Genomic DNA, 264,358 nt, shown 5'->3' with positions numbered 1-264,358 from the left:
ATCCCTATTTCCACTGCCACTTCTAACTTTAAAACCTTGTAAAATAGTCAAAAACAGGACTCCCTATTGGTTTCACTTTCTTCTCACATCACACAGCCAAATACTCCCCCAAAATTTTTTTAATTAACTAACTACAGTACAAAACAACCTGTATAGAATGACAAACATTCAATTGGAGTGGGTGAAAAGTTCACAGACAAAATGTGTGCTTGCGGTAAGATCAATAAAATAGTTTTACATCATTTGCTCTGACAATCAGTGACCCAATCAGTGGTCCACCCCCCCTGTGTATTTACTCTCACAACAGATTGGACGTGAGGTTCCAAAAGGGGTTCAAAACAAGCGCTTATAGGCCAGGGAGCATACATCTGTGCTGCTTGATGCCCACTGAGAAGTACAAGCTGTGACTACAGTGACTTAACATTGAAGGATGTATTTTGGAGATCAGAGCGCCACACGCTGTGTGTATAGTTGATGAGTGTGCTCAAGCTGATGTCCTACTAAATGGTGTGGAACCTCTCTGTGTCACAAAACTACACACAGACTGCAGGTACTGGCAACGAAAAATATATGCTAAATGAGTTGGGCCTAATGAAATTGGCATTTTCTAGTGTTTATAACGTTGGCCAACTGGCTATGCAATGAAACTGTGACACAATTCCAACAGGCTATATATCTTGAGCTAAATTTCGGCGCGGCAGACCTCACTGTGATGTCAGGGATTGTTTTTCTTCCCTGTGTTTTTCTTTCTGCTCTGCGGTTTGGGAGACCCCCTCTAACCATCAGTGCATCCCTCTCTCCCTCTCTCCATCCTACCCGTCGCAGAGCGGCAAAGACAACAGTTCATTTCGCCTGGGCCTCGCCGGCTCGAGCGTATGTCAGAATAATCTATCCCACATTGCTGCAATGCAATTTGTCAACTGGCTGATAAGACACAAATGTTTCTCACTCCATGTTTCACTGGAGTCTCGTGTTCAAAACAAAAAGGCGCCTCTGAGCGTTCTACAGCAGCATCTAAGCAGTCAACAGAGATTTCAAAGGCCGTCGGTTGATTTGTGTATCGCACACGCTCATTATAGTTCTGACACGGGAGGGGGAAAAGGCTGGAGGGAACATCCTAATCAAAACAGAAATCTTAAAAAGGTTTCACAGATCAACTGAGCCGATATAAGTGATTGGCTTCGATTGCAAAAGAAACAGTGCCAGATTCCTTAGCATCTTTGGTGTGAAGCAAATTGTACATTAAATTGGATTTACAGTAAGATTCGCGAAAGCACTAATTGATCCCATATACCAGCTGGGTGTTTATATGAAAGTCATAGAGCCTAACTCGAACAATGTGTAATTTATAATAGTGGTTTAATTACATGCCAAGTTCTTTCTCTGACCCTGCTCTATACTATAATTCACTCAACCGACACTGGCATTTATTACTGTCAAAAGCAGGCTTGAGTCAAGTGACCCGGGAAGATTAGTTTACATATCAGACGCAGCGCAAGTAATATGAAATGGGTCAAGGTTTCCTGTGTCGCGTCAGGGCCACGATGTATTCGCAAGCGCTGGACGTCATCTCAATGCCACCTTACCTCCACAAAGACAGCTCTGAGAGCAGCGAATGCAGCATCTCACTGAAAAGTCGAACAACTGCCTGCATTGTTGGAATTCCGGCTTAACTTCCTGAGTCTGTCTGCACCTGGCCAGCGGCCAGCGTGTGCTTTTCCGTCATCCCCCCACGCCCCCCCCCCCCTTCCTTTTATTAGAATCACATGTAGACTATCTTTTGCTGGTGAGACACTAAGAACATAATCCTGTACATAGGAGAATTATGTTTTTAATCATGTACTAATCCAATATTTATTCATCAGTGATAACTGTTGGAGTCCTTTTTTAATTTAGATTTAATGTGATGGTGTAAATCATTTCAAATAATTTCCATTGTCATTGAATATTCAGTGTAATCGCTGATCATATTGTAAGTGTGAGAATTTAAAGAGACAGGGATTCAGGCGAATGCTGTTGTATGTCAAAAATATTTTTCGCTCTTTTTTATTCCATTTAAAAAAAAATCACATTTCACAGAATCATTGCACAGTTGAAATCCCAAAAGGACAAACTGCTTGTTTGAAACGTGTGCAGGCATCTATTAGTATAAATATAATATAATATAGTTTTGTTTCTGTTCATGAATAGTTTCATGCACAAACAATGATGACTACCCATTTGGAACCCATAGGCATGTTTTAAATGTTTATAAAATAAATACCTGTGTTCAAAAACTTGCACTTTGAGGCCAATTTGCATTTTGGGCACAGGAACAACCTCTGACATATGACTTAGGCAGAGTTTGCAATAAAAAAAAAAAGAGAGAGGAAAATAAATCACTTTAAATTTCTTGTCAAAATTGTCAGTATGACCTGACAACAGTACATAAGAAAAATGATTTGCAAACACAAAAAAAAAAATCAGCCCTCAAAATGTTTAAAATAACAATAACCCTTTCAAAATCCGAATATTGGCAATATTCGGGTTTTGAAAGCCAATGTAAACCCAAATAAGACCCTTGGTTTACGCCTTTTGTAATTCGAATATTTGATCCCAGGGTATAAATGGGGTACCGCCTTTGAACAGAACTTTGGTTTGTGTTCTGTGCATGCTCGATTTGCAAGGAATCTTGGTGTTCAGGAAGTAAATGTAAGCGGTGGCCATCTTGTGTGGCCACTCGCTAAGCAAGCCTAACTTGAATACATCGAATTCTCCGTGGCATTTTTACGTTATTTTCTGTCTCTACGGTGAAAATGCCACAGTGTCTATAGACAGATAATAAGCAGAAATAAGAAGACATAACAAAAAATGGGAAAACTTTAGGAAGTTAAAGCAGAAATGATGTCTATATGTGTACTGACGTTAGATTGGGATATCTATATGGGAGTTATCCAGAATGTTTCAGAAACTGGAATTTTTACCTTAACCTGAATATTGACCGCATGTAAACGTAGTCATAGAGAAGGAGCTGCCTTTCAGATGTGGACGGGGTCACATGCAACTATGAGGATTCAGAAGTGACATGGAATTAGCTAAATTTGTGCTTGACAGGTAAATGTATCAAATCTCTTTGATTCTGATTTGATTGTACATTTCTAAAAATAAACACCAAACCGATAACCTTTACTGTTATAGTAAAAACTTTTGAAATGTTAAAAATGTCTTGGCTACAAAATTAACTGTTTGCGGCCATTAAAACTGTTTGCGAATGTCTGGTGAATGTCTGGCGAATGTCCACGCGACCGTTTGCAACCTGGAATGGTGAACCCTGACGAAAAATCTACATTTGCTACCTTCGCAAATACTCGCCGCTCAGTGAGATTTGAAATTTGAGCAAGAATATCAGAGGACAGAAAAGTAATTACTGCAATAATGCTGTGGCCCTAAAGTAGCACGAACATTTTTGCCTCGCTCAACAATTCACATGCATTTTCTATAGAAAGAATTAATTCAGGTTACAAAATATGAAGCAATATTCAGGTAATATAGAGCAGAGTGATTTTGTATGTTAAAATATTCCAGCCACCATGGTGTCCTCAAATCATTCCCAGATTCGCTGTCAGTGCCTGCCGTGGGCATAACAGACACGTTCACAACATCCAAGCGAGCCCCTGCGACGAAACTGGCAGCATCAAAGCGCGCAGTCGACCATCTGTTAGCTTCCATGGTCCATGGACCTTGTTTGGACGTGTTTCAGCGAGATTGTCATGACATCCATGTTCGTCACTGGGTGAACACACACACACACTCACGAAAAGAACACATTGCTGCTTTTTTTCTTTTGTAATGGAGAAAACATGCCTGGAGAGTATGATTCACTGCCTGTCGGCTCTGTGCCCTGAAAAAATAAGATTGAGAGACATGATAAGGCTTATTTTGCTGGATCTATCAACACAACTCGTGCAAGTGAGACTTTTCAGAATAACACGAATGTTTACCGTCCTAGGTGTTATTTGACTGTTTCTCACTCATGCCATGTGATACGTATTTACGACGGTGTATTAGGGCCACATATGAATATATATTTTCTAGAGGGTGGGGGCAATGTTCTGAGAAAAAAACTTTCTTTATAAAGTGGCAAATTTGCGAGAAAAAAACTTTCTTTATAAAGTGGCAAATTTGCGAGAAAAAACGTGAAAATTTGCGATTTTATAAAATGGCAAATTTGCGACTGTAGACTTTACGAAGGCGTAGTGCAGCTATAGTCTAATCTCTAATGTGAAGATTTGTTGGCGGTTAATAGGACACTGTTTATAAAATGAAAAGGCAGAATGGAGACTGATTTATTCTTAATTTAAACTTTATTCGTCATACATGGTAGCCAGAGCGACAACACTTCCTGATCTCCTATCAGCTGACTAAACACTAACCTATCAGAAGCTAGCATACTTTATGTAAATGTTAGTGAATGACTGAGAGCAGCAGATTCGACACATCAGCTTAGGTAATTGCACACAAAAAATACCAAACTGTATGAATGTGTAAATAATACTTCTGGAAACATAAATGTACAAGTTAAATATCTATTTTAACAAATTATATTAAATGTTTGATCCTCAGGATGTAGACCTTTGCAAAGCAAAGCGTCTTTGTCGCTGGCAGTACCCAAAGCTTCAAAGTGCGAATGCTTAACATGATACGGTTAAAGCCATTACTATCTCATAATCTAAAAAACCTGACTGAAAGTGAAAAATATCGGCACAAACATCCGAGTGGTATGCTACGTGTATTTCTCGGAAGTTTCAGACTTTTTTTCTTTCAAATCTGCCACTTTATAAAATCGCAAATTCATAAAGTGGTAAATTAGCAATTTTTTTTCTCTGATTATTGCCCCCACCCTCTAAAAAAATTACATTTATACGTGGCCCTAATACGCGTCGTACTTATTCACCTTGTTCAAGGCGAATGGAAAATTTCATTGAACAGAGACACTCTAAGTACAATTGACAGGCGTGACATTTGATCTCAAGTGATACAATCGTTGACTTAATCTTCCTTTCAAAGAGAGACAAATTCCGTTCTCTTTCCAGCAAGGACAAACAAGGTTTTGGCTGCAATTTCAGGCCCACAGCCTGCGCCAAGAGTCCAGAGGTGACTCGCCTCTGCTCACCCAGCACAAATACGGCTGTGCAAGAAACGCCGTCCTTGGTGGACCTGCAGTGCTCATAATAAGCCAGATGCCGAGGCAGCACTAAGTGTTTGGCCCCTTCGGAGATCATCATCAGTCCAGATGAGGTCTTTGTCCACTGGAGCGTAAGCGGCTCCCAGGTGTGGGACAGGCTAAACACTGGGAATCCCGGGAATGGGGAAGGATGTATAGGGCTTGTGATAACACTATCCATGGGAGGAAACAGAAGAATAGTGACATTTTAAGGGGGAGGTTGAAAGGGGAGGGGTTCAGAAGAGTGCAGAACCCCCATAAATAAAGCTAATGAAATGGCGTTTGAGTCTGGAGAGAGGTGGGATGGCTGGTTGAGTCTTACCCACTCTGATTTATCCTCTGTGTCCCTGGGAGCACAGCGGGTACATCCATTACCTCACTTCATCAATAACATCCCATGGACAGGGCCAAAGGCCTGCTTTCTACACCGACACCCACCCAAGGGACCAGCTCAGAAGACTCTCCTGGCAGGGGGAGGGGAAGCCGGCGTAATGTAGTCCTACACAGAAAGTGCAAAGAAAAAATGTCTCGGTTGGGGGATGGGTTACTTTAAAGGAGCTGTGGAAGACTCCACACCCGGACCAGAACACTCTTATATCTTACAAGCCATGAAAATGGACACACATGCTTTTTTTTTTTGTCCTCAATCACATCCTCTGCGAGTACAACGCATGATTATCATTCTTGGAATGAGATGTCAAGCGAGTTGTGCAATGGAGACATGAGACATGTGACACAGATAATGCACGCTTGAAGTCGCTTGCACCCGAAATGAGGTGAAACGTCACCAGAGCTTTATGGTCTGTGGTTATCAGTGCAGAGATAAGAATAGAGTGCAACAGCAGATACTGTAATTCAAGTCATCGCTGTCACACACCTCCCTCTGTGTACTGTTTGTGTGTGCGTTTAAGAGTGATCTTTCATCTACTTTCTAGCAGGGAGATCACACGGGAGTGTCCGTGTTTGTGTCAAGGCTGAGTAAGCCATCCATGTGGGACGAGATTTTCAGCTGCATAGCTAAAAGCAGGAAACTCACGGCTCAATTTCTCCCCCGAAAGACACACAATCAAATCCTTGTCAATAACACGCTTTCCACGCATTACTCAGCTGTCAACAAATTACACGCTAGACCAGAGGTGTCAAACATACGGCCCGCGGACCGGATCAGGCCCACAAATGGGGTTTAATCCGGCCCGCCAGATGATCTTGTAGAGTAAAAAAAAAAAAGAGTAACGTCAACCCAATTTAACAGACGGCCAAAATCAAAACATATAAATTTGTAATTTCACAAGCAAACCTCAGATGAGCAACTTGGAACTGCTACATGGAAGTGACCTGGATGTCATTATTTTAAAAGTTATGGTTTGTTGAAAAAACAACATAAAAACAACATAGACCTATATCAATCAAACATGCTGAATAAGGCACACATGCTAGTGGTAACACAAACACATATGACATAGATTAACGTCCTATAAATTAAACTGATGCATTCTGGGAACAATATTAGCTTATTTCCACTGGAACCCAGCACCGCACTGCACGCCAATTGTTATATACCATGATTTTACCGGTCTGGCCCACTTGGCAATATATTTTCCTTCGTGTGGCCCCTGAGCTAATATGAGTTTGACACCCCTGCGTTACACTTTGATCATGTTAAGGATATTACTGAGTGTGTCAAAATGAGAGTGTCGATTTGGCTGTGAAGATGTGCTGTAAAATCGCCTCTAAAACAAGAAAAGCAGTATGTTAGGTTTCTAAAAGAAAAAAAAAGGAAGAACTATGTGCAGTAGAATAACAGCACAGTGCAAGCAGTACTTCCCCAAAGTTGAACGTTAATAAATACAATAAAACATGAAGCACTGTACCTGAAATCACACCTTGATTAGAAGCCGCTCCATGCGCTACTCTGAAATAAGCACAGTTTGGAGTAATAAGTAATCTGCTGTATTAATTTTACCTCAGAAGTAATCAGAAAAAAAGATACTCTTCTAAATGACCTGAAAGATATTTTGTAAGCTACATATACTTCTACATTGCAAGCAACATTAGCATTTCAAACATTTGTACTCCACTACAAGCAGTTGCATTTCATCAACTTGAGTAAGAAGTGCGTTGAGACTCAAGTGTCCGTAAAAAGCAAAAAGAAGGATTCACACATTTTCAAGATGTAAGTACAGTCACTAGTTTTGAGTTTGTGTCGGCTAAATATAAAAATCTCAAGGTTTGTTGCAACACTCTGTTTATCTGACAGTGTTATCTGCAAAGCTTCAATAACACTGTAAAAAACAACAAATAAAAAATCAGTATGCATTCACAGTCACACCAGATTGTGTGACTGTAGGAGGGCCCTTAATTTTATATCTATATATATATAATTTTTTGTATATATTTAATTTTGTCCTGGTTCAATAAATTGCGACATGCCGAGATGTGGTATTTTGTTCTAATTAGGAAACACAAATTATAAATAAAACACAGAAAAGTCTTGCTTATTACTTCAGTTGTACGAGCAAACTATATGCACACAAAATACAAACACAACATTTTACATCGACTGTGAGAGCCGGTCAAAGACTGTGGACGGATCGGGTCTGGCCTCCTGGCCGTATTTTGCCCAGGTGAGATGAAGACCCTAATCTCACTTATAAATTGTCATGGGCATTTTTTTTTTTTTAAATCTTATAGCAAAAACAAAAACAAACTCAACCTAACTCATTGCATTTTCAGTTAAAGTAAATAATACTTCCACAACACAAACAAAAAAGCAATCAAGTATTTTGTGACAGTTAAGCAGTTTGTTCAACTCTTCCTATTCTGTTTATGTTTTTGAATGTGATCAAGAGTTGATGACTACACAACAAGATCTTGCAGGAACTGTTACACAAATATGCATTCATAGACCACCCCACCCCACCCCCATCACACACACACACACACACACGCACACACACACACACACACATACGCCACAGACTTGTCGACAGTCCAACCTTGAGGGAGGTCGGCGCTTTCTTTGGTGGTATTATATTTAACATGAATCAACTGTGGCAGGACTGTACTGTATGTCACTTGGACACAATATGGCCGTGACTCACTTGTGGGTCCTTTTGGGGCAAGTTGTCAACAGGATTATGAAAGACATATTCTATAGCAGTGGTGGGCAAACTCGCTCCTCAAGGGCCGGCGTCCTGCAGGTTCTGGAGGTTTCCCTGCTGCGACGCAGCTGATTCTAATCAACAGGATTGTTACCAAGTTTATGCAGGGCTTGCTGATGAGCTGATCATATATCAGCTGTGTTGGAGAAGGGAAACATCTCAAACTTGCAGGACTCTGCCCTCGAGGACAGAGTGTGCCCACCCCTGTTGTATAGGCAACACTTAACTGCTAACATCCGAAGAATGTATTTAACTGTCCATCCATCCATTTTCTATACCACTTATGTTGTTAAGTGTTGTGGGGAGCTGGCGCATGCCCCAGCTGACTTTGGCCTACAATTAGTCAATACCTTGGAGTTGTCAAGCTGTCAGGCGAGTGAAGCACTACACTGTCAGTGCCACTACTTGTCTAAATAATATTGTCTCATTTAGAATAAAGTCAATTGTTGTTTAACACTGTCTGCGTAAAAACTCAACAAACAAGGTAACTAGAAAGGGGGACGTGTGATATTCACATAACAATATACAGGACATTATATATAAACAGTATGAGCAGTAATATGTTTATATATTAGAGTTGATTTGATTTGGTTCGATGTTGTACGGCTCAGTTTGAGAGGGTATGATGCAATGACTTTTTTGTTTCCATTTTACATACATTTGAATGAGCTTGTCCATACTGTAAATTTGCCATTCCCTTTGAAGATATATCCCACCAATGAATGACGATTCGATACGTATCTTGATATAATTAAAAGTGGAATGAGTTGTTTTGATGCACTTGTATCTTTTTGGGGTGTTTTTCCTTATATATATATATATATACTGTATATATATATATATATATATATATATATATATATGACTACACAGTGCAGAACAAGATTCAAGAGCTATAAGTACAAGTTCAACACGTGACGAGAGATATATGTAGTTTCCTTTTCACTGTCATCTCTAAAAGACACACAAAGGAATGTGCTGCCTTTTACGAGGCAGATATCTCATTCGGTTGCTTCAGCCTGTCTTTGCTGGCACCAAGGTCAGAAGGCACACAGCCCTGGCCGGGAAGGAGGGAAAGTCCATCAAAAAAAAGCACTGAAGCAGCGTCTGTGTCCTGGAAAGTGTTGATGCAGAAATACTGACTCGCTCCGATGAGAATAAAAGCAACGCTGCAAGTATTGATACCGCTTCCAAGCATTCCCTTTCGCAGCGTTCCTATTTCTGCTTGATCTGGCTGTCTCTCCTCAGGCATAAAGGCGTGCTCAGAAAATGATCTATGTGACAGCTCATTATTCTGATAGGTGATTATTTTAAAACAGATTGATGTGTTGGATACTACAGCTAAGGTGAGCGCAATCAATATCTCGTTTTTAAAGTAACACGCAAGACAGTCTGTTCTTTTGGCAACACACTTCAGTAGGATTCTATTGTGACTGGACTCCATTGTGAGGCAGTAAAGGGAAGGAGCTCCATGGTAGGAGACTAACAGGAGAAGAATTTCACTTGAGACTGCCAAAGCAAGTGAGTCACATCCGATTTGAGAGATTCTGGTCAGATGTGGGAGAGTGGGAGTTGTGTGGGCTGTACAAATATGATCGAGAGGCACACATCCAGCCTGCTAGCGTTTTCTTGTGAACGCCAAGAAACCAATCCATCCACCTTGGAAGCGCCTCAAGGCTTTTCACATTGAGGATGCCATGAGTTAGTAACACGGGTCTTTGTGTGCATTTGCCAGTATGGACAGTATGGAGAATCTGGGCGTAGTGTACAGTATTTGTAGTACATTATGTTCAAATAAAAATAGCATAATGTCGATTTTGCAATGGGGGCACGGAGGACAGTGTGCCACCAGATTCAAAGATGGCATTGTGGTGGTGACAAAAGCTTTCGTCTAAGATGGCTGTTAACCCAATGATGATATGGCCCAAAAGCTTTTTCATATCCTGTAAATATTTATTTTAGAAATTATATTAGTGTTTGACTACGACTGCCAAGTCAATCTTGCAGGACCATAAAAGTCAGTCACGCTGGTTCATATAATATATATTATGTTAGCAATTAGACTGTTTCTGTAACCAATCAAATTTCAAATTGATCCCCACAGGACCAACAAGCTAATGCTAACGCCAGCATTTTTATTTATTTTTTTGGCTCTGTTGGGTGATCAGAACAAAACTTGTTACAGCAAACTTTGTTTGGAGACGGATAGGCAGCAAGCCCTTGATTAATATAATTTTTTGAATTGTTTTTTTAAATTCTTTCTTCTTTTGTAAAAATTAAAAAAAAATATATATATATATATATATATATTTTAAAAGCCCATATGTGAATATGCATGCGTGAACTATAGTTTTTTGTTGTAATATGACCATTCACCACTAGATGGCAGAAATAGCAGAGTTGCACCTACACTAGAATTTTGACATAGTACATCCATAATATTACAACTTTGAGTGAGTTGATTTTTGAGTTGGTTTGTTGTGTCATCCTTGAAGTGTTGTTTTTATGCATTTTTTGGGATCTCAGTATGTGGTTATTTTGTTGTTTGCTTTAAACCTGTTGTTGTTGGGTTAGGAGAGTGGAACTTTTGTACATGCATTATCTATTGTGAAAAATGAAATATTGTATGTTTAGAGTACATACATTTTGTCCATATTTAAAATGGCATTTTTGCAAACATCCGTTTAGGACCTGCCTGGTACTTGGTGGTCCCCCAGTAGCACACCATGAGAATTGTGGCCCCTCCAGCATTTAAGTTGCCATGCCTGAACTAGCATAACACATTTGCTGCAATCTGCACACATGAATACATTCAATAATACAATCTGCATTGAGTAGGATGTATTTTATTATATCATGTGCATGCTTAATCCGTTCTCTCTCTGCCGTCTATGATGCAGTCGCCATCTCTGTTTGGGTGTGCACACATCCTGGGAATGGTCTGTGCACAGCCAGGTGGCACTAATGCGCCCATTCTACTATGTTTCCTTCCAGGAGTCAGGGGGGAAGGGGGGCGGGGGATTAATACACAGGATGTGACCTTTAACCCACTCCCTGCTTCTCATTGCATTCATTTCACCCAGCCAACGTTCAGCTCTGATAATAACAGCATGCTTTGACGTGTTATCATATACGACACTAGAAATTTTGCAAGCTCATGACAGCTAAATTAGTTTTTCTGTTTGGCTAGGATCACATTTAGTATCTGTTAATAGACATCTTATTTAATGATTAAATACTTGTTTTGGTTTCGTTATGTGTGCAACAAGTCTCACCTTGACATAAGTTGGCATAAGAATAAGGCAGAAAGATTCAGTGCTGCACGGATCTGTGTTTTGGATGACGTCATCATATTTTATTCATAAATATGACAACAATGTGGGACAATCCCTCTGAATCATTGTAGAAATCAAATCATTGTTCCAGTTATTATTAGGGATGTTCGATACCATACCATACCTATACCAGTACAAGTATTTAACTCTTAAGTAGTCAGTGATAACAATACTAAGTACCGACACCACTAGTACGTTTGATACATAAAATTCACCCCCCCCCCCCCCCGAAAAAAAACAATAACAGTTAATTAAAAAAACAACAACTCTATATCCCAATGCAGCATTTTTCCTTAAAATTGCATGAAATTAATGGCCATTTTCTATTCTTCTAATTGCTAGCTCCTGATCATAAAGCAGCTCTCTTGACTCTTGATTTGTAGTTGGGGCCAGTTTATATCGCCCTGTCACAAACGGTCGTCGCCAATATCAACAGAACACATTCCAAAATCATGTTCAATTGATTAAAGGATGCTAAATAGGAAAAATAAATGAATAATTACGCTGACGTAATTAGTGAGCCGAATGTCCTGTGGCAGAAAGATGCTCTCATATGTAATTGGCTCTGGCAAAAAGGACCTCATGGGTCAAAAATGTTTAAATGTTGATATTCACGTATTCCAATTCTACACTTTATTTCCTTTCAAATTATATATATTACACTTCGACATACAGTACCTCAAACATTGACAAAGCTACAGCAGTTTTAATGTTGGCAAGTTGAAATCCCTTGTTTTGAGAAAAATGGGTTGAAAGTTTTGGTCCTTTCAAATGTCCAGAGCAACCAGTACCTTAGGATAATAACCTGAAATTTTTAGGAACTGTTAAAATATCAGTGGAAAGTTGATTCCAATCACAGGTAACAAGCTCATCCAAGATTTGAACCCTTTAAAAGTTTAGGAAATTTGACGTCTCAACAGATGAAATCAGTCTCAACTTTGAAGATCACATTAAACTTACAATTCATCTTCTGAGGCATCATCAGACAAGTTTTGGTTCTTTTATTGTTGCTCCTTGTGATATTTTCTTGTTTAAATTTTAAATTCATATTTGATTATTGCATAGATTATTTCCCATTTGATGTGGCCTGTGACAAGTGAGTCCAAATATACGCTACTTGCATTTTGGGGCACGGTGACTCACTTAGAAAGGACCATCCCAACCATTTTTCATCTTCAAATTTTATATTTTATAGCTCATATTTGATTTTAATACCATCCCATTTAACCCCTTCGGACCCATAGATGACATGTGTGTGTCTAAACCAATAAAACCGCATAATTTGGATGATGTCAACACTTCTGGTTCCTGATTGGATCTTAGCTAACCAATCACAATCGCAAGTTGATTTGCATGATGTTCATATTAAAAATGTTACTTATAAGCTTGGTAAGTTTACAACACGTTACAGCCATACTATCCTGGCGTCCATAACAAATAAAAACATGAGATAACCCTACCCCCACAAAAAATCCAAGTTGTTTTTATGTGGGAAAAGAGTCAAAATCACAAAAAAAAAAAAAAAAGGCCAGCAGAAAAGATGCGGGTCTGAAGGGGTTAAGAAAGCATAAAATTAAAATTTGTGGTGATATTCTGCGACTCAGACAGACTTGTACTGGGCATCAAAATAGGGCCCATTTTATTGTTTAACATTAACAACCCCTGGGAAATCCCTGAACTGTTTTTCTTGAAAATCATGATAAAATGTTATGTTTTTTGCAATAGTAAGTTAGCAATAGGATAGGACTCAGCATTGTTTAATGCTTGCTGCAAGCTTGTACAGGCGCATGACACTCATGTTGACTCTGACACAATATAATGCATCTTAAAATACTGTTTCCTCTAAGCCCGCAGGGGGCCTGTGTGAGTGTGAATGAAATAACCACAGTGTGCTGAATCAGCTTAAAAACGCAAATCAATAACTTGAATAATTAAGTAGCACATTATGCACCATTTGCTCTTTTTGACCATTTTACTTGCCAAGCTCTGTTTCTGCCCTTCACTTGCTGATTGGGTTTGACGTTGCTTGTCTATGCATGCAGTTAATTCCTGCAACAATCCAGTTGCCATAATTTGACATTATGTCCAGGCTGAATACGCAGCGTTTCTCTTGGACAAAGATGGCTCACTGGATGATTTACACAAGATGTAAAAAGGTTTTGCCTTGCAATGTGCTTAGTCCGTAAATCATGATATTTAATTCGCTCAGACAGTCTAAAGTCCAAGGTTAACATTGTTGAAAAAATATTATGGTCTGTGATCAAATGTATTCACCTTGACGGAATAGAATGGAGGGTCTAAAATCTAGCAGTCAACAGTACTGGATCCCTCCTGAATTAGAAGACGCACAACCGAAAAACTAAAATAAATATTTGATTTCCATACATCAGCTGGAAACAATCATGACTAAAAAATGCTCTGCATGCCAGATGTGTATGGGGGGGTGCACATTAGTCAAGATCAGATTCTACAGGACAGAACAAATGCAATGTGGCAGAGAAAACTGTCATAACAATATTTTGTGCTTTACACAACTCACTGGTTGTATTAGCTGATTCAAATAAATGACAACAAATCATTTTCGTTGCTTAAGGAATAAAGAAAATACTTTTTTTCCCCCGTTGCTTTTCGCTGGCCTCAACGGGTGCAGAATTCAGATAATAGACCATATCTAGCCCCATTTTCTGTCTATGCATTTATTTTTCCAATGGGTGAAGTACTGTGAGGCTACAGTAATGGATGTGATCATAATTGACTTAGGATGGCTACGACATGACGAGAAGGTAACGCAAGAATGTGAAACCTCAAACTGCCCTCCGCGATAATGGAAAGATAGAACTAGTCAAACACTGTGCATCGCAAAGGCGTTTCAATAAAGCAAGACAGCCCATATTGTGTATTTTTTTTTTTTTTGTCAGTGTGGTTTTAATTATGTGATGTGAATGAAAAATTGTAAAAGGGAAATAGTTATACTATGACAAATACAACACCAGTAAAGTTGAATGAGTTCTTCCTCCATCCTCTTGAGCACCCCACCTCTTCCTCCTCTAAAGCCCCCTCCAATGTAAGGCAAGAGGCCTCTGGTCCTAAGACCCCATTGCCTCATGACTGTGTGTGTGTGTGAGATTTATGTGTCTTTTCCAGACTCGGTGGGAGCTGGGAACATAGAGCCTCCCCCCACCCTCCCCCCGCTTACCCAACAAAGCTCTCTGAAAATGTGTGTGAGAGGTTTTGGGGGATGTTCCCCCGAGAGGCAAATAGAATTAAGGAGCCAACTGGAGTCACTGAAACTATGCTAGTACTCTTCGGTTTAGAGGAGAAGCACACAACCGAGCCTCTCAGGATTTCTTCCAGCAAGAGCCTATTTTTCCTCTTTTTCTGCTTTTACTGCTACATGCACTTGTAGTTGTAACCACAGCAATATGATTCATTTGCAGTGGTGTTTTTATATGAGTGGCCACTTTTTATGAGGCAGAGTTCATAGAGCTTTATTATGAGACTGCCCGGTACAATTGGCAAATACCAGTCAAGCTCTCGAACATAGGGCTGAAGGATCATTGCCCAAAACCAGCTCTTTAACTCATTCACTGCCATTGACGACTATAGACATAAAAAATTCATGTGAACTAATTCTATTAGTTTAACATTTCATTTCATTTTTTATGAAAACCTAGAAAAACATTTTTATTGTAAATTTAGAACAGATATAAAATGTGTGATTAATCGTGAGTCAACTATTGAAGTCATGTGATTAATTACGAATAAAAAAATGTATTCGCCCCTTTTTTTTAAATTAGGGGCGTCAGGAGATTAATTTTTTTTATTGCAACTAATCACATGACTTCACTAGTTAACAAATTACATCACAAATTTTATATCTGTTCTAAATTTACAATTAAAAAAGGCTAGGTTTTCATACACTTGTTAGCAAAAGTGAAAAAAAAAGTTAAACTAATAGAAATAGTTGAAAATGAATTTTTGACGTCTATAGCCGTAAATGGCAGTGAATTAGTTAATTACATGTTTACATATTAAGCCCTATTTTTGTAGATAGACACATTTGCGCTCGGCCTAAAAACTGGCACATTTTTTGTCAAGTCAAGTCTGTCAAGTGACAGAAAATGGAGACTACACTTTACACCCGATGTAACCAGGTCTAACTTGTGGTGCAGGTGATGTAACATGATTTTGGTAGTTCGGATCTTGCACTCCCACTATGTGATGGATGTTATCGTATTTCATTCATAAATATGACATCATCTGAATCGTTGAATGCATTATTATTATTCATCCATCCATTTTCTTAACCGCATTATTATTATTATCAACTTTAATATATTTTTAAAGCACCCCCTTCTGACCAAGGCTCAAGTAGTGCGTGTGTGTATAAATGTACTCCTGCAGGGATTCCGGCAAGGCTATTTCGTTTCCACCATGTAGACGGCATGCGTCTTCTACGCTGATTTAAAAGCGTAAGAAGGAAGCCGCTTCGAACGTTCCAACGCATTGATAAAGTCATTTGAACTTATTGGTAAAATGTAGGCTATAAATGCTAAAAACATTACATTATTTTACCACAATGCCACGGGATATTGACTTGCGCATGCGCAATTGTGGCATTATGGTAAAAAAAATGTAATGTATTTAGTATTTACGCTACATTAACAACCGGTTCGAACGACTTTATCAAGACGTTTAAACGATTTTATTAATACGTTTGAATTACTTTGTAGTACATTCGAACAACTTTATCAAAACGTTTGAATAACTTTGCAGCACTTTTGGGAACGTTACAATTTTTTTCCCTCATCTGTATAAAAATAGCTAATGCAACAAAAAAAGCTGTTGCTGTGTAAACACGCAAGTGCTATGGATAAGCAATGAATAAAGCAACCACACACCCATCATTAGTTCTTCAGGCACTTATCTCACACATTTATTCTGGTCAGACTACTTTCAGGCTGGAATCCACCAGGACATCTCATGTTGCGTATCAACACTTCCATGTGGGCAGCATGGGCCTTAAGTAGGTTAGAGGAAGGCATGCGCACTCCACTTCTGTCTCGGAGCCCTCCAGGCGGTAAACGATTGTGTCAGAGAGGCTGCTGCTCGTTATCGACGTGCTCACAGAGAGGCTGCAAGTCGCAGAGAAGCAGCAACTCCTGCAACCCAGCAAGCTGCCTCGCAACAGCCATGGCTGATAGAGAACGTTATGGATCAACTGAGGCAGCATACCGTGCACAGTAACGCAGTGTGGAGCACAATGCATCACTTTGTATTGATCCCACCACAGCACACAGTTGCATTTACATGCTGTTTTATGGAGGTGCCGTGATGAGCGCTGTAATGAATGCTTGTGGCACCAAGATTGAACAAGACTGCCACGATAAGCCAGATGCTGAGCGCTACTGCAATGATGGTGATTTGTACTGAATAATAAAATCATTGAATACATCATTTTATTTAAGCATGCATGATAATCAGATAAAAAGGTCCAAGTTGGGAACATATCACATGAATGATAAGTATATGCTGTAATAATGGTTATTTTACAACAGATTGCTCCTGTTTTTGTTCTGAAAGTACATGGTCTCGACCAGCCCAAAATCTTTTAGAATCTGAAACTATTTGCCTCACAGAAAGCTGTTCCGGTAGACAACTGGTGTAGACCTCACCCTGAGCTGTCTCTGCTGCTGTTACTTGAAGAACCTAACCCTAACTCTATATATAAGATGTTACAAGATGAACAGTCAAGACCCGTCCCCCCACCCGAAGGCGGAGCTACCCTTTCGTCTACCTTTGTGAACTCCAACGCACAGGCACCGATCCTGGGGGCAATAAGTATGCCCACATCTGCTCTGCGCCTCTCACCGTGGGCAACTGCAGAGTGGAAGAGTCTAACCTTTCTCGAGAGGACTGGTACCAGAGCCCAAACTCACACACCAGCTCGGGCTCCTTCCCCAACTAGAGAAGTGACATTCCATGTGCCAAGAGCTAGCTTCTGTAGCCGGGGATCGGTCCGCCAAGGTCCCCGCCCAGCCCACTCTGCACCCGACCCCTTTGGCCCCTCCTTCCGGTGGTGAGCCCATGGTAAGGGAGACCCACGTTGCCTCTTTGGGCTATGCCCAGCCGGGCCCCATGGGTGCTCGCCAGTGAGCCCCACCTCCGATTCATTGTATGTAGCATAATCAATTTACCAACAATAATTTCCAATTTCATGTAGGTACAGTAGTCTTGCCTGTGTGCATTATTCTCAAAACGGCTTGTAGCTGCAGAGGACCAGACATGACACTCCGAAGAGCCAGAAATCTAGCCTGGCGGCTAGACTCATAAAAAATAACTGATTCTTAATGGTGCAGCAGTAAAAAATACACCTCCTTCCTAAAGCGATGCAATTGCACTGTGACTGCATGCCTTTTATGTTATGTGACGCAGGGACAGTGGGATACTATGAGATCGTTTGTCAGCATGTCGGACCCCTCAGTTCGGAGGAGTGGGTGGGATTTGGCAATGAGGTCTAACCCGAATAACAACTCTTAAGAGTTAGGTCCCATAAACACACAGAATCAATGTTGCATTTCAGGAAGGCTTCTGCGTGCGCTGAGAGAAAGTGTGTTATACACATCGGGGAAGGTGTCGCAACCTCGCATACCTTGTGTTACTTACACTGAGGAGCATGCATTCACGTGGGGGAAGGGCGGCGTATATAAGCAAAGGCATATGATCGGTGTGCTGCATGCGCCTGAGTCGTCTGACATTGAATTCCGCTATCTCAGGAAGGCAAGCTCCTCATCCAAGACACATGTTTTCAATCACCATCGGCCCATTCCATGCGTTGCCTAGAATTCCGTGAGAAGTATCAGGCACACGGAGATAGAAGAAAAAAGTAAATACTGATGTATCCAAAAGGTTCACCAATCTTTTAGAAACTGAGTGCTAGGTCTTCGGTACGGATTAAATGAAGGGCTACCAATATGTTATTAGCTTGCCATTACTTGTTTACCTTTTGGCTTTGACATGATTATTTTTTCGGACAGTGCAGTCTGACCATTGCCTGAAAGTAGCAGCTCATCGCCGGGCCTAAATCATGATTCAAAACGTGACCTACAAGGCTATAAATAAGTGGTTTTGCATCGCAGACTGTGGGTCAAAACACATTCAATAGCAAACCTAAGAATCAAATGCAGACAACCGTCAAAGTAAGTAGATAGTAGAAAGTAGAAAAATAAGCAGAACCACTTAAAACGTGGGTAACAACATAGATATCTATGAAAATTAGATCTCTCGTCCGTGCTGCTGGCCAATGGAATCGAACGTCCACGGGGCGGCCATCTTGCCACAGTCACCTTGCTCCGCCTCTCTCATTCATTACTATGTGTTTTTATCGTACATGTTCTTTTAAATAACTCAAAATTGCAGTTTACCAAAAATCAACTGATTATCAGTTCAGTTTATAAGCGTAGTTATTGTACTACAGACTTGTTAATAATTAATGATCCATATAGTGAATACATTTACACATAGAATTATTTATTACTTTATTAAAGTTTGTGAGAAAGCAAACCGTGTGTAAATCCGTCCAGTTTGAAGCGAGATAACAGCGTTTACGTTTGTTCAGATCACTCACTTTCACAGACTGCATGCCTGAGACAAAATGGCCGCCCCGTGCGGACGTTGGATTCGGATTTGGAGTCGTAAGACATCTAGTTTTTATAGATATCTATGGGTAGCAAGAGGTCGAGAAGCTCTGTGCCTAGCACAGTGTGCGTAAGTAGCACAAGTGCTACGTACACAAAAGCGGCTAGTATAGCAACAGCTTCAGCTGGCTACTAGTGTGCTTAAACTCTTTGTACAGTTGCTCCCAAGTCAGTAATTATCACCTCCGTGGCGACAAATAAGACACATTTCTTACAAGTGTCATACTCACACTCCCTTACCAAAAAGAAGTATATTTAAGTGTACTTGAAGTATACTCAAAATTAGGAGAATATACTTTGTTTACTTTTCTTGTACTTATTGAAAGTATACTCCACCAAGTAAATGTGAAGTTTATAATATACTTAAGTATACTTTTAAGTGTTCTAAAATGGGCCAATTTAGTACCAAAGAGTTTACTTAAAGTTTAGTTTTAGTACAAGAATAAGTACACTCGAGAAATATACTTAGGTATATTTAAGTATACTCTATATTATGTACTTAATGTGTAGTACTTTTTGGTAAGGGAAGGGATGACGAGAAAAGACACAGAAGCCAAGCTAAACGCTAAGCTAAACTAAGATTAACACGGCTAGCGCGTTTAACACTGCAATTAAGTGCTTGGGTGATCGATGACACTTTTCACAGATGTCTGGCAGATTTACCCGAATGTTAACTTTTCTGACAAATTGTGTACAGCTGTGATAATTTTGTCAACAGAAAAATTGTATCATATTTTTATCACGAAAAAAAACCAAATTCAGAGAAAAAGGAAGCGAAAAGTAAAATAGAAGCCGTTCATTGAGATGATGATGACAACTAAATTGACTGACAATTTCGTCAATGACTAAAACGGAAACAAAAACAACCCAGTGACAAAAATTCACAAAATCCGATCAGAAAAAGGAATGAAATTGTTCTAGGGCTTTATTTATTAATGTTCAAACATGTTTCCATTGGGCAGCTGTAATATTATAGGCAATTATCGACTTCTTCTTTTTTATTTATTTAGGTGAACACTAAGTTTTAAGACTGCATATCATTGTCAGTTCAACATGTTCCATTGAAACAAAGTTTAATGAAGACACAGTGTTAAATGTGTCTTGCGTGTTAAACCACAGTTACAAATAGGTTATTATGTTATGTTGTAATTTTCTGCATAAGAGTTGAAATGCATGCTGAAGGAAAACATTAGTTGACTAAATTGTCAATTTAGTCAACTAAAATTGCTGTTTATTTGGACTAAAATTTGCTCTTTATTTTTGTTGACTAAAATTGGATTAAAACTCAAATACAATCAGATGACTACATTTTGACTACAAATTAAATTTTAGTCAAAAGACTATAGCTAAAAATGTCTACAGTACAGGCAATTTAAAAAACAAAAATGTCACAATATTCCCTTTTAGTTGACATGGATCTTAGTGAAAAGTGTGTAAAAGTCTTTGCATACATTTGTGCGTCCCTCACGATGAATGAAACTTTTGCATGTGACACGCCCAGCTGGCGGTGGGTTTTCCATGAATGGTCTGTTTATCTGCACTTAATGGATACTTTTACAATCTAAGGAAACTCACTCCAAACACTACAAATAACATTCATTTTTATTGACACTGTCAGAGGTGTATTATAATAATATTGTGGTTATTATTTGAAACTATGAAATCTCTGCAATGACAAAACCTAAGACTGAAATAAATGTGGTCGTCATTTATTTTATTTTATTGCGGAAGCACTTTGGATGAAATACTTGGTAATATGATGACCACCTCATCAACCACAGTGAGGTGAGTATAATAGTGACTAACACAGTTACAACCTTTCACTCAAAATCCACGACCGATCCTATGTTTAATGACCCTTCGTGTAAGTCTAATGGGCTCAAGTTTCCAACAAATTGGAGTGAACACGTTGGGAGGAAGAGGGGAGGAAGACGATGGCGAGACGTCAGTGGGGGCGGATCAGGACAAGATCAATGGGTGTGACGAGGAGTGCAGGAGGCAGCAGGGGCCTCCAAGTAGGCCAATAAATAACATCCCAGTGAAACAGCCCCCGCCCCGTCCCTCCTCTTGAGCCCAGCCGACTGGGCCGCTTTAGATTATCGGCCTCCGTGTGTGTGTGTGTGTGTGTTGGGGGGAGACCATAGTGCACATAACACGCCTCACTCACCTCCTGCTTCCATTTGTTGCACATTCGTCTTTCAACATGTGTGCGAGTTTGTTTAGGGGGTGGGGACTCAGTGGACGTGGGGGTGTCAGAGATTTGCAAGAGGGTTGAGGAAGACGTGAGTAAATGAATGATGGATCCTGTTTTAAAAAATATATATATATTTATTTCAACCCTTACCCCTTTAGCACAGACCCTCCCCTCAACCAACACTATTTTATATGATGTCATGTCAGTATGGATGGTGATTTTGCTCTGCCTGAAAGACTCTTGCAAGGATTTTTATGTCTCAAATGTCAGCCGTATTTATTAGCATAAAATGACACACTGCCTGTTCTTTTCTCTCTGCAGCGCATAGTGTAATGCAACTGCAAGGAAATCTACTGCTATTAAAGCGTTTGTTGACAATGCCATAAATTATGTAATATGCATACTTTTGAATGGTGCACTATACTTATATGTGCGTATGTTTTTGCATACAAATGTGATGGCCCATTTTCTTTTCCTCATATTTACTATGCCCCTAATAGTATTTATTAATAGTGGTTATTAAAATACGTTGAAATAAAAAAACATTATTTCACACACAGCACTACAGTGGCTGCCATTAGTAATCTCAATGATTTAATTGAAAAAGACAGAAACGGCGTTTGTGCTATCAAATTATGGAATTGAGTGTTTATATTTTGCTCATCATTTGTTTTGTTGTTTGAGCAATTGTAAGATGAATATAATATGACACAAATATCACTCAGTAGAGCACAGACCGCTGCCAAAGTTGAAACAAATGTGTGGTAATGTGTGTTGATTTGTCCATCTGTTCACTAGAGAGCAGGCTGACTGATTTATTATGTTTTTTTGGCATACACAGTAAATTTGACTCTATTTAGACTGGGACCAAATAGACTCCGTTTTAGAGTAGTATTTACTAAGAAGAGAGTCAAATTAAGATTTAAAAAAAATCACTCAAAGGTTGAGGAACAAACTTGTGTCAGCTGGAATCTTCGTAACTCCAAAACTCCTGGATTTAAGCCAACAGTAGGAGGGTCATATCTCAGGTTTTAGTGTGGCAGTCTCCCAAGCTGAAAATAGTGAGTTTGTTCCTCAACCCTTGAGTGACTTTTATTTATTCTCAATCCTTTATTTTATTCTCTTTCAAGTGTAAATATTAGCCTACTCTAAAACTGAGTATATTTGGTTCCACTCTAAATAGTCAAATTTACTGGACAGAATTTACTGTGTAGTATTTATACAGTATGCACCGTATAACCAGCATTCCACTCCTAGAACAAAAAATAAAATTCATTAAAATCGTCAGTTGTTATTCATCCCTCTTTGTTTTCATGCAGTGAACACAACCAGCGCAGGCAGAATGACGGTTGTTATTGTCTTACACCCCCGTAGCATTGCATACAAGTCACAACAGTTGAGTTTCAGGCAAACGTGTAGGTGGATGTAATAGCGATGATTAAAAAAAAATATATATATATATATATTGGAGCGATAACATTTTTTAATCAGATTAATCACATCTTAGAATTCTGATATATCACAATTAATCGCCTAATAAAAACGTTTTTTTCAGCCAACTTTTTTCCCCGCCAAATTTGAAGCGTACCGGTCATGTGTTAATTCCTTTGACATTTAATGTTATGAGGATGTCTTCAACATTTTTTGATCTACTACACAAGCTCATCCTCTTTCTAATCAGTTAATTACTTGCAGAGTTTAAAATGGAGAAAAAAATGACCCCGGTATTTTGACATAAACAAATATTCTAAATGTGATAAATGTGATGCAAACAAAAATGAAATGCTTTACTTTAATGCATGAAATTATGTTTATTGCTCAAACACAACCTGTGCTACCTTAAATGTAGCCATCCGCTGTCACGCTAAAGGATAATCTATGGTCAAAATTATGCGTTAATTCATGATTAATGCGATCATTTTTTGTGATTAATTAATCAATTAACGCTTTACCTTTGACAGCACTAATATATATATATATATATATATATATATGTACATTTGAACATTTAAATGCCAGCTGTCACTCCCAATAAAATACAGTGTGCACTTCAAGGCACACAAATGGGTTGTTGTTGGTGGAAGTTCAGACGTCTGGTAAAATTCCGAATCTGTATGTAGTGATGGACACAGCAGGTTGTTAGCAGAGATGATATGGTGGTGACGTTGGTGTCTGCCAAAATTCTCAAGTGAAGGCAGCAGATATAAATGACAACCAGATGTTCTTGGCTGATATTTACCCGTGTGCCAAAACAATCAGTCTGGACTTTGCAGGCGCAAGTTGTGACCTCCATGAAACAATGCCAGCTAAGTTTTCCAGGCAGAGATTTTCGGATGTCAGCAGTAAGGAAAGTCTTGAAGGGGACAAATTATGGAAAATTGCCTTTATAATGTCTGTGTAGAAAAATATACAAGACAGAACATCAAGTGTGAAATTACACTTAATTAAATATTTCATTTGCCAGTATCTAAAAATGTGTCATGTGTTTGGTGATGTGTCCATGTGCCACATACAAAGTGCCCCCAAAGTTCTACCCGCGGTCAATTTAGTAACAAAATCCAGACTCATCATTGGCCGGGCAAAAAAATTCTTGATCTTGATTCGAAAGGTTAGTATGACATTTGGGAACCGTTTTAAATAGTTAAAAAAAAAAATGCATGAAGTGTCTCCTTTAGGTGTGACTTTTGCATTTCTGGTTGGATTGTGAATATGGAGTCAAGGGGCAGCAGTTTGTGTCACGGAAGACCACAGCTGCAAATTATTGATGGAGGCTGTTGTTGTGGCTGGCAGGGATCACTGGTTGAGGTTCGCATCTGAGTTATGTGCCAAAATATGCATCTGGAGGTTTGACTTTTTCCATTTCTTTCAGCTTGTTACGCATATAAGGTCGCCGTAGTGCGTAATCCTTTTCCATCTAAGCTTATCTTATCTCTTATCACCACTTTTGTCATCACCTTTCTGACACTTTCCTCCACCGTTCCAACCAGCTTGGATCAGTTTCCTCCTTCCACAGACCATTGCTCTGGCCTGTTGACCCCAAGTATTTCATGTCCTCCACCCTCGTTCACCCTGTAGCCTCATTCTTCCCTCTCCACTACTCTCATTCACACACATACTACTCCTATACTTCAGCTTATCTTTATTCCTCCCCTTTCCAGTGCATGCCTCCACTTTTCTAATTTTTCTCCACCTGCTCCCTGTTTCCATTACAGATCACAATGTCATCTGCAAACATGGTGGTCCGTGGAGATTCTAGTCTAACCTCGTCATCTGTCAGCCTATCTATTACCACTGCAAACAGCAAGGGACTTAGAGTTGATCCCTGATGCAATCCTACCTCCACCCTAAACTCCTCTGTCACACGGTTAGCACACCTCACGATAGCCATAGCTCTCATGCATTTCCTGCGCTATTCTAGAATTGTATTCAACAACCCGTTAAAAAATTCCATAGTTAGATACTGCCCTATCGCTATAGTTATGACATCAGGACAAACTGCCTTTCCATTTTTCATCTCCATGAGTCACTGTCTGTCTTGCCCTTTACTAATCATAGCTACTTTCCTTCCACAGCTATTGCGTCTTGTATTCATCAGCATTCACCACCTCTTGAACGTATTCTTTCCATCAATACAACCAGGGCTGGCCCTAAGCAATTTGGTGCACTAGGTGCAGACTGCGCCCCCCCCCCCCCTCCCTCATTAATAAAATATTTAGATATATATTTAATAGCACACCACAAATAAACACCAAATTTCACAGACAACTACAAATAAAAAATACAATAAATAAAGTATGCCTTTACTTTATATTTGTTTACATTAAACCAGTGCGTAATTATTATCTTGCATAAATTAATGTGATTAATGCAAATGTATTTGCAGGTATCTGGACTGGACTGACCGCTTTATATTAAAGCCAGCAAGTTTGCCTCGCTTTGGTAGCATAGATGTAATAATGGAGTAACCAAGTTTCGAGCAAGCTACGGCGTTATTTTCATGTTTATTTTTATAGACATTAACTCTTTGACTGCCAGACGTTTTCAGAAACGGGATGTCGCCAGTGCCAGCCGATTTAAGCATTTTGACTGATCTTTCAAGGTCCACAGAAAATGTTGTGTTTGGACTATGGAAACACACATACTACCAAATGAAAGATTGAACTCTCATCTTTCATCAGAAAAAAAAGTTTGTTTCTACCTTATTCCGTTCTTCGGTAATCAACAATAGAAAATGGTTAGTTTCACCGAAATGCTCTGTTTTGAAACAAAAAGCGGAGAAAAAGAGCTTTTTGTGAAACAATGTTATTTCATGCACTCTAGTGAATTGTACACTTCTTTTTGTCCATGAATGATGCCACAAACACCTAAATAGTGCTTTACTTCTGCAAAACGCTATCACCAACAATGAGAAAGTGTTTTTTGGTTGCAAAATACGTTTATTTTCATTCAACAGTGTAACAATTTGACAAAACAATTTCGCAAACTATTTACAAATGTGTGCAACTGTGGTACTATTTACAATTATGTGGATGTTTCAAATACAGTTTTTCTTTTTGTAACGCTCCCACGCATGCAAGGAGACGCAGCAGGATTTGCATAACAGATTAGTTTCACTTACGATGGCTCCTTTCGCGTGCAGACGTTACACTTTCTTGACGGCCTTTTTTTTTCCGGGGAATAGCAAGTAGCAGACTGTACCCACTCCTCCGATGAATATGCATTGGACTCGGGGCACTCATCGTCATCCGATTGAACGTCCGCCTGAGCGTGCTCGGTTGTGCTCCGCGTTTTCCGGTGTTAGCATCGCTAACCCGTGAACCTTTATGACGTCGTCATAGCCGCCGCGTCAGCGCTTCCAACTTCGGCGTCAACCTCTGAGTCACCATTATCATCATCGCTGATGATCATCGTCGTCATCAATGTGCTCTTTAGCGTTGATCGATGCTTTTCGTCTTTGAAAAAAACTGCTCGAGCGTGAGCTGCTTGCAACCGGTCGCCATGTTCTCTTCCCTTCCCCAGCCATTGTCCCCTCTAGCTCCGCCTCACGTCTTCTACTGACGCCTACCCAATCTTGTCAAAAGAGAGTCATTGCTGCCATCTAGGGGCCAAAAATAGTCATTAGGCTAACTTAATCTGCTTGAAACTTTCACCACAGCTGGCCAAGGCTTTCCTCCACCCGTTTCCCCAAAAAAATTGGATGACGTCTTTTAACGTCATTGGCGGCCCTCCGTAGGTTTTTACTTGACGTCTTTTAACCTCCATGGCAGTGAAAGTGATAATGATTTACCCTTTTTTCCTCCTCCTCCTTTCGCCACTTTCTTAATGCAACACCTGAGGGCTTTTTGTAATCTCTTTTTTTTTTTGCCCTGCAATTTGGCGCCCCGTCCAATAGATGGCGCCCTAGGTGACCGCCTAGTTAACTTAGGCCCAAAGCCGGGCCTGAATACAACACATAAACTGAATAATCTATAAACAGGTCAAAAGTGACTTTGACAGTAAAGCTACCGAATCTAAACAAAAAGCTGGCCCGACAGCATCTGGGATGAAGGATGTCGATGAACATTCATAATTGGTCAACTTTTCGAACACAATCCGTTTGCATTAGCTTGTGCCCCAAAGTGCTACATTGGAGTTCTGCTTCACTCGAATTGAAAAAAGAAAAAGGTTCATGTCACCTTTCTGCCAGATTTTGCATTCAGAGGAAGCAAATTCACCACTTTGAAAGTGTGCCAGCCAAGCTGCCATGCCTACTTGACATGTTCGGCGTTTGAACAAGATGGCTTCATAAGACCCACTTGATTTCCATTGAGGTGCTGAAACGTTTTCAGAACGGCAATGAAACACCGCACAGGAGTGTAAGTTTCAGCACCTTCGTGCCTTCATGTCGAGAATTTCCTCTGTATTTACACTGCACATTTGCATTACTGCTGCTGAAATATCCAAATGTTCCCATTGCGTGGGAAAATAGGAGCAGCTGAGTGTTTGTTGGACAAATGCATTTCTTGATTTGTGTGCTCAATAGTACACAAGATACCTTACATAATAGCTGTTGGGTTTCAAATTCAATGATTATTAAATTTCATCTATGATGTAAAGTATGTGTGTTGATCTACCCAGACAGCATGATTTATTGCACAATGTATGAAAAAATAGATCCCATTTCACTTTCCACTAGCACTAACTGCATGGAAATGTGCTTGAAACCATCTCAATTGTGAAAAATACAGCCTGCGTCTCCTTCCAGTCAAATGCATCCCCGAGGTGCATTCACTCTCATTCAAGCAACCTTTAAGAAGCAGCTGCTGCTTTACATCCAGCAGTGGTCTCACTCATGATTTCTACAAGCATGTGCGAGCGCCATTTGCATGATGGAAAACGCAGATGAAGTTTGGATGTGTATATTTATCCATTCAAAATGGTTCTGTGCGGTGTGTATTTGTAAAAGGGGAAAAAAACAAAGGAAAAAACGTGTCACATAACGCAGTGCAGATGCTTGAAGCATTCACACCTCCTCCAACATGACAACCTGTGGATTATTTATTTAAATCCCCGTCTACAGTTATTACTTAGTAATTACATGTAATTACAAAATCATGTTTCATTTTTTTACCACCATTAATGTGGTAATGTGAGGTACCATTTTTTTCCCCCAGCATTGCTTTGTGTGTTTGACAGATAGAATTAAAATTAATCCTTTCAAACTTTACCTCGAACAGCTGTGTTTTGAGAGTGGGCAATATTTAAGAGAAGAAAATTGTGAATCTGTTGTCAGTGCATCCAAACAAACTCATGTTCCAGACACGGACAATTATTTTAATCACAATGTAGGCTCTCTTAATGTTGAATAAAATGAGCACAATTGAGAGAGAATGTAAATGCCAAACCCGCCATTCGTGTCATTTGTCCTGGTCATGGTGGCCCGGAAGCTGGAACCTATCCTAGCTGCTGGTGGGGGGGTTACACCACGGATGGCGTCACCTGGCAATGGCAGGCGGCAGGCCAGTACACCAAGTGAGGTGAACGTTATCCATGACTTGTCAGGTGGTGGCTCAACGGTTATAATACTTTGGGATTTTTCATTATATTATATTGTTTTTATTTTCGTTTTAACTTTTGCTTTTTAAGTTACGTTGATTTTTAAAAAATTAACACGCGATTAATAACTGCCCTTTACTTGGAAAGCCTGTACTGAGAGAATTCCAGGTGCAACACAGCAGACACATCCATGTCAAAATTTAGCAGTAATAAATTTAATAATAATGCATATATTTGTGGAGACTGGGGTCAAGTTGCATTTTACAATTTCAAAAATACAGTACATCTTTTTAATTTTAACTCAATTTTATGAATTATTATGACATTACTGTATCAATGACTAAAATATGAAGCCACATTTCTATTAGTTTAACATTTTATTGTATATTTAGAACAGATATAAAATTGGTGCTTAATCGTGAGTTAACTATTGAAGTCATTGTATTTTTTTTTAAAATAAGACATATTTGTCAAATGCATATGATTTTTTTTTTTTAAAAGTCACGAAACGACTGTTTGGCCTAAATGCATTTAAAATGATATGCATGTATGATATGAATTCAAAACGAAGGACATTTTCACGATAATTATAGTTAGTCTTATAAATGCAAGATGTATTTTTAGTTTGTATTTGTTTTTATTTCATTCATTAACAGTTTTAATCCATTTTAATTTTCCCTTATTTTGTTAGCTTTCGTACACCCCTTGTTTAGCATGTTCACAAAACTTTGATGAATAATAAAACTTTTTTTTTCTCCGTACATGGCAGGTTTTGTGTAAGAACATTTAACTTGTTTCAACATTTGTTTACATTTAATAATCAGTACCTCTGATAATTGTTCTGAATTTGTATTCACTGTTTCATGATTTTTGCCATGTTATTCAATTTTGAACTTCCCCAGGTGAGATCAGATCATTTTGCTTCAATTACAAAGTAAGTAATTTCATTTTTCATTTCATTACTGCAGGAAGTGCATACACATTCAAATTTGTCTTGAAGCATGCCACAGTATTTGTTTATGTTTTTAACTACAATGAGTTATGTGGGTTATGCAGGTTGTAGGTGGACAGAGGGTCGATGCACGCGCAAGAAAAGAGAGAAATCCCCTTTATGGTTCACAGCCAGTCGCTTATGAGCAGCACTGCATAAGACGCTTGCGTGGAAGATGAAAGGAAGCATAGTAGGCTGATACGTTTGGCATAGACAACAGAAAGAGGAGAGAAGCTTGCAGAGATGGAGAGTGATTCACAGTGAGTGGGGTCAGTGGGAGATTTACACTGTGCTGTTTGACATTTTCTATCACCGTATTGTTACACACATGCACACACACACACGCACATTCATTCATTCATTGTCATTCTGTGAAATCATCCAGCAGAGCTGTGACTCATCATTTCGAGGAATACTCTGTCCTATACAACGGCCTCAACAACCCACTCTTACATGCCTCAATGAATATGGCAACGTCAAGGGAGGACAGCGATTTATTTATTTTTTCCCTTAGGCATAGTGAACAGAAAATATACACAAATGACATGTTTATATTATATTGTACAGTGAAAAAGTATGATTGGAGGGAAAAAGAACAATAAATCACTATTTACAAATATATTCAAAGTTATTTAATATTTTGCCATTTTTTTCTTATTTTTTTGCCTTGTCCCACATTCCAAAAGCAAGCATGTTTGCTTTATTGAAGACTTTAATTAAATTGTCAATAGGTGTGAATGCGAGACTGACAAGCAACCAGTCCAAAGCAATGCTGTTATTATTAACTGTTACAACAATATATAACAACAAAGCAGCAGTGCAAATATCCGCATGTACCGGTACACAAAAGCTGAATCGCTGCCAACCTTTTGGATTTTGCACCTTAATTAACACCCAACACCACCCTGAAAATTGTCAGCTGTTTTTCTCACTTAGCATTTAAGTCAATACAGAAAAGAATCCTGGATTTGCACTTTCATAAATATCACATTCGACATGGTCACAATGGCCTGGGATCCAAGCCACAACCTCAGGGTTGCGAGATGACCACTCTAACACTGAGTCATGCCACCCTGCATATTCAAAATGCAGTAGTAGAGAAGAAGCCTTGAATCATTAATAATTCAAGCCATTTAACCTGTTTGCAGTTGCTCTGCCCTTTGTTGACTCAATGAGAGATGGCTTGGGCTTTTGCCGCCCAGAAGAACGTGAAGAATGTTTGTGTATGTGTCGGCTCAGGACAAATCTTAATATGTCGTTTTGAACAAAATAATAAACATGACAAAATGAGCGACTTATCAAATCAAAACACATTAACACAGTATGATTTTTTAAATACCCGCGCAAGTTCTGCCCAGTGGGCGTGCTCCAAGCGACTGAATCAGATATGACGTCAGCAAACCAGAGCGTCCCTGCTAGCTGGCTGTTTGTATGTTTTTGTTTCTCCACTTAAATTTGTATGATGCCGTCTCTTTGCATTACCGTTTTTTGTTCAAACTGACGGGAGGATGGCGTGAGCCTGTTTTGGCTCCCCACAGATGCGTTTTTATGAAAAAAGACGGAGACCTGGAATAGCCCCTGCTACCAATTTTAAAGCCATTCAGAAAAGAGAGTGATGCACGTGACAAGCTCAACTAAATAAACACACACACAAGCCGAACATTCATAGCTGGCAACCTCTAACAGTGCCAGTGACAGAAAGAAGGATGGATGGATGGATGGATGGATGGATGGATGGATGGATGGATGGATGGATGGATGGATGGATGGATGGATGGATGGATGGATGGAAAACCATGTGAAACAATTGCTGTTTTTGAACTGTCTCTTAAGGCAACACCTCACATGCTAGCTAGCTAGCTAGATAGATAGATGGATGGATGGATGGATGGATGAATGGATGGACGGACGGGCGGATGGATGGAAGACCATGTGAAACAATTGCTGTTTTTGAACTGTCTCTTAAGGCAACACCTTACATGCTAGCTAGCTAGATAGATAGATAGATAGATAGATAGATAGATAGATAGATAGATAGATAGATAGATAGATAGATAGATAGATAGATAGATAGATAGATAGATAGATAGATAGATAGATAGATAGATAGATAGATAGATAGATAGATAGAGTTGAAACCAGGTTGTCCAGATTGAAACAAACATGCTAACCATGAGGCTATGTCCATTCCTGCAAAGATCTCATCAGGACACGATTGATCTGATCTAAAAGCAACCGCGCTGGAGACCAAGCAACATTTAAACAGTCCATGCTTCCAGCTTTGGGAGCCACATCATCTGCAACACAAGCTCATTAAACACAGACCCTTCCAACCCTGTGATTTGCACCAAAGGGGGTCACAGGTGGTTGCCATGGCAACCTTTCAGCCTAAATGGCCTGCGTCTTTCTCTTGAGCAGCTGTGTGATCAGTGAATGGTGGACCATTACAGTCATTATGATCACAAGCAAGGTGCAGTCATGCCACTGGCTGAACAGCCGCACCCCCCCCCCCCCCCCCCCCCCCCGTTGCCTGCATCCTTCTCCATCTCACATCAAATCCCCTGATTTCCTGGTCCCTGCATCTGTTGCTTTCAGCTCGATGTGTATCTAAGGCAACATGGAGACAATCTCCTTGTGTCGGTGTCAACATGCATAAATGAAAACATCATCCCTGTTTTCAGGGGCCGTCAATCACTTCGCATAAGTAGCGATGGGAAGAGCGCGGTGGCGAAACCGCAGCCGTCATCTGACTTCCATTATGAAAACTTCAAATCACTTTTAATTCCTGGAATTTACGATTCATGTTTGCAGTGTCGATTGTAAAGTGTAATATCAGGTTAACCGCAGGAAAGAGATGGCACGTTTACACAAGCGTTCCTGTACCTTCCTGTAGGCCTTCCAACACACACGCACACACACGCATAACCCCACCGAGTGGGAGGTGTGACGCCAGCGACGCGTTTGAAATGTGCGCTGATTGGTTCACTCTCCATAATCACACAACAGCAGTTCGAATCCTTTGAGCTCTGCCAGCTGTTCCGCTCGACAGCTTTCATAAATGAGCTCTTCTCCAATCTGACCTCCATGTTTTACACCCACTTTATGCTGTGTCACTGTATGTGTGTTTGATGTCTTCACAACTAGTCACTGGGGATAACGGTATGCATTTTCCACTGCCTGGCCAAAAAGCACCTAACTGTTCCTTTGGATAATTAAAGTGGCAATTACTGTGTTGAAGATGGCAACTTTAATTAATTATTTCACCTACTTTCTTATTTTCATGCACAAAGGCATACGTTATGATGGTGGAAAATATCTTCATCAAAGATGAAAACTACCCAGATGGCTGAAACGACTAAAATTGGCTTGAGAGCTGTCCAAGGCATTACAACGTGAATAGTTCTGAGTCATCATGTTTTCCAGGAAGCGATGTAATTGGAAAACAACCAAAGTGAAAGTAACATTTTCCCACACATGATGTGAAAAAAGGAATTGTGATGGAACAGCTGCATGGACTTAAGGGATGGGGGGGGGGGGGGGGGGGTTGCAAGAAAGCATAAAGATGGGACGCTAGAGTATAAGGGAAATATGTAGACGGGGAAAAAAAAAGAGCACTTAATTGGCACTTCCAGTTGAAGTTTATGGCCAAACTAAATGCTAAATGCAAACTTAATGCTAGTGCATCGTGACGGGCTAACAAATAGCATCTCTCAACACTTGAAGCAATGACTATTTGACACGGTGAAGTAAAACATGCAGACAGACAATATAACAATTACTCAGTCATATACAGAGGTGGCAAATCCAGGTCAAGAAAATAATAACCCTACCACAGTTTGGCTTTAGCCCCTGATGCTAGCTTGCTAGCTCCCTTAAAGGTAAACAAACACTATGAAGCTAGTTAGCTAGCACCTGGGGCTAAAGCCATACTGTGGCAGGGTTTTTACTTTTCGGACCTGGATTTGCCACATCTGGTCATATATGCTTTATCCTTTGTAAAGAACCACTACAATTGCTGGCTTGCAGAGGATATTGAGACCGCCTCCATATATACAGTACTATACTACAGTATTTTTTATTGTACTGCCCCCAGCTGGCTAAAGCATGACCACCAGAAGGAGCCACAAAATGTCCATCGAGTTGAAGCAAAAAAAAGTGGCAAAAAAAGGTTACATTCTAATTAACTAGGGCATACATTTTTTTTATTATTTTTCTTTTTTATAAAGCACAAACTATTGAGTTCTATACAGTATTTTTTTTTTAACCCCCATTGCCATTAATGGAATTTCTGTTCATTCCAATGGGGTAAAACGACTTGAGATGCGAGTGTGTTATGAGCGTGCATGGTCATAGAACAAATTAAACTTTTATCTCAAGGTACAAATGGATCGATAATTGCTACTCTGAGGTTCTGGGTTCGAATCGCAACTTCTTGTGTGGGTTTTGCATGTTCTCCCACATGCCTTTGCAGATTTGATCTCTGGCTTCCTCCCACTTTCCCAAAACAAGAATGTTAAGATAGTATGATAAGACTCTAAATTGGCCATAGGTGCGAATGTGGGTGAGAATGGTTGTTTGTGTCCACTTGGTTGCTAAGCTACTAAATGAGACAAATGTTGTACCATGACAGGGTAAAGAAGACACAACGATGGACAGAGATGGAGTCGGAGATAAAGAAACAAAGTCATTTGGATAATTTCTCACTACACCTCTGATGTTCTTCCCCTGATTAGGAATCTCTTATGTTAGTCGCCCCACAATAATGTCTGTCCTCTGATTGGTCAGAGTAGCCAAGTTGAGTATAACATACATTATTAAAATTTTGGAAAAATGGGTTTGTCATGTCAAACTCACTGAGCTAAACATGCTGAATATTTACTGTTCCAATTCTACAGGGTTTGTTTAAAATTTTAAGTTGAAAGGGGAATAATAACTTTGACAAAGCACAAGGTTGTTAAACCAATGCTTCATGTAATGATAAATCCTTACCTCTTATAAGAGGTTCAATCAGCTTCAGCAGATATTTTCGCAAATTAGTCCAGCCCGAAGGAACCTGCTTTGACCATCTGTTTATATGTGGGCAATCCTCTTCCAGCTCACCTCACATCACGGTTCCATTTAGTGGGGAGTGTGACCCGGATATTGAGTGCTAGAGAACAGAAGTGGGGGTTGAGCGCTGAGAAGCAGATGGGAAATTTCAATGAGCTGGAAAATCCACATCACGAGATGGCCTTCCCTTCCGAGCAGAGCATGGATAAAGTTGATACGACAGCCCCCTAGTGTGGACGTTCCAGAAGGAAAACCGTTACCACCTCCAGGCACATTTTGCCGCTCAAAAAACGCGCGTGCGCTCACTCACGCAGTACAAAACCACCTAAAACGGGTGTGTCGTGCTACCGGTGCACAAGGGTTATGATTAGGATTGTGTTTTAAATTCACTTGGTTTTAATTAGTTTTTAGAGCAGGTTTGTTAGATTTTCTAAGTTTGTATTTGTTTGAAAATTATTCGTTTTAGGTCGAATTTTAATTGTTTAGTATTTGTTATTATTATTATTATTAGTTTTAATACATGGGGTATTGTCGAGTGCAATATAAAATTAAGGGCACTGAGTATTGTGTAATAAAATAAACTACAAGTCTCAAAATGACTATTTGACCCTTCTTTTCTGTACGGAAGTGCCGCAATACATAAATAAATACTTTTAAATGAATCCAACAGCTCATAAATGATCTTAGTAATAGACAATCTGGTTGTAACAGCCAGTCAAAAATAAGAAATAAATAAATAATAATAATTCATCTGTATCCCACTACCCACTTGAGGACTTTCTCTTCCACCTCTTCCAGCTTCTTTACTCAGTTTGCGCTATCAAACTATCCACATTATAACCAGCAGACATTCTATTAGATTATTCCCTCTTGCCATTCACTACATAAACATCTGACTCATTAACCTAAATTGATTATCATTATTATTATTTTACTCGTGCCAATTTTGCACATCCTGTGTGACAGTGTTACAGTATTCATCGTGGTTTCAGCTCGCAATATATTCATAACTGTTGCTGTTCACTATTCCACACCACTGGATATTTTAAGTACTCATCATTTGCACATTTGCATTCATGGCACTGTACTGGTCACTTCCATTTGTGTGATGATTCTCTGCACAACTGTCATTGTATCATAATTATTTCAGTTGGTCACTTCCTTTTTTAATGGATGTCAGCATCATTTGCACAGCTGTCAATGTTCGGTACTGTCAAAGTAATGGCATTCTTATATTTCTTAACAACTTATATGTTGCAACATGAATGTTATTGTTGCTTTTTACTATACTATAATGTGGCTCAAATTGCTGGAGACAAATTGTGTGTGTGTGTGTTTTTTTTAATACTTCAGATTCTGATCTCATGGCTACAGTGTAAAAACTCACAAGACTTCCTGGCACTTATAATGGATTTAATGGAAAACGAATAATTAAAATAAAAAAAAGATGTTTGTGTATAAAAACAATGAACTTTATTACAAGTAGGCTGAAAAAAACAATGAAAACACAACTACTTTACAAGTACAAATGTTTTTTTCCCCATGGATATTTACATTTTCTTTGACATTGATTAAAAAAAGAAGAAGATGGGATTCATGAGGAAACCCAAAATACTAACGTACATGTTTACAGTGTATTTGTTGGAATTAAAAAACAAACTATTGACTGATGGACCGTGCACTACTCAGTATCTAAACACAACAAAGGAATTTGACATGCAAGGAACTATTTAAGAACACACATATTGGACAGCTCCAAATGAATATGCCTCAGCTGTCTGGTAGGCTCTTTTCGTCAGGCTGAAGGCCAGATGATGAGTTATTATGAGTAGGGGTATTCTTCTTCTTTTCTTTTTTTTAATTAAACATTCAAAATTTCAACAAATGAACAAAGAAATTTGAATCCCACCAGGGTGGACTTCCTGACAAAACGATATTTAAACATTGGAACACATATGCTGACTGACAGGATTGTTATTGGAGGTGGGCTGCAAAACAACATTTGAGTGCAATCCATGTGCACTGCGTGAAAACACTTGGACTGAATTCACTCTCCCCCTAACTGCTCCCCCCGCTGGGCTTGGCGGGTGGTTTGGCCCTTATGCCACCCTGGCGAGCTTGACCTTTGGTGGGCTGCTGCGACTGAACGGGCTGCGCCGCAGAGGACTCTTGCTGGGCGGGGCTGTGGGGGGTCTGGATCTGCGGCGAGGCGGCCGCGGTGACCACCTGCTGCTGGATCAGCTTCTGCTGAACAACTTGAGCCGTGGTGGTGCCCGCCGGAATCATCTGCACCGGGGCGGGCGCCGACGTGGTCAGAGTCACCGTTTGAGGTTGCGTTTGGATCTGAGATGGACGAGGGGAGACACACGTTTACATGGTGCTGGCGACAAGAGCAAACAACCACTCGCTAGTGCTGTCACTATCAAATATGTTTATAATCGATGAATCTATCGATTATTCGACTAATCAGATTTTAATTTTGCATTAAAGTTACTACAAAAGCATTTTTTTTTCACTCACTTGAATGAAGATCCTACCTGCTGCGGAGAAGACACAATTTGCTGAATGTTAGCCACAGTGGGCTGCTGCTGCACTATTTGTGGGAGTTTTGCCACCTGCTCAAAAATGAAAACAACCGTCAAACATGAAAACCGCAAGTTGTTCACACATGTTACTGAAGTACCTGGATTTGTTGAGGACCTGTAGGTTTCTGGGTCTGGGCAATGGATGTGGTAAAGAACTGGGGCTTGATCCCGGGTTGAAGTTGAGTGGTGGTAGTGTACGTCACCTTCTGTTGCTGCTGGGTGGGCTGGGCAGCCTGCACCGTAACCTGCTGCGTGCCAATCTAAGGAAATTGCCAAATTGTGACATAAAAAATTTAAATTAAAAAAATCCAAAAGGGATGGATTCATGGCTTTTCCATTCATTTCTATTGCAGAAAACTGAGTGACAAGCTTGGTCACGGAAGAAATTAAAATCATTAATCAAGGTTTGCTCTTCAGGCAAATTCAACGTTGCTTAGTTGCTGCACACCTTGTTTACCTTCTGCTGCACTGTGGCCTGTCCTTGTTGTGTCTGTCCCGCCTTCTGCTGGGCCGCCTGGACGGCCGCCTGCTGCTTCTTCAGTTGAAGCAGCTGCTGGACCTGCATCTGCGGGAAGGACGGCGTCAGCACAGGACCACCTGGCCAAGGAGAGAAAGATGGATTTAGAAGCTGATTGCAAGCACGATTGGCGAGAGTGTCCTGAGGCTTGCAAAGCTTTTTGGCAACATACCCGTTTTCTGGGCCTGGCCAATAGCCACGCTGATGCCAGCTACAGTGACCGGCAGTGTGGTGACACCAGCAGACGACACCACGGCTGGTACGGAGACAACTGGAGGCTTGGTGAGGGTCATCTGGGCTGTCTGGCCCGTCTGGGCCTGAATCTGACCCTGGGTGGGTACTCGGGTCTGCAACAACATGTATGATGTCATGTCAGAATGTGCGAGTGTGTTATTTAGACTAGCATATGTATATAACCTTAGAATAAGAAACATTTACCAGTCTGGCCACCTGCAGGTTGGTCACTGTGGTGCCGGTCAAAACGGATCCGGGTCTTGGCGCCGCCACCGCTGCTAGCTGAGGATTGGCTTGAGCCGCCTGTGTCGGTTGCACTTGGGCTTGCTGGGCTCCCGCAGTTTGCTGGCCCTGAGCTGCAGCCGCCGCCACTGCTGCAGCAACCTGTTGCTGCTGCTGCTGCAGTTGCAATTTATGTTTGTGCATCTTTAATAATAGACACAAAGCATAAATTACACAACTTGTATTTCATATTCATACATGTCACCACAATCTAAACAAGAACAGCTCTGTTTTATTTTTTGTGAGAAAAAAAAATGTTATGGTTTACCTGAGGTTTGTTTACGGCTTTGATCTGAGGGGAAGCAGCCTGCTGAAGCTGTTGCTGTCGAAGCATCTGCAGGTGGGCCTGGGTGAGGCCCTTTCCTTGTGCAAGCTGCATACCTGCAGCTTGGTAGAGTACAGCACATTCAGGTCAGTCAAAGAGTATGGAATACTGGAAGGCAGGGATGGGCAAATGCTATTCAAATAATAAAAATATTTTTTTTCCAGATAATCAAAATAAATGGCTTCCTTTTTGTTGAAACATGTACTGTATGTAAACCAGAGTTTCCGCAGACATAAAAAAATAAATAAAGCAACTTAATGTCTACGCTGTACCGCACACGCGCACATATAGACATGCAGACATACATATATGCATATACTGTTAGGGCTGTCAGTCGATTACATTTTATATTGGAATTAATCGTATGAGTTTCATAGTCAATTCACGATTAATCGTTAACTCATTCACTCCCAGCCATTTTCACTCCTGGCTGTTTAACTGGATTTTGACTGGTTTTGCAAGGCCCACAGAATATTGTGTTTTATTGTTATAAAAACATGGAACCTACCAAAAGAAAGATTAGAGTATATTTATATATATATTATTATATATATCTGTTTCCGTTTTGCAGCAATTAGCATTAGAATATAGCTAAGTTTCATCATTACTCACAAATCTGTGTGGAATTGCGGGTAAATGAGCTTTGTTTCAACATGGCCCTGTTGATCTATTTTGCTCTGCTGCCACCTGGTGGCCGTTTTTGTAATTACTACTAGCCTATTTCTTCACCCGTTCTCTGCAGTTCATGATTCTTGTCTAGCATAAAAAACGTATAAATACGTCTTTGGGACACGTAAAACATTTACAATAGAAATTAAGAAAGTTTTTGGGAGCAAATGAGTTAATCACAGATTATATCTGTTCTAAATGAATAAATAAAATATTTTGTAAGTTTTTCATACTGTTGTTAACATAAAAATGAACAAATAGGGTTACCAAATACAAACGTGGTTGTATCTTTTAGTTTATTAGCAATATTTTTTTTTTTTACCAACTTAAAAAGTTACAGTTAACAGTTAAAGTTAAAAGGAGCGTAAAACAATAAATCATAGATTTGTGTTTAGCTAATTTCCAGCCTCTAGGTGACATTAGTGTTTCATGTTGGATGTTGATGACAGGAACCGTAAATTGTTCTTGGACTGCAGACCATTTTGTTCATTATAAATTACAAATATTCACCAGTCCCTACAAATACATATACCGTACTTTTATCACATTTATTATCCCTAATTGGTGTTATATTGACACCTTGGCACAATAATGTATTGTAAAATAAAGCATGGACGACAATTGTATTGTAATGCCTCTGGACATCATATTTAATGCCATTTAAGGCCGCAATTTGAGCGAAATCCATTTAAACATCATAAAATTAGCCATCAAACTGCAAGGAACGGCAGGGCAGGTCCATACGTCTGTTGTCAAAGACTAGGACCGCACCCCCTCCAGCTCTTTCATGTTATTTTCTCACAAGTCATCGTGCAAGCAACATCCACAAAATATTTGTAGCTTGGAAGCACAAACCCTGGGTCAAAAATGTTCAATATGTAGATATATACTTGCTTTTGCAATGTATAAATAGCCACGTCAAGTTGCTATGTTGGCAACACTGTGTTTTTGTAAAATAGCGCCCCTTGCTGCAATGTTAGTAGAAGTCAGCAAGGACAAGCTTTAAACTGCGAAAGATGCTAAAGTTGATTAAAAAAAACAACAACACTCTAAGCAATAAACTATTTAAATGTATTAATTTCCCAGCCCTACTGAAAGGGAAAAATCATTTTAAAAACGTGATATTAAATTCACTTCATTACCTTGTGTTACTTGAGTGACAAGTGGGCGCGTCTGAGCTTGGACTGGACTCAGAGTGGTTGACACTACAGTGGATGCGGTTACCGGGGTAACTGCTCGAACACCCTGCCCTGTAGCTATGGCAACCACTTCAGCAGGGGCAGCAGCAGCGGTAACTGCTCTCTGTTGCGCGTGGACCACCTGTGCTCCAGCAGCAGGACCAGCAGGCTGATAGAACAACAAACAGCTCATATTAGGACACGTTTTTCTACAGTGTGACATTTGTGTCCTCATCATGACTCACCGACAAGGTCCCTGGTATGACTGGAGATGCCAGGCGTTTGTTGGCTTGGAAAGGACTTGGAGGCACTCCTGCAACTGTGTTCACAATCACATTTCCCCCAACAGTGGCTGCAAGAACAGACCAAGACAATTAAATCAACTATGGCACAAACAAAAAAAAAAAAAGAAGAAAGTTCTCGAGGTGAACCAAGTATCTACACACCAGCCTGTATGGTTGTGCCGGCTGTGGCGTTTTTGATAGCTCCGGCCTAAAAAAGAGATGACAGACAGGTATGTACAAACAGCTGCATGTTTTAGATCCAATTTGGAACCAATTGTGAAGGAGGACTTGTGAATTGAGTCTCACCAAAACAGCTGCATTAGGAACTGCAGCAGCTCCAGCCACTGTGGCAGCCTGTGGCACCTGAGCCTGACCAGCAGCAGGGGTCTGGGTCTGGTTAGGTGCAGTCTGGGCTTGAGGAGCTCCAGCCTGCTGCTGTTGTGCCAGCTGCTGAGCCTTCTGTTGCTCCGCCATGGCCTACAAGCACACATATGCAGTGTTAAGACTACCTAATTGTACCCTAACATTACATTGGTAACATTATGTCTTATATAAGACTGATTATGCATACATTTCTTTATTTACTGCATGAAAGCAGGTTGCATCAGAGCTATGCCTTCAAACAAGGGCCTAAATTACAGCAATTTCTGGACTTTAAGGCGCACCTGACTATAAGCCGCGCTAGCTAAATTTGGGGAATATTCTAGTTTGTTACACATATAAGCCGCACCCGACTGTAAGCCGCAGGTGTTTTAATGTTACCACAGCGGGTTCCGGCTACTTTCTTTTCCATAATGAGGGTGCAAATTGTCTCGCTCTTGTTCTGTCTGTATTTGGGCTCACTTGCTTTGTTTTGCTCTGCCTGATGCTCTTGCGCTTCCTTTATAGTGTGCCACCTTTGTGATCTGATGGATAAGCCGCACCTTTGTATTAGCCGCAGAGTCGAATGCAAGTGAAAAAAGTAGTGGCTTATAGTCCAGAAATGACTGGAATCAATTAATTCAGACACAACTACATACTACGTTTGTTGTCTGAGGCTGTCAAAATAATTGACAGATAACAAAAAACACTAAATCATATAAAAAGCAAACCATGAATTCAGTGACAAAAAAATACTCCAGGGCTTCAACTAACAATTATTTTACTAATTGATTAATCAATGAAATGGATAAAAAAAAAATCCATACCTTAATTAAAAAACAACAACAACTGGATATTATTTCAAATTGACATGGCAGAAAGGTGCATGAACATACCACAGCTCTCAAAGTAAAAAATAATGATTTAAAAAGTTGAGCTCAAATTACAATAGCCCAAGGACAACACAAAAACATACAAATGTATGGTATAAAATAGCTCCAAAGGAATTGTTTTGTCATATTACTGTCTGTATCCTAAGTCTCAACTTCCATGTTAAAATTTTCGGGCTTTCTGTCCCTTTGTAGTGACAAAATAATCACATTCTCCCTCTTGGTCTGTTACGAATTCCATTTAAATCTTATATAAAAACAACACACTAAGAAAAAAACAGTTGGTTTCAAAACCTCTTATCTCTTCATGATTCTTGTCGAGTTCAGGTAACTTTCCATTTACCAAACAAGATCCTGTATAAATCTGTATAAAATGTCAACATCATAATTTACCTACAAAAAAATGGACTTATTTGATTTATTTATGTACTGACAATAAACAATGAATGCTGCGTTACACTGCGTTTCCCCTTTATGTCCACTGGATGGCACAGGTCATTTGAAAATAAAGTACCTCTAACTTAGTTACATGCTATATTACCAAAATAACTTTGAATATTGTCATTTGCAGCACTTAAAAATACCGTATATTATTATCAGATTAATCACATCTTAGAATTTTGATTAATCATGATTAATTGCTTAATTAAAAAGGCTTTTATGCACCTGTTGTGTTCATTCTTTCGACATTTAATTAATGTTATGAAAACGTCTTCAACAATTTTTGAACCACTGCACACGCTCATCCTCCTCTTTTTCTAATAAGTTAATTACTTGCATAATTTCAAATGGGAAAAAAAATACATTTATTAAATGCTTTACTTTAATGCATGTAGTTATGTTTATTGCTCAAACACAACCCTGTGCTACCTTTAACGTAACCATCCGTTGTCAGCTAGCGGATCATCTGCATTTAAAATTAATAGTGCGATTAATCTGCGTTAATATATGATTAATGCGATATTTTTTTGTGATGAATTACTTAGATAATGCTTTAACTTTGACAGCACTATAATTAACACATTATTGCAGCCATACCTCTTCAGCTGTACGTGGTTCCGTAGACACTACGCGCATTGAAAGCGTCAGGACTTCATTGGAATTGTTTAATCAAGGCCCAGTCATAAACTATGTCATGAGAGCAGGCTCTCGGTCCCATCGTGTCTGCTGCTTTGTACTACACAGCAACCGCACAGGTGAGTGGTGTAATAATCAGGCGACGCAGGAGGTAATTGATGTAATAAATGCACGACCCAACAAATCAGTAATGAAATTTGTTGCCAACAAATTCAATAATTGATTTTTATCGATTTGTTGTTGCGGTCCTACAATATTCCCAATCTTCAATCACTGAAAATTCTTACATTTTCCATCAGCAATCCTGACAATTACCTTTTTCTCTTTGGCGATCCTCTCGGCACGTTGCGATGCCACCTGAATGGGGGGGAGGGGCTTGTCGTAGCTTATCCCACTGTATAAAACAAACGGATCTCAGATTTTGCTTTGCATTGATGGAGACGGAGTAATGCGTTACAAGACAACAGAATGGGTACCTTTCTGCCAAAACAGAGGCATGTTTGGGATTCTTCTGGAATGGATTCATGCCTAAACTGTAAGAAAAGTGGATTTCAATAAAGTCAAACAATATCTCATCTGAAATCAAATGTTTCCCTCCAATATTTAATCACACATAGCTTAAGTTCCATTTGTCTCGATGCTGTACTCACTGAGGTTTGCTGGGTGGGATCCTCTTGCTCGTTTTTATGAGCTCAAAGCGGCTGTTGTAGAGTTGAATTTGAGTGGCGTTGTCATCTTGTGTGTAGATCTGACAGGTCCTTAGAGGACGGCTATTCTTAGACTAAGTGTGAAAAGACATGCACGACACAGAAACAAGTTTTGTGAACCCGATGATTCAAGAGTACAAACATTACAGATATATTTTTGAAAGAAAAGCAAGAATAAAGCACCTTGTAGATGCTCTTTGTTTTCTTCTTAGGGTTTGCCTCATACATCAACTGAAAATGGTAACATATTTGTTAGAAAAAGACCAAATGTAGTTTCAAAAACAAGTTTGGCAGAACAGGACTGAGAAGCTGGACTACCTTGCCCTCTTCCCTGGGAATGATGACATTCTCGTAGCGGTTACGGCATTGCTTGGGAGAGCGGTAGATGCGGCTGCAGGAGTTCACCACATCACTCACCAGATCCCAGTTGGGTGTGTGAGCAGGAGACACAATCGTCAGATTCAGAGGCAGCTCCAGCAGTTGTTTCACAGCCTGTAACAAACAATCAGTCTTAGCGTCTGAATAAGCATGAAATTTCAGTGTTTTTCACCAAAAACGTCATCAAGTAATACATATCCTCAAGAAAGCGGATCGTGAAGTCAGTACCTGAAGCAGAGCCCAGTCTTCACTGATGAGCCACTCTGGGTTGTCCTGGCCAGCCTCCATGGCCGGTTTAACCAGTGAGGGCAGAGGCTTGGCGAAGGGAGCCTGCTGCTTGAGAGAAAAGTTCTTTTTCTGGTCTTTCCCTTCTCTGCGAACTTTCAACATGCTGGCCTTTTCGAAAAGCGAGCGTGGTGGAATTACTGTTTCCCCGTGGCCCTTCTTCTTTTTCCTAGCTGCTGCTGAAAAAATGTTTAAAAAGGGAACATTATTGGTGAAAGGAGGCATAAAAAAATGGTGCAGGAGGTGCTTGGGCAAAATGTTTCTTTTTTCTACAGTGGATATAAAGTCAACACACCCTAGCTCAAAGGCTAGGTATTTGGGAAACATCAAAAAAATGAGAGAAATTAGACTAAGATTAATTTAAAAACGTTTCCCACTATCAATGTTGATAGTTAACAATGTTGACTGTTAAATCCAAGTCCACACAACTGCCACCCTTTAAAGGGCCTCTGATTAACCCCAAATAACGTGGTGTGGTAAGCTTTTCCTGACTTTTTTTTGTTGCTTTCTAATGAACAAAGATGCAGAGTAGCCTGATTACAGCGACCCGACCAGTACCTGAGGGGTCCAGTTTCAGTCTCTTGTGCTCCTTGCGGACGTAGATAGGAGGTAGCTTGGCCTCAGGTATGGGGGTGGTGTCATACATCAGACACATTACTGAGTCTATGTAAATATCATTGTCATCTTGTGGTGGAGTGGGAGGAGTCCAAACCTATGTTACAATTACAAGAAAAAAATCATTGTAGAATTGACAAAGAGAAAACCAGGGTGAAGATTATACCATTTTAAAAAGAGATATCCATAACAATATAAAATCTCCTACATAAATTATGTCATCATCTCTTACCGGCATGATTTCTGTATGCCCATCCTCGGCATTGAAGACATACTCCTAATAAAAACAAATATTTGACAATAGTATTGAACATAGCAGATAACAGGTTGTGACAAGTACGATTCAATGAGCACCCACCATGTTGTAAGCATCCTCTCTTGTGTAGGTGAAAAGCTCTTCAGCTCCCTCCATCAGCTGCTGGTCCTGCTCCTCCTCTTTCAGTTTCTGCAGCTGCTGCAGCTCCCAGCCTCTCTTAGAACACTCCAATCGCTCCTAGGCAAAATATCATGAATGACTCACTCCATATATTTACAAGCACAGGGCATAATTTGATCTTTGTCCCAACTATGTCCACCTCCGCAACCCCAGGTGGCAATGGTGCGCTTTTAGCTGTGGGGATTTTACAACAGGGAGGTTGTCAATTGTTATTTGCTAAGGCCCAGTACAATCAAAGAGAATCAGGCTGTTTAGTTTTGCCCCTTCCTTACCAAGGACGACAAACTGACCTATGGAGTGAATTTGTCCCGATAACAGGGCACGAAACGGCCTAGAGGAGAAACTAACCAGGTTAGTCTCGATCACTTAATACCAGGAAATGGATTATAAGCCGTCAGCCCACTTTGAAGTGGGCAGAGTGGGTGATAAGCGGTGCTTTCGTCCTGTCACTGATGAGTCTCATCTCCCCACTAGTACTGGCTTCTTCGGGAGTTTAATTTCTTTGTGTTTTTTTAGGCAACGCTGAAGTGCAAATTAGAAATGGTGTAGGCACTGGCGGAAGAAGGGGAGTGAATGGGTGGGGCGGGACTATTGTCAATATTCTGGATATTTGTTTTTGTGATTTTTAATTAGCTGTTCTGTTCAGTTATTTTTGTTGTTGTGTTTTGCACTTAAGAGCCACTAGTTTGTTGACACCACGCAGCACGTTATTAAATACAGGATTCATAAAGGCCTTTACACTTGTACAAATGTTTTCTTCCCTTATGTAATTTAAAATGTTTAATATGATGGAGTGCAAATTTGGCTTCCTTTTCTTTTCTTGTGAATATAAAGGCGGTGGCGCGAATGAATGGTGCATGCACTAAAAATTGGCTCCAGTACATATGATAGGAATTTGGTTTCCAATCAAACAGTCGGCAAGTGTTAATCCCACTTTTGCTACGTTCACACTGGAGGAAAAATGTGACTCAAATTGTGTGTGTTTTTTGCCCAAATGCGACATGTATCTCACTTTCATATATAATCTTCGATCGTATACGTATCCGAATGTTTGCAATGCGACCAGTCTGAACGTCCAGGTCGCATATATCCGACCTATACGTCACCAAAAGCCCAATATGTGCTCCGCGCGGGCAGGCGGAGTACTCGGGAGATATATGTGAATCTCCAAAGCTGTTTTGAGTAACAGCTGTGAGTTTATATTTAACTTTAATTTAATCCCATTTGAAATATGAAGCATAAAGTGAGTAATGTTGTCTCTTCTTCTGCGCATGCGGATCACTTTGCAGACGCATACGGTTCATACAGTAGACAGGCTGGTCACAATTATGTAATGTGAACGATTACAAAAAATAAAAATAAAAAAACTCGGATTTGAGTTTACCAAAAAAAATCCGAATTGAGCATTAAGACCTGCAGTGTGAACGTAGCCAAAGAGTCAAACACGGTCTGATTAAGGCGTTTACAGGCATTTGAAGTCTGGTCCATTTTTTTTTACAATTTGAATTGTCAGCACAGTTACAGCAATTAGACCATTATTTGCACACCAAGTGACTGTAAGGCCATATGATTTTGCATTACTTGGAAGTGTTGTTACCTTCAGTGCAATTTCATCGTCACTGATATGAAGGTACTCCAGATAGTTCAGAGCGTATCTTTCAATTGGTGTGAGCTGTGTGAAATAATACAACAACAAAAAACTCACAATAGAGGCACAATATCAAAAATGCTTTTTTCCTTGTTTGTTCAATGACAAAATACAATCAATGAAGGTACCTGTTCCATAACTGCATTCAACTCCTCAATTTCAGCAGGCTCTTCTTTAGTCTGGCTCTCTGACTCATCAGCCAGTTTAGACTGCTTGCTTGTCATCTCTACATCCTCTATTTTCACACCGTCTGCTTCTGGTGAATCCTCCAAGTTAATGCTATGGAGAGCTTGGATGTAGGGTCGAGCTACTTTTGGAGAGATGGTCTCAGAGGCAGATGGCTCCTGATGAAGGACAACAAACTCCTCTACCTTTTCCCCTGAGCCTGCCTCCACCTCAAACAAATCCTGGATTGTCCGCTAGAATTAGACCAGAAAAGTATTTTAATGAATATGGATTTTATACAAAACTGATGAGAACTCCTGAGGCTCAAGAACAAAATAAGGATGAACTGATCTTACTTGTGTGAGAAAAGCCAGAGTATAGTCAGTGCCTTGTGCAGCCACTTCTCTGATTAGGTCCTTGGTTCCATTCTTCAATAGTTTCTCCTCAATTGAGTTCCCACTCTCCAACCTGGACAATAGAAACATGGGGAAACCTTGGTAAACTCCCAACAGCTACTGAAACATAAACAAATGTGTAAAACAGGAATTGGTGAGTTTGCACTAAAAATATCACCTGTAAATGTGTATATCCTTAGTGCGGCCAATTTTGTCACACCATTCCTGGGTGCGGGCATCCATACTAGGATTAAGGTCTGTGTCATAGAAAATGATGGCATCTGCATCTAACAAAGTTCCAACTGTCGAGCAGCAGTGGTTTGTCAGGATGCTGCAGAAAATCTGCCTGTTCCTGTTGAAGGTCCTTATAGTCTCCTGCAAGGAGACCAGCATGTGAGTGGGAAAAATATAATTCTAAACACACAGACAGCAGCAGCAGTAATGGCAGAGATTTTTATCTGTTTTAATGTATGCAACAATTTCGGGCCCTGTAAGGAACATAATCCAACAGGGAGGGAATAGTGCACAATAATATATCCCCTTGAGCCAGAACTCTGCACTGTCACAGGGAGGTCCTGGTGTTAGACGGGGAGGCAACAACCTTGAACAAACCACTATACAGTAGTCTATGGACGCTTGTGATTTGCTTTTACACCATTGTACTGTGTCGTGAGGTCTCAATTTCTAAAGGAACAGTAATCTCTCAGAGATGACAAAATATGTTACAAGAGATGTATCGGCCATCACAACAAACTCAATCTTTTTTTCTTTTCTTTTTTACCTGACGTTCATCTGGAGTGTAGCTTTCATCCACACGCACATAAGTGAGCTGCCTATAATCAAGGAATGCCTCCAGGATATCAAGCATCTTCACCATTTGAGTGAAGATGAGGACACGACGATTGTCTGACTTAAGCTTCTGCAGCAGAATAGCCAGCGCTTCTAGTTTACCTTTTGATGAAAAACAAATCAACAGTTAATATTATCTTAGGTTTGCTTATCATCTTCCTCCATGATCATCACTTGGGAAAAAATGCACAGCATCCGATAGAACTGAACCTCATCAGTTTGTATACGTAACAGGCAGGAAGAAAACCCAACTCACCTGAATCCATCTGCATTAGCTGAAGATCTGGCAAGTATAAGTGATGCCTTGCCACCAAGTGGTGCATGTCGCAAGTATGGGGAGCAAAAATTTCCTTCAACTGTCTGTGGAGTAACTTCTGTTTAATGGTGTAAGGGATGGGAGGATTGGCTGCATACAACTGAGGAGGCGGTGCAACAGCTGGAGGCACCACACAAATCAGCCTACAAGATGACAAGGGGAGAGTTTCTCAGACTAAAATCAATATGACAGGTACCGTAAAAGCATGACTGTAAATTATAAACTATATAGATAAGTGGTTCAGATAATGGATAGAAATTTCAATTGTGATCACATGTAACAGCTTTTAGAGGTAGGACTACATGACATGGGATAAATTTTTTATTTCAAAAAAGCTTTCTAACTTTGTAGTACACAATCCAGAGTTTTAACAGTGGGATAAAACACGAATCACCTTTTGGCAAGGCTGTTGGTAGCCTCCATTTGGTTCTCAACAGAGAGCAGGGTAGACTGCAGTGCGGTGGTGGTTGCCACACAGGTGTTCTGGGCTCTGACGCAACTCTCCCGACCCACCCACATCCAGCCTCCAGCTGTCAGTGCAGAGTGACCAGGCTCTGGGCTCACAGTACATGTCTGCAACAGGTCTGACCCATATAAAACTCTGCGGCTGCAGCGCCGCTCGTTTGCTTCAAAGAGAAGGCTCAACCGTTGCTTTGCCTGACGGCTTTTTTCTTCTGAAGACTCCTAAAGTGATTTGTAAACAAAGCCACAAAATGTTTAGACTCATTACAAAACTTTTGTCATAAATTGAAGATTCTGTAGCTGTCACTAAATTAATGTACATACCTGTGAGGAAGCAGTAGTGAGCTTGTTAGAGGTTGCTGTGGCATTTGTCGTCACACCTAGTCCAAATATATTGTATGAGCTAAAGGATACGTCCTTGCAAATCGCATGCTATTGCTAAGCGTTGTGGAAAATCGGCTTTACCAGACAAGATGTATGATATGGAATGGTAATGGTTAAGTCACCTTGTTGGACTGTTGGCAGAGCTGGGTGAGGTGCACTGGGTGAAGCTGAGGCATTGGAGTTAGGGACAGCTTGTGCCATTGTTTGCATAACCATAGAACCCTGGGGCCTGATGATTTGCTGCCCAGGAGCTGACACAATTTGTAGAATGTTTCCTAAAATCATGATGTATGAACAATTACAATGGGCGCTGATTTTAACATTTTTCTTAATTTAATAAATAAAAGACTGTGTTTGGTATTATGGAGAGGAAACAGTTAAGGCTGAAGCAGGTGCAAGTAAAATGATCATTTCAGGACAATGGTTGAGAAGTACTAGGAACATCAGTTTGTGATGATTTTGCTTGAGTGTTACACTGTTAATACAATACATAAATGCTTTTTAGCATAGAACCTTTGAAATAAAAACAATAATAGGCCAGCACAAATTACAATGTGAATGGTGATACCTGGGTATATACTATATTAACAAATGTACCTTGGAGCTGCAACGGCTGTCCAGTGGTGAGTTGGCGGAGTTGACTAGGAGACAACGTAAACTTGTTGCCCTGAAATTGCAAAGTGACGGGAGTCTCTTGCTGGGAGATACGATTCTGACTGCCAGCTATGTTGGCCAGCTGGGCAATTTTTACTGCATCGCCTCCTTTAATGAGAAGGAATAATATAAAAAGAAAAAATATATGAACCAAAGGTGGGTTGATTAGTGAAAAGAGAGCAGTTGCACGAGAACATTTTTTAAAAAGCTGGGAAGCATTAGTCCAGTTTTTGATCAGGGAAGCGCTTTTGAAAGTGGAAGAAATCAAAATTAAAGCATAGCTGCTGTACTTTGCCTTCAATGGAAAAATAGTCACAGTATTTTGTCAAAAATGAAGTGATTAAGTTTTATTAATAATAATGCATCGGGTTTTTATAGCTGTTTTCTATCTAATTAGACACTCAAAGATGCTTTACAATGGAACGGATACAATTATTCATGCACTCTCACATCCACATTGTGGTGGCGGTAAGCTATTTAAGTAGCCACAGCTGCCCTGGGGCAGGCTGACGGAAGCGAGGCTGCCAGTGTGCGCCTACGGCCCCTTCGACCACCACCAAACATTCGCACCTTCCATACACCAGTGTGAGTAGCACTGGAGGCGATGTGTGTGAAGTGCCTTGCCCAAGGACACAACGACACATGACTTGGGCAGAGCGGGGATCGAAATGACCGTCTCTACACCCTGAGCCACGGCCGCCACATCATTTATCCAAAGTATGACCATACTGCAAATAAAAGTGGACTCTGTTCTTTATACAAAAAAATATGTGATGGACACAGCAGCAGAAAACCTAACCGAATGTGACACATAATAATGAGAAAGAAAGAAAGAAAGAAAGAAAGAAAGAAGATTCAAAATATTCTTAATAAACATAAACCATGGGTAAAACGATTGTACAAGAGGACAAAAAGCAATGTGAATTGTCAGACTAAAGGAAAGGTTGCAGATGTGGGATACACTATAGATTTGGCTAAAACTGATAGACCGTGATTTTTTTTACCTTGAGTTGCTGTAGTAGCTGCAGTGGTGATGGGGGACTTTCCCCTCGACTGGGCTGAGTTTGACGTTGAAACAGAGTTGTTCGTAGCAGAAGAGCTTGTTTGAGGATTTTGTCCTACAGAACTTGTAATTGCAACTAGACGCCCTTCTGGCTTTGTCCCATACTGCACAGGCTGGAACAATCTAATTGGGAAAGACATCACACCATCATTATGTGAGACATCTTGTAATACATTAGATTAAAAGAAAAAAGAAATGCCCTTTCAAACCTCATTGGTTTTATTGGGCATGGCTTGGGATGTGGCGGTGGTTCAGGACCACTGTAGATCTCCTCTATAAGCTTCTGTGTGACCTTTAGTTTGGGTATTACTTCTTCAGTCTGATAGCGAGTCAGCCGATTTTCATTACTGATCAAATCAAACCGAGATAGGCTTGCATCCTAAAACGATAAAGTCAGGGAAAAGGGTATAAGTAAATAAGTTTGCGTGTCAAATAGTGTCATATTGTATGTAATATAATGATTTAAGTAATTCTAAGAGTTCTGCACTGTAAAAAAAAAAAAACGAACAATAAAAAAAACTACACTGTTAATACTATAATAGTGCATCGGTTTTGGTGATGAACATAAACAGGAGTGGAAAAACCGATATGAGCAGTATTTCAAAAGATGATAGTTGAGCTGAGATACAGATGAATAAATCCATGACATAAATGGATCTTTAGCCTGCCTTACTAACTAGAAAAGCCTGGAGAAAGTGTTTTATGAGAATACGAGTACAAATAAAAGTGCATACTTTGCTTGAGTCATTCTGCATTGCTTCCAGTACGAGTGATGGGCTGTTATAGAGCAGAGGAGTGCAGAAGTAGGAGCTGCTTGTCTCTCGAGGTACAACCAAATCAGGGTGGTTACACACACGCTGTAATTGCATCAAGACCTGAAGTACGCTGACAAAATGACCAGTCTTTAGGGCTTCCTGGGATCTAAAAACATAACCACACAACATTGGACATGTGTTTTTACCAACATAAATTCCTAATTTCCAGCTGCCTAAAATCTATATTCCAATTAACAAGTGGTGCACACTGTAGGGAATAAAAATCAACTTTCAAGTTCAACTCAAGTTTCCTATATTCAATGTCTTCTGCGATTACAGCACTTAAAATCTTCTTAAAAAAACACATGAAAAAAATTGTGAATTATAGGTGGCATTAAATCTCACCCAGCTTGAGTAAGGATATCCTCATACAGGCTCTTTTGTCTGCTGGAAAGGCGGCACTTCAGGATGTGCTCATACTTTTTAGGCAACTGCTTTTCCACTTCCCTTTTGGAACGCCTCAAAATGAAGGGCTGAATCATCTAGTGGTGAGACGAAGTGGATTTTATATTATGCACAGGTGTTTCAGTGTGTAGTTATTGTTATTGTTAGTATATACCTTACCCTGTGCAGGCGAATGACTAGCTTGTGACAGTAGTCCTGATTCTGGTCAGTGCCTGCCTTAACAGGGAAGTCAGAGTAGGGCCTGGTGATTCCTGGCATGAGGAAGTGGATCATAGTCCAAAGCTCCTTTAGAGTATTCTGTAGTGGAGTATTGATGAGAAGGAGTCGCTGCTCACTGTAAAAATCATGAAAAAAAAAATTAAGGAGGAAAAAAAAACACTGACAAAGCTGTGCCTTACTAAATCGGTTAATAGGTTCAAGTGACTGTGAAAGAATGTCAAAACCTCAAAATGGCATTATCGGCAAAATGTGGATCACTAAGTTCACCTTCGAAGAGCAAATATGGTTTCCCAGTGTTTTTCAGTCATGCTTCTAATGAGCTGCACCTCATCCAGAACCAGGTGCCTCCATTTTTGCCTCAGAAAATGGCTGCGGTCCTTCATCATAAGTTTGTACGATGTTATACATACATGGAAGCTGTTTGCTTCCCGCCACCTCTGGAGATCAGATCAGACCAGATGATACCGAGTTAGTTTATAAAGTTATTATAAAGTATTCATTACCCCCAAAACACCTACCGTTCTCTGGAATTTACGCTCCCTTTCCGTTCCCAAATACAAGAGGATTTTAAGGCCAGGACACCAGCGCTTGAACTCCACCTCCCAGTTGAGCAATTTACATGTCCTAACCACAATGAGGTGGGGTCCCCAAACACCTGTTGGAAAAAAAGACATTGACTACACCATACCTACAGTATTTCCTGCAACCCTGCAAATAACACCAATAGAAACGTACCCTCTTGTCCAGCTAAGTGAGCCATGTAAGCAACTGTTTGGACAGTTTTGCCAAGGCCTGTCTCATCAGCGAGTATACCATTGAGGTGCTTCTTGTATAGGTTTACCAGCCAGTCAACACCAATTTGCTGATATTCTCGCAGCGAGCCATGTAGCAGAAATGGTGCAGCACTGTGAGTCTAGTAAAATAAAACGATTAGAACAACTACCAGATCTAAAATGATTTCTTCATGTATTTTAAGGGTCTTACCGAGGAAGTGGTCTTGAAGGTACCCTTCGGCAGAAGGAGCTCTGTTGCAGCAGCCACTTCAGATATGTCTCTGGCAGGTTTCCCATCAGAATTGCAAGAAGAGGTCTTGTCGGGACTACGAAACTGGTCCACATTAAGCAGAGAGTCTATGAGCACTGCCTCAGATGGACTGCTTGCAGGATATATTATTGCTGAAAATCACAGAGCAATCTAATTTAGGACGGAAAGACAAATACATTTGCACAAAGTAGTTGGTACCCTCTGTGAGGGAAATAACACAACAGTCAATGAAATACTTTAAACTGTAAATAGAACAGAATTATCCTCAACCCCCACAAATAATAAGAAACATGCATTGATATAAATATGTCTCATTTGTCCAAAAGGCACTCTCCCATAAGTTTTGTGACTGGCTTGGCTTGTCATTATAGATTTGGGCAAATCTCAGTCACGTCAGTTTCTAGTTATTTCAGGGACCTTTGCGTTTTTTCCTTAAACAATTTCATCTGCATGTGTAAATCACACAGAGAAAAAAAAACTAACAAAAGAAACACAGTATATCACTCTAGCACCTTCAGTCTCTTCATCATCCTGATTACTTTGAGGACTCGGCTGCGGCCATTCAAAGCCATCAGCGTAGGCACCGGCATATTGCTTCCTTAAAGCATCCAGCGGCAACTCAGCTAAGAGCAAATGACAAAAAAGCATAAGATTAAGAAATATGGAAAGTGGCACATTGACTTACAAGTTTAACTTATTTCGTGACCATGCTATTCCCTCAAATCAACTCTATTGAAGTGAATGAAAATGTCAATGATGTGTTTCTAGCACCCCAAAAAATATGTTTTATTTAAAAAGAAAAATAGTACTCTACCATAAAAAATACATAATTATACTAATAAAATAGAAAGCAAATAAATTAACTGGTTTTAAGTAAGTGTAATTATGCTGAAAGTCACACATAAACGTGCACGTTCACACACTCAAGAACTGCTGTGCGTTAATGTGCTCTTAAGTGGCGTGGCCGAGAGTGATGTGTCTCCTCCTGTAGCTCTCTCGCATACACTGCAGGTCCAGCGGCAGAAAGGGATGTTTTTCTTTGTCGGATGTTACAGTTATTAAAAAACAAAACGAAACCTGGCTTCACACTATTGCAACAGTGTGTTACGTGCATTAACAGTCACTGAACGGCATGCTGCATTCCCGCGGTTGTAGGAACAGAACGCTGTCCACTTATATGCAAAACTGAGCGTTTACAGCTTTTTGGAAGAAACAAAAACAAAAGAGCTTGCAGTTGAAAACAACACTTTCCAGGGCTTCCTAATAGCACAATCACTTGCATTTTCTTTCACCTTCTTGGAATACAGACTGAGGACTCACTTATACATGAAATACATGACACACAGATCGAAATTACATTTAAGCTGTTCCTGGTTAAATGAAATGAAAGATAAAATGATGGGGGGAAACACACAATGATATCTATCTTGCACAGTTAATGTAAAGCAGAAATGCTTGGGTGATTCTAGACAGAGGCAAAAAGAGTAATACCATCTTTGGCAAGCTCTACCAACTCTGCTTTGTAATCGGCTTCTCTCTCCATAACCTCTTGTTCCTCTATTGTGGTATCTTCATCTAAAACACACCAAAAAAAACAGACACTCATTAGTTTTACATCAGGAATTTTACTAATCACAGCACAATCTAATTTTAAAAAAAAACATACAAAACATATGTATATTAAAAAAGAAAATTTGATTGTTTCAAACCTACCAGCTTCAACACTCAATGGTGAATTTGATTTTCTTTTTCTATGCACACTGTGAAGCTCCTAAAGGAGAAAATAAAGACAATATGTAAAATATGATTTCATACTGTATATATTTGTAATATTTGTGTTCAAAGCAGAGAACATACCTCTTTTTCACCTCTCTCTCCAACAGAATGACCTGGTACAATAATAGATTTAATTTGTATGATGTTTATTCTGCTTTTTTTTTTTTTGGGAAAAATAAAATATGAACAAGTCATACCTTTGACTGATGCCTTCTGTAAGCCAATCGCTCTAATCCGCTTTTCATTAATTTCAAAATGAAGTTTAATTTCCACAACCTGATAAAAAGTAACACATTTCATTATTTTTAATTGGATCTCATCGTAAATTGGTTGCAATTGTCATATACAGATTATTCCAAATTAAGGAAACATACCTGCTCAATGTTAGACCAAAAGAACTCCACCTCTCTGGCAATTGTGCTGGCAATATGGCGAAGATGAAGTTCCCTTTCTTTCTTTGACCTCTCTTCACTTTTCCTCTGCTCTTGATGGTAACGTGCACATGTGCGTGCCAGCTGAAACAAAGTCCGAAGACATTCTGACTTAATGCATCAAATTTTGGAGGCTAGACGTTTAAACATTTCACTCTTTCCATTCATTGTACCTTCTTTGCCGCAGCCTCTTTCCATCTCCTCTCCTGGACAAAGTCGGCTGCCATCCACTGCATCTCCTCCAGGAGGTAGTCCCAGTGGGACTTTGGACGAGAGGCCTCCACAACTTTGGGAAGCCTACTGGCTGACCACTGTCCATCCTTTCTAAGCTCAGAGATGCGTTGATGAACTTGGTTCTCCTAATGATATGAAGCATTTAAAAAACAAAACAAAAAAACTCAAATTTGCAATTTTTTGATTAACCAACTTGAAGAATTAGCTGTTAGATGGTCAAGTCAGACTTGAAATCAATTATCTAATTAAGATGCACATAAAAAAAGACTATACAGAGGTGCTTTCAGATACAAATTGTTTTTTAACCACCCTTGTAACTCAGTACTTGTATATCAAATATTTTCCCATTAAAATATATAGAAATGCCATAATTCAATTCCAGCCTCCCCAAAAATAAACAAACAAAGCATTTTCATGTGTTTCTTAATGAGAAAAATATAAAAACAGTAAGTCAGTATTTCCTCTATTTTCGGGCCACCACTCAGCCCAAATTTTTCCCCCCTTATTTATTCATTTATTTTAATTTTTGAGCACTAAACGCATGCATATAACTATCTTGTTCAGTTTGGAAATATACTTGCGCATGCTCATTTGCATAACGCTAATGTTTCACACATCGAGTAAATTTGTTTGGGGTTACGGTCATCAAGGGCATCAAGCACCGATGAGATGGACAGCTGACACCTGGCAGGGTAGAGCCAGATGAGCAAATGACCAAATTACAAATAAACAATAAAGCAGCGAATGACCGACCGGAGAAGAGGTAAACTTTAAGTTATTAGCTTGAGATTTTACAAGTTAAACAGACGGTATTTGTTTACACCGCGACAGTTCCCCAGAACGCATACCCATGCTGCTGAAATTTTGGGGGGGTGGGAGAAAACACTGGTTGTTAGTACGGTATCCCAGCATGTAAACCTGCCGCCATTTACGGAGTCGTGGCTGGCAGCACTGCCATTTCTGAGGCAGTGCATGAACCTCTCCCCTCTGCACTGTGTGCAGGTTCATGCATGTTGTTTTGATGTGCTTGAACACACAATAGGTAACCTACATTTCTGTCTCCTCCTTGCTTGCCATTTCTTTTTTACTTTTTTGTAACCACTACTCCTGTCACCCCTGTTGTCGCTGAAAAGATGCTAATTCTTGTGGGACCAATAAAGGTTAAATAATCTACCGGTAATCTAAAATAATCTTTGCAAATGAAAGGACTAAATCACTTGTAGGTAGCCAATAAATTAAAAAATGTGTTTACAGATGAGGTATTCTGAAACTTACCAGTTTAGCTTGCTCAACTTGTTTATCTTGAGAAGAACTCTCCTGTGATGATGACTGCATGGTCGCACTTTGACCAAAGCCACTCATTTTGATTCCAGAGACACCATTGGTTCCTGTCAGTTTGGACTGGGTGCTTGGGTTTGTATTGGCAGCAAGAGGACGCAGAGGACTTGTTGGTTGAGTGGTTGAAACACAGTTAGAAGTAGGGATAGGAGTAGACGACATGGAGGTGAGTGATACTGAGTTGGTCATAATCCTTTGAAGGGGTTGAGTTGACTCTGCACCAGGACGACCAAGAGTCACCGTCTACGAGAAAGGAAACAAATCTAAGATTGTACCACAATATCTAAGCACATGTAAATGCACACATATGTCTTCGGGCAGACTGACCGCTTGGCCTGACTGCAGCATTGCCTGGTTTTGTTGCTGCTGGGGAGGCAACTGGATATGAAGACCTGATTGCATCTGCTGTTGGAGCTGGGCCTGGAGTTGTGTGTGGGCATTTACTGATGCCATGACTGGGCCACCTGCCTGCACTTTCACCTGTGCTTGGAGCTGACCACCAGGTTGGACTGTACTCTCCACAATCTGAGCCTGCTGGGACAGAGTCACTGCCACTGGCAGGCCAGTCATTGGGAGGGCTCCTTGTGGCAACCTGCCTGGCAGCTGAGGGGGTGGCGTATGTAGGCTAGCTGCATTCTGCACTGGAGGTCCTTTGGATGGGTCGTACTGTTGTTGGTTCTGCTTCTGTCCTGCAATCTGGACCGCTTGAGGTGTAGGCGGCATCCCGCCTAGGCACATAAAAAAGTAATTATAGGACAAACAAGGGGGTGATGTAAAAATCATCAGAGACACTTGTATTTACTTAGTGCCCTGTAAATGTCTTGTGGTCTTGTTAGAATATAAAGGCTTTTAATTGAATACAGGTTTTTGGTAGCTTTCCCTGAATAACAGAAGCTAATTGGTAAATTTAATAATACTTGAATGTTTAATTGGAGCTCCTGAGAACAGTGCCAAATGAAGTAGATGAACTTGACTGAACAGAAGTATACTACTTCCTGATGATCATAGCATAAACTAATACGGCAAAATGATTACAGAAGAAATGAAATTAATGTGGTCATCTACATGTCTCTCAAACAAAACATTATATAGGTTAATGCAAAATCAAAACATTGCATTTCATGTTCAATGTGGTTAAAATGTCAAAAACTATAGATGCATTGAGCGGTTTTGAGAGTAAAAATGTTTAAAAGGAAAGGAAAATGGGGAAAACACCAACAAAAAGACAGCGAAAGTAAAAAGTAAAATAAAATATAAAGCACACACACAAAAACAGCATGTTTCGCATGCATGAAAGCAATGTCATTCTAGCAAAACTGAAGGCATCTGAATGCCTCATAGAGCAGCAAAGCACAGAGTTGAGCGAAAGGACAAACATGGGGTCTTGCAGACAGCAGGCCTGAGCGGAGCTGTGCAATCTAAAGCAGCGCCTGCCTTACCTCCCTGCACGTCACACCACCAACACCTGGCCCTCACACACCCACACCATCACAATCGCAAAAACCTGTGCGGTGAACACAACTCCTCCATTTGATTCCCCTCCTACTTAGACTGAGGGAAAGAAGCCAAGTCAGAACAAAATGCCATGAGATAACATGAAAAGAAATCAACTCAATGTGACCATGGGATACATGAAAACACTTAAAGAGGTATCAGGATGATGACTCAGAAACCTTGTTGATAATGCATGGACAACCGTAGAGTGAACGACTTGCACAAGAAATGGCAATGGGGAACCAAAAGACAACAAATGGAGTCATTTAATGGGAAAACCCACAAGAAAGTGTGATCATTCCCACTGAGTTCCTACTTTCTTTGATCCAACTGTAGTTTCACAAAAAAAGATATAATTAAAATAAAAGCCATCATTACATGATGGTCAGTTGAAAAGATAACTAATAAAAAGAAACAAAGAAATGATAAGAAAGGATGGCCAAAAACACGACAAAAGGAAAATGATAAGACAAGGCATCTTCCCAGTGTGTCACAACTATTCTTCACAGTTGGAAAATCTTCTTCCCATTTCATCCTGACAGAGAATCGGTGTTGGCAGAACTAAGCCTGAATTTCCTGAGGAAGAACTGCTGAGAAACCCAGCATCTGAAGATCAGTTGATTGCTGCTGCCTGGAGTTTTATTTGTCAAAGGTGAAATGTTTTGGCTCAGATACCTAAATCTTCTTCACGTGAAGAAAGGGAAGCATCCAGCAGCATAAGAAGAAAGGAGGGCCTCGTTGTAGCACCCCTACCTTGCACAGTTGGCATAAGCTGTTGGAGTGGCACGCCAGGCGATCCTAAAGGAGCTACACCAGGATGCTGGAAAATGATCCCATGGCGACCAACGTCAATCCGGGATCTTTTAGCCTGATCTGGGATTTAAAACACACAATACCCTCATAACGGAAAAAAAGTACTCTGCACAGGGCAATGACCTTCGGAAAACCTCACAGGCCACCTCTCCTTCCTCGAAGAAAATACTTCAACATAGAGCGCTAGTAGAGGATGCCAAATATCTAAAAGCAGAAGCAATTAAAGGGAGAAAAGAAAAAGAACAAAACACAAAGCAAACAGGGAGGGAAAAAAGCAACAGACACAAGTTTTCGATCCTCGCCCTACCTGCTTGCACCATAGCCTGTTGCCTCTTGAAGGCATCCATGTCTGCAGGGTTAGCAAGCGTGCCAGCTGGCCCTTGGAGTCCCTGTCATGCAAAAAATTCAAGGGAGATGTCCTCGTCAGCTATAGATAATCCACTGCAGATAGTGTTTCACGCAAAGATTGCGTCTTACCTGAAATTGCTGCTGGGCAGAGAAAGCTGCAGATACATTGGGAGGAAGCTGTGTTGCTATGGCAACAGGTGTCACTGCTTGACCATCTTTTCCTGTCCCAACTTTTACCTGAGAGAAGCAAAAGTTTTAAAGGAGAACTACTCAAAGAGGTTAAAGGTTAGTGTTTAGTTGAAATGCACTAAATACTAGCTAATGCAATACCTCATCGTTGATAACCTTAGATTGTTCCTCCTCTTCCTCATCCTCTTCCAAATCCAAGTCGTTCTGTCTTAAGTAAGTATATAAGGGAACACAAGGCTTCTTTTTGAAAGCCAAGTAGTCCATCATATTTCCTTGAAGATGCTGAAGGAAAAAAAGTTCTATTAAGTATTCTTTGAACACCTCTTTTAAATTGTCCATCTTCTTGGCATGGTGATCTAAGCACTGCTTGCGTAGCTGTGCAATCTCCGGCGTAGAAGGAGCAATCTCCTCTAACCTCTTGGGAACCTGTTTTTTAACAGTGCCTACTGCAGTGTTGGTGGCTCCAAGAGGATTGTTGGTATTTGATTGAGATGGGCTGGTAAGGGAGGGGCTGGAAGGTGGGATGGTGGAAGGTATACTAAAAGATGCTGTGGATGTGGATCCAACTGCTGCAACTAGACCATGTGTAGTCTTATCAAATATCACAGGGCGTGCAAGCTGTCCTTGTATGATGCTGCTGATTTGTGGAGGTAGGTTAGAAGTGGTTATGTGTCCAGGGCTGCCCAATGTAGAAAGAGCAGTACTGGTAGCCACGGGACTTTGAGGTCCAAGATGGTGAATGGTTCCTCCAGTCTGTGAGTGAGGCTGAGAAAGACGGCGTTCCCTAACAGAGCCGGGGGCTCCTGGAGAAGACAATTGAATTTGACCAGGTGTGCCGGGTGTAATCTGGGTCAGCCCTGTTCCATCCTGGTAGACAAAATGACCACTTCCCGGTGGACTGCCTAAACTGATTTGCCGCACTAACATACCCGCCTCAACAAACCGTGTCGGACTCTGTCCACGCACACCAAGAGCAGCTGCGGGGGCTCCAGGCCTTGTGACGCCTTGCAGTGAGACTGGGCTATGCTGGGTGGGACTTTGCGGCTGCATGGGTTGGGGTAGAGGAGATGTGACCTGGATGTAGGAAGATGGAGCATGCTCAAACCTCCATTGTGGTGTTGTATGCTGGAAGCCGGGGGATGCTGGGTTTTGCAAAGGAAGCTGGGTTAGGGTGATCTGCTGGTTGCCGGTCACCATTTGTCCCACATTTTGTAAAGTGATGTTCATGTTCTGACCAGTGACTGGGCCGCGACTCATGATTATCTGATAATTGGGAGATTGGGGAGCTGATGGGCTGGCAGCAGTAGAAAACGTAGTCACGGGAGACTGAGGGTGAGTAACTGTAGTTTGTTGCTGTGAAGCTGCCATGGTCGCTTGCTGCTGCTGATCCTCAACTTCTGAGCTACTAACAGACTTGGATCTCTGGAGTTGTCGTTGAATGTTCTGCGACCCACTTCCATGGTGCATTGCGTGACACCCTTACACTAGCTATCTCAATAATCTGTGGAAAGGGGAATACAAGACAAAATTTACTCCTAAATGTACATTGTGAGGCTTTTAAATATTCTTGTAATTCTCGTAGTTTAAATATCAGATCATGTTGAATCAATTTACTTTAAAAAAAAAAATGATTTGCTCAATATTAGAAATGCTTAAAAAAAATAAAAATAAAAGCTTTGTTGTAACCAGAACTGCACTTCACTTCATCTACAGCATGAATCCAACGTATTATACCCAGTAGTAGTAGTACCCATAGTTCATTGGGTGTCAGTGAAAGTAGATGTAACGTGTAATGTAGTAATGTGAAATGCAGCTTTACGAAAGAGAAACATTTATGGGTCGCGTCATTTTTATTAACACCAATAAACTTACAAGGTGATGTAGGTAACGTTTTTTCTTTCCAAATTGCAATAGCCCACAATACATTACATTTTTTGTTATCGGTGTTAACTGGCTGGACACAATAATGACTTCAGGATACAAAGAATTTCGCTGTTAGTCTGTTTCGGTAGCTCTCCTGTCAAAATAACGATACCGCTCAGGGGCGTAACGCTAGCTGTAGCAACCCGGTGTGCCGTACATGCAACGGTCCTCTGTTAATAGACCCGCATGTTTGCCAGCTCAGGTCTTAAGGCTTTAACAATAGTACATATACCATGTATATAATATGTAGCCATTCCTGCTGCAAGGCTATTCGTGCTATTTCAGCCCAAACAATAACCCTCGCTACGATACGCGTGCTAGCAAAGGCTAAGAGTGTTAGCTTGTTATTGCTAGAAGGCCAACAGTTACGAATAATATATTAATCCATATGCACAGTATTACTTACATGGTACGGGTCTTCTTTCGTCGTTTAATGTTACCTACGTCATTTTGTAACAACACTAATGTAGTAACAACTGTTATACGGCGAACATGAACGTTACTAAATTGCTAACGGATATTCAATGTTTGAAGCTAATTTCATTGAGCAACATGGCGGCCACAGTGACCTACACCTTAACCCGGTTGTAGTCCTGTTTTACAGGAAGTCGAGAACGAGCATAAACTGTATAATTGTTGCTGTTCTGTTTGTGTACATGCGTTTTAGTAAAAATACATTGATTAATAACGATGGTGGGTACAATTTTGTGTTTGCTAACACGTTTCGCGTGGGATTTTGGTGTATTTGATTAATCATAGAGAAAAATTCACAAAACTAAAAAATTACGTGTCCAATATGTTGATACGATGACAAAGTCGTGGGTGAATCAAAATTGTTGCGTCCCCCGCCCCCTCACAATAAAACATAGCTTTAACAGCTTGCTATAGCAAAAATGACAGTAGAAAATACAAACTCAAATACATCGTATTTTATTCCTCACACGTTTTACACAAAAATCATACATACGTTCATTTGCATATTAGCAAAGTGCTTCCCCGCACATATTTGAGGTCAAACTCACATTAAAAAAAGTACATACAAAAACATGTGCCATGCACTAAACATAATAAATATTACTTGAGCCATAATAAAAGTAACATATGTCACTCACATTTGCAATTAAAATTGTTCTAAATATTATCCGACATATCAGGTGTGAATCCAACTTGAAGAAGGCGCTATTGTAGCTACACAATCACAACAGTTGGTCATATCATTCAGCATCTTTTGACTTTTAATTTAAGTAAACTCAAAATTATAACCTTTGTTTCAAGTACGACCTACGATTGGAGAATTCTATGTGCAAAACACAAAAACAAAAAGGTACGTAACAAATACTGAGAGAAATATGGGTCTCATCAAACAAACAAAACATTACAAAGTCTCACTTCAAGATCAGACCCAAGGAAGTCCAGTTTTCTGTATATACAGTATGTCAGGATTTCAGAAGCTGGACCGTGTGCTTGGAGCAGTCGCTCCAGTGGTCGTTCCCTTGAGAAAGATAAAAGTGCTAGTGTATGTCAACAGGAGGAGCTATCCTCTACATTGCAATGAGGTGGATGAGGAATGACAACACAGTTGGACACCCTTGGACACTTCTAAGTTTGCAGAGCAGAGAGGCGTCGTTCAATACACTGCTTGCCTGGGAAAATAGAGATAGATAATTCGACTCAGTTATAATAATTCATAAAGGCACAGCATTAATGACTTGCTGGAAAACTAACATTGCAATTAAGATAACATTAAAAAAAATATTGTTCGTTCATACATCTTTCAATACTGTCAATGTCCTTTTCCTCGCTGATGAATCGGGACAGTCCCTCCAGAAGCAGAAGAGCTTTATGGTAGCGCTGGACTATTTCTGTACCATAGTGGAACATTTCATCTAAAGCTGCAGACTGTACCTGAAAACCATTTGAAAGCAACAAGGCTGAGACAGTGATGCAACACGAGTTGGACATCATTTGGGAGTGACCGGGAACTCACCATTTGCACAGTGTGGCAATAGATGAGCTTCTCTGCTGTGAGTCCATTGAAGCAATCCATAAGCTTCTGCTTGTCCGTCAAAAAATTCTGCAGCCGGTCGCTCAGAGAGCGACAGCATGTAACACAGCTCTTGTACAACTCATTCAGCTTCTTGATCACTGCATACAGGAGACACAAGTTATTGCAACATATTATTCTAAGCAAACTTAATGACTTATATTCTTACATCGCTACAGTATTCATAACCAATTGACACAAATTAATGAAGGTCACAACACCAAAAGTATTCTCACCATGTTTGACTGCAGATGAAGGAAGTAGTCGACCTTGCTGGATATTTCCTTTGGCATTGTGCAGAGCTGTTGACAGAGACTCTACTGCTTTCATGTACAATAATAATTGTTCTGCATAGCTGCAAGGAGATCGTAACACCACAAAGGCTGTTAGGAAAAGTGTTGTGATGTAAGAAAATGCTTCTTAAGAAAATAGTAAAATGAATGTTCTGACCTCCAGTCTCGACTTAAGAGGCTTATTTGGTCTGTCAACAGGCTGTGCTCTATAAAGGAAATCTCAGGGCTGCTGATGGGATCCAGCACCAGGTTTTTTGAAGAAGCCAATTCGATGATACAGTGCACAAAAGCCAATATGAACTGAAGGTCACTCAGGGCATCTGTATGGGCCTGCTGTGGAATAATCAAATGCATAACGCATTGTGACTACAGAAAGCTCCGTTCCATGTTCAGCTACCTAAGTGACATAACTTGCAGCATTCCCTTTCTCCAAAGATTTGCATAAGGCAAATGTGTACCTCCATTAGTGTATCTTCGGGTAGCTCAGGAGGATGAAAGAGCAAACTGCAGTGTGGAGTAAAATCCATAGCTTCAGTCTCACTGTGTTTACAACTTCTTTGACAGCGAAGAGGACTGCTGAGTAACAAGGCTGTGCCAATACAGTTGGGTGAGCCTGCATAAAAACAAAATAAAAAAACAACTTGTAGTTGGAATAACATTTTTGTTACCTTAGGAAAATGTATTACAGATCGGCAGCTCATATTTGAAGTTTAACAGTGACTTTGTCATTTCAAGGCATAAAAATAATTCCAATTATAATATGTGTACCTAAAATTATTAACTAAATTGGTTCTGTGAGCTCATTTGTAACCTGAAACTTAAAAAAAAAAAAGGAGGTAATGTTTACCACTGAAATGAATGGAAATGCAATTAATCCGCTCCAGCCCTTAAACTAAGTTATACTTACCTTTATTTACTTATTAAATATACCAATGTGTGGTTAGAAATAAGTGAAAATACACTATTATAAAGAAATAAAATGAAAAAGGGGATTACAGCTATTCACATAATGGGCATCTTTCTTGTGGAGATTAACTTTGTTGGAGGCCAACCTATGTGTATAGATCAAAGTCATACAAACATCCATTACAAAAAGTCCCATAAAATTCACTCAACAATACCTGTCAGCATCCTTGGAAGCATAGTATCAGGAGGAGTGTTTCCAATAGATGGAGAACCCAAAGAGAAGACTGCAGTTGGCGGGCTACCCGATGAAGCAAGTACTGTATGGCAGCCAGTAGGTGGAGCTATAAGTTTGAGAAAGTTGATTTTAAAGGACAAAATGGCCAAACAGTAATGCCAAAAAGACAGTTGTTGGACATACAAAAACTATTGTGCCTAGAATACTCCACAGCAACAAAACATTTTGTGGTTGAATTAGAATTAGGGCCACTACCTGCTGTATCCATGGTCTTTTCATAGCAGAGGCTTTCATTACTTCTCGGTTCAAGAAGTTGAGCTCCGAATGCAGCTTTAAGCAAAACGTCAGACAGCCTTCGGATGTTCGGTGATCTGGCCATTCAATACACACAAAGAGGCAGTAAAGTGAACATTCAATCATTTATAAAACCAAACCATCTCTTAGCTGTTCTTACCGGTACTACAGACGATAACAAACATTTGTTCTGACCTTTTAAATTGCTTCTTTTTGTAAGAGGGTATACTGCCATCGTTGATGTGGGAAGCAGGTGCAAGGCTGGGGTTACTCAGTTCTGACATTGACCTACATGAATTGTCCTGCTACAAACACAAAACATACTAACATAAATTAAATGTTGATGCCCTTTTATCTTTTTAATTACTTAATTAAGTACTTTGCTTTTACATGATACAGTACTTAATACAATCATTTTTGCTACTTTCAGAATTGATTAATTGAATGTCTAAAAAAAATGTGTGCATCATGTCACATGATGAAATGAAACTTCATATTGCATAGTGTATGCTGTATATATATTATTATAGAGAATATTTGGGAATGTATTGTATTTGTGCCTCAAGTCTGACCTTGTGGCTGGGGCTGTCCCTCTTGTTTGGAGTCTCAATGGGCCATCCAGTTCTTGTACTAATTGGGAGAGTCTGCTCTGGAGTTCTCGGGGTAATTCCCACTAGATTACACAACATGGAAGGGATCATGCACAATGAAAACTTCCACTACAATTCCAATTGTTCTGTGAATTATTTAAAGAATGAGTCAATTGATCATCTGTTGAATTTAGATACGACGCAGTGGATTGATTCTTACCCCGTGGTGAGGACTGGGGCGCTTGGGCTCCTCTTCCAGATGGACTTGAGGAGTAGGTGGCAGGGAAGGAATCATTAGATCCACATCCTCCACATGGTGAGGAACTTTCACCAGAGCCAGTATAAAAGTGGCGGACCCTGGAAGACGTGTGAAACAGTCCGCGAAAAGATCCTCTGAGTATACAGTATATATAGAGAAAAGGAAGAAGAGTGTCTCTACTGTATATACCTGGTGGAGCCTTGTGAGCCTGAAGGTTGCAGATTCTGCTCCATCCGCTGGTAGTTCTTGATCTGAGTTGGGACGGGAATAGGCTCTGAATGGCTGCGGTCACACAGCAAAGGCTTCCTGTATGGATGAAAGTGTACCCAAAATACATATACGGAACAATGAAAGAAGGAGTGGAGTGGATGAAGAATAACTCATTCAAACATCTCAGAAAACTTTTACGAAACCCATTCCAGATTGGCTTACTCAGGAGGCTTGGAGTGATACTTTAGCAAGGGAGAGGAGGGAGGTGTCCTGCAAACTGATTCAAGAACTCTCTCTGTCATGAGTGGGCTTCTGTTGCGAGAAAACATCAAAAGTCAATGCTGTCAATTATTTCTATTCGGCATGTTTCATCAGATATGTCCCCAAATGAATGAAAATGAAATAAATGGATGAATTCATCATTTCTGTGTGGCCTTCTAACTCTTCACACTCACACTCAATTATACTTGGCTACAGCAAGTCCGTTAAATATAATGTTCCAGACTCACCCAGTGTATATCAGGCAACTGTCAACGGGTGACCCGTTGTCTTCCTCACACGTGTACTCACCTGTGATGCAGTGAAACAATACATAGACATGGAAAAGTTGTCTTAATTGTGTGGGTGTATGAGGTGCTGTGTGAGAGCAAGTCTTACTGGGAGACTCCGGGTGTACCATAACATAGTCTTCTGGAAAAGGTGAAGTGTTCCTAATGTCTTGACTGGTTAGTTCTTTCAACTGGAAGACAACAGTGTCTGACACAGGGGAGTTTTTCAATTTGGTCTGATGGCGAGGCTTCTGTCCAATGGAAAGCTGAGAAATGAGATACAAAGTTATTTAATTGAGCAATAAATAAAGACATGACAGTTCGGTTTTTAAAAGAACATTTCTGTCTAAAGAGATGTACCCACTGGAGGAGAGGCTGGATGGGATGTGGAGGAGCTGCTAGAAGAGCTCCCTGAGGGAGAACTGGGATAGAAGCACATCGGAGTTGGCGAGCCTGTTCAAAAACAATGTGCTAGTCTTAAGATGGTGAGTTCAGTATTTGATTTCATGTAGTAAACCAAGTGTGATAGAGTACATACATTTTCTAGAGGCCGAGCTCGTCTCCAAGAAAGGATGATAGAAAAACTCATCTGCAAAAGCGAAGAGGTAGGTGCAAGTGAAGCTACAACTCTGACATACAGAACATGAAAAAGCTTTGGGAAGCAAATCAAAAGACATTTATTTTTGTAATAAATGGTAGTGAGTTTAAAATGAATGAGAAAACCAAAGTACGGTAGCTGTAGTAGGTATTGTTTAGGGCGTTGTAAATAATCCTCCCAAAATATTAGAATTATGAAATTATGAATTTTAATAAGGCGGATGTTTACCAAAGCTGATCCTATCCTTGTGGTTTCTCTGAAGAAGTCCCAATAGTAGCTGTCTCAGGTTACTTGAAGTCTCCTTTGGGATGCTGAAGTAAAGACAACATGTCCTTTTTATATAAACATAGATGGCTAAATAATAGAAATCATATCCTATACAAAGAGCTTCTATGGTAAATTAAAAAAAAATGACCAGAGAGAAGACCTGTATTCATCGATTCATGGATCAAAACATCCCGTTCTATATATTCATGGCGTGATGTGCGTCTTTGCAGAGTCTTAATTGAGTTATAGTGTTTTAGTTTGTTTTGAACATAACACGAGTTGTAAAGTGTGTAATTTTCTTGCTAATTTATAGCTTCAGGACAAAACCCTTGAGCATTAGGACCCTAGTGGCTACAGTCATTGCAGGCATGCATGTGTGTTTATGTAGGCGGTGCTTTGTGGGTCACATGGAATATGATAGCAGTGCAGACCACTAGCTGGCAGATCTAAGTAGGTTATATATAGAAAGCGCCAAGAAAACAACAAACCATGTCTCCTCACACATTTGGCCAGCTAATCACTGGATTTACCAGAGTGTAAGATAAGCACGGCCAAAAGCCACACAAAACTGGCAAAGTCAAGCATGTCATGTAAAAAAAAGAAGAAGAAAAAAGAATCATTTTTGCTAAACATGGCAGCCATTTGGAGTTTTTTGTGGAGTGACTCACGTGTGCCGTCAGTAGTATGCGTGAATCTATTTATGTACGCATATATGTACAGTAGATATTGTGTACAGTCCAATAGGTACACCAACCTTGGTACAAGGGTCCTGTTGCATTCATAGAAGAGGCGGAGCTCCTGTGGCGTGTTTGCCTATCCAATAATACAACTTTATTAGAAGTAGATCATTCATACACATGACGTATGGTCACATGTAAAACTGCACTCTTTCCTCAGTCCTAGCTCGTCTGTCTTGTGTAAGAATGGTAATTTAAAAAAATGTTTGCCCTAAACGTAACATTGCAACATGTTCTCCACTCATGACGTATTCGATAATTCGCGTGGGGAAAGTGGAATGTTTGACGCTTGATAAACAAACAGCATCATGACAGGCATTAGATAGCATCATCACTGTCTGGACTTTTGACTTTCTGCCAAAAAGAAAACTTCCCTTCTAAATATCTGGAAAAATAAAACGTCATGAAAAGAGAAGGCTACTTCCTCAACTATATGAAACATGTTTCAAAATCAAGTGCCACGGGCTTCTTTCTACCCATAAATAATTCAGAAATAGCAGGTTTATTTGAGTAGCCATGTGAGCGCCATAAAAGTAAAAGCAGGGTTGTGTAATAGTATTTACTCGAGGCTCACAACCATTTGTGCCTGCCCCCCACCCTTGTAAACAAAAACCTTTTTCCAAATGAACATTACGTTTTTTCCACATTACACTGGAGACCAGGGAGGGTGTCAGGCAGGCAGCTTGTGCATTATGTATCATGTTTCCAAATGGATGCATCATGTTCAGTGTTGACAATTATGAGAATATCCTTTCTAGGAACTGTGTATATCTCAGAGCAGATTCATGAGGTAATACGTCATGGACTCCAGCAAATGCTGTTTCAAAATGTAAGCCGGAGAGCAGAGACTGACGTTGACATGTTTGTACAAGCTCACAAATATACTTTTTGGTGTTACTCACATAAAATGGTGCTTTTCCCGTTAGACACTGGTAGATAATGGTGCCTAAGCTCCACAAATCAGCTTTGGCATCATAACTGTGGGACATGATAACCTCGGGAGCCTGTTTTCAGAAACACTTGTAATAGTTCAGTGGCATTTACAAAAAATAAGCAAAGTACACAAGCAAAGACCTTAAAAACTCACCATGTACATGGGGGAGCCACACAGTGTTGCTGCCATAGTGTTTGTCTGAAGATAACGTGCGAAGCCAAAGTCAGCTGTGGGAGTTGAGAGAGTTTGTGAAGAGTTAACGGCACATTATACTGTGTTGCATGTTTTTACATTGGAAGGATACTGTACAAAACATTTTCTTCTATTACAGTACACATCAGTGACAAATCTTTACCTATCTTAACACTGGTATTGATAGAACTGGACCTCTTGCCCCTTGGGTGGCAGAGTAAGATGTTCTGGGGTTTCAGGTCTCTGTGGAGGATGCCTTTGCTCTGCAGAACCTTCATGGCCTGAGCAATCTGCTGGAAGAAAACTCGGATAGTGTCCTCGCTCAACGTCCCCTTAGCTGAGGATCAGAAGAAGAAAAATGCATATATACATAATTCTTTGAGACAGCGGAACACATTACAATTAAACAGCATTCCATTATGTCTACGGAATGTCTGGAAATATTTTCGAAACATTCATCAACGACCAAAGTCAAATTGAAGCTTTTCAAGCACTTTCCAGATCAACGTCCAAGCTTTTCCAACACCTTGGAATATTGTTAATAGGGGTGTTAGAAAAAATCTGCAACATATCGCGATATTGCAGCGCGCAATTCTCGAATCGATTCGAATCGATTTTTAAACATCAATTTTTTAGGAGAATATTCAACAAAACGTCTTACTTAGGGTTAGGATTCACACATTAAGCATGGAAGAATGTTATATTAATGAAACATCAAGCCTTAATATTTTATTTCAGTGCTGTTCAAACACGAAACAGACTGCAACCTGTTTGTTAAATGCAGTGGCTCAGTTATAAGCCTAAATTTTCAGATAAATAAATCCATTTTCATACAAAGTTACAGTGTACATGTACAAGTTTACTGAATAGTATTTTCTAAATTTGAGTTAAAAAAATAATAATTTGCAATAATCAATTTATAGATTTGTATCGGGATTAATCGGTATCGAATTGAATCGTGACCTATAAATCGTGATACGATTCAGACCCCTAATTGTTAATTTACTTATCAGGTATAAAATTATATACAGTGGATAAGAAAAGTCTCGACACATCAGATGCCAGAATTTTGCGATCAAAGAAACACAGTAACCTGTTATATACTGCTTCTGTTCTCTTTAGAGCAACCTAAATATTTTGTTGGATAATCATTTGTTACAGTGCTTAGAATTTCACGCATGTATCCCCTTTCCAAAAAAGGAACCAATCTTGATATTAACCTTATGTGCCATTGTAACCCAAATACTGGATTTAAATGGAACTTTTAATATAAAAAGATTTTAAAAAATTGCCTCATGCAAAACTACTGCACTTTATCCAAAATTCAAGCTTTTCAATTTTGAATTAAGATGCGTTTTGGAAATGGTCAGCAATGGCAACAAAACTGGTCCAAAAACTGTTTTTGAAGCCCCTTTTGCCGTTTTTGACTGGACGGCAATGTGTTAAAGCCACTCAAACTCTTGCCTCAGGACGTAAAGTATCTCACTCCTTACAAGCTTTGATTTCATAAGTTTGTTTACACACGAAAGACACCAGCATGATTGCAACAGAACTCTGATCACATTAACGTCACACTTAGTGGAAGAGAATTTTGTTTACAATGGTGCTTAATTTTAAAGGCTGCAGTGTTTTTCCACCACAGGACATGGATAAGTGTGTGACAGATGGGTGAGGTCACATGAGCACTCAGTGAGCCACTGTGTCTGTGTGGCGTGCTGCAAATAGCTGGCAATGCCCCCCTGGCAGGGACACAAAACAGTCAAGTCTTCAAAATAGGAGACACCGGCAGAATTACACTAGCACTTTTAAATCAGCATTTAAACAACGACACTGACTGGCTAAATTTAGTAAATGAAAAATCAACTCTGTGGCCTGAGCAGTGCCCTTATACTTGTTTGAAACCTGATCAAGGGCACAATTTTAGTAAGTAATGTTCATTTGTCATTCTGGCAATTTAAATGTGGTCGAAATCACATAAAAAAGGACAAGGCTAGGGCAAGTATAACACAAAAAAAAGAAGTCAATTATTAATGGGCATTTGGTCTATTATTTTTTCTACACAAATTACCTCATCACAAGTCATTTCTTGGGCTTTTAGTTCATCTTGTTTTGGGGTACTATTGATCATTTTTCTAGTGAACTTGTGGGAGCATTTAATCCTCAACTTGCAGGCCACAGAAAACAGCAAAGCCTCTTAAAGGCCACACTGACCCGCTGGTAACATGCTTCAGAATAATCAAAGCTTGACCTTTTCTTGAAATAGTGCCATACATTGAGAACACGGGGCTGGAAAAATAGTGTGACATGAATTGCATTAGGACACTTACATTGAAGGTACTCGGCCAGGTCACCTCCATTGCAATACTGTGAAGACAAGACATTGCATAAAAACAGCAATAATGCAGCCATGTCAGGGAATGCATTTTCTTTTACAACATTCACACGTACCTCCATGACGAGATACACACACCCACCCATTTCCTGTAAATGAAAACAAATACATCTTAAATCCGTAAAAAAAAAAATGTATTCAAGTACCATTAGTACCTCAGCTTTCATTTCATGCAGTCACCACAGATGCCTCAAATTCACCAGCAACGTAATCAATAGACAATGTTACAGTTTTGGACCAACAGGTGCTTGAACTCATTCCTCCCACCAACTCACGCAAACCAAATTACCACTTGTGTCCACTGACACTGAAAGTCACACGCGATGTGAAATTGTGAGATGGAGCAGTTACAAGTATAAGGTGTCAGTCAGTCTTTCTGACACACGGGCGAGCAGATGGAGAGGGGGAAAAGCTGCCTCTGCCGGTACTTTGTCATTTGAGACACAAACATAATGCTAATGGGAAAATCCAGAACGAAACATGTTTTTGAATGACAATAATGTCAATAACTCATAGAAAAGCAGGTTAAAAACTAATGACCACTGTCCTAAAAAGTGTATTGCAGACTGACCCAGAGTGTAAAATCTTAAGTCTTGCTAGTGTGGATCTGGTGCGTGCTAATGCTTTGGAAGCCATTGTTTAACTGTCCATCTGTCACAAATAAGAGATTAGTTCACAGCTTTCTGGTTGCCTGGCAGGTGACAGCAAGGCAACTCACACTCCCAAATGTAAATGTTCCTCTCCTAGCTGGGGCCTGCTTTAAATGGGAATTATTTTTCCGGTGGTTTACTGTGCAAACTTCTCGACTTCTAAAAGCTCACAAAAGAAACTAGAATATAAACCTTAACTAATTTATTCTGTATTGTATTTGTGGCTCCTAATGTTTCAGCAAACTGTACCCACACAGCATAAAATGGTAAGAAGTGTTGTGGTTTGTGTAAAAATGATAAAGAAAATCAAACCCACCTGATAGTCTAGTAGTCTGACTATATTCTCATGCTTGAGTTCCTGGAGGGAAAAAAAACACCCAAAGAGTGTGCATGATTTAGAAAATCACATCATTGTGTTGTGTTCGTTTTAACCAAGCGGTTGCAATACAAATGTTACAAGCACGATTTATAAATGGATATGAAATCAAATGGAGAGGTTATTATTATTCTCATAATAGGTAATTAAAAAAAATACTTCAATGAACATTCAAAGGTGAGGTCATGGACGCAATAAGCATGATGATGCACTTTGATGGTTTAATGACATTACTAATTCTACAAATAGATTGCTCGGACCTTAGGGGGGAATGTCTATATTTAGGGATTGCTTTGATATTCACAAGGTTACAGTTCCCTCTTTTTGTATTTTAGGTGGCTAACAATCTCTTAACATTCATATACAATTCTTAATTACCTTTAATATTTTTATTTCTTTTCCAAGTAGAGAATGTGATTTGGCCAAGTTTTTCTTGTTGATGCACTTTACAGCCACTTCCCACCCTTGTTTCTAAACAAACAAAACAATGCATTAGATACAACGCTAAAGCCGACAAATGCAGAAACTCACAAACATTAAAGTTACCTCCTTGTGTCGTCCTTTGAACACAACCGCAAAGGCACCGTGACCAATCAGGTCTTTCCTGTTAAACTCAAACTTCCCAACAGACTCCATGAGGTATCTTGTACGTGTTGCCTATCCAGGCAGGTTCAGGAGGATGAATCACCGAGGCAGGCACACACAGGGCGCGACGGAACCTTCTCTAGAAACGATGAATACCATGTTACTTTCCGATGGTAAGTCCTACAAAGTTGCTTTCACTGGACAAAAACAAACAAACTGTTAAAACACGTGCGACTGGATGTAAACAAAGGTATATAAACGTACGGGGAATGTATTTTCTTTTAATGTTTTAAACGAGATTGTCTACAACCCACAACACCGCATAAAGAGACGCGTAAAACACAGGCAACCATCTGTATTCAGTGATAAAGAGATAATATATTAACTTGTTTGGCGTCCTCACCTTTTATCGCTCCCATTTCCCTTGCAATCACTCATGTTACCAGTGCGCATGCGCACAGCACGCAGCAGCTGTTTGACGGCGTTACCCTCAATGACACCTTGTAAATTATGCATTCACATGAATGAAACCTACCAACCCGGTAATGCATTTATAAAATTAAAAAAACAGTCATTTAAAACGCAGGCTTTGCTTCCGATTTTTTACCCATAGTACTTTAAAAAAGGGGTCTTTATGCTGGAGCATAATTAATGAAGTGACTAATTACATTTTCCACGCAATTAAAAATAGTCATTCAAAATGTTGACTATAAACTGTATACATAAAAGGGTCATTCATGAATTGTAGGACATCACAATTTAAATAATCCACATACAAAATACATAAATTTACTTGTCCTGCAGACCAAATCATAAAAAATAAAAATAAAAACCTAAGAGAAAAATAATGCTTGAAAAATAGTTTTAAAGATATTAAGTCTAGATTACCCCCTAAAATGCCATTATTCTCTTGACTCACCCCCTAATGACCACATTGAATCTCAAATAAAACTCAATAAAACAGTTAAAATAGTTAGTTTTTTATTATTATTATTTGCTTCACTGCTGTCTCTTGTAACTTTTGGGAATATTTGTTTTAATGAACATAATATTTTAAATACAGTAATTATTATTATCCATGGAACATGTGTCTCTCTGCTCATTGAAAAGCATTAGACTTTGGATCATTGTGCTTTTATTTGTGATGATTATTTTGATTTTTAAAATGTGATGAAATGTTGTTTGACTATTATAACAATCTGCCTGGTTTGTATGTTAGTCACTGGCAAAAGCAATACAATACGCCGTTTGTTTTTACTGTGTAAAGGAAGAAAGCTAACTTTCGTCTGGATTTGCAACTGGTAGGCTACTATGATTAGAGTGACAAGTTTGCACTACATTAACAGGGTTGTAATAAAAATTGTACCATTTATGTGTAAGTTGAGCTAATCAAGATTGTGATAGTGTATTACCAATTATTGATGAATATGTAGCAGAAAATCAAAAAAGTGAAGATTTATTTTTCAAGAAATTTGAAGCCCAAATGTCTTCCAATTCTGTAATGAGTGACCCAAAAACTGTGTCATCAGAGATGATGTACTCTCTGTTGTTGGAGTGCCATTGTGCAAATGCAGCAACATGCAGTATTTCAGGCATTTGCAATTGCAGGGATAAATGCTCATAATCAATCTCAAACAACTACCACACTGAGATCAAAAGCATGCTATCTAGTGTGCACAGGTAAGTTATTACAGATAAGGACACATAGGCCTACTGTACATTATTTAAACTTAGTTGGATATAGAATATGGCAGTTTTTTTCTCAAACATTTTTAATAAAGAAATTTGAAAGCACAAACCATAGTACCATAATAACAACCAATGAAAGTCAGATACAAAATTGAATGACTGCAATATTAAAATTCTAATTTGACATGTGAGTGTTTGCTTTACAGGATGTTGTTGATACAGTGTTGATACAGATTAATGACATGTAGATATCATCTGCCTTCATTCTCACAGTTATGAGGGAAAAAAACAATCCTTTTATAGCATTCTGTTGTAAACATCCATCTATTCATTCTCTGAACCACTTACACTCACGAGGGTTGCAGGCGCCCGGGGCCTATCCCAGCTATCATTGGTCGAGAGATGGGCTACACCCTGAACTGGTCGTCAGCCAATCACCTGGCACAGATAGACAAACGACCACACAAACCTACGGACAATTTAGAGTGCCCAATCAACCTAACATGCATGTTTTTGTAATGTGGATATTGGAGTGCCTGCAGAAAACCCATGCAGGCACAGGGAGAACATGCAAACTCCACACATTAAGGCTGGAGCCCAGATTCAAACCCACGACTTCCAAACTGTGAGGTGGATGTACTAAGCAGTCGTCCATCGTGCTACCTGTTGTACATAACAACATTTAAATTTTCAACATACAAAAAGCATGGAATATCACTCTAAAAACAGTTACGGACACTTTAACACTTCACAGAACAGTGTCCAAAACACACAAGTATTCGCTATTCTTAAGAGAACATACGATACTGCATCTTGCCAAAGTGTGAGGTACTGCTAAATACCAGTCAGCTCATTTCAAGAGTGAAAACAAAACACACACAGAGGATCACTGTTGAGCTGTTACACATAGTAAGACATGAAACAGATCTTCCAATCAGGAAATAAATACAGTATATCATATTAGAATAACACTTTGTCCAATTTACTGCTGTCTTGTGGTGTGATATTTTGCAGTTGATTGTGTTGTGACATCTCCAAAAGCTACGTGCTATTGTTTTGAAGACATGGAACCAACAACAAAGAAAATTAGGTCACTTTCCCTGTTGTGGTCCTACCAAGCAGGAGACTGTATTCTTTCTATGAAATAAACTTGAGCCAAATGTGCTGCCGTGAACATATAGACAAGTCTACATACAAATGTAGACACTCTGCTGCACAGAGTATCATAGTCAGAAAATGAATAATGCTATATCAGTGTGACCTCACTGACTTCCAAAATCTCTACCCCGATCTGCGGGTTATGTCATTACTGAGACACTAATAAGGCACAGTTTTTAGAATCAGTTTGTCTTTAAAGGTGGAGCTACACGTCACCTCATTTGGCACCCCTTTCACTCCACTGAGGTGACTGTTGATCACGTGAAATCATGTGGAAATTCTCAGGTCAATGCATGTTATTCTACACTCGTGTCCGCACACCGACATTGTGGTGGTCTACACTGCCGAGAGGTCAATACGATTGGCCGAGTTGGTGCTTTTGTCCCATGTGTTCATCTTAGTGGGGGATAGACCTTCCTTGTTTCCATTCATCTACAAGATAGGAGAGTGGGAGAGTATTTAGCTCAGGCAGTTTCACAGCTCTTTGGTCTAGCCCATCTGTAACGCAAGGTCTCACAATGTCAGAGTTGAAGGGCTTCACGTTGATGTTACGCATGGAGCTGCTGGTGAGAGACCACACTTTGGTCTTGTGTTTGAAAGCAGCCCTGACCTACAGAGAGAGGAAACAACATTACACCATTGGACATTCTGGCCAAATTCAATAATGCTGGAGGGTGTGTGGAGATTTGCCTCCCACAAGGTTGAACAAAAGAAAATACACAAATGACAGAAAAAAAACATTTTACATGTGAAGCAACATACCTCAGAGTTAAGAAGACAATGAAACAAAAAGACAAAGAAGCCCTGTAAAGGAAGGAGAAGGTAGACATTTTAGGAGGACTTTCAACTGCAAATCTTTGGGAAATGCAAAAAGACGTACCTGCAATGAGTTGAAAATTGCAAATATATAAAGGAATGGCAAGGAGTGTGTGTTGACAGCTAAAACGCCAAAGATCCAGGAAATGCCAAGTATAGGTAGAAGTACTGCCACAGCCTTTGCAGTGAGCCTTAAAGGACAAACCACATTTTTTGTTTTGGTGTACCGTATACTGAACGGTATTTTGTCAGTAACTAAAGAAAAGCCTGATGAAAGAAAAGAGATACACTTACTTCACTGCATTGGCTTCCCCGTGAACTTTGTAATTCTCGCCACTGATACGAGATATTATTCTGGTTACCGATATCAAAATACCAACGTTTACCTGGAAATCACAAATGAAATAACACATGAAATTAAGAAAAACTACAATGAAAGAAAACTACATCTGGTTTCTACTAGCTGGGATAGACTAGACTCGTAAATGGAATACAGATTCATAATGAAATTAAAAAAAACAACACATGTAAATGACAGAATGTTACTCACCACAATGACACACAATGCTGGTGCCACAAAAGCCCAGATGGCTCCATTCCTCAGGGACAGCCAGCAGCTGAGAAAGCAAGGGCAGAGGAAAACTGGCATCTTATGTTGCCTTGTAATATGTTATTATTTTAGAGTGTTCCCGTGTAAAATGCAATTCTTCAACAGCCTTCAAATGATGATGATGATGCAATGCCACTAAGTTATGATGGAGTATTTAATTCAATTCGCTGTTATTCAATGATGTTCATTTTTCCATCTTACATGCAGATTACACTTACTTGTCAACCTCGCCATAACTGCCCAATGCTGATGTCATGGACACCACACAGATCACCAGTGGAGAGCCTGGTAAAAACAACAACAATAGCTGACTTAACAAAAACCTTCAACTGCTTAAAAAAATGACAAAGCATGTACTCATGGCATCATTGACACATTTTTAAAATATTTTTTAAAATCAGATTTGACAGTTGTTTGACAAAAAAAAAGAAGAAAAAATCAAACAACAACAAAATCTTGCCTAATACGGTCCAAATTTACACACGCATTTAAATATATAATCACACTATGTTGAAATCTGAGTTGTTGTGCATTTGCCAGGAACTTGGTGACACAGAATTACAGTAGTTAGATTCACTGTTCTAATTGCATATTACTAGATAGTAACAAACCACTGTGACCCTATGGCTTGTTATGTCATAGAAGATATTATCCCAACAAACTAACTGTTACCCATTGTCAAGCTCAAAGGTTCTTTGCACAGTACACAACGTTCAAACAATAATCAGCCAGATAAAAACGTTATAGTCTCAATGTAATAGACTTTAATTTGTACTGCAGGCTTATTGTACATACTGTACTGAATGTAGACTCTCAGGCCAGTCTTTCAAGCATAATTTACATTTAGCCACATAAAAAAACCTACTCTAGAGTGGTATAAAGGAAGCATCGGTAAAAAAAAAAAAAGTGGAAAAAAAAGCATAATGTTGCCACTAATGGGTTCAACATGGGGAAGGGGGCATTCCTCTGCAGCCATGGTATACAAATATCCAAAAGTCTTTTTTTAGAATAAGATCCGGAGAGGCAATTGTTACTGTGGAATGCGATTTAAAACAGATGTGCACAGTATAGAACATGATTTGCCTTTCACTAATCATATGTGACCAGCAAAACAGTCAAATCACATTTACAATAAAGGCCTGGAATAAAGACAATGGGGGTCATTTAGAGCGCAGCCTGTAACTGAAGGGCACTTGCTTAATGATATACCAATGAATAACTTACCCCAACCAATGCCATAGTAGTATATGTGTTTACTGCCTTCAGAACCAAACACCTTGACCACCATGCTGTAGAGGTGGAGGCCCTCCACGAGCATCCAGGCAAATGCGCTCAGAAAGAAGAAGTGAAGCAGGACAGCCATGATTTTACAAGGCAGCTGGCGCAGGGGACAGAAATATTGGCCAACAAGTCAAACATCCATATTGTTGTTGTCAGTTTGTTGGCTTATCATCATTGCCACTGTCTCAATGACCGACCACAGTGACCAATACTGTATATAATTACCGTTCCCGGGTCGAAGCTGGCACTGATGAGCAGTAAGATCTCAGCAACCAGAATGGCAAAAGACAGGTTAGCATGGATGTGATAGCGCTGGTTCCGGATGGTACTCACTGACCTGCAGTGCAGCATAGAGAGAAGTCAAATTCATATTATTCATTAAATACTATAACTTAAAATGTGTTAGAGCTGTTCTTATTGATACTTTACCAGAATATTTGATTTTCACTGCTCAAAATTACACTCATTTAAAAATTCACCAGTTTCTCCATGTCACATTGCAAAAATATGCATGTTAGGTAAATTGAAGACTATAGGATGGGCAATTGGCGGCACATGGGCCACATGTGGCTTGTGTCCACACTGTGAGTGCCCCATAATTAATAAAAACATAAAAATTTTGGGGTAAAGTACAAACATACTTCTTCTATTACAGTTTTCCCCCACATACACGCGGTTCAGCACCCATGATTTAATCTATTTGCATAAGTTTTGCCAAAATGTAATTTAAAATAAAAAAAATTGTGTTTTTTGCTCTGTTTTTGTTTTTGTGCTGATGAAAAAAATTGTGGCCCCCTCCATCATTTACGTTGCCCATCCATGCTCTAAATTGCTTATAAGTGTGAGTGTGAAAAGGTTGTCTGCCGTGTGATAAACTAGTGATCATAACATGGTGTACACATGCCTGTGGCTAAACTAGCTGGAATAAGTGATAGAAGATAGATGGAAGGAGTTGTGACTGGTGAAGGGGTAGCTGAATGAATGGATCGATGGTGGGTCGGCAGATTGATGGATGGATTATTCATTCATAACATCATGCATAATGTAAGTAACACAGGTTTTAATTTGTACGTATATGACCAACTGACTTTGAGCGAAAGGCGGGGTACACCCTGGACTTGTCACCAGTCAATTGCAGATTTTTTTTTCTTCAAGCTTATTATTGTTATTTTTTTATTTCACATTTTACTCCCCGTCCTATTGTGTCACTTATGGTAACATGCTCAATTTCTCTGCAGATTAAAGAATATGCTGATTTGGATAGCATTACAATAAAATATAGTCACATATTCATAACTTTCTTTACTGCATGGATAGTCCTTAGGACAAATAACTTTGTTACCAGGGCTAATGTGACCCAAACCAAGTGAAAAGCAGAGGTTTACATGCAATATAAGAGATATTTAGACATATATGTATAAAAGATACATACATGGATTAACAATGTAGGTAATGATATTGATACTCACGATAAGACTGCAAATGTTACGAGAGTGATGACCAGACAGAAAATGGAAATGGAGCATCCAACATAGCCAATGGTTGACAGTGCCACCCGGTGGCCGGTGGTGAGCTGTGCACAGAGACGCATGCACTCTTTTAAAATGCACCACGCAAGTAATTTCTTCCAACATTTTGTTCACAAGTTAGGAAATCGCAGCACCCACAATAAAACTGCTTCTTCTTTTCAGATATGGTTGTCACTCTAACACTCACGAAGCTTTAATAAAATGACTGAAATTAAGAAATATTTTATCATGGTGGTCAATAAACATGTCAATCATCATCATGCATTCATACACATATTTACCAACACTGCCCCATCTCTGTAAGAGTACAGTAAAACATCTATCTTTATTGTTGTGGAATAAGTGTGTTTTAGTGAAGTTGTACTTCATTCATACACTGGTGTAGGCCTTCACACAAAATGTTATTTTAAAGTCCGAGCTATTTCAAGAGGTTGGGTTTGATTCTCTATTAACTGTCTTCGCATGTGCCTTGTCATTACCAGAGTAGAGCAGTCTTAGACATCCCCAAAAAGGATGTGTGGTACATTCCCTTGCAGCTGAGGGATGAGGCAAACCACTAATTACAGAGTGACTAAGGGGAAAGAATAGCATCAAATAGACTTCTGCATTTAAATACGGTACTCAGCCACTGAGTGGTTTTCTATTTAAAACGAACAAGCAAAGTTGTTGGCCATACTCCAGTGGCTCATACTGTACATAGTGTTGGCATTCTAGCATTTGCTAGATGCCGACAGTTAAGATATTGGAGTGTGTTTATGAATAATACAACATGATTAGGGTAGTATACCACATATTTTGATCGGTAGATTTTCTTGCCCATCAATGGGCCTCTTATGGCACTGTGGTCCTTGAGGCCTGGACCATTGACCGTTGTAGTGACCCAAAAAACCCACATTCAATCATGGTTTCCTCCAGTAGTTCAGTAGAAAATCAGCAGTGAAACCAACGTAGTGATTGCGTAGGCATGATTATGATAGACCTAACACTGAGCAGCAGGCGAGCAAATGGGGCTTTTAGGACGGGCACTAAACTACAATTAACTGAGTAGTGCACCTCCTCCAAAGTAGAGGAAAGTGTGTTCAGAGTTTTGAAAACATGTTCTACATAAATGCGCTCTGTCAGTAGCTTAACATAGCATGCAAAAATGGCAAAAGCCTGCAAAGTCTGTGCCGATGACGTGTGTCATTATCCTTCAACTGTCTGTCGCGTTTTGTAGCTATCGCAGTGGTTTTGTCTATTGTTTCCGACCTGTCTCTGTCGTCTGATGTCAGTCAAACAGGACACGCCCTTCCTCATTCTGAGGCGTTTTGCATCTCAGATAGCAAAACACCAGAGTGGCCCGGGGACTATGTGTGGTTCCAGTTAGAGCGGAACTGATTCATTTTTGGCCATCGTTGCACTATGTTTACATATTATTGCTAATTAGGTTAAAAATGGCTAATGTGCAGCAGATTTTGATTTCTCTCTCAAATAGGAGTTGTGTTTTGTTTGTATCTACCACCAAGCACAAGCATGTAGGTCTGCGCTTCATCTATGTCTTCACTCTGTGTTGACAAGCAGACACACCATGCAACTGTTGCTTTGTTGTTGCTTTTCATCAGGCCAAAGAAATACATTTTCTTAAATGAAATTGACATCATATGCCTCACAAAGAGACAATGGAAAATGCTGTTCAACCCAGGAGTAGCCATCGCGGAAAGGTCATTATAATGGCAATATCAAAAAGTTGGCAGACAGTGTATACAGTGTACCGGTATAATATGTCATTTTATCAATGATGATGATTAGATATTTGGGGGGAAAAAAGTCATGTAATATGATAATTTTTGGGACTTATAATGTTGACGACCTTTATGGCAGCTTATTCATCTTATTGAGGACCGTTACCACGTACCAGTATTGGCCCGATACACAGCCTTATTTCAAGGTACCGACAGTGGCCGATACTAGTATTGGCCACTCTCTTGTGGCTGTTTTACGATCAGGAACTACAAATTAGAAAAATAGAACACTGCCTTTAATTTCATGCAATATTAAGTAAAAAGACTATATTGGATCAGGACCACTTTTTTTTTTTTAGACCTATACCAGCATGAATACTCAACTCTTGTATAGTCACCTGATACCGATACCAAGTACAGATACCACTAATACTTTTGATAAATTTCCCCAAGAAAACAATGGCAGATAATTTTAAAGAAAGACATATATATCCCAATATAACACTTTCCCTAAAAATACATGAAATTAATGGTAATTTTCTATTCCTCTAATTACCAATTTATAATGTGTGATCATAAAACACCCACAAGAGTTTTGAGTACCAATATCTTGAGAATCTAGAGAAATAGGGCGTTAAGTCAGCATTCTTTAAGGCCTTTTTAGCTATTTCCTTGATACTGATCTGGTAGTAGACCAAACTTTGAGTTTCTTAAATGTGTGGAATTAACTGCATACCTTCAAAGGAACAACTTGCATAAGAATGGCAAAGTTGGTGAGGTGGTTGCACAAACACACAGAGTATGTCATGTTTCCCTCTGAACGCACACAACCTTGATTGGACCAAACCCCCTCCTTGGAACTGAAAAAGAAAACATTTGTTGTTATAATATAAAAAAACTACCTCAAAAACATATTTAGTTGACGTTTCGTTGCTTGCAGAGATCAAACACCATTTTGAGAGAATTATCTTTACTTGAACTCATTTAGGGTCTTTTCCTATTGTGGTCGTCTTTTTTGTTTTTTGTTTTTTTAACTTTGTTACTAAGGGAGAGACAGGCAAAAGAGAAGGCATACTCCCATAGGGGGAAACAAGTATTCTGTGGTTTTGTTTCAACGTGTGGAAAAAACCATGGCAAACTGACTAAGAAAAGAATGATACTGTTCGATTCACCATGAATGTACATTATGAATCATCCCTGCAGCCCGAGCAAGGCAACAAACCACCCCAATGCTTATGCCACTAATAATTTTGGAATGATATTTTTGTGTTTTCTTCATGACTAACTGATGACAGTATTAAATATTATACATACTTTGAAAGTGTCATGTCTGGGACTCTGGTTTTGGTTGGGGGTCCCGATTGGTTCCTGAGTGGGGTCCTGCCCTTCCTCGGGTTGACCAATCCGGGCCCTCAGCCACTTGTGCCTGGTCCCAGGTGTGTCTAGTCTCCTCATCAGTGTGGGTGTATTTAGTTCCCGGGTGGCGATCAGTCGGCGTGGGATCATTGTCGCTTGTCGCGGTCACCGCCAATGTTCTGTCTGTTACTTTGATTTTGATCTTTTCAGTTCTTTGTTTATTTAATATTAACCAGTACCCCGGTTAGTGTTTTTTGTACAATAAAGGACGTCAGTCTAACCCGCACTCCTGCCGTGGTTCTCCTGCCTCCCTGCATTTGGGTCCTCTACTCCGCACTCGTGACAGACTCAACTCCGCAGCGTGACAGATCGTAACAGAAAGGATGTTGATGCAAAACATTCTTTGCACCAAAATCACACCTCAATTTTTCAAATTTGTGATATTTCTACGGTTAAATGAAGCTGAAATCTCACAATCAAAGCAATTCCTTGCAATTTTCCTGGCAAAGTAATGCTGCATGTACAGTTAATCACACACAAACACACACCCACCTATAGTCCAGGAAGGCACAGTACAGGAAGACTTTATTGCTTTGATTTAACACTTGTTCCTGCTGTTCTTCACTCTGAAAAGATAAAATAATACAGGACTTATTAAAAGTGCTTGTTTTACCTTGTAACATTTATCCCCCCAAAGCAAAAGACGCAACATGAAGTGTGCTACAGTACATATTATTATTAACTGCCGCGGAGGGATGAATGAAGCTCTGATTGTGACAGACAGTGCCAATGTTGCCAATGAACATTACAAAAGTAAATATGTTCCCAGAGCCTCAAAATGAAACCAGAGTATTTATAACAGAAAAGAAAAAAAACAAACAAATGAAGAAACAGGCTTAGGGGAAAAAACAAGATTATCACTCAATAAATAAAAAAATTAAAAATCCCGCTGTCCTAGAGAATGTAATTGGAGTTGAATGCACTCATTCCAAAACAACTCTTTAATGAAGAGAATTTGGTGTCCCCAATGAGCATGAGCTAATGACTGGGGCGCAGCAATTGACTTTGTTGTTAGGTCAAAGCACAACCCTTTTACTCACCAATATGCACAAATCTACTCAGATTTCTCATCTCTTCCTACTCCCTCAGCTTGGACTCCCAGACTCAAATCATTAGATGAACTGTGTCTGCACCATTTCCTTCTGGAAAAGTGCGAGTCAGAGCGGAATTGACAGTCAGATCGTTTTCTGGCCTGTTAGTCCAGTGATTCATTCGTATTACATTGCATAGCGCAACACCTTGACTTCATTGCGGGACCACTCTCACTCTCATTATGTCCGTTCTGCACATTCGGATCGATTGTGACACACCAGATGATTGCGTGGAGAGATATTCATGTGGCCTATTAGTCCACAAGAGCAAGCTTTGACGAGCTTCAAGTATGTCTGTGGGGGACTGCACTACTGAGAATTTTCTCTGCTCCCCCTCCTTATTTGGTGTGTATAAAATCACACTTAACAGAGCCAGGCTGTAATTGGCACTTTGTAAGACTCACTTTATAGTGTTATATTTGCTTTCCGCAATTGCAGTGCAATGAAAGAAGACTAATTATGTAGACCAAGCATTGAAGAAAACCCTGTCCATAATGATCAAACCCTTGGCGTGCAGCCGTGCACCACTCTCAGGATCAAACACACACGAAAAAAAGCGACTCTATATATAGGAAACATTCAATGACTTTGAGAGGTGTCAAGTCACCATGAGTTGCCAGAAAAGCTTCAGGTTTGGTGCAGTTATTCCCGCACTGTTGAGACCCATTAACTTCAAAATGTCAAAGGGTCATCATTTGGGCACCGGCCTCGGATTCTGATGGTAGGACCATGAGCAAAAATATGACACTTTCACGGCAATTACAGCTTTAAAATGTATTCTTTTGAAATATTCAGGTAAATAACTTTTTCTTCTATTAAACACGCTCTTTGGCTACACTAGTAAACAATAAATTTTTTCTTTAAAAAAATCCAAAAATACTGCGACAGTAAAAGTACTGATTTCCCAGAACATGAGTAGCTGCTTCTCTGCTTTTCTTCACTCTGTGACATAACGTCAGAACAAACACGAACTAAAGTTTGCCATGCAAGTTAGCCTTTTTATCTGGCTTGGTAGCAAGTCTGTCAATTTCACAAATTGTAGATGATTGCAAATGTTCATTTCAAGACTGTTGTAGTAATACGTTAACATTATCTTTATTGTGGTGGCGCGTTTGTAAATGTGAAATTATTCTTCTATCAATCTGCAGAACCGTTTCAATCTTTTGGATCCAACCAGCCCGTTGCAATACGATTAGCTGCCTGCTGCATCCATACATCATCTTTCAGCAGATCCTGCCTAAAACAACAGGGGGATTCAGAATAATGCAACTGCTGCACAATGTCAATGGAAAATTTTAGCAGTTTTGAAACAGTGACTTTTTTAAGCTGTTGTATACTGTACTGTCAAATAGGGAAATGATATTTGATGACAAATATCATTGGTTTTATAATTTTAATCATCAACAACATGATATAGTAAATTGTTGCTCTAACAGCAAAGTGAGAAGTATTGTTTTGATAGACTCTTCTAGTTGTTCTGCCTGTTAGCAATTAGCAACATCGATTTCCACGAAACTTTGTGGAGGGGACACACGTGCCGAGGAAGAATTGATTAAATTTGATACAAGTCTGGCTAAAAATGCAACATAGAAATATATTTGTGTTTTTTTTCCATTTGAGCTGCAGTGGAACTTTCCCCCTAACCCCAAAATGCAAATGGTTGACTCCTCTCCATCTATTCCAAACGTCTGACATCATTCTCCATGAACCACAAATAGCCTGGAAATTAACGCAGAGTTGCACACACATACAGCTCCACGATTTTTGCTGTTTGACTCATGAAGGAACTGTTGCCCCTCACCTGGAGAATGAAAAATGTCGTGATCTTAAGTTGCATTTTTTTTTTTTAAATCCTTCATAAGGATTACCAGTCCAGTGTCAGCAACAATAGGCTCCCCATTCACCCAATGCCCTGAATGAACACATGCGGTATGGACAATGGATTGATATGAAAAAATGTTGTGATTTGTCATAAAGTAATAGCTAGCATTTAAAAGACTAGTACGCCTTTGAAAGTATATGACCTTTTGGGTTGTATAGTATGTATTGTTCTGAGTGATATCAATGATTTTTTTTGTATCCCGCCCTCCTAGGTTCTTTGGTTGTTTCCACTTATCATTGTTGAAAGTGGTGTTACTCTTGTCGCCCGTTCTTTTATCAATTCATCCCTTGGCTGAGGTTCAGCTTCCTTTGTTCCACCCAGTGACTATTACTTGTGTTTGTTTGTTTGTTCATTTTCCTGTTGTTTTAATCAACTGTCAGCTTCGAAGTTCCTGCAAGTCTGCTCTTAATTGTGATCCCACTCCACCCATCGTGACAACTTAAACCATTCAGGGTTCTGCATAGAAATCTACTTTATATCAAAGTATTCACGTTTCCGCCTTTAATTTGTCACCCGTCTGTTCTTTTACTACTTGTGGAAAGTACTGCTTTGCTTGGCTTTAGTTTTCTCTCAAGCAACCCCACAGCAACTCTTTGTTTATGGTGGATCCAGAATGTGGTTGGAGTTGTTATCCTAGCAAAGATGCAGGAAAACGAAAGTCACTGGTGAGTGTTAAAATGCACTTAGAGATCTGGCCAAGCACACCACTTTGTTCCCGGGTGTCCAATAAGGCCTCAGTACGTCTCAGCCAAGAGTGCAGCTGGTTGCTCCAACACTTTATTAACAACAGAAGGCAAGCAAACACCATCGTGGAAATTCCTCTGAGCCTTGTAAGAAGAAAAACCGGCGCGCAAATGAAAAAGAGACTCGACACTAATGAGTGACAGGATAATAATAGAGAATATTTGGAAAGTGAAGATCCTCAATCTGTCAAACATCTTTTCAAGCGTCTCTGCTGTCTATGTTGATGCAATTGTCACCCACAGTGATATATATCTACAGCTGTTACTTTGATGTCAAGTCTTGACTACTCTATTCAATTCAATAATAGAATAAATGTATTATTTAACTATTGTTATAAATCCATGACCCTCATGAGGATAAGCAGTACAGAGATGAGATGTGGTTAGCTCATCTGACTCTCATTTCAAAGTTTCATATCTCAACTCGGGCATTTCTGGCTGAAATTTGCATGTTCTCCATCTCTGTGTCTTCGCCCTTTACAATAAACATTAGATTAATTGAGGGCTCAAAATTCACGGATGTGAACGTGAGCGGGAATTGTTGTTTGTCTATTTAATGCGTCTTTTGATTGACTGGCATTTACTCCAGGGTGTACCTGGGCGCTCACTGAAAGTCACCTGACTCCAGGTGACCATGACTGATATTAATCAGTACAAAATGGATGTATGCATAATGAGACAAATGAAAGATGAGAAAATGAATAAATTGAAACACACTTTCAAATGTTGCATGACAAAAAAATGTTCGAACATTTTTAATTTTTGTTGTTTTTACATAGATTTTTTTTTAACATTGAAAAAATATATATATATTATACTATATGTATATATATTGTAATCCTAAAATTATATGAAATTATATCGCAAGCCATTGTAAAATTATGCACAGTTCAGTTTGAACATTTATACTAATAATATTAACAATGCACTTAAATATAGGCCTATAGGAAAAATAAAACAGTGCTTAAACAACTCTAAAAGACTAAATGCAAATATACTTAAAATGAAATACAACTTGAACAGTACTTAACAAATGTAATGTGCTTGATCTAAGCCAGTGTAAAATTCTGAACAGTTTGAACATTAAATTCATTGATTCTTTCACATATCACTAGTGAGCCCACGTTACCTACTGGTACTTTTAACACACTTTGAGAACCACTGAAAAGGATTCCCAACCACAGTGCTGCAGCACATAAATGTACCTGCCGTGATAGATTAACAGGTGTGTGTGTGGATTATTTACTTAATATAAATAATGTATCTGTGTTCATCTATCTATATCAGTAATGTATAGTGACAGACATAACATAACTATAACTCTTCAAGATGGCAAAAGGTCAAATCCACTTGTTGCCAATCATACAGCAGAATAGCTTTGTGCTCAACTAAACATGCCCTGAGTTCACAACTTCATATTGAGTAAATTTATGACTAAAGTGAGATACAATCATCAGTATTTCAGTCAATTTGTAATTGTGTGCCTTAAAATTTGAGAAACGTCATACTTGGAAACACTGACCCGGAGAACTATAAATTTAGGATATTAGACGTGCCTGAATTAACAAAGGATAGGCATCATGTTTGGACTTCCTCGGTCTTAAAATGAACTGTAATTTTCTATTGTAAAACTGAGTCCATATGAACTAAAAGAAAATTAAAGTATATTAAAGAGGTGTGATGGGCGTGTGTAAATGAAACCATTTTTCTGTCAACCAACCAGCTGTACTAATGTGGAAACGTGGCAGCTGAGCATTGTATTTGTATTGGCCATATACAGGTAGAGTATACTGTAATTGGGTGAGGAGGACTGTGAGCATGATGGGGAAAATAATAAGGGATGAAAATAAGCACAATCATGTATCACAAAAACAGTCTTAGATTGTAACTCTAACCCTGCAATAATGTAAAACCAAGCTTCTCCGGCCTGTGCGTCACAGTACAGAGTGCGGCAATGGTAAAAACTCATAACACCCAAAAGTGATAATAATGCCTCTAAGTCACAACTCATTGAGCCACTAGAGGATTGTTGAAACCTGAACCATCAAGAACAGATTGAGACACACACACACACACACACAAAAATGACAGTTCTTTCAGCACATGAGATCACAACTGACAGATAAGTGCTGACAGAAACACACATTTTTAACTTATTTTGATTTTGGACAGCTGCTTTAGTATGATGTAATGATACATCAAACAGACATGACAAGGTCAGTTACATGTTAAGTGATCGTTACAGAACTCTTTGCTTTGGAAACAGAAGTATGTTTGTAGCATCATAAGCTATCTCAAAATAATTTTATCAGCCTGTCAGATTTCTGTCAAGTTGCACATCCGGCAGCAATTTAGATTTAACACGAAAAATCCTCTTTAATGTATCTCCGTTAAATGTCATGTTTCATATTGACAGTAATTTCATTTTATAGAAAGTATGTATCTTGATGAAACTTGTCTTTTTTTCCTTTTTTTTTGTGTGAGCTACCATATATTTTGTTGTCATTGTATCCGCCCACTTGGCTTTTCATTAATCACACTTTAGAATACAACCCTACAATTTAATTTTGGCGCAAATATTCATTGTGTGTCAAAAATATGGGCAGGATTTGATTCATTTGTGCAATGATTTGTTTGTCTAATTACTGCATTAAGATCTGGCAATTGGTTCAGTGAGTCAGTCTCAGGGGTTCGGCAGAGGTCAAGACACACACCCGACTTACTTGGCCTATCTGTGCTGCAGGGAATTTGGTGCGCTCAGAAGTCGACTTTCGACTATTATTATGGTACATCGTGATTTCTTTATTATTGTAATCCCTTCTTATTAACTATGTCGAGCACAAAAAGAAAGCGGTTAGATGAATATGTGCAATATAAATTCAATATAAATGTAAAACCAAACGTATGGTGTTCCACAGGGTTCCATTCTGGGGCCTCTGCTATTTTCAATGTATCTGCTGCCCCTGGGTTTCATCTTAAGAAAACAGCGTGGTTGTTTTTAAGTGCTCTATAGAGTTGAGTTGAGTGATTGGAGTCAGTGTCCTGCAGATTTGCAATGCCAATTCTATTCCAACACAACTAGCTATCTAGTAAAACTAAAAGAATACTTCCTTAAGCTTCATGGAGATGGGGAATACAAGAACACAACGCTTTCTGACTTCAAAGTGAAAAAAGCTAATATTCAATGAAAAGGCTACTCTCCCTGTTCATTTTGTTCACCCGTAAACCCTATGCCTATGTTTTGAATTTGGAAAAAAACAAATGATATTTTATTTTTCATTAAAGAAGGGTTTGGCGAATGTGCACATAAGACTGCACCAAAGACTGGCGGGGTTAACCAATCTCAGTCTTGCACATAATAACATGTATTTTCAGTGAAGGGTTGGCTATAAATCTTTATACAGTATGTGGACTTCCAATCTGAATGCATGCACTGGGACGCAACTGGTCCCAAGTGAGGTCATTGTGTCAGGGGACACATTATAAGACATGCAGCTGTGGTTATTACTCAGTCTCTGAGGTGGACACTCAAAACAAGAAGTGTTGATAGTCATGTGTTGAGTGAGGAAACTTTGGCTAAATAAAATGACTGCGGGAGTTGTTTTTGATACATTTGCAGTGCATGGTCTCAATAACGATGTCCCTTTGGTTTGAAATGGAAAAAAATATGGCAAACATATTTTGTCATTTCTTGAACAGCTAAAGTTTGCATGAACAAGTTGGTACTTTTCCATGAATGAATTCATTTGAATTCCCACAGGCTTTTGTATGAGCCCAGTGTAGTGTTTCTTTGGCCTTTGTAAGTAAAGCCACATTGAGCTTTGGCAGAGCCATTTGAGAAGAAGGAACATATGGAATCATATAGCCTGATTTTACAGAAATGCTTGTATTGGCCACTGCTTGACTGCATACATATTAGGGTGGACACGACGTGTTAAAATGAGGTGGTTGTAACAGAGGCAGTACCAATAACAAAACTCCTTGTTCAACAATGCAATGATTCAGGGCAATTTAGTGGTGTTTGTTTATACACTCCTTGAATTACATGACATATGAGTAAGGTTTAGGTCCCATTCACAAAAGAAAATGTTATAATTGTCATGTCGTGATGGCGAGAGGCTTAAATTCAAAATGCTTCCTACTAACTAACCTCATGCTCTTAAAATGAAATACCATTCTTTTTCAAAATACTTTTTATCTTGTATTTATTGTGTTTGTGTGTTTATCTGTCTATCTATCTATCTACATTATCTATCTATCTATCTATCTATCTATCTATCTATCTATCTATCTATCTATCTATCTATCTATCTATCTATCTATCTATCTATCTATCTATCTATCTATCTATCTATCTATCTATCTATCTATATAATTATCTGTCATTATTTTTTGGGGGACATTTTGTTTCTATCACAAGTACAAGTATTAGTATTATTAGTAGTATTTGGTATCGATGACCACGCAAGAGTTGACTACTTTTACTGGTATTGGTCTGAGAAATAATTTGGTTTTGAACAGCCCTAGAAAATAAAATTCATGCTGTGTTTGTCGGTGCGCTTCGTAGTTCGCAGTTGCTTTTTTGCTTTTGTGGCTAGCTCCGCCACCAGTTGTCACGGTAATCTGTATTATGCATTTACTCAGAAGTATTTAGGGTAGGGTTAGCGTCGGTTCACTTGTACAAGACAGTGCCCTTCCCTCAAAAAAGGTTTATGAATAAAACAAAAGAAGGCTTTGCTTCGTTGGTACAGGTAGATTGCAAATTCACAAGGACCGAGTGAGGCTGATCTGCACTTTTCCTCTCCTGTTCACCATTTGTCTTGGCCTTTTGATGAGGTCACCAAACTAATGCCATTTAATGTGCATGTATAACGGCGGGATCAAAATCTGTTTTTCAAATCCTCTAATTTTTGACCCCATTTATCTTCTTTGTTCATGAAATACGTAAGTCTTTCCATTTATTTACTTCATCCTGCCGCTTTGAGGGAGAACGGGGCATGCAGGAGGTGTCAGTGATTTTACTCAAGCATTAATGTTTAACTACAGAGCCCAAAGGCTCCCACTCCCCTTTCCCCACCTCCTCGACTCCACCTCCATCTGAACAAATCAGACAGCGCTAATAAATCTCTGATGGTGCCAGGTTCTAATCAACATTGAAACTGAGTGGCGTGAGAAAGCATGTGGGCCTCCTGGAGCCCTGATAACATTTTCTCTGGGAACTAAACTTGGTCAGCCCAGTGCCACGCAATGCATGACTGACCCTTACGGCAATGGCATGACCTCATTGCGCTATTGCTCTGACATCAATCAAGAGTGCAAGGTCACCAACTACACAGTGTTGAATTCAGCGTCGTACCTGCCATGACACAAGGTTGGCGACATCATCAGCCTATGATAGAGTAATTCCAATCCTGACATGAATCTGATAAGGAAAATAGATGACATTCAGAACTAAAACCTAAGCTCTATGCAAGTGACAACCCACCAAACTGTAACCATAGCAACCAGAAAGGCTTACGAGAAAGCTGATGCATGTCTGCCATAGACACATTCATTCAGCTTACTAAGTTTTAATGAAGTTGCCGGGTGCTTGTCAACTCCCTGATAATAAATAAAGAAGTCAAGCTGCAAATCACAAACTCTGTTCTTCTGTACTGGTGCCACGAGAGAATATCTGAGGAGACAATGAGTATCTGAACAGCCATTTGAAAAGGCTGTGCTTGGCTTGCAGGTATGGTGTGGACAGCCTCAGCTACTCCAGAAATAGGTGTATTTTACAAAATCAGGTCTGCGCACCAGAGCAGTGTAATGAACACAACAATCTCTGGACAGTTTCACAGCCGAAGCACTTGCCAAATTGCAGGTCAGCTAAATTTAAGTCATCAAATTATTGAGAATCAAAAATGCTTTAATGTTCCCGTGGGGAAAGTGAAGAACCTACCATTACAGCTAGTAATCTGTCTATCAGAATTCATATCAACAGTAAAAACACCTTACAAGGCTAAAGGTAAACATCTCAGAAGATTTGAAGGCTTCTTGCACAGTGTATGCTCAAACAAATTTGGTAAAAATAGTTACTGGGATCATGCCAGATAATTGCTGAATAAACATTTATCCCAGCAAGGAAAAATATTCTAAACAAAGGTGAATTGTTTCCATTTGCTCTCTTACAATCAATAAATCACTTCAAAACAAAGTGAATTTCTTTTTTATGGAGGGGTTGAGCAGAATTATATTAGATGTGCTTAAGCCCTGAATTCTGTTAAAATAATAGAACCAAATGAAGAAATGCTAATTTTAATGACCACAAAGGATAAAAACATTGATTTAAGTCTATCAATGGACAAGTGTCTATACACATCCGCCAACGGTCGGGTGCTGGTTGTCATTGATTTAAGTCTATGAAGCCTCGCTGTCGCAATTCCATCCGTGTAAGCAGCCTGCAGCCATCGTCTGTATACAATCAATTTCAAGAAAATGTTGTGGTGAGTTTCAATCTATTTCCATTGAATCTGGCACTGTCTTCCAGTAGTGAGGAAACTGTTGTTCATTATAAAGTTCCTGCTCTCCTCAGAGTACCAAAAGGTTTCAGGTCAAATTTGCATAATCAGTTCCCACCCTCTGGACGCCATATGTTTCTTGAAGAAGTGAAGAAGGCTCATGCAAATTACGACAGGTTTTACTCTTTGTGCTAGTCTGTCAGTGGTTTGCACAAATTGTCTTGCATAAAGGAACACCAGAAATAGAACTGCTACATTTCAAATAGGGACATCCATCTACTGCTACCACAGGAAAATCATAGCCCTTTGATAAGGTGGATGTCCCACACCCTACATCTGTATCTGCCAAACTGGAAAAACCTAAACACGGCATTTTCCCAGTATGACTGACTCACCCACAGTTAATGGAACATCACGACGTGAGTCAACAACAAGGAAACTAGGACAGTTGGTGTGTTGTGTTTGAGTCTCACCAAGATGTGGGTAAGAACGATCTTGATGAGAGGTGCTCCGGAGAGGTTGACCGACAGGGCTGGTGATGGCTCCACATTCAGAGAGATTAAGCAACTCGCTACCTGGATTTTATGATCCTTAAAATCAGCAGCTTCATTGATCCTACAAGAAAAAAATGTTTCAATGAGGAAAGTGGACAGTAAAACTGAGAGGCCAAGAAACTAATTGATTTAAGATGACAGAAGATGGATGGACAACCCAAGTACACTGAAGTCATCATCCATTGATAAATTATTATTATTATCATTATATTCCACGTGACCATAAAACTGTTTGTATCTAAGTACCAGAAAAAAATTGCTTAGATGAAATGGTTGACATTAGCAGGGAGGGGAAAAAAAGTGTAAACCCATCATCGAAGAACAGATCCAATTCCATGGACAAATTTGAATCCACCAGTTCCCCCCAATTACCTAATACTAATAGCATGTACTCCTTTTACATGACCTTTTACTGAATGTGACATAACTCTTTAAAGGGGAAGTCAACCCCCAAAAATGTTCTTAACAATATGTTCTATGCAGCCCTACTAGTCTAAATGCGGCATTCTGGTTAAGCAGCAAAATACAGCATTTTTTTTTTATCAATATCAGGAGGCAGCCATTTTGCCACTTGCTGTCAAGTGAAAATGACATCACAGTTGCTCAGGTCTCAGGTAACAACCAATCACAGCCCAGCTTCAGAAAACAGGAGGGCTGTGATTGGTTGTTGCCTGAGCCATGAGCAACTGTGATGTCATCTTCAGTCAACAGTGAGTGGCAAAATGGCTGCCCCCTTAGGTGGATAAAAATGGCTTGATTTTGCTTCATAACTCATATTCCACAAATGTAATATTAATCAGAATGTCATTTTTAGACTAGCGAGGTCACATATAACATATTATTGTCAATAAATGTTACACATTGACTTCCCCTTTAAGACACACGTAATTTTTTTGTTATCACTTATCAACGCAGGATGGAAAGAGTCATATTAGAAAGAGTATCCTCCCTATACATATTATTTGTCAATACAAGTTTATTCCATATGAACGTGGGAAAAAGCGAATGTGATCACAGTTATGTCACATTCAGTAAAAAAAAAAAGAAGAAGAAGCAATTCACTTCACCGGTACCAGTTGGCATCCGGGTGAAAGAAAGTTTGGGTTGGTGTAATGGAGCTGTCGAGCTAATAGCAGGGTGTATCAGCCAGTGGAGTTTGAGTGGTGAGATGAAAGATAGGCAAGAGGACAGATAAGACCCCGACTCCAGGCATGAGCTGTTCAGGAAACATGGGCGCCTTAGAGTCAGTGGACCTGATTTCCCCCACACAGGAAGTACAAATCTAGAAGCTTGAATGGCTGCAATAATCAACAGAAACATTTGTGTTGTTTGAACAAATTTGCACGCCATGTTACCTGGTCTTGACGGGGCTGATTTCTTTGTAGTAGCTGTGCATGTTGTGGTAAAAGAGACCAACGATGGTGGTTTGAGCTAATAAGGAAAAATAGGGCACAGTTAAGTGGATGAGGTTGGAGAATGTAAAGCAGTGCTGCTAAAATGCTCATAAGGAAGAGAAGTCAATTAACACTGCCTTGCTGCCGTGTGCTGACACGGACCTCCAAATAGAACGTTAGAATATTTGCACAGTGGTGAAATGATGAGGCCTGAAAGCCATGTGGTTGTTGGGAAATCTTGTGAAACCTGAACATGACTTCACCAGTAGAGCAGGGGGTCGAGTCACCCTCCCCTAATCTGACATATCATCCACAATGGTCCCACTTTAAAGCTGTAAGATAAACAATGGCACTGCAGGAAGTCCTTAATGTTCCTTTTCCTCTTTTCAAAGGCTTTTAAGCCTGTTTCGCCAATTTTGGTTAACATCTAACCCGTGTCAGGCATATTTTCTATAGGATTCTTTCTTTAACTGTGAAAATTAAAAACCATCCTAAATGTCTTTGTAGGTCAACACAATTTGTGCAGCTGCCAAGCGTAGGCAGGGGAAAGTGACCTTCACATAAAGTCCAACATGCTTAAATGCACACTGTAATAGCTGTTCTAAATTTCTCATTCTTTTTAATGACAGAGGAAAGTGGGGAAAATGTGCTGTCTCTTATTCTTGCCATTCTGAATGAAAGCGTAATTACTAGCCTTAAAGTCAGAGCTGGAGTTCTACAGTACACCATAAAGCCAAACAAAGGCAATCCTTGACACTCTAAGCCATAGCATGTCACTAGTTTTAAATCTTAACTAAGTAATTTAGAGGCAAATAACATCAGTGAAGGATTGAGTGCATGACACATTCCGACGCAAGCACAATAAGCTGTGACTTTTACATTAAAGATCACTTACATTGCATGGTGAAAGCCTCCCCGGGTACAGAGATGTAGTTCTTTCCTTGTGTGGGGAAGCGGTAATGTGGCAAATTGTAGCTCTGGGGCAATTTCATCAAAGAATAATCTGTGGATCAGTAATGACAAAACAGGGAGCCATGAGAGCAAGTAGTGACAAACATGTTAGTGGCAAATTAAAAGACCCACACTGGTGAAAAAAGTAAGAAGGAGCTCTATTTTTGTGACCTGCCTTTGTTCGTTGAATAATCAAACCAATGATGTCAGCTTGACGCTCCATGTGCATTTATCTCAACTGTCTTACCACACAAACTACAAACAGTGAGTCACTTTTTGGACAGTTCACATGGTACCGACCTGCAACAAATGATGTTCCTCCCAGGGAGATGAGAGAGTTTGGGCTGGGTTCCAAGTTAGCAACCATGTGGTCCATTACTCGATCCACTGTTTCGATCAAACCGCTGACCACAGGGCCGGACTGCTGCATCACAAAAGCTTGCGTCATTTTACAACCTCTTACTGTTAGTTCAGGCGTTTTCATGTCAATGTATGAAACAGTGTCATATTTTACAAATGATCCTGTGTATGTGCGTCTTTGTGGGGGTGCTAGCATTTTGCTAACCTGGCAATAGCCAGATTGATATTGTGATTCACTCAAGGGAGTTGCAGAGCAAGGTTAGTATTTTGCACAAGTGGGCTCTAACAGCGAATGATGACCATTTTATGGCAAACAATATGGATTTAATTAAATACAATATACAAACACTAATTAGCTTATAGAATGAAATCTTGAAAAAGAAACGTTACAGCACTATTCCGGCCTTCATGCATCTGGGAAAAGTTGTGTTTGTTGTGGCCTATATCCAGTATGTGACATGTGTATTGAATAATAACACAAAAAAAAGCGATGAATGAAATTTGCCAATAAATTCTACCTTGTCTGCAGTTTTAGCCGTCAATATGAAAATGGTTTCAATTAAAACTGTTTATCACATCTTATCGACATTGAAAATGCACTGTGAGCATTGTTTGGATGAAAAGTTTCTCAAAGCGCATAGAACTGACCAGAGAAGGTAAGGCTCTTTATTGAAGACCATCTTTTGCAATCTCCTGTGTGAACATCTGTTTCAGTTCGCAGAACCCAAAACAAGCGCGTTTATTTTGAACACTCAATGTTCTGAAACCGCACACTTTCCTCTGGCACTATTATGTTTGGATGTGAGACGACGTTTGAGCCGGGAATTATAACACATGAAGCCGCATATCTACAATATTTTATATCTATGTGGAGGTGTTTTATGCAAACAAGTGCTATTTTTTACTTTCTTGCCTGTCGTCTATTATATCATAACCTTTTGACAGTCACGGAGGTCTCAAAATGCCTTGAATTTGTATTCATCACATTGCTGCTTTGTTTGGTGATTTCATGTTTGCACAGTCTGAACTCATTTACCTCTGGTAACCCAGGAGAGGAGAGCACTTCTTCCACATTTTTGAGAAAAGCCTGGGTGCAGTGAAATGAATGACGTTAAGTGACTTGCATCGTTTGTTCATAAATGGACAATTAGCGTGTTGTGTTGGACTGTTTCGAGACCTGCGTGAGGTTGCTGGCTGTGTTATGAGGAAAGGTCCTATTGGGTAGAGTCTTCAGAAAGCCCAAAATTGGCATCGACTCCGGATCCTGGGAGCTCCCGACCTCCTCGTGCATACTGCCGACGACAGGAGGACTCACTTCAATGGCTCTCTGAGGAAACAACCAGCATCACATTTACTATCACAAGGCTGTTACCAAAGAGTTTCTCGAAAATCACTCCGAATGCATACCACACAACAATTTACCACAGGTCTTTTTCAGACAGGTACACTGTGTGTACATGCACTAATTGTGTGCGGTGCTGAGGGGCTCCCACAGGGTCCACTCACCCAGCAAGATGTTTTGTGGCTAAATTACCAGAATTAGATCATTTGTTTGTTTTGTTTAGTTACTCTGAGTCCCATTCTGCCCCATTGTCATGGTGTTCCACAGGGTTCCATTTTGGGGGCCCTGCTGTTTTCATTTATTTGCTGCTTGAAAAAGCATGGTCGTTATTTCACCGTGATGCGGATGACAGTCAGATCTATGCAAAAAGGACACTTTCTCCAGACCACTTTTGTCCTGTTTGGATGGCACTTAAATTGTTGAATTTCAATGAAAAGAAAACTGAAATGATGGCGTTTGTTCCCAGGGGCCCCTGTACATCGCATCCTGTTGACTTGGACCCCTGGCGTCTCATCTAAAGCCAGCAGTCTCAAACTTGGGTTTTAAATTGGACCGGTAACCAAATGGCCTGCGGTCTGTCTGTGGTTGGGGGCCATTGGTTTAGAAACAAGTTTGACGTTTTTGGCAATAATTCTAAAAAACAGTTTTGAGGTTCATGATTTGAATTTTTGCTCTGAATGGCTTCAAAGAAGAGCCCAGACCTAAATCTGTGAATACAATGAAGAGGGCTGTGCTCAGGAGATGTCCCTTTTTTCCAACAAAAATCTTGATCTCATTTATAAAGAGAAATGTGCCGTTTTCGAGTGTGACGCATAGATCGCTATGTTCAGTGTAATTTTTCTTATTACAAAATAGCACTGGCATGTGGTGTTGATGCCAAACCCCCTAAAGTACCACATGATGAACTTACCACGGTTGTCGTAGTGAAAGGTAGTTCTTTGAAGGAACTTGGGGTTGTGGCAGACTCTATAGCATGACCTGAAGAATTCAACACAAAAGTGAAAATCATTATTGTGTTCATTTGTATTTAAAGACCACCATCTGCAAGGCAAACAGATTTTGTCATGCAGAACCAGAGACTTGTGTATATTTTGTCACAAAGGAAAGATTGCAATTTTCACAGCAGGAGTAAAATATTCTGCAAGCGCAAGACACATTGTATGTCTTTGTAGTCATTTTATAAAAACTGTTACCCGAAAATGCTTAAATATGGATTTACTTATTAGTCTGAGCCATTCCTGCATCTTCTGCTTTGGTTCAATGCAACATTTTATATGTGTGCTCAGGGGAAGTAAAATAATGTTTTGTAACAATAACAGCCAGACTGTTTGAGTAATGATATGTGGAATATGTCAGATTTTTAGAACATACTGTGATTGGAGTTTGCGTTTCCACAATGGGCCCAATTGAGGGTTGCGCTCTTGCGTCATCTAGGTTGATCTAGTACTTCAAATGTAACGTCATGCTATCAAATAATCTCAAACATCAGTAATACATTATGTCTTAAAATTAATACATGTTAAATGTGTATCTACAAATTGCTCTATTCCAATGGAATGAGGCTTAAGAGACATCCTGCTGTGTTATGAAAATAAAATGAAATGACCTTCACTCATGCAATCCATCACACTTAAGCACTTCTAAAGTAACACTTAGAAGGCAGAAGAATGCACACTATGGCACTCATCTTGGAAATGACAGCAAGAGCTATTGGCAGGAAAGTGGGATTTAAAGAGTTTTCTGGATTTCACTGTTACACGCAATGGATTTGAAATAAAACAATCAATATGTGACTGATGTTCATCTTGCAAGGCTTTTATTGCAGCCACCTTCAATTGTTGCTTGTTTGTGTTTCTTGCTTCCTTTGCTCTTGGGTTTAGATCAAGCCACTGGCCACTTGGCCATTGAAGAATATTGCATATATTTTCTTTCAAAAAGTCTCAAAAGTCTTGCTTTTACATTAAGTTTAGGGCCAAAGTCTGCCTGCATTGTTTATGTGGCCTTTTAAGAGAATAATTCCTTTCTGTCTCCATAGTCTAAACTTTTCGTTTCCCATTATTAGTTTCGCTTCCAATAATCAGATTCCAGAACATTGGAGACTTTTTTTTTTATGTTTGTTGGCAAGTTTAATCAGAATTTCCTGTTCTTAAATGTTTCCGTATTTACATTAAAGAAGTTCTGTCATTACTGTCGATCTTGACAATGATACGTCCACTTACTGTATTTCAGTATTGAGTGGGATGGTGGTTTGAAATGCATCTCCCATTGGTATATCATGCTATCCCCTGACTACTATGACTACTACTATTTAAAATATTAATAAATTGGTAATATATAGCTTTTCTATATACGCTAAGACTCAAATAAACAATACAAAACTGAAACAGTAACACCATTGGTGAAGAAAGATATTGAAAGATAATTTAACTTTCAGAAGCCAAAATGGCTTGCTCCACTTTCTGTTCTGTGTCAAGCTCAAATTTGTAAGCATGAATGATCCCCAAGTAAACACTACTTTAAAGATTATCGGCTTACTTACAGATGTATCTTGTTATTGTTCTGAGTGTGAAGATGTGATTGAGCTGAAGCTCAGTGCAAGGGCTGGGTCTATTTTAGTGGAATACAAGACTACTAGCCACCCAAAATTCTAAATTAATCCTAAAATGATTGCCCTTATACCTCTACTTTCACAGCAGTTTAAAAAATATATATTTTGTAGATATAAAATCCATATATTGTGGTTCCTGTGGTTTAGTTTTAGCATAATTAAATCATTTAATTTTAAAGATCTCAAGTGAAGGCTTCATATCATATATGCATTGGAATATTGTTTATTGAATTGCAGTGTGTAGTATGGCTTTTTAATTGATATATATTTAACATTTTATACTGTACTGCAATGTTGTGGAAGACGCCAAATGGGGACTGGAGTCGAGAATTAGCACTACCTATACTCTATATGCACAACATTAGCTGCTAGCTTTAACAATAAATAACTGCATTGCCCCTGCCAAATAAAGAATTAAATAAATAAAAGTTACGACACCCCTACGTTAGGGCAACAGAAAATGGCAGTCGTAAAATTGTAAACGCTATATTATACTGGATAACATTTCTTATACCACACAAATAAATTATGTTTTCCATTGACATGTGGTGTCCTTACCCATAGCAGCACTGTAGTAGAGAAAGATCTCACTGGGCAGCAGAGCTCTTTCCCAGATGACAAACTCATCAAAAGCCCCCGTTACATAGTGGCCATAGGCCTTGTCGTTGCCAGTTCCAATGACAAGGTCAGAGTAGGGGTCACCGTAGCTTTCAGAAATACTGCCATTCTCGTCACCAGCAGTAAAGGTGCCATTTATGTAAACCATCAGACCCGCTGTCTTTTTCCATGTGAAGAGAATATGGGTCCAATATGGCCCTGAAAGACAAAAAATAAATAAATGACGTGAAGGATCACTTTTCAAGAATTCTCTCATTTTCATCCTCTCAGTGGGTCAAAATACAACATTTGATTACTTTTTAATGCAGCATGTTCCAAACATTCTCAGTTGCCCACACGCTTTATAGTGGCTATATTCATTCATTCGTCCATCCATTTGGACCTGGGGCCTATCACATTTGCCTTTGGTTGTAGAGGTGGGCTACACCTTAGACTGGTCGCCAGCCAATCACAGAGCATGTACAGACAAAGACCCGTTCACACTCACATTCACGCTGAAGGACAAATTAGATTCTTCAGTCTCCATTTAAATTATGGCAGTATACTAAAAGGTTTTAAGCAAACAATTAAAACAGTAACAGTTATATGTGCACCAGGAAAACGAGTAATTCTTAGTCATCCTGTAGAGATAAATCAACGTATCATCCCTTAAATCTTGAGGAGTCTCTTGAGGCTCCGTGGATGATTAAGAAAGTACACAATCGCTCATTAAAATAACAGAGACATTTTCTCTACCCTCTGCAACACTCATGTGTCCATCAGTGAGTCATGTACTGTATATTCTGTCGCTATGTCTATCTGCAGACGTCAGCCAGGTTTTTTTTTTTTAAACCAAACTTTGTTCTGCAAACCTAATTGACAACAGTAGAGTCTCAGCTAAGAGCATTAGCTGTCTGAGAAACATGTCAAACCAAACCATATCTCATCCTTTGTGGTTAAAATTGAAACCATGTGTCTCACTGCCAAGCCATTATTTCCATCTAAATTCTTACCTTTGAAAGCATATATGATACACTGTGACACTTGAGTCTTAATAAGGTCTGTCACAGAACACCTGAAGGCTATTATTGACCTTTTCCCTCGACAAGACATCCTTTCCTGAAAATTCCACGTCATACTGGATGACAACCAGATGACCACTGAGCCGCTGTAACCCGACACATAATTCAACAGTGAATTGTGGACGCAATGGTGCATAAAACAAAAAATCTGATATCAGTGAGAACAAAGCTTTTCAAAATAAATGTCCGTCTTGTTTAATTCCATTTTGCCAAACCAGGTTTCTGAATCACAGTTTGAAAACAAATTGCTGTGCTCAAAATTGAATTCTTGAGACTGTGACCTTTACACTTCCATATTTACAGTTACATAATATATAATATTAATATATTGGTGATCGTTGTGGCCCTTTGTCAATGTAAATGCACCGCGAGTACGCAAGTACGTAATAAAAGATGTATGGTTGAAAATGAAGGAACACTGCATCGCATCCAACCAATTTGTGGTACCTGGAACTTTGATATTGACTTTCCATCTGTGGTTGTTGCCTCGAGTGTAGAACTCCACGTATCCTCCAAGGGGGTTGGTGTAGACAGAGAAGCCATTAGAGATGACTTTCCCTCCAGATGCTACAGCAAAACGGGATTCTGCTTCATGGTTCTTCCAAAAAAAGGAGAAGGTAATTCCTGTAAAAAAGGAATGACGACATGGAATAAACTGCCGTATGATTTGATAGACCTTACTCCTAACAAGTTGTCCCTATTAGTACCTACCATCAGGGCCACATAGCGTAGGGTCACTAATACAAGAGTTCTGGTAGCTTCCAAAGTGGAGAAAAGTACCACCTTGGTCTCCATTTAGGAAAATGCCATTGTTGACCATTCCTTCAACAATATCTGCAGCAAAAATCAAGAATGGACGTTAGCATTTAGGCATAGTCATGGAAATGCTGCACTTGATTTTATTAATCACTCAGTATTTTTCCAAAAACAACACTGGTTTTTGCTAATTATGTTTTATGAATTTGTCTTTTTTCACCGCCACTACAGACTTTAAAGAGATAGTGTGTAGAATTGTTTTTGTGTTTTTTAGAATTTGGTGGTAGGCTTGCGAAATGTGGTCTCTCTGAGGAACTGTAGTATGCGTGCTTCAAAATGGACGCGCTTTGAACTTAGGTTGTTGCATTCTATTAGTTCACCACCAGATGGGATTAAATTCGACATACTGTCCCTTTAAAAAAGGGTCTATCTACTGTAAGTGACTGTTCCACAAAAACATGGCTCTTCCCATTTAGGCAATATACTCGTTCGGCCAATTAATGCATGCTGTAGATCAGTTATTCTCAACAGTTTTGACCGTGGGACTCACATTTCCCTATTGCTGCCGAATTGTAGCCCTCTTTTATAGAAGTTAAAAAACTATATATAGGTCTATGTATACAGCAAATATGTTGTTGTTTTAATATAGCTTGTGAAAACATGGTCATTTCGAAAGTTTGATCTAGCGCCAAAACCATAACGTCAGAAAGCCATAGGCTTAGCTACACTGTGTTTGTTTACAGAGTAAAATAGTGCCTGGAGCGCAAGGAAGTAACATTTCTGGTTCCTTTCCTAATATGTTCTGTGTGGCAACTTGGTATGCCTCTGAGCTGCACCAAAAACATAAATGTGTGTATTTATTTATTTTTTAGCTGTTTTCAACCCACCTAAAATGGGTCTGTTACCCACTTATGGGTATCAACCCACCAGTTGAGAATCACTGCTTTAGACTAACCTCCTATTTTCTGGAATTAGATTTTTTTAAATGTATTTTATTAGTTGTTTTTTTTAAACCAGATTTACACAAGGTCAACTTGTATCCAAATGAAGTATAGAGAAAGACATATGAAGAAAGCTAGGAACAGTTTGTTGCAAAGCTTATGGTGGGGGCAGCATTATGGCCTCGCAATATATAACTTCTAAAAAAAAAAGGTTGTTTAACAGATGCTGAAAGAAGTAGCCAAATGATAGGACGCCACTCAATTTGTTGACAGCAAAGGCTTTTAACCAAAGTAATAAAAACATTCTGGTTCGCTGGCGTTGGGCACAATCCTTGCATTTCCAAAACCAGCACTTTTCAGGCAACCAAAATGTAATTTTATTATTAACATGGCATCAGCAAAGAGAGTGAGCCTTTATTAACACTTTAGATTGGTGGAGAGTGAACAACATTATAGATTTGTGGGAAAATATGAAAATGACCAAATTTGGACAGTGGCGCCATAGTATATTTATTTTTTCTTCTGAAAATGAAGATGCTCTGAATAAAATGTCTGTAATTCCTCAAAATATTTTTTGGGTCCTAAATTAAAGCTGAAATCATAGACTTCATAGATTTGAATTGCTTTATTTTATTTACTGTCCAACTATTTCTTGACCTAACAATACAACTTTTGAATATTTGCTGCACGTGTGAACAAAGGAAACAGTGAGAACTGATCAGGGAAAGGACAACAGAGAGCAATGGGTGTTATACGGTACACATGGGTGACGCAGCGGGCAGATCCTCACCTACTGTTGCAGAAATGTTAGTGTAGGCAGAGTCATTGGTATACACATAGGAAGTGTTATGGGAGGAAGGGAGCACAGTGTGCTTGTGGATTCTGAGAGCTGGACAAAGACAATGGAGAGACAGTGATGTGATTCACACCTAAATGGACACATAGCAGAGGAGACAGTGAAAGACAAAAGACAATGAGAGGGACATGGTGTGCAGGTATGAGACAGAGTGATGCTGAGCTGAGTGACTCGGATCTATTCACTCCTCAAAGGAGGAATTTCCTCAGTGTGTGAGCGGCTTCACACATCGTGCTCAAGTCTATACCTGATCCCTCTTCAATTTCATCTCTTTACTAAATCCAACAACAGGGCTCAAATGTGCTAAAGACATTGCTCAGAAAGAAAACGTTCCCAATTGTCATACAAATCATTCTGGAATTGCGGTCATGGCTTTACCACTTAAAGTGAATATTATATTCAACAGTGCACATGTTTAGCTCCTTTAACAGCTGAGGTAAGTTCAAGCGCTTGGATCACATCAGCTCATTTAAAAAAACGGCATGATGATTGTGATGGGAAAACAGTCAAATGAGATCATGCATAGTTCAAACAGAAAAGGACATTTTGCGGATGCACAGGGATACACATACTTATATTACTTCCGTTAACATAACCTGGTCTGTTTCCAATCTGGTCCCACAGTCTGTGGATCCCATCCACAGCATCAAGAGGCCAATAATGTGAGGCTGTGGACAACACCTGCAGGCCTGGGAGGAATAGTTCGGGGGTCAACATAGATTTCCAGAGCAACCCCCCACTAAATCAAATGGTTTGCCATTATTTGATATGACTTTTCCTGAGACAACGTTGAATACAGCTGTATGTTCGTCATCCTGACACTTCTGTGTTAATGTAATGCAGAATAACATTTTTTAGTCTAGCACAGTGGACTTGTGGTTAGCATGACTGCCTCGTAGTTGAAAGTTTCTGGTTCGGAATACTGTTCACTGTGTTCAGGCCCTCCTCACTGTAAAAACAGAATTGTTGACCAACTTTATTGAATTGTTTCAATTGGTAATCCATAATTGAATTAAACTAATCCAAAGTTAATATATTAAGTTTAACGAACTCATAATTAATTAAACCTAATAATACTTGGTCAACAATTCTCTTTATACAGTGTGAGTGGAGTTCCTCATTGCTTATGTAGGTTTTGTCTGGGTACTCTTGCTTCTTCCCACATTCCAAAGAAATGCATATTAGGCCTTTTGAAAACTTAATTGTCCATCAGAATGAATGTGAGTGTGAATGATTGTTTGTCAATATGTGCCTCTCGGTAGAATAATAACTGGGATGCTCTAATGAGGACAATCGATGGGAAAAATATGTTTTTTTAAAAATGGATGTATTGAACTTTCTAGTAACAAAAAATGCGTTCTTTAAAATCGAATGCACATCCATTAGGTCTATGGTTTTGCAACGACTTTTGCACAGTGGTACAAGGAAAATGTATACGCTCATGCAAAATTGCATTTCTCTACCTGGATGCTCCAGGTGATGCACCACTTGGGCATAAACCTGCAAAAATAAATCAATTAATTAAAAAAAAATACTAACACTGGTTGGCAATTACCATAAGAACAGCCTGCAAGATCATATGTAAGTAGCTACTGTTGACGTTTGAAAATATATCTTACCTTAACACATGAAACAAAAGCTGTTAATAGGTGAATTCCCAAAGAAAGCTCCATTTTTTTTTTTGAAATGGGGAACTAAAAGAGTAGGATTAAAACCCAGTAAAAATTAAATCCACAAGTAAAAAGTAATCCAGAAGTCACCCATTATTCCAAGAAACTTTAGATGAGGCCAGTTGTCCAGAATGTAGAAGAGCTCAATTTAGAAGAATGTTTAATTGAAGAAATAGTTTTTCATTATAGGAAAAGTAGAAATAAAAATAATAGAATAGAATCCGTAAGGAGTGTTCCAATATACATATACGAGTCGTTCTGGCGTGCTGATGAGTGCAGGCTCGCTGAGTTGTTGGACTGAACGTTGGAAGGGAAAACGTCATTTTTGGATCTTGTGAGGAGGGGCGTTGGAGCTGTGAGTAGATGACGTTATTTGTGCGTACACTGTGGCGGGATGGACTATCACCCAAATATTGTATGCAGCGTCCGATCGAGATTATTATTATTTTTTTTTTTTTTTTTACTTAGAAGATGCTGTTTCTGGAAAGGTTTGGGTTTCATAAATGGGGGGGCAATGAACACACTTATTTCACTCCGCTACCCATATTAAATTATATACCAATAAAATGGTAATGATAAGGTGAATAATATTATCGTTCTAAACTTGTTTAAAAGGCAATACACAACAAAATTCCTATTGAGGAGAAATTAGAAGACAATACCTCATTCTTGGGGGTTACCGTTTTTCATATGTTGGTTTACAGCGTCACCGTGTGGCCACCTTGATCATTGACTCGCGTCTATTTAGTGAAGCATCTCTGTTCTGACAGTGAACATCTCTAATATTTCGTATAATTGATTTCAGAATAGCCTACATATTAAATATAGGTTTATATAGTGATTCACATGTAACATGGTGGTTTTAATCATGAATATATTGACTGTTTGATTGAGGTTGGACTTGTCTCATCTCTGGAGACCGCTAGAGGGAGGGACGTAAAAAGGCGTTTACGAGGAAGAGTTGGAGAAGATCTGTGTGTGAGAGACTCATCGATTTATATCCAAGTGTAATCAGACTTATCTCTGTCATTACGTGGAGCGTTTTATATTTTGTTGGACACGCGTCGAGCTTCTGAACGCGAACATCTGCCACATGGATGACCCGGAGGGACTTTTATTACACTAGTATAAAGTAAACTATTCTAGAGACGAGCTGGCCATTGTGATGAAGGATCGACTGCTTGAGCTGACTGCTGTAAGTGTCCTTTATGGCGTTAAGGAAACATTTCGGTAATTCTTTGGATTTTCATTTGTCGCTCTTACAGAGCAGAACATCGGCAGAGGAAGATGTTGCAGTCGCATTGGACCGAGATGGTTTCATGGAGGGCTTCTTTAGGAGGGTCAGTTGCTGTGATCTAACAAATGTACAATACCTCGGAAGATCCAAAAATGTTGCTCTTTGCAGGTGGAAGAGGTCCGAGGGCTCATTGATAAGATATACGACCAAGTGGAGGACGTGAAGAAGATGCACAGCATGATCCTGTCTGCGCCGCACCCAGATGACAGTAAGTTTCTCACACTGTGTGCGTTCTGTTACACTTTCACGTGGCTCACATCACTGCAGTTTGACATTTGTGGCAACAACTCCCTTACTTCTTAATCTTGTCTATACAGTACATGCCTTAAAGGTATAGTTGAGATCCATTGCAAATATGTATTTAAAACATGATGTCATCATTTCATCACATGCTCAGAGTGGTTAATTTCTATTGCTATAATGCACTATATATATATATATATATATATATATATATATATATATATATATATATTTATTTATTTATTTTTTTATTTTTTTTATGGTTACAACCCCTGTTAAGTAAAAGTTAGATGTCTGTTTTCTTCTTCTTGTGCATAGAAACAAAAGATCGTCTTAATGCACTGACCAACGAAATCAAAGGCAATGCCAATGTGGTGCGAACCAAACTAAAATGTGAGTCGAACTACAAATGTGTTGTCAATCGCACTGTACACATCATTAACCTTTCCTGTGTTTTATACTCTGCCATGCTGCTCTCACACTGAAGCCATGGAGCAAAGCATGACTAAAGATGACGCGACTAACAGATCCTCTGTTGACTTCAGGATCCAGAAAACACAGGTAGCTGTTAGTTATTCAGTATTCCATTCCTGTACTTCATTAGGCTGATTACTCTAAATACTGTACTGTGTTTAAATTCATCCCACATCAGGAAATTATACATAAACATGGAATTAGGATGTTTGAAAAGAACAATGTCCTCCTCTGTCCTTGTCCCTCGATTCATCTCTAGCACACGGTGCTGTCCAGGAAGTTTGTGGAGGTAATGACCCAGTACAATGAGACACAAGTTTTCTTCAGGGAGCGAAGCAAAGGACGGATCCAAAGACAATTGGAGATAAGTAAGTGACAAATGTTAACCTTTGACTTTTTGTGAGGTCAGTGTGCATCCATGTATAGTATCAATACTTCTCCGAGATCATGTGCATACATTTTTCGAGCTTGTTCAGTTCATGATTGTAGTTGTGCGAGCAACATTTATGAATGTGAGACAATCAAATCCAGAAATAAAAGAGTGGCAAAAACATCCATGTGAGACAGGATCCAGGAAACAGACTCCACCGGTTTCCTCCTTTTCTCTAACTTGTTGCTAAACAGACATTAGGGGTGTTCACTTTTTACAGGCTTATTCAATCTGCCAAAGCTTATTTTTACATCAAACAAAATTTGGCAATTGAATTAATCATGCTTTATTTTTGTCGTTGATTAGGCTGAGAACGCTTTTGCGCTTCCATTGCCTTGACTATGTTTCCATAGGTGAACATAAATGAACCCATTTCCTCATTGTTTTTCAAGACGCCCTGTAATGCCCTGTAATGCCCCACGACTAGTGTGTATTAGAAGCTTGGTCTTTTCCCCACTAAGACCAGACAATAGTGAAAAATAGGTCTGCTCCCCCAGGCCCTGCAGCCAACATTAATGAGAAGCTTTGCACTGTAGCTGCTAAGGCTGATACTGGAGACTGTGCTGTGCACTGTGTCAGTGTTGCCGGGACAACGGGACGAGGGCAGGGCGGCTTGTGTAACACTTCTTCACCTGGCTTCGACACACAGTGCTGTCATGGAGTCCTAACAACAAGTGACATCACACGGAGTGACCTTTTTTTGTTTTGTTTTTGTTTTATAGTGATGGATTGCATTTCAATGAGATGTGAACGGGGCGTGTTTTGATGTGTTAGGTTGAGTCTCTCTAAGGAGAAGTCTATACAAAAGGTGTGTGACATCCAGTAAGCACTTTCTTCTCGAGGGAGGTAGTGGTTGATCAACAAGAGGGATGACTTGGGGGGAGGAAAAAAATTTTGTGTTTAATAGTGTCAACAGCTGTTTCTCTTATAAGAGGTACATGGGTGGTCTTCTCTATTAGAAAAACAAAACAAAAACTGTAGAATCTTCTCAACAGGGTAGCAATTTACATCCATTTTAAATGGCTAAATTTAAATAATATATTTTGAGTAAAGAGTACATTAATTCAATATATGTGACATACGTGCATCAATTCGATTTTTATTACATTCCACACCTATAGTTACTCATTAGCATTTAGTAAAATGTACTCATGATTTTTCAATTAATAGTTATTAAACAAAATGAATGGTCACAAGTGCTGAAGATCAAACCCACAACTTTTAGGTTAGGAGTCGGCCACTCCACCGACTGAGCCATGAGATGCTGATAGACGCTTTGTTGCACATATTGCATTATATATAATAATCTCACTCAATATAATATAAAATTAATTAATTAAATTAAACTTAAAGTAACTACATACATAACAATGCAATAAATAATATATGTTATATAATAATATAATATCAATAAAATAAATAATATAAAATATATACATGCATAGTAAATTCAAATTACATTTAAAAATGTAAATGAAATCATATTATGAATGTGGCCACTAATCACAAATGTGAGGTATACTTTACTTAATTTCTGGATGTAATTCATAGCTTTTGAATTAGGGCTTAATCCAAAGTACAGTATAAGATTTAAGGTGATTGCACATTATTACCCTACTCTTATTGGTTATATTCTATAGTTTTTTGTGTTTTTTTTTTTTTTTTTTATAGGGATTTGCAAGTACCGAAGCCAGGGTTGGGTCAATACCTGGCCTTATTTCAGGGTATTGGTACTTGCGATGGTGGCTGACACCAGTATCGGCCCCTCTCTTGTGGCCATTTTTTCGACCAGGAACATACACAAAATATATATTTTCAGAACAAATGGAAAAAAAGATAATAGAAAATTGCCATTTATTTCATGCATTTTTTTTAAAAGGAAAAATGCTGTATCCGGATATATGTATATGTCTTTCTTTAAAATTATCTGTTCTATCAATTTTCATTGTTTTTGTGTGAAATTTGTATCAAAAGTAGAGTGGTATCTACTCGTACTGAAATCAGTCTGAAAAAAAAGTGGCATCAAGCATCCCTAATTTTTTTTGTTTATAGAGTAGGTAAATTTGACCTATTTTTTTGTAAAATGTAAAATAGGCCATGTAGGTATAATTTACCCTTTATTCTAGAATTCCTTTACTGCGTAAAATCATCAGGTACATTTTAAATGATTGTCATGGATTGGTAACCATTTTCCAAAATCTTTTTTTTTTTGGTATATACGGTATGGGCGAGTGGGAGTGTACACACAGTGTTAACCGCATACTTAGAGTCAACCATTAACTCTCATATTCAAACATATAGATAATTAAGTCTTCAATTAGCTTAGCACCTATCATCTACTAGCATGTTTTTGGAACATGGGAGGAAAGAGGAGTACCTCCTCATCAGCAGTGTAGCAGACTTATCAGAATTAATGTAATATTTGGGTGTCACAAAGAATACTTTAATTTTAGCTGGAAGAGTGACCACCAATGAAGAACTGGAAGACATGCTAGAGAGTGGAATTCCATCTATCTTCACATCTGACGTAAGCATTCTTCTAACTCACATGACTGCTACACACTGTAATATTATCTTATAGTGGCTAAAAAAAAATTGGGGGGTTGAAATAGTGTTGCATGATTTTATGGTTACCGTAGTTTGCTGTTCCTTTAGATCATCTCAGACTCCAAGATCACACGTCAGGCCTTGGATGAGATTGAGTCACGACATCAGGACATCATACGACTGGAGTCCAGCATTCGAGAGCTTCATGCGATGTTCATGGACATGGCGATGCTAGTTGAAACTCAGGTAGCACTCGAGCTGACCCACATTGCCAGTTGCTTTTCATTTGAATTTTTCTGTGTATAAGGTCATGGTGAGCACCTTGACCTAGTGTTTAGCATGTCTTCCTCACGGTTGAAAGGCTCTAGGATCTTAGTCCAGCCTGTGATGCGTGGATTTACATGTTCTCTATTTGCTCTTCGGACAAGCAATGTATGTCACTATGTTATTGATAATCTCTCTTACAGGGCGAAATGGTCAACAACATTGAGAATAATGTTTCCAATGCAGCTGAATATATTGTTCGGGCGAAAGAAGAAACCAAAAAAGCAGTAAGATACCAGAAAAAATCCAGGAGGGTAAGTGCTACTTTATAATTACACTTATCGCCCTCTGCTGGCACATTCGAATGAGAACAATACAAAAGCTAAATCAAACTCTGCCTTGACATACACAATATTGCTCAATTTGGATTGACACTGACTATAAGCAGACTTATATGTAACTTGTTGAGATTAATAGTTCTCTCTCGGTGTCATGATTGGGCATTGTTATTATTAATCAATTTTCTGTTGTCACTACTGAGGTTTGAAGTTTAATTAACACCACATTCTTTGCTTGGCAGAAATATATAATCCTTGCCTTTGCTCTCCTGATCCTGCTTGCTGTCATTGCTTTGATCGTTGGCTTGTCTGTTGGACTAACCAAACCTCCTGCCTGAGACTGATAACAGCAGGAGGTAATAACATCCACACCGCTTGTCATCCATCCATCCATCCATCCTGTGCCTTTTCAATCGTTTTCCTTAGGTCAAGATATTGACGTCTTCATTATTATTATTTTTTTTTTAAACAGAAGCTGCTCTGCCTTGCTGTGTGTGGAGTTGCGGTTGTCCTCATTTTACTCATTGCGCTAGTTGGTGCCTTCGGGTGAAGGATTACATGGGTCACAACCTCACAGTAATCTCTTGTTCCTGTAGTGATAAAGCTTACAACAGCGCCATCTCATTCACCATGTAACAGCATTACAGGGAGAACCGCAATCAAGTATGATAAGTTGTCTTCTGCTCTTCTTTGCACCACTAACAACAGACCTCGCGACGCACAAATCTGTACATAGGGAAGTGTCATGTAAACACCTCGCTGTCCACAACATTAGGTACAACTGCACTATCTAGCAAACAGAAACCTGTATTCAAATTCTGCTTTTGAAAAGTAATGCAATAGTGAAATGTTTAACATTGTTTGACAGATATTAATTTAACACCACATAGTTCATCTCTACTAAATGATTACATAATGCAAGTGTACCTAATGTTGTGGCTGTTGAGTGTAGTTCTCTGTGATACAATTACTATTTACTGCCTATCAGATATTTTGGAACAAAGGATATGCACACTATGATATAGTAGATTCATTTAAAATCAATATATTAAACATTTCTTATTTTGTAAGAATACAGCAGAACACAGCTTCTTCACTAACACCTACCTAAAAAATGAAAAATAAATTAAAAAAACACCACACATTTGTAACAATGAGATTTATGTGCCAGATTGCTGTTTAGCTGCAGTGATGTCCTACTTACTTCCTGCCACTGTGAGATAAACAGGAAACTAATTATCCAGCCTAAATGTTTCATATGATCACTTGATCTTTTTGAATATGAATTATTTACTTGAAGTCATGTAAACTGAATGTAAGCGCTATATCTCAGGACGTTGCAGTACATTTGGAAAAGACGTAATGTAGGTTTTGTGTCATGTTTTCCACTTGTGATTAAGCATTATTCCTATTGACTAAAGCAGCATATTTTAACAGTTTGAATTGTGCCTTCTCTCTCCATAATGGAAAAGGTTTTGCATTGTGACTGTGATGTCAGAAATGTGCCTGTGAAAATGTCTTTTTTGATGTCATTTGAAGGACACATTTTACTCATTGTGTTAAAACATAATCATTTGTCTTTATGACTATTGTCGTAACTTCAACAACCAAGCCTAAATTGTGCCTTCTTTATCCCTAATGAAAAGCTTTTTCAATGTGACTGTGATGTCTTAAATACGCCTGTGAAAATCTCTTTTTCATGTCATTTTAGGGCCACATTGTGGTAATTATTTGTATTGTTTGAACGTTATGAATTAGATTTTATATCAAACTTGTGTGAAATTTATTATTACAAATAAAAAAAATATTTCTAAAACATATGACTTCATCCATCTGTCCATTTCATATATCCATTGTCCTCAGAGCTAGTGCATCGCTAACACTGGGTGAGTAGTGGGGTCCTATCACAAATATTCTATGACTATTTGTAGCAGTGGTTCTAAACCTTGTTGTAGGTACTGAACCTCACCAGTTTCCTATACATATTCACCAAACCCTTCTTTATTGATTGAAAAATAAATGTGATTTTTTTTTTTTTAATTCAAGACATAGGTATAGGGTTTACTGGTGAACAAAATGAACAGAGAGAGCAGCCTTTTTTCAAATTTACAGAGCACTTTAAAACAACCACCGCTGTTTTCAACCAGGGGCAGCATGAACAATGAAAACAACAGAGGCCCCAAGATTGAACCTTGTGGAACACCATATGTTCCGTTAAACATCAGAATTTATTCATTCATTTCTTTTAGTTTTTTGCTCCAGAAAGTTAGTATGAGAGGATTACAGTAATGAAGAAATCACACAACGTACCATCACAACAGCCACAAGTCGACTACTGAGCACAACAAATGCAAGCCAAGCAATGTAGCATAATCACCCGCAGCCAGACACATTTTCAGCCCATTTTTGGGGGTGCTTCAGCAAAATGCAAGATGAACGGAGCAGACGTCCTCCTCGAGTCCAGTCAGTCACGGTATGTACAGTATGTCTGTCTAGTTGAGTCAAAATGTTCCTTAATTTCTCCAGGATATGTGAAAAGTTTTTATTTTCATTACTAGTCTGTTTTTTTGCTCCTCGATCGTGTTGCTACTTGCTAATGAGGGAAACAAGTGTTAATAGTGATGTCTATATTTTACTAACGTGTGTGGCGTGCTTGCGTGGTGTGTGTCTGCACAGGGAAAAAAGTAGCCTCGTGAAGTAGGTCATGGACACAAGATTGTTTTTCAGCAAACAAAAGCTCCATTTTGAAGTATTTGTATTAAAGACAAGATGTAAAAAGTCAGACACAAACAGTGCTAAAGTCAATTTGTTGTGTTAAATATGTTTATATGATGTGTCTGCACTTCACCCATACACAGACTTGTACATGCATTATTATTATTATTATTTTTTAGATTCAAGTGCATTTCTTTTTTTAGGTGTATGTTAATGTGTATGTTTTTTTATATATAACATAGTATAGACAAGTACAGTGGAAACTCGGAGTTTGAACGTCTCGGAACTTGTACAAATCAGACTTCAACCCAAAAAATCTAAGTAAAAAAGGCCTCGGAGTTTGAACTCATTTTCGGATTCGAACACCCAAGCAAAGCAAGCTAAGCCGAACGTACCTTGAAAACAGGTAGCCGAGTGAAGCCGAGTGAAACCGAATGAAGCGCCGCTCATTTCCAGTCAGTGTGAACACTCTCGGAGGTGCTCCGTACTCGCGAGTGCATTTTGATTTTTCCACGACAATTTTCTTCGCCATGGGCCCAAAAAAAGACAACAGTGCCAATGGCAACAAAGAAAAACGTACAGTGCTACAAACCACAGTGGAATTAGGAAGGAGATTATCGCGCCGTTGTTACTACCGTGACTTCTGTAAATATTGGCACGAGGACCCGCCTTAGCTGTTCAACAACGTGCCTGACGTTAAACAACGCATGCAAGGACCGCTTAGAAGTCTAACAATATGCCCAATGTAACAAACAACAAACTCAGCAGTGAACTAAAGCAAGCATTAACATAGTATTTTATCACCCACTGATGCCATCACCCCACGACAAAAAAGGTAAGGTATTTTTTTTTTATTGTTTAAATACTGTACGGGTGTAAATGTAAAAAAACGTAAATAGAAATTAAAATAGAAATTTTCTGTTTTTGGAGCTTGGGAACGGATTAATTGCATTTACATTATTTCCTATGGGAAAAAATGTTTCGGAGGTTGAACAATTCGGACTTTGAACACTTCGCAGGAACGAATTATGTTCAAACTCCGAGGTACCACTCTATAGTCAAATAACAAATATTCTGTATTAAGTTAATGTCTGGTAATATATTTAATATGTTGTCTGTTTCATTTAAAAGAAAAAACAAAGAGACAAGACCAATGTCCATTTTTGTTAATTCTCATTGTAAATTGTGGGGAGCTAATCATGCCAGCAAGATGAATTCTCGCGGTATTTGTGAGTTCACAAACTTCGGAGAATATAGCTTGTACCGCTCCCGCTGATACGTTCGCAGCCGATCTTTTTTCGATCGGATCAATCAGGCGTTGTTTACGCAGGACGAAAACAATAAGCGCCGATGGCGAGGGGAAACAAACAAACCTAACAGACGAATGGATGCTACAATTAATTATGTTCTCGCAGAATTACTCACTGTTTCCTTGTTGAAATTGAACAGCGAGAGGATTTTCGTGCATTTTTATCTGCTAAAACGAGACGGAAGACGAGATTTTCATCCGATGCTTTAAGTGGTTAAAACAAAATGTGCAAAGATACCGCATCGTCCAATCTGCTCGAAGTATTGTACAGCAAGCCGCACCTTTCCCGAACGGGTCTGCCTAGTGAAGTACCAGATTGATAATGTGAAGAACTCCCTCGAGCGAATCACAATTAGCAATCTGGCTGGCAAGGTTAGTGGAGGAGCTGGTTTTCTCCAGAAACATGCATACTGTCAATGCGTTGAGGAACGGTTGTATTAAAAAGAGTAAGAAATTAGGGTTGGGGTATGTTTATATTTTAAGTCCTTTTCGCCTTTGCATAACTTTTATTAGATTCGGTTTACTCACTGACTTCCCATGCAATTTTTGGAGCGGGAAGTATCCCCAAACCACGGCAAGCTACCTATCACATACCCCCCCCACCCTTACACCTAAATTGTTACCTTCGAACAACAACAAACATTTAAACAACTAAATTGCTATTGTTAAACAGCCTTAATAACTGGTTGTTTTTTGCAAGTAACCGTCTTATTGCTTATCTCAGTTCATTTAACATGATTAGTGATAGTGAGAGAAGGAACACAAAGTGTTCTCGCTCTCTGAATTAGATCATAAACTCGATCTCAGAAGGGTGATAATACTGAGAAAATGTTGAGGACAATCATTAATTTCAATAAACACACTGCATGCATTTAGGTTACACAGTAAATAAATTTGTAGAGAGCTACGGTGAAGTCTTTTTTTTTTCTTTCTCCTGCTTGTCTTTGTTTTGTCTATCATGTTTCCTGGCCAGCTCTTTGACTTTCTTTAATCCATTTCTTTGCACATAATTTAAAATTGCACATTTCCTGTTTGGTGCATGCTGGTGAATAAAACATGGCACTATGTTTCTCAATGAATGCTGGTTGTGATTCACTAACCAAATCTACAAGTGGGACTGGAATGTGAGATTGACAGGTTATGCATCCATATCCACATTCAAACGATTTTCAACATTTTTAATCACCAGATTGCAGCCTTGCTTGTAAACACTCATTATGTGGATGAACACAAACAAACAATAACGGTGTATTCTTCCATTATTGTAATGCTGCGAGCCTGCGTGAGTGATCCTCTTCCACTAAATTGATGGGAAGCATAATGACTGCAGGCAAAAAATGAACATGATATCATGTTGAAGCTTATTTCCAATAAATCTCTTATTGTTACATAATTTTATTTCATACAGTAAACAACCATGACAAATCAGAATTTTCTGTATACACATACACACATAGACAAAATTGTTTGTACCTCTATGTTAATGAACGAAAAAACAATCATGATGATAAAAGAAATAGTAATAATAAATGAAAATTTGATAAAAAATAAAAATAACCAATGTAAATGAGACATTGCTCTGAAAAGTGGTTGAACAGTCCTTGACAAAAAATGATGGCATCCCTCTATAAAAGTTTGAAAATAATTTGATCATAGTGTCATGTTCAACCATGGTGAATCCTCTAATTACCATCACAGGTGTCTTCAAACTTGTAGTCAGTCATCCCTATTTAAAAGGTGACAAGTAGTAACTGTGCTGTTTGGTGACAGGGTGTGTTAACACGATAAACTCACAGAAATATTTCAAGCCTAATTTAAGGTTTATGTAATTTTTTTACATAACAAATTCCCATTTAATTTATTTGAAATGCATAAACCTCAGGTTTGTGTATTTAGTATTAGTAAAGTATCATTCCTTTTTTTATTTTAAATATTTTTGGGACGTCTGCATTCAGTTTAATCCCCAAAACATAATAATGTAAACAATTTGTTTGTTAAAAATAAATTTTTTTTACATAGCAGTATATTTATCGTGTATATAGGTAACCTGATTATTATGTAATTCAAACAATATACTTTATGTATTTTAATTAAATGAATCATTATTTATCATATATTTGTAATTATACTTTATTAATACTAAATACATAAAGCTGAGGATTATGTGATTTTTATGAGGCTTTATTAGACTAATGAATATGTATCATATAAGGTATATTTGGTAGGTTTGTGTTAAAATTATCTATAAAAGAAAAAACAGTAAATGGGAATTTGTTAGTTAAAAAATTATATAAATCTTAAATTAGGCTTGAAATATTTCGCAAAGGAGAGACTTGTCCCAGGGGATTAGAAAGAAACCTACAGACAAATACCTCTTTAGAGTTCAAGACAAAAACACTATCTCCAAGCAGCTTGATGTACCTATAACAGAAGTTGCACATATTTGGTCCTCAAGACTGTAGTCAACCTCACTGGATGAAAAAAAATGATAACAAAGAAGCAGATAATACATTATGATCACAATATGATCATTGTTTGAGCCAAAGTGGACAATGGGAGACGAAGACCAAGGAGAACGGCAATGTTGAAAATAGAGCATTAAATAAATGAATAAATCCAAACTGCTTGTTGACCTTTCACAAAACCTCTGGGAGAATGTCTTATAGTCAGATAAAACAAAATTGGAGCTTTTGGGCAATGTAAATAAGTTAATATTTACAGACACAAAAATGGAGCACATCAAGAAAAGAACACTGTCCCTACTGTGAAACATGGATGAGGTTCTGTTGTGTTCTATAGGGCTGCTTTGCTCCATCTGGAACAATGTTTCTTGAATCTGCGCAGGGTACAATGAAATCTCAAGACTATCAAGGTATTCAATCGCGGATCATGGGTCTTGCAACAAAACAACGAATGACCCAAAACACCCAACGTGTGCAACATGCACAGTCTAATTTGCATTGTTTAATTTTCATTAAAATTTGTATTTATTAACAACCCAGATGTAATATTCCAAGCCATGTAACATTTAATTTGCTTTTGTTTTGAATGTGAGTCTTGTGCCAGCTGTGCGGTCGTTGCTGTCTGTGCGCACCGACAATAATCCAACATCCCCTCATTATGTAACCCTGCTGGATACAGATATTTATAATCTGAAGTTATGACATCATCCAGCCACCCAGCACAGCTGACCATGACAAGCGTTTGGGGTTGGCATGCAAACTGGCCTGCCATGGTAGGTTGTTACTTGTAGTCACTCTGCGACATGATTGCGACCAGGCTTAATTTATTTATTTTATTACCCCTTCCCTTTCACCCCAGGGGTCAATGGGTTGTGAGAAGACTTGCAGGGTGGAGAAACTCCTGAAACAGTGTCAGAGGGAGCGTGTTGTGAGCCTGAGACAAAGGTTACCTGCAGCGAAGAGGAGCAGTCGGATGAAAGGCACAGACAAGGTGAGCCCGGCGTTCTGTTAAGCCTTCAGTGAACGAGCTTTTAATTCAGCCGCGTCTGGTCTGGACACAAGCTGCACTTGTTGATGCCCGCAGCCACAATCTGACCTCGTGCTGCACTCCGCGGCTCCAACTAATGAAACCGTGTTGTATGCGCTAACATGACTTTGTATTTGCTTGGGGTAAAATACATTGCTCCGATTACAAAGAAATACTCTAAAACACGACGAGGCCTAATACTATGCGGTATTTTGAAGATTTGCAAAAATGCAGCTGGGTTTGTGCATAGCCTCGATGCCTTGTTAGTGTCCATGTGCAGTCAGTCTGTCATTGTATTGTGGTGTGTGTGTTTGTATGTGTGCTGTTTCTGCTGCGACTGCTTTGCAAGGAAGGGTCATATCGGGACGAAGGTTTATTACTATGGTCCTTAACCCTTTGACCTCTGATGAAAGCTCTCCCATGGGTTGTAAAATCAGGGAGACTTACGATTGTAACGACTTCCTAGCGCATGAGAAGGTTGCACGTTTTTAGCACTGTAGAATTTGACATGAATAAGTTGTGACGTGTGGTTGCCCTGAGGAAGGATGGCTTTATGTTGTTGTTGATAAAAATCCCACAATATTTACAGTATTTTTTGGCATTTGCTTGAGATGGAGTTCATCCTTGTTCTCTCCACCCTTTCGCTGGTTTTGAATGACGCTTGTCTTTAATTTGGGTAAGATCGTTTGCTCGTTTTGCATTCAAACGATAATAAACTGGGATTCAGTGTTATTTTTCTCTTAGAGCTATCTGCCTGTCTGCTTTCTAATCACTGTTGAAGTGCCCTTGAGCAAACCACCAACATCCCCTCGAGCATCTCTCCTTGCATGCCTGCATGTGTGTGATCTGGTTCTCCGTGTGCTGTGCAAACAAAATTTACACGGTAATTTGATTTTCCTCCTCATGGGTTTATAGTTGGTGTAATAAAAATAAATAAGTAGGCAGATTAGATAAGATCAAGCCCCTTGCACAGTTTTTGTTTTCCCCCAACATATCATAAAAACACAAAAAAGCGTACACCCTGAAATCCCTCAAGATCCTACATTCAAACTTTTTTCCATTCTAGACGGCACAACCTAGTTGAAGCTTAAACAAAACTTATAGCAGCTAACAAACAAACAAACAATTTTAACACATATTGCAGCTACTACCACCACGATCATCTCTGTCCATCTGCTAAGCTAAGGGCCACTAGTCACTCAATATAGTAGTGAGAAAACGACCTTTACTGTATGTGGTAATCAGACAGATTTGAGCAGTGTAACATCAATTTAGAAGAAACATCGTCTACCTACCAATTTCACCAAAGCCTGTAAAATAAAAATTGGGAGTACCTACCCGCCCAACAGTTGACGTTTGCAGTTTTAAATGTAACCTCGCCTAGGCATCGCTTGCCTACCACTGAAATTCCTCCGTGTCATTGCTGTTCCTATTTTTTCGCCCTGACTTATAAGATCCCAATATTTCAATCAATGATCTCAACTGCAATTGTCTTACTTAACTTCTCTCTATTTTTTTTAATATTTTTTTTACATCATCTGCCAAGGTAAAAAAAGTAACAAGCCTATTTTGACAAAATAAAGATTTAAAGTACAGATGTCTGTTTTTAAAGTAAAAAGTCATTGAAAATACTCAAGTAAAGTACAAATACCTGAAATACCTTTAGTATAGTAATGAAGTATTGTATTTGTATTTTGCCACTTCCCACAAATCCCAACTATACATACTTCTTCTAATGTATTGAAACATACGTAAATATTTGGCTATATAGAAGATAGCATGTGAAAGTAATGGAAGGAAAATTTGGCTGAAGTGATATATCTTAATTCCTATTACACTGATTCGGCATACATCAAATGGCAGAAAAATGTCTGCACTCAGTTATAGATTTGGGTTTTGCCTGAGCAGGATATATTTATACTACTTGGAGGTCTAACCAACAAGAAAATCACTGTTTGGGTGTGAAAAACCAAGCTGAGAGAAGATGGAAAATCAATCAGAGCCATTATGCAAGCATTAGTCATAACCGTATAATTATTTGGAATGCCCTGAAGTAGCAGTTCACCAAAACAACTGCTTGACAACATTTGCCATGTTATCATATTATGTTTTGACGTCAAACCCGAATGCTTTCATTCAGAAGTTATCATTAAATAGTTTACACTGTAATGTACTTGCACTAGCGTATCTGACTCACTATACCATACGGTACTTCAATATATTGTACAATCATGAAAGCGTAGTTGTACCTGGATGTATGAATGTCACAAATGACTTGCAGTACATTTTAAATAGTACTCTTCATCCAGATTTGTAGTGAAAAACACCCTAAAGTTCTAACCATCCCCCCCAAGTTCGAAACGTGATCAAGTATACTGTCATCAAATGAGCAGTCGGTGTGCCTCAGTAGTGCACCTCTGCGTTCGGTATTCTTGTTAGCTAATGTCTGCTTCTCCATGTCGATACTTGACTTGCGGCGAAGGGTGTCTTGGTGCCAAGTGCACTTATGGACAAGATTATGTTAGAACATGGTGTTTATGGACAAATTGGGTTGCACAGAAGTCCAATAACAAGACACTACAGAAGATCAAATCGGGGATGTGTTTACTACTATTAAATTAGATATTTTAGTAGTTTATTTTTACATTGCAGCATTAAGAAAAGATCTGCTAGGCTACGACATTTTTGATAACACATCATAATTGTGTAATTATAGTCTAAGGTGACCTTCAATTTTTTTTTTTTTTTAATTCAAGCGAAAACCTTCACAAAGGAAATGTCAAAACAGTTGTTCACACCTCCAAACCTGCCTCAGTCAGCTGAGTTCAGACATGCCTGCAGCTCAACTTCCGCCCTTGGACATCCTTTTGACAGCTGTCTGAAAAGGTTTGGCTGCATATCTCGACTCCGACTCCAAGGTGGGCAGGACTGCATTGAATCATTATTACAAAACGCACACACAAATAAAATCACACAAAAACACAATCACTAGAAGCAAAGTAGATGATGCACTCCCTTGTGTAAATAGGCTACATTGCTCTCGAACCCAATTTTCTGTGGTGGGCCAATACACTGTTAAAAAAAGAAAAGAAAAAGAAAGTAATATAACAGAATTTTTACTTTTTTTTTTGCAAAAATAAACAGATTTTACATGTAAAATGTAAAATAACATCAAATCACTGTAAAAACACACAATATTTCTGTTATTTTACAAAAAAAAAGCATTATTCGAAAAAATATTGGAAATAGCTACATATATTGATTGTTAAAATACGTTCACAAATGTATCGTAGTTATTTAATGGAATAACATTTAAAATTACATTTTAAAACCTTAAAAAAAAGACAAAAATTATATATACTGAGAGATTAACAGTTAAAAGGTGTCATTTTACCATAATTTCTTTGTGAATTGACAATGTTTTAAAAGTGAAAATAACTACAATTTCTGTAATGTCTTATAGATGGTAGCATTCATTGTATTAACATTTATTTTGAAAGGACAAAAAAGATATACACTGTAACAAAAAAAATCGTAAAAAAACCTGTAATTTTTCAGCAGCTTGGGCACCAGAAAAATACTGTGAAATAATAGAAAATTACTTTCTCGTAAAAAAAAAAAAAAGGGTAATTTTCCGGCAGCTGGGGCTCCAGAAAAATACTGTGAAAAAAAAAAAAATACTTTCTCGTTAAAACCCCCCCGGTAGATTTCCGGCAGCTGGGGCGGCACAAAAATACTGTGAAATAAAAAAAATTACTTTCTCGTAAAAAAAAAACCCTGTACATTTCCGGCAGCTGGGGCGCCAGAAAAATACTGTGAAATAACAGAAAATTACTTTCTCATAAAAAATTAAATAAAAGGTACATTTCCGGCAGCTGGGGCGCCCCCAAAATACAGTGAAATAACAGAAAACTGTCATGTCTGGGAGGATCTGGCTTTGGTTGAGGGCCCTGAGTGGGTTCCCGCCCTTCCGCGGGTTGACCAATCCGGGCCCTCAGCCACTTGTGCCTGGCCCCAGGTGTGGCTAGTTACCCAATTAGTGTGGGTGTATTTAGTTCCCGGGTGGTGATCAGTCCGTGTGGGATCATCACGGTCAGCCCGGGAGTTCTGGCTGTCATTTTGATTTTGTATCTTTTCAGGTCCTTGTTGATTTAATACTAACCAGTACCCTGGTTAGTGTTTGTTGTACAATAAAGTACGTCAGTCTAACCCGCACTCCTGCCGTGGTTCTCCTGCCTCCCTGCATTTTGGGTCCTCCACCTTACACGCCGACAGACATCACGCCGCTCCGTGACCACACCGTGACAAACGACTTTCTCGTTAAAACCCCCCCGGTAATTTTCTGGCTGCTGGGGCGCCAGAAAATACTGTGAAATAATAAAAAATTACTTTCTCGTTAAAAAAACGGGAATTGTTTTTTTAAATATTTTTTTTATTTCATTTAATTTTATTTTTTTCAGTGTAGGTGTTTATTTTGGGATAGTTACAGAGCTGTAATTCAGTCATTTACGGCATGATGTTATAGTGGTTAGCACATCTGCCGCATAGTTGTGAAGGGGGTTTGACTTGTGTAGTTTTTCTCTGGTACTCCGGCTTCCTTCCACATCTCCACAAATTGTCTTTAGGTGTGAATGATTGCTTGAGCCCTGGAATTAGTTGCATACCAGTCGTAGGTATACCCCACCTCTCGCCCAAAGTCAGCTGGGAAAGGCTTTAACTCACTCACGAGTCAAATGCGGATAAACTGTGTAGAAAGTGGATGGATGAAGATGCTGACTTTTTTCTACTTTGGGTCCATATTGGGCTGAAGGTTATAGCGAATCTAGGATGCGCATTCAATAAAGAGTAAGCAGCTATGACTGGAAACACTAGGTAACACCCAACCCCCTTTTTTGTTTATTCACAAGGCAGAGGACACTCAGCAAGCACACTAAAGCTTGTGTGTTGTTATGGTGCATCTACTGATAAACGGCCACTGTATGATTTAAACTAGATTGCTAAGAGGGTCCCGCTGGAGGGGGAGGGAAGGCTCATGGTTGCTAGGCATCCACACTAAGGAAAGCATATTTCTTTTGGGCCACTCACCTTGCTTTTCCCACAACAAATGCAGTTGTCTTGTCAGCCACAGAGGGCAGTCATGGTGCACTGCTATACTCCACTTTGCCCCACAGTGGGAAAATTGAATATACAAATAAAATAATCCCTCGTAGTTCCCTTCTGCACTTAATTTCACGATCTTTGATTGGATGTGTGCAATTGTTTGTGATGGCCGATTGATTTGGCCCACCAATCAGTAAATGCAATGTTGTCAAGATGACCCTCAAGGGACTATTGGTGTACTCTCTGTGCACCCTAGTCATAAGGAATCCCTGTAGAATCTTGCAATAAAAACAAAACAAAACCAAAACAGAACCTCAAACGACCTTGCGAGCCCCAATCGTGGCTGGTCATGAGAGTGGCTATTACAATTGAGTAGGACCGAGTGTGAATGGAAGGCTTAATTGACAAAATTGTGTGAGACGACTTCCCAACATAAAACTGAGGATGAGCAATTGTGATCCAGGAAGATGACAGGCATCCTGGTATTGGAGTACTGCTCAGTGGTGCCGTGTACTGCACTGCCTCTGCACCCCTGCATGCTTGAGTCCGTGTGACTAAATGTGTGTGAGAGACGGAGAAAGTGAGCGAGAGGGAGAAAAGGGGGCGTGTTGATGTGTGTGCTCTGCTGCACAACTGTGGTAGTGTGAGCTGAATGATGCTCGATGGCTGACTCTCTCCCTCTCTCCTCTTCCTCTCGCTCTCTCTCTTTCTGTGCACTGCCCGGCTGTGCTTCTTGCCGCCGTGCACTGATGAACCATTTTATGCTACAGAGCTGCCATAGACATCATTTTGTTGCTTGCGTGTCTGTCCTTGTCGCCTTGTGGGAAGCACCTGCCACGACGCCGGTCTTTTAAGCGCTGCTGCTAAGGTATGGCACCGTTTGCCGTCTGCTGTCACGCCGTGTTTTATTTATTTATTTATTTATTTATTTATTTATTTATTTATTTTTACAATCCCGGGTTGTGTTTTGCTTGCCGTGCTGCAGAATGGCAGAGCTGCTGCTAAAAGGATAAGGATCTCTCACACTCTTTGAAATGACTCGTCTGCCTTTCACTTTGCTCTTCAACACTACGTCTGTTTTTCGGTAGTATCCTCAGATAGATCCAGAGGACATTGCATTTCATTTGCATGCAGATTCACTTCATCTATTTGTGATCCTTCTTATTAAAATTTTGATGCAGTGGGTTTAAAATAATACTTGCCTTGTATTTATGTCCATGGATGCTAAAAGGTGATTTGGGGGGCGGTTGTGTCAGCTCCAGTTGAAACCGCCTCGCCTGCCAAGAGGCATTCTCTCCTAAGTCTAAAGAGAAGTTGCATTCATAAATTGAAGATATCAATTCTAACGTGTTTACGTGGCTTGCGATTTCACACTGTAGGTTGCAGAGAATCATTGGAGAGAAGAGCACTTCTGAATGTTGTAATCATTGGATTTGTGCATGATCAGCATTTTGCCACGACATATAAAACCACGGATGACAGCCACAAGAGAATCTGGGTAGTATCATGACTACATAGACATAGCTTACGATGAGCGTGCTATCGCTTGTGTGCGCCCAATGTGACGCCTAAAAACAGTTTACACAATTCCGGGGTGCCAGTCTGGACATACACTTGAAATATGAGCACGTTTTCTCCCATTCATACTGTAGCTCCTCCTGCCCACCTTGACAAGCACACATGCTCATTCATCATTTGGCAGGTTATCCCTGAGCTGCCAGCGAGTGGCTTTTATCTTCCCTATGCAAAGAGGAAAGACATTCTTTTTTTAACTTTCACTAGGTTGAATAAGGTGCTGTTAGTGTGGAAGAAGAGCCTTGAAAAGACTGAGTGAATGGAAGGAAGCATACCAGCATTTCTGTACAGTGTGTTAAATCCATAAAGCTTGATCAAGCGTTTGTATCCATAAAACTGCAGTGTGTGCGGGTTGTTTTGATTTTTCTCTTTGTGTTTATTAATCGAGTGATTCTGAATCGATTGCAACTAGACTGCCCTGCTTGTCTTGGAAGGCGTTTCACCTTTCATCTGAGTAGTATCACGTGTTCATTCTACGAGGCATGGTTTGGGCAAACCCAACTATTTATGGCGGTTATCACAGAGCAGCAAATGGTTGTAAAGGTAGCGATGAAAAATCAGGGGGTCGACTCTTTCATTTGCAGCTTAGCGATGAGACAACTCACAAATGTCTGGGAAGGTATCTGTGACAAACAAATGGCAACCATTTGGGGCAGTATTGTGAAGATTTGTTCGTTTGTTTACCACAGTTTGAGAACCTTTGGGACCGTATGCAAACTCCTCAAGTAGTAGGGAAATACATGGATCAACAACAGCAACGAATCTTCCCCAGCATTCAATTTTCTGCTATCCACTGTCGAAGATCGATAAGTATAACTCATAATATTTAATATTAACTATTTGACTGCCAGACGTTTTCAGAAAAGGGATGCCGTGGGTGCCAGCCGATTTAAGCATTTTGACTGATATTTCAAGGTCCACAGAAAATGTTGTGTTTGGACTATGGAAACACACATAGTACCAAATGAAAGATTGGACTCTCATCTTTCATCAGAAAAAAAAGTTTGTTTCTACATTATTCTGTTTTTCAGTAATCAACAATAGAAAATAGTTAGTTTCACCCAAATGCTCTGTTTTGAAACAAATGTCTTTTAACGTCTTTGGCACTCCTCCGTAGGATTTTACTAAACGTTATTTAACGTTTTTGGCAGTCAAAGAGTTAAAAACTTTATCACTTACAGGCAGGTGCATTTCTCTTTCACAAACTTCTTTGTCACTCTCTTTTGATATTTGGGTCTGTAAACTCAATGCATTCGTCTTTGTAACTTGTTTTCACAGGCATGATGATCAATGTGGAAAATGGGTGCTGATGTCTCACTGAGCGCCGAATGCTTAAGAAAGCTACTCACAAATAACATATATTGGAACCAGTGTCATGTGGTCTCTAGTAGGGGCGTGCCAAAAAATCGATTCTAGGAATTTAGTCATTTAGTACGATTCAGAATTGATTTTAAATGTCCCAAAATCGATTTTATTTAAATTATTTCATACTGTCTTGTCTTTGTCTGTGTGCTCCTTTATTTGGAGCGCTGTTCATGTTGTACCTAGTTTGGCCACTGAGGGGCAGTGTGGTTCTACGCCGTCTAATACACTGTTAAATTGTATCCACCTTAGAGAGTAGAAGGAAAAAGTCACGATCAAGTTATTGCAATAAAAGTTTTTTTTTTTTTTTAGTGTGGAGCAGTTCTTTTGAGTGATAAAAGTGCCGCAAGTAGCGCGCTAATTAGCATTAGCGAGTCAGACTGGAGTAGATCATTCCAATTCCTTGCACATCGATAGAAGCAAAAATCATTGTCAATCAAATCATTTTTAATAAAAAAATCATTCTTCATCGAAAATCGATTCTGAATCGAATCGCAGACCCAAAAATCTGAATTAAATCGAATCGTGAGACATTCAAAGATTCCCTCCCCTAGTCTCTAACATTGGCGAATAAAAAAAAGAACGTTGGCAACATGTCCCGCGCCAGTTTGCTAAGTTTATTTTGCAAACGCTAGCCACTGTTAGCTAAACAATGGATTTGTAAGGACAAGAAAAACTGTTTGCAACATATTTGCAACCTTTTATGAACCCTGACGAAAGCCTTCACCAGTGTTGTCACTTCGTACGGTTGTGAGACGAAGGAAGCCCTTTTATGTATCACTGCTTATAAGTAATAATAATTTAAAAAAAGAATGACGGCACAATGTCTGATGTGTGCTGATGTTAGGTTAAAACATTGTTAAATACAGTCAATGTGAAAAATGCTTGCTTTGGAATATACTTCTCGCTGTCTTGGGAACCCATTTTCATGCAAAATATGATATTTAGACATTTTCATTTGTTTATTTTGAATTATGGTCATTTCCTTGTCATTTGCCCTTGACTCGTTTTGGGACAAATTCACTGATGAGGCCGTTATTGATGATTAAAATTAGGTTACTATATTTATATTTTGAAACATGCTTAAATATACCATATTGGAATGAAAGTGCAGTTTCACAACCTCTTTCTTGGTACTGTAAATGTCTATAATGTGATATATATATATATATATATATATATATATATATATATATATATATATATATATATATATTTTTTTTTAAATCTCGTGTGCACTTATATGTATAATTCTTTTATAACGAGAAAAGGATTTTTTTTCTAAGCCAAAAATGTCTACTATTCTTGAAAAATGACAAGTGAAGGTTACATTTTATTTAGCTCAGGACCAATTTAATGGAATGGAGTCATTGTTGCTGTACATGCATTGTGCATTTGTGCATAATGCTCATTTGGTATCGTTCCAAATGCGCTCCTGTAATGCATGTAGCCAATGTAAAACTTGGCATTTTGACCTTCTTCTTGTTATTGGAGAGCCCCTAGTAGAAAGAAGCTGAACATGGCGGATCAGTGGACGTTGTAGTTGTGTGTGTGTGTGTGTGTGTGTGGGTTGAGTGTGGTCTTAAGTGACTTGAAGCTTGGTCGTAGTAACAGCTGGAACACTGCTGCTGCTGGCGCCAGAATGTGGCCTCAGTAAAGCACGTGACCCACAGTGTGAGGCTTTAGTGATATGAGCAGCAGGGCCGGCCGGCCGGCGCGCAATGTTATGTAACACTATCTTCACTGGGAAACGGCTCCAGATATGCCTTCTGTAAGGCTCCGTGACAGCAGAGTGAAAGTGCATTATCATCGTTAGCAGCCGTGTCACTTGGACGGATTGTCGGACTGTCCCGCGCATGACAACGCAAGCAAGGCTTTAACACTCTCTCGTGTCCTGAGGCTATTCGCTGTAAGGGCAAATTCATCGCTTTGTGCCTTATAAGCTCTGATTTGCCTCGAAACTTTGTCTTCTGCATAAACACATTTAACATAATTGTACGCTTTTTTTTGTCCATGCACTTAAAATCTACCCTTTCAACATGACAGATAAATGTGTGTTTGTTTATACTGAGTGCGTGTTTGTTTTGCACAATTGCTTCTCAAGCTCAAGTGTTTTGTAAATTGGCATCACGTGCCAGGGGTCATGTCTGCAGTCTGTCTGACGTTCAGGACAGACTGTTGCTGACGGTGCCAGAGGTCATCTCAGGGATCTGGAGGCATTCATAATTGATGTCTCTGAAGTTGATTAGGCCTGTTCATTCCCTCAGATGGACAACACTGATTGGAGAGTTCATGGATTTGTGAGAGTGATGCTGACATTGTATAATCAGTTTAACATGTTTGCTCTAAGACTAAATGACCGACATTTACAAAGCTCGTATTTGAAAGTGACGGCATTGGCAATTTAGGAGCACACTTAAAATAAAAGTAACATTAATGGAAATAAATAGATTAGCTTCCACCATTTTGAAAAACATTTCTACAAATTTTGGAGTCGTCTGTGGATCAATTTGGTTTGAGTTCATCCCAAAGGCACTTGAGCCAGTTGAGGTCTGGACCCTCAATATTTTCTGTACCAAAATATACACCAAAATAGGTATAAAGATTGAGAACATTAAGGGTCTGATTTACTAAGATCCTAAATTGCATGTTAAATCTAGTATATTGAGCACACATAATATAGTTGGTAGTTGATGGTTATGTTGATCTACTAAGATTAAGATATTTACCAGTGTAAAACTGGTGAGACTAACTTATTTAAAAGAGCGTTTTGTGCTTTAGGTAGCTGTGATGGTTTTCACCATGGAACATTTGAGAGAGCAAACCTGCAGTTTCCCATGCTGGTCTGGACCTTTTTTTTTTTTTTTACAGGTGTGAATACACACAAACAACTCCTGGTGTGGATCAAACAACCAGACTGAGACCCACCTTTTGAGGTGATCTCAGTCTTCGTCCAAACGGACTCAGTGCGGTTTGCTTCAAGTATGAATACAAGCTACTGCTGATCCACACCAACTGCAGGACACACGCGTCTTTTTTCGGGCTTAACAAGCCTCTGTTATGAGGACCAAAACTGCTAAAATTCTAAATAAATAAATGACTAAATACATAAATAAATGACTAAAAGTGAAAATAAAAACGGATATAAAAAAATTTAATTAGAAAATTAAATAAAAAATAAATAAATAAATGGAAATAAAAACAACACAATACACTGTGTGCATATATATATATATATATATATATATATATATATATATATATATATATATATATACAGTATATATATATATATATATATTAGGGGTGTGACTTGCCTAGTACCTGGTGATTCATATGTCACGATTCGATACCAAATGATCCCGTTGCAAATCTATAAATTTATTATTGCCAATTTTTTTAAACTCAAATTTAGAAAATACTAATCAGTAAATTTGTACATGTACACTGTAAGATTTGTATGAAAATTGATTTATTTATCTGAAAATTAAGGCTTATAACTGAGCCACTGCATTTAACAAACAGATTGCAGTCTGTTTCATGTTTGAACAGCACTGAAATAAAATATTAAGGCTTAATGTTCCATTAATATAACATTCTTCCATGCTTAATGTGTGAATCCTAGCCCTAAGTAAGACGTTTTGTTGAATATTCCCAAAATAAATTGATGTTTAAAAATCGATTCGGCCGCATATCGAATCGATTCGAGAATTGCGTGCTGTAATATCGCGATATATTGCCGAATTGATTTTATCTAACGCCCCTAATATATATATATATATATATATATATATATATATATATATATATATATATATATATATATATATATATATATGTATAGATATAGATATATATATGTATAGATATATATACACAGAAATAAATAAATTTGTATTTAATTTTTGAATTATATTTTTTATATTCATTTTTATTTTCACTTTTAGTCATTTATTTATTTATTTAGTCATTTATTTATTTTGAATTTTGGCAGTTTTGGTCCATACTGTCAGGACGAAATGTTATTCAAATGAGGGGGCGGTCCTTGGGAACAAGAAACAAGGAAGTCTCGCCAGCTTGCATTGGAGATCTCCAGCAATGGATGTCTATCTTGTCCACTGTCACCACAACTTGCGACTTGACTTGCCCGGTGAACTGCCCGGTAGAGAATGTTGTACTAAATTCATACATAATCTTCCTCTTTAGCCAAGCTGCTGTCTGCATTTTTTGGGTCGGGGTCTCCTTCCGGTTCCTGCACGTAATCAACGAGGCTGTTCCAAAATTAGAAACACCATTGCGGAAAAGAGCTGCTCTTGACACTCACAATTATTTGTAAATTTGCATCTACAGCACAAATATGCAGAGCAGGAATGCAGCACATAGGAATTCCAGGTTTTCCTCCATTTCTAGGTTTCTGCTTTGTGTGCCGCCCTTGCATTTCTTTCCAAAGGGAGCACAGATCGTCACACGTGTTGATGTGTTTACAGAATATAGTTTACTGACAAAAAGTACAGTGAATACGAACCGCACCAAACGAAAACAAATTAATTAAAGTTTGCTTTTGCTCCAGACCAAACAAGCGGACCAAATGACTTTTCTGATATAAATACACCACAAGATGCAAATAAAGACAGTGTTGAAATAAGTTTTGTCATAGGTGATATGGCATGACTCCTTCTTGTGACTGGCTCCAAGTCAGCCCTTAGATTATTCAGAAGCTTCGAAATTGCATTGCAAAAAAGATGATATCTTACAATTATATTTGGTCTCAGTCTCAGGTTTGCTAAATCACATTGTGCATTCTAACTTAATCTATATGCGTTTACTCCTCCAAGAACCGGCAAAATGAATTTTGCTTGTTTGGTAGATGCAATTCTGGTTGTACCTAGTTAGCAGATCAGCTCCTACATTTGTTTGAGCAATCATGTTTACACGCACAAAACTTTAGTCAATCAGGGTCTTGTCAAGCCTGACCTGATTGCTTAAATTGCTTTGTTCTCTGCATTTTTAAACCATGCTAACGGGCAACTATGACATGTGTCTCACTCACACCCCAAAACAATATTAGCAGGCAGCATCCTCTGTCACCGGCTTTGTCTGACATTCACCCTTCACACAGCCTGTTGGAGGTTAATTGCACTCTTTGATAGCACATTATTGTTAGGCAGGGCAGCACACATAGAATAGGGCAGTTAATACAAGGCAAACTTGCTGCTCCAACCCACTTTTAACTTTGGGCATGATTAATTGAAAGCTAATGTGCTCTGGAGTCAATGCTATGTGTTCATGTGAGGGTGTAATTGATGCTAATGTCCTGATCAAGCTGAATTTCACAGTGGATTAACAGGGAAAAGATGGCCTCTACTGTACTGCATGTGGCTGCTGTTATTTCGTTTACAATGATTTGTTTTCGTTAGCAGTGTGATAGCGCATGCTACATCATTTTATGCTAGAAGTCTCTGTGGTGCTCTTCAAGCCTCCTCCAAGTCTTACTTGGATCAATTGTTAATGTTTGAATAGCCCAGCAGCGTAGGCACCATTGAAATGAGTAAATCAAAGTCTGCCTTGGTCCTCTGAAGAGCTACAACACTACAGACAACGTACCGCTTGCGTTATAGAATTGAATGAAGCGGGACAGTTTAGTTTGAAACTGTGCTCTCATAGTCGTTTTGCGCTTCCACCCATGTAAGAATCTCTTTTTTCGCTCATCCATCAACAGTGAACTTTAGTCAGTTCACTTTTCTTGTCTTTTGCTTCACCACCTCAGAGCACTTTGTAATAGAAAAGGCACTATCAGCATTTAACACCATTTGTTAAGTTCCGAGGTAAACTAGCAAACATGTACTATGCACTCATATGCATACACTCATAATAGGGTGACCAAACATCCTATTTTGACCAGATGTGTCTACTTTTTTATATCCTGTGTTGGTGTCCGGGGTTGGGGGTACACTTTAATGAAAATGTCCTGTTTTCATTGCACAACAAATTGTAGGCAGAGTGCGCCGTCTTTTTACCGTAATTGGTAGACTACTAACTGCTCCCAAGTCGATTGTGAGGGATGTAGGGGGAAAAAAAGGCGGGTTTTGTGTGTGCATGCTATTAATGTTATATATTAAAAAGTATTTCACATTTTTTTAAAGAAAAAGTAGGGCAGCTTTTTAGGTAGCGCTCTTCTTCAGTGTTCAAATAAGGTGATGAGCTACGTCAGTAGCCCATATTTTAGCTCACTGGTAACACTGCGCTCACAAACCGGAGATAGGGTAGGTGTGCGGGTTCGATCCCCGCTCCTTCGATAAAAAAATCAAAAAAGTTTATCGCTAAATCAAAAAATAGTCACCCATGGATACTCCTCTTCAAAAGCATTTTTGAAAAAAAAATGATACAATTCTCTCTCTCTCTCTCTCTCTCTTGCTCTCTCTCTCGGGGGGAGCGTTTATGCGCCGTGATTGCATATAGACAATTTAGACAGGCGCGTGCATGGGGCGGCGCGGAGAACGTGTTTGGAGCGGTGGGAGAATACTGTGCGGTGCGGCGAAAATCCGCATATTCACCAAAGTTGAAAAATTTGAACTTTCTTCGCATTTCGCCTGGCGGCCTGATGGGCTGATATATGTGCCACATCGGCTTCGGGGATGGACTACGTCACACACTGCGCCCTGTCTGTTGTCACCTGAAGTGCAACAGCACGGGCAGCCACTTACCCCTGTAAAAAATTGTATCCCCTCCTGCGGGTACAACACGTTTTTCAATAAATACATGAAAACACACGTGGGGTTTTGTTATGTTATTTTGCACATCATTGAAAAAAAACAAATTTTGAATCAAAATAAGTTTCTCACGTATGCTTTGTTACAATCATGTTAAAGTAAGTGCAGAAGCCTAATGCATGTGTAAGACCTGTTGTGTTTTATTGTGTGTAACTTATAGGTACGGAGACCGGAGCTAGTTGTATCACCTTTTATACTTTTTATTAATTTCTTGGAATCATATAATGTGAATGGCAATGCCTCATGATAATTACAGATTTTTCCTTTTGGAAAAAATAAATACAAATAAATAAATAAATACACACACACACACACACACACACACACACACACACACACACACACACATATACATATAAATATATATATATATACAGTATATATAGGGCAGGAAGGATAGAAGGTTACGGCACTGCCTTCTGCTATGAGAGACAAATACTAATTGCCCATTGGCCCTGAGTTGGACATGTGCAGCTGGGGACACGCACCTAAAAATATCTTTGCTCGTTCCCATAAATGGCAGGCACGTGCAGCAACATTGCATTAATAGTCATTACTAATGGATGGCATGGACGAAAAAGGTTGTTTTCTGTCCATGTCCTCTATGCCAGGAAACAGACCAAAGTCACACCAGCAGCAGGGGTTGGACAGGAAGCTCAGACTTAAGTGCCTGCATAGTGTAGGCAGTGGGCACCTTCGTGTGGTGGCAGAGATGTCACATGGTAGCAGCTGAGCAAGTAACATGACATCTTGTGTTTTGTGTGTGGCCCAGCAGTTTCCATGTTTGCTACGTCAAGACTCGAGCTCCATGCAGAGTTGGCCCGCCATGCTTGAGTTGTGTTACACCTCTGCCACTATGGCACAAAAGCCGCATCTGGTTCCACCTCACTGGAGCTATGAATAATTAAAACCTTGCATTATTATAATACTAATATGCTAAAATTACAGATGTTACATCAGCATTTCTGGATAAGTGGCATAATATGGGGATAGAATGTTCCTGTGTGGGTTGCATTGTGATTAAATTAGTATTTTTCTTTCATTTGCACACGCCACTGTAACAATCGACAGTGTGGCACCGCGCCACAGGGTGGTGTTTTTTTTGTTTTTGTGTGTTGCACTTCTTCGTTTTAGGCTTGAATGTTTTTTTAATGTAGTGGAAGCTCCGGTCATTGTAACGCGTGGTGGCGCCATTTTTTTCTGTCTTAATAAAGTGAATCCGAGGACTGCCAATCCTTTTGTTGCTTTTACAATTTTTTGCTGACCCGTTGCGTCATCCATGGCCACTGTTTGTGTGTGTGTATGTGTGTGTGTGTGTAAAAGTGTGTGATTAAACATTGAGAGAAAACTGCTCTGTGAAACCTAAACAGGACTTAAACAAGGTAGCCATTCATTATCCCAATGAACTGATGTTTTATGACATGCACAGATAACAAGCAAAACATGTGACTTTTTTTTTCATAACTGGTTGTTAGTCAAATTTTTTAATAATTTGCTTCCAGAGTTCACTTTGGACTGTTTTCAGTAGATGCGTCAGTCTGTTTAGGCAGAACTTGAAAGCATCACTGAAGGAATTGTTTGTGTACATGCGGCTATTGGATGTGTTTGTCCACTCTGACCACCTGCTGGCTCTTCGCAAACACTCACCTGCACACTAAATTGGAGTGCAAGGCATCTTTTATCAGTGGAATATTGCAGTAGCAGTGAACCTTTACTGTTTTTTAATGCATAAACCTGTTGGTGATATAACGTGCCTTGTCAGCGATAAAAAGCCTAAGAATATAGAAATATATTTCCTGAGAATACACAAATGAACTATTGATTTACTTTCAACTTTGTCTCTTTATTCCCGCTCCAGGTCCAACTAAGAAATAAGGCGGTGCCACCGCAGCTCCCCAGTGTACAGCGTTTGGACAACCCTTGTCTTCTAGAGAACAGCAGAGCAGCCTTGAGCCTCATCCCTGAGACCCTGAGAAGCCACAGGCTAAAACAGAGCTTACTGGTGAGCTCATCTTATGAAAGGTTGATACAAGCTTGTTGATACTGGGCTGGGCAAGGGTCCGACTCCATACAAGGGGAAATGTTCACACAACATTTTGCTTCACTTTTCAAAGAACTGACACATCAAGATGCTGATTAAAGATCAGGATTGTTAGATGTGACCTGAATGGTCACCATGCTAATACAGTGAATAATAAATATTTTGTGTAAAATATGGAAAACATGGTGTAATAGAGCAAGTGTTGTTAAGTTATCATGATCCTTCCATGGTTTGTGAAACAATCTTAGCCTAATCTGGTCTGCTTAGTGTCATGTTTGAAATTAATTGGGCTTGATATAGTCTCATTCTGTCACGATCTTTGATATCGATTTTTAGACAAGAGAAAACACTACTGCATTAGCCTCAGAAAATCCACACATGAATGGTCAGTAGTACTTTTATTTCACATTGAAAACGACATGCAATGGTCGTGTACATGACCTGGTATCAGATCGATCCCAGCGAGTGTCCCAACACCTAATTGATCGAGCTTCTCAAGCCTGGATGACTGCCCAGCAATTTAAAATAAATAAATAAATAATAGATAACTTTAGGACAGATAACTATCAGACTGATATTGGGAAAAAATGTCACATTCACCGGTCTGATATCAACAAAACTGGACCGATAACAAGAACTGCTTGAAATACATTAACGTTGGTCTGGTTACCACTGCGATAAGCCTCTGCTGCATGACATAGCAGGTAAATATTCAATTGATAAAATGGACACGATAGTAGTTTTCCAGACTTATAAATGGTTATTTACATGCATGTTTGTTTACATACATCATCAACATTCAGTTGCGCTGCTTCGTTGCTCGTCTCTGTTTCAGTTCGGTTCACATCTGTCATATGGCATAACTGTGTAAAGTAGCGCTAATGGCAGCTAAGTAGTGCTAATGCTAACTGGCACAACCATAAGGGGGACCGGATTTTCAAAATTAAAAACCGTGACACGACATAATGTAAAATAAATTTCACCAAATTTCATCTGTAACCAATCTTCGTCAACTGGGTGCGAAAGATGGCCGACATGCGCATAAATCACTAAAGCTAAATGTTATCTTGGTTGACTGTTCAACAGCGCTAAACAAGACAAAGCACTCACCACTATCCAACCTTTTTTGCTCGGTCCCTGCAGCTATTCGGAAGCTTGCTGTGTCGGTCACGCAGTGTAACATTAGAAATATACCACTAGAAAGCTCAGCTTGCATTGTCTGACCGGCGACTGGTGACGGCAGTGGATTGTAGGACCTCATTTCCCATGATTTTTAGATGCGAAAGTAGGAAGCGGTTTGAGTCCTGCTACCGATTAGATGTGGATGCGAATGAGAACACAAACGTGAATATGGAAGTAAATAGGAAGGAATGTAACAGTTAAATTGGCTTTTAATGGGTTTATCGTGAATCGCAATGACAACTAAGTTGACATACACATGGCAAAAAATGGGACACCGGGACGTGACCTGCGTAATATCGGGACAAAACAATGAGGTTGGTGAAAACTTGCTTCCCAGTGCTCAAAACGGGACTATCCCGGTCAAACACGACATCTGGTCACCCTAGCAACCATGCTACATACAACATACAAGACCAATGACAAAAAGTGCCTCATTCATGATGGAAAACTGAATTAGAGTGAGTTTTATTTATTTTAACAGTACTCTCTGATATCTCTCTATATTCTTAAGCAATGTCAGTACAGGTGAAACCTTTTGCCCAAGTTTTAAAGTTGTGACGTAGTGATGTGTTTTTGAATGTCTCAGGGCATCAGTGGCCACGTTGTCGAAATGTAATGGATTGTCAACAGCTTTACAGAAACAACATGTCCTTGTCCTCATCAGGCTTTCCACAGGCTGCTTGCAATTCTCGTGGGTTTCCTTCACGTCTGTGCTGCAATATGAATGAGCAGAATCGATTAGACCCCAGTGTAATGCTTGCAAAGGGGTTTATGTGTGCTTGTGTACTGTGATAATATGAATCTGTCTCATTCTTGGGACAATAACAGAGTTGCCACAATGGAACTCATTGCATTAGGTTATGGTATGGTCATAGTAATGACAATCCAAAATGGTGGAAAAGCAACTATTTGTGGACATGTGAACACAGTGGCTCACACCTCAATCAATATGATCTTTGTATGTTTCCGGCTGGTTCTCAACCCAAGTTAGGTTTCAAGAACACATTTTCTGCAACTTTCACAAGTGTCAAAGCTCGACATTTGAAACTTTTGAGCCATCTTGCGTTGCACCAGCTGTGGCCGTGTGAGCTTCGCACCACTCACTGTAACTGTTGGCAAAAAATGAGGTTGGTGTGAGTTTTATTTATAAATTCCCCACCTGCTTGTTATATAACTACTTGATGATTAGCTTGTCAACATTTTGTCAGGGCTCATCTGCATCGCTGTCAAATAGACCAACGTGAATTATAAGCCATAGTGTGTGTACAAACACGACTTTGAACTAATTCGTTCACAACAAACATTCGCTTTATTTTCCTGACCTACGGCATACAGCGATAGAACGAACAAACTTGTTGGTAAAAGTATTAAAGAAATAAACAAGGTCCATAACGCTGCCTATTACATTACACTAGCGCATTTAAGCAGCAGAGGGATAGACTGACTACTATATCTTTGCATTGCAGTCAATGTAAGATACTAATATAGTTGGATAGAATATATACGTATTGTAGACATCAGGCAATTTTGATTTTGTTTTTTTTGTCAGTATTTTGACTAAATTGTAATTTAGTTTTAGTCATAATGCTGTCATTTAAATAGTCTCACTTTAGTTGGCAAAATGTAGTACAAGTAGATTTATTCAACGAAAATAAAAATTGTGTAAAGGGTATATGTAAACTTTCCATTCACCTTTTGAAAGCCATTGCATCACATTCACTAGATCAGCAGTTCTCAAAATGTAGTACAAGTACCACAATGACATTTGAGCTCCTTCTAGTTGTTTTAATTGAATCACTCGATTAAAAGTTCAAAATACAAAATGTTACAGTGTCTTAAGCTTTTTTTCTCCAGTAGAGCACGTTTGTAAATTAAAATTTGCTGTAACTTTTCTTTCAAAGGAAGTAACTTATTAAGTAAAGTAACGCATCGTCATTTTTATTTAACTACCATCTCATTTTAGTCAGAAATGTTTTGTTGTTGACTACAACTATGACCAAAAAAGAGAGAGAGAGAAAAAAAAGCCAACACTGTTTGGCATGACATTACAGCAATGTGATTGGATGTTCCAAGAGATGAAACTGGAGCAACCTGATTGGACGACAAGAAGTGTGATGACGTTCTGGCATTGTCACGCCATTATTGCTGCATTGTTTCGTCTTGTCCTTAAGTAGCCGTGGACAAACTCCACAGTGTGTTCTTAGACTGAAAAATGGTGAAGACATGGTTAAAACTAATACATGGAATAATATTTACAACTGGGAAAAAACATTTTTAACTCACAAATGATTTTCCTTGTACCTTTTGGTGTTGCTGAGAATGTTTTGGATATCCTCATGCATCTTGCTGTGCTGTTATACTGGTGTTTTTTTTTCCACTTCTCAGTCAGCAGGGAAATGGTCTACTTAGCACAGCAGTATTGAGGAGGGGGTGGATGGGTTGGAGGTGATGTTATTAGTTCCCTGAAGTGGAAAAATAGATGATTATGGACCCTGAAAAACTGGGGTACTGTCATTAATTACCAATATTGCACAGTCCTACATACTGGAGGAATGAGTGAATTGGTAATGAAAAACTGACAGAGCATGAAGCTCTTCTTCAGCAAGCGCCATTAGCCTGCAGCTCTGTTGTTCTATGACGGAGATGCAATCATCAAAACGGAGACACCCTTGTAATGATCTCTTCCTACACAGCTGTATGTACACTTTACATTATGTCCAAGTTATCTGCCATGTATGACATGTATTGCCTTAGTGGACTTAAAACTGAGAAGCTTTGTGTCCGTTGTGACCCTTTGTTACCACCAGATAAACACAGACAAGTTCTGAAAAAATGTGGATTGCAAGATATAGTAGATGAAGTTTCCATTAATCATGGAATTGCAGCAGGATGGAATTGTTGAAAGTGTGCATTCTTCGTCTTGATCATTTGAGAATATTTGCTGAAATAATGTGACAAGTAATGACTACCGGTATTCCAGGCACTATCCTCATCTCTTCTTAGACTTCCACTAAGGAAGTGTCCAATTATCACTTGGCTTCTTGAACATGTCACTTGGAGCAGCCGCGATGTCAAAGGGGCAAGACTTAAAAATGGATGTGAACAATTCCTCCCTGGTTAACGTCTACACTCATAACTATTCACGCGAGAGAGCAGGTCGAGAGTTGAGCCTGCAGGTTTCGTTAAGCCACACTTGGTTTGATGGTGGTGTGAATCATCACACAGAGACACATTTTAGTGATGATCATAAATATGAACCAGGCAGACAGGGAAAATCTGTCATTTTCAGGCTACACAGTGTCTAGACAGTGTCAAGGCTGAAATGTTCTTCTGAACAAACACAACTTGAGTTAACTTGATCTCAGCTCTTCTTTTGCACTCTACCATAATTGCCCAGGTTAATAATTTATCCACTTTATTAATATTCCGAGACATAAGTGGGTATATGTCGTTTTCACACAATGGTTTCAAATGAACAGCTGACACTGTTTATCATGTTCCGCATAGGGCAGCTTTTCCGTCTCATTCATGAATAGATCATTAAATCTACACTTGCAGTACATCTGATGTTATGAGGCAGTTACATCTCCCCGTTTTAAGGCATATCCCATGATTTCACATTCACATCTATTGATGTGGTGGGGGCCCTCCTGCGCAGGGAGAGGGGTGGGGGAACCTCATGTTTACATCACTTGTAATGGAATTATAGCCGTGTGGCACCCGCGCTACAGGCATCCATGATCCACTAATTTAATTACCCCTCTTTATTAACGCTCAAACGCTGCTGACTGACCCAGGGACTCCCCACACGATTCACTCAGCTGTCGTTCTGTTTTGATTATCCAATTTATGTCAAAGCCTTCCATACTTGGTCATATCACAACTTCACCCGTAGGCAGGAAAATCTCACCCAAGACTTCATCACTCACCCAAAGGCAAAATCACGTGATAACTTCAGTTTCATTCTTGTAGCTTTTTAAAAACTGTTATGCAAGAATATACAACCATGCACAGACCTGTATTGCTAAAGACATTGCATCCCTGCTTCAACCACTTGCAGCCCATTTTGTAGTTTTTCTCTATCCCATCTATCAAAGACTGTTGGAAGGACACAATCCTCCAAGGAGTTATGTGAAAGTCTGACACAATGAAACTCTACTGTGGAGTTTTGACTTTATAACTGTGGCAGGTCTTTGATCGATCGTTTAGTAAACTGGTTATTGTGGAGTCTGCTCGTATTGATTCTGCCCCTGAATGCAGTATAACCTCTGAATTAAAAGGCTGTACGATTTGGGATTTGGCCAAGAGTTTCAGGAAAATGTATCTCTAAACTTGCACAAGTATAGAATATGCACAGCATATAAATACAGAAGACTGAAAGTTGCAGTCAGACTCCAACCAATGTCTTCTGCATTATCACTTGATGTCCCCTCTGTGGCATCCATACATGTTACCTTTGCCATCTGTTGCGAGTCAGAGTCCTGAATTGGCCTTTGATGTTGCCCTCCCTCAGGTATGTTGTTTGGGTTTTTGCAATGGGCCACATTGACAGGTGGTTTCCCCTTGCTTGCTGGGGGTTGGGCGGACGGCTTCAGTGACCGGGTTAGTCGACCTTTGGGGGTGTTGAGGGGTTATATGGGTCTATATAGCAGATTTTCAATTGGCAGTCAAAGCTTTTGTTGCTCTAATGTGGAACAGGGATGAAAGGGACGAATTATGCTTTTGAAAGCAACATTCCCCATGGCAGCTCATTTCACCCACATGCAGGCACTAATAATGAGGATGACGATGCGTGACATCGACTGCAAAATCAACTTTTATCCCAGTCACAAGTTTAGCCGTGTATGTATTGTGTATGATGTTTAAATAGTGAATTGGTGGGAGGAAGATTTGTTTGGAAGGTGTAACTCACTTTATGGTTGTAGGCTAGCGGGCTAGCTAGCAAGAAGCTACAGCGCATAGCATTCCGCTGGACTCTCAGCTCAAATTTTCAGTCCTTGAGCAAGCCGAGTAAGTTCCAAACATTGAATACCGGTCCCCATTTCCTCCTCTCGTCCATGAAGCTTTTTTAAACTGCCCGCGTGTGGAGCTAGTCAGTTCCCCACCTCCCCGACATGTACAGCTCCAGTAGCACGGTTCCTCTCTCTCTCTTTTTCTCACTCTCTCTTTCTCTCTCGTTCTCTATCGCACTCTCTCTCATCATAGAAATTGGAATCCCTCAAAGTAATTCCCATTTTTAATAAATCTACCTGTAATATGAATCCACTTTTTTCCCCTGTACTGTAACTGAATACAGTTACATTTGTTTTTTTAAATTCTGATTATGTAACGCAGGTACATGTATTCCGTTACTCCCCAAGCCTGAGTGCACATGAGCATGTTGCGAGCTTCGACCTCCCGGATGAGCACATAAATTCTGAAGAATTTGGTTGTCTGTGCTTCGCTGCATCAAGACTGTCAGTGCATGACTAGTGCGCAACATTTAAAGGGAATGAGAGGAGCCGATTGATGTGTTCACTCTCCCTTTTAGATACACTGGCTTGCGCTCGTCTGTGTGTGTGTTTTAATTTTACAGTCATTAAATTCTTTTTACACTTGCATCTCCATTAAGAGTGTTGAAATATTACTTCAAAGTCACTTAATAGTCAATAGAGGTTCATGAGGATGGCAGATTGAAAGGTTTTGAAACAATTCTTATTTTCTGTGTAAAATCTGTGGTTGCTCAGCATCCCTTAATTGATTGTAGTCGACCTCAGAGATTCCATTGTACTTCCAAAAAAAACTCTAACAAATATTCACAATGTTAAGCCAAGAGGGTCCAACAAAATTGGAAAGTTTGCAAGAAAAATGAAGATAATGATGAAATCCGAGCAGAACACCTTGAAGGGACATTCGGAGACAGATGAATAGTCCAATGCAGCGTGACATGTTTAGCTATAAGAAGAAAAAAAAACAAGGCCACCCTGCCAACTAGAAATCTCAGAGAGGAGTGGCAGGGAATTAAAACCATGAACAATGTCCCTCTCAAGGGCAGAAGAAAACCCTCCCTCTGGGACTGAGCAGGCTGAAGCTGCCGAGTGGCTTACAATAGGACTGAGACTGCCTCTTTTGTCGAACTTTGACATCATGGAATCAGAGGTCGAAACAACTAAGCGCAGAGGTGGAACTAATCTAGACCAACAACTTAGTGTGGAGGTCTCAGCCCATACAATAGAGAAAAAGTTACACTTAGCAGCAGCCTTTGTGTTACAACACTTGAAGAAAAGAAATAGAAGTGGATTCAATTGCCTTTGTTTTGAATGCAAACTATGATGCACATATAAATTATCAATTATGGTGTTGAATCTGAATTTTTTGTAGCCGAGATTTTTCTGTTGGACTTTGATGATGAACCATCATTATTGGACTCTGTGCTGTGATTTTTTTTTGTTGTGAACTTTAAATAATTATCTATCGCGGAAATCGCGGTATTGATAATTTGTAATGTGGGAAAGGAGAGCCACAGTCAGTGATGCAATTTTCAGCTGCTTATTGAATGCTGAAAGAACAAAAGCGCAATAATCACACTCTAATGCTCATAGCTTTTGTATCCCACCGCTCACACTCACACGGTAGAAGTGGGCATTCTGTCAATATTGACGTAAGGTCCATCAAACCGTCAGTGACGGACGCCCATTTTGTTGACAATTGTCGATTGACGGGAAACTTTGAAAAATTGACGAACTAAGCACTGTTTGAAGGGGGTCCGTCAATGTAATTGTCAATCTGTCAATAAATTGGCCAATCGGACGTCCCATTTTGCTGATGGATTGACAAATGACGGAGCATTGACGTATGCGCACTTCGAATGACGGAAAAATTGACAGATGCTCATTTTGCTGAGCAATGACAAATGACGAATTGATGACCACAACGCGGTTCTGCTTGAAATATTCATGGATTGACGATGACGGACACTCAAAATTCATGAGACTACAATTTTCTATACATTTTATGCTTGCAATTTTTTTTTTCAAATATAATTATACTGTATTTATTAAAAATAGTGCTTTAATAAGTTTAAATTGAATCCAAATTTAATATAAAGTGTGTGTGTGAGGTGGGGGGGGGGGATCTCATGTCTTTTGACCCACTTGGGTGTATGTGTGATACAATAGGACTAAGTCATCTTTTACCCACACGCAGGATTCCAGAGCAAAATCTTGGCCAAGTTTCTGCAGCCACTGCATTGAGCTTATTAACATTTCAATCTGCTACAGGCAGTCTTTGCCGCCTCACACAATGAACGTGCCCTTTTAATAATGTAACCGGTCTTAACAAGATCGTAAAATGTTCATCTGACTTTCATAAGCCTGTTAGCAGTGACAAAATCATACGGCGTTATGAGAATTGCTTTGACAGTGCTTTAGTTTCCCACATTACAATGTACAGTATTCTACTATTCAGGTTTGTCCAAGTTTGTAACACCATGCAGGCGGAGGGAAGGCTGAGCTTGTTGCTGTTCTGCCCCCGCAGCTCTGAAACATGCTGTAGGTTGATCATGATTTAGATTGGTCTTCTGGTAACTGATAGTACTTTGCTGAACACTCCCCTTCTCCACTGCTTCATCTATAATGTACGTGACTCCACACAGAGCCAGACCCTGAAAATACAGCATGTTCTTGGCCCATGTGACAGCTTCTATAATCCATTTAAGTTGGATGAGGTCTCATTGTTTTTACACTCTCTTACAGAGTATGTTTCACATAAATTAGTCGGACCAACAGAGGGTCAGGGCTACCTGCATTTTCAAGCTATTGACTGATTTGGTTGTATGTTAATACAGTGCATGCATATCTATCTATCTATCTATCTATCTATCTATCTATCTATCTATCTATCTATCTATCTATCTATCTATCTATCTATCTATCTATCTATCTATCTATCTATCTATCTATCTATCTATCTATCTATCCACCCATCTAGCTAGCTAACTATCTAGCTATCTCTCTGTCCATCCATCCATCCATAGTACTCTGGAGTGACGTGACCTTCATAGGGCGATGAAAATATTGTAGCTGGCATAGATTGATTTTTGGACTGGACATTGGTATTTATGGACACAGTCAGTGCATAAATATTGATACGCTCTCTCCTAGAGATAGATTAAGCGGACTGTGGGTGTATACAATTTATGTGTCTGTGCACGTATCCCCTGATGGACATACAGTGACAAAATTATTGAAATAATGTTGCTTGATGAATTAATTATTATTATTTTTTTACATACTGTAAGTGTTAACACAATTGTGACGCCTGTCCCTAAAGTGGTATATTGCTAAAATAAATTTCAAATATACTTACAGTCAAAACCCTGAAATCGAACACGACTTTATTCGTACAATTTAATTCAACCAATATTTTTTGGGGAAATAGGCTAAAAGAAAATGTCAGTGATCATGAAAGGATTTGTTTCTCTTTGTATTATAGCTGTTATTTACTCTTGTATGAATGTTAACATCATTAAAATACTGCTTATAAGATGTAAGTTGTGTGTATAGTGCATAATTAATAAAGGTTGTATGATGGTGACAGTTTATTTTAATTTTTTTTTTGCAAGACTTACTGTAGTTCTGAAATGCACCATCCTCTACACTACACTACAAAAAAAAACTATATAATTGGCTAAGAGGACAGCAATTCATCCACTGAAGCCCAATGATGCTCTTTAATTCAATCAATGAAGCCTCAGATCTTCTTAATTCCAATTGCAGTTAACAGGAACAGCACACTTTTAATGGCAACAAAACAAAGTCGATAGTAGTCATAAAGCTTGCCAATTTCCCGCCAATATTTTCTTTGAAATTAAATACTTGAATCTCGCAGTGATAGAGCTAAGCACGGCTGCACACACACACAAACACAGATAGATCAATATCTTTATCTGCCACTGCACTTTTTTTTTTTTTTGCATTATGTATGTTAAATGCCACCTCCCTCTATTATTTTCCCCATTTCATACATTTACATAATTATTCGATCTGGTCACCAGCATTGTTTCCAAATCGTTGTCTCGTAAATCAGAAAGTGTTCGTTTGTACTCAGAGTAGTAACCTTAATTAGATTGCTGCCTGGCTGGAATTAAAGGCCAACGGTGGCTGACAGCGATTCTCATGGAGTTGGAGGAGCTGACCACTCAAACATGCAGCACATTTTGGGACGCACTTGCTCCAAAGGTGGCTTTCTGTTCACGTTTGTTCAGTTTTTTTATTTTTCTTCTCAGCTCATTGTTGTGTTTTATGTACTCTCTTGTGAATTTGACACGTTTCAGATGTGCGACGACTCTCACTTGCGAGGTTTCTATGGAGTTCACCAGGGGAAGCTTTTCTTTCTGGGTCATTTACTTAGATCGCATCTCTCCGCTTGACTATTTTTAAATAAGCTCAGCTATTTTAAGCCTGTGAAATTAGTGCCACCTCAGAATCCCCTCTATATCAAAGTCATGAATGTGCCAATGCTAGCAAAATCACTGGGCAACAAAAGCATACCTATTTTTGTTTTTTTTCCCCTTCCTCTGTGTATTTTACTTTGGGAAAAAATAGTTATATATTGTTTTATTTTTAGAGACAATAAATCCATCGCCTGTCGCAGGTGTGCTGGAGCCTATCCCAGCTGACATCTTGGACTGATCGCCAGCCAACTGCACTGGAAAATAAATGTTCAATGGAAAGTAGGCCTATGAAGATTATTAGTGCGTGGACCAACTAGAAAATGCTTTGTTGTTCTTGTTATTTTCATTTCGTACAATTACCTGGATCGAAAGTTGGATCATCAAATGACTTGGTGCTAAAACTAAACAATTTGACATTCTCTTGCTACTATTGTTAAACACTTTCTTCATTATAATATAATGTTTTATGCTGGCCTTGACTTCATATTAATTTCTTTTCCAATGCTGCATATCAGCTACAGTGTTTAATAGTGCTTTATTTGGAGAGCAGCACTTCGCGTGCAGTAATTGAATCGGGAGGCTCAGGTAGCGTCATGGACTTGAGCTGGTCTTGGGGATCGGGTTGCACACTGTTAGTGTGGTGCATGACCCTCATCTATAAGCGGCCACATTGGCTCCCGCCACGACAAACCTCTCAAGACCTGCCTGTTGTACTTGTCTGGATATGAGGGAACTTGTCTTTCAGCCTTGTACCGTCTCTGTGTGGGAGAAGGTAACACCAAAATTTTACACTATGATAATAATGCTTAATTTTTTTGATTTAAATTGAGTGTTATGTAAACAGGCAGTAATAATGAAGCATTATTATTGGTGTGTGTGTGTGATGCTGGGTGTGACAAGAGTAATGGCGGGAAGTGACTGGCTTGTGTTGACTGGAGAATGTATGTGGAGTGCAGACAAGAAGGAGGGGGCTATAAAGGAAGGAGCTGGGGTGTTGATCTGTGAGGGGAGAATGGGGGGTTTCCCCGACTTTTATGAACCGGAGTTGTGTGAGGGCCCAGATTTTGGTGCCACCTTTAAGACAGCACAATTTGCTGCCCTTCAATTCGTCTCCAGTGCCACAAGGTTTCACTTAAAGGTTACTTTTACGATTGTTAAGTAGTGATTAGCGATTGTTACTTATAGTCACTCTGGTGAGCAGTGGTTGTGTTATTGCTTTAGCTAATGCTAAATGCTATCTTGGTTGACAGTTCAATCAGCATCCAATTGTTTTTGTTCGGTCCCAGCAGCTATTGTAAGCTGGCTGTGCTGTTTACCTCCCGCATTGTCACATTGGAAAGTTCAGCACAGAAACTAGTACAGAACACATCGAGCGGGACAGGAAGACCGACGCAGTTTCAAAATTACATTTTCGGTTACTTTTCAGAATGAAACACAAGACAGATCCTATTTCGCAATCATGTCAGTAAACGTCAGAATGGTCGTAGCCAGGCCTGGAGTCAACGGGCCAGGTGCTTATTCACGGTTTAAACACCAGTGAACATGGACAAGGAAATGTTTATATTGGAGGTGAAAAACCACAAAATAATATATGACACGGCACATCCGTTTTTATTAGGAAAACCAAAAAGAGAAAAAGGCACAAAAAAAAGGTTAAATCAAAGGTTCCAGTCCTCCTCTATTTCTGCTTCTGTGTTTAGCACAGACAAAAGTGTGTTTATTGTTGTTTTAAATGCCACATTATCGTGCGCGATCACGCGAGACACGGTGGGAAGTTGTCCGCGACGGACCTGCCGAACCGCAGCTGTGCGCAGCCGGTGAGTTTTGTCCATAAAATGATGGGGCTGGCAAAATGCGCCGGGACTCGGGGCACAAGGCTCAAACGGGACTATCCCTAGGTATTCCCTATCTGACTTGTTTACACTGTGGGGTTGTCAAGGCAAAATGGCGTTAGCCACATCAGCTATAAAAGTAGGCTGACGTCATTCCAGTCCAACACCAATAAATTTAAGAGGAGTCCAACACAGTATAATATAATGCTGAATGCTGACATTGCAGACTGCAGCGTGTCAAGATCTGACCTAAAATTATGACTGTACTTCAACGTTGGTTTGTACGGCACCCAGGCAAGCAAGCTAAAATGACAGGAATGAGAACGTATCGATGTTAAGATGACCAGATATAAAACACATTTTGCTAGGAATATTCTCCAATGAATTACAAATTAAATTATATCATCACTGATTTCTTTTTAATTAACATTTACTCCATTTCGCTAACTTGTAGCGATTTGGTAACATTGCCGAGAGATGAGCAGATTCAAGAGTCACTTATTATTCAAACATAACGCATGGGCCCAACACAATCATGCCTGATGCCATATTCAGACTTTGGAGCAGTTGTGCTGGCTGACTGTTACATAACACTTGACTACATATATTAACACCAACGAGGTGTCCTTGTGCTGCTTTTTTTTTCTAATCTGTGTTGGAATTCAACTATAATGACATATTTAAAGGCAGGGTGTCTAGTATTTTGCTGCTGCATTGCTGCCATAAGCCGTCCACTTAAAGAATGACTCTCCCTTTTTTTCCTCCATGTGCACTGATGATGACTCACACTCCAGCACACCCTGCAGAAATCTCCTCTCGCACAGAGGAGAGAGGAAGAGTGAGGGGAAGAGATGCCTTATTTTATGTTGCTCCCAAAGACATAATATCTGTTTATGTCTCCTGTGCTTGGTTATACAAGTAGTCTATGTATCAGTATTCCCAAAATTCTTCCCCCCAATGCTAAGCCCTCAAGCGTATTTTTTTGCATTGGGCCTCCAATCTTCTCTCTCATTTTTTGGTTAGTTTTTTTGTGCTTGAGTTATGTATTGGAGTAATAGAGATTTAAACAGCAAGGCACCCTTATAATTTAATAATAAGATCATAATTAATCAGGAACAGTACTATATCACTATACATTTCAGTAAATATGCCAGAATTTGCCAGAAGGATAATTTTCATTTGTAGTCCCGAGACTATGAAGGACCAAACTGCCAAAATTAAGAATAAATAAATGACTAAATTAATCAATTAATTCATAAAAGTGAGAATAAATGCGTCTATAAAAATATAATTAAAAAAATGTATTAAAAAAAATACAAATAAATGAAAATAAAACTATATATATATATATATATATATATATATATGTATATATATATATATATATATATATATATATATATATATATATATATATATATATACACACATATATATAAGCTTGGATTTTTTTTGTATTTATTTTTACTTTTTTTTATATCTTGTTTTTTATTTTTGTATTTATTTTTACTTTTATTTATTTATTTATGGATTTATATATAATTAGTTTTTTTTATTCCCATTTATATAAAATTTTTTGTATCCAATTTTTTTAATTCAAATTTCTATATACATTTTTATTTTCACTTTCATTTATTTACTTATGTATTTATTTAGTCATTTATTTATTTTAAATTTTGGCAGTTTTGGTCTTCCATACGAGATTGCTTGACAGACAAGTGTCACCCTAACAAAAATAAGAATAAAATACTTAATAATACCAATACAGTCACTAAAATACTATTAAGCTAAAATGACATGTTTACATAACAAAAGCAATACTTTTATGAAAAGGGATCAACAAGTAAACAAACACACAAAAACCTTTCAATAATTTGCATTTATCGTTTTTCTCGATTCTGTCACTCCAGGTCACCCGCCATTCAACGGGCAAACATTGTGTGACATTTTCAGCGATGCCGAAATCCGGCCTGCACATGCCGCTGCAGCGCCGTAGGTTGGCCGCCGTCAGGCTTTGGCTTCTCTGGAAATAGAAAAAGAGCAAAGAGCCTGAGCGTGATTAATGGCCATGTATGTGTAGCAGCAAACACAACAGGCCTGTCTGCCGCCATCTCCCATCACACGGCCCCACAGGCCAAGCATTACATAACAGATCTGCAAAGTTGCTCATGCAGATTCTTAATTGCTTTAATTCATTAAATGTGTGTGTGTGTGCATGTGCGATTGCAGCTGTAAAGCCTGTGAGGCGAGGTACGCACACACACACATGCACATGCAGGTGGGATATGTTATTGTGTGATTTGATTCCCAATGCTGGGCTGTCTACCAAGTGACGCTTGATCTCTCTGCCTTGTGCCAATCTAGATTTGACTGGCATTCGGATTTTTTCCCCCTCTTGTTTTAAGAAGAAGCTATTTTTAGTACACTGTGTCAAAACATGGCCGCGTCATCCCGGCCGCGTATGCATGTGCGCATAGAAATAATTTTGCTTCCCCACAAGGCTTGAGTGCTCTCTTCAATTCAGCTACATGTGCTTAAGCCCCGTTTGCATTACTTCTTACTGAATGCATGCAGAGCCATTACGCAACGCTGTGCATCAGCTACAGGGCCACCGGGCCAGAATGGCAGCCAGTTACCAATCGCTCTCCCTCTCATCTCCCATCCCCCCCTTCTGCATCTTATTCTGTTTTGCCCGGATCCCCTCGTCATATCTTTTTAAAGCAGAAAGCGCCGTGCACTGATTTGCGTGCATACCAAATCGCTGCAGTCATGTTTTAGGCAGTCAGTAAACGCGTGCATGTGTTGCTGTTGGCGTGCTCTCGGTTTGCTGGAGTGTGAAGGCAGGTCAGTGGAGGCCGGCGCAAGAAGAGAGGATGATCTGCCCTTAGTTGTCAGCAGCGCGCCGCTGTGAATAGAAGATTGTGTTGGATGCTTCATGTGATCTTGGATTTTTGGCAGGTTCGAAAGAGAGCCTAAATGTGACTTTAGCTGATAATATTAAAGTGTGACAACACAATTTTTCAAAAATATTTTCGAAATATAATTGAAATTCACAATCACAAAATTATTTTTGGGCTTTTGTCTGTCTAATTTATTTAACTACTGATTTCCAGCACCCAAAGATGTTTAAGCAAGTATCGTGAATTGGTTTACATTATGTAAGTACAAGAACAAGCTGCGGAGCTGTTTTGCTATTTTACATTTTATATTTTGGTACACATGCAAGTGAAGAGCCAGCAGTACATTAGTAGCTGGGGATATCTTGCCCATGGTGTATACATGGAGGAGCTTGCTTTCTTGGTTTTATCTGTAATGCGATATAGCATGATAGCAAGATAGTAAGGCATTCATCACAGTATTTTTGTATGACCTCTAACTGTGCTCAAAGAGAAGCATTCATCATCTGACACGGTTACCTTACAAATAAAATGTGCATTGTGACTTGAATAATTAATGTAATTCACATCACATGATTATTAGTCAAATCTCCACAGCACTCTTATACCAATTTCCTTGCATCTTGTTTAAAAAAATAAAATAATTTAAGCAAGCTTTTGCCTTAGGTGCCCGAGAACAGCGAAAGTATCCCTACTGGGATTATTATTATTATCATTATAATTATTATTGTTATATTTATTAGAAGCAAAATCAGGGCAAACGTTTTGAAAAGGCCTAGTAGGCTAAGTATTGTGTAAATAAACTCAACAAAAGATGTTCTTTAAAAATAATAATAATATGAACAACCATCTACAAATTAAATACAGGCACTACATAAAAGTTGGCAGACTTTGCAATAAGTGCAGTGCTGTTCGGGGATTGTGTTTTGACTATGTTTTGGGCTGGGTCATATTATGTGACTGTTTTTAGGTTGGGTCATGGGGTCATTGTGTTATGATGTTGTCAGTTGCTATGCAGTTGCTATGTCCCTTATGATGATGATGATTTATTAGTCCCTCCTATTTTGTCATATAGGCCTTTATTCTCTCATATAGAATCGTACCTTGCCCTAGCGGGAGTTACTGAGTGAGACTTTTGTCAGTTTGTCGACATTTTCTCTCAGCTCGTTGAGGTTTCCTGCCCCAACTCTTCCATGTAATTTTTCTTCTTTGCTTTTGATGCTGCTTCCATGCATCCAGCCCTGATCTCTCCATCGAGGTTTCTCAGTCAAGGTTTCTCACTCAAGTGTTTTCTTCAAGGCCATCGGAATCCGGCCCTGCTCTCTGTTGTTACTTTGTAATTTTTCTCAGTTTTTTCAATTTCCTAATTCATGACAGATTATATGTTATTGCATACAGTATTTGTGAAGTGCCAGTGCACTAGGATGAGTTGTTGCATTCATTTATGCAGCAAAAAAGAAAAGAAATTTGAAGGCCAAGCAAGGCCCGGATTATTTCACATCCAAATACTTGACTTCCACTATTTGACTGGAATCTGGCTGGCTATGCTGGCCTCCAGTTTGTTCTATTTTCTCTCTCTCATTACAATGGCAAAGAATGAGATCGTGAGAGAAATAATTGCCAAAAAATGATTCTGACACTATTTTGTGACCTTGAACTCATTTTCACCACAAGGTAATCTCTTAATCTGCGAACGTTGACTTCCCACATCAAATTGCAGAATGATACTTCACACTTTTTGTGTGTGTGTAATCCTGGTTACAGACAAACTGGGATAGGCTCCAGCACAATAAGGATAAGCAGTATAGAAAATGGATGGCAGCATATGTTAAATTGTTGAAGTTTAAATACAAGACATGTAACTTTCATTGTATGTCTGATGCAAAAAATGTCGCTTGTCTTTTTATCTACTATATTTTAGGCTTTATTGCCCTATTGAGTGCACTTGTTTGAGTGCAGCACCCTCAATATGACATCCCTCCCCGAGTGCATGTAAAAGAATGAGGCACACTATTTGATCTTTATCTCAAGTACAAAGATGAAGGATTCCTTCTTAATTGAAAGACTCTAAATCACTGGTGATTTCCCCCCACCATTAAGATAAAGATACTATTTAAAGTGTGTGGAAAAAACTCCTCAGATGCCTCTCTTCTGCTTCTTTGAATCCTCCCATGTTGCTTTTGCACCGTCTTTGATGAGAGGACAGCTGCTGTTTACATCCTCCAATGTGGAGGAATGCCTCGCTGCTGTCACATGTGGAGCGCTGCCACTAGATATCGGGCTCAGACTCCAAAGTGTCTATTTGTACTGTGCAGGTGTTGGCAGGCAGTTGCATCTCTAGACCCCCTCAGGCCCCAGCAAGAAAAAAAAAAGGAACCCCACCTCACCCACCGCCAGCACTTCAGAAAAGAAAACAAACAAATAAATAAGTCGTCTTCTACCATGCCCCATGATGGATATTACCAAAGAAGTTGTGCTTGTACAACCAGGCCCATCATCAAATGGTTCTAGGTCAATAAGCTTGACCTTCATTGCTGTTGACCCACAACCACTTAATTTTCTCGCATACCCAATTCCAAACCTCAAATGAGACCAGATGGCCAGTCTATAGATGACATGATTCAACTGCATCTGTATCAGCATTGAAGAATTTCTTGTGACTGCATCTGGAAAATCTTAGCACAGATGACAATAATTTAATGACATCATATCAACATGTCTACGAGATAATGCTACAGTACTTTAAAGTGAACCCATCCATTCATTTTCCACTGTTCAGGGTCATGTGTGATCTGGGACTTATCCCAGCTGAGTCTTGAGAGTGAGAGTAAGATACTCTGGACTAGTAGTCGCTACTACAATCGCAGTCTTGATGTACATTGCAGAGACAGACAAGCATTCACATATCACATATCAAAAGTATACAAACACTCATCATAGGCATGGATGTTATTTTTGTTTTAGCTTTTTATGAGTCATTCGAACTGTTCTTTTTCAGGGTGGAGTGATTATACATACAAAATACATTTTCTGTGGGTTAAAAAATAAAATAAAAATTGGCACATTTTATTTAGGCTTTCCTCTAATCTGCAAGTAGGGGTGCAGCTATTAACCGGTTTTACAATTAACCGTGGTTTTTAAACATCAAGATTATATTACCGCAGCCATTCAACACCGGTTATTTACGCTAACAACAGTCCGTCAGTTTAAACTCACGCGCCACGCGGCATAGTTCGTAGCTCTTCTGTTTCCACACGGCCCATTTAGCGGGCGCACAACAACACAGGGCTTGACCTTACTGGATAGACTATAGGCCGAGCCTGTGTCCAAATTCACAAGGCTGAGTCCCCCGAAGGCCGAATTTGTTGACTGCATGACGTCGGTCAATGGATTGTCGGTCAGTGCACTTCTGACAAGCAGCATTGACAATCCATTCGTATGTAAGTCCGTGCGTGCTGTCGAGTCCCGCCGGAAGTGACGTCATGCAGCCGACAAATTCGCCCGAGACTTTTGAAGCCGCGGGGCAGCCATCTTGGGACTCTCAAGAAACGTATCTCGGCATACGCATTTGGCTGCAAAAATGCCTACATGTGTAGCGGTAAACTGCACAAATCGCCAGTTTAAAGGCTATGGGACGAATTTTACCTGTGAGTATGATTGAAATGGAAAGACATTGAACGATGAAGAAAAATATGATTTTTTTTTTAAGATGAAAGAAAAAGAGGGTACATACCGTGCACTTGTTATAAATAGTGCCCAGGCCCTAATTTGGTATTTTATTATTCGGTTATTTATTTTCACTTAAAATAAATAAATAATAATAATAATAATAATAATAATAAAATAAACCTAAAGTTAAAGCCAATTTGAGCTATAATATTTCTTTTTTTTTTCCTTATTTGTGTGCTTTATTTGTTTTAAAAGGCATCAACTTTGAAATTTATTTTCATTTATTGTTGTTAAAAATAAATATTTTGAAAGAATGCTGATGTTATTTTCTTTTATGTCTATAAGAATAACCGTAAAACCCAGTTTTTTTTTTTCTCAGACTATAATCGTACACCAACATCTGAAACCGTTGCACCCTTATCTGCAGGGTTGAAGTTATATGGGTTTTAAATATATACATACACCCCTCTAATATTTGGCTAACTATTCTTTAGCAAGACACTGTTACCAGATGCTTTTAGAAGCCATCAAAAGCTTCTGACACAATTCTATCTGGTTATTTGATCACTGTTTTGAGCAGAATTGGAAGTGCTCATTTGAAATGTTAGTTTCCAGGCACAGGACTGGTCTTTGGGAGGGAAATTCCAGGAATTTATAGTTAGCTTGATTCATCCATTCCAAAACCAATGTAGTTTTTCAACGTTGTTCTGTCGGAACAGCCATATGTGTCTATCTTGTGCAGTCTAGCTGTTGAGGGGAAATTGAACAATTTGGAGATAGCTCACAGACTCACACTATCAATTTTAACACAAAAACAAATCGTGAGAATAGGTGACTTGCTATATAATCAAATTGGGCGGAAAAGGCCCAAGAAATGAGTGAAGTGATTGACATGGAGTGTTTATTTTTGTGCAGTTAATCAGCCTGCATGTGCAGAGGTCCTTGCAGTTTGTGACTGATCCCTGGATGAGGAAAAGCGAGGATATTGACATTCATGAAGCAGCAGCTTTCTACCTCACACTGTTTATATGATAATGCTGGATTCTATCACTCCCAGACGAAACACCCACTCCCCGAAAACTCTGATCCTCTTGCATGTGACATGACAAAGTCTGTCACATTTACTGCAGTAAAGCAGCAATGTGTGTGATTGTGTTCTAAAACCAGATTGCGGTGAAATTGGGACCTTGTGTAAAACACATTCCATAAAAGGTGTTGCCAGGGGCATATTTACTACAAAGCATTTGGGAACTGAGGACACTAATTGTTGAAACTTTGCAAGTTGAATTCTTTCTCATTCTTACTTGGCGTACAACTTCAGTTGCTCAATAGATCTGCGTTGTCATATTTTGTGCTTCATATTGCATTTCCAGTGTGAGACAGGCCTGGACTTCTGGCAGGCCAGTTTAGTACTCACATGCTTTTACTGAAGCCACGCTGTTGTAACACATGCAGAATGTAGCGCATATATGGTCTTGCTGTAATAAGCAGGGACGTCCTGGAGCGCTGGAATAATCTTCAGATTTCTCTAATAGGACGAAAAGCCACCATTAAAATGAAAGTTTTACCCAAAATAAATTATTTTTTATCAATGATTCCATTCAAACCTACGTCTAACTGGTTCCAGTCGTTGGACTCGGCCGTTACAAAATTCTACTGGAATAAAAAAAAAGAAGAAGCAAAGATTAGTCTATTTACTATTCAGAAAAGTAAATCCAAAGGAGGTCTAGAGGCACCAAATTTGCCAGCTACCAGCTACGATATCTCATTCTATGGGCACAACCCAACAGAGATACTAACTGTTGGCTGGAACTAGAACAGAAGGATTGCAACAACCTCAGACTTTTATATTTACTCTTTATTACAACATCGATTAAGCGACACAATTGTTATAAAAACCCAATGATTTCCGCCACCATGACCGCCTGGTGGAAGGCACTGTGGGCCGGTGGGGTGCCTGGTGGGCCGGTGGGGGGCCTGGTGGGCCTGCCGTGCCCCGTTCTGCTGCGTTGGGCTTGGGGCGCGGGCCGTGTTGTGTGGGTGGGGGTCGCTCCGGTCTCCTAGGTTTGCTCTCTGGCCGGTGGCCCCTGCGGGCCCCGGGGGTTGTGCCTTGGCGCTGTCTCGGCCTGGGAGACCTGGAGGGTTGTGCTTGCTCTGCCCTGGCTGAGGTCGACGGCTCCCCTCTTTGGTGGAGATTTTCATGCATGCCAGATCCACCACACCAGCATCTACCTAAATTCAAACACAATCTGCTTCTTCCTCTAGTCGTTGAATCGGTGGAGGCTGATGTCTGTGGATCTCACTCTGCTTCCTCTATCCTTCCTTCCTTCCTTCCTTTCCTCAGTCTTTCCTTTGGTCTCTTGAGGTCTCCCTAATTTGTTGTAAATTTAGATGTTTCTGGGGTTGGTGAAAGATTCTGGTTGGTAACCCGGTGGGTAATAGGTGATGTCTGGTTGGTGCTGGATTTCACTTTTCTTTCTTTTCTTTGATCCTTCCTCGGGTCTCCTGTCAACTTCACGACTCTAGCGGGATTCTGAAGTATTCGGTTTAAGTGAACGGTATAGGATTTTTAATAGGTTTTAGGTGAATTAATGAGCACACACTTACATGCACGCACATGTGCACACACACACCCGCACACGCACACACAAAGTGAATGAATGAATGAATAAATAAGAGAGAGCAATGATGATGTTGCGCCAAAGCCTGTATGTACCTTTCAGCATTAATGGTGCCTTCACAGATGTACCAGTTACAATGCTATGGGCACTAACACAGCCCCATTCCATCACAGATGCTGGCTTTTGAACTTTGCGCTGATAAAAATCCAGATGGTTCTTTGTCACTTTGGCCCGGGAGACACAACGTTTGATGATTTCCAGAAACGATTAAAAATTTGGACTCATCAGACCACAATACACTTTTCAACTTTTTTTTCTTCTGGGTGTTGTTGATATGTGTGTCATGTCTGGGAAGATCTGGCTTTGGTTGAGGGCCCTGAGTGGGTTCCCGCCCTTCTGCGGGTTGACCAATCCGGGCCCTCAGCCACTTGTGCCTGACCCCAGGTGTGGCTAGTTACCCAATTAGTGTGGGTGTATTTAGTTCCCGGGTGGGATCATTCTGTCACGGTGTGGTCACGGAGCGGCGTGGTGTCTGTCGGCGTGTGGAGTAGAGGACCCAAAGTGCAGGGAGGCAGGAGAACCACGGCAGAGTGCGGGTTAGACTGACGTACTTTATTGTACAGAAAAACACTAACCAGGGTACTGGTTAGTATTAAATAAACAAGGAACTGAAAAGATACAAAATCAAAGTGACAGACAAGACTCCAGGGGTTACCGTGACAAGCGGCAATGATCCCACACGGACTGATCACCACCCAGGAACTAAATACACCCACACTAATTGGGTAACTAGCCACACCTGGGGCCAGGCACAAGTGGCTGAGGGCCTGGATTGGTCAACCCACGGAAGGGCGGGAACCCACTCAGGGCCCTCAACCAAAGCCAGATCTTCCCAGACATGACAATGTGGCTTTCGTTTTGCATACTAGAGTTTTAACTTAAATTTGTAGATGTAATGACGAACCGTGTTTAACTGGCAATGGTTTTCTGAAGTGTTCCTGAGCTCATGTGACAATATCGTTTACAGAGTAATGCTGGTTTTCAAAGCCTGAGGGATCGAAGGTCACAGGCACTCAATGTTGGTTTTTGGCCTTGCTGCTTACATACAGTGATTTTTCCAGTGTTTTGAGATTATATATCTTTGATGCTGAAATCCCTAGATTCATTGCAATTGTAAATTAATAAACATCCTTTAAATTAAGAAACATCATTTAACTGTTGGACTAATTGCTAACACTGTTTGTTCACAAATTGGTGAACCTCGCCCCTTCCTTGCTTGTGAAAAACTGAGCTTTTCAGGTATGCTTCTTTTATACCCGATCATGACACTTACTTGTTTCCATTTCATCTGTTCACCTGTGGAATGTTCTAAAAGGTGTTTTTGAGCATTCCTCAACTTCCATGGTCTTTCATAGTACAGTGGAATGTCCAAGGCCAAATAAAACCAGCGTTATAAAAATTTGAATTCCATTGATATGTGGTCAACGTCTTTTGACACTGTTAAGAAAGTTACTGAACACTGTGAATCACATCTGTGGTGTGGTGACCTTTGGATTACACCATCAATTAAATTGAGTGTTTTATATTTCTTAGCCTTTAATATTACAGTGCTTACCATATTTTCATACTTTTTTTGACAATCACCCACTTTGCAGCAGTCTTACCCTGGAGTGGATTATCTCTATTTCCATAGTTTTTTTCGATAGCAATTTGTTTTTTTTAACTAGTCTGAGAGAACAACGTGATCCAGATTGGATTGTTCCATGAAGTTCCATGGCGCTGGAAGTGACCTGTTATAGAGGCCTGTGAATTGGAAGTCTTTGTTAGTGGCATCCCAGATGGAAAGTGAAGGGATCTATTTTCTGTACTGATTGTGCCAAACTTCCCATGGGCCGAAAGCTTTACGCTTTATCTCTCCCTGGGAATCACCTGCCTCCCCTTATGACCTATAGGATTTATTTACCCACACTTGAATGTGTAACTGTGGGTCTTTATGATCGTTTTACTTAGAGGTAGTCTGTTAGGTAATCAACTGGTCTTTTCCGTGTCTGTCATTCAGCTCTTAGCAAACATTTATAGTCAAGCTAAAGGGAGCAATGTCAAAGCCAGGTTCCACATTCATGCTTGGAAATGTTAAGAAATGCAAAGCCAAGGTGTGCTCCGTGTATTTTGGGTTTGCCATCTGGAGAGCACACTAATTGGTCACCAGCTGTTGACGTGCGCTTAATGAATGGAAAGGCGATAGAGAGCCGCCATCTCCTGCATCCAGTTGCTCCCCCCTGCAGAATGCAGCAACATACTGTAAGTCTTTGGCTCTGGCAAAGCATCAAAGTGGGTGACGACAAGCCACCATAGCTGATGACACCAACAGACGGTGTTGTATGGGTGTGGGAAGATGGTAAATAAGCAGTTTGTGTTTGTGCAAAGGTGTCCTCGTTACATTTCACAACGATCTTTACACTGAAGAAAAATAACATCATTGCTACTTTAGATCACATGTCGCATCAAAGGTGCTAATCCAGTTGGTAGACTGTTTTCTAATATTATTATTAGGGGTATCAAAATTAGTGTGTTTATTTTGAGTAGCCACCAATTTTTTAACTCTTTCAATACATATGACGTATCAATACGTCATAAGCGTCATAGTCGGCGCATGCCAATGACGTATCAGTACGTCATAACCTTTTCTTTTTTTTTACGCAAAAGTGTACAGGAGGGTCTGGCGCAGGTTCTGACTGAAGGATTAGTCTTGACTACAATGTTATTTAAAAGAAATGGCCAGCAGGTGGCAGCAAGTATAAGATCAGCCAGTATCGCGCAAGGATCTTGTTGTAGAAGAAAAAAAGCAGGACATGTAGATTGGGACAGGGAGTGTCGTCTGTCACTACTAGCGTGTTAGTACAAAAGTAAAAAATAAGCGAACGGCAGAACAAAACAGTTAACCCTGCAGGATTGCTTTTTGTCTTAAAAAAAACATGCTCATCACGGAGTTGCTCTACGTCAAGGAATGACGCTTCGTTTTTCGAGCAAACGCAACGAGTAACCGTCAAGCTATGATCCGCCTTGTTAACGTTTTGTTTTGCCGGTCACGTCGACCCCTGGACCATTGGATGCTGCGGCAGAGCTGCAGTTAGACCAGTCAATTGTTTATTTTTATGTGCAATACACTGGAATTTTGTTATCAAAAGCACTTTTTGGAACATTGTTTTATTGCACAAAAACATTATTTAGATGTTTGAGCTGTTAAAAATATGAAAAAATACTAGTGTTAAAGTCCAAGTTGTGCTTGAAATGTTTGTTTTAGAAAAAGCTCTTTTTCTACGTTGTTTTCTCAGGAATTGGAATTTCGACAAAACTTTTTTTTTTTTTTTACAATCTTTTAAATATTAACTCAAGTTTATGAAATATGAAATTATTGTATCAATGATTAAAATATGCTGCCATATTTCTATTAGGTTAACAATTTTCCTCTTTTATGTTAACAAGAGTATGAAGACTATTGAAGTCATGCGATTACAATTTTTAATCACTGCACACCCCTAATTATTATTATTATTATTATTATTATTATTATTATTATTATCAAATGACTATTAATCATCTCTGGCCCACCAGTTTGGCTCATCATGCCTACCTTATAATTATCTGTCTTAACATTCGATTGGTCAGTGATTGGGCATTGTGATAACACTGGATCAGAACAAATAGGACAGCATGTGCGTGTGTGCACGTGTGTTTGTTTGTGCGTGCGTGTGATAATCAGCTTATCTGGTTGTGGTCCAAGCAGGCTGCTTTGCTGTGAATTAATTTGATCATAGCATGTTTTGGAGACTGTCTTTCTGTGCTGGCCTCTGACTGAGCATCACAGAGATGTGATTTAGCTAGTCATGACAGAAGGAAAGAAAATGTGACTGCTCCTTTTTTACTCTTCACATTGACTACGTTTACATGCAGTCAATATTCGGGTTAAGGTCAGAATTCCGGTTTCTGAAACAATCGAGGTAACACGTTTACATGCGTGACAGACAGAGTTACTCCCGTTTACATGCTCATTTGTGCTCGATTGGAATATCCCGTTTGGACTGAGACGCGTGGACAACGCAATTACGTAAAAAAACTAATTTCCGCTTTTAACGTACTATACCTTCAATAAAAGACATATTTATGCTACTCACCACGCTAAATAAAGTAGTTGGGTTTCCTCTTCGCTCCAGAAGTGTGGTTCTTTGCTGCGGGCATCATGTTTATTGACACCGGCTTGAGTATTAACGGTGGGTTACACGCCAGAAATAATTGTATTTACTGTATGTGTATATAGGCACAAACTGTGGCATTTTCGCCGTAGAGATAAAATAAATAAATAAATAAAATAATGTGGAAACTGAGTGGCGAAATCAATGTATTCAAGGGAGGGTCCTTTAGCAAGGAGGACGGCGCTGCTCATACAAGTCGTGACTACAAAGACCAAGATTCCTTGCGAATACAAATGAGCGAAGAAGAGGAGAGAACGAAAAGCAATTGATTGCAGTTGATTCAAGGTATTCCGATTGCGTGCATATAAACCAGTATTCCGTTTATGAAAGGGGTAGTAACCCAAGGAGCTTATTCTGTTTTTTAAAAACAAGAGTATATTCCATTTATTGTGTGTGTTTAGATATATTGCCAATATTCCGGTTTTAAAAGTGTTATTGCCTGCATTTAAACGTAGTCAATGCTGAGTTTGTCTCAAACAAAATAATGAATTTAAGAATTGTATCTTTTACAGTGCCACCCTGTTGAATAATAAGTCACGCTATTGTATTCCCGACATGTGGCTGGGCCAATTGCTCTTTCGTCTGACCTATGGAATGTCCTCATTTATTATTCATTTATCATGTGCCACGTTCCATTAACCTTTTGGTAATGACCGCAAAATATGATTGAATATTTTGTTGAGCAGTTTATTGAAAGCTCCGTATGATGTTTATAAGGTGTGGATGCTTTAATGTAGTTTATTAGGTGTATTGTGTTGACAGTGTATTCAGCTTCATTGAATCCTTTTAAGTACATTTTTGTCACGGTTACAAAAGAAGGATCAGTTTCCATGTTGAGTTTGAAGGCCAAAATGTTCATGTACTCTGCTTTCATTCTTGGCCAAGAAGTGTTTTTCATACATAAATTTACCGCAATTATGACTTCATTACTGAAAGCCCACATTATAGACGATGGCAGTCCCAAACCTCTGTACTGTATATGCCAAGGTTTTGGAAACACATAATTGTGGGAATGCTGAATAAATATAATACATATGTTTGTTTGTTTTATTCATGTTTTCCTTTCGGACACATTATTACAGTTTACATCGATCACATAATATCATTTGCAACATTGACATCCGAAATAAGGGTTGACGGGTAGAAGCCATGGCAAGAGTCATAGAGTCATTATGTTGGTTCTAACCTTTATTATTTCAGGCGCTTATTATTGCCCTCACTTTTTTGCCATGCAATAACTCGCAGATAATACTTCCAATTTACACCGTTCAAATTTCAACATGCTTCAAACATTCACACCTCTCTTGGTATATATCGTCTGATTCCACATTACTTACAGTATTCACACAATTTAATGTTAAATATAAACTTTTCACAATTCATTTTCAATGGGACATTGAAAGTCCCACTTTCCACACCCACTTCCATACATACAAGTTAACATCATTACCAGCTATCAGATACTGCTCAGTGGCGCAGTTGATTAAGTGCATTGTCTAGTAATGAGAAGGACACCAATTCGAACCCCATTTCTGACTGTACATTGTTTTTATTGTTTTATTGTGTGTGTCTCTGTTTTATGTTTGTTTACATTGCAAATTAATCCAGCCATTATGCTTAAGTGATATACATGTATACCACCTGCCTATCATATCATTGGACAAGTGAAGTTAGTGCATTGGTTAGAGTAAGTGCCTGCCACCACATTTTAGTACATTCGATGGTTCGATACCAACTGACTATTATATCAGGAAATGGATTATAATTTCACTGAAATTATTTAAGCACATGCATTCAGCACTCATAGCATTTTCAGCATCCCCACGCAATTTCTGCAGAAATTGCATTTTGCCTAGTTGATTTGAGTTATTTTGTATTTTTACATTCAGTCGTGAGGTGAAGAAGTTGAGGAAACCCTGCTTTAGAGCATTTTCTCTACTGCATGTGTCTGAGCCAGAGTTCGCAAAACTTAACAATAATCGACTGCCACTAGTTTGTTGTGTAGGGAGTCAATCCTCACATTTACTTTACAAAAAGAAATAAATATGCTTCCCACCAACAAACACAAATGTGCTCGGTGCACTTGATGTTTTGTCAAATGTTTTTTTTTTACAACCATCAGCCACCACTAAAGCTTGCTGAGGTGATACACAATTTTACAACTAGCGGAGTTTAGTGCTCTGTCAGGAGGGATGAAGATTACCCGGTGAACTTAATGACCATCTGCAGAAGCTTGGCCTGAGAGTCCAACTGAGGATGAGTAATCTTGTCTGTGTGTGGGCAGCAGTGCAGCATTGGGCTCCCAACATTTGCTTGGCTGCAGAAGCAATCGTCAACAGTTCTCGGTGGACCTTCTGTCAGCAAAATGGTTACAGCAGTAAAAATAAAATGAGTAAATGCAGATATTTTCTCATCATGTAGTATAGTAGTACGGTCTCCTTCTTGGTGTCATGTTCTGCTCCAGTACTACATTGGCAAATATACAATCCAGTCAATGTAATCCTCATATGTCTTTGTATCAGTCTGCTGTGGCAAAATGAGTCACTGTCTAGTTTCCTCTATTAAGGCAAAGTCTCATCTGACGTCTTGGTGTTGGTTCAGTGGGATTATCAGATTTGCAGTCCTCTCCCTCGAGACCCCCATGCACACGCTCTTCTTTCAAATTAGTCTTCTATTCCAACTTAATTTTCCCACTGTTGTATTATTAGATCCCAGTTTATCCTTTTTGCTCCGTTCCTCTTCCTTCCTTTTCATGTTTCTCTTTTGTCGAAGGCCTTTTATTGCGGTGGCAAAGTTCTGCTTCATCCTACATGATCATTATCTGCTTTTTTATCCCTGCTGCTCTACACCACAGCTGCTCCTGCTCTTTTGCCTCCTCTGCATATGCGCTGTCCCGTTGAGGTGTGATAGAGTCATAAACACATCAGTAGGCAGGTCGTGCGTATGGTGGATCTAATAGGTCACACCCTGCTGATAGTGGCAGAAAGAAAAGGGGCAAGGAATATACAGTACAAGGAAACTCATAATTAACAACTTAATATGTAAACATCTGTACTTGTGACAGACTGATGCATAGCTTGACGGTGAATCCTGCCCACCTCTACATTTATTTCTACCTCTCATGATCATGAATTTTTGTCTCTTCTTTATGGTGTCACTTAATTCTGTCCTGCTTTTCTTCTTGTGCGGATGTGTCCGTTGGTCTGTATGTGTTGACTTTTGGAAGTTATTTATTACATTCATCAAGATTTAATGGGACGAGGTTGACGGCTCCTTTCCTTGGTGGAGGTTCTCATGCATGCCAGATCCACCACACCAGCATCTACTGAAACTCAAACTGAATTTGCTTTTGAAACAGTGGAGGTGTTTGTGGATCTCACTCGGCTTCATCTATCCTTCCTTCCTTTAGTCTTTCCTCTGGTCTCTTGAGGTCTCCCTAATCTGTTGGAATTTACATGTTTCTGGGGTTGGGGAAAGATTCTGGTTTTATAACTCTGTGGGTGATAGGTGGTGTCTGAATGGTGCTTGATTTCACTTAGTTTTACCTTTCCTTCCTTTGATCCTTCCTCTGGTCTCCTGACAACTTCACAACTCTTGCGGTACCCTAAAGTATCCCGTTAAAGTGAAGGATCTGGGATTTGTAACAGGTTTCAGGTGAATTAAAGAGCACAAACTCACACGCACGCACACAAAATAGAGAGCAATGATGATAACGACATTCTGACTCTGGAAGGCTGCTGAATGAATAATACCTCAAGAAAAGAAAAAAAAAAGATTTAATGGGACGTGAGATTTTTTTTCCAACCACCAGCTACTGTTTTTGTTGGCAAGGGTGTCAGTAACATATAATTTTGCGTTATATAGCCAATAACACCTTCAGATGACTCTGTCATGTCCCTGAAGTTATGCTAAATATTTTTGTTCTATATTAATGAAAAAGTAAAGGTTGAAATGTAAAATTTTACTCAAGGGAACAAAATGCCGGTGATTAATTGCTGTGTGATTTTTTTTTTCTTCCTGACCATCTCTGACTCAGTCAGTCTTCATGATGAACACACACATACATGCATAGCCAGTGAAGCATTAGTGGAGTGTTAGCATCTGTGGCTGCACACCCAGTCCTAAGCTGCAGGGGTTATGTAACATACTCTGCCATTTCAAATGATCTCCAACCGCAAGTGACTGTTGACTGTTGTGGACTTGACTGCTGTGCCGGGCCCAGCACCGTTTGCTGTATAGTCAGCAGTTAGATGTGACTAAAGACTGAGTGGAGCTGGTGATGGGTATTAGTGAGTAACAAGAGGGGAATCCTCCACTGAAGACCCTGTTGACGGAGTGCCAACTCGGCATTTGTAGCCCCTCTGCTAGCCTACTTAATTGGCTCATGCTTCAACACGTCTCAGCTGAATTGTAGTATGCAAGCGATGCATCTGCCAGGATTTGCTTTCAATATAATAATTAGTGGAGGTTACATTTTTAAAACCCACCCAGGAATAAGTGGATCAACATCCATGTTTGAGATCTTTATTACAATATATCTGTTGTTATCACAAAATCACCCCCAGTGGGGAAAAATGGCATTTAAGTACACACACACAAAATTGACCCTGGGCAGGATTATTAACCTTTTTTTATTTTCCTTTTTTTTTTTTACACTGTGCATATTGTACACGGGAGATGAAAGAGGCAGGCAAAGTGTGTGTAATGAGGTTTCCCCTACTCGCCTGTGATTATGTACCGAGCTTTCAGAGCTACTGAAGATCAGTAGGCTGATATTGTGAAGGGGAAGCCCTCCTGAGTTCACTAGTTATTGCTAGAATGATCAAATTCAAACATGATTTTTACAAAATGTTGCTACGCATTTGAACCACAGTTGCAACTCCGAACCAACAGAGACATGTTTGTCATTGTCCTTTTACTTATTGTCACCTTATGTTGTCCAAAGCACTTTCATTTACTAGCTGTACACTGGCCACTGGCTGAACCCAACAGGTTTTATGGCATAGGTTTTAAGTCCATAAGTGTTCTGGAACTGCCTCTAGCTAATGTTTTGTCTTTCTGGTTCAACGTCCAAGTTTGCGAACTCCCTTCGTGCTAGGATGACGTTAGAGGCCAACAGCGAAGTAACGACAAAGGCATTGATACAGTACATTGATTGGGTTGATTGACTGTGTTGTGGTTTGGTTAGTTTTGTTGTTTTGTTGTCTTTTGTCTATCATGATCTGTGTTTTGTTTGGACAGGTCTTAGGCCCCGTATCCTCATGAAAGCCAATTTCAATGTATCCTCACAAGTTTCTTACCGTTTAGGCCGTTCGTCCAGAGCTTGAAACCGATCACGTTTGAAACCGGGCTCCAGAGAGGAAATATTTCAAAACGCGCCCCGTACACGTCCGTCTGGACACCATATGCAGCAATGGTGAATAGCCGTGTCGTAGTCGTTTTGCGCAGCCTCCTTAGCTTGCTTTTGCTTTTTTATTCCCACGTTCAACAAGCGGTGTTGTACTTGAATATCCCGCCATTGTCACTTCTCCTGTGTTCGTCTTTTTCATGTTGTTTTGATACATGCAAAGCCATGTTTGTTCTGTAGATTACAATAAAAAAAAGTGTTTGTCTTCTTCGCTGATTCTTCTTCTACGCTTTCCGTTAACTCCCTGTGGCTGCGCTACAGCGCCACTCCAGACTTGGCATATACATTACAGCCGTTAAACATCCTCAGCGTCTTCTTTTGGACACACGCAAGTCTTGAAATGCTTTTGTGTGTACGAGATTTGTTTGAGGCTTTGCTTCCGTCTGTAAGCAAACTAACGAGACAATGGCAAACACCTGGACATGAGACAAGTGGCAGAGGGCACTGATTGGAAGTCACAAGGGACCGGGATGACGAGCACAATGGCAACGGGGACACGTGACAACGAAGGTCTTAGTTCCCTCCTTACCTGCAGTCTTTGTTGGGTCATTTGTTTGCGTTTCTTGGTCTTTGTCAGTTGTCCTGTCTTTGCCCTACTTATCCTTGTGTGTTTTGTTTGTTACTTTGTATCTGCTTTTGGTCTTTTTTGACATCCCGAAAACCTGTCCTCGACCTCCCTCTCAAAACAGATTTATTGCTTAAGAGTTTTAATATAATGTTCATAAACCAGCATAAGTGTACAAACATTTCCAGAAGTGTTCACCAAAATGAAAATGTTTGGCCGAAACTGAAAATAATAAATGCTTGGCTGAAAATCAAAACACCAAAAGAAATTATGATGCCAATTTTTAGCACAATATGTATAAAAGAGAGAATATTTTTTACATCATATAAAATGGATAATAGGAATGTAGTAATTGCTATTTTTACTGGTTATGAAGTGTTCTATTGCTTTTGCTGTATTTTTTCAAATTCAAATCACCTGCAAGTCATTTATTTTTATGGGTAATCTTGTAAGATACGTTTGAAGTTGTAAATGTGTTTTAGCATGATAGTTTATTGTGCATTTTGTGTTTTATTTTGGGTGATTAAAGACAATTTTCGGTGTGGCATAATTTTTGGGGTTTTCATATTGGTGCTTGGTCTCTAACTCAGTGTATACGAATTAAGATAAATGTCAAATATGTCTTATTTTTTATTTATTGTAAATTCTTGTTAAGTTTGGAAGTCATTCTGGTTGAGTTGAGCAATAACGTTTTGTTAGAGAAACAATTGTACTCCCATTGGAGGATGGTGTATTAATCTGAGGAGCATAAAAAATCAGTACAAAAACTTGGATTGTGACAAAAAACGTGCCTCTCAGACAAATTCAGCCTGCTGTTCCACACTGTGCGTAAAGGACTACTGTACACTCTCATTGTGCACCTTATTTGCATTAGCGCCAGCTTGATCCAGTTTAAGGAGATGGTCTTCCTCATCCATCTTCATCTGCTGTGCAGCAAACGCCTCCTCACTTACGCGGGGAGCTCATTACTCACAATGGCAGCCATTTGAATCTTTCATCAGAGAGAATTTTAATTGAGCTCTGGCAAATGTGTTTGGAACAATCGTGTCTCCGAAAGTGCTGTGTGTTTGTGGACGTATTTGTGACTACAAGATTCATTGGTATGATGAAGATGATGATGACGCCTGCTTGTAGAAACTGTTCACTTTAGAAGCCAGCCCACATGGGAGCTGACAAGCTGTCTGTCTGTGGAGCCGCTGTGCAATTCTTCGTCATTTAGTCTCAATATAATGGCGCCTTGTAGTGGGCACATGGGTACTTTTTGATTAGATTGTGTTGTTCAGCTGTTTATAATCCCTCTGAGTTGTAGGAACATCTGTCAGCATAACGATCCTATTTTGCATTTAAGTTTAATTCAACTTAGATTTAATTCAGGTTAATAACGATGATTTTTCATTCCGCAGATTAAGTCCATCAAAATGAGCTGTAAATCTATTTCCTTACATTGTGCTAATCTCTCTGTCCTCTACAGTTTAAATCCAGAAAACATTTTATGAGCATGTGTGAATATCCAGTTCTCAACTATCCATTCTGTTGGTTGCCTGTAGGCAAATTGCTCCGGATTATAGAACATTAAAGGGTTAAACCTCACACGTCTTCCTTGCCCTGTTGTCTGACCCCACTGCTCCCTGTTTTATTAATTTTAGCCGACACTCAGAGGGCAAAAGGACGAGCAAAAATGCAACACTGTGCCTTCCTTTGAAATTTATTTGAATGTAGTCCCCTTGGAGCAGGAATGAACACTCAGTCATGTTTGATGGAAGCATCACATTTTTTTTTTTGTAGCCCACTCCAGAGAAAAGCATATGGTGCTGACACAGACTAAGGAAGTCATCATCCATATGAAAGTGAGGCAGATTTATGTTGTGGAAAGAGGTGAACGACGTTTCACTTTAGCTCTCGCCAACACTTGATGAAATGAATTCAGCAGGGGATTTTAGGTGCAATCTGGCTTTGTGACTTCATGTCTGATGATGGTAACGGGGGATGTGGTATACACCAGGCCTACATAATAACACCAAAAAATTTTACTTTGAATTTTGCACTGTATTGCCCTTCATTTCTCTGGTAATATTTCCCATTGCCCTCACTCCCCATTCTCTCAGGAAGCTTCTGTTATTGACCCTCGGAAGCCCTCTGATGTTTTCTTCTCTCTACTTTTAGGAGACCGAGATCAGCGCCAAGAGAAAGGAGTGTGAAGCGCTTGAGGCAGAGGTGAAGAAAAAAAATCAAACATGTCAGACTTTGGTAAGTGAAGAATGCACCCCAGCCTCAGCGTTAAAGGATGCAGGCAAAAAGTGACTCAGGGCTTTTAAATATCCCCCTCTGATCAAATGAGTTTCACTCCCCTCTAATGATAGCTTGATTCTCAGGTGCCGATGACAGAATGTGACAAATGGTAGCAATTAACTCCGAGTGTGTGATGTTATGACCCAGACAAGCTGTATGCAAGTGCTGTTCTCTGTGTTTTTTTCTGTTGCCCTATTGTTTAGTAAATTGAACTATGTGCTTGTTATTTTTAGCATAATAATACGGTAGTCAATGTCATAGATATACGTATTTTACCTTGGCTATTCATAAGTGATGAAAGACATTTATATATTAGTGCTGTCAGGATTTAAATTTTAATTTAATGAATCACGATTAATCGCTTTTTTCTACATTTTCTACAAAGCTTGTAACCAATACTTACTTAGAATTAAAGTAAAATCATTAAAGAGAAACTATATTTAACATCAAAGACTGTTCTAATAGCTATCTTCGTAAAATACAACCATTGAACAAAACAATCATTAGGGACTCAGCTTTACAGCCATATTTTTTTTTTTCTCATAGAAGCAATTCTCAAAACTTCTCACTTCCAGGTTTAGTTGTGCCCACAAGCAGCACACTCGAGAACAGTTGATTTGCGAGACCTGTGGAGGGAACTGAGCAGTGTTGCTTTGAGATGATACGCCAAAGATCTACAAGTAATGTGCTATTTGAATTGGGTTTAATGTAATCATTAGACTCGTTATACCGCCATTACTGAGCATTAGTACAGTAGATCCTGTAATTGTGTATGTAGCTGTACTTTATTGAGTCTCTACAAGTGTATTTAACATATGGACCGAATAGCAACTGTTCAATATTGTCAACGTTCCATTTAAATTTTTCGTTTCTTGGTTGGACTTAGTTGGACAGCTTTTATTGAGAGGAATGTTACTGTGAAGAATGTTTTCCACTACATCAACAACAACAACATCATAAACATCACAATGTGATCTTGGGGGTTTCACCTCTGCAGTTATGTCAATCCCATGAGTCAGATAGATATAAAAGATTTTTCTGTTATTATTATTTTATATTACACGGTGGATAAAGTGTATTTGGCTCAGACGTTTTATGCTCAAGTTTAAGAGAGAAGGCGACTAACTGCTGCTTTAATGCTCCAATAGTGGATCTTAAAGTTTGGTCCCGACAGCCTTGTGGTAGCCTGGTTGAATCCACTGCTGTTGTTTACATTTAGTAGAAGTCCATATTCAGTGGCTTGACAGGTGTATGATTTAAAAAGCCCATACATGAAAGCTAATTTTGTTAAATCTGAGGGAGCAGGAGTAGCACAGAATGGATCAAAAGGAGAGAGAAGGTTCCAAGAAAGCAGCTTGAGGATATTTAGCAGTCATTTAAAGAACACTTTATGAATTCATCCCTTCACATTCTCAAGCCCTCTTCTTTTGATAAGCTCTCTTTGTATGTAGTTCTCTACCACAAATAAACACTCCATTAGCAGTATTTTCCTTACAGCACTCCTCTCACATTCTCAGCCCACAGCTGCACTTCCCCTCCTGCCCAGTGTCAGCCCACTGAGGCCAGGCGACGCGCCCCCCCAAAGGACAAACTGTCCCCAAATGGCATGCAGAAATGGCAGCGTGTTCTCCAGTGCAGCACTTATCTCCTCCTACACCGAGCCTTGAGTACCGCCACACAAACACACACCAGAGCAGTTAACATGACTGAGAGCTCTTCCACTTGACAGGAAAGTCACCGTTTGTTTAGTCCAAACTGAAGTTTGCCCTGTCATTCTCTTCTTTTGGCACCCTCTCGATACACTTTCTTACAGTGTTGTAGACATAAAGAACCAATTAAGCAACAATTTGCTAACCAAACTAAGAATGCTGTGGCTGTTGACATCAACAGCACAATTCCAGCAAAATCCTGAATCCAGGCAGTACTGGAGATAAGACACACACCAGCATTTTCTGATGACCTCAACATGCATACAATCATATTCAGACAACACATTCAAATGTGTGATGCAATCAGGGTTGGGAGGGTTACTTTTAAAATGTAATCCATTACAGTAACAAGTTAGCTGCAAATTTTTTTTAGTTAGTATTGTAATCCAAGTACCATAATATTAAAGTAATGTAACTGGATTACTTTTGGATTACTCCAATATTGAGTATGCTCATGAAGACAAAATAAAAATAAATATCACCACAATATATATTCTATACAATGTGCCCCTGCTATTTGCGGGCGGTGATATGGACCCAGACAGCCTACAAATGGCAAAAATCCTTGTGTAATTAAAAAGCATGTAGGCTATTGATTGATTGATTGATTGAAAGCCATATGCTGTTTTCAAACTGTCACTGAAAGCAATCACACCTCACAGATAACCAGGTGCCCCAGGTGAAAATATTCAATTTTAAAGTTATGCCTATACAGTACACACACAAACAGACTTCCAACGTGTAACAGAAAAACTATTTTTTTTCCTGCAGTGCAGTAGTGTAATGGAGTGACCCCCAACTCCATCGGCCACTTGGGATTTATTCATTTTAAAGAGTGGAGCGTATACAGTATATCCTCCCACTGTCGACAAATGTTTGCTGGTCTACTTACTGGTTGTATGTTGCAAGGTGCAGGTGTCAAACTCAAGGCCAGGGGCCAGAGCTAGCCCGCAACATCTTTTTATGTGGCCTGCGAAGGCAAGTCATGTGCGACCACTTCATGTTTCTGGCAAATTTACTTCACATTTAACAACACTGAGATATCACATAAGACATTGCAAGTATTTATTTTATTAGTCACACTTAAAAAAAATAATATTTATATATATATATACTGTATATATATATATATATATATATATATATATATATATACTGTATATATATATTTGCTGTTTTCTGACTTCAAAGCTAGTTATCCCTGGATGTGTTGATAATATAAGGGTCATAGTCAAAAGATGGGCCCGTGACGAAAATTTGTACAAAATGATACATCTGCCTCACAGTTGAGTGGTCCTGGGTTCGAATCTCACCTCAGGCCTGCTGTGTGGAGTTTGCATGAATGCTTCCCTTATGCTTTTGTGGGTTTTCTCCTTCCAGTTTCCATGTAATTCCAAAGCCCTACATGTTAGGTTTATTGAAGACTAAATTGCCCATGTGTATTGATTAGAGCTCAGCTGATATAGGATTTTGAGGGTTGACAACTGATATTGGGGCATTAAAGAGAGAGAGAGAAAAACAAACAATGTCCAACATATTGGCGGTGTTAATGAGAACATTGAGATACACAGGATATACTGTATACTGTAAATCAGTGACCTTTTCCTTTGAGGGCAGAAACAGAAAAATGGAAAGATGCAAAGGCACATATAGATTTTTTTTTCTAATTTCACTTTTTGAAGACGGTAAAATCAATCAAGCAATTTTACTGTACATTAGTTGTTGTTTTTTTTTTTGTTTTTTTTTTTTTAAAACCTGCTGTCAAGGCTTTCTGTTAAAGGTGGTAAAGTCAATACTTTTTTTCAGGTTTTAGGTTGGCCCTCGACCCTGCAACCCTCTAGTCTAGACCCACCTCCTACTTGGTCTGACTGTACTGTCTTCAATTAGCGTTTCAGTCACTGCTAATGCAAATATTGGCACATCTATCGGTCCGTCATTGCTTATGAAAGTCAGCAGCAAGGTTTACCATAAAAGCTAGTTTACAATTGTGAAAAATACCTTGAATGTAAATAACAAAAAACTACCCAATAAACAATGTGGTTTTTTTTCAAGATTTTTTGGGTATAATTTTTTGTGACCGATATTTTTATAAACAGTTTTTTTTTTATGTAACCTAATAATGTTTGATAATAATAATAATGATATTAATAATAATAATAATAATTATTATATATATTTTTTTAATACAAACATTTCATGGAAAGTAGGTCAATGAAAATGGTTTGAATTTTTTGGCATGTTAAAGGTAGTTATTAATAAAGTGAAATGTTAAACTTTAGAATTTTTTAGATATTGCAGTGAAAGTAATTGATAAGTAACATATTACAACTCAGAGGCAGTAGTTCTGAAATGTACCTAACATTAGGGGTGTGCTTAAAAAATCCATACGGCAATAAATCATTGCGAGTGTCATGATCCCTCTTGGTTACCTTTGGTTTTGGTTAGATTTTGGTTGTCATGTTTCTCCTTTTGTCCCTGTTGCCATTGTCTGTCTCGTTAAGTTTTATCATGTCCACTTGGACTGGTCATCCAACCAGCTCCCTCGACCACGTGTGTCTTGTCCAAGTGTCTCTCGTTGTCTCATTAGTGTGTGTATTGAGTTCCCAGATTTGTTTCAGTCCTTGTTGGTTCATTGTTTATGTCATGTCGCTGCCACGTCTCGTTCCTTGTGTGTTCCTTTAAATATTGTTTTGGGCTTTTGGATTTTCTTTCTTTCTTTTTTAATAGGCCTAAGTACTATCGATACGAAGTTTCCCAAAAAACTGCTCCTTGCTATGCAGTGTGCACACATTTCAACATGGCACTGGGCTGGCAGTAAAAACTATTTGCCATCAAGCATAATAAAACTCTCATTTGGGTATACATATGACTGTTTTCATAAAAAAATGTCTGTTATGTGAAGTATTGGGATACATTTTGCCTTGAAGATCTTGTATCTATCAAAATACACAAATTGCAATACATTTCGTATCATGATACGCATTGTATTATGATACAATACCCAGCCCTGTCTGGTATACTGTATAACATATTACATTTTGGCAGTAATATGTCCAAAAATGGTGTTAAACGCCAAACAGTTACAAGTTTGGTGCCTTGCTCAATAGTGCAGTGGTTTTCAGCAACCAGTACAATTCCCATACTTTGCAACATTTGTGGGTCTTTGACTTTAGTTGGAGCTTTTTTGATCCACTGCAGGACTTGAAAATGAGAGTGTTCTACTTTTTAGAGCGTATATGCAACATTTTGCAACATTTCATTCAAGATGAAAATTACTTTGGGAGAATTCCTGGAGGGAATGTGTGACATGTGGCTATAATGTGTGCATAACAGCATACTCTGAGTTCCGCTGTAATATGTAGACTTGAGAAGTATGACGAATTTAGTGAATTCTTTCAAGTACTGATGCTGTCTGTTCAGACAAGTTCATCTACAGGCGGTGTGCATACGTCACCGGTTTGAATGACAGTAAACACTGGTGTTGCCATCTGGAAGCTCCACGCTGGTGGGAATTAAGTGTGCTACTCGAGTCCATCAGCTGAGCGTGTCTGAGCTCTTACCATGGCAACTTTGCAAGTGACACTTGAATATGTACTGTGCTAATCAAAGATCAATAGCGGCAAGCAGCAGAAAGTCAACAAGTGGAGAGAGTGCAGTGTGTCTCTGTGCTGTCTTGGAGGCCTGCTGTCTTGTTCCTGTTAGCTTCAACGGCGAGCTGTTTGCAAACACATCGCCTTCTGTTCAAAGTGTGATTGGCAGCGCTTTTATATAAGCCTCATGGCATGCATTATATCCTCGCAAGTATACTTAAATTGCCTCAGTCTGAAGATTCACAGTTCTCTCTGAGGATGTCACACTTTTCCATTGATCACATTTTACAATGAGTGCCTAGCTAAGGTTGGGTGCAATGAAAAGTTTGTAAAGTTCCCAGGTAACCTTCAGACAGACGCGCCAGTTCATTTGGTAAAGACAACGGAAAGGATAAATAAGGATAGTTTTGAAGTGTGTAGGATGTGCATACAGAGCATCAGCAGATGAGGCTTTTGAGGGCGAGAGGAGAGAGCGGAGTGTTGGCTTTATTGGTGTGTTAAATGGCACCACTGAGTCATCCGTCAGTCTGCTTGACATTAAGCACACATCTGTGGTCCACCAAGCTGAGTCAGGCCATGTCTAGACATAACCCACACTTCAATAAACAATAAGGAGCAACTCCACCAATATACTGGAATTGCATCACATTTATTATTCATGTAATTATACAGACTATAAAGGATGAAAAACAGTAGATTACACAAATACTTGTGCCTCACTTGAGTAGTCCCAGAAGACTCATGGAGATTCAACACAATACAACACAAAAGTGTATTTTAAAAGATTGCAATGGGTACAAGTGTTAGAGGGCAAACAAGCAGCAAAACCATTTCCTCTTAGATCTCGCATTATATGGTCTTCGTCATCACAGTTTTGATTTGTGAATTCACCATGATATCCGTCGCTGATTAAGATCTGGGTGCCGAGCTTTGCAACCTCTTGCCTCTTAATTGAGGGATCAATAGTTATGAGGAGGCATGGCAATTTATGTCATTTGGATTTTGAAGCTATAAAAGGCTAAATTAATTCAGGTCAAATTAAAATTTAGTTCTCCTTAATTCACGGAAAAGCAGATCTTATATGTGAGGATATACATAATGCTGTCCTCAGACTGGATGTCAAACATCAACACGTTCATATATGAAGGTTATTTGTGCTCCACACAACCGCATTCTTTCTCAAAAATTATATCAGATTTTCACTCACTTCACATAGAATGCAATGACCTACATTTGAAGCGTGTGCATTTTGAAGCATGCACAATAACAGAGGTGGGCATTGTAATTGACTAGAATTGAAGATTGATGGAAGTGCCCACCTTTTAGCGTGTGCTTCAGCACTTTCACCGAATGTTTGATAACGCGAAGCCTCACAAAAATACACGGATTAAGAAGGACTGTGTGTAATCCTGCTTCACTCGGCGCTCAGTCTGTGCCTTTTTTCAAGGCTTCGCATTATCAAGCATTCACTAAAAGTGCTGAAGCACACGCCAAGAGGTGGGCACTTCCATCAATCATCATTTCTAGTCAATGACGATGCCCACCTCAGACCACACTTTGCAAGCCTACCACCAAAGATTACATTCGTTAAGTTTTTCTCCTTCAGGTGTCCGTAGCAGAAAGATTGTGGCGAAACGCGTTAGCCTCCTGTAAGATGTGGCCAACCTATGTAATATAATTACTATATATAACTATACTATATAATTAACTAACATATTTTTGGCATATTAATCAAATTAATATATTTTTTAAATAAATGAACATTGATTTTTTTAAATTCTACACACTGTCTCTTATAGATAAAAAAAAAATTCACCTGTATTCAACGACAGGAGAGTTTAATAATCACCAGATGTTGCATACTGTATGTGTGAAAGACACCCAAAGATCATCCTCCATGTTTAAATGCAACCGTCTGGCATCAGAGTATAAAGTCCTCCAAATTTCACCTTCCCAGGTGAAATTTGTACCAACACAATCAATTGAGCCATGGGGGCCTCAATGTCAGCTGAGCATTCTTTATTTATTCTCCCCACAGTGTCGTATGAAAGTGGCACAACTTTCATTTTTGGATAAAAAAAAGAAGAAGTTATAAAATAGCCTACAATCTTGGCTGTTAGAGTATAAACACCGAAAGAGGCTTTTTTTCCCTTCTTTTTTTTCAAATGAGGACACTATATTATACAAGATGTAACAATCACCAAAATTAAATAACTTATCCACATTGTTTTTGTGCATAAGCAAGTTCTTTGCGGCTGAGGATTACTGGTTAACCCTTGTCCCTGAAAGTTATTCTGCCAAAGAAGATAAAACATTCTCCGATATAACAATGTAATTAAGAGAAGAAGAAAACACTGAGAAACACTGAGCACTGAGCAGTTATTAAAATGAGTAATAATACTGTCTCTATCACCAGTATGTAGACAAACAACTGCATCTGAGTTGAGTGCACTGCAATATATTTGTTGGCATCCTGTAGCCTAAACTCCTTTTTTCTTCTGCCTTTTCATGCTTAGGAGAATGAGCTTCAAGACTTTTTCCAGGAGAACACACACTTAAGCCTCCAGTTTTTCAACGGCAGTCACAAATCGTCTGAATATGAGAGGGTAAGAGGCGAACACTTGCTGTCATATCTTAATATAAATGGGCCAATGTTGAACTTGCATGCATACAAGTGAGAAACGTTCTTATGTAAATTTTTAAAAGGATTTAATGCAATTGAATTTTAACCCCAAAAAAGTATGCGTTTAATATCAATATGTAATGTAAGATTTTCACATTTTCTGTAATTTTAAAGAATTTGGTATGAATCTGCCTTCCCAAATAATTTATTGAAGAAGGGTCTGAACATGGTAAACGTTTTCTAGGCCTTGTGGGCTGTATAGAATAATAGTTAGTCAATGTCTGATGCGTGACACTAACAGATCCTCAAAAAAAAACATTCATCTCCCTTTCGTCCCAGCGACCTTAAAAGTCTTTTACAGTGAGTACGCAAAACGAAGCTACTAAATCAACCAAAAAAGCTCAGTCTCTATGGACGGTAAGGCAATTACATGAAGGAGTTTATTGGCAGATAGTTGCTGTTGGGGTTGCAGAAGAGCGGGATGCTGGTTATTGATGTCCTCTCTCTCGGGACTGTGCATGAGGCAGCTCTTGAGGCAGCTGTCCCTGAATTGTTATCATTGTGGCTGATTGTGAGAAAAGCGCTTGGCAGGCTCTTGATTCCATACAAATGCTGTGATTCCCATTACTTCTGGATAAAGCAAAGAGCAACTCCCCTGGGACCCGATTACAAGGTGTTGGTACTTAAACTGTTACTCTGCACATGGGTCAGAACATAAACTTAAGTTTCACCATTCTGTGCCACAAGTTGGTCAGGCAATCCTTGCGAGGAGAGTCACTTTGGCTTTGGTTAGTGATTTACTTTTCTACAAGGGCTGATTAGGTATTCGTGGTTGCTCTCAGGATGGCTGCACAGACCATTCACCTTGTTGCTCATTGGGGGTCTCAAAGGCAGAAAAAATATGAAGTTAAAATCAAACATTTGAATGTGCTCAAGCATCCATCCGTTTATTTTCTAATATGTTGACGTAATGAAACGCAGGCCGAGGATTGGCCAACAGATGTAGCCGTTTCTTTAAACGATGCGGCCAGGAACACCACACGCCCGTTTCCTGGTTTTAAGCAGGCAAGGGAGTCATTCCAAAAAAGACAAAATAATTTTTGGGGCTGTACACATGTTTGTGTTTTCCACCAATACTTAACCATATTCACAATTTCATATTTACTAATGGATGATATAGTGAAGCTTGTTTTAACGCGCGGCGAGCGTCTGGCTACAGCCCCGAGTCTCAGCTGTTCCCTAGCATGAATGTTTGTGGCCCCCGCTTTGGGGGCGGCCGCCAGAGGCCTTTGGATGCCGGAGGATGACAACAACGACCCGCCGGTGATAGCAACTCAGAGAAATGAATGTCAGTTGCTGAGTAAATGGTGAATGGACCTGGTAATGCGTGCACGGTTTGCAAATAAAAATAAAATATCCCCATTTCATCCATTGGTGTATATGAAGTTTTCAATATGGTTAAGTATTGTTGTAAAGCATAATATATCTTAAAATACTATTTTGGATGACATTTTTGATTAAATGTTGGCATTTTTATTTTATTTTTTTCCCAGTACTTCCAAATTATGATCGATTAAAAAATTCAGTGACACATTTCACGTTGTATTGATCATTTAGTGCAACGTAAGGCCAAAATAAAATGTATCTTTATGCCAAACATTGATTTTCTCCAGGAAAAACAAACAAAACTGACAATAGCAGTGTTGTCAAACCTTTTGTTCTCTCCTTGTTTTGTGTGCACAGGTGAAGTCTGAGTATGCCCAACTCAAAGATACGCTTGGTGCTGTGACACAGGAGAGAGATTTAGCCCTGTGGGAGAGAAACCAGCTCCAAGGCAAACTGGAGAACCTAGAGCAGGTGCTCAAGGTGAGAAAAGCAGCTTCATACTGTATGAGTATATCTTCTTCAGCTTTCCAATTGAAGAGAACCTTTCCTTTTTCCAGCACGACCCCTTAATGAGTTAAACTAGCTCCTTCTGGCTGTCTTACGCTATACTCGCCTAATGTCCCTGACGTGTCTGTTGCCTCCTAGTGTCGTGCTGGAAGGTCTGACCGGGAGCAGTGACAGAGTAGAAGCTCGGATTTTCTCCCTTCAATTCCAATATTTCATGTTTTTCCCATCCCCTCTCCCCACTTGCCTCTCCCCCGCTAGAATTCAAAGGTATCACAGCTGCTGTATGTCTTTCCAGGAAGCAGTGTTGTTCAGTCCATTCTGAATGCTTCTTCATTGGTGGGATGTTTACAGTCATGAATGCTCACCTGGCTATAAGAGCACAACTGTGTGGAATGTGATTGATGCATGAGGCGGAGTGGAATAGCAAGACTGGGTCACCCCCCATGATGATAATGTCACAGACACACACATTATCCTTGAGCTTCTACTGGCACGCATGTGTCATTGGCTTCTTTCACTTCATAGTGTCACAAACCTTCACTCGAGGGTGCATATGAATGGATGACAGGTATATTGAACCCCATTCAGTCCTTTGTATTGACGTTATGGATGATCACAGACAAGGAGGCACACTTTGGAATTTGCTCACCCTTTTCATGTAACCCAACTCCGCGCTGAAGATACAAATTATATGGCAAGTAATGAGACTTCTGACAGGCCTTGTGTTACCTAAAGGGGGAAGCAAACGTGGCTTGATGTGTATTGATGTTTTTTGTCCTCATTCATACGTACTTTGGCGCAAATATTGATCTGATTACTGCTGCTGATCATCTGGTATGGACTGTTGTCACTTAGTGGTTGCTGTGATGAACAGTGTGAATGCTGAGAGATGAGCGTTCTTGGGCGAAAGGTGTCCCACGCAGTGGACTGATTGCTGGTGGGACACAGGGTCGTTGGGAAAAAGAGCATCGACCTCCCGCCAACTGCACAAGTCAGCTATGTGAAACCATCAACAATGTTTTTGTAATTAGGCAGCTGCTTTTTTTTCTCCCCCCGGCTCAATAGGAGTATTATCCCTCAGTCGAGTCTAACTAAGTCTAAGAACAACTTCTTAACTTCTTTGTTAAGGGTGAGTGAGTTGTTACTTTTCATAGCCCATGTACTGTTGAGTTTTGGTTACATCATATTTTTTTTACTTTAAGCTGAAATGCATGATTGTGGACTGACAAGAAACGGTTTGACAAGGATGCCGTAGCATTGTATCAAAAAGATTGGTTCTGATGTCATTGTTATACCAGGATGACCAGATTTTCAAAATTAAAAACGGGGACAATACAATTTTGCTGAAAAACCAATATACAATAAATTCTCACCAGGAACTTTTAAACAAATATAATTGCTAGCCAATCTGGTTACCTTTAGTTGTGTATTACTTTAGCTAGCTTGCATTGAGTCCGACCCGGCAACCGCAGCATTAGGCTAATAGGACTACAGTTGCCATGATTCTTTGACACAAAAGCAGTAAGCAGGAAGTAGTTCTAATTCCGGTATGACAAAAAAACACGCTTGCTAGCGATTTAACAGTTAAATTCCTTTTTAATTTGTTTACTGAATGAATCGCTATGACAACTGTGTTATTGACATGCACAAGCCCCAAACAATTGCATTGCTGTCTGGACTATTAAAATTCTCACCAGGAACTTTTAAACCAATATAATTGCTAGCCAATCTGGTTACCTTTAGTTGTGTATTACTTTAGCTAATGCTAAATGCTATCTTGGTTGACAGTTCAATGAGAGTACCAAACAAGTCAACACACTCATCATTATCCAACCTTTTTGCTTGGACCTGGCAGCTATTGGAAGCTAGCTGTGCAGTTTACCTCGCGCCAGCCCACACTGGACATATGCCGCCAGAAAAGCTCGGCTAGGCTAATAGGACTACATTTGCCATGATTCTTTGACACAAAAGCAGTAAGCAGGAAGTAGTTCTAGTTCTGGTATGACAAAAACACACTTGCTTGCGATTTAACAGTTAAATTCCTTTTTAATTTGTTTACTGTAAAAATCACTATGACAACTGTGTTATTGACATGCACAAGGCCCAAACAATTGCATGGCTGTCTGGACTATAAAAAAAAAAAAATTGGGACACTGGGAAGGGACTTGAGAATTTCTTCGGTAATCCGTGACATCTGGTCACCCTTAAGTAAATTGGTTATTAAGTGGACAAAAAATAAACAAATAAATGGTACCGGCGTAAGAGTGTGACAAAACAATGGGGCTGGTATAAAAAAAAAAACGCGACTGTCCCGAATGTCTCGTCACCCTACCTTCTACTTCTTATAGGCTGATTTGCTGTAATGTATTAACCATAACATTATCATCCTTAATGGTTTTCTGTTGGCATTCTGGCTCGGATACATCATCTCTCAGCATCCACACATAATTTATGAGGGAACTGCAATTTGTAGTCTATGTTGCTCTCATCCTTACGGGTGCCAATTATGTCAGAACACTGTACACTGTTAACCAGCTTGTGCGTGTGTGATGCGAGCGCGCATGCAACACTTGTATAGCATAGTGAAGGCCGGGGATGCACTTTGCATTGGCTCTTAGTACCACTAACATTAGCCGTCTTTATGCCCTCCCCACACAATCCCCCTCCCTCCCTCCCTGCTTCTCCAACCTCTCATCCCCTGCGGACAGCATATGCGTGAGGCTGCGGAGCGGAGGCAGCAGCTCGAGTTGGAGCATGAGCAGGCCTTGGCTGTACTCAATGCAAAGCAGCAGGAGATTGACCTGCTTCAGAAGGTAAGAGAAGTCAGGTTGTTCAAAGGTAAAAGCTGCAGAGTTCCTGACAGCTCTTCCTTTTTGCTCAGTCAGTGTTAGCGATGGGGTTCAACAAGCTCTTCTGCGAGCCGAGGCCGTGATATATTGCAATAAAAGTGAAAGTCAACTGAAAAGAGTTCTCTCACTAGGCATCTTTCCAACAATTTGTCATCCCTGGCACTACTAGAGCTGTCCACTGTGCCCGCATCCCTCAGCTCTTTCTTCCCTACTTAATCCTGTCTGTAACATTTCAGGAGCACTCTTGTCTGTCACAAACAAGCAAATCGTGCACTCCAATTGCAAAGTAGTTATGACACCTTTTACAGGCCTGCTTATACAAAAGTGCTGGCCAAGGCCGTTTTGGTACCAGGCTTTTTGTTTTTGTGCACTGGAGCTGACTTTAATGTCAAAGCGAGTGGAGCAAAGGCTGAGATTGTTGATAGTGCGAACGTGATAAGAATTGTCACCAGTTCTTTCAGCGTGCAGCTCAGTGTTGCTGCTGTAGCGTTGCGCTGACTTCACAGTGGGCCACTTGCAGGCTGTTTTCGCTCATTAGCAGAAGCTCATTACTGCCTTATCTGCCTTCAGACGCTCTGGATTCGCCTAAATTAATTGCCTGCAAAATAGATTCATGAATGTGTTAAGTCAACGTATGCTTTCATATTTTCTCTCAACAGATGTTCTCGGTTCGTAAAAAGAAGTACTTTCTTTTCTGACACATCTGATGGCTTGCAAATAGCCTAACATCATCGACTTGGAGACACAAACATAACACAACCAACACCGTTCCAATTTTGCGTTGCCCGCGATCATTTTTGTTGACAAATGACCTCCCTTAAGGCTTTAACAGCCTAGAACATGTTTACTGATCATTACAGAAGAAAAAGACATTTACTGAAATTCATTACAGCTAAATAGCTTGTCATGGCTAACATTTGCAAGTTGTAGAACCGTTTTCTCTCTCTCTAGCTCAGATACAAAGCAAAACTAAAGCCCAGCAGAATTCAGCTCCCTAGAAATGTTCACTTCTATGTATCAAGACCAACCTGCCTTCAGCAAAGTGCATTAACAAGTGTGCATTAGGAAGTGCTATCAAGCACTTCATTGCTATTTTAAGCCAAATGGTGCTTGAATGCAAAAAGTCAACTATGCTCCGAAAACAGAACAACTCCAACCTCCAAAAAATAGAAACTTTAGATCAAAGTCTAGTTTGTTTTTTCCTTTGTGTGGTGCTTGGTCAGGTGTGAACACAATAATTGAATTTGAGTTCTGACAGAACTAAAAGGTCAGTATGTTAGCAAACGTCTTGGGTTTGGTTGCGGAAACAAAGCAAACTGAGCTTGAATGAAACAATTTTGTTCTGTTTTTTAAAGTGATGAGTGAAAAAAATGTTCTTTGTTTGTTAGCAATCATGACTGATGATGTAATGGTTCACTCGCCCAACTTGTTCAGTCAGGCAGGCAGCTTGAGTTCAATTTAGGGATGCAAAAAATGTTTGTCAAAAAATGGTTTAAAATTGCATTTTCGTTCTGAAAGACTTTTGTCACTGATGAGGCTTGATGCGAAACAAGATGTTGAGATGATCCAGGCATGGGCCCACTGAACTGAGCAAAGGTGGTGTCTTGACACGGGGAAATGAACCTAGAGTTAAATTTCCCTTGCCGCACCGCCGGCCAATGGCCCGGGAGGAGAAGGCTGGCTGCCTGCGAGTACTGCCTCTCCTGCAGCCGTGATTGCGTACGCATCGCTCGGAAGGACCCAGTGAGCTTGCACTTTAGCAATGTTCACACTGAAGGGCAAGATGCCCAATTTGGATATATATATATTTTTTTTTTTTCTTGTTAACTCCCCTTCTTTTTTATGTAGTCGTTCACATCACTATAACAACTGTGACTTCAAATGTAAACGGAATGCATGCGTGAAGTGACACGCATGCACACAAGTTTCTTTACTTTTATTTGATTGTTGAAGGTTCTGACAATACCATATTAGAGAAAGGCGCTTCTCACAGACTTATTGATTCAACTTTATGCCATACACGTAGGCATTTTCACCGTAGAGACAGAAACTAACATGAAAACACCACAAAGAAACCAGTGTATTTAGTAAAATAGCTTAGTTTAGCAAGTAGCAATGTAAAATGGCCGCCGGTGGCAAACAAAACAAACAACAACATTTGACTTTTCTCATTAACGTAAATAAAAAATCTGATACATACCAGTCTTATATTAAGGTATCGGTACTCACGGCGGGGACCAATACCATTTTTTACGAGTTACAAGTTGCCATTAATTTTTTTCATTTTTGAACTATAATCATTAAAAATTCATCCACTAGTACATATTAAATTGTAAATATAGTTCAGCGTTGTTGTAAAACACTATTATGTTTATTGTATATAGCTACTGTGTTTTTATGACTTGAGCGCGCCAACTCTGCCTCACAACCAGCAAATGGGCGTGTGCAACTGTTGCCCCATGATCTGTTTCTTCTTCGGTACATTAAAGTTAAAAAGAAAAAAAGAAAGCTGTTTTTTCTTCTTACCAGTTGCTGTTGATATAGCGATTCTATAATGGCGCAACGCTGCATTTAAAATGCGTTCCTGCCGAGCTCAATCAACACAGCTGGAGCGCTGTGTTGAGCAATATGGAGGTGGCAAGCAACTTAGGTGGCCGCCTCTGAATTTTTGTACACAGGAAAAACCCTGATAACCGTAGGCAGATTTGGCAAAATGCTGAAAATGATCCAGTCCTTTTTTTTTTTTTTTAGAGAACAGTTATACAATCCCACACGCCCCACCCCACCACCCCCAATTTTTCTGCATTAGTTTCCCCATTTTCGGTTTTTGGTTTTGGCCCAGGTTTTTCATTTCGGTGTATCTTTAGTCCGATTCCCACTGAGTGACTATGAGTGTGAATGGTTTTACGTGTTTTAGTCTGCCTTTTGTCTGAAGTCAGCTAGAAGAGGTTTCAGCTTTCCTCGACCCTGAACATGATAAATGGTATAGAAAATTGAGCAAAAGATGTTTATTAGCTCTTTTTCACTTATTCATCCATATAGTGAGCCTTCTTCCTCTTTACTATCATGAACTCTTTTACAGTTTGAACTAAGTGTACAAACCTGTCAGCTGATTGGTACCTGAGAAATTGATGAGGTCCTGTAAGACCTGTATCACAAATTTGAAATTTTTACATCGCTAAAAAATATATATTATTATTATTATTATTATATTTTATTCTTGGAATAATATTACCTTATTCAACTTTTCACAAACATCGTAGTTAGTAAATGTACATCGGGAATTGCATGGATTGTGTTGACTTGTTCTATACATTTTTAAATTCAATTCCAATTGTATAATTTTATCCCTGAGCACCAAAGCGTAGAAAACTAATTGCAATCATGTTGACCTGATCTGAAGCACTGTAATCTGTGTTTTCCAGGCTCAGGTTGAGGCTAAAAAGGAACATGAGGGCGCTGTCCATCTTTTAGAGGTGAGCTTCTGGACTGAGGGGCAGGGCTTTGTATAGCAAGCAGAAAGATAGAACCTGCAAGAATCAGATCGAGCTGCTCATACACTCAACTACCAAATGAGTTGTACTCATTGTTTTTTAAAGTTTAGATTCATTTTCACGGTGGTTTCCTATTAATATGTGCATGAGTGATTTCTTTTCTCTCTCTCTCTCTTTTTTTTTAATTTTTTTTTATTTTTATTTTTACCGTGTGCGTGTTGATGCTTAGAACCACCTGGACAGCATGCAGGTATTTTCAAAATTGTTTTTATTGATGTACTGGATATTTTAACATCGCCTGTCAGCAGTTGAGACACTTAGAGAGCAAATGGCTCAACATCCCAGCTCGTCCTAAAACAATTACACAATCCAATGATGCACGCTAAAAATAGTTGGGTCAAAAATAACCCAAATTGAGTTAAAAAGGAGCAAACCCACGTTTTGGGGTTATTCATTTAACCCAGAAGTTAGGTCAAATTAATAACCCACAACAAAAGGGGTGACAACCCCCCAAAGTTGTTGGTTTATACAAAACAACGAAAAAATAAGGTTGTTTTGTAGTTGATCCAAGCCTGTGGGTTAAATTAATAACTCCCCCCCAAAAAAGCGTTTTTTGACCCAACTGTTTTTTCAGTGTAGATTTAGAACCGTAAAGTTCACATAAACCAGCCCTTCTCAAAAAGGGGCAGCGTTTTGCAATGCCAGGGAGGCGCGTTACCCCAGGATTTTATTTTTTTTTGCCGTACTAGAATAAAGTGTAATTGCACATCTACTACTTTCTTGTTGTGGCGGAGATTTGGAGGCAAAATATTTTGTTCTTTCTAGGGTGGGGGGCATAACAAAAAAAAAGACACTGACATAAACACATATATTGATTATATTTGGGAGGATTTTAGTTTTGTGAGCTACCTCTCCTCAGACCTTGCTGCCCCCCCCCCCCTTCCCATCAAAGCAAAGTCGCACACACGGCTCAGAAACATGACTGACAGTATAAACAAGACTTCTCTTTGCATTGATCACAGAGAAATATTCAGCCCTTCTTCCTTAATATTTGATGAAAAGATTTGACAAATGAAACTTTCATAGCAGTGAAAAGATGGTTGGCTGACGTCAGTGACCTCACACGGCGCAACATTGGTACACCTGCACAGTCTAATGCGATCCAATAGAACAGCTTTATTTGTGGGGGTGGGTAGGGGGGGGGTTCTGCATTTATGAAGGCAATGTTTCATTGACACTGTCAGATATGTATTTATTAATCATTTATAATTGAGCTTGTAGAGCTTGCAATGGTGTTATGCTACGCTATTCTGACAGCTGTTTACTAATATTTTTGCCTTGCCTAAATTAAAGCCGAATCCATTTAAGCATTATAAAATATTTGTAAAAGATGAACAGTGTAATTGGATCTTATCAGATTATTATGGTGTTTCTAATGAAGTGCCTGGTAAAAGTGCTCTGGAAAAAAATCTCCGACTCCGTTACTCAATTATGTAATAGTGATGCTATGATTGTTGTACGTGCATGTTGTGTCGTGCCTCCTCACCACAGGTGTACAGAGCTGCATGTTGATGTGTAGTACTTATCTTTACGTGGAACAATTGTCTATAACAGCATGGAACTACTGCGGTATGCTCAACAACAACAAAATCCATGGTGGTTAAAGTGGCATCCACAACACCTTTGCGTCACATTGTTTCAATGAGGCTTCAGCACTTGCCTGCTTGCTTGTTTGATTTTTAAAAAATGAATGCCATTGCTTGCATATATGCATGCGAGACTGAAATGAAATACATTGTTGTGCTGTCCAGCATGTGATTTTTTTACTGTCTGGAATTCTTAAATTTCCATCTGTTGTGTTTCCGATCCATTTGCTCTCTCCGTCTTTTCCCAATCTTTTTGTTTGTGACTCACGCCTGTCCTCTTTGCTCTCACCGCCAACAGGCCAAAGTGCGCGAGCTGGAGGAGAAATGTCGGAATCAGAGCGAGCAGTTCAACTTGCTGTCCAAAGAGCTGGAGAAGTTTCGTCTGCAGGCGGGGTTCGACATCCTCAGCACTGAACCTTTGACCGTGTGTGAATCTCCCTCTTCTCCCAACAAATCTCTGTCCCAGCTTCTCAATGGATTGGCAGCCCCCATAGGCAAAGGTGAGGCTCAGCTGTGATGATTATTATTCAAGAAAGAAAATAGTAAATGTTCATCTAGAACAGGTAGACTTAGCGTGAAATCAGCTCTGTTGTCGACGGCATGCTTTGTTTGACCCGCAGGCAGCGAGACTCCAACAAGCAGATCTTTGATATCGGAGTTCATCCGTCCACTCCAGACCAGTGGAGACAAACTGGAGCTCCTCTCTGTCAAGCCAACATTCCTTACTCGCAGTCGAGGCAGCAGTTCAGCAAGGAAGCTACTTTCTGAGGTTTTTGATGGAGATTATACAGCTTCATGTGGACAGTGAATGAAGGAGGCAGAATGTACAGAATATGTTTTAGAAAGTTCAGTGCACAGTACTGGCATCTCCTAAGTAGTTCTAGTTTCCATATTTTGGAAGTGCTTGGTCTCTATAATCCAGCTATCAGTTATCTGCACTTTATTACCCACTGACTGACCTATTTAATACATGTGAGAATGTCTTTCAAAGAACTGCATTTTTCTTCTTTAGATGGACAAAGAGCTCGGTTCGACCACCAGGTCTAAACCACGGTATACAGGAAAGGTCCGTCTGTGTATTGCTCGCTACAGGTATGTTAAAAAATTTTTTTTAAATAATAATAGGACTGTAGTAACATACTCACTACTACAAAACTGACTCCAATCAAAGAAAACAATATAAGTACTGTAGCACATTAATGTCTAAGATTTCACCGACGTCATAGAAAGGTTATTTTTTCATTTTCTGAATACATTTGTGAGAGGGATGTAGTTGAGTTGTTTGGATACAATGTTACATGGTCAAACACTAGTTTTCTGCTTTGCCAATTGCTTAACCCTCCTGTTATGTTGTGGGTCAAAATGACCCACTTTCGAGTGAAATAACAAATGTTAGCTTTTCTCTATCAAACTTGGCACCAACAGAGAAAAAAAACGGTCAATTTCGACGTATTGAAGATGGTTGACATGCTTTTGAAACTTTTTGTTGCTGTTTTTTGCTGCATTGAGACAAATATTTAGAATATACCTAATTGACCCAGTAATGTTTTTTTTGTAATGAAACCTCACATGAACAGACTAAGGAATGGGTACGTTTGATGTATGTACTATTGAAACAGTTAATTCATAAACAATGTTTATTGGAATGCTTTTGGAACGTTAAACATAACCCGAGTCAAATTAACACATTTTTAGATTGAAAAAGTATAAATATTAGCATGAAACATCTCAACAATTAAAATCATTCACTTTGACACATTTTCAATTCATTTTAAATGTTTATCGGAATGCTTTTGGAACATTAAACATAGCCTGGGTCAAATTGACCCATCTTAAAGTTGAAGCTACAAATGAGTATTTTTTATTTTTTTTGCAATGATGCTTCTCATCAATTAAAATGGTTCACTTTGACATATTTTCAATGAAAATATTTACTAATGTTTATCCAAATGCTTATGGAACATTATTCATAGCCTCGGTTAAATTAACCCAATTTAAAGAACGACATTTTATGATGAAACTTGTTCAAAACGGTTTGTTTTAAATATTTGGGCTACGTTTTTATCATTAAAGCCCTAGGGGTCAAATTGACCCCTGGAACATTATTGCTGTTCCTGAGAAACCAACCTAACAGGAGGGTTAATGCCATCAACAATAGTATAAATTCCTGTACAAACACTTTATGCTAGATTAACATTAGGTTCCCAGTGGCCACAGTAGTTTTCCCAAAGCGTAGTGAGACGTGGCATTTTTTCCCCATATTTAAGTCTTGGTATCAAAGGTACACTACTTTTCGTCTCCCGGTTTACCGTCACGTTCTGATGGGGTCCCTCACCATTCTCACATTCTGATTGAAGTTTGACATTCTGTCAAGGGGTCTAGACAGATGAAACGTGGACGCCGGGCATCTTTGGAGAATATTTATTATCACGGCAGACTCCAATGAAGCTCCCCTTCCGGGTCTGGATTTATACCCCATTACAGACTTTAAGATGGCAGGGAAATACATATGCTTACCGTCATACTATCAACCACCTCCAACTCCAAGTATTGTTAGTTACTTATGATATAATGGTGATAAAAGTGAGAAAAAAAACAATAATAAATAAAACTGTGTAAACAAAGTAGCCAACAACATTTTCTAGGGCAGTTTCGAATGTAGAATATCTCAATAGTGTTTCTCTATATGCTCCCATTGGACTTTTTTTTTTATTATTAACTCTTTCACTGCCACTGACGTTTAAAGACGTCAAGTAAAAACCTACGCTTCACTGCCAATGACGTCAAAAGACGTCATCCAATGATTTTTTTTTTTTTTTTTGAAACGGGTAGAGGAAACCCTCCCGCATGTCTGGTCAAAGTTTCAAGTCTGTCTGTTGTGCCTAAGGACTATTTTTGGCCCCTAGAGGGCAGCGATGACTCTCTTTTGACAAGATCGGGTGGGCGTCAGTAGAGGCGGAGCTAGAGCGTCGAGCAGGAGATGAGAATGGAAGACAAAGGAAAAATGGCGGCCGGTCGCGAGGATCTCACACCCGAGACGTTTTTTTCAAAGACCAAAAGCATCGCTGAAAAAGCACATTGTTGACGATGATCATCATAGATGATGAAGATGAGGGTGACTCCGTGGTTGGAAAGCATTGACGCGGCAGTAGAAGACGTTAGATGGAGCTAGATGGAGGAGGGAACGGGCAATGGCGAGCGTTTGCAAGCAGCTCTACACTTACAAGACGAAAGGCATCGACCAACGCTAAAATAGTGCATTGATGACGACGGTGATCATACTCGATGATGATGAAGGTGAATCCGAGCTTGACGGCGAAATTGGAACCGCTGACGCGGCGGCTATTACGGTGTCGTAACGCGGAGCGCAACCGAGCACGCACAGGCGGACGTTCGATCGGACGACGGAGAGTGCCCCGAGTCCAATGCATATTCATCGGAGGAGTGTGTACAGTCTGCTACTTGCTTTTTATTCCCCGGAAAAAAAGGCCATCAAGAAAGTGTAACGTTTGCACGCAAAACGGACCAATGTGAAAGTGAAAGTAAACTGTTGTACGAGTCCAGCGGCGTCTCCTTGCACGCAGGGGAGCGTTACAAAAGGAAAAACTGTATTTGAAACATCCACATAATTGTAAGTAGTACCACAGTTGCACACATTTGGAAATAGTTTGCGAAATTGTTTTGTCAAATTGTTACTGTTGAATGGAAATAAACGTATTTTGCAATCAAAAAACACTTTTTCATTGTTGGTGAAAGCGTTTTACAGAAGTAAAGCACTATTTAGGTGTTTGTGGCATCATTCATGGACAAAAAGAAGTGTACAATTCACTAGAGTGCATGAAATAACATAGTTTCACAAAAAGCTCTTTTTCTCCGTTTTTTGTTTCAAAAGAGAGCATTTCGGTGAAAGTAACCATTTTCTATTGTTGATTACTGAAGAACGGAATAAGGTAGAAACAAACTTTTTTTTTCTGATGAAAGCTGAGAGTCCAATCTTTCATTTGGTAGTATGTGTGTTTCCATAGTCCAAACACAACATTTTCTGTGGACCTTGAAAGATCACTCAAAATGCTTAAATCGGCTGGCAGTGGGGACAACCCGTTTCTGAAAACGTCTGGCAGTGAAAGAGTTAAGTGCGAGAAAATAATTTTTGGGTACACAAATCAGGAAAAAACAAGAATGCTTTCACACTAAAATATGCCTTAAGCTTCCAACTAAACCCCAGAAAGTCTTGGATGCAAACAATATATATATCGCGATACTTGTTCACATGATCCTCAGTATTGATCCATTAAGTGCTATCACGATACTTATATTGATACCATACATTGCCATGCAGCGCATCCGCCGTGCAGCACAGCTGCATTGCAAGTAGCCAGCCATATGTTAATCTGCTAATTCCAGAGGGGGAGCAGCATGGCGCCACCAAAGTTTAGAGGCAAGTCAAAAAAGAGATGAACAAAAGTATAGCCTATTAGCAATTAGCTACTATGTTCGCCTTGGACCGGGAACAACAAAAAACAAACGACGCTTTCCATCTTCACTCGCCGCGACCGCTACTGGTTAGTTAGTAATGTGCTTAAATTCCGTCCAAGTTTCAAGACCGGGGGCCACGACTTCGGCTGTGCTGGGAATATACCGTCCTCCATCGGCAGCCGCGTGGTTGGAGAGGCGGCTTCGAGGTGGCCGCCTCGGCCGCAAAGCGGGCTGCACGCTGGAGAACGGGTTTTTCCACTGGCATCCGCGAGGTGCCCCGCAGGCGCGCGGGCCGGACTAGCGCTCGTTCTGCACTTGGAGGAACAGAGCGGGGGGAGGCTTCCAACAGTGGGGCGCCACTCAGAACAAGACGTCGATGATCAACGTGTCATACAATTCGCATTTGTTTTTTCCCCTGAATTTCCAAAACAGATGGATGAAATTGAAATGCATGCTAATATCACTTTCCTGATCAAAAAACAAACAATATTTTCAATACAAATTTTAAGGTTAATAATTTAAATATTTGAGTATAATTTGTTAAGTACCTAAAACCTAAAACTCTATCTAGAGATACCATCCTTGTTTATTTTTTTTATGCAGACCAGTCTTAATGATTAGGCAGGTGATCTGAGCTAGGCTGGTTTCCCTGTGACCTGTCCTGGCATGACGTCCTCCTATCTATCTGCACTCTGGCCCACTTTTCTGGTTGAAACCAGTTAAGACCATCAGGTCACACATTTTCACATGGGCTTTGTACAGATTAGAACTTCTTCCGCATCCAGCAGAAAAGGCTCCACAGCTGTGTACTCGATCTTTCTGGCATCCAGTAAATAGTTCAACTGAGAATATGCAGCCTCATGGTTGCTATTATTAGTAGTGAGCATTAAAGATAAAAGAACCAGTGAAAATATACGTCAGAACTTTACACCAGTGTTATGTACGTGTATGTCACGTTTTGTTTCATTGACCCCATTTTACTATGATCAACTAGGTTTCTCGTCCGCATTGTGACTGCTGTCACACATTTTGAGACAGTTCAAAAAATCTGGCCAGGCATCCATAATCACAGACTGCCTGTCATATTGTCAACCCCCACCAAGTAACAGTTGCCTGCAATGTGATTGCCTGTGGCTGCTGGGAGCACGTTGTAAATGTAACATTACTGTTAACTGGACTTTGCAAGTCATCTTGCCCAGTAATAGTATAATAGCAGTCACTCTTTTTCACATTTTTTAAACTTTAAATCAATTAACGTTTTAGTGTGAAATTTTACAGTTGTTCTGGTCAAAGCATATGAGTGAAATGTACCTATTTTGTGCTAGTTACAATCCTTATGATGGGCCAAATGAGCATCCAGAAGCAGAGCTCCCCCTGGTGGCAGGAAAGTACCTCTACGTTTACGGAACAATGGATGAGGATGGCTTTTATGAAGGTCTGGTGCCTCATATAGTTTATTCTCCACAAGCTCAATTGTACCCACATTGCCAACCATCTCTTTCCCATTTTGTATTTTAGGAGAGCTCCTAGATGGCCAACGGGGGCTCGTCCCCTCCAATTTTGTGGATTTTATACAGGAGGAGACAACCTCCGTTCAACACAGGGACTCAGTAGCTAAAGAACCTGGCAACCTCAACCACAGTAGCCTGGGCAGCAGGGGGGTCACTACAGGTTTAAGCAGCCTGCTGTCGGACAGTAAACACGGCTGTCTAAACAGCAGCAGCAGCCTGGGTGTGGACCTCCTGGGCTCCTCCAGCAATGGGACGGGAACCTTAGATGTCAATATTGACGAGGTCGGTGAAAACATTGTGCCTTATCCTCGCCGCATCAACCTGATAAAACAACTGGCCAAGAGTATCATCATTGGCTGGGACCCCCCTGTGGTTCCTCCCGGTTGGGGCCCCATCAGTGGCTACAATGTCTTGGTGGATAAGGAGATACGAATGAGTGTCCCCTACGGGGGCAGGACTAAGTCCCTTATTGAGAAACTCAATCTCGCAACCAATACCTACCGGATCTCCGTGCAGAGCGTTACTGAGCGCGGCTTGTCAGATGAGTTGCGGTGCACAATGCTGGTGGGGAAAGACGTGGTGGTGGCGCCGTATTACCTGCGGGTGGACAACATCACGCAGGGCTTAGCTGAGCTCTCTTGGATGCCCAGCAACAGCAACTACAGTCACACGCTCTTCCTCAATGGCGCAGAGTACGACATGATAAAGGCCGGGGGGTATAAATACCAATTCTTCAACCTGAAGCCCATGACGGTTTACAAAGTGAAGGTTGTGGCACAGACGCACCAGGTGCCTTGGCAGCTTCCAACTGAGCAGAGGGACAAGAGGGAAATCTCTGTGGAGTTCTGCACTCAACCTGCAGGTGAGCTTGCAAATTATATCACCATGAGCCGTACTGTCTATTCTGCTCACCAAAATAAGTGTTCATTAGTTACTAACACAGTTTTGTGAGTTTTCTGTGGATTTTTGTACTTCAGTGGGATAACATATGCATAGTGGGTATGAATAAAAAAAAATACCCTGTGCTTAGTATGATATACATAGTACTGTAGAACATACAGGTCTTTAGTGCGTAACGTATATACTAGGGATGCACCAAAATTAAATTTTGGGGCCGAAAATGAAAAATGCTTGGCCGAAAACCAAAACGCTGGAAAAAAATTATGTAAATGTTTTATTATCATTGCATTTATTATAATATATTAAAAATATAATATTATTATATAATACTTAAGCTTATTTAACACGGGCATTTTAACAAAGCACAATATAAATTGAAATGCGTCCACACTACAGACATCAGAGACATGTTGGCGAATGGTACATTAAACACCAAACGCGGGGTGAGCAACTGAGCATTTTCTGGCGGTGTAATTGCACTTTATAGTCAATACAGCACTTCGCGCCGACGGGCACGGATGCGTGCGGTGCGGATGACGCAGTGGAGGCAATGTGTGTCTCTACACCCTGAGCCACGGCCAGCAAAGGCATGCATGGCAGGTTAATTGAACACTCCAAATTGTCCATAGGTGTGATTGTGAGTGTGGGTGGTTGTTCGTCTCTGTGTGCCCTGCGATTGGCTGGCAACCAGTTCAGGGTGTACCCCGCCTACTGCCTGAAGCCAGCTGGGGTAGGTACCAGTGAGGACAAGCGGTTTAGAAAATGGATGGATATATATATGTATATATATATATATATATATATATATATATATATGTGTGTGTGTGTGTAAATATGATATACTGTAGAATAACAGTATAAAATGCACACCGTTTACGTATATTGTATATACATATATTTATGATGTGTAAGTATGATATAGTATATAGTATACGTACAGGTCTTTAACATATAACATATATACATATACTTACAGCGTATAAGTACGATGCAGTATAACATAGTATAACATTCCGGTATTTAACTTATAACATATATGTATACTTACAACTTTAAAGTGTGGTATAGTATAACGTACAGGTCTATAACATATAACATATATACTAATACATATGCTTAAGTTATAACATATAAGTATGATATACAGTGTTTCCTCGCTATAACGCGGTTCACTTTTCGCAGCCTCGCTGTATCGCAGATTTTTTTTGTGCAATTTTATATGCATTTTTATTTACAGTAATGTACTTATTTTATAAAATTTATGAAGGTTTGAACATTGAGAATGTTTAAACAAGAGAGAAATGTGAGAAAATGTAAATGCCTCGATGAGAAAAGTGTATAAAACTATGGGGTCAGGGGTTTTAGAGCTGTAAAACATTTGTAATAAATGTAAATCATAAAGCTAACTACTTCGCCGATTTCATTCATTGCTCGTATTTTTTTCAACCTAACCCCAGCAGAAAACGAGGGAACACTGTACTATAGAATAACATAGTATAACATAAACGCCTTTTACGTACAGTACAGGCCAAAAGTTTGGACACATGTATAGTATACATGATATAATTGTATACTGTATACATATAGTTATAACGTATAAGTATGATATAGTATAGCATAATATAACATACAGGTCTTTAATGTATAACATATATACGTCTACTTATATCCGAATAACTTACGAAGTGATTTGCATACAGCATTCACACTATTTACTTTTAGTACTTTTGGTTGCACATCACTCCTATAGTCACCGTGCGCTGAAATGACACAAAACGAAAATGCAGAGTTGGAAGGAGTTTTGTCTACTAATATGACTTGACACCTTCTTGTGTCTGGCTCTAGAAGCCAACATTGCATTGCTAACTAGATAATATGATATTATGATATTATATATGATATTTTTGTTTCTGTATGTTTTTGGGTTTCAAAAGTGTTTACACGAGTGGGAAAGGTGTAACATCCGCCTGTCATTCAGACCCAGTTAGTGAGAACAACTTCCACATGTTTGTATGCGCAATCAAGTTTGTGCCCATTTTTGCACACAGCATCCTTAATAAACCAAACCCTAATTAATTATACATACAGTGTGAGTGAATGTGAATGTAAATAATTGTGTCTATAAGTGCTCTGTGATTGGCTGACGACCAGTCAAGGGTTTCCCTGGGCTGTGAAAGGCTGAAGCTCACCTGCGGCCCTAATGAAGACAAGTAGCATAGAAAATTGATGGATATAGTTTTTGCATTTGTTTCATCGGACACGGTGTTCAAAATTGTAAAGTACATGAAAGTCGGCAATTAGGAATCAGATGAACGTATTTGGGGATGTGTATGCTTTTGTAGGGGGATGTTATTGGATATGGAAGGAGAGGGAGGCCAGGCTTTAATTGATTGAAAATCAGGATACTGCGCAGAAATGACAAGATGATGAATAGAGAAGGGGGAATCGTAAGAGGCGTCACGCTGGGCTTTTTCTTTTGGCATCTGATGAGAAAACCTGCTGTGAGTTCATTACATTATCCGTCCATTGAACAATTTAATTAGAGGCGGTTAAAATGGTCTCCCTGTGCGGTGGACGACTTTTGTTGAAGGAGGACAGTGTCTGGGCAAATTGTGGAGACTTTCAAACTCGGCGTGTGTTCCTCAGTTACTGGATTCCTTTGAACACTGGCACTTTTGAAAATGAAAATTGGTCACCAAGTGCAGCCTCAAGTTTCTTGCCATAAATCCAGTGTCTGCGGATGGGATTCATGAAAGTAACTGCACAAAATAATTCATTTAGTGCTCTCAGGGAAGCTATTTGTTGTTCTGACAAGAAATTTAAATATCACAAGTTGAAATAGAATCATAGAGCTGCTATAAGCCGCCGGTCTCAAGACTGTGTTTTGTCTGTGGGTGGAAATGTGTTGTCACTGGTGTAGCTTCATACAGACACGCACTGCTAAGTGCATCTAATCACTGTGTGCTGCTTCCTCCTCCATGCAAAATAACTGTGTGTTCTCTTGTCTCATAGTTAAACCAGCAATCTGATATCTGGCTGTGATTGCTGAATTCTAGTCAAGTTGGCCTTTTCAACTCCTTTTACACAGCATAACCACAAAGGGGAAATACTTTGCACATTTTACTGCAGCGTCATGTTCAAGCATAAAAATGCCGTTCACATCCAGCACTTTTCTTAAAGCTTTCACAAATCAGAATTAAAACTTTATGTCTCAGCTTTACTGATCTGACTGTGTTTTTAAAAACTAAAGCTTAGTACTGTGAATATTGCCAATACTGTTGATATGCACTGACCAGTCACAGTAATATCACAACCTGAACATTGTAAAGCACGGATGTCAAACTCAAATTAGCTCAGGGGCCACATAAAGGAAATATATATTGCCAAGTGGGCCAGACCGGTAAAATCATGGTATATAACTTAGAAACACTTGCCGTCAATTATACACAGATTTTCGCTGTATGTGGGCCAGCCCTAAATTACGGAGCTCAACTGTAATCATATTGTTTCAAAAAATAATACAAATGCAAATGGAACGCGGCAACACTTTGCCTTATATGAGTTCCAGAGATGTTAAATATACCTGCATAATTATTGTTCCCAGAATGCATTGTGTGGCGCAGTTAATGAAGTCATAAGGACGTTATCCTTGTCATATGTATTTGTGTTACCAGTTATTGAATTTGTGTCGTATTTAACACGTTAATGTCGGTCTATAATTTTTCTTCTCATTTTTTTTTTAAACAAACTGTAACTTTAAGTTGTGTGTAAATTAATGATATCCAGGACGTTTCCGTGTACAAGTTACATTGCTCATCTGAGGACTGTTTGTGAAATTACAAATGTATATGTTTTGATTGTGGCCGGCTGATTAATTGGTCCGTCATTAAAAAAAATGTTTTTTTACTTTAGAAACTCATGCCGCGGGCCGGATTAAATTAGCATTCTATTGTGCAACATGTCTCCTCAAGATTGAAACTCTGCATTTTATTTATTTATTTAATTATTTTTGACACAATTTAGTCAAAAATAGTTAGGTCGGATGCATTTGAGTAAAAACCGTTTGTTAAAAATGGATGACTTTAATGCTTCAGTTCAAACTACGACCACCAAGGTAAGTTAAATCTTTAAACCTATTACACAGCTTAGTCAGCTCATCGTTTCATTTATTCTATCACTCATGTCTCCTAAGACGTTTGAGAAAAGGATGATGGAAAGATGATGTAACCACAGTCATTAGCTTTTCTGAAGTATTACAGGTGATGAGCTTTTTGGTAACTCAAGCAAGATGGTGTTTTTTTGTTTTGTTTTTAATTTGATGTGAGGAGTCGGTCTGACAGCGACAATATATTCTTTCGCCTGGATTTTTTAAACCCTGTCGTAATGTTATACATAAAGCTCCTACTTTTGTCGTCAAAGGTTTTACACAATTTTCCTGCCATAAAAACTTGTTTTGTATTTTAGCGTGTATCCGCTAAGCAATGCAATGGAATGCAATGCTGTCAGGAACAAACTCGGGTATTTTTGTGATTACAGTGAAAAACTTTCATGGAGTTTTGTGAGTATAGGATAGTGAAGAAATTATATCAATATGTAACATTTATGTAGCAAAATATGGTATTTTAACAGCACTCATGGCTCAGTATCAAATATAAGACACATTAGAAAGAAAGAACTCACTCATGGTGCGGTGGTTCACTTATTAACTTCTGTGTAGGCAATGTGGGTTCAGTCCCCGCTTGGTGACAGTGTCAGTGGGTGTGAATGGTTGTCTGTCTTTATATGTACCCTGTAATTGACTGCCAAGCGGCATATTGAGCAGTTTTCCTTTTTCAGTAGTCAATGGATGGTTGATTAGATTGATAAAAGAAAAACAGCACCATCTAGTGGCCACTTATGTCTTTATCTCACATCAGTTCAACTCATCAGGGCAATGGGCTAAACAAGTTAGTTCTATCTTTTAAGACTATTTATCTATCCCCTTGTTTTGGGTCCCCAGGGCCCCCACTCCCTCCACAGGAAGTTCAGGTCCAGTGTGGTCAGACGCCCGGGGTTCTGCAGGTTAAATGGAAGCCCCCGCCACTGACTTCGTCTGGTACTTCCAACGGGGCCAGTGTAATTGGCTATGCTGTATGCACAAAGGGACAAAAGGTACCGGGGGTTGATGTATGTTGTTAGAGTGTGGCTATGTGAAATGTTTTGCAGCGCTCTTTTGCCACCTTGTGGGCGAAGGAAATAATGTTAGCATGTTTATCATTTAAAATGTGTTTTTTTGTTCCACTGTAAACTTTACAACTATTCAATGTGCCTGATCTTTTTGCACAACTTGCTGTTCTCCAACAAGAAGCTGGCGTGCAAAATTCACAACTACTTTTATGTGGCTCTTCCAGTCTCTCTGTATCTTATTGCTTTTTTTTTTCCTGGAGAATCTGTATCTTATTGCTAATGACACTCCGTGACACTTCAAGCTCAGTGGCCACTTCTCTCTCAGAACATCCTGTTTGAAGCCTTTTGATGGCGACGTACTGTTGTTCAACTTTAAGTTGTTGTTGTGGTCTCGTAATGGCATGAAAACATGAGCAGCGTGATGAAGAGGACTGTTATCCAACTTCTTTTGTGAATTCTGTATTTCAGATTGGCAGAGAAAGCAAGTTCTTCAAAAAGTACTGAAACTGAACAGTTGGGCATGTACATTCAAAAGTTTACATCCAAAAGTGTAGTGTTAATTTCGTCAATGAAAACTAAACAAAAAATAATTTTGTCAATGCACATTTTTCACCGGACTAAAACTAGACTAGACTAAAACCCTCATTAATAAACAATAACTGGGACTAAATCAGTCTGCAGTTTCATCGACTAATGAAGACGAGACGAAAATGTACTTCACTTAATAAAAACTGTCTAAAATTTTGGGACATTTTAGTTCATAAACAAAAATTAGACAAAAATGATATGATGTCATGTGACACAGTGACACACCCACTTTCAAATCTATAGCTTGCCAATGCAACATGCACAAACACATGGGACAGACAGATGAGGTTCACGGTGAAAGTTTTTAAAAAAAATAAAATAAAAAGTAAATTATAGTTATATTGTAACATTAATCCGAATAACGTTCCGACTATAATGTTAATCCGAACATAATGTTATTCGCTAACTAATGTGAGCTAACTTAATAGCTCATAGCATGAAACTATATACTACTTGTTAAAATAGCCTACTGTATTTGCGCGTGAAGTTTTTTTTCATCAAAAAAGATGTTATGTTTTATTTGAAATTGTTCTGGAGCCGAAATGATTAACATGATCTGCTGACAAAAAATATACAGGGGTAAAATGATTGTCCTTACTAAAACTAGACTAAAACGTTGACAGTTTTTGTAATGATGACTAAATTAAATTGTTTTCTTGGACTAAAATAAAGACTGAAATGCTAGATTTTAACATTAGTTGACTAAAAATCCACTAAATAAAGATGGGATGAGGTTGACTAAATATAATATAAAATACTCAAAACAGGACTAAAACTGAGACTAAATAAAAAAATGGCGGATAAAATTTACATTAATGTCAACTAAATTGTTGACGCTGTGGTTATTTTTTTCAGATTGCAGAGGTCTTGTACCCAACAGCAGACTATGTGACAGTGGAGGTAAACAGAATCCAATGCCTGGAGGCCAGGGAGGTCATTGTAAGGACGTTATCAACACAAGGAGAATCCCAGGATTCACCTGTTGCCATCATCCCGCATAATCTATTGGGCTCACCTCGCCTGTCGCATCGAACTACCGGGCCGCCGCACACTTTACCCCACCCGCCGGCCCACCCGGCTCTCTCCCAAACTCATCCTCCTTATCCGTCCACATATCCACCAATTCATCCCCAGCCACAGGTGCAGCCTCTGCCTCGAGCCCCGCCCCACTCGCAGCCCATCTGTCACCCTCCGCCCCACGCCAATCCTCAGTTCCAGCGCCAGCCCGTGCCCAAGTCCAAACCGCTCATAAGTGCCAGAGAGCCAGAAACCAAAGAGGCGAGCATGCGGCCCGGCCCGCCTTGGGAACGCTCCCCCTCCCCGCTGCCTCCCATGCGTGGACCCAACTTGGAGCCGCCGCCCTTTCAGACGCGGCGCTCGCCCTCTCCTCAGAGGATCCTGCCGCAGCCTCAGGGAGTCCCCATCCCCAACACTATCGCCAAGGCCATGGCCAGGGAAGCTGCCCAGAGAGTGTTTGCTGAAGGCAACAGGGTATGAGACAAGTCCGTCATCTTCAACATACACATATTGTTTGAACTACATCAGTAAGACGGCACAAGGACAAAGAAAATGATTCAAACCGTATTGAAAAGCAAAGCACACAAGTTGACACGCTGCATAATCTGATATCTCTTATCAGGTGGAGAAGAGGAACATCTTCAGCGAGCGGGGTAACGCCCTGCATCCACTTAACTCTGATGAGGAGGAGGACGGTTATGATTCTCCTCATGCAAGAAGAAGAGGGGCTTCGGTGGATGAATTTCTTAGAGGCTCTGAATTGGGACGACAGGTATTAATACTACAAGTCTTTTAATGTAAAGTGTAGTATGAGAAAGTACATGTGTTTCACTATTTAAAATTCCCTCTCTCTCATGTATGCTGTGTGCTCATAGTATGCTTTTGCTAGGGCTCGGGTATTGATTCTAATTTCCTCAATCGATTCGATTTGAGTCACAAGAGTTCAGTTTGATTAGATTTTTCCTGATTCGATTTGATACAATTTAATTCGATCCAATACAGATTAATTAGGAAACATCAATTCTTCTGAAATATCATGGACATGATAAAAACTCCACAAACATTAAATTCCAAATTAAATTGTTTTTGTGTTACACAAACTAGACATCAGCAAGGATGAGATGACAATATTTTCATAATTCAATAAATGTAAATATAATTTAAAAAGACTCTGAATTGCATTAAAGTGCAATAAATATAAGAACATACTTTTAAATTCACGTGAAATTTCAATTTCAGTAAATTTCAAGAAAACAGTAAGATACAAAAAAAGGCCTTTAAAATTCCATTTTCTTATGGATGTATGGGGAAAATAGATATTAAAATAATTGATTCAAGGTTTTTTGAATCGATATTGGGCTCGAAAAGGAAAATCGATTCAATATTGATGATTCTATTTGTTTAAACCCAGCCCTAGTTTTTGCTTACCATGACGACGGGTGTCACAATAATATATATATATAAAAGCAATGACCAACAAATATAGTGACTTTAGTACAGCTAGTGGAGACTCCCTCCAGAGCAAGTGATGTGTCCGCCTACACAAATATGGTAAATGACGAACCAAGCCATCGCTGGCTAATTCAAACACATATCTTTACACACACAAACTTTCATAAATGGGCAGATAGTGAAAGATTGGCTTGCTCGCTTGATCTTGATTTCATTTCAAACTTGATGGGTGGGAAGGCATCCCAGAGAGCCAACTACCTGCATAGAAGCAACTCAAAAGTCACTTTCATAACCTTTTAAGTTTTATTCAATCACTTTATTGCTAAAGTGCTACTTGAGTTCCTAGGATCTGTCCTGCATATCATTCCTGCTAAAGAGGTCTGAGCACTCAAATGAAAAGTGTAATTTCTAGCTGGAGTCAACTGGACTTTTTTTTAAATAAAAGCTCTTTTTTCTTACATTTCCTCTTAGCACCACCATCACCACCCCCACTACAGCCACAGTGAGGAGTACTACACAGAGAGCAGCCGGGGATCCGACTTGTCCGACATCATGGAGGAGGACGAGGAAGATCTCTATTCCGAGATGCAATTAGAAGAGGGCCGCAGGAGGAGCATCAACTCTCACAACTCTCTAAAGGTACAACAAACAGCACACCTCGGGTCTGTAGTGACACAGTGAAGGACAGACTGTGGGATGGTTGGGTAAGGGTAGCGGGTAGTCGGCAGCACTTTGCCAAGGTTTTTACAACCAGGCCCGCGGTGGCTTTGCCTGGCTGAGTGCTACTGCCTTAATTCAACTGAATTAAGCCATCCTGCCCTCCCCTCTCCGGTTCTGCTTAATGCAAGGCTGAGCTCATGAGAATGGCTGCGTACAGTACATATTATAATCTGTATAGCATGGAGGCTGAATACTAAAACAATGTGCATTTCTGGGTTGCGCTGCATTTTCGATGTGCTTTGAGTTTGACTAGTTTAGGACATTTTGGGGTGATAAGCAGAATTGATACCAATGTACAAGTTCAAAGGGTCATGGCATATCAAGTGCACATGGGAATCTCATTTAAGTGAGCACTTAAATGTAAATACTGTATTCACTTCTGCTCATGTCTGTCATGTCTTAATAATTAATTTTGACTGTTGGCACTGGTTATCCTTATCAGTACAATTCTGTCTTCATTTGTTCTGTGTGGATGTAAAACCATAATGGTCACAAAATCTCATGTTACATGCTGTCAGGAGGAAAACTGCTCTAACTTCAGAACAAAAATGTAGCATAATAATTTGAATTTCATGAAACCTATTCATCTATGTATTTACTTTGTGTTTCTTTTCAATCAAATTTCACCATTGTTTTGTCATTGCCACTTACTTGTATCTAACTGTTGTAGATGACCTCCCCCTTCTTACAAAAATATTTTCAGCTCCTTGAAGGTAGCAAAACACGAGTGAAGTGAAAGCTATTACCATTTACATGTACATTAAACAAATTGGAATTACAATGGCTGGGGTGAGCTAGTCTAATTCTGTCTGTTACAACACAGGTGGAATTGCTGTATACATAACAAATGTATATTGTTACTAAATATGTGCATACTATGTAGGGTGACCAGATTTTCACAATTAAAAACCGGGGGCAATAAATTATCACGAGGAAGCAGGAACTATTTATAACAAATTAATCGCCGGTCAATCTGGTTGTGTTATTACTTTAGTCAAGTCATCTTTATTTATAAAGCGCTTTTTAACAGCTGTATCTGTCACAAAGTGTTTACAGAGCACAATACATGACATAAAACATTAACAATAATAGAATTGTAACAAACCAACAAATCTTTTTTTTCATTCCGACTTATGCTTTGATATTTGAAGCATTTATAGATGAAAGACGTTTAGCATTTAGCATTTAGCTAATGCTGAATGCTACCTTGGTTGACAGCTCAACAGTTCTAAACAAATCAACGTTCTCACCATTATTCTTTCATTATTTCTTTTTTGCTCTGTCCCGGCAGCTATTGGAAGCCGTTTACTTCGCAACGGTCCCACATTGTAACATTGGAAATGTGAAGTTCAGCTTGCATTGGGTCTGACTGGCAACCACAGCAATAGGCTAGTAGGATGACATTTTCTATGATTCTTAGACATGGACGCTTATAGTTCTAGTTCTGGTATGACGCAAACACGCTTGCTAGCGATTTAACAGTTAAATTCATTTTTAATTGGTTTATCGGATGAATCGCTATAACAACTGTATGACTGACATACAGGTGGCCCAAACAATTGGCTTGCTGACTGGATGTGAAAAATAGCTGGACAAAACAATGGGGCTGACAAAATCCGCTGGGACTTTGGACCCAAGGCTCAAAACCAAGACCCGTTTAAACGGGACGTCTGGTCACCCTACACTTAAGTGGAATTTCTATGCCCTCAACTTCTCATTGGTTTATTATTACAATTTATTTCTCTATTCTCTACCCCTCTCAAGTAAACCCTTTTTTCCACCAACCTGTTTTTTTAATTTCACATTCCTCATGAGTATTTTTTTTTATTTTTTTTTATTAAAACACATTGTCCACATTGTGTTTGTAAGCTTTCACTCCATCTATTTACAGATTCCTGTTCAGAGCATGCAATTTCCTCTTCACGGAATGAGACTGCATGAGTTGCTTTTCTGCCACAAATAACTAATTATGTCTTTATTTTGTCTTTCCCCCCCATTTACTCTATTCACATGTTGTGTTGTTTCCTGCCTGTGTTAAAACCTTCAAACACGTGTCAACTCCCCTTCCAAAACACTAAACTGAACCTTTTGAACTGACTCACTGAACTGTGAAAACGTGTGGAACTTTGCTTCGCGGAGGCGTACTATAAGCGTCAGGACCTTGCCGAGGAAAGAGACTGCTGGGACCTCCAGAGAGAGGTCGTAAAGCAAAAGTCGCTCCGTAGCAAGCGTCTCCACAGCATCCCGGAGGTGGAGGAAGAGACGGACGGCGTGGACAACATGGGCCAGCGCCTGCGCTTTGAGGAAGGCGGACGGCCGGGAACGCCGCGCACTGCCCGGAGGACCTACAGCCATGACGGTCACAAGCACAACCGTGTCACCTCCAGTCGGAACCTTCGCCATTTGCAGCGCCAGCGCTCTTCGCCTCGCTTCGCCGACATCCGCTACTACTACCATACAGACGACCGCGTCCTGGGCCGACCCAGCCGCCAGAACACCAAGAGTCCCGACAGTGGTTTGGACTGCGGAAGTGAGGAAGAAGGATCGCTGGTCAGGGGTCATCAAGGTTACTATACCCACGGAGCTCCCATGCGCATCATCCACTGTGAAGGTCCGGTAGAAAGGAGAGCGCTAGCCATGGGCCGTAAGAGAACTTTGACGCGCCAGTGCAGTGTAGAGGAGGAGTTTGCTGACATTCCAGTGACCGCTGCAAAGTCAATCCACACCGGTGACTTTAAAAACCGGGAACACTTTGGGCCACGGAACTACTCCCGGGAGGGGGCCCTGAGTGAGGCCATGCTGAACGAGTTGGACAGAGTCTATTACGGCCCTCACAGGGAGGCTAGGGCCCAGTCTTTGTCCAGGCTCCACTGGGACCAGTCGCTGGTGTGTGACTCGCACTTTTTGCTGTACTTTGCAATCAGCAAGCTGCCGCCATTTTTGCTTTCTGAATGTCGTCTGTGTTTTGTCATGATTATCCCCGTTCTAATCATTTGATGGTTTCATTTTCATCATGGTTGGTCTGATTTTATGTTCTTTTGTGTAAGTTACTTTGCTTGTTCTCTGACTGACGGGTGTTCTTCTTTTTTTCTTTTTTTAATATACAGCCAAACTTTTATTTACCTAAAGGCCATTTTAACAAGTTTTGAGTTGTCATGTCTTTATGGATAATGGTCCCATTTAAAAGGAAAGCAGTTGCTAAACTAAACTTAAGTCATATTTCATGACTTGCACCAGAACCATGTGCTCAGACTTTATTGCAGAATGCCATCATACACACACCCGATAGATGTCTCAATTGCTTGTCCTCCTGTCGTTAATAAATCAATCAATCCACCTTATAGGGAAAGTCAACCCCCAAAAAACGTCTTTACAAATTACAATAATAGGTTGTATGCGCCTTAACTAGTCTAACCGCAGCATTCTGATTCATTTTGTGTTTGTGGATTAAGCAGCAAAATCCATCTGTTTTTATCACTCTCTGGGGCGGCCATTTTGTCTCTTGCTGTTGACTGAAAATGACATCACAGTTGAGCATAGCTCAGGTAACAACCAGTCACGGCTCAGTTTGTGAATGTCACATGCCCAAACTCACAAAACAGGTGAGTCGTGATCGGCCATTACGAGCCCTGAGCATCTGTGATGTCATTTTTCCGTCGACAACAAATGGCAAAATGACCGCCCCCTAAAATGGATACAAACGGTTGGATTTTGCTCCTTCACTTATATTCCACAAACACAATACTAATCAGAATATCATGTTTAGACTAGTGGGGCTGCGTAGAACATATTATTGTAATGAAAATGTTTGGGTTGACTTTTCCTTAACCCACCTTAATTTAAAACAAACAAAAAACATCATTCCTATTTTGTTATACTGTTGTACTTGTTTGATTGCCATGGTAACCGTGCTCAAGATAAAGCAAAACTTGAGTTATTTTTTGCAACACCTTCGTGAATCATTTGTTTCTTGTCATGGAGCTGACATGCACAGAACAAAACAAACCAAACAAATGGTCTTTAGTTGAACATGTGGCCCTACTAACCCCAATCCATGGTGCTATGTTGGGGGTTGATTTGATTTACTTGTTTGTTGATAGTTTTTTGTTTTGTTTTTATAATTTAGCCTTCCTAAGGACAAATGGAGTGGATCATTTGCTCTTATGGCTTTTAAGTTGTTTTGACAAACTTGTGGGATTTTTTATTTATTTCATTGTTTCAAATGATACCTAATGTAGTTATCTTATTGTTGTAACTGTTTGTCTTTTCTTATTCTAAAGCTCATTGGAAACTCGCCATCTCACGGAAATGCCAACCGTCTGGACCATACAGGGCGGAGGCCGGTTCACATCGGCACCCCCCCTCAGCGACGGCCCATCCCTTCCATTGGTTAGTGAGGTCACCAAATGAGGAGACGTCCCATCCCAACCTAGAGGGCCACTGATGTCTGTTGCGATCAATACCATGTGTCTCCCTTCCCCATGTGAGCCAAGCTGTACATCACTTCCATAGCGCATTCACATCTCGTGGCCCCTTTATGTTGGGTGTCTGCATTCGCAGTAGATACATCGTCATGAGCTGGACTGGCCAAACGTGAAATAAAAGTTACACCTCCAAGCTGTGTTTACAGTAGGGCAACATGTTTACAAGTGGCCACTGCAACAGTGCAACGCATTGCTGTTTTACATGGCTCAAAAATGAGTCCCTATTGCCTTGTGTTTTCCACTTCCCCAGCCCTTCCCTAGGACAACTTCTTCATCCAGCATGATTGAGTGGGCCGTGTGATAGATCAGATTGCCTGTGTGTGGAGAATCTCTGACCATATTGCTGTGATTGGTGTCTTCTGTAGAGATCACCATGGACAGTAACAGTGAGGGGAGTGAGGGGAACCTCTCACCTGTCAAGGAGGATGTTTACTATGGCAGTGTAGCTCGGCGAAGGATATGGTCATCTCTGTCCTCAGAGGATCAATATGGTATGTGGCGCAGCTTCTCACCAAGAGTTCACCTTGACAATGCCAGAAAAAGGCAGAGAACGTAAAATCAGTGTTCTTTCCTGGATAGTTGGCTCATTAACTCAACTAACTTAGCATAACTGAATGGACGGAACAGGGAAAGATTGACAACTTCACTTTCCACCTGTACTCCTTTTATCCACCTTCCAACTGCTCCCAATCACCTGCATTGCAATACCCCTGAGCTCATAGTTTAGTTCAGCTTTGATACATTAGGACATTTAATACCAAAATACCACATTTCTATTCCACCACATGATTTAGAGACATTGAAGTTGAGCCAGAGTTGTCATGAAGCACTGCCCTATGTTAGATCCTTTTGATAATCGTGTGAATGCTGACACACTTATGTTATTTCTAAACTTTATTATTTCTGATTTTTCGTCTCCTCACTTTTGTGTCCAGTAAATATACAAACCCAATCAACAACAAACTTTTGACCTGTCATCTATGTTCTATTCTGAACATTGAAATTTGGCACTTCCACATAATTGCATTCAGTTTTTATTCACAATTTGTATAGTGTCCCAACTTTTTGGGAATTGGGTTTGTAGTAATCCCACATAATCTGTTTTACATCTGTTTTTTACACCGTTCGAATTTCAACTTGCTTCAAAAGTTCACGTCATCTTGGAATGTATTTTCTGATTCCACATTACCTACAGTATTGGCACAATTTAATATCAACTTTTCCCTATTCATTCTCAATGAGACAGACATTGAACTTTTTCCAAGTCCCACTTTCCACGCCCACTTCCATATATACATAATCATTTCCACCTTTTCGATACTCCTTGGTGGCACAACTGGTAAAGTGCCTTGTCTAGTTACCAGGAGGTTGTGGGTTCAAATCACACCTCTGACTGTACATAAATACATCCATGGCCATTATGCTAAGTGATATACATGTATATCAACTAACTATCACAAGTAGAAATGCAATATGATTTCACTAATTAAACACATAATATCCCCATTCAGCATCAATGTTAGCTTGATATGGCTTTTATGAATTTTCAATATTTATACGCAGTGAGCCATGCTTTTCAACAACAAACAGTCAGTGGTTAGTGCACTTGCCTGCCACTGTGGAGAACCTGGTTCAAATCACGGTTGAACCTGACTTTATTTTCAATAATAGTCTTTGTCAAATTATTTAACATCCATTATATTTTATGTCATTTCTCATTATTCATTTTCTGTGTTATTTTGTTCTATATTCTTATGTTCAAATTCAATGTAAGCTTTCATGTATTATTCAATACAATTACATACAATGTCACAGATTTTCCTATGGTAACAATGGTCCAGTAGATAATGCAAAGGAATGGTAAGTTCCTGAATTCAAATCCCGTAATTTATTACAACTTAAATTTCATAGAATAATAATTGTCCAGTTATTTAACATTTATTATATTCAATGACAATTGACATTATTCTTATAATAAAGCATTCCACATGCATTCAAAGATTAGCATTCAGCTTTTATTCGCATTCAGCTTTCAGCATTCACACACAATTTCTCTAGAAATTGCACAGTGTAGTTCATTATTGGGTTACACTATATTTACATGCAATCAATCACCCTTTCAAAACCCCAATATCGTCAATATTCTGGTTTTGAAACATGCACTAAAACCCCAATATCCTCTTATTTGGATTTTTTTAAACCTGAAAAAGACCACTGGGTTACCCCTTTTCTAACCAGAATAGAGGTAACTCCATTGAACAAAACATTTGTTTTTGTTCTGCACATGCTCAATTTGAAAGGAATCTTGCTCTACAGTGCAGGAACTACTTGTGTGTGTGGCTGTCATGTTATGTTTTTGCTTATCTTGAATACACTGATTTCTCAACGATGTTTTCACATAATACGTATAGCCACTGTGAAAGGCTGGTATCAAGACATATTCAGGGTTAACTGTTCCAAACTGTACTCTTACAAGCTGAACTAAACTGATGCTACAACCGTATTTTTTTTCTTTAATTGACCCATTCTCTAATCCCGCCCCTCTTGTTTTGGACCAGATTCTTAATTTTGCATGAATCTTGTTGGTTTACAGTGGAACTTCTAGGGTGGAATGTAAACTGTTGTGAGATGCTGGTCAAGTTTTTCCATAGTAAAGGAATTAGAAATCAAGTGTTGTGGTCGTTTATTAAAGATAGAGGAATAATTTCAGTCATTAATGGTCAAGCTAGTGTGTTAAACTAGGTTACACTATCAATAGTAAAATGATTGATAAGCTGCCCTGTTGTGAGGTATACAATGAACTCTCGCGTGAAGTGACCCTTGATTTATTTGAAAATGAGAATTCGACAAAGGCCTATTTTTCTTAAAATGTTTGCTCAAAATCTGGATTGCAGTATACCAATTTCGGTGCTTTAGTAGTTCCACTGTATTCATAATGAAACAGTCTCAAGCCACTTATAATGCATTTTTGGAAAGAATCACTTGCATAGTCTTATACTATCATAGTTGTCAACATCAATAAATCATTTCTTTCCATCAGCCAAAAGGCTTTTCATTAATTTTCACAATTCACAAGAAGCATGAAGAACTAATGTCAGGTTCATCCCTCCCTCCCTCACTGTCCTATATCCGTCATCGAGAACTTCTAGGGTTCATGTCTTCTATGGGTTTATTTAATGTCTGTGTAGATTCTCAGTCATCCAGGTTATGGTAATCCACAAAGGTTGAATCAAGGAAACTGGACTGTTTTTGTCTGTTGAAGACATTTCACTTTTATCTAAAAGGCTTCTTCGCTTCTAAATTAGAGGTGAGGAGTCCCTCTGTTTATACAGGCGTTCCCTGGGGTGTTTTTTGTTGCCCAGTGTGGCATCCCAAAAAACAATAATTTTTTTTCTGATGATTTCTGATGATATGGGATCCACATTCCGCCTCCTGTTTTTGTCTTCAAGGTCAGGTGTCAATTGGCAGATTTAATTAAATCCCAGTTTTGTATACTTACAGTTAATTCTTTTCCCGAAGTGAGTCTGCTTCTTCTGTTTTCCATTGTCTGTTGTGGGGATTTCTTTCAGCTATTTTCCCGAGTGTTCTGATAACCCCTAGCTTGTGATCCAGTGGGTGACAAGCTGTATGCATACTGGTCTGTAGCTATGTGTAGGTTTTCTTTAGAGTCCTTTCCAACCCACACTTCATAGTTAATAAAACATCAAAGTGTCCTTTTAATGTCTTACCATTTCTTCGTTATAGCCACAGAGTTGGTTTGTTCAGTAAACAAATCTGTGTCGTCAACATAGCGGTACCTGAATCAGTTGTCAGTTTGTTTTTTTAAAAGTATTAATTCGTGAAAATTACCGCGACTGGTAGACCGCGGACTGCTCCCAAGTCATTTGTGATGGGTTTAGGTAAAAAAGAAAGGCGGGTTTTGTCTGTGCCTTTTATAATTATTATATATTAAAAACTTTTTTTTTAAAAGGGGAATTTAACCCCACCAAAAATTATTGACAATAATATGTTCTATGCAACACCACTAGTCTAAATATGGTATTTTGGTTAATATTGCGTTAGTGGAATCTGAGTTAAGCAGCAAAATCCAGCAGTTTTTATCAATATCAGAAGGCAGCCATTTTGCCACTCTCAGGCAACAACCAATCACAGCTCAGCTTCAGAAAACAGGTGAGCTGTGATTGGCCTGAGCTCTGAGCAACTGCAATGTCATCTTAAGTCGACAGCAAGTGGCAAAATGGCCGGCCCTCGAGATGGATAAAAACGGCTGGATTTTGCTACACAACTCATATTCCACAAATCATCATCCTCTTAAAGCAATTGCCAGTCATTGTTTTGTTTCCTGAAAAATCTGAAAAAAATGACTTAGGCGACTATTTTTAGAAGGCGTTGAAATGTAATATTAATCAGAATGTCATGTTTAGATTAGTGAGGTCACATCCAACATATTGTGTTGTTTAAAAAGGAAACATTAAAGCTTTTTCTACATCACGCATGCTCCACCAATACCCAGATGAGTACAAAGAGCCCTGACTGTTTTACTCTGACTGCACCTATCAGCTTTTATCTTCCCTTTACAGTTTCTTTGGGGAGGGGCGGAGTTTTTCTTACCTCATGTGAAGTCATGTCTTCGTTTGTCAACTGTCGCTTTAAGATCATGCACGTACTCGCACGCGCACCATGAATGAGCCTGACACAGATGCTGCAGTTACACTTTGGGCCAGGGGTGGCAGTCGCGAGTAAAAAAAAAGTGACAAACTGGTTAAGCTGGTTAAGGTTAACTTCTACTTTCAAAGAAAAACGTATGTCAGCGTTTTACAATGATTGTTCATATAAGGTGCTGAGCTGTGTTTTGGTTCCAGAACTTTAGCTCACTAGTTGCGCTCTGTGCTACCAAACCGGAGGGTGTGGAAAAAAAGAAAGAAAAAATAAGTACATTGCGGGAGCAAAAAAGATTGAGCTCACAACATTATGTCATTATTTATTTATTTGTCAAGTCAGACTTGAATAGGGAGTTATGTTTGTTGTTTTATTTTATATACGTTAAAATATCTTTGAGTAAACTTTGAGTATCATTTAAGTATCTTGAGGCCAGGCCAAGTGTCCTCTGTTTTTTGGTCATCAAAATATGGTCACCTTTAGGAGGCCATTGCTTTTCTTTCCACTTCTTTCATGGCCACAATTCAAACAAACAATGCTCCAGTTGCCTTGACTCAACCTTTGCCGATGAGGGTATTTATTGTGTTTTCTGTTTCTGGAATGGGTGTCTGCTGCCCTTTTGCTTCCAGTTGTTTTCACACATGGCACACAAGCATGATATCAGCAATATTGGATGTAGGAATGCTCTCCTCGTTATGTCCAAACCAAGGAAGGCATGCTTTTTGACTTGTCCGTTGTGAGATAAGGCAGTGAAACAGCAATGAGCAACCGTGCTTTGCTTCTCGTTTTGTCCTCATATCGCACATCATTCGGTTTTCCCTTCACCCAAAAGCTGCTTAACGTGTCTTTCTGTATCCTGTGATGTCCCGCGCACAGCCGAGCACATATGTGTGAGGAAAGAGTCAAGTTTGTTACTTCTCAAATTCAGATTGAGTAGAATAAAATCTTTCAAATGTCATTTGGCTCTTTTTTGCACACGCGCATGTCACGTCCTCCCCTGTCGGCTCTAACAAACAGACATCTTCTGCTCTCATTGCCCCTGCAGCCAGTGTGGCTGTTTAAGGCCGGTAGTAGCAGCAGAGGCCTCCTCTCTGTTTCAGACAGCTATGGCGGACGTAGGCACGGGCGGGGACGCCGCTCCATGGATTACTTTGAGGAATTGGAGCCGGACGAGGTGACGCGCGTCTTTGTGGCCCTATTTGACTACGACCCGCTGTCCATGTCTCCTAACCCTGATGCTGCTGACGAGGAGCTTCCTTTCAAGGAGGGTCAGGTCATCAAGGTAAGATCCACAAAATGTCATTTCTGTCTAATGAGTGTTTCGCTCATAAATGCCAAACATCAGATAGGCACGGAAGTATATGGTAAGTTTTCTGCCAAATTCTAATTCGGCCCTACCAGTTGTTTACATGCAATAATAATGATGTATTCAATTCCAGAGTATTCCTGACTTATTTTGAAGTTATAAAAGTTTTGTTTTCTTCCAAAGGGAAGGATTCTGCGATCATTCAGTTATGTTACCTACACCGTCCTCTATCTTTTCCCTTTAGGTGTTTGGGAATAAAGACACAGATGGCTTCTACAGGGCAGAAATCCGAGACCGAGTGGGTTTGATTCCTTGTAACATGGTCTCTGAAATCCAAACAGAGGATGGTAACATGATGGGCCAGCTACTCAAACAGGGCTTTCTCCCACTCAACACTCCTGTGGACAAGTTAGGTGAGGAAACGTTATACACTGCCACTCTGATCTTGTCTCTTGGTTGATTCTGTGCTGCTGACCCTTCTCCTTTTCTTTTCCCTCAACTTTTCCCATTTTGATTTTCTTCTTTCCTGTTGAAGTGAACTGTGATCGTTTCAAAGATGGACGCGCAATAAATCGCAGGTCCAGAAAGTCCAAGCGAGGTCTGTGTCCTGTCCTCTGCTTCCTACCTGTTCTTCTTTATTTTGACTATTTTCTTCCTTTTAAGGGGAAGTCAACCGATTTTTTTGACAATAAAATGTTCTATGCAGGGCCACTAGTCTAAATATGGCATTCTGGTTAATATTGCGTATTGGAATTTTGGCACTTGCTGTCTACTCAGGTAACAACCAATCACAGCTCAGCTTCAGAAAACAGGTGAGCAACTGTGATATCATCTTCAGTCGACAGCAAGTGGCAAAATGGCCGCCCCCTGAGATGGATAAAAACGGCTGGATTTTGCTTCATAACTCATAACACATAAATGTAAATGTTAATCACAATGTCATGTTTAGACTAGTGAGGTCACATGTAACATATTATTGTCAAGAAATGTTTAACGTTGATCACTTGAGGACATTGGTTTATACAAATCTGTGTTAGAACATCTGCATGCATGACCTCCAGTATTTTTGCACACTTTGACCAATTTTTTGGTCGTAATTTGCTAAACATCCTACCACTAACGATCCTAGCATCACAAATGATAGCATTATTGACTTGTTTACTGTATTGAGATCCCATAGTGTGGTCAAATGTACAACCCACTAAACATGTCTAACGGTAAGTCTCATGCTGCTCTTTTTTTTTTGGAACGATTTGTTCAAAGAGAGGAACAGACGGAGTGGCCGTCAGCATCCGATGTCAACCCGCAGAATGGTAGCACTGTATGACTACGACCCAAGAGAGAGTTCGCCAAACATTGACATCGAGGTACTGTCATCATATACAGTAGCAATGTGACAAGAGGCCAACAGCATTGCGGAATTCTCTCTCTATATATATATATATATATATATATATATTAACAAAAAAAAAACACCACTTCAAACACCTTAACAAATAAATTCAGGTGAGAAAAAAAGTCAATTAATGACTAAAGAACACGATCTTTTCTACTGCACACACCGATCCTCTCATAAATAACGATCTATTTGCATTAAGTTACATTTTTAGCGCAAATGACACCATTTGAACTGTTGCAGTAATCTTGACGCGTCGACTTGGAATTCCGGCGTGGTTATTGGTGGATATTTTTAAGTGAGACTTACATCCAATCAGAGAAGGGGTTGTCTGAGTAGCAGACAAAAACCAAAGGATATATGTTGAGAGTGTTTTTTGACTGGATTTTAAATAGACGATGTCACACCAAAACTTTTCCCCAAAAGCTATTCCTTCCAACCACGGTTATTATAGTTGACAAAACTAACAAAATAATCAAGAAACAATTTTTTTTTTTTTTTTATCGTAAATTAAGTTAAATAAAAGCAGAAATGTAAACTAAAAAATCACTTCTTATAATTATAAAACTAACCAAAATTGTAGCAATTTAATTCTTTTTCATTTAATATTATATGTGAGCTGCATAACTGAGGGTTCATTTTGAATGTATTTATTTAGAAATTGCCCATACAGAAAAAGGAAGGTCAAACAGCCGTTTGAGAATTGTAGTTTATTTATTTATTACGGAATTCTCAGTGTCGTTTTTTTTTTGTTTTATCTTACGCTCGACAAACACAACGTAGTAAAAAACTAAAACTAATACTAAAACTAGTTACAACTAAACTAAAACAGGGCATGTTTGAAAAACAAACTTGCTGTAAAAACTAATTAAAACTAACTGAATGAGAGAGAAAAACACTTTTAGCTATACTTCATAAGAAAAAAAACACAGTTTCTTTGCGTTATTGTTTTTTTTTGGGAGGGTGGGGTTACACTGACTGCCATTTTGTCACGTTGCTTTTTACACTTAAAGCTGTCCACATTGTCTTGACCGCACATTATCATCTGTCTATGAAACAACATCGTTTAGCTTCCAATGGCATGATAAGTTTACTGTTTTAAAGACATTAGTATTGAAACATTCGCCAAACACTTGCACTTAAACATCATGATTGAAAAGCTGTTGAACAGGCCTGCATATTACATACAGTTAACATGTATAGAAAACTATATATTGAGCCTGTAATCTCACAAGTCAATCTGCCTTTAGAAAGATTAAGGTAAAACTGTTTTTTCCCCCCCATCCCTTGGTTTGTACTTACTCTCACCTTTCTATTGGCACTCCCACCCACCGACACAGTATGAGGGCAACAGACTAGATGACGAGGTGAGTGAGGGCGAGGAGGATGTATCGCTGTCTGCTCTGTGTGTGTTTTCCTTCCTTAAGTGTTGGAGTCCAAAGGAGACGGTGGCGTTCACAGCTCTGAGTCCGAGGCGGTTACTAATAGAAAGCGCTCCACACTGCCTGAGCTAGCGTCTCCCCTCCTCACTGTGGTCTTTGTGTCAACCTGTCTGCGACATGCTGTACATACACCGCATAGTGTACGATGACTGATTAGCTTGTTTGTCCTACTTGGAGGATGCCACGGAAGTGCTGCCACCCTCTCTTCAGTAGTCCCAGTCCAATTGACACTGGTGTCCATTAATGTGATGATGCTTCACATTAATTTGGAGGACACATTTTACACACTTTCCACCCCCCCCCCACCCCCTCCCCCCCCAAATAGATGTGATGTTTTGCAAAGTTTGTAATGACATTAGTGTAATAGGTTTCGTGTGTGCTGATTTTTCCTCTTAACAGGCTGAATTGACTTTCTGTGCTGGGGATGTCATCACAGTTTTTGGGGAAATAGATGAAGATGGATTTTATTATGTAAGTAGCAAACATAAAAAAGTAAAACATCTAGAAATTCTTACAGTTTCACATTAAAACACATTTGGTCGCATCGGAGGAGAAATCTCATCCAGTATAAATTATGTCCCTTTTCCACTAACAAAACTAGGTACAAGGTAGCTTCAAGTAGAACGTTCCTTCTTCTTTTATTTCAGAAAGTTGATTAACACACAAAAATCCCACCCCATCATTGCATAAATGTTTGGATGATTGTTTATAGCTTTAACTTATGCCAAGCCTCTTCTACAGCTCACTAGCACCCTCTACTGGGGAAATGCGCACCTTGAAACACCTTCAAGGGATACTTGACTATTTTCAGCAGTAAGAAGTTAATATTTTGTCCAGAATTGACTCATTTACTGCCATAAATTAATTTTAACTATTTATATTAGTTAAAAAAAAATCCAAACGCCCCTAATTTTTAATAATGTTTTCTTTAAAAAAAAAAAAAATCCTAGTGAAGTCATGCGATAAATTACAATAAAAAAATGTAATCACCTGACGCCGATAATTTTTAATAATGTTTTCTTTTTAAAAGAAAAAAAAGATTTAAAAAGGAAGTTATTAAAAATTAGGGGCGTCAGGTGATTAGTATTTTTTATTATTGTAATTAATCGCATGACTCATGTTTAATCACAAATTTTATATCTGTTCTAAATGTACAATAAAAAAATTATAAGTTTTTATACTCTTGTTAACAAAAGTGGAAAAAATATCAAACTAAAATAAATAGTTAAAATGATTTTTTGACGTCTATAGCATTCAATGGCAGTGAATGAGTTAACTTGATGACTTTTTTATTTATTTATTTTTTTACAATTAATGCATTAAAAACACATTTTCCACTTGCTGTCGACAGAAGCTGCCATCACCTGTACTAAGGAAATAAGTAACAACCAATCAGGGCTCACCTGTTTTCTGGGTTTGGTCAGCAAACTGAGCCTTGACTGGTCGCTACCTGTTTTCCTTAGCACGTCATGCCGTCTTCAGTCGACATCAAGTGGCAAAATTAATTTAGTTTTTAACTAGTGACGTATGCCAACTATTCGGGCCTACTACAGTGCAGCACTGTAATAAGCAAAAAAAAAAAAAAAGCATCTTCACCACGAGAAGCATAAAAATAACTGTAGGCTTCAACATTGTCACCATCCTTGTACTCCTTAGGGTGAGCTCAACGGACACAACGGACTTGTTCCTTCCAACTTTCTAGAAGAAGTGCCTGATGACGTTGAGGTTTTTCTCACGGACTCACCATCACGATACCCCCAGGACACGCCCACACGGATAAAGACCAAAAGGGTACATGCTCCTTCGCAGTACTAGGCCTCAGTCATTATGTTTACTCTTCCGCTTCCGCCCCCCCCCCCTTTTTGTTGTGTGCGAGGGCGTGTCTCATTGATCATAGCGCAAGGACATTTTAGCCGATGGTGTAAATAAATAGATGTTGTATGATCAATAAAAACTTTTAAGACTAATTACTTGGCAGAACTATTTTTGTTTATGTCGAAAGCTCTGTAACTGTGTGTAGGTATATATGTATATATATATATATATATATATATGTGTGTATATATATATATATATATATATATATATATATGCACTACTCACAAAAAGTTTGGGATATTTGGCTTTCAGGTAAAATTTATGGAAAATGTATGCTGAATGCATTTTAGGCTCGTCCTGAAATTTCACCCGAAAGCCATATATATATATCCCTAACTTTTTGTGAGTCGTATATATATATATAATTTATAAAGCATTTTCAATTAAAGTATAAACTTTGTTAATTGCTCTGCTATGTCTTAAATACAGCAGTTATAAATTTCTTTTTGATAAGATTACTTTTGCTGTACTAAAAAATGACCCCATAGTGTGTAGGCCAGCATGATTTAAAAGTTTACAAGCATGATTTTTTTAAACATTTTCTTTAAAAAAAACAACAACACCTTTGTACATGCTTCCGGATGCCTTTTTTTGTTGTGTGTGTGGGAGGGGGGTTGCTTTCTTGTAATGTAGTCCTGTCACCATTACATTTTTTTTTTTTAAATGGGATGATAAATGTTATTTTTATGTAACAAATATGCAATGATTTCAAAAATAGGTGCAGTCATATTTTTCTGTCAACTATTGAAATTCCATCACCATGTTATTTCTTTTCCTCACCTGCTTGGCAAAACAGAAGAAGAGTGTTCATTTCACACCTTAAAGGCTGTGTTTCCGTCACGTAAGTGAGCAACTGAGGATACCAAGATTACACTCCCCCTCGTCTAATGCAGATGACATGGGTCCCCTTAGTTTCTGGTATGCAACATGTACACTTATTTGCCATTCCTTTTGATATGAAATATCACAAGTGCTTTGTGAAGCACTTACAATATTTTTTGACTCCTCTAGATGGCACTCTTGGTTTAAAAATGCAATGGAAATTGATTACATTTCCACTGCATCTTTAAACCAAGAGTGCCATCTAGAGGAGTAAAAAATATCACAAGTACTTCACGAAGCTTCATTTGTTCGTCACTAGCCCGGTCGCTAATGGTGCATGAAGCTTCATGAAGCACTTGCAATATTTTTTTACTCCTCTAGATGGCGCTCTTGGTTTAAAGATGCAGTGGAAATGTAATCAATTTCCATTGCATTTTTAAACCAAGAGCGCCATCTAGAGGAGTCAAAAAGTGCTTCATGAAGCTTCGTTTTCCCATCAAGGCAGGGTGAGAGTTGTTCCCGGGTTAGCCCAACATCTCAACATGCTGTTTTGACCGTGCGTTGCTAGGTGACAGTAACCCCAGCCAATGCATTAGACAAGACGTGTGGTATCTTCAGTTGTTTCTCCTCCGAGTGTTGTACATGACGGTGTCTGTCTCCTCAAATGAGTCTCCTGCTGTAACTCCTTCTAAGCTAAAAGGCAATTTTGCACTGCCCCCATCCCTCAGATGTCACAACCCTACAGATAAAACTGCACCTGGCAATTACAATATGTTCACATTACAGTGGCATACGCCAGAATAGGGGTTAGGAAGCAGATAGTAAAACCTACATCTATGCAAATACATTCATGAAACTCAAAAGGAATTTGAATTACAAAGATTTTCGTTTTTCTTTTGTAAAAATACAAAAATGGACTTTATAAAAGTTATGGATTATAAATTGTGCTCAGATGCTTTACAGACTGCTCAACTCGACTATACTTTGGCACAAATGCTAATTAATTAACAAAACCCTCAAACATTTTGAAATTCTGGAGAAAAAGTCGCACTGAAAGGCCTAAAGTTTCAAGACACCTTCCCATCACACCTGCAGGGAGTGAAAACAAAATGGACGTGGTCTTCCATTTGTGGCTATTAATTTTCACGCTTCTAAAACTTTCACAAAGTTGAAAGCATACAGTAGAATTACTCATCAAAAGTACAGGATACTCAGCTTTCAGGTGAAATTTCATAAACCTGAAATGCACTAATATAACCTTTACAGATTAATTTAATGTGACCTCTATACTTTTGAATGCAAATGTCCAACTGTTTAGTGTTTCAGTACTTCTTGCTAGCGTGACCTCTCTCATCTTTTTTTTTCTTCTTTGTTAGTCCAGACACCAAGCAAATTATTAGTGCCATATGTGTATGTCAATCACTCAGTATTCATAGCGATTCATACGATAAAACAGTTAAAAATTAATGTAACTGTTGAATGCCTTCCCGTGGACAATTCCGAACTTCACAAATAGTCAAAATGGTGGTCTCTGTGAATACAAGCGCTCCGCTCATTGAAAAGCATTAAGAGTGTAGTTTGATTTGTGAGGATTATTTTGATTTCAAAATGTGATTAAATGTCATGTGAATACTACAGTATAATAATCTGTCTGTAGAGGCAAAGTGGGGACACGCACATAGTGGGGCTTGATCACCCATAAATTTCATTCAAAGACTTGAAGAACACACTTCTGTGTTTTTATTTTCAGCTTCGTAAATAAGGTTCTGCAAAAAGATCGAAATCGAAATCAAGTACTGTACTCGCGTTTGGAAGTTGACTCGAGGTGCGTTCAATGGCCCCTCCCCACAGTAGGCCGTCCCACACATTCATAGAAATAGTCTTGGCAAACAGCAATGACAAGCACGATGAGCATTTAAAAGGTTTGAGGTTTCATTAGGTGCCTTTTAAGTTTCATCCTGAAATGTGACCCTAAAGCTGAATTTCCCACACTTTTGGAATAATGTCATCCAAAAAGCCTTGGCAAAATGAAGCTTCAAATGATGCAGAGGTGTCTCGATACTTTTGTCCACGCAGCAGCTCACACAGACCACAGTGTATCTCGGTCCTGTACCCTGTATGTCTTCCTGAAGTGCAACTTGAAGAAGCCTTTTAGCTTATGATTACAGAAAGTGAGTCGTGACCAGTCATTTCTCTGTACACCCACTTGTATCACTACTAGTCTCTCTAGATCCATGTACTGTATCTAACAAGTGAATGTGCGACGTCCCTCTTGTCTCCAACCGCAAATGTATTTGTGTAAGGAGCTGCCGTTATTTGGGGAATGTCTTGATTGTGGAAGTTAGTTCTTTACTGCGGGCAGCTTCTTACAGAAACAAGAAAGCAGTGTTTGTATTCTGCAGGGCCTCTGAGTGCTTCTAGTCTTCTTCTAGAGCTAGACTTAAGCTCACTGATGGTGTGACCGACAGCTGGCTTTTTAACACCCTCAACTGTCCCCTACGGGTCTCCCATTAGGTTCCGTGGGAAAAATGGGGTCGGCCCAGAAGAGCAGGCTCTCCCACAGTGCAGCCGCACATCCTGCAGTTCTATCAGGGCCCCAATGGACATGCACGCCTCCAAAAAGACAAAAGGACTGCACTTCGAAGGGAAGAAACTGTTGCTTGGCGCTGTTGATAAGACAACATGACCTATTTTTGACAGAGTGGACATGTGGCATTAATTAAAGCCTTGTCAAGTTACTTGTGGAAAGTGGGTGTATATCGCTCGTTTAGACTGTGTGGCACTGGTCCGGTTGCTTGCTGTGCATTCGTAAGCAGTTCCCAAGTAGCGTGTCAACCACTTTGGATTTCCCTTTCAAAATAAGCACACCGTCCAAGCAACAGGGGGCTCTAGTCACTTCCATCTCATGGGTCAAACGTACATATACTTGCCTTATAATCATTTATTTTATTTATTTTTTTACTTTTTGTCAAACAGCATGACCACGGTTCATGCAAATGTCTCTTTTGTGTTGTCTAGAAACTCTTATGGCATTCCAAGTCCAGGCTACGGTAAATATCCTTTTAGAATTCGATTTTATATTTAAGCATCCAAGAGTCCTTTTGCTGATGAATTTAAAATGCCAAAAAAAAAAAAAAGTATATATGCATAATATATAGTAAAAATGAGCACTTGCAGTATTATGACCCTTTGGAGCTTGACTTGACAGTGAAGTCCAACTGAAAAAAGGCTACTACCTCTTTACAGCCCCTCGACCCGCTTCATTGGAAACGTTTGAGCCTGACACTCGAGATGCAGGATAAGAGTACTGTAAATTTCTGTATAGCCACACTCCTTATACTGTGTAGTGAATGTATGATCAGTTGAAAGCCAACATATTTAGCTGCCCCCCACAATGACCATCATAGCATTGAACCCGTAATCCATCCCCATGCATCAAAAGGGACGCTGACAAATACTGCCAAAAGATCAAACGTATGCAAAACAATCTGACAAACGTGTACACTTCTTGTTCAGAAATTTGTCAACCTGTGTTACATGATACTCAGCCCAATAGTTTGCTTAGTCCACATTGCTTCTAAACATTTGTGTGACTGTTGCTCTTTTGTAAATTGTTTATAAATGTTTATACTTGATTTTCAAACTGCCTTTTTTGTACATTCACTTTATAATTAAGCAGTGCAAGCGTCTCATGGTGTGAAGACCTTTTAGTTTGCAATGTGAGCTCGCTTCATTATATGAATAATCAGCCTATATTGATGGATTCAAACTACTGTGTGGGTGCATGTGCAATCTTTTCTAAATAAATTTGATATTTTGTAACATTAACATGTTTGATTGAATAAGAAGAAATGACACTTTTTTCTCCATTTTTTATGCTTTCAATGAACATTAACAAAACTCTTCAAGATGGCAGCCATTGCAGCATCTGTTCAAACTCCTCCACTCGAGGTTCTTCAAAAAGAAAAATACCTTACGCAATGCAAGGCAATCCACATTTTACATACATTAAATAATTATCAGCTGAACAAGCATCCTTCCTCAAGAGATCATCCACCTCTAAAATGAAAACTACTGAGTTAGGTGTGCTTACAAAATTAAACACTCAGGGAATAAAAGCCTGAGACAGATATCCTAGTCTCTTGTTTTTCTACACAGCAAACATTTCTTGAAAATAGCCCATGTAAAAAAAAAAGGGAAAACAAATCTGGAAGACCTCAGGGGGAAGAGGTCCTGTTTGCAACGGTTCAGACAAAAGACCTCAAGGTTACAAAGGTCATGCAATTAACTAGCTTGCACAACGTATGAACAAACAGCCAAACGGGCATCCTTCCTCTACAAATAAAAGAGGAGGTCATCCAGCTCCATGTTGGGCTCTCTGTGGAGGCTTTGACCCACAAGGAAGGCCAACTTGTGTGCATACTGGCAAGGCGCAGGGACTGCGATGATCCCCTAAAAACAAAAAAAGAGTTCATGAGGAAATCTCACAAAAAGCCAAGTGGTATGCTTCTTTCATGATGGAAACTACTGCTATGTATCAGGGGGGTTGAGGTAGGACTGTGAGCACAACATTTCAGGAAAATATTTTAATATTATATATTAATACTATATATATATTAATGCCAGTGTCTTCTTGTGCTGGTCCCAAGCCCGGATAAATACATAGGGTTGTGTCAGGAAGGGCATTTGACGTAAACCTTTGGCCAAATCAAACATGCAAATCAAATATATGACTTCCATACTGGATCGGTCGAGGCCCGGGTTAACAACGACCGCCATCGGTGCTGTTGACCTACAGGGTGCCGGTGGAAACTGGACTAAAGTTGGTCGAAAAAGGAGAGGAGGAAGGTGTGTTCATAGGAAGAGGAACACCAAGAGTCTGGGACTGAGAGTAGGGACTTTGAATGTTGGAACTATGACAGGAAAAGAGCTGGTTGACATGATGCAGAGGGAGGTGGACATACTGTGTGTTCAGGAGACTAGGTGGAAAGGGAGCAAGGCTAGAAGTTTAGGAGCAGGGTTCAAGTTATTCTATCATGGTATCGACAGGAAGAGAAATGGAGAAGGAATCGTGAAGAAGGAGTTTGTTTGTTAGGAACATGCCGGAGGTAAAGAGTGTCAGACAAAGTGATGAGCCAGCGATCAAAATCAATAATTTCTCCAGACAATACTCAACTAAACCTAGCCTGAAAAGATGTGGGAGGAAGAAAAACGTATTAAGTCCCACCCCAATTTCATTAATATTAAACTTTGAAAACAAATGGTACTTTCCTGCAAGCAGCATATTAAACATCCATAAGACAGAAAATGGCAGACAAAGAGATTCAATGATTAATCGACAATCAGGCATGAAAACAGGGTCAGAGGTAAAAAAGGAGAGAAGCACTTGGAGTAGGGATGCGCGATATCGGTGGCCAATAATTATCGGCAATCGTCGACCAATTTGCCGTCATACAGATAAAGCAGATAATAAAGAAAATGTTTTTTTTTAATGTTTAAAATTTTACGGGGTCAAGAAAAACAGTTTGCGAAAATGCAAACATCTTTGCCACATTTATTGGACCATGGATGGATGTTGAAAAAACAGCATGTTCAAGTAGGGATGGGAACCTTTCACATTTGAAATGGTTTGGTTCCAATCAGTATTGGGGTATCAATACCGGTACTGAACAGATTTGTCCTTTTGTTCTGTTTGTGGTAATAAATGTGAATTTATTTAACAATAAAATAATAATTCTATAAAAGATCATTCAACTTTAACCGCTATTTTTAATTAAATAAAATCTGACAAATAATAAAACATCATGAATTTAAAACACGAGCCAGAGAAGATGGAGTAAAAAAATAAAATAAAAACTAAGATATAGTATTAATAAAGTGTTAATAATACCAAAATATATTAATATTACAAATTACAAAATGAGAAGCAAAGTTCTTAACAATGAACAACATAAAGAACAAAGTTAAGCAGTAATAAAAGAACAGAAGATAAATAATGGAATTAGTGTTATTTTGGTTCCTTGTGCAGTTTAAACACATTTTCAAGAACGTGCCTGCCACACAGCACGATGAATTCGAACCCAACTTGCGGGGTAAAATCTTGCAAAAAATGACAGAAGAGGACTTGAACGACAATGAAAATAATTGGGATTTTAATGTGTAATTATCCGACGCGGTACGTAATGCTTGCTACTGCTAAATGTTGGCCACAAGATTTAACTACACATGAAATTATAAATATGGTATAAGTAAGTGGTAAGTATCGTTCTAAAATTCTACAATATAGCTGCCGCTCGGCCTCAGCACCAAGAAGTCCACACTCTTTCCCAACTTAAGACGTGCTTCGAAACACGTCACTGTCTTATTTAACATGAATCGCTGCCGTATTCGGTATCCCACCCGGAGTTCACTGATACACTGAATCTCGTCTGAATCTCGTCTGAATCTCGTCAGCCCCCCCCCCCCTCCCAAAAAAAATTCCATTGGATCTACACAATTCGCGTAGGTGACCTATTTTGGTTTCAAAACGGCAAATTTCGCAGAAAGGTGAGGAATTTTTCTGCTTGGATAATTGATGATCACATTTTTGATAATGGATTAATCTTTTAGAGACCTTTTAACTTAAAATGTTTTATGCAATTCATCGATAATTTGATACATATCTTCGCCCTGTAATGAATTCAATTCCATAAAGGTTGAAAAGGATTTGAAAATCATTGTGAGGATGAGCGTGTTTAGAAAATGGATGGATGTATTTTGTTTTTAATCCACGTCCCAATTTCATTGTAATTGTTTGTATTTGTTGTTGAGGGGTCAAGAATGAAGTCTTAAATCTAAAGAATAAGGTGACTTGCCTGCCAGTTGTAGTACATGTGGCACAGCTTGTATGTGAGCCGCTGCATATGGTCAGGCTTCAGTCCACTGGTGTCATACACAACATTGTAGTGAGTAGGGGAGACACTTCCAAGGTGGACTGCCTGGCTCACAATGTAGAAGTCATACCTGGCAAATAAAGGTCAAAATCATTCTTGTCCTTCCAAAGAAAACATTTAAGATTTTGAATGTGGAAAAAAGACTTTAGTGTACCACTCGGGACGGGTGACCTCAGTGTCGACGACTGTCCCTGGTGGTGGGTTGAGGATCTTCCCACTGCTGTGCTCAAAGAACCTGCAGGTGATGCGCTTTTTCACCACAACCACGCTCAGCTTGGGCCTGGCCAAATTGAGTTAAAAAAAAAAGTTTAAAAAATGTCATGTTCACTCAAGGGTCACCTGAAGGAGCACACACATGTAGTCTTGGCCCATAGACTTAATGGAGTCGATGATCTGTGCCACCTCATAGTTGACCACAGTGTGCAGCTGTCCGTCCCCCACTCCATCACGGTACACAATGATGCGGGATGGCAAGCATTTGTTGAATTTGTAGTAGTCTTTGAGCGCACCTGCAAAGAAATGTTTTACTAATAGTAGCACTAACCATTATATGATTTTGCATAAGGTAAAATATTAGAATTTTGAACTTGCCAGCAAAGGCCATCTTCAGTCCATCCATAATTTCCTGACCTCTGCTTTGCAGTTTGACCTTTGAGTACCATCTTGACAAAAAAAAAAAGTAACACATTGTAGCAGTTACAGCCATACATTGTCCTCGGTCTATTCCCAAACCTGCTCATGTTCTGATTGAGGCTGGCCACCAAAGCACCAATGGACCTTTTCCCAGTAGCAGTGTCATGGTAGCAATCCACACCCACAATCATCAGCTGCTTCAGCTGCACACAACAAAATGTTAATGGAACAATGTTGGTTTTGTGGTTATTAGCTTACTGCCCTCAAAGTACTGTGGATTTATTGACAACAAATACTAACATTGCATGTTTGCACAAGAAGACAAGACCTCTTGATGGTATAACTCGAGTTCAGAAACCATTTTCAAGTTTCATGTTCTGCCATCTATTAGTATGATTCCGCTATCTAATGTTTTGGGTTTTTCAATGCAATCCATTAACCAAAATATTTAAAGTAATGTACTTTCATTGGTATGTATTAGTGATGTTACGAGACATGCCGGTGCTTTGAGGCTTGTATTGAGTAATGTAGTGGGCGTATGCCCGAAGTGTGTATCGAAGCTTGCTTCATTTAGAGGAGCAAAAAATGATGAAAGCCTCACTTGGCTGTTGTACCACGTGACTGCTTCGGGAAATGCTTCCGATTGTTCCGCGAGGCTTGAACCCCTCAAGCAGCAGCTCCATTCACTCCATTGTGCGTTTTTATTATATATATTTTTTTGAAGCGTCAGAGCCAGCTCATTGTTTGGATAGAGCTATTGCAGTTTTACTAGTAGTGTTAGCCATTTAATTTAGTGAGATAGTTGGAGAGCAGAGAAAACGAGTGTCATCTGGCACTGTGCAAACGCACGCACTACTAGGAATCCTTACAAGACAGTACGGCATTTGTAGCGTAGCGATAAAACACGCAGCTTTCATACCGGTGCAGTTTACAAGTGGGTTCAAGCCTCACTTTTGGCAAAATCCTTTTCGTCACGTTGATTTAAAAAATATATAATGTTCACCATGATTGTATTTATGGTGTCTTTGTGTTTCAAGGAAGTTTACTTTGTACATGTGAAAGGGTGAGAAAAAAAGAAACTACACATGCAGAGTAAATTAATAAATTCTATATACATAATGATGACAAAATTTATAGTTAAACCTTAATACTTCAGTCAAAACAAACATAAAAATCATCTATGCATCACACATTGTGCGGCTAAGATACAGCTGCATGCCATTATACATCTGGCCACTGTGGCCAGCAGGTGATTTCTTGTGTGCAGATGAAGCTTCAAGAAATTAACCCTTTTCAAACCTATTGCTGAAATGGTTCTCGCCATCACTAGTATTTGTTACTTGTGGATTAATCCAATTCCCTGCTAATCGACAATTTCGAACATCGACGCATTTCTGATATTTCTGCAATGCAAATGCTTCCTTTACAAGGTGAAAACAAACGGCATATTATATTGTTTTTGTCATATGTCTGAGCTCAGGTTTGTTGTGTTTTAGTCAGTGCAGCCTGAGTGACGTTGGGCAGATCCTCTAGTAACGCACCTGCTACAGATTTGTAATCAAGCTGATTGAGAACCCGTCCAGACCGAAGCAAAGCCGACTTCGTTCCTCAAACAAATCTCGTACACAGAGGCGTTTCAAGACATAGCTAGCCCAACCACAGGGAGTTAACAGAAAGCGTAGACGAATCAGCGAAGAAGATGAACACTTTTGGACTTTTTTCTTTTACAGAACATGGCTTTGCATGTATCAAAACAACATGAAAAAGACGAACACAGGAGAAGTGACAATGGCGGGTGATATAAGTACAACACCGAACGTGGGAATAAAGAGTCAAAATATTTAGCTAGAAAAACATAAGCAAGCTAAGGAGGCTGCGTAAAACGACTACGGCGCGGCCATCCGCCATTGTTGTTGACAGACTGACTGACTGTTTGTTTGTCATGCAATATTCGGCATCAAACTGCAACAATGCGTCGTCATTGAGCTGTGACCATTACGTCATCGCTGGAGCAGTATCCTGCATATGGTGTCCAGACGGAAGCGTTTTGAAATCTTTCCCCTCTGGAGCCCGGTTTCAAAAGTGATCGGTTTCAAGCTCCGAAACCGCGCCGTCGTGTGGACGAACGGCCTGAATGGTAAGAAACTTGTGAGGATACATTGAAACGGACCTTTCGTGTGGACGGGGCCTTAAAAGGCAGCGTAAGTTGCTCTTTTGCTGTTCCTTGTTTCTTGCTTAGCCTCAACCTTTGGCTACATTTACACTGCAGCTCAATTCCGATTTTTGCCCATATGCAACATGACACCTTTTCATGCAGTGTGAACAGTACAATTCCTATTTTTTCAAATCCGACCTGGGCCACTTTTGTATTGGATATGTATGCAATATGTCTGCACTGTGCACGCACACTCAAGCAACAGTTAGAGTTACATTGAGTCATGGGAGTGCCTTTGTATTACCAATATTTAAAACGGATGACATCCAATGCAGTCAAATACAGAACTTCAAGAACATGGCATGCAATGTGAAAGCACATACAGTATATACATAAATATATAAAGTATTTACATAAATTAACATGTATACATCCTAATATTTTGAAGTAATAAAAAATAAAAAAATATCTGAAATTCTTTTTTCTGTTTTAATTTTGCTGCTTTTGCTAATGTTTTAGATTTTTGTCCAGGTACCATTTCAGTACCGGTATCGAGGTATTTTATGCAGGTACAGTATCAAAGTCAAAATGTTGGTATTGTGACAACACTATCTTAACAAGGAGAAAAAACAGACTAATTTGCCATGATTAGACAATAACTTTCTCCAGTACAGGGGAACCGCGTACAAATTTCTTGCACATCTTGTCGTAGCCATGCCTGTGACTTACAGGTATTTCCACACTCCATAGCTCTCCACCAATCTTGCAGGTCATCTGCAGCACAAGCTTGGTCGCAATAGTCATGAGGGCTTGAGGTCGGCTGATGGTACGAGCCACAACACACTGGCTGGGAGTGGGGCAATCCACACACAGGTACTTCTTAATGCCGTCATATTTGTCCTTCCTGTTGCTGCTGAGGACCACCACCACCTACAAGGAAGCACAATCATTTAAACAACAAAACACTGACTTTTAGGTAAATCAGTCATGTACAATCACAACAGAACATTTTTTCCACCAACCATCTGTGTCTCAGCTCTGACATTGTGCTGCAGGGCTCTCAGCAGAGACTCCTGATGATCTTCATACTCAATCCTAATGGAGGGTGCGGATGCAACAATTTAACGACAAACGCTGCATACATGCAAGTACATGGGTAATTCCAGACACTTAATGGCCCTCACATGACAGCTTTTTCTAGGGTAATCCTGAGTGGGCCTGCAACTTTGTACAGGGTCTCCAGGAGGCTTTGAGCCTCCCTGCTGTTTCGTCGAGTGTAAAGCAGTAGCCAATTTTTCAGAGGAGGAGAGGAAATCACAGGAAGCCCACGCATCTCTTTCGCCCAATCAGCTGTCCGGGGGTTGTAACCATACTAAGGGACAAATGTGTCAATATCAATTTAAACTTAAAAGAACAAATACATGCAACTCTGAAGCATTTTACCGATCTTGCATTCTGGAAAATCCTCTCTGGTGGGAGGACTCTGCCAGTCAGGTTTAAGAGCTGCTTGTCAAAGTCGAGTCCCCACTTCTCCAACTCACCATGTGCTGCAGTATCCCTGTGAAGTCATGTTAAAGCCAGAATTATAATTTTTTCCCCAGAACAGATAAAGCAGCCTGAAATTGTCATATCAAAACTATCATGACCAAAAGCATCACCATTTATTACACTTTGACTGAATAAACAAGTTCAGGGTGTACCCCGTCTACTGCCCGAAGACAGCTGGGATAGGCTCCAGCTCCCTGGCAACTAGGGATGCTCTAATCGATCGGTCACCGATCATGATCGGCCGATATTCATGAAAAATTATGTGATTGAAATATTTACTTAATCATTTAAAAACATAACTAACAAACTAGCATATGTTTTAGCATAATAGCATGCTACCATATGTTTTGAGCTAGCGTATGTTTAACCGTGCGTGCGCCCAATAGTGCGGTGCTCCTTATGCGTTTGTTAAACACAAAAATAGCACCAGTAACTGTGACTGCGCCTTATAATACGGTGCGCCTTATGGTCGTGAAAATACGTTAAATACTGTTTTTGTCTAAAATTAAGGTGATTACATGGTTGCTTTTTTTCAGATAATATAGCCAATGGCACTTAATGCGGAACAATCAGCATTGCGGGTATAACGATGCAGTGTTCAACAAAATACAGACAATCAGTTTGTAGCTCTGCGTTATTGCAATCAAATGGCAACCATTCCAAAGTAGAACAGGAGAACTGTCTTTGAAGTTTGTAGCCACAAGATTAACAACCAAGTTGGACACCATAGTGTACACTTACATGTTTATGGTAGCAGAAAATCTGAGAAGGCGTCCTACCCTCTGTTCTGGGACCAGTCTGGTGTGCATACTGAGGTCCTTCATAATGGTGTAGTCTGCTCGCATTTTATCAGTTAGACCTTGACAAAGAAGTTTAAAGGGGAAGTCAAACTTAAACATTTCTTGACAAAAATATGTTAAATGTGACCGTACCAGTTTAAACATGACATTCTGATTAAAATTACAATTGTGGAATAGGAGTTATGCAGCAAAATCCAGCCATTTTTATCCATCTCAGGGAGCAGCCATTTTGACACTTGCTGTCGACTGAAGACGAACAGTTGCTCAGGGCTCAGGCAACGACCAACCACAGTTCAACTATTTTATGAAGCAGAGCTGTGATTGGTTGTTACCTGAGCAACTGTGATGTCATTTTCACCCGATAGCAAGTGGCAAAATGGCCGCCTTCTGCTATTGAGCAAAACAGCTGGATTATACTGCTTAATTTATATTCCACTAACAAAATATTAACCAGAATACAGTATTTAGACTAGTGGGGCTGCATAGAACATGTCATTGTCAAGATTTTTTTTGGGGGGGGGGGGGGCTTCCCCTTTAATTTCTGCTTACATTGCTATTTTTTTAAGCGTTAATTGACTGACTGTTACCACACATAAATTGCATTATTCCAAACTTTCAATTATCAATAGAATTGAGGGGGTTGAATTTGGAATTAATTACCTGTATTTTTCATTTTCTAATGAGTACCTGTAAGGTAGCACAGTTCTGGGATGAGCAAAGCTGGTCCAGAAGGAGTTTGACCTGGGGAAACCCTCTTCACGTGGCTGACCAGGAGAACTTGATTGCTCTCAGTGATTTCCAGACCATATTGCTATAAACATTTCAAAACAGTTAAGAAACCAAATTAGTTGCACTTTGTGAAAAAACTACAGATTCTGGGGGTGCCACAAACAACTACTTTGTTAGGCAACTAGCCACTAATAGTAGCCGTAATCAGTTTATGGACTGTCAATGCTGCTTGTCGGTAGCGCATTTTCAGACAGTCCATTCATATGCAAGTCTGTGCGTGCAAGTCATGTCGGAAGTGGCGTCATGCCGACGACGAATTCGGGCTTCGGAGGACCCAGCATTGTGAATTTAATGAACAGCAACGGATTACCTCACCGGAGCTAGCGGCTTTTTAAAATATCCGTTATATTCATGTTATGGCCACAACGCGTCAGCGTTTATTGATTTCCGTAACAAAATACGGACAATCCATAACGGCTTTTCCAAGTCCCAAATATTGTGCCGATCGCTTTTATATTTTAACAGGTTGAAGTTGACAAAAGTAGGAACGTGCCAGAGATTTCGTTACTGTATATTCATTTAGTAGCGACGCTGTGCCCCAGACTAGACTTTCGCCTGCCCCAAAATGAGGTTAATGGAAAACCGCAGGGCAATCATACTATTCACACTGACATGAAAGTTTTGGGGTGTTTTGACTATTGTTTCGGCCAAGAACATTCACTCTGGTGCATCTGTCATGATGGCTAATTAAATTTCCTTTCATCCAGCAGTCAGAGCATTCAGACAAATAGTTTGTATAACTAACATTTCTATAGTAGTCCTTGAAAGAGGTTTCCGTGTCCCCCCGCTTGAATGTGTTGGACGGTGTTTGATTCCAAGCAATGTCATCAATCCTATAGGTTTTGTTGTTGTATCTAGCAATGGCAGAGCATCGGTAGAAAAAGAATAGTTAAGAACAAAGAAACATATGTCAATTAATGATTAGTAATGGCTGACTTCAGCTGATTATGTGAGTAGTAAAAAAAATTACTTCTTACTTGGTGAGAACAATGAGTCCAACAAGCTCCTTGGTACAAATATCACTGAAGGAATGCGATCCACACCGCTGCCTCAGGTTTGCCATAAAGTCGAGAACGGTCTCACTACGCAGCACCTTGTGGCTCACGTCGGTGCATAGCATGAAGGATGACTCAAACTGCAAGATGGCTGTGGCATAGCCTGGCCATATGGTCAGTCTGAGGGGGTTTGGGAGTAATTTAAGGTTATTTGTAAAAACACTAAGTACTGAATCATGTACATATTCAAACATTAGGTAAGAGATTTCAATCAAAACACGACTGGATTCTCACAATTGTTCTATGGTGTTCTTACTCTTCTCCATTTATTATTACCCAGCAAATGAGTTTTTATATGATAACTCAATTGAGCAATTTTTTTTAATAGTTCTAAAAGCAAAGCAGTATGTACCTGTGCTGCGGGATGTTGAGTGGATCTTTGGCGTTGTAATAATTGCGTCCAATCTGCTGCATGCCAAGGATCCTCAAAATCCTTCAAAAAAATACACAAAACAATTAGAGTGTGAAAACAGTCACTGATCAGGAGCGGGAATTTCGCACAGCTGAATTTGCTTATGCATAAAAGATACATGAATCAAACTCATAGCACGTCCGCGAAACGAGTCCGAAAATCAGCAGCGGGTGATCGCTTGCCTCTGCGGCTAGACGGAAGGTAAAACGCTGCGCCCCCACCCAGAAACGTCCTGGACAGGCCAAAACCAATCTGTTGGACTATACCTTTAAGCAACTGAACATGACTTCAGGATGACACTGTGTCGATGTTGGTGGAAAAAGTTTGTGTTGGCAATAATGGGCTTCGAGCTCTTCGGATTACTAGCTCAGTGGATCTAGTGGATGAGTGTCCACCCTGAGACTGGGAGGTTGTGGTTTCAATTCCTGAAAAAAGTCAGACTTCATTACCGCCGGGAAATATTTTTCTGTTCGTATCACTGCAAGGCGCGCTGCATCCAGCTGACAGACGCGTGTTCTACCGTAATTATAACTTTGAAAACTCCCGATAACATGTCTGACAACGACACTGATGACCAAGGCAATGTCTTTAGCACTGAGCCAAGGTGGTATCTTTATGAACCCTAATATACTCATGCCGAAATTTGTCAGATGGAGTTTGAACGGGCAGAGACAGAGAGCAAGGAAGGATAGAGAAGTGATACAACTTGATAGTGGCACATCAGCTGGAGCCCTGAGAGAGTGAGTGGCTGTCACTGACAAATGGGGTGCACTTGTTTGAAGTGCTCAGAAAACGATGAAAAGTGTGTGGAGATTCAGGGACATTTTATTGGTACAGCCCGCAAGAATCACACATCTGCATTATTTTTACATATAGAATAATATAATATAGTGCGACTCAAACGAATGCTGCCAGCAGATGTGGTTGGTAACCTCACCTTTTTGTCTTCGCACAAACTACTGTTGGCCACAGCCAAACACAAGAAACTTTACTTGCAAGCCGAATTAGCACACCTTACCAACAATGTATGGATGAGTCCCTTTCCACCGCGAGACGTGCGATGTGTTCACTACCATCCGGAGATAAGAATACAAAACAGAATGTGCAACACAGGAACACAACACTAGGGGTGTGCCAAAATAATCTATTCTCGTAAGAAGCCTGATACTCATTTAGTATGATTCAGAATCGATTTTAAATGTCCCAAAATAGATTTTATTTAAATTATTTTATACTGTCTTCCCTTTGTTTGTGTGTGCTTTTATTGGGAGCGCTGTTCATGTTGTACCCAATTTGGCCACCTAGGGGCAGTGTGGTTCCACGCGGTCTGATACAATGTAGTTGTAGCCACATTAGAGAGTAGAAGGAAAAAGTCACGATCAAGTTATTCCAATAAAAGTAGTTTTTTTGTAGCGTGGAGCCGTTCTTTTGAGTGATAAAAGTGCTGAAGTAGGGCACTAACTAGCATTAGTGAGTCAGACTGGAGTAGATCATTACAATTCCTTGAACATCTACAAATTGAAGCAAAAGTCATTGTCAATGAAATTATTTTGAATAAAAAATCAAGAGAGGGATTTGCACACGCTGCTGGCGTACTATTAGTAGTTTGGCCACTACTAAGTAGCCGTGCAGCCACCAGACCAAAGCAGCAATCAAGTCATCTTTTAAACACCCCAACTGCAAAAACTTATTTGAACCAGTCCGTGGTGCTAGCAAAGGATGGGTCTTTAAGCCATGCAAACTTTTATCATTGCATGAGAAATGCCCCCCACCCCGCAAAAAATAAATAAATAAAAATTGGGAGCACCATCATACTTTTAAGCTTAGGCACCCAAAGGGGTAGCGGTGGCAGTGGGCGTTTCGCCCGGACGAGCAGGAGCACTGGAGGGATGGCTTTAGGCATGCGCATTAAAAAAAAAAAAAAGTGACAAACGGGCATTTGGCTTCTACTTTGAGAAGATCCTTGAATACACCTTTAAGAAATTTGAAATATGTTAGATAATTTTTTTATGCAAAAAAATGTGTCGTATTGACAGGATTTTATGCCAAGTGTTCCGTGGAAAAATTACATGCAATAGTTAACCACATTGCAAACAAACTATGAAGCCTACCTTCTGAAAATAATGTTGTATAATTGCAAACACACTGGTGATGTTGGGGGCAGTTCATTTGTCAGGGTGACAATTATCTGCACATTCTCTCCATTCCTTGTCTCACTATGCAGCTCAGTCACCTGAACAAATAACATGCATTTGTGTGAGTGAATGTTAATAGCTGTTCCATTTCCGACAAAGACAAGATTGTTAGCTGCTAAATATATGTTGCCAATGTGGTGGCTGCCAATACCTTGTCCTGAAGTCTCTCAGGCAGAAACAGTAGTGCTCCATCAAAGCAGTGAGCGTTGCCCAGGACTTTCTCATGCTGGAATAGGAGGGCTGTTCTAAGGCGACGGGATTCCATCGGTGGTTTGAAGTCCACATGGTATTGGTACAGAACCCATTGAGGGCGGGATAGGATACGAAAGAAGTTGGCTGACAACTGAATAGGAGAGCCAGTTGTTCCTGAAACAGTCAGTCAATGCACTTAGATACTTTATTAATCCCAAATTTTTTCTTTATTAATAAATATTTCAGGTAGAGAAAATAAACATTGTGAAATCTTGATATTAGGGCTGCAAAAACAAATTTCTAAAATTGTTAATTAAGGGTTGGCAACAAATTGTATTATCGATTTGTTATGTTGCATGATTATTAAGTCAGTTACCCTGTGCGGTCCCTGTTCAGGGCTCAACACTGCGACCAATTTACTTGTAAATGCAGCCAACTTTAGATTGTGTGCTGGTAAAAATTAAATCCAGTTATGCGGCGCGAGTAAAAATGATCGTCTGAGCCGTAATCCGTACAGATCAAGCGCCATAGTTTTCGTGGTATATGGTCCGCGGAACGCGCTGTGAAGCCAACTTCAAAATAAAAGCATAATACGTACCTTGTCGCCTCCCATGTCAAACTCGACACGTGGGAGGCGACACACGACAGCGAAATACATGTCCCAGGTCTCGACACATGAGACGCAATAAGCAGCTGCGACGGCGGCAGCAACATACATCGCTCGTTACAACAGATTTGATTATCTATTAAATTGGAGGGAATCTAAATGTTTTCATTGTTGACACATATGTTTCACTACAGCACATAATTCCAGTATAAAGATCCATCCATTTCCTACATAATTATTACTATTATTATTATTAATAACAATAATAATAATGCAGTCAATTTATATGGCACTTTTTTGGACACTCAAAGACGCTTCACAGTGGTTGCATTATTCATGCACTCACACATTCACACACTGGTGGCGGTAAACTGCTTTAGTAGCCACAGCTGCCCTGGGGCAGGCTGACGGAGGCGTAGCTGCCAGTGTGCGCCTACAGCCCCTCCTACCACCACCAAACATTCGCACCTTCCATACACCAGTGTGAGTAGCACTGGAAGCAATGTGTGTTAAGTGCCTTGCCCAAGGACACAACGACACATGGGGAGAGCGGGGTTCGAACAGCCAACCTTCTGGTTATTGAACGACCATCTCTACACCCTGAGCCACAGCCGCCATATTATTATTATTATCCGTTACAAAAACGGTAAAGAAAACTTTCCGGACAAATGAACCCTGTACCAACAAGCTCTCATGCACCGGCCTGCTAAAATTATCTAATCCATTTTGCTGGATGGCCCAGTGTGTAGCATGCCCTAAAATGCTCGTAAAAATGTCAAAAATGACTAAAGTTTTTCACAGGACAGCGACGATACGTAAATAGCACCATATTGCCCCAATAAGCGGCTGCTTTTTAAAACCCTCATTAGTTTACATTTTGAATAGTGATGCACCGAATATTCGGCAACCAAAAATTCTCAGCCGAAAATAGCATATATATGCATTTTCTGCATTCGGACAAAATAAAATTAAAGCCGAAAGAAGATGGTCAAAGAGGATGTAGTGGTGACGCAAGCAAAAAACAAAAAAAAAACGCTGCAAGCAGGCATCTGTTTAAATTGAACACCAAATGTGGGGGTGAGTGTCCGCCTCGCTGATCGCCGGCGTTTCACCTTGTGAGTACCGGCAGCTTCATTGTGCACACCGGAGAGGGGCGTCGCTTGGTAAACTATTGTCTAGCATTTTAGCGGGTTGAAAAAAAGAGCCACTTTCTTGATTAGAGCCCCTCGAGCGCTTTCACTTTTCATTTGCATTCTGGTGGCCGTGCTAAATATTTTAGCTAATTTTAGCACTACAGTTTTAAATAAGTTAAGACTTACCACTATCTCCGGGTGACTACAGACCTGGACAGGACGTTGTGCAATCGGTAAAGAAAAGTGCAATCGCACCGTCAGAAAATGCTCACCCTGCGTTTGGTGTTTAATGTACCATTAGCCAACATGTCTGTGTGGTGTGGACGCATTTCAATTTATATTGTGCTTTGTTAAAACTCTTTTGACTGCCAAAAACGTTAAATGACGTTTAGTAAAAACCTACGGAGGGCCGCCAAAGACGTTAACTCTTTCACTGCCATTGACGTTTAAAGACGTCAAGTAAAAACCTACGGAGCACTGCCAATGACGTCTAAAGACGTCATCCAATGATTTTTTTTTTTTTGAAACGGGTAGAGGGAACCCTTCCGCATGTCTGGTGAAAGTTTCCAGCCGGTCTGTTGTGCCTAATGACTATTTTTGGCCCCTAGAGGGCAGCGATGACTCTCTTTTGACAAGATCGAGTGGGCGTCAGTAGAGGCGGAGCTAGAGCGTCGAGCAGGAGATCAGAATGGAAAACAAAGGAAAAATGGCGACCGTTTGCGAGGAGTTCACGCCCGAGCCGTTTTATTTCAAAGACAAAAGCATCGACCAAAGCTAAAAGAGCACATTGATGACAACGATGATGATGACTCCGTGGATGGAAAACATTGACGCGGCAGTAGAAGACGTGGGGGGGGGGGGTGGAAGCTAGATGGCTGAGGAGGAAGTGGTGCCCGTTTGGAAAGCAGCTCTCTACACTTACAAGACGAAAGGGATCGACCAACGCTAAAAGAGCACATTGATGACGACGATGATCATCATCGATGATGATGAAGGTGAATCCAAGCTTGACGGCGAAATTGGAACCGCTGACGCGGCGGCTATGACGGCGTCATAAACGCGGAGCACAATCGAGCACGCACAGGCGGACGTTCGATCGGATGACGAAGAGTGCCCCGAGTCCAATGCATATTCATCGGAGGAGTGTGTACAGTCTGCTACTTGCTATTTATTCCCCGGAAAAAAAGGAAAGTGTAACGTGTAACGTTTGTACGCGAAACGGACAAAGTGAAAGTAAACTTGTGCGAGTCCAGCGACGTCTCCTTGCACGCAGGAGAGCGTTATAAAAAGAAAAACTGTATTTGAAACATCCACATAATTGTAAGTAGTACCACAGTTGCACACATTTGTAAATAGTTTGCGAAATTGTTTCGTGAAATTGTTACACTGTTGAATGGAAATAAACGTATTTTGCAATCAAAAAACACTTTTTCATTGTTGGTGAAAGCGTTTTACAGAAGTAAAGCACTATTTATGTGTTTGTGGCATCATTCATGGACAAAAAGAAGTGTACAATTCACTGGAGTGCATGAAATAACATCGTTTCACATCGTTTTTTTTGTTTCAAAACAGAATTTTGGTGAAAGTAACCATTTTCTATTGTTGATTACTGAAGAATGGAATAAGGTAGAAACAAACTCTTTTTTTCTGATGAAAGATGAGAGTCCAATCTTTCATTTGGTAGTATGTGTGTTTCCATAGTCCAAACACAACATTTTCTGTGGACCTTGAAAGATCACTCAAAATGCTTAAATCGGCTGGCAGTGGGGACAACCCGTTTCTGAAAACGTCTGGCAGTGAAAGAGTTAAAAGACGTTCTCCAATTTTTATTTTTTATTGAAACGGGTGGAGCAAAGCCTTGGCCAGCTGTGGGGAAAGTTTCAAGCAGATCTAGTTAGCCTAATGACTATTTTTGTCCCCTAGATGGCAGCAATGACTCTCTTTTGACAAGATTGGGTAGGCGTCAGAAGACGTGAGGCGGAGCTAGAGGGGACAATGGCTGGGGAAGGGAAGAGAACATGGCGACCGGTTGCAAGCAGATCACGCTCGAGCATTTTTTTTCAAAGACGAAAAGCATCGACCAACGCTAAAGAGCACATTGATGACGATGATGATCATCATCGATGATGATGATGGTGACTCCGAGGTTGGAAGCATTGACGCGGCAGTAGAAGACGTGAGGCGGAGCTAGATGGCTGAAGAAGCGAACAATGGCGACCGGTTGCAGGCCGCTCACACTTGGAAATTTTTTTCAAAGACGAAAGGCATCGACCAGCGCTAAAGAGCACATTGATGACGACGATGATCATCATCGATGATGATGATGGTGACTCCGAGGTTGACGCGGCGGCTATGACGACGTCATAAAGGTTCACGGGCTAGCGATGCTAACACCGGAAAACGCGGAGCACAACCGAGCACGCTCAGGTGTCTGCGGCACCGCGTCGGAGGTGGCCAGCTTCAGCAGCCGGTAATGCTCAGAAACCGTAGTGGTCACGATCGGGCCACCGTGCCTTTTTCGTTTTAAGCTGCTTTTACTTTCCTTGCTGCATACTATAAGCGTGTGGACTTAATCAGTATTGGAAATGGAATACAGTAAAAATTGACGAATTCAAGCGACTTCTACCGGCTGCACTTTCAGACAAGATGGCGCAAGCCGCAACCAGCAAGACCTTGGATGGCTGTCGGCAGGTCATGTCTGGAGGCCGCTGTACGAGGCAACGTAAATGGGGCAGCCGAGCCGAGCATTCGCTTAGCTAAATAGTAGGGCTGGGCAATAAATCAAATTAATTAGATTAATCGACATTTTGAAAATCGAAAAGTTACAAATTTGCTAAATCGTGAAATGATCCTTGTTTGCCAACTGTGAATGTTAAGTTTATGTTAAAACTGATTTAGATTCAGTATACATTATTGTTGTCTGAACATTTTGCACAATCCGCGGTGGTTAATTTGCCGTGACTGGCAACTCGCCACCTATTTGACATGACTTTGTGATGCTAACCGGGTGCTAAGTGGTTTCAACGAGACGGCTTGAACGTTGCGACCGCGCAGTGGCCTAAATGTGCACATTTGTGTTCATAATCGCTTGTAAATGTCTACAAGCATTCAAGGCAAATTGGAGACATTCACAGCAAAATAACATTCGCGGGAGATTTGCCGGTTACGGCAAAATAACCATTGCCTAAACAATCACAAACTAACGCTACAACATAGTCTCTGTAGTGACGTTATGCTATTATTATTTTTTTTTAAATGGTAAAACGTTATGCCACTTTTCCACATATTAAAATAGTTCTCAAATGTGTAAAAGACAGTATTTTTGTATTTTTCTTTTCTTCTGATCCTATGGCCAGTCGTTTCCATTCACAACATTAGCACATGGCTTCCATGACCAAAATCACTGCCCCTTCAAGAGAGAAGGGTATGTATGGCCTGGTGCAGTTATATACATAAAAGTGACACACCCCTAAAACAGGCTGTTTTAAACAAGAGCGTTTTTTGGCTTATTTAGGGACAGCAAAAATATTAGATCCAAAGTCAATTTTGACGAATGCATGTCACAGACGTCATTTGAGAACCAATTTTGTATGTTGAAAAGTTGAATAATATGAGAACTTTTAAGATTTTATTTCGTACTTGAGGGATATCTTTTGTACTTGAAAGATTCGTTTGTACTTGAAGGAAATTTTTTGTAACTGAAGAAATTTCTTCGCATGTGTAAAACATGCTGCATTTGTTTCTGAAGCAGGGTGTATTTGTTTTATAGTTACAGTTCTTATGTGCAAAACAAAATTCATTAGTTTGTGAATTATGTTTTGCATTTGCAAAACACACCGAGTTTGTGAATTGATGGTTGAGAGCAAGGGTGTATTCAGACCTGCACTGCTTGGTCCGCTTAAAAGGATTATTAACCAGGAAGTCAGACTCTCGCTCCACCACTCACTAACATTTGAAATCAAAGGGGGTGTTGCCTGTAGGACCGTTGGGTTGCGAATGGGGACAGGGTTGGGCGTGGTCTGGCTGTGATTGACAGCAGCAACTCACTAAGAAGCCGTTTAAGGAGGTGTGCAGGAGAATGAGCTGGTGGGTGGCGTCATGCAACACCAAACATGTACTAAAATGTAAAAATAATGACCAGGACAAGTAGACATCATTTGTAGACACCAGTTTATGCAGTTTATCAGCAAAAAAAGTAAATAAGTGTTATAAGAGTAAGAGTTTTTCTTTAAACGGATCACAGTTCGTTTTTCATGCTGCTCCGGACCTTTTGTGCAGATCTGAATACACACAAACTAATCCTGGTGCAGACCTAACAAGCGGACCGAGACCCACTTTTTGAGGTGCTTCCAAAACGCACTCGCTGCGGTTCGTTTCGTAGTCCGAATACAAACCACGGCTGATACGCTCCAACTTTACTCTAGGACATATTTGCCTTTTTGGTCTTAACAAGCCACTGTAGCCAAGTATCCCGGGGACAAAATATTGCACGGTAGTGAATATTGTGCTAAATTCATTTATAATCCTCCATATTGTGCTTAGCCACGCTGCTGTCATAATGTTGTGGGTCGGGGCAGCGCCGCGTAACGGCTCCTGCACGCAAACGACAACGCTGTTCATAAGTTAGAAACAACCTTCGTTAAATGAGCTGCTCTTGACGCTCGCAAATATCTTGTATCTAATAATGCCACTAATATGCAGCAAAATAATCACTGCTTAAACAATCGCAGGGGGGAAAAAAAACATTTATCCACTTATCTGTTTTTTATACACTTATCTGCGATGTACAAAGCATGATGCCATAAACTGGCTGCTACCGTATCATTGGTGATTTTTTTTGCCTCTACAACACAAGGATCAATCACACAGGAGAAAATAATGGACTTAATTTTGACTCATGCAATTTGCCACTGACTTCAGGAAGTTTGTGTTTACTTTGTAGGGTATTTGCTAAGTAAATGTGCTTTATATGTTTTTTAAAGGCACCGAACGCAAGTTACCAACTTTTTGCAGATTTGCGACCCTTTTGGTGAAAAGCGGAATGGAAGCCAGCGACGTGCACACGCCCAGAGTGCAGAGACGTTAGTAAGTGGTAGTTTTATTGTGCATTGCTTATCATAAATAAATCCTATCGCATTTTCGTGATGAGGTCTTACATTTTTAGCAAAAAAAAAGCAAGTTGTGAATCCCGTTTCATCCTTTTTTCCATCTACTCCAATATTAACGCTGCTCCAATATTAATCCACGTCCTCCCGCGACGCTTGTGCAACTTCAGTTTTGCCCTTTTTGGCACACTCGACAGTGTTATCCTTTCCTGCTCGGTATTCTGACCGTGGTCGAGGGGAAGATTTTTCCCTCGGCCAGTCACCTCCTCCGCAGGGAAGATTTATCCTTCGGTCAGAGTCACCTCTGTGGAAAACTCCCATTGCATGTCGCAAAACTTTCGGTCGATGGTCGAACAAAAGGGGCAACCGGGAGATGGAGGGTCGCACTGCAGTATTGGTTTATTATTATTTTGACACACTTTTATATCCGCTGTGGCACACGTTTGTCTTTTACCACGGACTCGTCCACACACTTCCAAACACTTCCGCCATCCCAACACTTCCGCGGAGCAAGATTGACCGAGTGCCATTTCCATTTCCTTCCATTACTGTTGCTTTGGTTACATTTCAATTGTGGAAAAAGATGGTGGCTGAAAAATTGTGCTGCAATAAAAGTGCTCTTATTCCGAAGCACAAATCACGAATATATATATTGTTCAGTAATTATTACCCATCTCGACAAAAATATAGTCACCGCAAATTTCCTTGAAATATCTTGATGTATTTTTTTAACTCCATCCCCAACCCGAGTTTACACCTCTGTGGAATATGGCTTAGTAGTCTGCAGTCAAAATGTCAACAATGAAACAATGTTGGTGAGGGTTTAGAATAGGGACATACCAGACTTGGAAGCTTTGACATGCTCCATTGTCTGCCTGGTGTTAATACCAGCATCATGGAAATCTCTTCTGCGTCCACCTCTTTCTCCTATCTTGATCTGATGAAATCCAGCTGAGATCTCAAGAGCAGCTGCAATACAAGATCATCAGCGAGTACTAGCAGTTGACAAGGTAAACTAAAGTACATCAAGTTCAGCTATCAGCATATTTCGAGGATTAACTACTTTTACCAATGCTGAGTTCAAACAAAGGACTTCTTGTCATTCACTATGGTTGCTAGGGCTGAAAAGATTTAAGAAAAGGACGATTTGAGGAAATAGATGACGACCAATTACGGCTCACCTGTTTTCTGGGTTTGGTCCTTAACTATTCCTCAGCACAGGCGATGTCATCTTCAGTCGACAGCAAGTGGCAAAATGACTTTTTAAAGGTATTAATTGTTCATGAAGAATAATTAAGTTATCACATTAATTTTAGCCAAAATATCTTCTTACTGTTAAAAATGGCACAATGAGTCAAGTATCCCTGTAATGTCGAACCCTGCACTATTCTTTAACAGTTTTTTTTTTTAAATATGTGAAATTAAAGCCTTAAGCTGTTTTTCCCCTTTGTTTTCCATCGTAAGCTTTACATTACCCTTATCTCTTCATCATATTGATTTTATCTTATATTGACAAGTGGGCTAACCTGGGACCTAAGGGATTGTACTTATTGCCATGCCATGAGGAAGTGTATATTTGGATATTGGATATTTGTACCGTTGTATTTTGAGGAAAGGAAAATTTCTTGAATTTTAAAAATGTAACTTTAAATATATCTTTGAAGGACAAGGAGAAATTAAAAGCAATTAAAGAAAATTACTGTTCCTGAGCATGTTGACCTTTTAAGGGCAGCCGTGTGGTGCCATACATGCATTGTGTACACACTAACAATGACATAGAAGAAGGTTGCATTTGACCTCTAACTCATTTTTCACATATTGGGGAAGTAGTGGCTCTGTGTTATCTTACCTTTGTGTACGTGTAGTCCACAGTGTGTGTGTGAATATTCGTTATTTGAAGGCATATCACTCCAGACGTCGAGGCTAATTTATCATTAGCAGTTGAATGTAATCCTCCAATCACTTAAACATTAGGGATGTTTTATTGACGAAGCATGTTTTGTATTTGAATATACAATGTGAGTAATTCTTGTTGTGCGTTTAGTTTTACAGTTAACTCCAACAGAGGTGTCATTAAAAAGCTGAACGGACGCTTAAAGACGGCAGAATCACATATGCAACTGCACGCAAATAACATTGCGCAACCACGCATTTTGATGACACATGCGGCTTGCGACTGTTGGTGGCAGCTAAGGTAGTCAAATAACGGCCTTTTGCGCCATTTAAGGCTTGTTTACAGTGTTACCCTGGTTTTCTCTTTGTAGTTTAACAAGAGAAAAACCTGGAACCTTTGAACAAATCGTTCATTGAGCTTGTTCACAGAAACGTTCACGAAGCAAATATGCACTGCGTCAATTTCAGTGACACGGGCTACATACAAATCAGGTTACTTTCATGTAGTCTGAGCTCAGCTGCATTCCACAGCAAGACATGTTTGAATGATTTGAAACAGGCAATATAATTACACCTTGTTAAAAAAAACAAAAAAAAAACATCTTTGTGAAAGCGTACCTTCTTCAGGATGAGGTACTGAACCTTTCTTCTGCCTCCCTCGACCAACCAGCCCACCCTCTTCTTTTGCTTCAACTTCTGGTGCAGGTTCTCGTACCTGAGTCTTGCAAGAGCAATAAGTATTAAAAGTTGAACATTTGACATGACAGTTTAACGTTTCCTGATCCATGCGACGGTTGGACTCGATCCATTATTTTTCACACACTCAAAATACTTACCTATCATAGAAAAAAACAAGGGGTCCTCAGTTTACAATGGTCCGGCACACAATGAACTAGTTGGCAGTAGGGCTGGGCAATTATGTAAAAAAATAATAATCCTGATCATTTGTACTGATTAGGGCTGCCTCAGGACGTTCGTGAGTTGGTGGGGAGAATACTTAGAAGACCTTAATTCCCCCGACACGTCTTCCTTTCAGGAAGCACAGTCTGGGGACTCTGAGGTGGCCTATCCTATCTCGGGGGTCAGTGTTTTATTTTTTTGCTTGTGTCACCACAGCATCTTCTTTCGGCCATATTCTTTCGGCTTGAATTTTATTTCGGACGAATGCCAAAAATGCACATTTTTGCCATTTTCGGTCCCAAAAATTTGGTGGCCGAATATTTGGTGCATCACTAATACATACATATATACATACATAGATACCAGTGACATGAAATTGTCCGTTTGTCGTTGTGCGGCAAATGGAAGGCAGAGTGCACTGCAATGTTTACTGTGGCTGGCAGACTGCGCACTGGCTGTGACGGTGGCCCAGAACTTTAGCGTGTGTGTGTGTAGCGAGTGGCAAGTGCTCAAAGTAAAAAACATATACTGTATAAAAAAAAGATTGCGGCGCAAAAAAATGTAAGACTTCAATGTAAGACACTTTTTTTGGTTTTATTTTCTACCCATACAGAGGAGGCATATGTTAAAATAGTTTAAATGTACGGCATCTTGTATCTGAGTATCAAGTATCTCAAGGCTAGGCTTAGTGTACTTTTTTTTGGGAAATGAAAATATGGTCACCCTAAGATATGTTGTACACTCGCTTGCCGACACAAATTTGTAATTGGTGTGTGCGCCTCAATATCCGACTGCCTGCCTACCCAAACCTAGAGCCCACTGCACATCACTGATACATACATACACATACATACATGTATATAACTAGGGCTGGGTATTGCCAACAACCTCACGATGCGATACAGGAGTCATGATACGATATGAATCGCTATACATATGTATCCCAATACATGATTTCCAAAGGGATAAACATCCTAATTAATTGACTTGCATTTTTATTGTAACAGTCCTATGTATACCTAAATGATATGTTTATTATGCTGGATGACAAAAATTATCGACAGAAGGTAAGTGGCTCTTTTCAAACTAGCGATCTCCAACTTAAGTAAATATTGCGCTTCGACTGATAGGCGAACTTGAAGTAGTAGATTCCATGGTTCGATGGGCAATAATAACTTTTAATTTGTAAAATAACAGTCGCTAAGTCACTAAGTCGCTCCGGGTCACGTCCACTTCCATTCAACAATCATTTCCTTCCGCTGTCCGTCATACTGCAGTCACGTGACGTCGGTGCAAATGGTCAATAGGTGAGGAGTGTGAAGTGACCTTATACAAAAATATGCACACATTGTAAACACGTTTTTAGTGAATGTTCATTAAGCTCATTAGTGATGTAATTTTAATATGTCACGTGTTTCCTAAATACAGTGTATGATAAATTCACAAGTAGCAGCCTGGCTGTTAAACAATATATTTTTTTAAATATGTACATTACATTTAATTATTGTGGAGCTGAATTTAAATTACGATGTTGACATGGACTTTGAAAACTGCTCCACTTTCTCATATTGATTGTTTGAAAAATCAATTGCCCACCACAGAAATAGGCAATAACCTGGCTGAAACCTAAAATAAAAAATACAAAAATGCTATTCTAGAAAGAACACTATAACGTGAATTACTTAATTATCACTCAATAGCGTTTATTTCAGTTCCACATTTGAACTTTGCTTACCCCGGGGGCCACAGGATCCTGGCCACGTGCTCTGCCTCTCGATCTTGTGCGTGGTGGTCGACTGGCCATTTTCCCTCAACCCTTTTTTTTCTTCCCTGTAAATATTAAAAGTTACCATTCATCACAACCGTCCTCTGCACGCGCTTAACTAAATGGCCAAATACGAGCATCAATCAAAATGATAATTACTTGACCAAACATTTCGAGGCTTCGAGAAAGTTCGCGCCGTTGCCGTTCGAGCTGTAGCCGTTGGTAGGCCCCTGTTAGCACCTGCTCATTATGATACGTAACATGCGCTCACTCTGCTGACCTTAGCGAATTGAATGAATACCACAAGAACGAGGAAACAAATGTTATAGTATGTAACTTAATTTCCTTTTAACAAGTATCTGACAGTCTTATTGGGCCACAAAACATTTTCATTTACAATGAGTAATTTTTTCCCCCAACATAGATACCTCGCTGTAACAAACTAAGTGAGGATGACAAAAATGAGGAACTTATGTTTAAAGTTATGAAGCATTACATATAATTTGATTCGCATACTTACACAAAAATAATGTATTTTATCGACGAAACTTTCTCTAACCTTCTCCCACGTTGCGTTAATCAAGCTGGTGAGTTCAGTTTGCTAAATTGGCCTTGTAACTCACAAAATCATTCCGCGTGCAATATACAATAGACCCCTGTTCAATATATAAAATGCGACTTTATTTTTTAATCAAAATGCAACTATAATGAATTTATTCAATTGTGGTATAAGGAGACGTCTCAGAAAAAGTTATTTCTAAATTCTTTGCAGAACTACTTTTTTTCAGCGCAGTAATCTGTTGAACAGTGGGTAGATGGAGGTCTGAGGGATGTAGTTTGATTTGATACCACTTGGTGGCAGCAAAGCCCAAACCGCAAACACAGAGACACTTCCATTTGTTGAACTCTATTACTGAAATGGTTTTGTTTTGTTTATATATATATATTTTTTTTTTTGGGGGGGGGGGTAAATAAATTATCAGACTGTATGCAATTAATGATTACCTTCCTTACTTATGTTTAAATTCATTCATAAATAGCTTTGTGCTTTGTATAGTGTTTGCACCATTTGAAATACAACTTGGCATTTTCAGGAAGATGAATACAGGACTTTCATGTCCGAGATCTATCTGAGTGTTAACAGATTCACATCTGGGAGGACCTGATTCCATTTTCTATCTGTATCTGAAGCATGACAGACAGAAAACAGGGATAATAGTTTCATCTCGTACATTTGTTTTAATCAAGGGAAAATTACACCTAGAGCCACTTCCAAAATGATAAATATGCAGTAGTGTGTTAGCAAGTTCTGTTGCAATCACAATTTTTACTAATTAGCAGGACATGCACTGACACAAGCGGTCCAGGGCACAGATAACAATTTTAATTATTAACAAACATAACACAGGGCATTACTAAGCTGAAAAAAACAGAAAATGTGTTACAAGTTGAGCAAAGTTAAAGGAATGCAACCTGCCAAGGACACTGATGACTTCATATATTCTAGTCAGCAGGTTAGAAAAGTATGCAATTCTTGTACTTGCTTCTGTTTTCATTTGACATTTTTGCATAATGTTACAAGATTGCCAGGGGAAAAAAAGGTCAACACGTTGTAACCAGGTGTGTTATTGTTTTGTCCATGAAGAAGTACTGCAAATGAAACTGCAACTACATCCTGAGAAAAGAGAATGCATATGCTAATATACAGTTTTGACACGTTTGGGTCATATCACGATACATTGACTTATGAGCTTGAAGGGTAGTAATGAGCTACAACAGCCATTTGAGTAACTTTTTGGATACATTGCATTTGTCAGATTAGTTTTAACTAAACTTTTTTGCATTTATCCATCAATCCATCCATTTTCTTAACTGCTTGTCCTCACAAGGGTCGCGGGGGTCGCTGGAGCCTATCCCAGCTGGCTTCGGGCAGTAGGCGTGGTAGACCCTGAACTGGTTGCCAGCCAATCGCAGTCTTTTGCATTTACTTGAGTTTTTGTTTTTGTTTTTTTACATGGAATGCTACTTTTACTCATTGAACTATATCCGGCCTTTGTTCGTCCTGTGTGGAGTTTGCATGTTCTCCCAGTACTTGCATTGGTTTTCTCTGGGTACAACAACTTCTTATTTCTCACCAAAATCATGCGTGTTAGGTTAAATGAGATTTTGACAAACTGGGCCCAATATTCAGCCGAGCAATTTGCAATGGAGAGGCCCCCAGTGCTTGTGACTGAAGGCCAAGCTTCTTTTTTTTTTTTGCTTGGGCTGTGTGGTGAGGCCCTGGATACTAACCAATGAGCGGTGACAGTCATTTTAGGAATCATCCGTTTTATATAATACTATGCATAACACAACTGTCTGAGTACAGCAGCCTGACACACATCTGTACCAGTCTGGTTATTGTTGATTCCTGCTCCATTCTCTTCTTTCTCCTCCAATAAGACCACCACACCCTCCTCCTCCTCCTTCTTTATGACCAGCACCACCTCCACACTGTCACTTCCAACACCACTGATGTTGTTGGTGCTAATAATAACAATAAGCATATTGTATTACATATTATTTTATTAATACATAAGGCGGCATGGTGGCTGACTGGTTAGCACCGTCCGCCTCCCAGTGCAGAGGACGTGAAATCAAGTCCGGTGAGGAGATGATGCTAACCCCCTTGGTCATGGCTGACTCTGCGCTTTACTTATTTTTACTCTTCAAAAATTGTTTTCAGTGATTACTTTTTTTGGTGTGTTCAAGTGTGCCTTCGGCGGTTCACCCTTTTACGTACAACTTCATAAAATGTCATGTATTTTGTAATCACAAACATGTTATGATGAACAAAACATCCTCTTCTTTTTTTAAGGAACACACAATGATATGGGTGAAGAAAAATTACCATCAAACCTTTTCCAAACTATGGGGAAAAGGGGCATCATGGTTTAGGATTGCTTTTGCCTCGAAGGCTGGACGGGTTCTGTAATCAACAGAAAAATGAATTCCCACATTTATCAAGACATTTTTTAGGAGAGCTTAATACCATTTGTCCACCAATTGAAGCACAACAGAGGATGGCTGATGCAACAGGACATTGCCTCCTGACCTCAACCTGAGTGAGATACTATAGCAATATCGCAAAGAGAGTTATTCACAACCGACCTCCCAAGAATATTGCTTAATTGAAAATGTTTTACAAAGAGGAATTGGTCAAATTTCCATCTGACTATTGTAAAATTCTGGCCTGCAACTATAGGAAACATTTGGTTGAGTTTATTGTTGCCAAAGGAGGTTCAACCAGTCAGAAAATCCAAAGGTTTTTGTGTTTTTTTTTTCCTATCCTGTACTGACACGTTTACAAATTGTGTTTAGTAAAACTGGTAAATGTATAATTGTTGAGTTAGGTTGATAATAGTTTAGGGTGTGTTCAAAGTGACATACAAATTCAAGTTGCATCTCCCGTGTAGGAAGGAAACACCATAGACCCAAGACCTTCTGGAACTTCACACTGGGTTCGATGTGATATCCTTCCCTTCCCTTTTGCTAAACTAGCAGTTCTCCCCACAATCCTCTAAATTTTGAATGTTAGCTTCTGGAGCTGTTTAATAACACCAAATGTCCCCAGGCATCAGCAAATTTCTGTTGAAGCATGAGCCCCCCCTGTGTTTGTGAATTAAAGGTAACAAGATGGCAGTCAACACATCACATTGTCTTTGAGGCCAATGACCATAATAAGACTTTCGCTGGGCCACAAAATCATGACCAAAAAGCTTTTAACAGGTTCTAAGGACCGTGGCTTATTTTCTGAATAAAATATAAACAAGGGGAAATATCAAACCCATTAATCTTTCATTAAGCTTGCCAGATAAAAAAAGAATCGCTTAAAGTATCTTTCGTTACCATCAGTGCAAGTGCAGAAGCCCCCTGCTAACATCAAAGGCTTCTCAAAGAAACAGAGCGGAGAGAGTCAGTTAGCTGACTTTGGCAGCGAACCAGCTTGCGTTTGCCTTTTAATAACAGCTAACTTACAATGACACCGAGGAGGAAACACAACAAATCTATGTCAATTTTGTTGGCACAAGGCATAGATACAAATTTACTGTTATCTCAAATCAGTGTGGCAAAGAAAGGTCAGAGGTCACCCTTGACCCCAAACTGACAAGACTTTTACGATGCATCAAAATGGAGTATGCTCTCTCAGTGTCTTTTTGCCCTTCATGATAGAATTTATTTAGGTAGGAGCCTGATAGTCGCAGAATGAAGCACAAATGATGCTGTTAATGACATCCTTTTTTCTATTAGCACTATTTCAGCAAACACACTAAACAGCCTGGCAGCCCTGCCAAGTAGGTTAATGACATGCAATGGATTAAGGTTTAGTATATCAACGCACTGCTGCTACACTGTCAAACTAATCTAATATAGAATGAAATGAACCCACTGTGATTTTCTACATTGTTCTGACCCTGTCCCTGTGCTTAACATTGTCATGATACAAAGACATTCTAACATACGCGACTGAAGGCGCCTTCAATTGACTTCAGAAGCCCAGTATCATATGAGTTAGTCATGGTTCACACTGAATTAAACATGGGAAGACGGGTTTCCTTTTATCTACAGCCAAAGTGCTAAATCTGACCACTGCAACAGATATTCACCCACTTCAAAATCTTCCCTTTGATAGTGTAAGCGTATGAGCTTCAAATGTATCAGTTTGTCCTCATTTCAATGTCTCATAGTCGCAAACACTACTGGATTCTTGCAGATGCTGCAATGCAAATCTGATTGGTTTTTCTGTTGGCTGTTTCCTTTTGAACAAATGCCATTGCTATTTGTGGGGTTATTCTTTCATGTTACCTTTCACTTTGTATTTGCTTTTTATATTTCAAGTTGTATTTATTCCCGGGTACACAATTAAAATTAATGATGCCTCTACTGTTGAACATATGAGGGCAGTGCCATAACGTATTCCATTGGCATGTCCACCCAAAGACAGGTATTGTATTGTACTTCACTGCGGAGCCCGCTCTATGAGCTAAGGACACAGTCCTGGGTATAAATCTGTATAGACACTGTATTTGTACATGTTGATGATCTGACAGACGAGGAGAGCCTTCATGAAGTTGCCGCTGCCACCTATTCCTCCTCTTCCCCCTCATCTGACAGAGAATCTGAGGGCAATGAAGCAGACACAGCTGGGTCACATTGCATGTAACATGATCAAATATCATGCAGCTCTCACACTCAGACATCATTCAGACCACAGCAAAAATGTCATCAACGCTCTCTGAACGGTCGTGCCCACTGCTTATGTAGTTCTTAAATCCTTGAGTACGCTATAGTTCTTGATCACCTAGAAATTCAGTCAGGCTTTAACATTGTTAAAGCAGGACATAACCCTCTACAAATGTAAGCTACTTGCCAGTCATTGATGCCAACCCAACAGATCGATTGAAAGCCTGAAAGAAAGAAGAAAAAGAAACGGTGATAGTGTTCAAGGAAGTCACGTTAGTACACCTGTGTATACAGTAGCTATTTAATTGTTTACGTAAGGAGAAAAAGTGTCTCGGCCCAGTCCCAGCTGTGCATGTTGCTTTTACCGCCTGTTCTCTTTGGCTGTTTCATTTCCAAGAGCTAGTGAATGCATCACACAACTCACAAAAAGGAAGTGGAGTGCATGAGTGGTTGAAGTGAATGTTCTGGTTCGGTTATTGATGATATACGTGGATGAACAAAAACCCACGACGGGGAATGCTTAGTCCGTCGATTTTTCTAAGTTCCTCGTCAATCGTTAACAAAATCAGCATCCGATGTTGCCGGCTTGATGGAATGCTCACCTTTGGTGATAGTCATGGACCAAGCCATGTATGCCAAAGCCCAAGAGATCTGCTGGTAATCCAGTTCTTACATGGACAGCCTTGCCATAAGGATGGAAGGGTTTCACACAGCCATGGCATACCTTTACTCCATCGGTTCATTAACTAAAAATGTATTAAAATAAAATGAACTCACCAGCAGTTCTCATAGTCATGGCATGGTAGTATTTACTTGGTGGGAATATTGTTAGTCAGTTACTGCTTATTAAAGTTGAAATTGTGAATGCACATAATGATATAACCGGTTCGAATAGAATTTATAATATAATAAGATGACATTTAACAAAATTACATGGTAGTTTTCTTCACTCTTTGAAATACAATATACAATAGACCACTGGTTCTAAGCCCCGGTCGTCGAGTATCCCTATCCAGCCTGTTCTCCATGTCTCATCAGACAACACAGCTGATGATCACTATCAGGCTTCATGCAGATGATTGTTTGAAACACCTGTGTTGTTTGAAACACCTGTGTTGCTTGTGGGAGACATGGAACAGGCTGGATAAGAGTACTCTAGGACCGCGGTTGAGAACCACTGCAATAGACGACCATATTTTTAACACCAATAAAATACACTGAACTAACCCAAAACGTGAATGCATGGCTTGTCAAGCCCTACATGACTGAAGCTGGCCAGCTGCCACCCACTTAACTTCCATCAATTTGTTGTTGTTGTTGTTTCCTTCACACCATATGAGGGGACTAATGTAATCTTAATTTGAGATGAATAGGTCAATGATATTGAAATATAGGTTTAGGTCTCGAGATTCACATGTGCTTAAAAGGGCAATCAACCTCAAAATGTTCTGTACAATAATATGTTCCATGCAACACCACTAGTCTCGCACTATTCTGATAAATATTGTGTTTGTGGAATATGAATTAAGCAGCAAAATCCATCTGTTTTTATCCAGCCGTTTTGCCACTTTGCCTTTAGTATTGACCAATCACGGCTCAGTTTCAGAAAACAGGTGAATTGTGATCTCATTTTGATGTCGACAGCAACTGATCAACAAGACCTAACATTAGCCCAACGGTTTAGGCTAATTTTCCTCGTATAAACATTATCAAACTTTATACACTGAATAAATAGCATAGCTAGCATTTTCCAACAATTTTATTTACCTACAAAAATAGAATTGGCTCCTTTCGCTCGATATTTAACATAATATTTTGCCGTAACCGGTGTTCACCGCCAGCTGAATTTTTCTGAGACACCAGCTGTTCCATATGTAGCCTATGCCTGGTTGGCTGTATAACATGTGAGTTGTGATTTGAACTTTTTAACATGATTTTAGAAAAATGTGCAAGAATTATGAGTGCCAACAAACAAATTCTGCCTATGAAAAAAAAAGCTTTAAAACTTAAACGATCCAGGTCCTCCCTCACCGCGGAATATTATTTTCAATAACTAACGCAGGTTCGGCGCGCAAACGTCCATGAGCTGAAGCATTCGGGGGCATTGCTGAAGGGCAATCAGGATGCAGACTAGCATCTCATCAAAAGCTAATTTATATTATCCGTAGTGAGTCTAAAACGGTAAACTCTTGGTTACAAAGCTCAAATCCTTACTTGCTACCCTCTTGTATCTAATCCAGTCCACACAATTGACTTTTCTGGAGCCATTTCATTTCAGGCTTCTGATAGACTAACATGGTGTTTTTGTTAGTTTCTTACAATATTACTTCATCCACCTGACAGCCTTTTAATTGGCGGGCTAACACATTTGTTGATTAAAAAAAAAATACAATGAAATAAACGTGCATATGTGGGCAATGTGGGCATGGCTTTACAGTATACTCACATATGTGTTTTGGTTGTGAGTGTCTCATCTTTGCTGGTGTGGAGTGATATTTTTGGAAAAGCAGGGATGAAAGCCTGAGGTCGTGTGGCTAATGAGATACTGAGGCAGTGGGAATGATGGTTTTAATTACTGCCCAGGACTGATCTAAAGGGGGCGATTGGTGAAGAGCATGCTGAGTGTCCTAAGTTGGGAGTTCACACCAATGCCAGTCCTGCTGTGCATGGTTGCCTTTGATCCTCAACTCCCTCCTGTTTTATTCCCACATTGTGCTTTTTATATTCTTTGCTAGTGACGCTTCTCCTGCACCTTTGTTCAAAGCCAATGCTTTTGAAAAGGAGCTCACATAATCATTGACATTTAACTTGATGCAAAAGGCAGCTTAATCTTTTGTGTAAATTAAATTATTATTATTATTTTTTTTTTAGACGAGCAGGAGAATGTAATGAGGTGAGCTTTGCGATGTTGTTTAACAAATGTACCTGCCCATATGGAGGCGCTCCAAAACCATTTTGGAATCTATCAACTCTGGATGTCAATTTCTTTTTCAAATGTTTTCAGAAGAGTTATAAAACTGCTGTATCAGTGTAAAAGCAATACCACAATGATAAAAAAGATTTGACCATGTATCCAAAAATAAATTAAGCAAGTGATAAAAATAGGAAGGGCATATTTGGTGATGAAAATTTAATTGTGGGAGATCCCTTCCATCCTCTCACATTTCTTAGGGTAGAATTGTACTGGATAGAATTTAATGTTGGCCGTGAGTCTTGTGTCTTTTAGGCTTCTCACAGCAGGAGGGTGTTGCTATGTGTGGGCTCTGTGTTCTCCGGAAGTCCAGCTGTGGACCAAGCCTTGTTGACTTTCCAGAGATCACATGGCATTCTCATTGGGGATACCTCTTCAGTGCTCTGCATCTCCAGGACACTGCTGTGGTCAGCACAGGCTTTCTTCGCATGCAGCCATGACCCCTCCCTACTGCAAGAAAAAAGGTCAGGGCTGGCTAATGTTTGAACTCACCAAGCCCATCTAAAAGCACAACATTTAATACATTCCTTGCAATCATTTTGCAGTATACTACCTTTGACTAATCTGGCATAAATCTCACTGTACTTCAAATTTATTATTTACATGTGTGGTCAGAGTGATGACAAACCTGCGTGACCAATGAGTGACCAACAGTCACCTTTGTGGTATCAGTTATGCATAAAAAAAATCAAGCTCCAATTTAAAATCAGGACAAATACAGCCTGCCTTCCACCTGCATGACTTCATGGGTTTGTCAGTGGAAGTCAACCTTCAACTGTCCTTCAAGTATGTGCCTGCTGGCTCATCCTGACTCCGTCCTAGGCGGCATATGCTCTCGCGGCTAGGGACAATTCTACCCTACTTTGTGGGCAATGAAATTCAGCAGGCTGTTGGAGGAATTGTGGCTGACAGCGATGCTGTGAGGCGGCCACAGCAGCACATTGTACCGGTTCCCCCGAAAGTTTTTTTTTTCTTCTCCTCCACTGTGCCTTGCGACATTGCACCTGGCCAGTGCGGCGGCTGGTCTGCTGCCTTGCTGCAAACAAATAACACTTTGGGGGAGATGTATTTTTGGGGGTTATAGCCAGGGTTGGGAGGGTTACTTTTAAAATGTAATCCATTACAGTTACAAGTTACCTGCTAATGTTGTTAGTAATGTAATCAAAGTACCATACTATTAAAGTAATGTAACTGGATTACTTTTGGATTACTCCGATATTGAGTATGCTCATGAAGACAAATTAAAAATAAATATCACCACAATATATATTCGAAACAATGTGCCCCTGCTATTTGTGGGTGATAGGGACCCGGGCAGCCTACAAATAGCAAAAATCCTTGTGTAATTAAAAAGCATGTAGGGTATTGATTGATTGATTGAAGGCCATATGCTGTTTTAAAACTGGCACTGAAAGCAACCACACCTCACAGTTAGATAGATAGATAGATAGATAGATAGATAGATAGATAGATAGATAGATAGATAGATAGATAGATAGATAGATAGATAGATAGATAGATAGATAGATGGATAATATCCAATGAGGATGACGATGTGTGACATCAACTGCAAAATGAACTTTTATCCCAGTCACAAGTTTAGCCGAGTATATGTTGTGTATGATGTTTAAATAGTGAATTGGTGGGAGGAAGATTTGTTTGGAAGGTGTAACTCATATTATGGTTGTAGGCTAGCGGGCTAGCCAGCAAGAAGCTACAGCGCGTAGCATGCCGCTGGACTCTCAACTCAACTCAACCGGTCGCCATTTCCTCCTCCCGTCCGTGAAGCTTTTTCAAACTGCCCGCGTGTGGAGGACACGACTAGTCAGTTCGTTCGTTCCCACCTCCCCGACATGTAGCAACGGTCTCACTCGTGCGGGCGTGCACGCGTGCTTTCTCGTTCTGTCCTTCTCTCTCTCTTGCTCTGTTCTTCTCTCTCTCTCTCATCATAGAAATTGTAATCCCTCGATTAATCCCCATTTTTAATAAATGTACCTGTAATCTGATTACCTGTTTTTTCCTGTAACTGTAATGGAATACAGTTACATTTTTTTTGCAATCTGATTACATAACAGCGGTACATGTATTCTTACTCCCCAAGCTTGGTTATAGCTTGATGGTTAACTGCACGCTGTAGTGAGGGCATCTTCAAATGGCAGAGCGCAGTCCGGGTCCAAACCAAATCAAAGTCTCATGTGGACTTCCGACATCTATTGACTATGAATTGTAATCGTCGCTGGATGTCAGCCGCTGCCTCCCCGTTGATGAATAGTAATCGTTCCATGTCTCTGGCTGCCGTGTGCATCATTTCCCCTGTCGACGATGGACTAAGAACACTAATTGCTGGATGTGGGAGAAATCTTTCACTGTGTGGTGCACTAATATTTTATTAACCAATGCACCAGCCACTATCAATGAGTACTGTCCTGCCCATAATTAGACAGTGTAATGTTCAGTGGGGAAAATCGTAATTATCAGACTATTTAACGGTTATTGAACTGTTTGTTCTCTAACTTCTTCTTCTATTTGATCCTTTAAAGCAAGATCTGTTGTAGTAACTCTCTGAAGTCAAGGCCTTGACACTGAGCAGCACTGGCCCCAGTTCAAGTCTGGCCAACATCGCCTTAGGGCAGAGACACACACCAAAGAGATATAAAAGAACGAACACCAACTACAAAAAGACTTCTGTTTCTTCACATAGACTCGTATTGGTAAAATATCTGCTCTTCGACAAAGGGCTCAGGCCATTGTACTGTAACAGAAAGCACTGCATGCTGACGCAGACGTTGCCATACATTGCACTGAGTGCACACACAGACATGCAGAAATGTCCCTCTTTGTTGGGTTCTTTGTGAAAGGCACAGGTGAATAAAATGCCAGTCTCTGAAGTGCCATTTTTGTGAAAAGAGGGTGTAGTCACTCTGCTCTTGCACAGAATTCAGGTAGTTTGCAATACTCTTTCTTCCACTGTTTCATTAACCATATGACCCCTGAACAATGAGGGTTAATTATAGTGAGCAAAAATATTAATGTAACACTTTTGTTTTTGGTCCATTTTTTTAGTTAAACTCAAACATCAAAGATTTTACACATAAGAGCAATTTCTTTCAAATATTGACAAAAAGGTCATTTTAAGCACAACATCATTTCAATTACCACAAATTTATCAAGAATGAGAACTGCATGCGGGGCTAAATTTATTTTTGTAGTGTGCCACGTGACTTTGTGTTTTGCTCCAATGCGTATCACTCGACGTTGAGTTTTACAGTATGTGCATGTCACGTAACAGACACATTCCATTCATAGTCAACGACAACATGAAAAGGTCAGATTTAACAAAAAAGTAAAACAATCTGAATTTAACAACATGCTAGCGCCCTCCCTCACTCCAACTTACCTCTACTGCATTAGCTAAATCCCACCCGAGAACAGGTCGGCTTCACCAGTGGCCAAGCTTTCATCAAGTCACTTGTTTTTGTGTGTTGCAAGTAGCCCCAGTATCATCTCTGCATGATATATAGTCAAATTTTAGAGTGGTTCTACATTGTTGTTGCTGTCTGCATTGAGCGCCATGTTGAAAAAGTTCAGAATCTTATAGTTATTGTATGCAATGTCATCACTAAAAAAAATTCAATTTCCCATTCCTATTCAAGATGATGGTAACCAGAAGTACCAAAAATCAAAACTTGGTGAGGTTAGAGTTTGTTTATAGTGACAGATAATGAATAGAAACAATCTCATCTTGGGGAAATCGAGTATTTAACATAGCTCATACAAATAATAAATACCTAACAAAGCCAGTTTGGAGAAACTTTATTTGTGGAATAGTTTTGAATTTTGAATTTCACTTTTGTGAAAAATGTGGGACTGATGACCTGTAGTCACAACAGTCAGCCACAAAGGGGACTCACTTTGATCTGTCATGTCTTTAGGCTAACGTAGAAGTCCCCAATCACCAGTTCTAAAACAAGAAGCACAAATAGATTAGTTTCCATTTGGGAATATATATAATTTGGGAATACACTAACCACCTACCAAACCAAATACCTTACATTGACGATAAATGGTTGCCAATTTGATGGTACACGAAAAATGTTTTCTTCCATGAACAAGTCCCTGGTGGAAAAAAAGGTTGGGGACCGCTGTGCTAGCGACAGTGAAAGATCTTTATGTTTAGATGTAACGTAGATTTGGCTTTAGCATTTATATTTATTTTTATAATAATAATTTTATACTAATAATTAACATGTGTAGATCCACTTAATATTTACAATTAGATTTTGCATTTTTATTTCACATTTAACATTTCCTTCTAACATGTTACATTTGGATTCAACTAAGTTCTCAAAGATAATATATTGTTGTAAATGCGCCCCCCCCCCAAAAAATATATATTTTTAAATAAAATAAAAATAAAAAAACAACAACAAAAACACCACACAAGTTAAAACTAAATTAAGCTAAATATGACAAAATATTGCTATTATTTTCAACATGAGCCACTTTACAAATAGCACCCTGTGGTAAAAAGGGTGGTAGAATAAAGATATGACACAAGCCATTAAGTACTTAAGAATTGTCTGACTGACACAGCTGTAAAAAGGTTAAAGCCCCTGTCAGCCAAAGAGGGCTCGTGTGTTGGTTTGAGACGGAGAAACTGAAACATTAGGGATGGCTGGAATGAGGATTTAGGAGAGAGCAGAATGTTTCTCTGTATCATGACCCACTTGGCCCTTGGGGCCATACGCTTCTCTTGGCCTCTGTCTCTTTGTGCTAACTCTCTGTGATTTATGCCTTGCCTGTAATTACAGAGCCAATAGCAGAAGACATCACACTCATGTTTGGTGAGGCACCGACATGCCCTACCACCTGAGAGCAGCCACTCGCCAGCTTGACTGCTAAATGCAGCTGCAATTTTCTTTTCAGTCACTACTGCTTGAAAATGGCCCAAGGAACATTTTTCTGTGACAACAAGACACTAAACAGGCATACCGCCAATCACTTAGTTTCCTTTACGAACGTCTCAGTTGGGTTCCACTTGCTATTTCTTCTCCGTTTGAACCACAGTCACTTTTTGTTGAATTTCAGCAATTTGACTTAAATCTCTGCAGTCAGGATTCAAAGAAGCACATCCTGTTTGTTTGTCTTTCAGCATAAATGGTGAAACAATCCACCCACTCAAATCCCATAACAGAGAGCGGAAAAATAATTGCCATGTGTTTTGGGAAGGGCAGTTCGTGCATATTGGGAGCCTGCTCCTCTTTGTACTGTGCATGTATGGGGTTGTAGGAGTAGACATAGGCTAGCAAATCTTTGTCATTTGGCCAAACAGTCTTACTTGGGAGCGTCTTGGTGTACCATCATATCGGGAAAGTTAAAAAAAATAAAAAATAAAAGAGGAAGAGGAAGAGAGCAAAAATGTGCGAGTACATGAATGTGACAAAATGCTATTGGACTCATTAGCTCACTATGGCAACCATGCAAGGCAGGAGGGCAGGGGCCAGGGGACCAACTGGCTTTTTCGGCTAGGGCACAATGCAACAAGGCACAGCTGTCTTAACCTAGCTGACACCACTGTTGTCTGCAGGTCAAATCCTTGAATATAAATGAACTGACTCAGTGCCCCTTGCAGTGGTCCTCAAAAGTGTCTCAGTCACATATAAGAAGCTCTTGCTCTCTTCTCTGACCTCCCCCGACATGCCTCTTGCCTTTTGCTGCTTTTAAATCCAAGAGGCTTGATTGAACAAAGTTAAACAACACTTCTTTCGGACTAGTACGTTCCTGTTTTCAGTTTGACGTTTACTTCGGTTCATTGCTTGTCTGACAGAGGGCTTACTCCAAAATAGAAATCCTTGTCTCACAGAGGCAATGTTTGTCCTGGCCAGGGATGATTTGGTAACCATATATACCTGTATATATATATATATATCTAAAAAAAAAAAAATATATATATATATATATATATATATAAATAAAATAAAATAAAAAATATATACATATATATTAGGGGTGTGAATTGCCTAGTACCTGCCGATTCGATTCGTATCACAATTCATAGGTCACAATTCGATTCGATACCGCTCCGAATCTATAAATTGATTATTGCGATTTTTTTTTTTACCTCAAATTTAGAAAATACTAATCAGTAAACTTGTACATGTACACTGTAAGATTTGTATGAAAATGTATTTATTTATCTGAAAATTCAGGCTTATAAC

At 39.6% G+C, this 264,358-nt stretch overlaps 6 protein-coding genes, 1 long non-coding RNA gene and 1 other non-coding gene across 19 annotated transcripts; 2 read left to right on the top strand and 6 right to left on the bottom strand.

The window, feature by feature from the left end:
• Positions 1 to 36,061: 36,061 nt before the first annotated feature.
• On the bottom strand, positions 36,062 to 63,031 carry ep400 (E1A binding protein p400). 6 transcript variants are annotated; one of them, XM_077561172.1, is made up of 53 exons: positions 62,859 to 63,031; positions 60,671 to 62,030; positions 60,470 to 60,577; positions 60,300 to 60,381; positions 59,933 to 60,052; positions 58,013 to 58,413; positions 57,623 to 57,928; positions 56,287 to 56,472; positions 56,057 to 56,197; positions 55,880 to 55,958; positions 55,764 to 55,795; positions 55,620 to 55,677; positions 55,398 to 55,481; positions 54,419 to 54,529; positions 53,847 to 54,037; positions 53,598 to 53,775; positions 53,381 to 53,517; positions 53,130 to 53,299; positions 52,803 to 52,977; positions 52,584 to 52,720; positions 52,158 to 52,344; positions 51,633 to 51,802; positions 51,365 to 51,546; positions 50,304 to 50,468; positions 49,829 to 49,981; positions 49,647 to 49,702; positions 49,255 to 49,544; positions 48,801 to 49,003; positions 48,477 to 48,646; positions 47,874 to 48,070; positions 47,657 to 47,768; positions 47,264 to 47,554; positions 47,085 to 47,159; positions 45,410 to 45,544; positions 45,284 to 45,328; positions 44,995 to 45,148; positions 44,380 to 44,615; positions 44,092 to 44,265; positions 43,957 to 44,004; positions 43,717 to 43,847; positions 43,543 to 43,599; positions 43,382 to 43,460; positions 41,046 to 41,216; positions 40,902 to 40,947; positions 40,701 to 40,807; positions 40,420 to 40,624; positions 38,552 to 38,670; positions 38,206 to 38,427; positions 37,940 to 38,114; positions 37,699 to 37,847; positions 37,349 to 37,510; positions 37,203 to 37,280; positions 36,062 to 37,008 (listed from the first exon to the last, which is right to left on the bottom strand). In XM_077561172.1, exons 2-53 carry the CDS (start codon positions 61,994 to 61,996, stop codon positions 36,724 to 36,726), a joined length of 9,051 nt encoding a protein of 3,016 aa, XP_077417298.1. In that variant the 5' UTR covers positions 61,997 to 62,030; positions 62,859 to 63,031; the 3' UTR covers positions 36,062 to 36,723. The 6 variants fall into 6 exon arrangements, with proteins under 6 accessions (XP_077417298.1, XP_077417301.1, XP_077417299.1 ...); XM_077561175.1 differs by having other exon boundaries at positions 37,708 to 37,847; XM_077561173.1 differs by having other exon boundaries at positions 44,380 to 44,612.
• On the bottom strand, positions 48,161 to 48,289 carry LOC144049685 (small nucleolar RNA SNORA49). Its single transcript, XR_013293674.1, has one exon. It is a non-coding gene; the product is annotated as a small nucleolar RNA SNORA49 (small nucleolar RNA).
• Positions 63,032 to 63,366: 335 nt separating the features above from the next.
• ulk1a (unc-51 like autophagy activating kinase 1a) lies at positions 63,367 to 75,077 on the bottom strand. 2 transcript variants are annotated; one of them, XM_077562018.1, is made up of 28 exons: positions 74,966 to 75,077; positions 74,524 to 74,701; positions 74,356 to 74,448; positions 73,918 to 73,959; positions 73,008 to 73,040; positions 72,887 to 72,923; positions 70,723 to 70,896; positions 70,521 to 70,594; positions 70,336 to 70,437; positions 69,451 to 69,509; positions 68,658 to 68,740; positions 68,370 to 68,420; positions 68,196 to 68,284; positions 67,941 to 68,097; positions 67,793 to 67,853; positions 67,506 to 67,595; positions 67,263 to 67,379; positions 67,035 to 67,171; positions 66,797 to 66,897; positions 66,420 to 66,529; positions 66,186 to 66,301; positions 65,911 to 66,036; positions 65,248 to 65,402; positions 64,947 to 65,122; positions 64,733 to 64,851; positions 64,440 to 64,597; positions 64,222 to 64,357; positions 63,367 to 64,095 (listed from the first exon to the last, which is right to left on the bottom strand). In XM_077562018.1, the coding sequence occupies exons 2-28, from the start codon at positions 74,611 to 74,613 to the stop codon at positions 64,052 to 64,054; spliced, it is 2,730 nt and encodes a 909-aa protein (XP_077418144.1). In that variant the 5' UTR covers positions 74,614 to 74,701; positions 74,966 to 75,077; the 3' UTR covers positions 63,367 to 64,051. The 2 variants fall into 2 exon arrangements, with proteins under 2 accessions (XP_077418144.1, XP_077418145.1); XM_077562019.1 differs by lacking the exon at positions 74,966 to 75,077 and having other exon boundaries at positions 66,420 to 66,526; positions 74,524 to 74,932.
• A 1,069-nt stretch (positions 75,078 to 76,146) lies between these two features.
• adgrd1 (adhesion G protein-coupled receptor D1) lies at positions 76,147 to 108,382 on the bottom strand. Of its 4 annotated transcripts, XM_077562496.1 has the most exons (26): positions 108,059 to 108,382; positions 107,903 to 107,939; positions 107,012 to 107,128; positions 106,374 to 106,472; positions 104,598 to 104,720; positions 104,334 to 104,510; positions 102,766 to 103,023; positions 100,510 to 100,577; positions 99,435 to 99,584; positions 99,294 to 99,344; positions 98,198 to 98,321; positions 97,842 to 97,949; positions 96,908 to 96,983; positions 95,472 to 95,613; positions 85,275 to 85,348; positions 84,103 to 84,226; positions 81,586 to 81,689; positions 80,342 to 80,453; positions 80,060 to 80,213; positions 79,054 to 79,120; positions 78,776 to 78,842; positions 78,520 to 78,611; positions 78,290 to 78,416; positions 78,172 to 78,213; positions 77,927 to 78,019; positions 76,147 to 77,841 (listed from the first exon to the last, which is right to left on the bottom strand). In XM_077562496.1, the coding sequence occupies exons 1-26, from the start codon at positions 108,110 to 108,112 to the stop codon at positions 77,746 to 77,748; spliced, it is 2,736 nt and encodes a 911-aa protein (XP_077418622.1). In that variant the 5' UTR covers positions 108,113 to 108,382; the 3' UTR covers positions 76,147 to 77,745. The 4 variants fall into 4 exon arrangements, with proteins under 4 accessions (XP_077418622.1, XP_077418619.1, XP_077418620.1 ...); XM_077562493.1 differs by lacking the exon at positions 106,374 to 106,472 and having other exon boundaries at positions 76,148 to 77,841; XM_077562494.1 differs by lacking the exon at positions 106,374 to 106,472 and having other exon boundaries at positions 76,148 to 77,841; positions 98,198 to 98,318.
• A 688-nt stretch (positions 108,383 to 109,070) lies between these two features.
• On the top strand, positions 109,071 to 115,401 carry stx2b (syntaxin 2b). 3 transcript variants are annotated; one of them, XM_077561381.1, is made up of 11 exons: positions 109,071 to 109,304; positions 109,375 to 109,449; positions 109,515 to 109,614; positions 109,968 to 110,042; positions 110,137 to 110,210; positions 110,383 to 110,491; positions 113,007 to 113,080; positions 113,209 to 113,346; positions 113,568 to 113,678; positions 113,945 to 114,058; positions 114,175 to 115,401. In XM_077561381.1, exons 1-10 carry the CDS (start codon positions 109,275 to 109,277, stop codon positions 114,038 to 114,040), a joined length of 882 nt encoding a protein of 293 aa, XP_077417507.1. In that variant the 5' UTR covers positions 109,071 to 109,274; the 3' UTR covers positions 114,041 to 114,058; positions 114,175 to 115,401. The 3 variants fall into 3 exon arrangements, with proteins under 3 accessions (XP_077417507.1, XP_077417508.1, XP_077417506.1); XM_077561382.1 differs by lacking the exon at positions 113,945 to 114,058; XM_077561380.1 differs by having other exon boundaries at positions 113,945 to 115,401.
• A 5,545-nt stretch (positions 115,402 to 120,946) lies between these two features.
• Positions 120,947 to 225,660, top strand: rimbp2b (RIMS binding protein 2b). The gene is given in 30 exon segments (XM_077560277.1): positions 120,947 to 120,961; positions 121,048 to 121,179; positions 137,881 to 138,024; positions 172,086 to 172,169; positions 180,027 to 180,116; positions 181,877 to 181,999; positions 184,735 to 184,839; positions 188,301 to 188,351; positions 188,599 to 188,619; positions 190,314 to 190,515; positions 190,636 to 190,784; positions 191,028 to 191,107; positions 195,817 to 195,926; positions 196,010 to 196,864; positions 201,902 to 202,053; positions 203,512 to 204,147; positions 204,296 to 204,445; positions 205,597 to 205,764; positions 207,985 to 208,731; positions 210,126 to 210,234; positions 210,695 to 210,820; positions 216,089 to 216,270; positions 216,539 to 216,707; positions 216,830 to 216,892; positions 217,558 to 217,661; positions 219,031 to 219,057; positions 219,532 to 219,603; positions 220,789 to 220,923; positions 224,347 to 224,411; positions 224,413 to 225,660. Coding segments are annotated over 30 exon segments (5,160 nt in total). The 5' UTR covers positions 120,947 to 120,958; the 3' UTR covers positions 224,519 to 225,660.
• On the bottom strand, positions 201,887 to 214,418 carry LOC144048387 (uncharacterized). Its single transcript, XR_013293330.1, has 3 exons — positions 213,829 to 214,418; positions 210,743 to 210,852; positions 201,887 to 202,030 (listed from the first exon to the last, which is right to left on the bottom strand). It is a non-coding gene; the product is annotated as an uncharacterized LOC144048387 (long non-coding RNA).
• A 24-nt stretch (positions 225,661 to 225,684) lies between the features above and the next one.
• On the bottom strand, positions 225,685 to 250,612 carry piwil1 (piwi-like RNA-mediated gene silencing 1). The gene is made up of 21 exons (XM_077560278.1): positions 250,467 to 250,612; positions 249,917 to 250,011; positions 247,900 to 248,002; positions 246,229 to 246,357; positions 238,503 to 238,717; positions 238,268 to 238,389; positions 236,097 to 236,177; positions 235,667 to 235,864; positions 235,435 to 235,543; positions 234,588 to 234,711; positions 233,842 to 233,959; positions 232,996 to 233,110; positions 232,737 to 232,924; positions 232,575 to 232,647; positions 232,282 to 232,482; positions 229,497 to 229,600; positions 229,356 to 229,426; positions 229,120 to 229,273; positions 228,919 to 229,044; positions 228,687 to 228,834; positions 225,685 to 226,284 (listed from the first exon to the last, which is right to left on the bottom strand). Exons 2-21 carry the CDS (start codon positions 249,983 to 249,985, stop codon positions 226,168 to 226,170), a joined length of 2,565 nt encoding a protein of 854 aa, XP_077416404.1. The 5' UTR covers positions 249,986 to 250,011; positions 250,467 to 250,612; the 3' UTR covers positions 225,685 to 226,167.
• Positions 250,613 to 264,358: the final 13,746 nt, after the last annotated feature.

This window comes from Vanacampus margaritifer, chromosome 3, assembly GCF_051991255.1.
Source record: "Vanacampus margaritifer isolate UIUO_Vmar chromosome 3, RoL_Vmar_1.0, whole genome shotgun sequence".
Taxonomy (NCBI): domain Eukaryota; kingdom Metazoa; phylum Chordata; class Actinopteri; order Syngnathiformes; family Syngnathidae; genus Vanacampus; species Vanacampus margaritifer.
The sequence above is the reverse complement of the archived record's forward strand: the minus strand, read 5'-3'. Positions and strand labels throughout refer to the sequence as shown.

What these genes read in the sequence shown, in the direction of transcription:
- stx2b (XM_077561381.1), top strand. Translation starts at nt 109,275, where the DNA reads ATGAAGGATCGACTGCTTGAGCTGACTGCT. An exon ending in GGTGCGAACCAAACTAAAAT is followed by an intron (nt 110,043 to 110,136) that starts GTGAGTCGAACT and finishes CTCACACTGAAG; the next exon opens with CCATGGAGCAAAGCATGACT. An exon ending in ACCAGAAAAAATCCAGGAGG is followed by an intron (nt 113,679 to 113,944) that starts GTAAGTGCTACT and finishes TTTGCTTGGCAG; the next exon opens with AAATATATAATCCTTGCCTT.
- ulk1a (XM_077562018.1), bottom strand. Translation starts at nt 74,613, where the DNA reads ATGGAGTCTGTTGGGAAGTTTGAGTTTAACAGGAAAGACCTGATTGGT. An exon ending in TCAGACTACTAGACTATCAG is followed by an intron (nt 73,041 to 73,917) that starts GTGGGTTTGATT and finishes TTTCATTTACAG; the next exon opens with GAAATGGGTGGGTGTGTGTA. An exon ending in ATTGCCACACTGTGCAAATG is followed by an intron (nt 64,358 to 64,439) that starts GTGAGTTCCCGG and finishes AATGGTTTTCAG; the next exon opens with GTACAGTCTGCAGCTTTAGA.
- adgrd1 (XM_077562496.1), bottom strand. Translation starts at nt 108,112, where the DNA reads ATGGAGCTTTCTTTGGGAATTCACCTATTAACAGCTTTTGTTTCATGT. An exon ending in CTTTCACTACGACAACCGTG is followed by an intron (nt 99,585 to 100,509) that starts GTAAGTTCATCA and finishes TTGTTTCCTCAG; the next exon opens with AGAGCCATTGAAGTGAGTCC. An exon ending in CCAGCTTCGACCCGGGAACG is followed by an intron (nt 80,214 to 80,341) that starts GTAATTATATAC and finishes CCCCTGCGCCAG; the next exon opens with CTGCCTTGTAAAATCATGGC.
- ep400 (XM_077561172.1), bottom strand. Translation starts at nt 61,996, where the DNA reads ATGCACCATGGAAGTGGGTCGCAGAACATTCAACGACAACTCCAGAGA. An exon ending in AAGAGGCTGCGGCAAAGAAG is followed by an intron (nt 56,198 to 56,286) that starts GTACAATGAATG and finishes ACTTTGTTTCAG; the next exon opens with CTGGCACGCACATGTGCACG. An exon ending in AGCTACTACAGCAACTCAAG is followed by an intron (nt 50,469 to 51,364) that starts GTAAAAAAAATC and finishes TTCTCATTAAAG; the next exon opens with GAGGCGATGCAGTAAAAATT.
- piwil1 (XM_077560278.1), bottom strand. Translation starts at nt 249,985, where the DNA reads ATGGCCAGTCGACCACCACGCACAAGATCGAGAGGCAGAGCACGTGGC. An exon ending in GGACTCATTGTTCTCACCAA is followed by an intron (nt 235,544 to 235,666) that starts GTAAGAAGTAAT and finishes TGCCATTGCTAG; the next exon opens with ATACAACAACAAAACCTATA. An exon ending in TTTTCTGCTACCATAAACAT is followed by an intron (nt 233,111 to 233,841) that starts GTAAGTGTACAC and finishes ATGACTTCACAG; the next exon opens with GGATACTGCAGCACATGGTG.